Source organism: Triturus cristatus, chromosome 7 (genome assembly GCF_964204655.1).
Source record: "Triturus cristatus chromosome 7, aTriCri1.1, whole genome shotgun sequence".
In the NCBI taxonomy this organism is placed as follows: Eukaryota; Metazoa; Chordata; class Amphibia; order Caudata; family Salamandridae; genus Triturus; species Triturus cristatus.
The window spans coordinates 1,751,099,273-1,751,387,630 of NC_140590.1; the positions used below are offsets into that span (position 1 = coordinate 1,751,099,273).

General features: G+C 44.6%; 1 protein-coding gene across 1 annotated transcript; it reads left to right on the forward strand.

Moving 5' to 3' along the window:
• The first annotated feature begins 25,690 nt into the window (after positions 1–25,690).
• Positions 25,691–194,355, forward strand: LOC146812994 (C-type lectin domain family 2 member B-like). Its single transcript, XM_085620012.1, has 5 exons — positions 25,691–25,921; positions 65,904–65,990; positions 99,196–99,389; positions 181,426–181,529; positions 187,191–194,355. The coding sequence occupies exons 1-5, from the start codon at positions 25,831–25,833 to the stop codon at positions 187,363–187,365; spliced, it is 651 nt and encodes a 216-aa protein (XP_085476138.1). The 5' UTR covers positions 25,691–25,830; the 3' UTR covers positions 187,366–194,355.
• Positions 194,356–288,358: the final 94,003 nt, after the last annotated feature.

The following is a 288,358-nucleotide window of genomic DNA, read 5'->3' on the forward strand; positions in this document are numbered from 1 at the left end:
GGTTGTGGGTCTACTGCAGGGGGTAAAGTGGCTAAGTAACTGTCCCTTGCAGTATGTGTTGTCGGACAACCAAGTTGTTATTGTAGGTACTTAATTCTCCCCATGCACATGCTATCCTTCTTTTGGCCAGTAGGAGGGTACAAGATGTAAATTTGCCACAGATGATGTCTGTCCAGTATACTGCAGAAGGGCCATATTAGAAGATGGTGATATGTCACTTTCAGTCATAGTAGAAATGAGTTTGAACACTGTAATCCATAACTCTGCGATATTAAGACATATCCATATCAGATGTAGGAAGTCGGCGTCCAGCACTAGACAGCGCACTCAGCTGATATTGTTAGGTAATTGAACACAGCAGATTTAAGGGGTGTTCTGTAGGTTTGTTGGAGGAATCAGTGGCAGACTTTTGGGGATAGCAATCTAGTTTGACTGCAGCAGTACAGCCATTCCTTGTCGGGTAGAGTGCAGGGTGACCAAATTCTGAGACGCTAAATCCAGGACAGGACAGACATAAAAGCAGGACTAAAGCTTTTAGTCTTACTTCTATATCTGGCCTGTCCCGTTTTTAGGTCTCGCCTACGCAGCGTACATGTGCTGCATAGGCAAAGGACCTTTAGCAATCGCTTCGGCTTTTCAGCCAAAAATGTGCACGCGTTCCAATGCCTTCAATGGCAAAGCATGCACGTTTTGCGATTCCCTTGTGGGAGCGAGCAGCTGGCGCCATATGTTATCAATTATCGCGCCTTGCTGCTCGCTCCCGCAAGGGAATCGTGCAGGCCCCCTCCTCTCTCCCCTTCCCCTACAGCCGCGCGAGGCGTGCGCGCGCTTGTTACCATAGAAGATGGATACAAGTAATTTAGGTATTAATAACGCTCACCGTCGAAGTGTCCTGAAATGCCCAGGTGTGCTCACGTCAGAGGAGTTTGGGGTCACCGCCCAGGAGAAAGGCCCCAGGCAGACCAGTGATGGGTTTGACACACGCGGCTCATTGCAGCAGTATTAATGTCACTCTCAGCGGCTCGTGAAATCGCTAACTCTGCAGATCTGTCCCTGGAATAGCTCCGGGGTGCCAGCCGGGCGAGCATGGCGGCTCCTGCCGGACAGCTGGTGCTGCTCGCTTTAAAGAAGTCCCCACACTTCTGGGATCGAAAAATTAACTCAAATGGCCTTTGGGCATGTTTCGTGTCAATTTCCAACTTTTTTTAAGTCTGTGACACATTTCAAGCACATTTTTCAAATACGGAAATCTGACGCTGAAGCAATCTATTTCACACTTACCCCCACCAATATTGTGGGTGCCCCCTTCCATTCACAACGTAATACTCTTTGTTTAGAGCTTATATTCAGACTTTTTCGGGGTATCAAACTATCTGCACAGTCATTTACACACGCAAGCAGGCTAGTTTGTGGGCGTGGCCTACCTTTAGCTGGGGTCTGCGACCTAGAACCCCCTAAAATGCACACAAATGAGATTTGCTCCTCAGAAAATTCCTTCACCCCGGGCGAATTTTTGTGTGAGAAAATCCATTTTCAAATGTGAAATCACATTGTGTGGCTCAGTTCTATGGAGATGGACTTGGACTCTTACTTAAAATGTGCAAATGCTGTTGTGAATTGTGCAACCAGAGAGGCCAATGTATTAAACTTACTCTGGCATTATTGTGACGTGCAAACCGTAGGGGTCATTTGTATAACGGCCGTTATGGTTTTCCGTGCAATTTAAAAAGCAGTATGTGCACACTCCAGAAATTGTACAGCAGAAATGAACAAGTGGAAAACGTTCTTCAATTACGCTTTTGCTAGAACACACCACAAATTTCACTCAGTTTTGCAACTTTAACACAAATAGGTAGATTTACGCCACCGCAGTCATGCAAATGATGCAAAGCATCACATTGGCTTGATATGGTATTTTCTAAAAACGCAAAACTTTTATTGGGGTGGAAAGTTGCCCTTTTTGTAGCACAAATACTGTCAAGGAGGGATTGCATGGGGGTTACTTAGTCATTCCTGCGCTGCCACCAACGGACTTGGAGGCCAAGCCCGATCAGAAAATATTTTCAGATCTAGCATGGCATCAGAAATGATGCCAACTTCAGGCAAAGGAAAAATCGGCGAATTTTTTTTATTTCTACTAATAGTTTAAATATTGCATGTGTAATATTTCAAATATTGCATGTGTGCTGCACTGTACGATATAGACAGGATTTTAACTGAAAGGGTATCCTCACAGTACACAACCTATGCTGGACAATACACGGACACCTTGGCACTATGGTGCTAAGATGTTTGTGTGGCCCTAGGCAGCCTTAAAGAGCTCTGGTACAGGGGAAGAGAAGCGGGAGTGCATATGAGTAAACTGGACTCTGCGCTGCTCTCGTCACCGTCCAGTGGCTCAGTGGATTAATGCGTCCACAGCAGGGACCTGTGTTCTGCCTCGTGCTCTCGGGTTCAAAGCCCAGCAGCCCTTTAATCTTTCTGAGGTCGATAAACTTGGTACGCTGGGTAACAATAAACATCTGTTATTCAGTGCCAAGATACCCTTGGGTGAACGTGCGCTTTTCAAATGCACGTTACGCTATTTCTTTATAAATTTGCTCCACAATGTGATTATAGCTAGGCTCAAAGGTCTTCATTTCATCGACCTCGTAAGGATGAACGGTCAAGTCAGTCGTGATAGGGTTTAGGTTTATGCAAACAGTTCTACAGCTGGTGTGTTAACCTATTCATCTATCGTTTTCCTTCAAAATGCATGGTTTCAGTGGATATAAACAAGAATAGACGATTCGGGATTCTATAAGGGGGCGGACCATCCAAATGGAGGCAGTGCATTTTAAACAAGCATTGGCAATGCCAATCGGCTCGCCATTAGGATCTTATATGCATCCCGTGCCTGAATGTGCCCTTGTGCAACGTAACCGGTGCTTATGTAAAGCACTCCAATACCTTCAGGTAGTGTTCGCGCAATAGAAATCTGTTGCACCTTGTGGTGAACAGCTGTAACATAGCTCCATCGTGTTTTAAGAAGGCGGCATTATAGGTGAGGTCAGTGCTTTAAATAACAGAGGGCCATATTATCAAGGAATGGCGATAATATTATCGCCACTTTAGCGGCAGGAAACTTTTGCTAAAGCGGCAATAATGGGCTGGATAATAAGCCCTTGTGAATTCCCATAGAAGCCCAGGTTCACACCACAACCTGGGCTTCTATGGGAATTCAGAAGGGCTTATTATCAAGCCCATTATCGCCGTTCCTTGATAATATGGCCCAGAATACCTGCACTACTAATTTTCCAATTTAGACTAGAGTACCTGTTACTTCTGAGAAGTGGCGGGACTCTCCCATTAGATGGATTGCAGCAGTTCTCAGAAGTGCAGGTACTCTGTACAGGACAGTGCCTGCCCATTTAATGCATTGGGTGAGGCAAAAGTCTGTTGCACCAATGGGACTGCAGGAGCAGCCACCACGTTATTACTTTTGCAAGTGGTGGCCTTGTTAGGAGAAAGAACACCCGTTGTCATCCAGGAGAACAAGATAAACACTGTCAACGGAAGAAGAAAACTTTTGTCCACTCAATGAAAAGTGGGCAAAGCCAAAGCACCTCTCTGTAGTTATCCAAAAACTATTTTTGAGTTGGTCATAGGTATGGTCACAGGTATGGTGACAGCTGTGATTTCAAGCTGTACCTTAAAACCATATGTTGCAGACCACTCGCAGACTCGGTGCCCTTAAAAGGCCAACGGTGCAGTGTACATACACTGTGCTTTGAATCACTGCCGGGACGTTAAATGCAACTGCTTTGAACTGACCCACACACTAAGGAATCTTCTAGTCTCTGCATCCTACAATAATAACACTTTCTACATTTAAAAAAGGTTTCCTTCCTCGGCCTCCTGTTAACTCTCTCGGGCATCAACTAAAACTGCACTGGCAAATAACTGCACCCAAAGAGTGGACACAAGTCGGAATCCCGTGGACTACATCATACGAATTGACTGTCCGGCCCAAGGCACCTGGCACGCCATGGAGGGCTCGCATCTGGACCCGAAGTGACTAATCACTGAAACCGGTAACATTTACCATCACTCCAGAAGAATGCTTTTTTTAAACTCTGCCGCTAAAATGAGTTTCCCCCACACAACTGTTTTGAAAAGATAGTATAGACAAACTAATTGCGGTATTTACAGACAACCAGAAAAAAACGATTCAGATACTGGCACTGCAATAACTTCTTGGTGAAGTTACCTTCTTGGCGGTCACATGCACACATCTGCTCATAAATGCCATGCCATTCGATAATGTTAAATCTGCTGTGAAGGAAGCGCGTGGATGGCAACCCGCTCCCTCCCAGTGAATGCATCCAGTCAGCACTGTGTAACGTTTCCACCAGGCAAACAGACGAGCTGTATCATGTGTACGACGAAACTACAGACAGACATGAGTATTAGTTAAAGACTGGCCGGGGAAGACAGCACAGAATTACCGGCCGCGTTTTAAAGTCAGTTTTAATTACTGCCGGGCATGTAACCTGGCAAGAACGGTTCCGTTGAAAAGCCCTACTCCTACCCCACCTGTGGAGACTTAGCATTGGAAGGTCTGCAAAAGTACACATGAACACATACATTCACGTTATTATAGCACACGTGACGTTATACACCCACAAGTACAGCCCTGTAAATAAAAAAGGAGTAAACTTGGATGTATTTTCCTCTGAGCTCAGGGGCCTAGCTAACCTTCTCCGATGGCTCCGTGTGTTGAGTGGCAGACGTGCCTCTGGGAGGAACCTTTCTCGTCTGTAGCCGGTGTGACAAACACGCACCTATACCTCTTCGCCATGTGTTCCCCACTGCCCCTGAGGCCATTTTTGGGGCCACGAGTAGCATCCGCCATTTACAGCCACCAGTACCCACAACGAAATAGCGAACCAGGGTGAGATTTAAACATAGTCACGTGATTCTCCGTTTACCATTAGGAAACACCCCACGGGCGTGACGAAGACAGTAACAAAGTTGGCACGTAACTAGTGCTAGCCGGGATTGTGTTCACATTAGGATCGTGGTGAGACTCAGCACCTTGGGGGGGAACAAGCACTGGCAAAGCCAATTAGGGGCGTTGTCAAAGTTTTTTATTTTACATTTTGCACAGTGGAAGTACCTGTAGTGGGCACTTCCACGGGGGGGAGGAGGCTGAGACACAAGGACCCGCGGAGCTGGCAGTGCATGCGGCAGCTGAGGAGCCGTCTCTTATCTCCTCAGCCAGCATTGTCCAGGGCTGCTGCTCAGGGGATCGCCGCTTTTATGGTGCTTCTGGAGTGATAACGCAGCAAGCGGGCAGTTCCCAGCAGCCCTGCCTCCCGCCACAATCGCCATTGTCCGGGCTGCTTCCTGCTTCGAAAGTGGAGGCGGGCGCGGCACGGCACGGCAAATGTAAGCAAAGCACATCCTGCTTAACTGGAAACCAGGAAGAGAGCACGTCATCGCGTGTGCGATGTTGTGATAAGGCTGCACACCAAAAAAAAGTGCGCCGATAAAGGGGCCAGTAGCCTTGGAAGGCTGCCAATGACGACATAATCGTCATGAGGCGGTACTAACAAGCCGTAAACCAATTGCAAGGCTGTATTTACTGACCTAAGCCAATAAAAATGATGGGCGGAGAGTGGGCGGAGCTTAAACAAAGCTTCCCCACTGAAGTGTATACTGCATGTCTCGGAGAGACAGCGCATGCGCGCTGCCTAGGCGAGATCTAAAATAAAAAATTTACGTTAATGTATATGGTGTCCCTGGTTAGTTGAATGAAGCAGCTTGGGAAACATAAGGTACGTAACAAATTTAGAAGTCCCTAAATATGTCCATAAGTGGATACAGGCAAGTAAATACATGCATACATGTACGAAGAAATACACGCATAAGTAATGAAATGAATAGCGCTTTAAGAGCGTCCCTACTCATGGACTCAAGGAGCTGTTGCCCACAGGAATCATAAATGCCAATTCTTCAGGCAGTGTGCCCTGTGGGTGCCCCTTTAAACCCAGGGCCTTAGACAAGGGGTAAGGCCCACCCCAGGCATGTGTGGAAGGAGACAAGGGCAACGCCCTGCTCAGAGGCCAGTGCACTTGGCGGCACCACCCATGCCAGGCTCACTGCGGGCATTTAAAATTCATACATGTCAATAGACCCGATTCAGGCGGGTGATTCCCAACCTTTAAAGCCAAAACGGGCTTTATTTCAGCTGCCTGCCGCCTCTGCTTCAACAGAAGTCAATTGGGGAAATATACATTCTACCGATTATTTTTTTAAAAAATCTCCCTCTTTACTCTTCTAAAATGTTGACATGCATGAAAATGCCACCGATGGGTCTCTCACCCCACCTGCTACTACTCTCTGTGCTGCTGGTAGTAGGGGCCCGACTCACCTATCCCTGCGCATCTCAATCCAGACTTGCAGCTTAACCTGCGATTATAAGGTCCCAAAGGCGAGATCTATTGGCTATGCCAAAGCTTGTTTTACATAGCCTTGTAAATATGTGCACGTTCATAACATACATACATTAAAAAACGCAGAAGTGGAAGCTCCTCAAGTAAGGGACAGAACAGGCCCTAATAGATGGAACAGCAGGTCTGAAGAATCGGATCGTGGGGAATTCGAATGATCAGATCAAAGTACCCTCACACACCTGATAGAGTACATATGCACACGCTGGCCGATTAATGCCTTCAATGATTTGGGGTGTGCGTTGTCTTGCTCGATGGCCAAATGAGCCATGTATGGTATAAGTGTGCCCCTGCTTACATCTCATCAGATGGCGCTTGTCAGCATGTGGTAACAGTTAACTCAGTTCCTTTCTGATTGTGCTATACTTCAGTAGCGGCGCTTTTATACTTCGTGGCGCACTCCCTCCTGTATGGCATCCTGTCTTTGGCCCACTTGAAACCAGCGAGAGACCTACAAGTCCAGCAAATCATGTGGATCTCTGAATAGAAGTTGTGTGCTTCCACAAACAAGTGCTTGCCTTCCACACAACTGTGATCATTTGGTTTATTCATCCGGCGGCCTGAGCTTGAACTTTCAGCGGCACGCACATCATTGTAATGCTATTAAAGTGTCTTAGATAACTAGATAATTTGCACTGTATTTTTCTTTGGCAGCAGCATAGATGGAAACAGGGCAGCCATTAACCGACATTGATTTTTAGGTCTGGCTTGACAGTGAAACTGTCACTTAACTTTTTAACTTTCTCCAGAATTATTGTACAGTTCTTTGCTTCCACACAAATGCATATCCATTCCCACGCTATCTCCTCCTAATGCGTCACATAACCATACAACATTCATTTTAAAGCCAGACCTATTGGCATTGCCAGTGCTTCTTTTCTTCATTTAGTCTCTGTGCTTCCAGTGGTTACACCGGAACGGAGAGCGTTTCAAGCTCGACCATAGGAATGAAGAATGGAGAGGCCCGGGCAAGCAGATTCATAAAGGGGCGAAGTGAGACTTGCAGGGGCCCTGGAATGTGCCCAACCCGCACAGCAGCTGACGCGCTACAGACCACCAGACTGACCCTAATCCATCACCTGCGGCCGGAAGTGACTCAGGGGCGTTCCCCTCTCCCTCCCTCGATGAGCCTACAGTTGGTAATGTGGGATGGCGAACCAGGCATCCGTATTGCCCTTAATAGGAAAGACCTTTACTGACAAGAAAAGCGCGCGGGCTCCGGTTTTACTTTCTAACTGAGTGGCGCGGCCCCGTGGGCGCTCCGGAGAACGCCCCCCGCCCTCCTCCTGCACACCCCCGAGCTCGCATCCTTTCGATGGCTGAAGTTAGAGGCAGTGGAACAATAATACGGTACTTACTTCAGAAGAACGGGGGCAGTGGTTGAAAGAGAGGGGGCCTCTCATAACCACGCCATGCATCCGCCGTGAGCCCACGCCGGGTACATGAAGCTATCTTTGGCTGCAAGTGAAGGTTCGCATTTCACATATTAAAGAGGGGAACCACAGTCACCAGCCTCCCGGAGCCTACCCTCGCCCCCTGAGGGCAGCGCCCACTCGCTCCTCGCCTTGGCACGGGTTGGCACAGGCGTGATGACATCACCTCGCCCCCAGCCTTGCCGAGGCTGTAAGGGACAGGCACACTTCATGGCTGAAAGGGTTTTCCCTGCGGAGAAAGAAGTGCCTTCCCACAGGAGGCGCAGTTCCTCTTGCGCAGAAGTTTCGAGTGTGTAGCGTCAGTGGGGAGAGGATGTGGTCCGTCGGCTACGCTGCCGACTTTGGTGCTGGAAACCAGAGCTCGAGCCTCGAGGTCGTCTCCGCATCCTTGACTCTGGGCAAATCACTTTATCTCCCCGTGCCTGAATGTTGTAATGTAAATACGGTGCTCCTGTACAGCGCTCCAATACCTTCGGGTCGAGTTCGCGCTATATATATATGGAACAAAAAAAAGAAAACGCGGGGGAAAGTTCCATCACATTCCCAGAAGTACACCAGGAAATCCGCACCTGTATTTATTGGGAATGTTTGTTAATCCCAAAAAAGTAGATGTGTGTCTATGCGGAGTTCCAAGTCGACGCCAGGAGTTTTATGTTTTCTTTGTGAACAGAGCCCAGTGCGGTTACAACTCAGCTCCAAACTGCGCAGAACGCAACTCGCTTGATGGACCCCGCCCCCCCCCCCCCCAGGCACTGAGCCGTCCCACGCGTCCGGAAGTGACTCGGAGGGGATTCCCCCTCCACCCCCTGATGAGCATGCAGATGGGAATGAGAACAGATGAACTTTTTGTCTTTAATAGGAAAACCCGTTACTTAAGGGAAGGTCGTCTGGTCTCCACCACTGTTTTACTTTCAAGCTGAGAAGCGCGGGATCTCCACGGAAACCCCACACCCACCCAAACCACGCGTTGGAGTTTCACTTTCACGCTGACTGTCGCAGGATATCTTCATGCACCCACAGACCCCCTCCCTCCCTGCAGCTGAAGTTACAAGCACTGGGGCAACAGGGAGGCATATTTACAAGCCCCTTGCGCCAACTTTACGCCGTCACTTCTGTGACGCAGCGGCATAGTAAACAATGCGCCAGGATGCAACATATTTACAACGTGACACATCTAGGGAGATGCGTCACTTTGTAAAGCCCTGCGTTACATTATACCTGCGTCAGGTATAATGTATGCAGGGTGGGTACTCCGTTGCAAGGAAGCCGCGTAAAAGTGGCTCGGTGAAATCTACAAGATTTCACTGAGTGACTTTTACAACGCCACTGTGTCAAAACCTTGTGCCAGCTTGAAGCAGGCGTAAGGAGTGACGCAGCATGGTCGGAATAGGCATTCCTGACCATTGCTGGAGTTGCGTCATGCTTACGTGGATGAAACAAACCCGGCACAAGCTTCTGTAACTCAGTCACATGCAAGGCACGGGCTACTGAAAGACAAGCTTTCCTCACAAACATACAATAACCTGACAGCAGCACTGTGGCTCCCCACACAAAGAATAGATACAACATCAGCATGGCAGCAGCAGTGCAAAGTTCCCACACTTACAATAGATACAAGAATCAGCATGGCAGCAGCAGAGCAAGCTTCCCACACTTACAATAGATACAAGAATCAGCATGGTAGCAGCAGAGCAAGCTTCCCACACTTTAAATAGATACTAGATTGGCATGGCGGCAAAAGCAGTTCAAGCTTCCCACATATGGAATAGAAACACCATCAGCATGGCAACAGCAGTGCAAGCTTCCCACACATGGAATAGACACATCAGCACGACAGCTGCAGTGCAAGCTTCCCACACATGGAATAGACACAGCATCAGCATGGCAGATGCAGTGCAAACTTTCCACACACAGTGCAAACTGGGCACAACCATCAGTGTCAATGACTTCAGCCAATATATATTACATAAATATTTGTCCCAAGGGACTCATTCCAAAGCTTGGGCACCTGTTAGCAATTTTGAGGGATCCATCATCTAAAGCAAGTTGAATTAATTAATCGTGCATGTTAAAAAAACGAGATCAATGGACTGCTTACAGTTTCTGTCAAATACATATATTACCAATTCGTAGTCAAAGGTATGTGAAAAATTAATAATAGTGCAGCCGACGCAGTGCTTAAACGGTGAATGTATATTTACAATATATATGATATAAGACACTGTAGAACTCCTAATTTTTTTTTTACCTCATCTATACTCATACATAGCAGGGTGCTGTAAAAATTCCACAGTCCCTATACACATCACTTGTTTATAAACCAAGAGGGAGGAGTTTGTCAATGTTTTGACCCCATATGAATGTAAGGGTCTCTTCAGGACAAAATCGTCCGACTAGTGTACAAACATGTGAGTCCTGATGCACGTCAAATGTAATCTGCTGAATTTCCTGTACAATGATCTAACAGTATGTTTCCAAAGGATTCTGTGTAGCTTATGTCATAGCTGCAGCATCTGTATTTCTCTGCGGTTCTGGAAAAATACCAGTCTGCTATCGGTGAATAGTCCACCACCATGGGTTCTCAGCAAGGCTCGTAGACGCGGATCATTGTAAAGGAATGTGATTACACTTAATGTGTACTTTTTGACTCCAAGCTGGAGCCTCCATAAGATGAGCACAATGAAGTGGGAGATAGCCATTCTCTATCGAATGAATTTCAAATTTCACGCAGAGTCTATCTCGACCCTCCCGGCAGAGGCATTACAATTTCGTATAAAACCTGATAATGCGCAGACCTTCCAGGGCATACTAATCTACCGCCCCCCAGGTCCAAGGAGCGCTTTTTCACAAGCCCTACTGACCCTTTTGGAGTCGTATACGGACTCCCACTCACTTACAATCTTGGGCGATTTTAACTATCACCTCAAATTAAACAATAACCCAGATACTATCAGACTCTTAGCCAACCTTATGGCCTTCGACCTAAAACAACTGATAACTGAACCTACCCACACAGCAGGTCATACGTTGGATGGGATTTTTTACCAACGATCCAGACATTATCCTCTCTCAGTTATTAGCTTTGCCATGGTCTGACCATAAGGCTATTTATTTTACCCTTAATAGACCTCAATCCCAGCCTAAAGCACAAGTAAGCTCAGTCAAGCGTTCAATAAGACGATGGGGTAAAATCAAGGACGGAATATTCAAATCAGCACTTGACCAAGGCCCTATCAAGTCAGAGTATGACAACAATAAAGCTGTACGGCAGTTTAATGATTGTATTCTGGCAGCAGCCGACAGGGTTGCCCCAATAAAAATAGTTACAATAAAGGAGCAAAGATATCAGTCCCATGGTATACTCTCGAACTCAAGGATCTAAAGGCCAAATGTAGAAAGGCGGAACGGTATTGAAGGACAGACTATGATAGCCTAAAGAAAATCGCTTACAGTCTCTCTGTGAAAACATATAAAGAAGCGATTGTAAATGCTAAAAAGCACTTCTTTACAGTCAAAATCAAGGACGCAGGAAACTCCACTAGGGAATTGTTTAAAACGGTCAACCTGCTGGCAAGACCCCAGCAGGTTAGCACCTTCAAACCAGACCAACACTTTTGTAACTCCCTCGCAGAACACTTTCAAGAGAAAGTAAATAAAATATACAACAACTTCTCGCACACCATGCAGCTTCCGGATCCGACTGGGTCTGTTATATGCTCCAGCCGGACGCTGATCAGCTTTCAGCCGATGAGCAAAGAAGAGGTTAATTCTATTTTCCTCTCCTTAAAGTCAGGGGCACCCACAGATCCATGTCCACCAACCATCATGCATCAAGCTGCAGACCCAATCATTGAACATCTTACCCCACTCTTGAACCACATTTTGAGCTCTGGACAATATCCCGCCATCTGGAAAAAGGCAGTCATTACCCCTTTGTTAAAAAAAACCTAGCTTGGATCCCTGCAATCCTAACAATTATCGTCCCATCGCAGGATTCCCCTTCGCAGCCAAGGTCCTAGAAAAACTTCTGAACAGCTCCCTTACCGCTCACATAGATATACACGGCTTGCTCGACTCTTCCCAACACGGCTTTCGACCACGCCATTCAGCTGAATCAGCCCTTGTAAAAACTGCTGAACAGATCCGTAGGATAGTGGATGGCGGTGGGAGGGTGGTCCTGGTACTCCTGGATCTGTCGGCCGTGTTCGACACCGTCAATCACACCATCCTGGTGCAGTGGCTGAGGGACCCGGGAGTGGGAGGAACCGCCTTGGCCCTATTAGCCTCCTGTCTAGAAAACAGAGAGCACAGGCTGTTCTGGGAGGGTATGAGATCTGACAGTTTCCACCTCCCCTTCGGAGTGCCACAGGGGTCGGCCTTATCTCCTACTCTCTTCAACCTCTATGTTACACCTCTGGCTGACCTCGTTAGGAAACATGGTTTCACGTTGGTATCGTATGCAGATGATTCTCAACTTATCATATCTACCATCAACCAGCCTGAATCTGTTGCATGCAGATTCCATGCATGCCTCTCGGAAATCATGTCCTGGATGGGCCAGAACTATTTAAAAATAAACACTGACAGAACAGAGGTGATGGAGTTTGGACCCGGCCTACCCTTGTGGAACCAATCATGGTGGCCGGCAGTGGCGGGAGAACGCCCGTCCCCTGTAGAGAAGGTCAGAAACCTGGGGGTCCTCTTTGACAGCAAGCTCAATTTTGCTGCTCAAGTTAATAGCTTGATGTCTTCGTCTTTCTTTCTACTGAAGACGTTTTTTCCCTACATACCCCAGGAACTTCAGAAAACGGTAATGGTTGCCCTTTTTCTCTCCAAGCTAGACTACTCAAATGGCCTTTTCTTAGGGATAAACAAGTTTCAACTGCTGAAACTACAGTCCTTGCAAAATGCGGCTGCCAGGCTGACTTTGGGTTTACACAAAGGGCAATCCACTTCAGATGGGATACGTTCCTTACATTGGCTGCCTAGAAAACAGCGTATAGTTTTCAAAGCACTCACATATGTCCATAAGGCAATCTATGGTGGAGCAGCTGAAGGTCTTGAAAGCTTCTTCATACCATATGCCCCTCTGCGAGACCTAAGATCAGCCACTCAAGGCTTGGTCAGAGTACCAAGGATCAAAAGAGAAGGCTGGGGTGGCCGCACAATTACATATTGTGCAGCCAGACTTTGGAACAAGCTGCCCCAGTTCATGAGGCTCCAATCCAACCTTCAGATCTTTAGAAAACATCTAAAAACCAAGCTCTTTGCAATCACATAGTCTGACAAACTGCGCCTCTCCCCTGCCATAGCACCTTTTTAGCACCAAGACGCCTCGGCATTTGAGCGCTTTAGAAACATATAAACATAAACATAAGCAGCAACTAGGGACAAAGGACAGGCCCACAGACTTCCTATCCTTCAGAATCTGCAACCCTCACCCCTGCCATCCATGCTATGACAGCAGCCAGGAAGACAATTTTGCTTCTTCTTGTTAACCAAAGACCTTCTTGAAACATCTTGAACCTGAAGCCGAACGTGCAATGTGGAGACCCTGCTGCATATATTGAGTGTATGGAGATGGGACTGTTCGTCTTCTTTTCAGGGAGGGCGAGTATTGTTGTTATGAAACAGAGAAACCGCTTCAAGCCATGTAGAGTTTTAATCTGTAATAAATGAAAGCTGCTGCCCTGGGTTGTGCTTCTGAATCCTGCATATTGTTTCATTCGGAAAGGACCTTATTTTATTATTTGCTTTCACATATTGAATTGCTCGAGTGCTATAAGGGGTGTTCCATGTACAGGGCATTAAGTTTGAATGAATGATGATTGTACAGACGAATACCCAGTTTCAAACTTTATCACTGCTAAGGATACATAAAATCCTCTCATTAATCGACCTCCACGTTTATCAATATGCTGAGAAAAGGACGCAGTGTGATGTATATCACAGAAATTAGGCTGAAAAAGCATCCTATCACCCGCCAAAGTCTGAAATGTCTGCATTTCTTAAAATGGATTTTACAGTAGTCGCAGACGTGTTTCGTTTTATGAATAAATCGTCTATTCTGCAATGTGTTTTATGAGAATTTGTTCTAGTCATCAGAGACTCTCAGTGCATCATTTTTTAATGTGTATCCTGTCATTTCCAGGTTATCATTTTTGCAGCCCTGCCAAGCACCACGCATCAGGAGTTAGACTAACGCATTTTAGTGTGGCGGTCCGCATCACTGCACTACCATGGATTGCTCATGCATTCACAGCTCCTCTGATGAATGTTCGAAGAGGTGCTGCAGAATGAGTAACAACAAAAGTGTTTAGGACGCTTAGTGCCTCTGCCTGCAATGCCCCAGGAAATTCACATCACCATGCTTGGTGCTCACCCCTGTTACTATGGTGACCAAGCTTCACTTATTGTTTCTCCACCAGCCTGAGGGTGAAAAAAAATAGTTTAACTGCATATGAAGTACCAAAGGAAGCGCAATCATCAAAAGAAGACGCTGCCGTATCCACGTGGCCTGGGCCCGACACGCACTTGGCATCTTTTGTTGCCTGGAAATAGGGGTATGCGGCGCATGCCGCGCTTAATGGATCAGGTGGACACTCGATCCTGAACCACCAATGCCGCCACCCTGCTCAAGGCCCTTATAAGACGTCAGTGCACTTTAGATAAATGAATGGATTTGGGGGATATAGTTGCTGACGGGGAATGTAGCAACAGCGCTAAAGCAGAAACAAAAAACCTAGAAAACTATTCCATTTGTCATGCGTTAAAAAGGGTAGCAATTTCTCGCATGTTTTGGTTTAATCCAAGCCTGCTTCTTATATTTGAACCCTGGTGTAAATTAGGCCTCATCAGCTCCCTGTGTACCTCTATGCATCTTTAAGGAAACTTAGCAGTTATGTATACAGTACATAGTCCAGATGACTTAGGCAAGCGGCGGGCACACTGCAGAGATGTGTGTGCAATTAAAGGTTAGTGTGACCCAACATGTCCCTATGGGGGGTCATATTTATTAAAAAGGTAACACAGCAAGTCACCTGGTAATACAATGCAGCACACATTTTTTTTATTTTTTTTTATTTTACCGAGTTTTATATAGCGCAAACTTGACCCGAATCGGGTATCAGAGCGCTCTACATAGCACCAGTTGCGTTACACGAGGAGACATTCATTTTTTTGTTAGGCACAGAAAGAGGAAATAAAAGGCGAGATAAAGATATTTCTCCTCGGTACGCCTCCCCTGGTAAGGCATAGCATGCTGGCCCATTCCCAGCTCTACCAGTAATGGTAACTCTGGGAATGCGCCAAAATCCATGGAAGTTACATGAGAACACCCACACAACGCCCATGGAGCAGGACAGAGTAACACAACACAGCGATTTGCGTTATGTTGCGTATCTCCTGATTTATCAAGCCACTCAGTGCCACGCAAAGTGGCCTTGCATGGCCTAATAAATTGCATTTGGGGGTTGCCTAACGCATTTACCACATTCTGTGGTACAAAAGCGATGCAACCCCCAAGACAAACAGGACCCATGGTGTGAGGGTGGGTTGTCCTAGTTGCACGGCGGGCTAGCGAGGTGGTGGTTTCGTTGAAGTTAGCCGAATCCCTTACAGGGTGGAGGATTGTCTGGAGGGAACCCCAAAGACATCACATGAATAGGGACAAATGGGGCATTACAGCGCTGTATCACACATAGAGTCTCATTAATGTGGATTTGGTGTAGGGCAGCAGAGCAAGTCACCTTGCTGCGCTTCCCTGCGTCAAAGTGAAAGGCCAGGAATGCCCTGTATTGATCTAATATGGAGCATTCATGTCCTTTCCCCCCATGGTGGCACCATCTCAGCAGCCTAGCGCCAATGCAGGCCCCCTCGCACCATGGTACAAGGGTGCCTGTCTTGTCATCGCGATTGCTCTTGTGTAGGATTGTTTTGATTCCTGCACAAAAACAATCCTGGGGGCTTTTCCCTCTTTCTCTGCAGCACACATGGAAAGAAGAAAAACTGAGGAGAAATAAAGTTATTTCTCCTCGTTGCGCCTCCCTAAGGTTTTGGCACATCACCAAGTTGGGGATCCCTGAATCTGGGGAAGTGTCAAAATCCATGGATGTTGATGGGAACACCCACCGCAACGCAGAGGGATCGCCGCCCTAACGCAGAGTAAGGCAATGCATCAATCTGCGCTGCCTTGCCTTATCCCATATCCATGAGGCCATTCGAAGCCAAATATGATTTTGTGATGTGCGCCACCAGAGCGTCACAAAGTGTAATGCTATTGCGGCGCAAGGGCTTGTAAATATGCCCCACAGTGTCTAAAAGGATATATTGCATTGGCTGTACTAAGAAGAGCTCACAAAGCACCCTACCGCTTTAGGATTTGACTCAGTACCCTGCACTACTCTCACTCCACATCAGCCATTTTGAGAGACAGTGCTCCTGGCAGTCTCGGGCCATGATGCTGTGAGATGGCACGAGTCGAGAAGTGATGCATTGGACTGCGCTTTCTGCCCAGTCCGGCCATGTTCACTAGGGTGTTCCAGTAAAGCTTTTCAAGGGATGTGCTCTCTTTATGTTTAGTGAATACCCCGAAAGTTACTACATTGTACCTCTGCACCAGATTCACATTGTGCATCTGCCGCAAATCTAATTCTCCTCCAGATACCGCACTATGCTCCATTTCTAAACTGACTCATGTCAGGCGGTAGCACTTTTACTGCCAGCGCTGCATTAATGTGGATGGGGTGCAGGGTCGCATAATATGTGTGCCCATTGTGCCCCCACCTCCAGTCACATTGCCGCCCGCTCTGGAGGGTCTACCTGCTTCTGCTCCAGCCCCTGGACACTCCTGGTTAGTGGTGTTGCTACTAGTTCTTCCCTCTCTCTCTGCCGGATGCGGCGGGCGCCCCGAGCCGAGGGCACCCTCACTGTCTCAAGGCAGGTGTCAGCTGCTTGGCACCCATGGCCCAGTAGAGAGGCACCAGATGTCTGGGCACAGTGTCGGGTGAATGCTTTAAATAAAGCATTTGATTTCTCAAACAGTCATGAAAATTATTGTAAGAATATGGTTTGCTTCTCAGAAAATATTATTCATAAACTGTTTTTATGTTCTATTAAATTGTATCTTTGGTAATTCACTTCCTATTAGGCACCAGACAGACGCCTTGCATTATCTATTTACTTCCCAAATCACAATCACATTGTTATGTTATGTTAATTAAATTTATATCGCGCGCAGATACTCGAAAGTGTCCTGGCGTGTCACCAAGGGGGGCCGTAGCCAGGTATTATGTGAAAAGCTGCGTTTTTAGGTTCTTCTTGAAAATCAGCGGGTCCTGAGTAATTCCATATGAGCAGAAAAACATAGGACTCCTGCCGGGAGTATCAATGTCTAACTACAGTCAACGTGTGAAAGAAAGCAGGTACAGGCAGCTATGCTCAGCTCTGAACTCCAATAGCAACCATTAGCTTGGTTCATATTTGAGAGACACGTTTGGAAATGTGGTGGCACCCAGGGCAGGAGGTTTGTCCTTTTATTAGCAGGTAGAAGAAAGCCATGTTTCTGAAATGTCCACCCAGGCACATACTGCACACAGCTGTTTATTAACAGTCAGGATTCATGATTTAAAAAATATATATATTTGGCTTCCCTGCTACCATATACATTGTTATACAGCGGGTTTGCCCTTTTAGTTTCACTAGTATTTCAATTGCAGAATCTATTTTTTTTCTGCTCGTGCACCCTTTTTGAGTTTACACTTGTATCCTGTTTTAAAACAGTATGTGATCTGTAGGGTGTATGCTCTTCAAACAAGGTGATAATGAAAAATAAAGTGTAAAATATACCTGATATTTGTTGAGGCTGGCCATGCCTTTCATTCCACTGGGCATTTCCCCGCAGTCCTGTTCATGTCCATGCAGCTGGGGTTAGAGGCGTGCATTTTAGTTCAGATATCTGCATCGCTTTACAAGGAAATGATTAATTATGCATTAAAGCGCCACTGTGACCATGCGGCGCTCAAGGCTGCCTGGCTTCATTTCGCCAATGTAGCCAGTGCGGGTTTTGACTTGTAGTGCTGAGCTGCTGACGGGTGAACCTCGCAGCGCTAGGCTTCTGTAGAGCCCCTCTTTCAAATTCTGTCACACTTGCCTGGCTGGAAGGAGAGCAGTTTAGTGATCTTTCATTTCCGGCGTTTTGCAGCATTCAAATATCTTTTTAGAGCATATCATTGCTCAAAAGGGATTAATATCTGATATTTCTCTATTTCCATTCACTTCATAGCTTCATTGAACTCACGAAGAAGTGTCACTCCAAGTGTCCCACATTTGATTCTTTAATGTCACTCATAAGTGCACAGAAATCATGGAAATGTCTCCCCTGCATACTAAAAACTTGGCAGCTATGTTTTTGTTGATCAAGAGAAGAAAGAGGCTTTCTTCTTTTAAAACAATGTCATCAAGTATCCCGGCAACTGGTCTGTATCCCATACCCTGTGGTGTTCAGCGGATCAATTAATAAAGCAAAGGAAGGTGTTGCTCTAATAAAACTCCAAAAACACATTCATTTGTCAGAAAATATTGTCAGCTAAAGCCATACCGACTGGCGTTGCCAATGCTTGCTTATTGGCGTGGCTGGTCCAGCTCTGCTAGTAGACCTTTAGTTAGTAGATTGGGGAGAGGATGTGGTCCGTCGGCTGCGCTGCCGACTTTGGTGCTAGAAACGAGAGTTCGAGCCTCGAGGTCGCGTCCACATCCTGTGATTCTGGGCGAATCACTCCCCGTGCCTGCATGTGTAATGTAAATACGGTGCTCATGAAAAGCGCTCCAATGCCCGGCTCGCACAATAAATCACCAACCACCACTTACTTGTTAGCAAAAAAGGCCACTTTATTAAGACAGGTGCCAAATCATAATTTTTGCAATGCAATAACTTTCCAAAGTTTGTCTTCAAATCACCCCAAACCTAACCCCCAATGTAAAAACCCTACCCCTAAACAGAATCCCGACCCCTGTGTGCATTTTCCCCTACTTCTCATTTCCTGATCACGTGACTGCTCCCCCCCCTCCCCCGTTGGAGGATAGGCTAACCCGCTCAAGGCTGCCCCCCCCCCCCAGCAAAACCCCGCCTACCCAGGACACTATACAGCCGTAAAAACAAAACCCAAGAAAAACCTGTCTTATCGTGGCAAAAGGAAAAAGAACGTCGGTGTAATGCCAACACCAGGAAAAATTGGGGAAGAAAAACAATGCTATGAAACCAGAGGGTGGGTGGGTGGGACAAAAAGAGTAAACCAGCCCCTCCTCCCCGCTCCCGAGGGCCCAGTGATTTTCCCGGCCCTGCCTCCCTCTACTTATTACCTTCGGCGCGCCTCGCGCCCCTAATCAACCCTCTACCCTGCACCTGGGTGGCCGCTCCATTGTGCGAAGCCACCCAGGGGGAGACCTGGCTCGCGCCCTGCACCCCCTGGGTCCCCCCTCGCACAATAAATCACCAACCACCACTTACTTGTTAGCAAAAAAGGCCACTTTATTAAGACAGGTGCCAAATCATAATTTTTGCAATGCAATAACTTTCCAAAGTTTGTCTTCAAATCACCCCAAACCTAACCCCCAATGTAAAAACCCTACCCCTAAACAGAATCCCGACCCCTGTGTGCATTTTCCCCTACTTCTCATTTCCTGATCACGTGACTGCTCCCCCCCCTCCCCCGTTGGAGGATAGGCTAACCCGCTCAAGGCTGCCCACCCCCCCAGCAAAACCCCGCCACCCAGGAAAACCCACAGAGTTTTCCTGCCCCACCCCTCAACTTGGTGGTAGTGCACAAACCCTTTTCAAGCGCACCATATTTGTTCCTTCCAAATTTTCGCAATCAAATCCCGCAACTCCAGCAGGTAATATGCTTGCCCCATTGTAGATAAATGTACCCCATCCTCACGAAACATATACCCTTCCGTGCATTTAATGTTGGGATGAGCTAGGACCTGCACCCCATGACCCTCACAAAAATGTCTCATAGTGCGGTTAACCTTTCGTCTCGCTTTTTCCATTGCTGCATGATGCCGTGCTCCTCTCCAGTGCAACCTTGTAATGAACTCTGTCCAGATCAACTGAGTGCTCTCCCAGGTAGCCCGGAGGACCTCCAAATCATGTTTCATCAACTTTATTAATGACAGCCCTGACAAATCAACGAGGTCATTTTCACCCAAATGAATAATGAGCAAATGTGGCGGTCCCCTTCCAGAGCACATCGTGGCCAGCACCGGAAACAAACCCTCCCAACGCATTCCCCCTTTTCCTTTCCATACCACCTCGTGGTTGGCACTGCACAGTCCAAGGGAACGCCCACACATCTGTTGTTCGGCATAGACTGCAGCCCATTTAACGAAGGAGTGTCCTATTAACCATGTCGATTTTTTCAAACTTACGGGCCCCGGTGCCAGACCTAGACAGAAAAACAATGATTAACCAAAGAAAAAACGAGGAGCTATGCAGAGACTTTCCGCACATATTTCTCACAACATTTGGACTTCCATCTCCCAATACGGCGTATGTCTGCCCAGGACCACCCCAACCTGGCCGTCTCTGTAGCCGCCCCGATCCGGAAAGAGTGTGTCCCAAAACATAAAGGGTTTTCCCCCAAAAGAAGAAGTACCTTCCTCATGACCGCCAGCAACTGAGCCACTAAAATAGGCTGCCCCGAGGCGTGGCAAAACACAAGACCCAGGGCAAAACCACTAGAAGCCTTGAAACTTTCCCATTCCCCTACCGGGCAGCACAAACCATCCTCACTTCTGTTTAAGAAAACCCATTTACCCCTGCCCAGCTGATCCGTCTTTGACATTCTCAACCACAGGCTCAACCTGTGCCCCTCAATAAATACCTCATCACTGCGGATACCTGGCCTATGACGCAGCCCAAGCAGTTCCGAGGCTCTGAAAGCCCCAAAAAACAACCATAAGAAACATAATCTAAACAGCCTGCACTCAGACTCATCATAACATACCAAAGGTATCTGCCGCAGCATTCTTTGCAGCAAATCATAAGTTATCGCCCTGCGTAACTGTTTCGTCCCCGCCTGCACCCTGCTTAAACCTTTGAGGACCCTTTTCACCAAAACCCCCTGAACCAAATCCCTCCCCCACCACAATTGCCCGTAAAAAGAAAGCCCCGCCAACTTGCCAGAAATAGTAGTATGCGAGAGGCCTTTGTCAATCAAGTGTAACACAAAACCTAGCACCAAATGAGCATCGGTCCAACTCCCCCTATTCTCAGCACACAGTTTACCATAGCTCAAGAACTCTCTCCACGCCTGCTGATAGCTCCGTCGTGTAGAAGCCGCTATGGAGTTTTCCACAAAAACGGCAAGTCTCAATCCCCCCACTCCCAGACACACTGCGGGATTGGCGCCTTGGTGTGTTCCGCCCCAGGAGCCAGCCTGCGAAATCTCGCCCACTGTAAACGAGACAGAGAGTCTGCTATACTGTTATGCACACCCGGGATATGACGCGCCTTAAACACAACATTGAGCTGTAAACATTTGAGCATAAAAGCGCGCAGCAAGCGTAAAACTCTCAAATCCCTGGCTTTCTGCTGGTTAATCAACTGAACCACCGTTAAATTGTCCACGTGGAAAAGCACTGAACGATTCTGAAACTCAGCGCCCCAGACATATAGAGCAACCAAAAGTGGAAAAAACTCAAGAAAAGCAATACTGCGCCCTTGCGACATCCAATGACGTGGCCAACTCTCAGCGCACCAGCGGCCCTCCCAAAATACACCAAATCCATGCGCACCAGAGGCATCCGAGTAGATCTGCACTTGCCAAATCATGTCTTTGTCCGCAAAAAACAAAGACACCCCATTAAACTCTGCTAGAAATGTCAACCATATAGCCAAATCAGCCCTCGTAGCCGCTGAAATACGCACTCTGTGGTGAGGAAGAAAAGCCCCAGACATAGCCATGCCCAACCTCCTGCAAAATGTTCTCCCAGCCCGGACCACCCTGCATGCAAAGTTAAGATAACCCAACAGCTTCTGCACCTTCCTGAGCTCCAACTTGCGCTCGTCAATCACAGAGGACAAAAATGCAGTGATTTCTTGAACTTTCTCCGCTGGTAACCTTGCTACCATTGCAATGGTGTCTATTTCAATACCCAGAAAAACCATCGTCGTGTTGGGACCCTCTGTCTTATCCGGGGCCAATGGCACACCCAGCTCCTGCGCCAACGTCTGAAAAGCCCGCAGAGCTTCCTGGCACTGACCTGTACCCTGAACTCCAATGAAAAGAAAATCATCTAAATAATGACAAATGAGGGCATGTCCAGTAACCTGAGTGAATCACCACTGCAGAAATGAGCTGAAAAGTTCAAAGAGGGCACAAGAGATAGAGCAGCCCATAGGAAGCATTCGATCTACATAAAAAGCTCCCTGCATCTGCATTCCCAAAAGTTCAAAGTCAGAAGGATGAATGGGTAACAGCCTAAAAGCAGATTGGATATCACTCTTGGCCAATTGCGCCTCCCTCCCTGCCGATCTAACCAAACGCAAGGCATCATCCACAGAAGCGTATGACACACAGGCATCGTCGGGCGAGATGAAATCATTAATGGAGGAGCCCTCAGGCCATGACAGGTGGTGTATCATACGAAATTCCCCTGCTTTCTTTTTAGGGACCACCCCCAGTGGAGATACAATCAAATTGGGCATGGGACAGCTGGAAAAAGGACCAACAACTCTTCCGGCTTCTACTTCACCCTGCAACTTCAGCTGAACCACCTGTGGCAACTCCTTAGCTGACTTCAAATTATCAGACCACCTACCCAGTCTAGGCCCCTGGTAACCTATCTTGAAGCCTTCTTTGAAACCCCAAAAAAGCCTACAGGCGGCCTCAACATCAGGATACTCCTGCAACCATTGGCCCAGAACCTCCAAATTAACCGGAGTAGGACCCCTTTCCTGCAAACTGGAAAGCATTGCCCCTTCCCCTCTGTCCCCTACCCATGTCACCGAACCGCTGGCCGGCGAAGCATTGCGTGAGGGGATGCCTTCCACCACACTGGGAACACTCATGCTTATATCGGCAAAACTGCCTATTGCAGAAACCCCTGTTGAAATTCCAACAGGCTCCAAAAATAGGGGTCTGACCTCTGCCTCCAAACCCCGCCCCAGGCTGGGCGGGACGAGCGGGAAAGGGCCGATAGGATATAGGTAAACCACTAGCCGTGTGCGTAGTAGCAGGCGGCTGAGAAGACGCCATCCATTGAAGCCACAGTTCGGAATCCACATCACCCCAAGGTCTGTCCTGAGACACACTCAGACGGGCTCTAAACTCCTCGTCATATGACAGCCACGCAAAACCCCCAAAGTAACTCTGAGCCTTCCGAATAATATCCATGTATTTGAAAATCGCTACCGCCCTATCTGGGTATTTTTCACAATATACACTGGCATATATCAGGAAAGCAGACGACCAGTTCTCAATATTCTTAGGCACCCTGGGACGCCTCGCCAGCTCCCACTCCTCCTCCTTGGAGCCCTCCTTTGCCTGAATGTCACGGTGCAACAATTTAAAAACATCCACAAACTCATGGCGCCAAATCCTGCTTTTTGTCTTGTCAGATAGATGTGAGCCCAACGGCATGGCAATCCCCATATAAGGCAATTTTTTGTGTATATTTTTATCTTCCTCCACTACCTCCGGGGCCCCTTTACCTTGATCCAGAAGAGGCTGAGACCCAGGGATGGGGGCAACCCCCCCCCCCCCTCCCCACACCCACAGAGGAACCTTGCTGCTCAGACACTGTCTTGTCCCCCAAAGTATCTCCCCCAGTACCAATAGACCTGGTCGCTTTCGGTGGTTGACCCCCTTGTTGCCAAACTGACCACCACCCCGTAGTACCTGAAGGCAAAGGAGCTGGACAAAGAGTGTTGACGGGCCCTGCTGCTTGCTTGCGACTGGTAGCTTCCAGAGCCTGGTCCGTTGCATTGCCCGCACTAGACGTCTGCAAAAAACTAAGCACATTTGGTTGCCCCACAAAACCCCTCTTCCCCCTCACAGGTTTCCCCCGGTGTTCCCCACCAGCCCCATCCCCGTCCCTCACTTCCCCTTCCTCCAATTCATCACTGTCCAAATCCAAGTGTCCCAAGACACCAAAATCACCAACAGGTGCCCCATTGTCCCCCATCCCCTCCAAGAAACCCCCTCTCCCAAACCCCAAAAGCTGCTGCTCAGTCCCCCTAGTGGAGGGGTGCCCCGCTGGGAAAGGCAATCCGCTCCAGATTGCCCCCCCTCAGTAGGCCCCCCAGACAGAGCCACAGCGTGCTCCATCCGCCGTGTGCGCTTGCCGGCCGCAAACCGTGTGGCTAAAACCGGCATATCTTCCTGGAAGCCGCTCAAACCAATACGTTCCTTTCCAAGCGACGCAAACCCCTGACCCTCCAAACTGCCACCCCTCCCAACGCCCGAGGCTGCTGCCCCGTGCACCCAGATCCACTGTCCACCTCGTGGCGCCTGTAACCCTCTATCGGGAAACCCCTCTAAGCTGGAAAACTGTGCTGCGCGCCCTAACGTGGAGCTCGTGCCCTGAAAAGCTGCCTGGCCAGTAGATTCACCAGTGAGAACAAGGGGGGGAGCGCCAATTAGCTCAGGGGAACTGGCAGTCGATGACGCAAAAACCGGCCCCTCCGTCGCACTCTGCCGCCCCAAAGCGCCTTCACTCACATGAACTGGACCCGTCACCCCTGTGCCCAGGGCCCCCGACACCCTCCTGGGTGTCACAACCACTGAACTCTTCCTTAAGGGGCATTCTTTAGGCACCTCCGGGGGAAAAACACCAGGCAATGCCGTCGCAGGGCTCAACAGAAACGTCTGCCCGTTCAACTGCACCAGCTGTGGGCTGTTATGCCAAGACAAATCAACGGACCCTGTAACTGGGGTGGTGGCTTGCCTCTGAACCGGCCCGGGGACCTGTAAAACCTCCATACTCTTCCCCCGCCCCTCACTCCTGGCACGCCCAGCCTGACAACCGGCCCTGCAACCCGCTCTCCTCCCACGCAGCCCGGCCTTCGAAAGGGACCGCCCCCTCCTTCCCCCCACTGTAGTCCGCCTAGGGCCCACAACCAGCCGTGCAGGAGCACATACCTGCGCCTCTTCGGCCGCTTCCTCCGACGGGCCTGCCTGCTCCTCATGGTCCCCGAACTGGGCCGGTTCCGGCGCCACCACCGGACACATTGCGACCTCCTCCACCGCGTCGGGCCCCGGGGACAAACAGGCCGCCACCGCTCGAGCGACGCCCCTCCTGGCCTTACGGGGTGCGAGGTCCAGGCCCACCCATGCCTGGCCAGCAACGCCGGGCTTCAACAGGTCACTCCTGCCAGCTTCGTGCAGCACCCGTAACGCCTCCCGCACCGCCTCCTGTGACGCCATGACGCCTGCGCACAAACTACGGGAAGCGCGATGTACCAAAAAGAGTAAACCAGCCCCTCCTCCCCGCTCCCGAGGGCCCAGTGATTTTCCCGGCCCTGCCTCCCTCTACTTATTACCTTCGGCGCGCCTCGCGCCCCTAATCAACCCTCTACCCTGCACCTGGGTGGCCGCTCCATTGTGCGAAGCCACCCAGGGGGAGACCTGGCTCGCGCCCTGCACCCCCTGGGTCCCCCCTTCGGGTCGAGTTCGCTCTATAGAAATATACAAAAAAATAAAAAAGAGCTGACTTCCGAGAAGCGAGACTGAAAGTACAGCAAGCGCCCGCCCTCTTACTCTGCCAGTCTGGCAGCGTTGCTCAATCGGTGCAGTTGCGGGGACAGCAGCGGCGGCGCGAAGCGTTAAAAAACACAAAACAAAAAAAAAACCAGGAGCTGCATGGAAATCTGACCGTCACGACTGCCCTGTATAACCAGCCAGATGACTGCAGTGCCGATGTTATCGGGGGCGACGCTGGAAGCAAAACTCCATGCAGATGAATACTTCAACAATTACAGAAAACCTACGCTGGGTAAGGAGAACAGAGATAAAGCGAGCTGCCGTTGTGGCACTCCCAAGCTGCGTTGACTCTCTGATTTTGTTAATAGTGTATTGTAATTTGTATATATGTAAACGTACTTACATATTTTAACCCTATATAGTTATAGGTTTTATATATATATGCGTCTAAGAATATCGTCTATGAAATGTTTTCTCACAGCCGGATTTACACGAGTGTTATTTATTAATGCCGCCTTCATTCTGCAATTTATTGGCCGGTTGCGCCCCCTTTTGGTTCGAAGATAGAATGGGTAAATTGGTGTTACCAAAAGTCATAAATTTGTGTCCTCAGACAGTTTTTTTTCGGAGTGCTTAAACCGAATACAAACTTGAGTACCTCTTTCTCCCATGCATCTATTTCAAGGCGCTTTCAGAGTTAACTATTGCAAGGGGAGTGGGAAGATTTCGTGGGCTCGTGTTAATTTCAGTGATGGTAAGCTCTCTCTGCGAAATAAAATGTATGCGCAATATTCGCGTCACGATTTGGAATATGTGCAAAGTAAGGCCTGGGAGTGTTATACCAGACTAAGGGGCATATCAGCAACACCCGGCGATAATTATCGCTCAGCGCTCTTAGCGTGAGGATAATTATCGCCGGGTAACGTGGATTTTTATCGCTGAAATAGCGTGCTATTAGCAACGCTTATCTCCTCAGCGATAAAAATCCTCACGCTAACTGCCTAACATGAGATTATCGCTGGAAACCCAGCGATAATCTCACGCAATGTGGTGTTCTAAGTCAGTCCTGAAGCAGGCGTAAGGAAAGTAGCGATAATAGGGGTTATCGCTACTTTTCCTGACGCTATGCTTCATAGCGTGGGGCTTGATGATAGGAGAAATGTCGCTCAGCGACATCTCTCCTGTCATGTCAGGTCAGGTACGCCCACTTTGCATCTCATTAGAGATGCAAAGCTGGGCATTAGGAATCCTGACGCTAAAGCAAGGTTTCACGCGTTAGCGTGGCCTTGCTAATTAGGCAATAAAATTATTGCCGCTTTTCGGCCGAAAACGGACACAAAAGCGGCGATAGTTTTTTATCGCCTGCTTGTAAATATGCCCCTAATTTTTGTAACTCCATGTTACTCTTTGACGTGGGATTACCAATAATAATGCGATTGCGCCCGCTTGCGTAATTAAGAGTAATTTGGGGAAAAATGCTACCACAAGTGCACCTTTATCAAGGGCAAGTGGCTGCGCGTGATGCTGTTTATGTTCTGTAGTATTTTGCACCATTTCTTATCATACAATGAATCCTCAAAAATATGCATTTCCCACCCAAAAAAACACTAAATGCAGAATTATTTGTCTTGCATAATTCAGCGTAATGTGGAATCTTGAGGTATTTCCACATAATTATACTACACTGAATTACATGAATTACGCCCCCATAGTGCAAAGTTGATACCATGAGCACTTTTAAGTATGTCAACCGCAAAACCTATTTCTTTTAGCTAATATGGTTGCCCGTCTGTTGAAGCAAGATGTACACACGAAACTGGAAAGAGAAGGGCACTTCAGGCTAGAATGGGTGTGGACTACCATGATAAGATAATGACCGGCTAGCGTCTGTTTTTTAAAACTTCACATCAAAGTCTTGTACACAAATCTTGACTTACCGGAAAGGGTGCAGTGTGTTCTGCTGTACCCTTTGGCTTGATGGTGTTTTTTTGGAGTAAGTCATACTTTTGGGATGGCGTTAGGATCTGGATTCTTAACAAGTAATTTGGTGTATTTTATTACCTTTTTTTATTTATATTTTCAGTTTCATCTGCAATGTATCTTAACCTATTGCAAACGTAAACATAATTTGTATAATTTACTTTCTTTGAAGTTTCTTTCAGTATAGGGGTATCCAGTCTGAATATGTTGTCCTCACATACCTGATTGGTGGTGCAAAAAATGTCAGTCTCAATCTTTCAAGGGATTTTTTTCATTGGGACACCTACTCCTCTCCCCTGGGAGTAGATTTACTCACACACCAAACGTATATGTGGATAACTCTTTTTACAAGTAAATCCATGCTGTGTTAATCCCAAATGTGTCTTCATATTCATAAAAAGTTAACTTGCCCAAGATAAGCTAAACTTACACTCGCAAATGGCATTGTGAAGCGGGGCATTATTGTCTATGGTGTCACTCGTGGGGGCATATCACTAATGGCAATTTTCAACTTCTATATGTGCTGCATTCTACAGCACACATAGAAGTAGCAAATCACCATTATTTATTGATTGTTTATGTGCAGGAAGGGACACCTTCCTGCACAAAACAATCATTTTCCTTTCGGCCATAGTCCAGTTTATGTTATGATGTCTTGGAAGACACACCATTTTCTGGAAACTTGTGCATCAAGGTTATGTTATCTGGAATTGGTGTTGCCCGCACCTGTTGCTTGATTTCTCTTGTGGTAGTAAGATTATGTTACCTGGAATCAGTGGTCGAAGTGGGGGAAAAAAAGTAGGGGAACTGTGGGTGGAGAATCAGATGGCAGGAATAACCCGTGGACTGGGTCAATGGGCGGAGTCAGAGGTGTGGCCAGAAACACCAAAACATCCCAGTTTTTAATATTTGCTTGGTATTTCACTGACCAGTTGCAACTTATTACATTATTTAATTCAACCAATGGATACACATGTTTATTAAAGTTTGAATATGAGTTATTCACGTTAAAATGTATTCACAAAGTGGGATACGTTTCCCATCACAGAATGTCCCAAATATCCTTAAAAGTGGAAGTACAAGCCATTTGTCTCCGAGCCATGCAGTTTCTGTCATCAGCACGTCGCCTCCCTTTTTCCACATAAGCAGTTCAAACATGAATGACAAAATATCCTAGTTTGCAAATGTTTTTCACCTAATTATGGTTCTGCCATATTTGCCACATAATACATCATCTGCTGCATAATCTGATGATTTTAAGTAATAGATTGTTTGTAGCTCAAATGGATCAAAGTTACAAAAAAATGTGACTTGTGTTGCTGCGAAGTGGAGGGCCCTTTGCAAAGGTTGACTGGTCACCTTTCTCACTGCTGCATTTGACTGTTACACTGGTACTAATGAGGCAACATATTTGCAGAGATTTTTAGTATGTATAAAAATGTCAAAATAATAAAGTATCAGAAAATATACCGCATTACACTGCAGCCTTTTTGTGTGCTGCATAATTCAGTCAACACTGTGGCATAATTTTGTTCTCTCTTGCTGCATAATTCTACTGGCCCCAGAGCAGGCAGCACATGTTAAAAGTGCTTGTGCATGGAGCACAGAGGCTGTGAAGTTTGCAAACTTAGTTTAGTGTGCGTGCAAATCCTGCATTGCCAATCCCTGGTGAGTTGCACTAGTACTGCTGAAACAAGGCCAATTGAGGTACCAATAGGTGAGGCGGACTGACTTCAACGGTCCTGTGTCCTCAGTGACAGAGTCACTGTCACTCTGGGGTGTGTTGCTTTGTAAGCCTGCCCACAAGACTGGAGGTGATCTTCAGCATGGATTGTGATGGACAGGCCTTCAAGGTTAACCCACACTCGCTACTGGTAGGGTCCACCTGCTGGTGCTAAGACATCATGGCTTCTACAGTCTAGCTGGGCCTTCTAAGGTCAAGCATGAGAATGTGCTCCCTCAGGAGAGTGGTTTGATGGAGTGGCCATGAAGGGTGAACTTGGTTCCCCAGTTGCAAATTCAGCAGCTCTGGCCATAGTGCCACATCCTCTCCCCCACTAAACACCATACCACCCCACTGAGAGAAACTCGCACTGCCTTCAGCTATAACCCAATCGTGCTGTGCTATCAACACCTGGATGCGACTCAATTCAAATTATGCACTAGACGAGTAATATGCTGTCTGAAAAAAAGTAATAACATCTTGGAAAAAGCAATTACTCATAGGGAATGCAAGATTAAGTAAAGCATGTGAAATGTAAGTAGGAACAATGTGGTCTTAACAGGGCTCAACGAGGAGAAATGCTTTATGCTTTACTAAATATATCATGCCCTATGGTGCCATAGAGGTAAAAAAAATAAAAAAAAATCATAATCTCTTCCAACATCCACAAAAATGTCAGCTTTGCATGACAACCTCTGTGCGTCCAACATGCACAAAAAGACCAACTCTGCTAAGAAACAATGCAATATTAAAGAAGATTAGTGCCAACTCTCGCTTGTGACACACAACAGTGCAAGTCATCCAGGCCACCATGACTACCCCATAAAGAAACACTAGTGCACAAGCAGACTAACTTTGTTCAAAAGCTCTACATTATTAGGCCAGGTTAGTGCAGACACTCATGTCTGGCTCAAATCCACCCAGCAATCATGATAGTCCCAAACACAAACACAGTAGGTCTCAACCATAGCATATATACACTGGTCCAGAGGGCTATTCAACACCCATCAACTTCTGTTTCTAAAAGCACTAGAACATGACTGAAATATGTCCTCTTGCAAGGAAACCCTGAAATGCTGTTAAAGTCCTTCTTTACAAGCCTGAACATCAAATAATAAAATCTTCAACGATAAACTTTAAGCAAGGAATAATGCATTCCAATTAGATCTCACCATGAGATAGACTTCAAATATCCAAGGGGGCTGCAGACACAATCTCGTCATTAAACTCAGAAATGTCACTATCTACTTCCACAATCATGATGATTCAGGGAAATTATCACTATCTGCTGGCCTTCCATGACATTTTTCAGAAACTAAAAAAGTGAATACTAACCACAGTGAAAATTCCCTCAGCCCATAAACAGCTGCCACCCACAGGGGACGCCCACCCGGTACTATTGCTTCCCATCAATCCACTTGCCCCCAAACCACCTAAACTCAGGGGAAAGGCCTGCCACCTCCTAGCAGTGCAGCTGACCATAATGCAACTGATAAACCCGTCCCTTTTATAAAAATGCACCTCATTAACACTCCCACTCCCTTGATGCAGACAACATGTTATGTTTAGATCTGATAGGGTAAGAGAAGAAGAAAGATTTCCCTAACCAATGCCACTAACCTGAACTGCGCTATCATTGCCGAAACAACCTATTTGCTGTTTTAATACTTAGCATCTTGTGTCTCCATCAACCACCATGTTCTCTCCCATTGTCTCAGTAGTCTACCTCACACAGCCACAATCCCAAATTCCTGTAGGAACTCCTGGACGTGGCAATCCATTTTCAAAATGAGATCCATAAATGTTATCCTGCCCACCAGAACCTACAAACCGTCCCTACTACATTCACCCCCTTTGAACCACCAGAGACCTATGAGATGCTAGGCCTGTCTGGCAAAATAAAAGCATCGAATTCACCTATGGAGCCATGGCCATCTGAGACCCTCCTCCCTTTCATTGACTTTGATACAACAATCATTTCAAATGCTTTATTCCACACATGAGTTGTGCCCCCCCACCCCTCCTTCCAAGGCATACTATCATACCCCTCTTGTAAAGAAAAAGGTCCTTTGAAATTACAGGTACAGGTTCAAGCTTCCTTTTCTCACTAAGGTCCTGGAAAAGAGGAGGAGATACAGTTCGGACAGTATGTGGAACTAAACTAGCTCCTCTAGGACTGTCAACGCTTTGTATCCTCATGGAACATGGAAGCAGCCCTCCCCGATATACGAGAGGAGCGCCTCCTCTTACCGTACGAATGTGAGAAAAATACATTGTGGCATGGTATGTCAGTATTTCTTCTCTGTTAGGTCTATTGTTATGTAAATTGGTATTATTAAGGCTATTGGTTCCCTCTAGTTGGGAACTCTGTTGTGCCTGTTTGATCACTACCAGTCTCCATGCTCCTGGGTCCTTGGTACCCGCAGTGTATCTTCAGCCTACAAATAAAGAACAACAAAATTCTTTGAGAAGCGTCTTCAATACATTACAGACATTTGCAGCAAAATGCCTTCTTTCTTTTTTGGATCCATTTCACAGGGGAACAAATAAAGGAAAGAGAGGGTAAGAGCCGTTTTTTGAAGTCACGTTATCAGCAACTGAGAAGACAGAAAGAGAGGCAATAAGGGGAAGACGTGAGAGTGATGAGGGCAGCTGCCAGCGAAGGGCCGAACCTTATCTAAGGCTTTCGCTATTTCTGCCGTCCTGGGACGCGTGACTAAAAACAGAAAAGTAGGGGAACGCATTGCATAAAATTAACAAAGTAGGGGCACGCCGTGCCCTTCTGATCCCGCCCACTTCGACTACTGCCTGGAATTGGTTTTACCCACATCTCTTGCTTGGGTTCCCTTGTGGTAGTCCCTGGCTGACTTTGCTCTCAGCTAGTATTTTCCACTCTATTGGGCAACACAAGTTACAGGGACCCCTTCAAGATATGAGGGGAGGCCTTATAAAATTCCCCCCTGATATAAATGCGAAACAGATGTGAGATCAAAGTTTTCAGGGTTATAGGTCACACTAGGCAAAGCGTTTTGCACACCATTGTTTGACACCCTTTTGTCAATAGGTTAATGAGCGGCACTGCTAGAAGGGACTCGCATTGTTCACTGTGTGTGTGAACTGGGCAAAGCATTTTCCCTAACCTCTGGCCGCCTCGCCCCACAGAAAAAGAATATTAATGTTAATGGAATTTTGGTTATGGTTGCATTGCAGTACCTGGGGCCCTGCAGAGGGATTACAAAGCTGGTGCTCCTGCGGATGCCCTTGAAGGTGGCATAGCTAGTTAATCTGCAAATAATGAGACTGAACCATGGACAGGTCAACTATGCCTTTCATCCGTCTGCGGCTGCTAAATAGAGTACCTTGAAATTGGGTAATAGTAACACCTGTTATCTCCAGTGCTTAGCAAAAGCTTAACTGTGACAGCAAGCTCAATATGTCAGTCAAACGATCAGGATTTATAAAGCGTGGCAACTCACCCGTGAGGCTATCCAGGTGCTGAGGGCATCGCTGCTGGGTGCAGTGGAACAGCCAGGTCTCGAGTCCATTCCTGAACTCCAGGAGAGAGGATGAGGTCTGTAGGGGAAAGGGGAGGTTGTTCCAGGTTTATGCAATGAGGTAGTAGAAAGAGCATCGTCCACTGAAGCTTCGGCGATTGCGGCGGAGTGTGTGCGAGGGAGAGGGAGGGGGAGCAAAAGTGTCTGGAAGGGTGGTGCAAGTTCAGGCTGTGGGTGATGTACCCTAGTCCCTGGTTGTGAAGGGCTTTGTAGGTTTGGATCAACATCTTGAATTGACACCTCTTTTGAATGGGAAGTCAGTGGCGCTTGTTGAGGTGAGGGGTGATGTGGATATGCTTGGGAAGGTCGAGGATGAGTGGTCGCTGAATTCTTTATGGTTTGTAGTCTCTTCAGGAGGTGAGTGGGGATTCCTACGTAAAGTGCGTTACGGTAGTCCAGCCGACTCGTGATTAGGGCTTGAGTGACAGAACATCTGGTGTTGACAGGGAGCCATTTGAAGATCTTATGGAGCATGCGAAGAGTGAGGAAGCAGGCAGAGGATACTGCGTTGATCTGGTTTTTCATGGTGAGCTTGCAGTCCAGGATGAGGCCAAAGTTAACGTGCATGGTTTTTCTGTCTGTGGTGGGAGATGGTCCTAGTCTGGAAGGCCACCACGAGTCATTCCATGGAAAGGAGTTGTTTTGTCTGTGCTGATTTTGAGGCAGTTTTGTTTCATCAAGTCGATGAAACTTGTGAAATTTGGCCTTCATGGTGGAGGGGTCTTCAGAAAGTGAGAGGATGAGCTGGGTGTTCTCTGCATAGGATATGATGTTCATTCTGTGGGCCCTGACTATGTTGGCTAGGGAAGTCATGTAGATGTTGAATAGTGTAGGCCTGACGGACGAGCCTTGAGGGACGCCGCAGATGATGTCTTTGGGTTCCGATGTGAAACGTGGTAGGCAGATTCTGTGGGTTCTTCTGGTGTGGAAGGAGGCAGTGCAATTGAGGGCGTTTCCTTGGATTCTGATGTGATTGAGCGTCTTGATAAGATTGTGGTGGGACATGGTGTTGAATGCTGCAGAGAGGTTGAAGAGGATCAGGGCCACCATTTTTCCCCGGTCAAGGAGTGTTCTGATGTCATAAGTGGCAGCGATTAGGGCACTTTCGGTGCTGTGGTTGGTTTGGAATCCAGATTGGGAGGTGTCCAGCAGAGTGTTGATCTTTATGTGTTCCGAGAGATGGCAGTTGATGGCATTTTTGAGGACCTTGACGGTAAAGGGAGCAGTTAAATGGGATAGTAGTTCTTCAGTTTGCAGGGGTCAGTAGAAGGTTTCTTGAGAAGGGCGTGTTTCCAGACTTCAGGGAAGGTTGCTGTGGTTATCAATGTGTTGAAAATGGTGGTGAGCTTGCTGCTGATCGTCTTGCACCTGAGGTTAAAGATTTGGTGGGGACAGGGGTCCGTGGGAGCTCCTGAGTGGACATATGTAAATAAGTTGATTCGCTCTTGCCTGTCACAAAGAGGTCCCTATACCACACTGTAGTTAAAAAATTCAGTTATAGGTATCTCTTCCTGAGAGTTGCTTGGGTTCTTTCGCCGTTGTGTACAGTTACTAGTGAATAGGGCGTGTCTTGCTGTGAGGATAGCTATCAACGAGTGCTTCCTTCTTCCTGGATCAATCACTTGAGAATTGCCACATGTCCCAGTTCATCAGTAAGGGGTACTTTTAGTGTTCAGTGGGGCTGGAGCTCTGCTATAAATTGACAGAGGACTCCCTTTGCTGAGCTCATGGTTTCCCTGTCCTCTTCTGTAGTGGAAGAACGCTTGGATGTCCTCTGGTGGAACCTCAACTAGATCTACCTGTGGAAACACTTGGCTCGGTGGCCTGTCTGCCACAGGGATGCCGACTCGCAGTATCTTGTAAAAAATGTGTCTGATATTTATGGGCTTACCTTCAGTGAGGGGCGGGCAGGCGGCGTGTTGGAACAAATTCCCATTATTTTTGAGGTTTTTTTTGTAAACAGACTTTATTGGCATTTATCATGTACATGATACAAACATGTGTAGGAATAGTGAAACGCGGTGTCAGTCTAAGTAGTGGCGAGGATGGACAACACTCAGACAGCCATGTGATACAATCAATAGTTTTGTTATATTTGCTATCAAAAAAGCCATGTGCATGGTAACAGGTCATAATACCAACCCCTATCACAGAAGCAAATAAAGTGAGTGAGTCCCACAAAGTCAAGGGCATGTTGCAGGGAGAATGGGGGAAGGAACAGAAAAGCTCAAACCAACAGAAAGCCCAGCACCATCAACCAAGGGGCATTATGCTACTGGTATATAGTTAATGATACGAACACAGGGGTCCTAAATCTGGGGGGAGCATAGTGCAGGGAAGAGGGGCAGGGGTAGTCTACGAGGGGTCTCCTCGCATGCGCTGGGAGGCAAGCTACGGTAGATATGGTCTTAGGGGTGTCGTTCAGGAGAGAGAAGGGTTCTGCCCTCACTCGCTGAGTCCACATCTGGGATAGGAAGTAGGTAACAGAGTCTTCCTGACGGTGGGGTGTCTCACAGTATCTGATCCCAATCTAAGGCATGGTCTGGGTTGCAGCATGCCCTTGGTACCTCAAGGTTCATCACAACACTCTCACATTCCGCTCATTTAGGCAGTTTCCGTCGCCATCCCACTAGAGAGGGACTTGCAGGGGATTTCCGAGACATTGAGATATCTCTGCTAGGTCTGCAAACCTGGAGATTAATGTTCTTGTACGGGGTCTAGGAAACAATCCCAATAAGCAAACAGCTGGGGACTTGTCGAGGTTGCGGCTCATAGGAGTATTGACATGGGCTGTCATAGTTTCCCAATATGGGGTGAGAATCGGACAATCCCACACAGCATGGTTAAAGTCCTGTTGTCTAGTCGCCACTTTGGACAGGCTGCCTGGGAATATTCTGTTGAGTTATTTAGGGGTCAGATATACCCTGTGTAGGTAATAATACTAAGTTCATTTAAAGCCAGCGTTACAGGAAATATGTGGGGCATAGTAGAGTACATTGACTCAGTCTCTATCTGACAGGTCTCGGCCCAGGTCCATAGCCCAGCGAGCCCGCACGGGAGAAAGATTGTGCTTTGTGTGGGAAAGTAGAGAACTATAAAGGAGCGTGACTGACCGTCTTGGCCCAATCATGATGGAGATAGTTCTCAGACCATTGTGTTTGGATGGTTCCTGTCCCTCCACACCCTGAGTTCGCCTGTTAGTCATCGCAACTGTTCTATATAATAGAAACTAATGTGGGAGAACATCCAACTCAGATATTAGGTCCTCGAAGTCGTGCAAATGGCCACTTAGGAACCTGTGGCAAATGATCGCTATTCCCCTTCGCTCCCAGTCGTTTAATCCTGACCATTCACTTGTATGTGGGAGAAGCAACAGCATCAGTAGGGGGAGGTTTGTATTGTAGGGGAGCATCATCTTGGTGCGTTGTAGCACTCAGGCCCATGCAAACGGGAGGGCTGATAACACTGGGTCCTCTGTATCCGCTTACCAATGGGGCTGCTGAGTAAGGAGAATGTTTGTCAGACTGGACCGCGGGGGGGGGGGGGAGAGAATCCTAGTCCTTGGCTGCCGTTACCCCAAAGACTAACGCGCCAGAGCACTGCCCATTTGAATTGAGCAGCAAGGTAATAGAGCTCCATATCCGGCACTGCAAGCCCTTCCTCATTTGTGGGGAGGCGGAACTTACCCAGAGCAATACAGTGGCACCCAACATCCCAGATAAGCCAGGTTAACAGGGCATTCATTTCGGTGAAGAGGGATCTGGTGAGGTGGACTGACGGAGTCGTGAAATAGAAGAGGAGCCGAGGGAGGAATATCATTTTTGACAGGGCAATCTGTCCCATCACAGAGAGGGGGAGATTGACCCAGAATTGTATGGATCATCGTAGGACAGCGAGTGTCGCTCTTACGTTGCCCTCAATCAACTCAGCATTAGTGTGGCACTCCTTGATCCCGAGATAGCGACATGTGACTGATTCCAGCAGAGTTGACCCAATTTCAGGCAGGAGAGCCCTTGTAAGTGGGATGAATCATGGAAAAACATTTGATTTGTCTGAATTGACCCGCAGGCCTGAATGATGTTCAGACTCCGCTAATGTTGCGATGGCTCCTTCAATGTCTGCACACTCACCCCTAGTGTAAAGGAAGAGGTCTTCTGCATACGGGGAAACATATAAGGGCATGCCACTAACCTGCAAGCCTTAGAAGTGGTGCTGGTGCAAAGTGTGAGGGCAAGTGGCTCCATTGTCATGACAAAAAGCAAGGGTGAGAGTGGGCCTCCTTGTCGAGTACCCCTCACGATTGCATATTGCGGTGATATAGTGGAGCCAGACTTCACTTGCACCACTGGGCTTGTGTAAAGGCGACATGTCCAGCTGAGGAAACCACCCCCCAGTCACATACCCGTCATTGTGGCATATAGGTATTTCCAGCACAGGGAATTGGAGGCCTTTTCGATGTCTTTGGCTATAATAAGGGCTTTTGGATTTCACTTGGGCAACATGCATAAGCTGCACTAGTTGGCGAATATTGTTCGCAGTACTCCGAGTGGGGATTAATCTTGACTAATATTTTTGAAGAAAGTCTTGTACATGGGGGAGCAGCCGATTAACTAATATTTTACTCTATATCTCATAATCGACGTTAAGGATAGATAGGATCCTGTAGAAGTTAACAATTTTCCCGGCTTATCCTGCTTAAACAGGGGGACCAACAGAGCCTCACGAAGCATCGGTGGGAATGATCTAGCTGTGTTAAACAGCTTAGTCAATACAGGGGCAAAGATATCCATACACGCAGAGTAAAATTTTAATGGCTACCTGTCAGTAGTGCCTGGAGGTCTTCCTTCGGGCCAGGACTTTAACGGCCCCCAGTACCTCCTGGACAAGGATCTCCCCTCCCAGTGAAACCTCATCCACAGCAGCTGTTCTACGTGGCTCTGACACCACGATATAGTCATGCATATGCTGGGGGTATGTCTCGCCCTGTCTGGCATAAAACTGTGGCGTAGGTTGAGGATTTGTGAGACGCGTTGGTAAGTAAGGTCTGGCCAGCCAAGCTAGCAGTCACTCTGTCTTGTCACGTTCTTCATGTGCGCTGATGGTGTAGGCCTTATAGACTTAAGCCCGGAAATTAGTGGCAGGAGGTTTTCCATTCCGCACGTAAGTGGTCATAGATGGCAGTATTCCCGACAAGAGGCAAATCCAAGGCTGCTAAGAGATGCTCCTATTGCCTAATCTCCCTGTGTATTTGGGCATGAATCTCTAATGTGTTAGCAATACAATGTCCTCTACTAACCAGTTTAAATGCCTCCCATCCTGCTAGCGAGGAGGAAACTGAGCCCGCATTGTCAGCTAAGTAATCCCAAATAATGTTCCCCAGGTCATCCCTAAAAAAAGGGTCATCTAGAGCCAGACCATTTAAGGCCTGGTTACGATCTTGGTGGATGGGATACTCCATCACAAACGTGGCAGATATCGCGTCCGCCAAATTACAATCCCATTATATCCTTTTGACCTTGAAATTGGTGGATGAGATATTCGTCACGTTTGTGACGGAGTATCCTATCCACCAAGATCGTAATCAGGCCTTAGACTCTAAGTTGGTATTAGGAGGTCTAGTATTACACCAGGCGAAAGTCCGAAGTAGTCGCGGCCGGCTTGACTCGCGGGTGGAGGGTATTGGGGGTCACATACCTTTCCGCCAGCCGGGTCCTGTGTCTTCCTCTGCCCTCCTGCTATCCAGGAACAGGAAGCAGAAGCAGGCAGCCAGGCTTAGCTCCCCTTAGCCAATGACAACGCTGCAAGCAGCGTTGTGATTGGTCGGGACGCCGCCCAGCCAGGCGCCTCCGGGGAGGCCTTTTTCTCCATGTAGGCTGCATTGCAGCCTGCATGGAGATTGGCAGAGTGCGCATGACAGGTTTGGGCGGGCCCAGGGGGCCGGCCAAACAGTCTTTGCGTACTCAGGAGTGGGCAGGCACACCACTCTCCCCCTGCTCTCAGAGCAGCCCAGCCGACCCGCCTACCCGCAACCACATATAAAATGGTCATAACTGAAAGTTATTACCATTTTATGTTTCTGCTTCTCGCACTGCGAGAAAGCAGTGGGCGACACTCCTCCGCTCTAGTGGAGGAGCCACCCCTGGTTGTGATCACGGTGTGATCTGGGAAGGTATTCTGCCCAGATAGTTCGGGTAGGTGGACGGAGAGGTTGTGTAAGCGGGAATGGTAAGAAAAGGAACTGCCCTGTGGACTATGCGCTCTCCAGGTGTCACTTAGGTCTCAATCTGCTATCCAGGAGCAAAAGAGTCGAGCAGCTTTGTGAAATGGGGAGACACGAAGTGAGGGGTGTGACCTACCAAGTGCAACATCTGCTGTGCAATTGAAGTCACTCCTCGTGGCACGAGGCAGGGCTGCCCCTGCTTCCCTATCCTCTTCACGCTCTATATAGATCCCTTAATTAGATCAATGCTAAACAATCAGGCAATTAAACCGATAGTGGTCAGGGGATACAATACCAAAGTGCTAGCCTATGCTGATGACATTGCAGTTGTCACCCCTGACCCACTAGGAGCAATAAGAAGGATTGAAACACTGGCTTCGGAATTTGGAAGACAGTCAGGCTATGGTTTAAACACTGATAAAACCAAAATTATCTGTGCCAGTATCATGTCAAGATCCACGGAGGACGGAGGCAGCCACTTATTTAGAGATAACTATTGCAGCGGAAGTTGGAAAATTTGGGATATTAATTCAGACCCTCTTTTTTAAAAAATGGGGGGAGTTTTGAAGAGAATGGATAATTTACATCTATCCATTATCGGAAGAGCTAATGTCATAAAGATGACTATGTTCCCTAAAATATTCTATCTCCTCCGCTACATACCATTGGAACCGTCAAATTTACTATTTAAAAAGATAGGAAGATATCTTCTCACAATTTATATGGGGCTATGTGAAGGTTGAGATCGCTGAAATTAATGACTCTACCATAAGACCGAGGGGGGCTGGCGGTCCCTAATCTTTCATACTACTATTGGGCTGTAACGTTGCAGCAAATGACTATTTTATTTAGACCTATAACTAGGGACCAGACTATGACAGTAGACCTGTACAGTGAGATTCCGCCTTCCATCTATGAATAAGCCATTGGAGATTTAGCACCAGGGTTAGTATTGAGACAGCTGGAGGGGAGCTACTACAAGAAAACACGGTTCAAACCCCTAAGAGCAGCCTGGAATGTTTGGCAGAAGGCTGGTAAAATCTTAAAAATCACCAAAATCCAGAGATATTTGTCATTATGGAGCTCTTCAATTTTCCCGGCCCCACTCTATGACAACATAGGCAGAACATTGGAACAGGCAGGAATTAACAATATAGGAGATATTATCGATCTGAATAGGGTTGTGCCATTTGGAGAGCTTCAGGAATGATATGGGGTAGACCCTAAGACATTATTTAAATATATACAAATAAGGTAGTCAATCAAACCGGTTGTATCGCAGCCTACTAGCCTGGCTCGAAACCCGCTTTTAGAATGCCTAATTAACAGACAGCCCCGAGTTAAGGATTTGTACTCAATGCTGATGGAGGCCAATCCTGATGACATAGTGAGATCAGAAAGCGAGTGGGCGGACAAATTGGATAATCAGGATGTGGATCTGCGCAGATCTTTAAAATTGTCTAAAATTGTATTTTTTTTGGCTAACTTTAAAGCTCAACTCTTTAAAACGGTATTCAGACTCTATTTCACGCCGGCTAAACTGTGGGCATGGGGGAAAAGGGAAAACAACAAGCGCCCAAGATGTGCACAGGGACCTGCAGACATGGTCCACATGTTTTCTGATTGCTGTAAACTAGATGTATTGTAGCATGGGATTAAAAAGTTTTTATGTCAAAATATGGGGCGGGCGGTTCCATTAACTTCAACCTTGTTGCGACTTGGCTATGACGAGACCTTACAGCTAGAATTGACCCAAGTTTATCTTTGCTTCATGGTAACAGTATTTTTTCGTATTATGATTGCTTCCAAATGGAAGGATGAAGACCCTCCGACATATCAGGCGTGGTATGCCCGACTTTTTCATGTATTTAATTTGGAGATGGCATTGTATAAATGTAAGGGTAGGAGGGCGAAGAAAAGGGGTCTTCTAGTTTGGGGGCTCCTGATGGAACAGTAGCTGAAATAGGATTGGCAAATATAGTTACTCGGGTGGACTGGGGCTCCACCCATGCATTTCACTATTTTTTCTTTCTTACTCGTCTTTTTTTTTTGTTTGTTTTCTTTCTCATTTATCCCTCTGGTCTTCCTTTTAACTCTTTTGAACTATGTATAGTATTTGGTTACTACGTCCTTTGGACTGATTGCGCTACTTTTGGATTCGTATTCATCTAGAATTGATTGTAACTACTGCATTCTGGTATAAAAAAATATATAAAAATGAAGTCACTCCTCCTGGAAGTGGGAGTTGCAGAATTGCATGACCGTAACAATATATGCAATGGAGGACTGAAACACGGGCAACCTGTGTTTGGAGCATATATGTTGATGAAAGCAATATAGTTCCCATCTAGTTTACTGCCTAGCACCACAAAGTGATCCTCTAGAGCAGCGGTACTCAAAGTACGGCCCGCGGGCCAGTTGCGGCCCGCCAGCCCTTTCCATGCGGCCCTCGTGTAAAACAACAGACAGTTGGCAATCAACTGCAATTCCGCCTGTTGTTATTCCTCGGGGGCCGCATTCACTGGGTAAAGAAGCCTCCGCAAAACCAGTGCCTCGCAAGCAGAGGCGCAACTAGAGCTAAATTTCGGCGGCGGGGGAGGGGGGGGGCTTGAATCTTTAAGCTTTAGGCAGAGTGGAGCTGATTTCGGGGGGAGGGGGGGGCTGAATCTTTAAGCAATAGGCAGAGTGGCGCTGCAGGGCTTCTTAGAAGGGGTGAAACAGCGAGGCCTCATTAACATGCAAATGGTCTTTTAAAGACCTGTGAAGTGCTCGGGTTCGGCTGTGTGTGCGCAGCGAGGCTGTCTCATCCCGGCTGCCACACGCGACGGGGGTGGGGGGGGGGGGCTGAAGCCCTTTGAGTCCAATGGGTGTTGCGCGCCTGATGGCCTGTGTTACCCAAGCAACCTCTCGCAGATCCTCTGCCCTTAAAACTCGATGGGAGATAAGACGAGTGAACAGCAACGCAAGGACCTGCTTTTTCAGCAGTCTCTCCTCTGCGGGCCGCACACCACCGTAGGCATCTCTTATGCCTCTCACCAGGGCCCACGAGCCTCGATTTGCTCCTACCCCTCTGTGGCGAACAGGCTAGCATCGCTGGTGCTGCCCTACCTGCGGCCTCACAATGCGGCCTCCCCAAACCCACCCAAGCCCGGGAAGCTGTCTCATCCCGAGCTGCCACACAGAGAGAGGGAGGGAGACAGCGAGAGGGAGGGAGACAGCGAGAGAGAGAGACCGAGAGGGAGGGAGACAGCGAGAGGGAGGGAGACAGCGAGAGGGAGGGAGACAGCGAGAGGGAGGGAGACAGCGAGAGGGAGGGAGACAGCGAGAGGGAGGGAGACAGCGAGAGGGAGGGAGACACAGAGAGAGAGAGACCGAGAGGGAGGGAGACAGAGGGAGGGAGAGAGGGAGGGAGAGAGAGGGGGAGGGAGACAGAGGGACACAGAGGGAGACAGGGTGACAGAAAGAGGGAGACAGAGAGGGAGACAGGGAGAGAGAGAGGGAGACAGGGAGAGAGAGAGGGAGACAGGGAGAGAGAGAGGGAAACAGGGAGAGAGAGAGGGAGACAAAGGGAGGGAGATGGAGGGAGACAGAGGGAGATGGAGGGAGACGAGGGAGACAAAGGGAGGGAGACAGAGGGAGGGGGAGACAGAGAGAGGGGGAGACAGAGAGGGAGACAGAGAGTGAGGGAGTGAGACAGGGAGGGAGGGAGACAGAGAGGGAGGGAGACAAAGGGACACAGACAGAGGGAGACAGAGAGAGAGAGGGAGACCGGGAGAGAGAGAGTGAGACCGGGAGAGAGAGAGTCCCTGTTTGGCAGTATGTCGTATGACCAAATGGGCTGCTCTATATGAGACAGCACGTTGCGTACGATATACTGCCAAACAAGGACTCGGGGAACTTTAATTCGCATACTACTGACTGTGTGAGCCTCTGAGGAAGAGAGTCATCGAAACGCGTCGGGCTCAGTCAGGTGTGAATAATTACAGGCAAGCGCGACGAACCATACCTAATAAAAGCTTGTGGGGAAAAGCAGCTTGTGTTCAAGTGCGGTTCTTCTGATGGACAAATCCCCAATGAACTGTATACATATGTGTGTGTGTGTGTATGCTGGGTCTGGTGGCTCAGTGGACGAATGCGTCCGCTGCAGGGGTCTGTGTTCAACCTCATGGTCAGTTTTTTTTAGTTGCTCTAGCCCCGCCCCCTCCACCACTGACCCCGCCCCCACAGGTGCGGCCCTCGGCCACAAACCACACTGTAAATTTGGCCCCCGAGAGAAAGTTTGTGAGTACCCCTGCTCTAGAGCTATCACCTGCACTTGAGGAAGAAAATGGGTTCTGGGGAGCACCCATATTAGCAGCCCACCAGCTGAGTAGGGAGTGGCATAGATCTTTCCCCTACGCCACCTTTGTAATGTGAGACTTTCTAGCTGCGTGAGGTGGGTCTCCTGACGAGGAGCAGCCCTATAATGAAGCATGACACCCAGCCGGGTGTGTGAGGGCCCTAAATTCCAACAGGAGGAACCCCCTTTCCCCTGCACTTCATGACCACTCAAAACCGGTTCCCTGACTTGTTCCCCCCCCCTCCCGCAGTCAGGAACGGGATATTTTCTGCATTTATATAAGTTTGGGCACATATGCTGGACCTGTTCGAATAAGCCCAGAGTCCCTCCTTTGTGATTGGGTCTCCTGCAGGTCCATTAGTTATTGTTAATAGGGAGTGTTGAGCCAGAGCTCAGCCAAGGGTCTTGCTTGGCTACAGTAGCTGGTGTAAGCGTAGCCGGTGTAAGCGTTTGCCATGTCAATTTTGCAGCAAATATCATATGGTCAAATAAGATAACACCAACAAAGAAAGTACATTTCTTTAACATGCTGATGCAATTCTCCTTAGAGCCTCAGATTATATCACTGTATTGAGAAGTAATTGTTAAAAGTGATAGTATTAACACACAAGCATAAAAACATTCATGCCTTCCCCTGCTCTGGCGAAAACACCATTAGTAAACTAAAAAGAAAGTCAGTTGCCATGTGCACCCTATATGCGGCCTAGATTCTTGTTATACATGGAACCACATCGTAGTCTGTTAAATCAAACACGAAATGTTTGTGGTGTCACATTATGCGATTCAGCCTATAGACAGATATCTATTTCTCTCTCTTGTTCTACATCAAGGGTTAATGCTTCCTCTTTTTTTTTAAGTTCAGAAAAATTTTATTGAAAAAATATGCTCAAATGTTACAAAATAAGAGAAAAATAAGAAAAGTTAACAAGTCAAAGTACATAGTAGGGTAAGTAATGGCAAAAAACATAAGTTGTAATATGAAACACCAAAAGTTGAATATACTTATAGGCAGAAACTGGCAAGTAATATGAAACGAGGCAATACAAAAGGGATATGAAATATAAAATACAAGCATAAGAAAAAGGAAGTCATGGAGGTTTAAGGACTTCTTGCTGTAACGGGGATAAAGACAGAGAAGTACGAGCACTCAAATAAAAAAAACTAACTGGACTCCACAAGTCTCTTCGCTTAGCAGCTAAAGTTAGGGGATAAACAAAAGTCGTATCTAATCTGTGATTATAGCAAACAGCATACCACCAAGCCTTATAAGATAATTTGGAATAGTCCTTCCAATTTTTAGTTATTTGCTGGAATGCTACTGCTAATAACAAGTCTATTATTCTGGTGCTACAGGTGCAATGAGCCCAGATGGGAGAGAGACTTCCTAAAAAGATGTGAGAAAAAGCAAAGGAGTGAGTGGATGAAAAAATCTTATTAACTTGAGACCAAACCTGTTTCCAGAAGCAAAAAGTGAAGTGACAGCTAAAAAGCATGTGGAAAAGGTTTGCATGTGGTGAGGAGCAGGACCAACACTTGTCGGAAGCTTCCGGGAAATGTTTGCTGAGAGTGAGTGGTGAAAATAATAAACGATTATAAATAAAAAATAGTGTTTGAGTAGTATTCGCAGCTCTGGAAGATTTACGTATCTTCAACCACAACTTATCCCACAACTCAATAGGCCAAGAAATCGCAAAATCTTTTTCCCAATCCTCCTCTAATGTGGTTTTAATGCGAGGGAAGGACAAAGTGTGAAGAAAAGCATATATCTTGGAAGCTCTAGAGTGCTTAAAAAGTAAAGAGTTCAGCGAGGTAGTATCAGAGGGAATATGAGTTGATGGAGGATGCAGACCAAGATGAGCATCGTAGGCCTGTTGTAATGCGTGTGTCAATAACAAATATTTAGTTCGACAAGCGAGAGGTAGATTGAAAGAAGTGGCAGCTGAATCAAAGGGAATGATCTGAGTATGATGGAACAATTGGCGCACCCAAATAAGGCCGAGTGTTCTCCAGGATTTCCAAAAAATTGGCTTATTTTTAATTAAGATAGACGTATTATGCCAGATAGGTTGGTCAAAAAAGGATGGAACAGGTACATCAGGAAGAATTTTGGAGGTACATTTAAGAATAGGAGTTGAAACAGATTGAGGTCTGCGAGAAAACATAAGATATTCTTTGAAGGAAAAGGGAGAAATGAAAGACTTCTCTAAGGTCAACCAGAGAGGGGAGGATAATGAGGAATCGTCAATCCAATGAGAGACTTGATGCAAGAGAAAGGATTTATGATACAAAGAAAAGTTTGGGAAGTTCACTCCACCTTCTTTTTTAGGACGCATTAGCTTAAACAAAGACATACGAGATTTTTTGTGCCCCCATAGAAAGGAAGATAAAATAGAGTTTATTTTCTTGAAATATTTCAAGGGGACAGGAAGTTGTATATTGGAAATTGTAAACAAAACAATGGGAGAGAGCATCATCTTGATCGTGTCCAGTCTTCCCCACCATGACAAATAGAGAGGATGCCATTTGGTAGTGAGAGTGGTTAATTTTTGTATACAATCTTCCATACACTTAGTGATTGTACCAGAAAGAGAGGAATGGAAATTGAGGCCCAAATATTTAATATAGTTAGGACTCCAAGAAAAACCTGAAGCAGAAAAATCATCTTTGAAAGTCACTTTAGTAAGTGGTAGGATTTCACACTTGTCCTTATTCAATTTCTAGCCCGATACTTGAGCAAAAGAATGAACTTCATCTAAAAATGCAGGAAGAGAGGTATCTGGTTGGGAGATAAATAATAGGACATCATCAGCATAAGCTGCCATTTTAATGTCAACATTATGAAAATTAAAACCATGGATATTGTCATTTTGACGAAGGCGCAAAAGGAAAGGTTCTAAAGCTAGATTAAACACAAAAGGTGAAAGCGGGCAACCCTGTCTGACTCCTCTTCCTAAGGAAAAGTAAGGAGATAAGCCCCCATTTGCAGAAATTGCTGCTCTAGGACGAGAATAAAGAAAGGAAATTAGGGAAGAAATTTTTGGACCAAAACCAAACCACTTCAGAGTTTTAAATAAATAAGACCATTCAACCCGATCAAAAGCTTTTTCCGCATCCAAAGCTATGGCTGCGAGGGAATGGGGATAATGAGAGGACTTGGAAAGAATATCAAAAAATAATCTAGTGTTATCGGACAACAGTCTGCCCTTGACAAAACCAGACTGCTCTTTCCCTAGAAGCTCGGGAAGAAAAGACTCTAAACGCAGCGCTAATGCTTTGGAAAAAAATGTATAATCGATATTTACTAAGGAAATAGGGCGATAATTTTTACAATACTGTGGATCCTTACCCGGTTTCGGGACAATACAAATAAGGGCATCAGAGAAGGATACAGAAGCGGAACCAGTTTGAAGGAAAGTAGAAAGAAGTAAATGTAATTTGGGAATGAGCAAATTTGAAAAACAAGAAAAGAACTCAACAGTGAAACCGTCCGGGCCCGGAGCTTTCCCGTGTTTGAGAGTATGAAGAGCTTGGAGGAGATCTCTGTGAGTAAGATCAGCCTCCAAGAGTGAAAGGTCCGGAAGAGTATCAAAGGGAGAAGATATGGTCGACAAAAATTGAGAAATGGATTGGTCAGACGAAGATGTTTCGGAAGAGTACAATGCTTCATAAAAATGTAAAAATTATTGTAGGATGTCCTCACTTTTATGTTTTAATAACCCATCATGGCCGTAAATGGATTCAATATTGATTTTATTTTGTCTCACCTTTAAATAATTGGCCAACAACTTTCCAGCCTTATTCTGCCCACCATAAAACTTGGCGCTAGATTTTAAGAGAAAATTAGAGGCATTAAACGTAGAGTCTTTATTAAATTGAAATTTGGCAGAAATTAGATCATTTAAGCAATCTTTTGATTTAGAAGTGTAATATACATGTTCTAATCGTTTATTCTTAGAAAGTAGGACATTGGTATCTTGTTGGGCTTTCTTCCTCTTACGAGAGACATAATTTATGATGAAATCTCTAGCCGATGCTTTGAAAGCATCCCAAACTACGGGAAATGGAACTTCATCCGTATGATTAAGTAGGAAATATTCGTGGAAAAAGGATGTAAAAGAAGAAACCAATTGTGCATCAAGAAGGAGAGCGTTGTTAAAACGCCATTTTTTAATAGAGGTAGGCCTTTGTACCACATCCAGAACAATGGAAACTGGGGCATGATCTGAAATCAAGATGGAGCCGATGTCAGAAGAAATAAGTGACTGGGTAAGGTGATGTGAAATAAAAAAATAGTCTAGTCGAGATTGAGTTTGATGAGGGGGTGAAAAGAAAGAGTATTCTCGCAAAGTGGGATTACACAGTCTCCAAGCATCAGTGAGTTTGTATTGTGCAATAAGGTGAGTAAAGGATTTTTGTGACTTATGTGGTATGTATGCGCTAGCTGAATGCCTATCCAAAAAAAGGGTCAAAAACTTCATTGCAATCACCTACTAAAATAAAGTTATCAACATAATGTTGAGTGATTAGCGGAGCTAAAGAAGTCCAAAAAGAGGCATCCCCACTTGTTGGAGCGTACACATTTAAATTAGACATAGGGATATTGTCTAAGATAAAATTAACTAATACCCATCTACCTGAAATATCAGCAAAATGCGCTACTGACTTAACTGGGAGAGATTTCCTAAATAAAATCAAAACGCCGTTACGTTTACCGTCACCTGGAGAAAAATAAACTTCACCCACCTAACCCCTTTTCAGTTTAGCAGATTCAACTGCCGATAAATGTGATTCCTGTATACAGGCTATATCTGCGTTGAGTTTGGTCAAATGGGATAATACTCTCTGTCTTTTGATTGGCAAATGCAAACCTCTAACATTCCAAGAGAATATATTCAAAGGCATAAAACAACATTAAATATGCATATCACAAAGCCAGTTGGGGAAATAATCTTGAAACAAAAAGGCAAGTAAAGCATAGAAGCATATTAATACGATACATCTGAAAAAAAAGAAGAAAGTTTCATAAAAAACAACAAAGAAAAAGCCAATTACATGATGAAAAGAAGAAGGGAGAGTAGAAAAGAAGAAATATAGTAAAAATATAAGCAAAGAAGATAGTAAAAGAAAGAACTGGATCAAGAAAAGTGGACAGGAAATATGCTGAGAAGAAACAAAGATACGAAAGAAGGAATTAGCTGAGGAGCATAGAGAAGAAAGAAAAAGGAAGGTAAGAACATAATACCAGAGGAAGAGGAATGGAAGACTTACATATTGTCGAACATACAAAAGAGGAGGAGGTTGGAGGCCACATAGAACAATGACGGGCCAAAAGCTCCAAAGGGAGGGCAGGGAGGGAAGACAACTGCAACGAAACCCAAGGAGAAGAAGGTGGGTGGCGACGTGAAGGAAGAATCTGTGAAAAGGGGAAGAAAAAAGAAGGATGTATGTTAAATAACAAGAATATAGAAGATTGATAAAAAAAACAAGCAACTACAAAAACAGTCTAGGCAAAACAATCATGAAAACCAGTAAGGAACATAGCAAAGAAGCAGTTACATGAGATAAATGAGATAAAACCACTTATGAAGAACTGGAAGAAGCAGCAAAATCCATACTGTTGGCATTATGAGAGTACAGAATGCTCTTTAATTTCATCGGGTCGTCGCAGGTAGTAGTCTTATTGTTGAAAGTCACCTTAAAAAGGCAGGGATGAAAAAGCCGATATCTCGCTCCCATAGAACGCAGCTGTGGTCTCAGTGAAAGAAATTCCTTGCGCCGGTCAGCAGTGGACTTAGCATAATCCTGTGAAAAGAAAAGTTGATTACCCGACCAGGTAAGTCGAGGAATAGCTTTGGTTGCGGAGAGAACTTTAAGTAAATCTGTATATTCTAGAAAGTAGAGGATAACACCTCTCGGCCTTCGAACATGGGAAGTGGAAATCCCAGCAGAAGGAGGACCTAAACGATGAGCTCTTTGTATGTTGAAATTGGTGGTATCTGGCAGCTGAAGAATTTTTGACAAGAAAGTTTTGAAAAAAGCAAGAGCATCGGACCCCTCTGAATTTTCCGCCAGGCCGTAGATGCGAAGATTGTTCCTCCTATTTCTGTTTTCTAAGTTCTCAAGTTGTTTGTGAAGTGTAGAGATTTGGGCATACAGTGGGTCAACTTTGGCAACAGAAGATGTAAGAGTATCAACAGTCTGTTCTAGAATGGTTACACGACCATCAATGTTTGACCACTTGTCGGACAACAACTGAAGAGTAGTTTTGGTTTCTGCAAGTGTAGATTTAGCTTCTGTACTGCTCGATTTTCCCGGCCTTCTTGTGTTGTAGAGCGATCAATATGACTTCAGTCTCTTTCCATCCAAGTCTAAGGACTAGAGTAGTGAATAGGGCCTCTTTATTAGACACTTTGACACAATTCTGTGCTCCTACCCATAGATCAGGGCTTGCACACATAGCCTAGGGGATAGATTCGTTAGTATTAGGGATAATCTGTCCTGTAGTGAGGGTATTTCATGGAGCTGTGCTGAATTCAGGCCTGGTAGGCCTCAAACGGGAGAGACTCCATCTTTCTTTCTGCTCCGGCAGCTTGGGACCTTTCTAGATGAAAGGTTATGTTTTAGTTATGAGGTGTTATTCGCTCGGAGAGAACCGGTTCAGGCCGGCCCTTATCGAAGGAATGTATTTCTCCCCTGCCGAAGACACTACATCAGGCCGGCCGGCTGGGAACGTGTCCTTGGCACGGGGAGGTACAGGAATTTGGTGGGCGGCAGGTTTCGAGCTGGAAATTTCCATGAGGGAATGCACTTCTATATTAGTGAAAGTCTGAGTCAGATATGGGCACTTGCTTCTAGACCATAGGCGGCATCTGGCCGTTAGCAGAAAAGCTACTACTTATTCCAGGGAAGACAGATGATGAACTTGAATCTAAAGAGGAGAGAGTAGCCGATGAGGAAGAGGTTCCAGTGACTCGGAGAGGGAGAAGGGAGTAGACCCGCGACTGCGGAGGGGTGACTTCCAGGCGAAGCCGAGGCATAGACGAGAAGGGAACCTAGATGACCATTGAGCACAGGCTACATACGACTAAGGTGATGTCGACCCCTTTTTCTTTGAAGTGTATAACTTAACCTTTTACTTTCCTTGCAGGTTGTATATATAATGTATTTTGCGAATGTGCATGTGGCCTTTAAATAAAGTATTTAGCTTGTTGTGAGTTAGCATGTGTTGTGTATTTTTATATAGGAGGATAGCCTATTCTTTTAATCAGAGTTAACTCGACATGAACAGAGGTTAATCCTGGTCAGGTAAGTGGTAACTGGATGAGGGGGAAACGAGCCCCTCGAACTAGAGAACAGGTTGTGCTCAACTAATAGTCTTTGTGTGATCTGATATATAGTAATCCCGATTCCCCTGTCGTGTACTACGGTAATAATAGGATGAGCTTGTGCTAAGGCTGCCGTCTGGTAGGAGATTCTGGGTCTGCCTGAGGCCGCGAGACTGTGTGTTGCTACCGTCTGGGTAGGAGATTCTGGGTCTGCCTGAGGCCGCGAGACTATGTGTGTTGCTGCCGTCTGGTAGGAGATTCTGGGTCTGCCTGAGGCCGCGAGACTGTGTGTTGCTACCGTCTGGGTAGGAGATTCTGGGTCTGCCTGAGGCCGCGAGACTATGTGTGTTGCTACCGTCTGGGTAGGAGATTCTGGGTCTGCCTGAGGCCGCGAGACTATGTGTGTTGCTGCCGTCTGGTAGGAGATTCTGGGCCTGCTTGAGGCCGCGAGACTATGTGTGTTGCTGCCGTCTGGTAGGAGATTCTGGGTCTGCCTGAGGCCGCGAGACTATGTGTGTTGCTGCCGTCTGGGTAGGAGATTCTGGGTCTGCCTGAGGCCGCGAGACTATGTGTGTTGCTGCCGTCTGGTAGGAGATTCTGGGCCTGCTTGAGGCCGCGAGACTATGTGTGTTGCTGCCGTCTGGTAGGAGATTCTGGGTCTGCCTGAGGCCGCGAGACTATGTGTGTTGCTGCCGTCTGGGTAGGAGATTCTGGGTCTGCCTGAGGCCGCGAGACTATGTGTGTTGCTGCCGTCTGGTAGGAGATTCTGGGTCTGCCTGAGGCCGCGAGACTATGTGTGTTGCTGCCGTCTGGTAGGAGATTCTGGGTCTGCCTAAGGCCGCGAGACTGTGGTTGCTGAGATTGCGAGGCTGTGAGGTCTTGATATATATATATATAATAGGAATTCCCTGTCCTTAGGTGGTACATATATATGTGGTTATTTAGGTGTAAAAAGGCCCTAGGGAGGGGGTAACGTTCTGGTTTGGGTCAGAAGGGCTTTGTAGAGCGGGTTTCACCCGATCCGAAAACCCAAGCAGAACATTTGGCGTCACGAACTGTTTACGAAACCTGTGTGCGTTGTGATTGTCTTGTGTTTGCTTTCAGCGTGTGCGTGGTTTTCTTTTTTTTTTATATATTTGCGTGTATAGTTTTTTTTTCTCTTTCTTTCTCTCTTCCTTCGTTTCTCTGCGTTTCTTTTTCTTTCTTTTTCGTGATGTTTTCTAAGAAATCTAAATCTGCTCTTAAATTGTCCGTTGATATTCCCGGATGGGATTCAACGCCTTATGGTGCCTTGGCCCGAGAGTGGGCTGACTCTACTGGTCTGAGTGAAAATTGGAACTCTTCTTTAGAGTCGGCGGAACCGGCTGACGTGATTACTTGTTTGCAGACGGCACCTGTATTGAAGGGTGAGGAGGTTCCCGCTTTGGGGCGCAGAGGTTGGGTTATTCTGTCTGCGTATCGGATTCTGCATGAGAGATTGTTGAAATTGCAGATCTCTCTTAAGGATGTGGAGGCACACTTTGTTGAGATTCAGAATTCTAATACTTTATTGCGGTGTTAAAATAAGTTGCTTTCTGACAAACTTGACACTTACCAAACGGTTGCCGAAAGGGCGGCTGTGCGGATTGCTCGTTATAAGTACAAGAACAGGCGTGGTCGAGTTTCGACGCGTAAGGTGCGTCTGGTCGTGGCGAAAGCTGGACTGGATTGGAATCCTGATGAATGGGATGGTAATATCTGGGACTCGAGTACATCTTGTTCCTCGGGTGAGGAATGTGCTACGCACGAGTTTTCTCGTTCCCGTCATGAATGTAAGTCTACTTCTCGCACCTCTGATGGTGCACCCCGTGATTGCGCTCGTTCTTCGGGCGGGATCGATGCTTCTTACACTGATTGTCCCTCTACTAGTACTGCTCGGGCTCCTTGTGATGCTCGTCCCGTGGTTTCTGCGCATCCGGTTTTTCGTCGGAAGTTGCAGCAGTCTCCCAATGCTCCGCAGGGTGTTTCTTTGGACTGTTTGGAAGATTTTACCCAACAAGAAATTAGTGATATTTTGCAGCGCTTTCGGCAGCGGACTGGTGAGGCCTTGCTCACATGGATGGTGCGCCTTTATGAACTAGGCGCTGCTGGTATTATGCTGGATACTGGCGACTGTTTGAAATTTTGTTCTTTGAGTTTGGATTCTACTGTGCAAGATCATTTTCGTAACTATAATGGTGGTGGTCAAATTTCTTTGCTCCAATTGGCGACTGGGGGTTGTAACTTGAAGTATCCTACTGAATCTGACTGGCCTGTCAATGACAAGCCGTGGTATACCTTGCGTGATGCTGCGCAACGTCTTAAGGAGGAAGTGATGAAAACGGCTATTTTTCTGGGCACTGCTGACAGGTTGCTTGATGGGATGTTGACTTCTTCTGTGCGGAATCGTATCATTCGCTCTTCTCCTGTTGCCTACAAGCAGGTCATGATGACTTTGTTGATTAACCAGACTGGTAATGTGCTATCTACGGTGTTGGAATCGGTACGCCAACTCGGTGAGTTGGGTGAGTGGTTTAAACCTGAACGTCAGTCCCGGCCTGACACTCGTACTCCTGGTGAATATAAATTTACTAGACGTGATATCTTTACTGGTCTTTTGGCTGATGGTGTGCGTCGGGAGGACATTGATGGTGAGACTACTGCTCGTTTGTGGGAGATGTTTCGCAAACGGGGCTTGGATCGGAAGGAGGGTGCCCGGCGTGTTCGAACGACTGAGTGTGATCGTGGTTGTTCTGATGGTAGCGGTGATGATGATCGCCGTGGGCGCTCTGATCGTCGTGATGATCGGCGTCCTGTACGTGATCTGTCCCCCCGTCGAGAGCGGGACAGGGAGAGAGAGGGGGAAAAGGAAAGGGGGAGAAATGATCATGCTTACAGCAGACGTAGAGATGATAGGGATCAATCCCCTGAGTTGAGAAGGAGAGAGGATCGACACAGTTTGGCCGATCGAAACCCGCAGTACAATGCAGAGGACAGGAATCCATTTCGTAATAGAGATGGATATGAACAGGAGGTATCGATACCTAAGAAACGTGAGAGTCTTTATCCTGATTTGTCCTGGTACACAGAATGCAGTAAGAATGACTAGGAAATAGGTCAAGCTCCGGTACACAGATGGGCTCACAGAGATAATAGACCCTATGTAGATATTGATATTTATTGGAGACATCGTAATATCCAAAGGGCCCGAGCATTAGTTGATACAGGAGCGGAGGCCACTCTTATTCATGGAAAATCAAAGAAATTTACAGGGCAGCCTTTTACTATTACCGGATTAGGAGGAAAAGAAACCCCTGCAGTTCAAACTTTGCTTGAAATGAGAATAGGTAGAATCCCTAGAAAGGAATATTCTGTATTAGTGGTGCCACTCTTAGAATTCATAATTGGAATTGATATTTTGAAGGGAATGACGTTGCATCTTGATGATGGGTGTTACCCATTTGGAACGACGCATTATATCTCGTCCAGACCTATACGGGTTGGTCGTTTAAGGATGCCCCCCATACAAGTTCCCCAGGCGACCAAAGTGGTTTGTCAGAAGCAGTATCGTATTCCGGGTGGTCATGAAGAGATTAGTACCACCATTCAGGAGTTGGTTGATGCAGGCGTTATAACTCCAGTTACTTCTGCTTGGAATAATCCTGTTTGGCCGGTGCGTAAAAGTGATAATTCTTGGCGCATGACTGTTGATTATCGAGAATTGAACAAACACACGCCCTCTTTGACTGCTGCAGTACCGGATGTTATCACCCTGATTGAAAGAATCCAAACACATCCAGGTACATGGTATGCGTCCATCGATATTGCTAATGCTTTCTTTTCTATTCCAATTGCCCCTGAGTGTCAGGAACAGTTCAGTTTTACGTGGAACGGGCGTCAGATGACGTTCAGAAGTCTTCCTCAGGGCTATGTGCATAGTCCTACGATTTGTCACCGGCTGGTGGCAGAACATTTGGCTGAAGTACCAGTTCATCCCAAAATTCAGATATGTCATTATATTGATGATGTTTTGATCCAAGGCGAAACACAAGAGGATGTTCAGACACAATTAGATAGAGTCATTGAGTGTCTGCGTGGGAAAGGTTGGGAGATCAATCCGGATAAATTACAAGGTCCGTCTCAAGCTGTAAAATTTTTAGGTATTAATTGGCACGAGGGACACCGCGAGGTGATCCCTCAAGTTAAACAGAAGATTCTTGATTTTTCGGTTCCGAGGAATAGGAAGGAAGCCCAGAGCTTCATTGGCTTATTTGGTTTTTGGCGCCAGCATATTCCTCATTTGAGTCAAATATTGGCCCCTTTGTACCGAGTTACACGTAAAAAGAATGCATTTGAATGGGGTAAGCAACAGCAAGATGCATTTAGTCTGGCGAAAGAGGCAATTCAACATGCTATGGATCTATGGCCTGTACGTGATGGTGATGTGGATTTGAATGTGTCTGTGCAAGGCCCTTATGCAAATTGGAGTCTATGGCAGAAACAAGGCAGGAGTAAGGTACCGTTAGGGTTTTGGACCAAAAAGCTACCTGATGCTGGTGAGCGTTATACACCCTTTGAGAAACAGCTACTTGCTTGTTATTGGGCTTTGGTGGATACCGAGCAATTGACTTTGGGACATGACATATTTTTGCGTCCTGAAATTCCTATTATGCAGTGGGTTTTGAGTTCACCAAAAACTCATCGAATTGGGCATGCTCAGGAGGCGAGTGTGATTAAATGGAAATGGTATATACAAGACAGGGCACGTGTGGGTCCGAAAGGAGTTGCGTTTTTACATGAGCAAGTGGCGCAAGCACCATCGACTGAGACTGAGAGTGAGTGTTTCGTACCTTTAGAACAGGAGTCTCCTGTCAAGTGGGGTAGACCTTTTGATGATTTGTCCGTTGAGGACAGGAACCATGTGTGGTTCACAGATGGGTCAGCGAAGTTTATTGGAACGGCACGGCACTGGAAGGCGGTGTCTTATAATCCGGTCACACAGAAACTGTTGAGCACAACTGGTGAAGGGAAGAGTAGCCAATTTGCCGAGCTTTATGCTGTTTACCAAGTTTTGAAACAAGAATTACCTGGCACATGTCACATTTTCACCGATTCCTGGTCCACTGCCAATGGACTGGCTGTTTGGTTGCCGACCTGGCATTCCCATAATTGGAGGTTACACTCCAAAGAATTGTGGGGAAAGGAGTTATGGCAAGAGATTTGGGAGATGCTCCCACAGAGTACTGTTACCATCTTCCATGTGGATGCTCACACCCCAATAGACTCCCTTGACAAATGTTTTCATAACATTGCAGATGAAAAATCTAAAATTGCTGAGGCAGTGGTGGACAGACAAGATCCTGATATTGCGGGATTGGCGAAATGGGCACACCAGAAGGCAGGACACTTTGGAGAGAAGGCCACTAGCAGGTGGGCTGCTGATAGAGGAATTTATATTCCCCTGGATCTAATTAAAAAATGTTATTTTACATTGTCCCATCTGTCAACATATCAGACAGCGTAAAGTACCCCAAATTGTTAGAGGCCATTTACATCGCGGGAAACTGCCCGCTCAAATTTGGCAGATTGATTACATCGGACCCCTTCCCATGAGTAGAAATTGTCAATATGTTTGCACAATTGTCGATACATATAGTGGCTTGCTGGTAGCTCTTCCATGTAAGCAAGCCACCCAATTGAATACTATAAAAACATTAGAATTGATTATGATGTATTATGGTGTGCCATTCCAAATTCAATCTGATAATGCATCCCATTTTCGTGGAAGATTGGTACAGGAATTCTGTGTGGAAAATAATATTGAATGGATATTTCATATACCCTACTACCCGCAGGCCTCGGGCCTGGTGGAGAGATTGAATGGTCTGTTAAAGGATCAGTTACGAAAGTTAACAGATGACAAGTATAAAAATTGGCGAGACTTTTTACCCCAAGCACTATTGATCCTGAATAATCGTCCTTTTTTAAATGCTGAATCTCCACTTATGCGTTTGTTTCCCCCAAATGTTGAGACTATGCCTAATGTAATCAATGAAACTGTGATGTATTGGGAAATTACTCCCGGAGCTCTGGCTCCATGCAGAGCGACCCCAGGGTCGGCAGGTTTAGACTTGCATGCCATGGATGACACCGTTCTAGAAAGTAAGAATCGGGTCATCATTGCTACCGGTGTTGGTATTCATATACCACCCGGGAATTTTGGATTGATCGCCCCTAGATCGGGGCTGGCTGTAAAAGGCATCCAGGTACTTGGAGGGGTTATTGACAGCGACTATCAGGGAGAGATTAAGGTACTTCTGCTAAATAGCAGTGAGAATGACTTGCTGATACACCGCACCGACCGAGTGGCCCAATTACTCATTATGCCTGTTTTCAGTGGTGAAATAATGAAAGGCACTGCCCTAACTTTGCTAACTGTACGAGGCCAGAAAGGCTTTGGCTCTACGGATAACCCTGGGGCCAAGGTTTGGGTGCAATCGCCTAAGAATCCCCCTGAACAAGCAGAGGTTATTGCCACCGGTCAGGACAATACCATTTTGGTTATGAGGCCAGGGAAAGATAGCTGGGAAGCTGTCCCAGCTGATAAATGTTATTTACGAGAATGATTAATGCCTGTATTTGGTTCTTTTTTAGATCATTCTTTGGATTGTTGCTGCAGGATGTGTCGGTATTGGACACCCTTCGGATTACTTCGGAGAGAGAGAAGGGATCCCATCAACCCGGGATGAACTGGGAACCCGAGTGTTGCGTTCCTTCAATGCGTGGGATTCGTCATCGAACTTTTGGACATTACTGGCAAAGAGAGTGACTGATGCCCCTCACTTCTGTTTGACACCGATGAGATCTGTGCACGATATTCTTGCGACTTGCCTAGTTGCTGTCCCCGCCTCACTGGAGACTTTAATCAATATCTTTAACATTTCGAAGGCTCGTCCGAATATTATCCTAGGTGATTTTGCTACCCATGTATATTGTCCTTTGTGTATTGAACTGCCGGATGGCCAACTCCCCATTCAGTCCCAAATAATTACGTATAATATCACACAAGGTGATCTATGCTTCTTTCTTACATGTAATCCTAATGCGATTTCTGAATGCCTACGCCTCAAGTTAAGAGGTGCCACTTCATTTACACCTCACGAGCGGACTTTGTGTTTTCAGAGGACACCGACCACATGTGTCTCAGTCCAGAACAATATGACTTGCAATAGTTTGGTAGTTACTCCCAGTCACTATCGTGCAATGTTGCTACCTGCCGGATGGCTTTTCTCATGTGGTAATACTTCCTGGCCATTTGTCCCTGCAAACATTTCCGGAGGCCCGTGTGCCATTACGAGGCTCAGTTTGTTGATGTTTTCTTCACATCCAAATGCCAACTCTCGTGTGCTTCGAGATACAGTGATGTTACAGGAGGATTGTGACTCATCTTTGCATTTATATTCCAAGTCTGAATATCTTAGCCTAGCTGTTTCAATTATTGGTGTTCCTGCTTTGGCGGTCTACAATGCCAAATCCATTGGGAAAATGGCTTGCTGGATGGTGAAATCTATTAATCATACTTCCACAGTCTTGTCTGACTTGCTATTAGACGCCCAGGGTGAACGTAGGGCCATTTTGCAAAATAGAGCAGCCATTGATTATCTTTTGCTTAAACATGGACATGGTTGCTCGGACTTTGAAGGCCTCTGCTGTTTTAACTTATCTGATCATACACAATCCATTCGTGCACACATAGATAAATTGCATGACTTAACCAATGAAGTTAGAAAACACATTGATCAGGGCTGGTTTGACTGGCTCTTTAATTGGTTACCGGACATGCATATGCTACGCCACACATTAGGTGGCATTTTGATTGCTATTGCTGTTTTGATTTCTATCTGTTGTTTTATTCAGTGTATCCCTTCACTGCTTCAATTCTGCACATCTGGTACTAGACATAGATCGGTTAGTTTTGTTTCATATTATTCTTCCACCGATGTTAGTTCCGTTTAATAGATGTATAATAGACTGAAGTCAAGGGTGAAATGTACTGCTCGATTTTCCCGGCCTTCTTGTGTTGTAGAGCGATCAATATGACTTCAGTCTCTTTCCATCCAAGTCTAAGGACTAGAGTAGTGAATAGGGCCTCTTTATTAGACACTTTGACACAATTCTGTGCTCCTACCCATAGATCAGGGCTTGCACACATAGCCTAGGGGATAGATTCGTTAGTATTAGGGATAATCTGTCCTGTAGTGAGGGTATTTCATGGAGCTGTGCTGAATTCAGGCCTGGTAGGCCTCAAACGGGAGAGACTCCATCTTTCTTTCTGCTCCGGCAGCTTGGGACCTTTCTAGACGAAAGGTTATGTTTTAGTTATGAGGTGTTATTCGCTCGGAGAGAACCGGTTCAGGCCGGCCCTTATCGAAGGAATGTATTTCTCCCCTGCCGAAGACACTACATCAGGCCGGCCGGCTGGGAACGTGTCCTTGGCACGGGGAGGTACAGGAATTTGGTGGGCGGCAGGTTTCGAGCTGGAAATTTCCATGAGGGAATGCACTTCTATATTAGTGAAAGTCTGAGTCAGATATGGGCACTTGCTTCTAGACCATAGGCGGCATCTGGCCGTTAGCAGAAAAGCTACTACTTATTCCAGGGAAGACAGATGACGAACTTGAATCTAAAGAGGAGAGAGTAGCCGATGAGGAAGAGGTTCCAGTGACTCGGAGAGGGAGAAGGGAGTAGACCCGCGACTGCGGAGGGGTGACTTCCAGGCGAAGCCGAGGCATAGACGAGAAGGGAACCTAGATGACCATTGAGCACAGGCTACATACGACTAAGGTGATGTCGACCCCTTTTTCTTTGAAGTGTATAACTTAACCTTTTACTTTCCTTGCAGGTTGTATATATAATGTATTTTGCGAATGTGCATGTGGCCTTTAAATAAAGTATTTAGCTTGTTGTGAGTTAGCATGTGTTGTGTATTTTTATATAGGAGGATAGCCTATTCTTTTAATCAGAGTTAACTCGACATGAACAGAGGTTAATCCTGGTCAGGTAAGTGGTAACTGGATGAGGGGGAAACGAGCCCCTCGAACTAGAGAACAGGTTGTGCTCAACTAATAGTCTTTGTGTGATCTGATATATAGTAATCCCGATTCCCCTGTCGTGTACTACGGTAATAATAGGATGAGCTCGTGCTAAGGCTGCCGTCTGGTAGGAGATTCTGGGTCTGCCTGAGGCCGCGAGACTGTGTGTTGCTACCGTCTGGGTAGGAGATTCTGGGTCTGCCTGAGGCCGCGAGACTATGTGTGTTGCTGCCGTCTGGTAGGAGATTCTGGGTCTGCCTGAGGCCGCGAGACTGTGTGTTGCTACCGTCTGGGTAGGAGATTCTGGGTCTGCCTGAGGCCGCGAGACTATGTGTGTTGCTACCGTCTGGGTAGGAGATTCTGGGTCTGCCTGAGGCCGCGAGACTATGTGTGTTGCTGCCGTCTGGTAGGAGATTCTGGGCCTGCTTGAGGCCGCGAGACTATGTGTGTTGCTGCCGTCTGGTAGGAGATTCTGGGTCTGCCTGAGGCCGCGAGACTATGTGTGTTGCTGCCGTCTGGGTAGGAGATTCTGGGTCTGCCTGAGGCCGCGAGACTGTGTGTTGCTACCGTCTGGGTAGGAGATTCTGGGTCTGCCTGAGGCCGCGAGACTATGTGTGTTGCTGCCGTCTGGTAGGAGATTCTGGGTCTGCCTGAGGCCGCGAGACTATGTGTGTTGCTGCCGTCTGGTAGGAGATTCTGGGTCTGCCTAAGGCCGCGAGACTGTGGTTGCTGAGATTGCGAGGCTGTGAGGTCTTGATATATATATATATATATATATAATAGGAATTCCCTGTCCTTAGGTGGTACATATATATGTGGTTATTTAGGTGTAAAAAGGCCCTAGGGAGGGGGTAACGTTCTGGTTTGGGTCAGAAGGGCTTTGTAGAGCGGGTTTCACCCGATCCGAAAACCCAAGCAGAACAGCTTCTTCAATAAAAGGGCACAAGGCCCTAATCTCTTACAAAAGGATATCCATTGTCACTGCTGACGTTTGTTTGGGAGGAGAGGGTGGGTCTTTTTTAAGACGTTTAGTTGAACCTTTAGTGGCACCACTCGTTTGCGAAACTGAAGCAGAAGAAGGAACTCTAACAGATGTGTCAACAGAGTCATCCATCTCTAAACACTGATACCTAGACCCCGTATGAAGAAGAAATTTGTGAGAAGTTGGGGAAGGCTTACGCAGGTCCTTGCATAATCTACCCATAAAGAAAATGAGATATGCAACTATAAAATATCAAAGGCATGTAAACAAACAGCAAAAGATTCCTAATATGGATGCAGCGTTGTATACAAATGAAATAAGACCACACACAGAAAATATTGATGAGGGATTGAGGCAACGGCACCATCAAAAATATAACTGGTGAAATGAAGTGTGCACAAATAAATGCAAGAGAGTAAAGAGCTATAAACAAAAAAAAAACGGTACTACTAAATGTACTACCTAGAAAAGTCAATTGAAAAGCCATCAGTTTATAGCAAAAAGGCAGAACATCACAGCAGAGAAACATGCAATATAATTTAACACTGGGACACAAAGCGACATGGAATGCAATAAGAAAACCTTTTAATGTCTCAGAGTCGCTAGGAGTAAGCCTCCGTCTGTAGCTTCAAAAGATGGCGGTTGCAGTTTCAGAAGTCATCACCACAAGTAAATATGAAGTAACTATATCGTGGTACAGATGAATAAAAATATTATGTGACCCACAATTGTTGATGTAAAGGAGAAAGTCGCGTCAATTAATGTCCAATTAAACTGCAGCAACACTATGGAGGATTGATAACACTTATGAGGAGAAGTAAACCAGAGAGCTCGAAAAACGCGCTACTAAAAGGTTAGACGTTTTGCAGAGGACATTTGAGTACAGCGTGTTGGCTAGCAAGCTGAGAAATGAGGAAACCGTATTTGAATCAGCTTTTATCCAAGTTGGTCATGGAGCGCTAAAAACGAAACACCGTCAGCGCAAATACAAAATGGCGGCCGCATTACGAAACTTCGACGTTTCACAGCTCTTCCAGAGAAGAGATTACCCACATGATCAATTAGGCGTCCAAAGTTTCTTCAGCAGTCCAGCGCCAGATCCGAACTAGGAACCCATGCTTTATGAGGGTTGAAACGCTGTTGGGAGTCTCGCTGAACGTCTCGTTCTCCGCGCGGGAGAGCTAAGGAGGAGCCGCCATTGCTCACGGGCGCTAACCACGCCCCCAATGCTTCCTCTTTAATTAGGTTAGAGCTGGGTGGCAGACAGAAGCAGCATGAAAGCTTGGCTCGTTTTAGACTTGAGGTTCCAAGAGGACCTCGAGCTGAGCCAGATCCCGGGAATATATGACGTTACAACGGAAAAAATGACAGCGTGGTATTTACATCACAACTACCATTACATCGCATGATTTTACAACGCATGCCGTTACAACGCATTTTTAGAAACTACCATTACAACGCATTCCATTACAATGCATACCATTACTGTGCATAATAAATTTAGGGTAACAGTAGGGTAAGTGTTGGAGTGTGTAGGGGTAAAAATTACTCTTCCCACTCCAGTGAGTGCAACAGTACGGCATGCGTTGTAATGGTATGCGTTGTAATGGCATGCGTTAAAGTGACATGCTTTGTTATGATTGTGTTGTAATGGATGTTTCCTGAGCCCGGCATCTGACTTGAGGCTTAAGTGGCTTCCCTACCTTTAGTATGTGTGTGTGAGTGTGCACATGAATGTGTGTCTTCATATGTGTGTGCACCAGCATTTTTGTCTGTGTATGTCACAATGGCTGGAGTAACACAAGCAGGTTTCAGAAAAGAGAGCTTTGGCAAAACTAATCATTTTTCAGGCATTAGTTGCTAGATGACTTGCTACCCAGGTGGGCTGTTTGGTGGGTCGGTACCTGCGTGTAAGTCCGTTCGGTCTAGAATAGGAGGGGGGCTGCACGTCAGGAGCCTGTCGGAAAGCGCCCTGTAGGTCCCAGCTAGTAAGAGGAAGTAACGCGTGTGTGTGACATTAGTACTGCGCTCCAGGTTGGTGGAGCGGTCTTTCAGTCAAGTGAGGTATAGTGGGGACTGCTAGTTGTCTGGGAGTAGTGTATCGGCAAAGTGGTGTGTGTGTTTGTTTGTGTAAGGAGAACGCATCACACAGTTGGGCCTGTTGAAGGAAAGAAGTGAATGTGAGAGTGCCGGCGGAGCAGTGTGCCTTATACGCAGAAATACATTGTTATGGAGTGATGGAAGTCAGGACTCGGTTGCACTAGAAGAAGCGCGTCTTACTTCACTGATTAGCGGGAGCGCTGCAAAGCACAGCATCAATGTGTGTGTGTGTCAACCAGGAGAGTACATGAGTGTGTGTAAGTCTGTGTTTGAGAAAAACAGAGCTGGCGCTGCTGGAGGCCAGCAATAGTGCCGGAGTTCATTGGGAGAGTCATGTGAGAGACTCAGGAATCGAATAATATTAAAGGCTGCAGGTTGTTGGTAAAGATTGAAGCCCATGGGTAGAGAGAGCTGTGTGTGACGTGACTGGTGACTGGATGGCAGGGAGTGCTTGTAACTCAGGAGTGAAGCGAGTTTAGGGAGTGTTTAGGGAGAAGGGTCATAGTCATAGTGCTGACACTCCTAGGGTTCTTGATGTCAGGAATGACAGTACTTGTAGGGCTGAGTCCTGCAACTATACTTGAACCTGTGACAATCCCTAACCAGTTGCGCTGTAACCTGCTTCATGTGTATATGTTTGTGGTATGTGTATATTGTGCACCTAGCTGACAGACAGCGCGGTGCTGCGTACAGTCAATGGGATGGATTCAACGAGTCACTGGCAGTGTCGTTGGATCCTGAGGGAAGTGGACTGTGCCGTGATGCAGTGCTGTAAGAAAAAGTGCGTCTTCAGCTCTTTCCGTAATAGGATCCCAAGTGGGCCGGTCCCGATGGACACCATTCCTATGGATGTCATTATGGATCCTTTGTGCAGACACGGAGAATTGATGTTGCTTTGCTTTTTTTTTGTTGCACTTCTTTGTTTCCAGTCTTGGCTTTGTGGATGCCAATAGTCACAATCTTGGGAATATACTGGTTGGAAAAGTCTCACTATCTTTAATAGCGAGAGGTGGGACCAAGCTGTCCTGGTTTTCTTGGAAATATACTATATTTATGCTAAGGTCCCTAGGGTTAGGCGTGAAAAAGTAGGCGGTAGATCCTTTTCCCCCTTGGGTCAGTAGTGAGTGAACGGTGTTTTAAAAAACAGCTGAAGACTTGGCTATCTACTTTTTGATCGTTCCCTCTTTTATTTTGTGCTCTTGCTTGTTCGTTACCGCAGGGACACTCCTGGGAGTAGCCGTTCACTTTACTAGTCCCACAATTCATTCATTCATTCATATACTCCTTGAGGATGAAGTTGGTGTCCAGGGTGAATCTGAGTCACTTGGTGTTGGCTGAAATCTGTTGCTGAATTATGTTCCAGTTTATGTCGCGGAGCCAGGATTGGACCAGTTGTGAGCTCCATTTTATGTATCTCTTGCTGCCACTCTCTCACAGTTTTATAGTGCAAATTGTACCAGATGCTTAATATCTAAATGGCGGGAGCTCTCTTGTCATGTTGTAGGTATGAGTATTTTATTCTGCATTGTGGAGCCCGTCATGTGTCAGCTGATCTGTGGATGGCACGGTGCAAGGAGGCCATGGGAAGTCAGGAATGAAACACAACTCAGTGCCTCTTTTATATCTACCTCAAATTGATAAAACTCTGTGATGGCCTTTTGCATTTATGTGTATGACCTTAATGCTGGAATCTTTCGCCAACAAGCCACATAAAATGAGCAAGCAAAATCAATACACTTTGGAGCATCTGTGCTGGGCCAGATTCTTTGTGTCACCCCCAATTGAAGAGATAACACAGTGGCAGAGGTCTGGGTTCACCCTACTTCAGTCCCAAGCAGTAGTGTGGATTTCTTTACAGTGTTAAGCTTTGAGTATGCTGACCAATTAGTATTATTGTGTGTAGCATGCATGGGGTAGACACAATAGGAGGAACCCTATTATATTTGACCCTGCCTTCATATCTAGCTAGGATCATTTTGTCATTGTGTCCTTGTACGCTAATATCACATCTTACTGCATACAGAAAAAGGTATTCTGTAGATGTCTTGCTTGAAATATAGAGTCAACATTTATGTTCAGGAAAGGCTGCTTTTGAGTGTCTCAGCTTGCCAGCACGAGCAAAAGGCAGAGGAAAGTCTTCTCTCTGAATTGGCTATTTGCAAATAATTTTAATGAACCTGCTCTAGAACTCAATCTTGATATGTGTAGTGGCCACAACATGATATCGTATGTGACTCCACTGTCTTCAGCTGGAGTGAAGTTCTACCCAAGGCGACTTACCACTCTGGGTTCCTGAAGTGCCAGAAGCATCTTCTACATGAAGTGATAAGTCAGGCGTTCAGGAAAGCACACTACTTACTGCCCCTTGGAGGCATTTTGCACTGTACTACACTTAGTGCCTGTCATAAGGCCAGTCATTCACCGTTGGGGATTTTACGACTCTTTATAAGGACTGCAGTAGATTGGCCATGCCAAGACCCAGAATAATAGGGAAAGGACATTGCCACAAAACATTATTAAGGGGGCTCGTACTTTGTTAGTAAAGCTGGAAGCACAGCTGTTCAATCAGTGATTTAGATTTTTTAAGTATAACTCCAAGCGGTTGTACTACGAATAAGCTATCGTGTTAAAGTTCCTCCTGACAATTTTAAGTCCATATGGAATAAACCGGTAGAGACCGAGCCATCAGTTGTATTATGTGTTTGCTAATAATATTACAAAGGAGTGTTAAAGGATTGTCAGTTCAGAAAGTTTGGTTTATTGTCATTCTTGAAGTAAGCTTGGCAAAGGGTGCAGAGTCCATCTTGGAAAATGCGTGGCAATCACTGAAAATGAATAACATACGAGGGAGACAACTTAGCGGTTACGCAAACCACTAAACGCTGTGTTAAGTGGAACTGTGCTCTACATTGTAGCTGACATAATTTTTCTATTTTTTCAGGTGGCCAAAAGATCAAGATGCTCTTCATTGGAGGGGTCATAGTTGTTCTAGCGGTTCTGGCAGTGGCATTAATGATTGCTCTTTCAGGTGAGTTTTCAGAATTTATGTTTAATCCAGGCATTACTAGTGTGATTTTGAGGGAATTTATTATAGAAAATACATTCTGGTGTTGTGAAGTGAGGAAGAATCTGGGTAAGGTGAAACACTGAAGTTTATGCAGCAGGATCACTACAGCATCACCCAACACTGACATCCAATACCTGCCAAGCCAACTGTCACCATGGAACCCACACAGAAGGAACGGACTGTACCAATGGTGAATAGGGAGAGGGGAAGGTGATGGAAAGAAGGGGCAACTAATATTGTATAACCATACATGTAACAGTTGGCTTCTCCACAAAGTTCATAATTCTGCCCTGATAACCCAGGTGTTTTCATCTTCAGTGTGCCTTGCAAGTGGTGTGGCTGTGGGAATCTTTTTATCTAGGTGGAGGTCCATAGCTTTATGAGTTGTTTATTGTGATGGAGAGTGGTACGCCGGCATGCCATGGATCCATCTGACTGCCCACCAGGTGTTAAAACCGTATTACCTGTTGCGTTTAAACATATGTTGGTTTTGTCAAATCTGTTGTAAGGAATGGCTCCTGAACATACTGTTCTGTAGTGTTTTGGGTGGACCATTCCATTTGCCAAAAGAACAATTGTCTCTAGCACTAGGAGGAGGCCTCTCAAGCTGTTACTGCCCCAAGAGTCCATTACACTGCCTTTGTACACAGGTGGCGTGTCAACAAATATTCACAGTACTATACAGGATTGTGGGTTACACTTGTCACAGTGCTTCTATAAACGAATAACCAATTCTATCCGCGACCCAATGGGTGGTTGCCTATGATCACCTTAAACTTTGCTGCTCGTAACTCTTTCAGAATATCTATGACCTTACCACTGGTCTACGACTTGTTGGGTAGTAGGCTATCCTACATTTTTTGCCTGGTGGGTACTTTATGGGTGTGATTGGACTAGATGTTAGAAGCCTGCATTGACAGGCAGTAAAGGGTTTATCTCAACCCACTGGCAGAACCTCCACCAGTCCGAGAATCCCACGCGTGGCAGTTATGAAAAAGGAGCCCCCTTATTTTCATGTGTCTAAAACAGTGGTCTCCAACCTTTTGTGTAATAAGAGCTACTTATGTTCAATAAAAATCCTTTTAAGTTACTATTATTATTAGTGTTGTAATACTGACCACATTAGACAAGATTACATTAGTGGCCACCGCATGTAAGGTCTCCTCAGTGCATCAGACAGGGCTGCCAGCAGGAATGTAAAAAAGATTTTGTTAATTTGGAATGTAATGGAATATAAATCGCCCACAGCTGCAATGCCCCAGAAAGTAAGATTATTAGTAATAATTCTCCTCACATGATTCATCACTCAAAAAAAAAGCTTAAAATATTTTTTACAAATTCAGCCATTTTTCCTCAAAGCTTCATTTCATGAGTTCTGAAAATACACAAATTATTGGCTTGAATACAATTAATATATTAACATACAATGAAACCAATTAAAAGCTTCTAATTTAGTATGCTGGGATGCACACAGGAGAGTTACTTACAGGTAGCTGGAGAGCTACCAGTAGCTCACAAGCTACTTGTTGGAGATGACTGGTCTAAAACATTGTGTATTCCATTAAAGTAAACATCACTGAATGAGGGGGGTACTACACCACTATCAACACCACAAACTACTATCGAATTCTTCAACGTTTGTTAGTTCTGCTATTGGACATCAAAAATGCATGTGTAAGGATGTCCAACCTCTTGCTATGGATTTATCCTGTCTGTTTCAAAAGACAATATGGTGACATTCGGCATTTCCTATTTCAGGCTTAGCTGAAGGACAACTAGACTGCTCAAAAGTGTGGACCTACTTTAAGAATCTTGTGTTAACAAAGACTGGGAATTTAGTTTCATGTAGGAAACAGGATTTGGGTAGAGACTGTACAAAAAGAACCTCTTGCCTGGGTGATACTATATTCTATGTGGTGAACATAGCACAGCACTTTCCAGAGCAGATCTCAAATATGAGAGCTGTCAGAGATTATCCATAGGATAATGTTTCAATTTTGATTACTTTTAGAGATAAAGGAACAGATTAACAAAGATGTGATTCAGTGCAACGCAGCAAGTCAACTTGTTGTGCTGCGTCAGATGGAGAGTGCAGGAATGTATCCACTAAAATATGGTGTTTTCGGCTCTCTCCCTGTGCTGGCACACACAGTACAATGGTCCTCAAATAATTAAATAGGAATGAGAATAAATATAGTCCTGAATCGGTACTATATACAGGATGTCCAACCGGACAACCAATTAAATTCTTCAATGAAACAAGACAGAAATACAACAACAAATTATTTGTGGGACACAGTCCTGCATCCGTTAAGAACAAATGACATTTACAAAACATACATAGAGATTTCAGGCAAGACAAGAGAGCTTATTTACATTATCCAATGTTTAAGCTTTTTCAAAACAGCAATTGCACTTTTTTACGCAATGGATTGATGTGCATGCTGTTTAAACTAAGGTCGACAACGTTTTGATCCTGTTAAGAAGATGCAAGGATCATCATCAGGACAGTGATGTGTACAAGCCTGATTATGAAAAGAAATTGCCTGGGAGAAGGGGAGAGAGGAGAAAGTTAGAGCTATAATATGGCAGCAACGTTAAGGTACAATAGTGGTGCCACAATACACATGCTGGTGTAGGTGCATGCGTATGTTTGCGGTGAGGGTGGGTCGAAGCGAAGCTAAGGGAAAATGAACAGCAAGTGAAGCGGGTGAATTATGTGTTCAGACACGGAGGGAGGTAAACCATGAGTGAGGAACGGGGCAAGGCAGGCATACGATGGTGCCTATGGAATGTGTATAAAACCGGAAGAGTAACGAACAAATAGGAGCGCGTGATGTGAGGAACGGAGAAAATCAGGCATTAATTGGTGCCTACGGATTAATAATTGAGTGCTAGCAATGAGCCTCAGTAGTGACTTGGGTCCCACTTACCGTAGTAAGGAGACCGAATGCACGGCGTGTGCAATACCTAGGAGGAGAGCCCGCGCTTAGCGTCAGGGATGAGGTCCGGCGTTAATCTCGGAATTACGGGTAGAGATGTGAAAATACTGAGGGAATAAAAGAACCACGTTAGGCAAGAATGCCGTGAGTAAGGTTGAAAAAACCGGGCAGTGAGGGAAGTGAGGTACCTGGAATGAAAGGAACCGGGAATGAGGGACAATTGTTGACAATCCAACCAAGTCAGTGGCTCCGGTACGTTAATCCGTGACAATGCACTAAAAGAGAAGGAAGCTGCGGGTTAAAAAACGAACCATCTATGGGGGGAGCAGTGACGGATGGTGAGACGAGCGCTTACCGTAACACAACCTGGTCCTCTGATAAGGTTAACCGAGTGACGAGGTAACAGGGAGAGCGTGCAGGTATACATGCTGTGTAAGCGTGTGGGGCACTAGACCGTGTGAACGAGCCGCCATGTTGGAAGAGTCACAATGGAGATAGAAAAAGGACTATAGAGTGAAAATGCAAACAGTGACTACGAGAGAACACGCATTAATCTGTGAGAGAGACAGATTCTTTCTCAAAATTGCACAATTGTTAAGGGACTTAAAGGACAGTTTAACACAGTACTTTGAACAATTAATTATGAATATTTGGAAACTGGCAACAGAAGGCGAGCAATGTGAAGAAATACTTATAAGCAATGATTAGTACAGAGTAAAGTAAAACGATCTTTTTCAGAGACATTAGGAGAACGTTGCTATTGGGCATATGGTGGTGAAAAAAACAGGGGTATTAACCATGAGCTGGAAAGTGGAGGGTCATGGCCATGTACCAAAATGTGATTATGTAAAACAGGAATTGGCAACACAGAGACGAAGTGCAAAAACCTGTAAAGAAATTATTTTTTTTTAAAAATTGGTGAAAGCAATTCTAGTCACTTCAAATGAGGTTGGTCCAGTCCTCATTGTGATTCAGGCCTTGCCTGATGCTGTTGGTACGAATAATCATTCTCCGTTCTTCTTTGTTCAGAATTTTCGCAATGTCACCTCCCCTTGGGGGTTGCTTGATGGTTTTGATAACTGTCCACTTGATGTCGTCCTCTGTGTGACCCATTTCTGAAAAATGTTCAACAAGGGGGGCGTTGAGGGTTTTGCAACGTACTCTGCTTCTGTGCTGGCCAATGCGTAATTTCACTTTTTGTGTGGTTTGACCGATGTAAACTTTGTTACATGGATAGGAAATTAGATAAATAACATTGCTGGTGTTACAATTGGAAAAGGAAGTCAAGGTAATAGAGACATTGTTAAATACAAAATTATTTCCTTCCATAGTTGTACTACATACATTGCAATTGCCACATTTTACATGACCAGTGAGGGGCGCAAGGCCCCAGTGAGCATCCAGGGTTGTCATGGGGCGAGGAGAGGGTAGGGCAGCCCTTACTAAATGGTCCTTAAGGTTACGGTTCTTCCGAAAGGCAAACAAAGGTCGCTCTATTGAGAGGATGCCAGCATTTAACACTGGCCAGTGTTGCAAGATAGATTTGCGAATTTGATTTGAAGCAGGGGAGAAGGTAGTAACGCAAACTATAGGATTCGTGTTAGTTTTGGTTCTAGGGGATAAAAGAACTTCCCTAGGGCAATACCATGCTTGTTTTTGTGCGTTTCGTACTAGTCTCTTAGGGTAACCACGGGCTCTCAGTTTTTTAGTGAGAGTGGATGCTTCGAAGAAATAATCTTCTTTGGAGAAGCAGTTGCGTCTGATAAGCAGAAATTGGGAGTATGGTAGCGAGTCTCTTAAAGCTCGAGGGTGGTGACTCTCATAGCAGAGTAATGTATTTCTTTCAGTACTTTTTCTGTAAAGTTTTGTGAGTAATTCTCCATTGGAGTGATATATAGTAAGGTCAAGAAATGGGATGTGTGATCTGTCATGTGTATTAGTGAAATTAAGACCAGAGCAGTTATTGTTCAACCAATGGGCAAATTGGGAAAGTGTGGTCTCATTATGATGCCACTTAGGAAAATATCGTCTATGTAGCGCCGCCATAAGGTGATACCTGAAAGGAATGGGTTAGTGTCAGAGAGAATGGAAGTCATTTCTAAGTGGTCCATATAAAGAATGGCCAGGTTGGGTGCAAAAACTGCACCAATCGAAGTGCCTTTGACTTGTTGGTAAAATTCATTCTCAAAAATGAAGAATTTACGGGTCAGACATAGTTCTAACAACTGAATGATGAAGAGTGTAGGGACAGAATGGGGGCGAGGTCTGGAGTCCAGGACCCCTTGGATAACAAGGAGTGCCGATCCTTGTGGAATGTTAGTGTAGAGTGATTCTACATCCATGGTGCATAAGATATCATGTGCAGAGTCGAAGGGATGATGTTCGATGAGGTTGATCATAGACATGCTGTCTCTGATATAGCAATGAGTCAATGGTACGAAGTCCTTAATGAAATGGTCAATGTATTGACCCAAAGGCTCAAGAATGGAACCACACCCGGAGACTATGGGACGCCCGGGTGGGTTAGTCTGGTTCTTGTGGACTTTAGGGAGGGTGTAGATGACTGGAGTGCGAGGAGATTTTACATTGAGGAAAAGGAATTCTTTCTGACTAAGGAAGCCCTCCAATTTGGCGTCTGTAGTGATTTGTAAAATGTGTCTGTAACTCTTTAGTGGGGTTCGTGTGTAGTGTACAATAATGGTCAGTATTGGACAATTGGCGTAGGATTTCTGCTGTGTATGTAGCCTTTTCTTGTAGCACAATGCCACCGCCTTTACTCGCTGATTTGATGACTAGCGAGTCGTTCATCTTCAGGGAGGAGATGGCTTTCTTCTCTTGAAGGGTGATGTTATAGGGGATGAAACGTTTTTTAGATTCCAAAACAGATAAATCCTTTAGAACCAGTTTCTCAAAGGTAGTGATTTTGCTGGGAATCATATTGGTGGTGGGGGAAAAAGTGGATGGAGGTCTGAAGGGAGTATTAGCAGTGGATGGTGAGGATGGATTCAAAAGAAAAAAAGTATGTAGACGCAATCGTCTGAAAAATCTGAGCAATTCAGTATGAAGTTCGAGGAAGTTTGGGTGAGTGGTGGGGACGAAGGACAGTCCTTTGCTGAGCATTGAGACCTCCGGATCTGTGAGTACATGTTGTGAGAGATTAAAGATGGGTATGCATTGCAGATTGACTTCATTTACCATTGGTAAAATTTCTGGCCAGTTTGGAGCTCGCCCGGTGGGTTGTACCATCTTTGGGCCTGTTTGACACGACCACGTTTTGGTGGTTCGTTGTGGCCTCGGCCTAAAAAAGTACTGTTAGAACCTGAAAAATTGGGGCCTGAGGGACAGTTTGATGTACTGGTACCTTCGCCTGCGTCTGAATTATCTGAGGAATCAGCAGAGGGGGGATGAGTGCAAACGGACGAATAGTAGCCCCTTAAGTCTTGTAAGCACTGTGTTGAAGTTCCAAATCAAGGCTGGAGGTGCTTAGTGGGTATGACACTCTTTAGTCCCTCCATTAATGCCTTTACCACTGATATCCTGAACAAAAATGTATGCTGACTGTTTTGCATGTAAGCAGCAACCACAGTTAGGTGGAGGCAAATGGATGTTTAGGCTAACCCCACCTTTTGTAACTGGAGAAGGTAGGTAACAACCTTTTGTACTATAAACTTAAAAGTGTCTGATATTTTTGTTAAGCAGTAATGGACAAACCTCTAGCTGCATAACAGGCATAGGTTGTAGGCCGCCTTGTCTCTAAGGATGGACAAACATTCTTGGGAAGGTGAAGATACCCAAACTCTAGGACCTCAGGTGCCAAATCACAAGACTGATTTGTGCTGGATCTTGATGCCTGACTTGGCCAGGTCTCTGTATGAGCAGGTCTGTTTGAGAGGAAGCCTCTTGTGGGGTCTGACCAACAGTTCCAAACGAGTGGAGAAGCAGGGCTGTCTAGCCCAGGTTGGGGTGCCTAGAATGAGGGTGAGAGGTGTTTGTCTGAGCTTCCTGATCATGAATGGAAACATTGGGAGAGGTGGAAAAGTGTAAGCAAATATCCCTGAGTTGTTAATCCACAATGCATTGCCTATTGGCAGTGTGTGAAGGTATCTGGTAGAAAAACTTGGGCATTTTGCCTTTTCTACAGTGGCAAAAAGGTCTAAATGCAGAGTGCCCACTGTTGGAAGTATGAGTGAAGGACCTTGGGGGTGGAGTTCCTATTTGTGGACTTGTTGATCCTGCTGAGTAGGTCTGCACAATTGTTGGCTACCCCTTGTAGCTGTTTCACCAGTGGATGAACCATGTGGTGGATAGCCCAATGCCAAATGCTGTGTACTAGGTGAGAGAGCTGAGGTGAAAGTGTCTCCATTAGGTGCATAAGCGAGCTACCAGCTCTTACCATCCAAGTACCCTTTATACAGGTTGACAAGAGTAGGTTTTCTTTCAGCACCAACCCTAAGTTCCTGTTCCTTCGTAAGGTATTATCACCTTTCTATCACTATCAAACCGTACAACTCCCAGTATTCGTCTCACAGCCAAATTTCGTAGCAGAAAGAGCATTACTCACTTTGGATGTCAAAACGTCTCTTATGCACTACATAGACAGGACCAAACCATTCTGCAAATCGGACGAACTGTTTGTCTCTTTTGTTGAGCCTCACAAAGGACAGGCCTTCTCTAAAGCTCACGTAGCAAGGAAGATTATCAAATGTATCCAAACCTGTTACCTCAAGGACAAAAGGGTACTTCATATGCCCCAGAGGGCACATTCTATTCGTTAGATGTGGGCTACTATTGCTTTCCTCAGCAACATCCCCTTAGTTGATATTTGTAAGCTGCCACCTGGTCAACCGCACACACGTTTACTAAACATTATTGTGTGGACATATTGGCCCAGCAACAAGCCTTAGTCGTCCAAGCAGTATTAAGAACATTATTCCACAAACCTGCTTTATCTACGTTCCAGCCACCATAACTTGGAGGGTACTGCTATACCGTCTACACAGAGCATTTGTATCCACAGCCATACATTCTATGAACCGAACATGCTCCTTTCCCTGTAAGCATCTTCGCATAGCATGTAGTACTGTAGATTCACATGCACCCTCCCTCCTCCCCGTGTGCGCATGCAATGATGCAGATCTTTTTACTATAATTGTCTTCATTATGCATTGCCCTAACACCTCATATTGGTTTGTTCACACTCCAAACACTCCAAACAGCCTTACACCTGCTGTGCAGAAAAGGGTCTAATATGGAGTTTGTGCTAATGCACAGTGTACATCGAGAGGAGAAGTTACACTGCATCTCGTGACTTGAGAACCTTCTTCGAAGAAAAACAACGTGCAAAATTCTGAGCCCAACAGTAGATAGCATGAGTATGCTGAGCATCTGGATCCACAGCACTGCACACTAATAACAGATGTGTTAGAGGTAAGCAGTATTTTCCATATATAAAACATATATATTCACTGAAATAAAAGCAACGGTCACTGAAGGAATATTCCCCAGTTATAGTTAGATCTGGCTTGACTGCAACTTTCACTTGACCTTCTGTGATCAACAAGAAAGAACTTTCAGAGCCCTACTGAGAGAGGGTCTTAGTCTCTAACCCCATGTTGGTCCCCCTGAATATAGGATTTGATTGACCGAAATGTATGTGCTTCTGCTAAAAAGATTGCACTTTTAAGCTTGTGGGAAAGTTTATACTTGATGCAGCAGGACAGAGTTGGTTATGGTGGCAAAGCAGTGGTCATAGCTATATTCCTGATCTGTTTATTATGAACTGGTAAAGGGACTAGGCCTCACATATTTATAATGAAAAGCATATATCAAAGTTTATCGTCATTTAAGGGTGGATTGTTAATACTCTATATTAAAGCCTACATATTGGTATTTTGTTGCGTGGAATCTCACAGCTTACCATAGTAGGTAAGGGTTTTGACGTTGGCCGCGCACTCTAAGAAAGCCTATGGAGGTTCGCTCTGATGAGGTGTTGCATATTGTTTTGGAAGCCGCATGTTTCTACATATTTGTAATTTTATAACTATGCAGTCTCGTTGCCAGTTTACGTGCGCTGTAGTAAGTTGGTGTTGGGTAACGTGTAAATAAAGTCCGTGTTAAAGGGTAAAGGCTTCCTCTGTTCATTGGGACAGCATATCAGATTTCATAGGTTTGATCTGTTTATTATGCAACGTTATGACAAAGACAGAGGCCTGACCTACTTATTGTGAAAAGCATGTGTTAAAGACAATAGGCTCCTAAGGATGGATTGCTATTACACTATGCTAAGGCCTGTAGATGGGTACCATGGAATTTCACAGATTCCTGTAAGAGGCACGTTTTTGGTGATGGTGATCTTCTGCAACAAACTGTGGGGATAGGAGATACACACTACAATAATCCTTATCAGGCTCTCTTAGGAGAAGTAGCATTTTGCTTTGGCAACTGTAATTTTCTATACATTTGTACTTTTATGCCTGATGGTTGCCTTGTGGAACGCATACGCTCAGTACAATGGGCTTGAGTTGGTTGTGGTTACAAGCCAGTGATAAAGACTGTATGCCAGATAGTTTATTTTGAAAAGTTACAATAAAGACAGTAATCCCGATATATTGATTGTGAAAAGTATATTTTCCAGTCCATAGACATTTAAGGACGGATTATTATTATTCTGAATTAAAGCCTATAGATGTTTTTGTTAGAAGGAACCCCATTGATTACCTTAATAGGCCATGGATTTGGTGTTGGATACCCCCTCTGACAAACTATGAGAAATGAAGGTTTGCGCTGTAAGAATCCTTGTTACGCCCTGTTAAAAGAGATACTATTTTACTTTGCCAACTGTAATTTTGCACACATATGCAATTTTATGACTGTATGTCGGATGGTTGTCTTGTGGGATACTCAGTACAGTAGGCCTGAGTTGGCTTTGGTGACAAGCCAATGATAACAGATTAATGCTTGATTAATGTGCAGGGATCTGTTATGTCCGATGGCATAGGTCTTGTCTGTTTATTATGATAAGTTATTACAGTGGATTTAGGCGTGGCTTATTTATTGTGAAAGCATGTGATAAAGTCAGGAGGTCTCAAAGAGTGGATTGTTATCACATTATCTCACATGCTGTAGAAAGGTAAATAATGTTATTTAAATTGTTGGCAATGGTACAACCATGATGCTTAACAATGACTTAATTGTCTTAGCACATACATCATCAATGCAGGTAAAATTTAAGGACATAGCAGGAAAGCATTGATGGGATCACAGGAAGTGTCTCTCACCTCCCTCCACTGCAGCTGTTATCTCACAGATTACCGCCATAGGCAAGTGTTTTGATGTTGGTCTCCACTCACAAAAAAACCCTGTGAGTAGAATTTCTCTGTGATGATTCTTCTTAGGGCCTTTTGAGTCGGGCTATATATATTGTTTTGCCAACTATAATTTAGTACATATTTGTAATTTATAAATGTATGTCAGATTGTTGGCAGCTTCTGAGCACTTCTGTAGGCCTGGGCTGTACACAGAGTCAAGCCATTGATAAAGGGTAGAGGCCTCATCACTTCACAGGGAAAGGTTATGTTAGATTTATTAGTGTTTCATATCTTTATAATGAAAAGTTCCTGACAAAATCAAGATCTTGCTTATTGTTATTATTAGCTTTTAAGGGTGGATTTTTATTACATTGTGCTGAAGCCTGGAGACAGTTATTTAGTTACAGGAATCACATATTAGCATAGTAAATTAAGGTTTTGGTGATCCACCTGAACAAATCTTACTCTGCTCTATTTGTAGGGATTTTGTATTGTTTTGACAACTGTACTTTGTACATATTGGTAATGTTATTACAGTAAATCAAATGGTTGTCGTGTGGGAAGTCTTATGAACCAACACAAATGGTCTGAGCTGCTTATTGTGACAAGCCAATGAAAAAGGTTATAGTCTTGATTTTTAAAATAAAAACTTTCAACAAAGTCAGTTGCCCTGACATATTGATTGTGAACATCATATGTTAAAGTCAATAGGCATTTAAGGGTTGATTGCTATTACTCTGTATTAAAGCAGACAGATAGGGATTTTTTATTATGAAATCTCAGAGCTTAAAATAGTGGTGCGGATTACCCCCTCGGACAAACTGTGGGTGTGAGAGGCTGGCTTAGTATATAATGTTCACTTATGTAAGTGGACACCTTGCACTAATCCAGACAACCATTATGGTGATTTTAGTGGTCTTAGACAACCTTAGAAAGCTCTCTAAGTGGTAGCTGTGGAGAACGGCCTTCAGGCTTAGTCTAGAAGAAGTGTAAAGCAGCTTGTTTTACCAGAACGTAATCTTATGGGTATCGATTAGGTGAAAAAGAACCACACAATGTATTTTAAAAAATATTTATTTATTATAAGACACTCTTTAACACATACAGATATCTCCTAGCTGGAGATATACACAATGCACACAATACTTTGCAATAGAAACACAGTAGCACAGAAAACACAGTGGACCCCGGGCGGGGACCAAACCTTATACTAAAATAGTGGTATGCAAACCACGAATCGAGTCAAGACAGTTCACAGAGGTCATAGAAGTGATGGGGACCCAAGGAACCACCCAAGGTGAGTAACTAGGAACCCCACGGAGATCGTGTGCAGTGTGGGAACATGGCCGCATTCTCCGTACAAATCAACGTGTAAGTCGTAGTTTCAATTTTAAAGAAGAAGGACCCTTCCCAGTGGACCCAGAAGAAACCCTGTGAAAGACAGAAGGTTGGAGAGCCCCCCCCGTGGATACCCTAGTACACACGTTATCAACACCAGGGAAGCCGGTTGCATGGATGTGAAGTGGGGTTGGAAACCGCCGTCAAACCTAATGGATGACTTCAGAAAGATGCTGCTGCTGAAGAAGGTGAAAGTGTCCGGTGGAATCCAAAGATGGATTCGAGGTAAAGAGTACCTGCAAGCAGAGGATACAGAGTCTATGTCACTCAGGAGTGGCCAGAGGGCACGGAAGTTGAGTGCCCACCGATATCAGGTGTTGCAGGAGAGATGACGGTGACCTTGGAGCTGCAGCTGTGAGGACCAGGCGACGCTGTGAAAGACCAGGAGCTGTTCATGAGCTGTCCCACGTCGGATGTCGAGAGTTGAGGGGTCAGTGTCCGTCGGGAGCACCAGCAAGCCTTGGCAACTGCAAGCAACGTGGAAAGTGAAGAAGGTTTAGTGTCGGGACTAGCAAGGTCCAGGTGACTCACCACAAGCAGGGTAGTCAGGACAGGCCCGAGCAATCAGGAGAGCACGAGGAATTCAAAGGTGACCCTCAACAGGACCCACAGGCCGGAGGCACTAGAGGCGCAGGAGGACCTCGAGCAGCTCACTAAAAGATGCAGGCCACGGTGCAAGCGATGCGGTGTGGTCCAAGATTCTGGTCACTGGAGATGCTTGATGTTGGGGCTACTTGGAGCTCAAAGATGGAAGGAAGACAACAAGCCTTGACAACAGCATGTTGACGCGTTGCAAAGGGGTTCGGTTCCTGCGGCCCTGATGAGGGATACTGGCCTCAAACCTGGTGAGAGGATAGGGCAGGCCTTGAGGGATGAGAAGAACCACCACCTGTGTTGCTGAGCCTTTCAGAGCCCGTGGGATCCCAGGATCAGCAGACCAGCTGCGGTTCCTGCAGATGCAGGGAAGTGACTCCTTCACTTCAAGGGAGATTCCTTCAGATGTCTTGGATGCCCACAGGCCTTGGAAGGTTCTTGTATGGAGCACAGGCACAGACTATGCAACAGATGAGCAGAGAGATGAAGTCAGGGTCAAAGCAAAGTCCAGGGTGCCCAGATGGTTGAAGTAGAAGTGGTGTCTGATATGAAACGTGTCCCACGACGAATCTAGGGACCCCCTCTTAGGTAAGCCCTTAAGTACCCTAAGGAAAGGGTTGGGATGATTCAGGGTTCCCTCCCAGGGGAGGGTTGGACAGTGGGTAGGATGTTACCATGTCCTTTGTCCAGATTTGCACCAGAACGGAAGCCAACAAATCCCTGAGTTGGTTTGAACTGGACTATGCAAGGAGGGCCCAATATGTGCCCCTCATGCAGACTAAGTGGCACTGGCAAGTGCTCCTACCCGGCCACAGTACACTAAATCCTGTCTGGAAGGTGTTCGCACCTCCCTGTGACAGGAAACCTATTGTTCTGCCTTCCCCTGCTCGAGCTTGGCTCAGCAGCAGGAGGGCTGAACCATGTCTCTGGTCAGCAACAGCCATGTTGTGCTGCCCGGGTCTAGAAGAATGGTTCCGGGAACACTGAGGGTCTAATGGAGGGCCTTTACAGTGCGTAAAATCATACCTTCCACACCGTTTATGGTGTGGGGGTATGATTCCAACATATTTGATACCAAACATGATAGGGTTCATTACAGCCAGTTTCGAGATGGTCATCGCGTAATGAAGTGGTTGCCCTCTATATGTTACATGGCTGTCTCACAACCCTAGGGAATGAACTCCGAAGGCTGTATGGGTGTCCTGCTCATGCAGGGGCACCCTCACACTTAGAACCGGGCACCCTGCCATCAGGATTTAAAAGACCTAGAGCAGGGGTGACTTATAGGTTTTAAGTGCAGTGACCCTAGATATAGGGAAATCTATATCTTTCGTAAGTGATGCTAGCACCAGCTTACACAGGCTGCAATGGTAGGCCTGTAGTTACAGTTTGAATGGTCTCCCATGGGTGACATAATACATGCTTCAGCCCATGGAGGACCTCTGGGGGGTACCTATGCCCTGGGTACCTTAGTACCATATACGAGGGACTTATAAGGGTACCCCAGTATCCATTCTAGGATGTACCTAAGTACTTACCATACCACATTTAGAGGAGAAAGCAGAGAGATTGGGGTCTTGATTAGCAGAATCCCAGTCAGACTAGTCAGAAACAGCATAGCACCAGGCAAAAAGTGAGGGTAACCATAAAACCAGATCCTACTTTCCTACAGTGGGTATAGAAGATTTACTCTCAGAATCATTCATTGTTAAGCCCTCTTAAGAGAGATGGTATTTTGCTTTGCCAACTGTAATATTATATACTATGCTTTTTTATGACTGTATGCCTGATGGTTGCCTAGATGGGAAGCTTATGCTCGGCACTGGAGATCTTGATGTTATGCAGATAAACCATTGAAAATACCTATTGGACTGAGTGGTTCACTAGGAAAATATATTTCTGTCCCCATGGGTCTAATCAGTTTCTTATGCAAATTTACAGTAAATACATTAGGATTCACATATTGATGGTGAAAAGCATATGTTAAAAATCAAGAGACATTTAAGGATGGATTGATGAATGGAAGCATGAGTGCAAAGATGAATGACTAAGTTTGTGTTTGATGTCTTATTGAGTGCGTACACCCATCCGTGGCACAAGGAGCACTTTCATTCATAAGCCAAAGCTATTGGCATTGTCAGTGCTTGTTTCTTTTTGTTTTCTATGACACAAGGACCGAGTGCACGAATCCTAAAATGGCAGCCACAACATTTCTCTTCAAGGGGAGGACAGCTAATCAGAACATTAGTTTAGAGCTTGCAGTACCTTGGTACTCCCTCAGTACTAGTGCACAGCCAAAGAAATTACTAGTTTGTCGCTCTTTGTACTCCTTCAATGCTACCACAGTAGTATGTATTGCTAGATATCTATCAATTTTGAACCTTTGTTTCCAAACAACTACTGAACAGATTTACCACAAAAAGCACACTTTGTAGATCAAGGTCTATTAGATACATATTCTGTACATGCTCCTGCCATCTAATGTTGGTGTGGATTTTTTAAATTGTTGTATCGAGTCACAAGACCTGTTGAGACTCCTCTCTTGGTCTACAATTCACTAGAGCATTGGCTTCACCTCCGATTGTTTTCTTCTGCCATTTGTTTTGTATGTTCAAGCTCCGAGGCCAACGCGTTTTTCTCCAACTTTTCTGGACCAGCTCTTCCATTCTCGACCCAGTAACTTGAAAAACAATGAACAACCCACTTGCAGGACCTTCATAAATCACCCAAGCATTCTTCAATGCACAGCAACCTAAAGCACCTCTACACCCCGCAGCGAGCAGCCGTAGCCTCCACAACTGACCACCACTGACAGCTTCATTTGAATTCCATGTGTTATTTCAGTGAATGACTGTGTGTTTGGGCAGGGTGTTATTGAATGGATATTCTTCCAGTTCTGTTGTAGTTGCAATGACAAGTTTCTGTGGACAGACCAGCACGGTGTCTGCAGCCTCTGCTTGTCCTCTAATCACGACAATGCCTGTGGTGAATTCAGCCTCTCAATACTTTGGAAGCAGACAGTGCTTAATTTGAGTCAGTGGTTGCCGGCGGGGCCACAGCTGTTATTTTTGAGTACTGGCACTTATTTTCATGCAAGGGAGTGAAACATAAGCAAAGTGGAATGTTGGAGGCTGAGAAAGGTGAAAAAAGGAGAAAGCAGGAACATGAAAGAGCGAGATAAAGGGGCAGGGAGTGCCTGGTAGTGGATTAAAGAGGACTGTGATGGTTTTAAGAGTATGCAGCCTCAGTATCGGGCCCGCTGACATTTAATTGCATCAACACGGGCTTCTGAGCAGAGCCTCAGGCACCTCCACTCTTTCTTTTACAAATTAAGCACTGAGAAACACCCTTCAAAAGAGTGCAACATCTGGGTGCCGATTCCGACCCGTTAAAAAATTCCCTGTACGAATCGTATCCGGATTTTTTTACGTACGAATCGTACAAGTCCCGTACAAACTGGCAAGTACGATTCGTATGTTAAAAAACCCATACGAATCGCATTGGGAAAATTCCCCGACACGTCCTCGGGTCGGAAAAAGTGTCCGACACGTCCCCGGACAGTTTTACGTACGAATCGGTAAACTGAAGTCCGAGCACGCAAGTACGATCCATCCCGTCCGTCCGAATGCACAACCATATAGAAAAAACACCGTGCGGAGCGAACTCCCATGGCAACCATGGAGACGTCCATACATGTGCCCGCATACGCGCCGAACACCCCCCAGCCCACCCCCCCCAAGTACGCGCCGTACCCCCAGCCCCCCATGTACGCGCCGTACCCCCACCCCACCCCCATAGGTACGGAGCGTACCCCCACCCCCGTAGGTAAGGTGTGGACCCCCACCCCCGTAGGTACGGTGCGTACCCCCACCCCTGTAGGTACGGTGCGGACCCCCAGCCCTACGGGGGTGGGGGTACGCACCGTACCTACGGGGGGGCCTGGGGGTACGCTCCGGACATACGGGGGGCTGGGGGTACGGTGCGGACATGTAGGGATGGGGGTACGGTGCGGACGTGTAGGGATGGGGGTACGGTGCGTACCAGGCCCCCTTTTCGGCGTGCATCGTGGCGTACTTAGCTTTTCTGGCACTTTTTGGGTCCCATAAAAATGTTGCCGTGCGAAGTGCTGTGGGTACGAATCGTACTTGCTGATCCGTAAAACGCCGGTCGGTGTTTTTTTACGATTCGTACGGAAATGGTGTTTCCGTACGAATCTTACTTGCGGGTTTGTAAGGTGTTTTTCCCGGGTACGAGTCAGACGGAGAAAACGCTCCGTCCGACGGTTCGTACCCGGGTTTTACAGGATCGGAATCGGCACCCAAGAGTCTCCAGAAATCCCAACGTCTTCAGACAAAATAATCTCCTCGACATTGAGGGTGAAGAAACAGGCCACTCTCGGATTCTGCCTGCAAAGGCTGGGCAAGTAAAGGGGCAGTTTCCTCATCTGTCTCTGAGGAGGAACAGGTAAAGCTCTAGCCTCTAGCCCTGAAATCCTCAGGACCGAAAACAAATTTCACATCTAGGGCTCCATTTCTAACTGCAGCATTCATTGGTCAGTTATCAACTCTTTGATCAAACAGGCACACCCAGGATGAGGTAGAGCACCACTTCCGAGGAAGTCGGGCTCAAAGCCCGAAGTCTCCCCTAAGAAGCATTGACCATCAGGTCTAGCCACTGGGTTCAACTTAACCTGGAAGACCTACATTGTGATGTAGTGAGTTACCCAACACCATAATGTGGAAATGCATGTCATACAAGATAGATGATTTATTTGTGGAGATTCTACCAAAAAACTGGAGATCCATCCAGGATCTCCCCATGTTAAAGGGCATGCTGAACACCGCTGACAACTTTAAAAAAACAGTAAAAGTTAAAGTCATCACCCCTTGTATGGAGAAAAAAGTTTGAACCCTCCTGTCTGACCCACTTTCTATCTGGGACCAAGTCCCACACAATTTGCTGATGGAGCACATGGCATGTAAATGTGCCTCCACAGCAGTCACAGGTGACATGCCTGATAAGGAAAGCAGGTGCATAGATACCGCTGGTAAAAAGGATGCTGACATCGCAAAGGGTGGCCTACGTGCCTCTACTCCAAGATTCACTTTTCAGAAGCAACAGCCCATAGGTGGTGTGAAAACCCCAATGTCTCTCCAGGGGCAGGCATGTTAGGACCCCTAGATCAGTGAGTGCTCTTGATAGTAAGGCATAGCTACTGACTTCCTCACCACTCCCGCAAAACATTCCACCTCGCCATCATGTCCTCAGTTGATGTGACTGTTTGCGGCTACTAAAGGAAGAAGTGCCATTGAGCAGGTTCCCCCACATCAGAGAGGACAAGCAGTGTACTCTATCTACTTTCTAATCCCTAAGAAGAACATGTGTCTTAGGTTAGTCCCACACATTAGGTCTCTGAACCACTGCATCCCGTTGTACTTACACAAGAGCACTCTGTTGGATATCATCCTGCTGCTCCAACAAAGAGACTTCATGACGACGTTAGATCTAAAAGACGTTGACTTCCACATATCCTTTCAGCGCACCACTCATAATTTTTGTACTAAGTGGACAACACTACTAGTTCAAGATTCCACTCTTCAGGATGAATAAATGAATGATTGACAGAGTTTATAAAGCGCGCAGCTACTCCCGAAGCAGTGTCCCTGCGCTACAGATTCACAGACTACTGAGCAGAGATAATAGAAGATCATAGGTTGCCGAAAAGCCAAGTCTTTAACATCTTCTTGAAACTCAAAAGGTCCTGGTCAAGTCAAAGAGGCAGCAGCAGCTTGTGCCAAGCCTGTGCACTTAACCGGCAAAAAGACTTGCCACCTCCGTGTGCTAACCGCACCTTGGGGACACATACATAGGCCCCCAAAGTTGATCTTAAAGCCCTTTTAGTAACATAACAGTCTGCTCGTCCTCTAAGGTAGATGGGACCCCTGCCATGGAGGGCATGGAAAAATATTACTAGAGCCTTAAACAGTATCCTCTCTCTCATAGGGAGCCAGTGGAGGGATTTAAGATGCGGTGCCATGTGGACTGTTGGTTTTAAACAAAAGATTGCCCTGGCTGCGGCATTCTGTACCACCTGCAAGCGTCTAAGAAGGTCTTCTTGTAGACCTAAATAGAGGACATTGCCGTAGTCCAGTCTCAATGTAATCAGCACCTGGACCACGGTCTTCTTTCATTCTACCGGCAAGAGAGGAAGGAACTTCCTCACCATTCGGAGTAGGCCCATGCAGGTCCCCACCAGAGTCTGAACTTGGGGTCTTAGAGAAAGAGCATCATCCATTCTGATTCCTAAGGTTCTAACTGTAAATTGAGCAGTGCTGGGCGGTGAAAATTCAGCCGGCCACCAGCGCCCCCAGTCCTGGACGACACACAGCTGATCCTCTCCCTCACCAAAGACCCCCACACCGCCAAAACCAACCTCCACCAAGGAATGAAGGCCGCCGTCGAATGGATGAGGAGCAACCGACTGAAGCTGAACTCGGACAAGACAGAGGTCCTGATCCTCGGATCCGCCCCCTCGGCCTGGAATGACTCCTGGTCGCCGACCGCACTGGGAACAGCCCCAACACCCACCGACCACGCACGCAACCTAGGGGTCATCCTCGACTCCATCCTCTCCATAACTAAGCAGGTCAACGGCGTCTCTTCCTCATGCTTCAACACCCTCCGCATGCTTCGCAGGATCTACAAGTGGATCCCCACCGAAACGAGAAGAACGGTCACCCAGGCCCTCGTCAGCAGCAGACTGGACTACTTAAACACCGTCTACGCAGGAGACCTGCACTGGCTCCCCGTCAACAAGAGGATAACCTTCAAGCTCCTCACCCACGCCCACAAGGCACTCGACAACACTGGACCAGCTTACCTCAACAGACGACTCAGCTTCTACACCCCCACCCCCCAGCTCCTTTCCGCCGACCTCGCCCACGCCACAGTCCCCCGCATCCGAAGAGCAACCTCCGGCAGCAGATCGTTCTCCCACCTCGCCGCCAAGACCTGGAACACCCTCCCCACCCACCTACGGCAGACCCAAGACCTGCTGACCTTCAGAAGACTCCTCAAGACCTGGCTTTTCGAGCAGTAGCAGCATCCCCCACCCAAAAGCACCTTGAGACCCTCACGGGTAAGTAGTGCGCTTTACAAATGTTATGATTGGTTGGTTGATTGATTGATTGGACTGTAGGTTGTCCGAAGAGTACAATTTCAGATTTGTCGGAGTTGCACTTTAGCTGGTTTTCCTCTAGCCAGTAAAACACATACATAAGGCAGGATCTGATAGTATCCCCATCAAACTCCCTTCCTTTTTCACAAGAGAAAACCAGCTGTGTGTCATATGAAATAATCTTTACCCCCTGTGCTTCTACCAGAGTTGCCAATGGAGACAGATAAAGATTAAATAATGTTGGACTAAGACACGAGCCCTGTGGAACCCCAACTTGAAGGCTGGGCACAGCAGATGAAAAAGTGGGTGTCCAGATCACTTGCTCTCATTCACCCAGGTAGGAGGTTAGCCAGGCTAAGGTTGTTCCACCAAAACACATGCCTTCCAACCTATCCAGGAGTCTCCTGTGTGGCACCGTGTCGAACGCTGCCGACGGGTCCAACAAAATCAAAATTGCACGGCCTCCTTGACCCAGAACTTCCTTTATAGCTTCTGTCAGCTCCAGCAGTGCTGTTTCTGTACTGTACTCCGCCCTGAAACCTGACTGACTGGGGTGCTGCAGATGATTGTGTTCCGCAAACTCCATCATTGCTTTATTAACGTGTTTCTCAAGCACTTTGGACAGGGCTGGAAGGAGGGATATAGGCCTGTAGTTTGCGTGTATAAGGGGATCCACACTCGGCTTTTTAAGAACAAGCATAATCTTCGCTTTTTTCGGAAGAGATGGCACTACTCCCCCTGCCAAAGAGGAGTTAAGAACCTTATTAATAAACGGATTTATGGTTGAAGCCAGAGTTGGAAGTAGCTACGCCGGGCAGGCATCCACAGGTGAGCCCGACTTCAGGCTCTGCAGATAAGACAAGGATTCATCTACTGAAATAGCCAGAAAATGCAGCAGCTGTGGGCTTTGTTTGGGAGGCCCATATGCATGCCCCCCCAAAGGGGGCCATGGCCATCCCCTCCACCACCCTCTTTTCCTTAACTGGCACAGAGAAGGAATTTTGAATTGTTTCTATTTTTGCATGGAACGAGTTGTCCAGCAAACATGTCCAGTCCTCCGAGACAGGAACTGCTCTATTGGTTACCTTTGGCACCATAAATGACTTTATTATCCCGAAGATCTCCTTACTCCTATTTGTTGATGAAGTAATTTTTTCTTGCCAGTAATTCCTCTTTCCTTCAGGATCACTGTGGCTCCAAAGGTGCGGCTGCGGTCTTGCATCTGCCCATAACTTCCTTTAACATTCTGTTCCGTACTAAGATGACTGGATGAGCATGAAGATCAGCAAATACAATGCCTGGCACAAACTCAATCAGTAGTGACACTTCTGCACAGGCCAGGGTTTACCATCAGTTCAAATCCCATCTCCAACCCCAACAAATCCAACTCTTCTTGGACTCCATTTTGAATGCTGTCACCATGCAGGTATAAAGCTGCTGCCTCTCTCACACTCATGATGTCCTCTCATTGTAAGGACTGTATTCAAACTGCTAAGGATGATTGTTTCATGCATTGTGATTGTACCGCCCACCACAGTGCTTATGCCCCTGCTACAGGAGTGCTTTGAGTGGCAATGGTCACAAGCGAAGGGTCAGTGGGAGAATCTAGTGTTGGTAAAGGTCAGAACCCAGGCCACTCCCCTATAGTGGAAACAGCAACAACTTGTCATTCGTTAAGCCTTTCCTCAACCCTCTTCCACACATGACCAATGCGACTGACACTTTACTCACAGGTGACAAGATCATCTTCACAGCATGACCATTCAGGACACCTATACTGAACAATACGAGGGTTGTTACATCAGCAACCTGTATCTCTTGGCCATCTGTCAATTATCACAGTTTTCCAAAACTCATATGGGACAAAACACTTCTCATAAAGACAGACAACATGATGCCCAAAAGATCTGGCATTGTGCGATTCACAGCAACATACATCTATAATTGGAGCATTTGTCAGGGGTGGGTAATGATTTTCTGGAGCTGCTAAGCAGGACACATCAACAAGCCCATGATGGCCACTGAACCCACAGGTACTTCACAGGGACTTCTGCCAGTGGGACACACTGACCATCGACCTATTCACCACTACTGCAGTTGCAAAATGCTCAAGCTTTGCCTCTAAATTCTCACACCTACAGTCTAATTGCAATGCACTATGGATTTATTGGTTGGGATATTTGCTTACACTTTTGCCCCTCTCACACTCATTCCCTACATGGTCAGGAAAATTAGGCTGTTATCCATGTATTTCATCATAGTAGTACCAACCTAGTCCAGACAACCTTGTTACTCTATGATCCTGGAGATGTTGTTCAGCCCGCACGAGAATCTGCCCCTAAAACTGAAACTCTCACTAAACATGCCTACACCCTCCTCCCCAGAAGCAAGCAATGTGCACAGAATTTTTTAATTCTTGCTTATCATCTTCCATTTTGCCGTTGCACAGCAACCGTCTACAACACTACACTCCACTTACACTTCTCACCTACTGGACAAGAAATTCCAGTACCACTTGAACACAGTGTACCTTTATTGTTAAAGCTCTTTCACAGCCTATAGCTTGACGTATGTGAGACATGTAGTGGAGCAGACTTCAGAGGTATAACATCTTCAAACTAGCATTAACCAACCATTGCCATTCACCATCCAGCTTAGGAAAGAAGAACTACAAATGGTCATTACCACTGGCTTGTTGTTACTGAGTTTATGGAGCTCCTCCCGGAAAGGATGCTGGCTCCATTGTTCATATGGCCTTATCGTTTAGTCCTTTGCCCTCTAATTCTGCTGGAGAACTGAGGTGACAGGTGGAATACACGATATGCAATAACTTGTACCGAGTGGGTAGGGAAAGTAGAAACGTCTCAAGTACTTCTATAGACCACAACTTACAACACAACACTTTATTGACCTTTTACATGAAATACAGAGCAAAATCTGCTTGCTTAGTCTCACTGGATCATGAGCACTATGTTGTGCCCGAAGGTGAAATATTGAATATCTAAGATGATTCCGTCAAGCTCTGGAGCAGAATAATGAGTGTTGCGCCTCTTTCACTTCACAACCACCTTGCCCAGGGTGTAAAAAGCCAAAATGATTTGTGGATACACCCTTCAATCAACCTGGCTGAAACAACAGAATGCCTGAAGAGAAGTCAATGGTCGTTTCTTCCCATGACAGGTTTGGGGTTGAACTGGCTGTGTATTCCCCCCAGAGTGGCTGAAATCAGAAAGAACCTTCCCATGTTTCCCACCGATAAATCTCAGGACAGTTTACGAAACCATAAAAGATAACAAAAACAGTTGTTGTGTACTAGTAATACTAATTTGTTTCATCCTAGAGGTAATTAACTGCTGTGTCTAAAGTCAAAGAATAGAACTTCGATTTGCTTTCATGCGTTGTGGTCCCCACATACCAGGATTTTTAAAACTTCGGAATCTTTTTATAAACATTTTATTTGTGGGTTGCGCAGGTTCATTCTGCACTGTAAAATAATAGGTTTATGACACAGTACTGTATACAGTGGCAGCTCCTCCGCTGAGGCGGAGGAGCGTAGCACCTCTGCTTTTATGCAGTCAAAATAAAGGAAAAATAAAATGATTTGTTGTTATTATTATTTTATTTTGTCTTGCTGTGGCAGCTTAGCGGGTTGGTGGGGCTGGTCTGCTCACAGAGGAGCAGGGGGAGGAGTGGTGGCACTCTGTAACTGCGCATGAATGTTTGGCTGACCGCCTCGGCCCTTCCAAATAGTCATGTGCACTTATCATGTTCTCCACCTAGGCTGCATTACAGCCTGGGTGGAGAAAATGCCCAACCCCCAGTACTTGTCTGAGCACCAAACCACAGCACTTGCACCAATAACAACACTGCATTGCAGCGTTGTGATTGGCTCAGGGGAGCCTGGGTGTTTCCTGTTCCGGAGGAGCGGAGAGACGAGGATGAGAGACGCGGTGAGGAGGTAAGTGCTATTTTCTTTTTCTTTACCCCTATCTCCCTTCCACTTGACCCCCCAATCTGTGCCAGCCGCCACTGACTGCCTGTGTCATTACAATTTTGCCCCAAAGTCCTCCTAAAAACCCTTCTCGTAAAACATGTCCATTTTGAGGGAACCAAGAACATGGCTATTGACACTCGTTCTAAAGAATATAGTACACATTCAAGGTACTGACCTTCTCCTGCATAGCAATAATATTTGTTTCATCATAGAGCTAATTATCTGCTGCATCCAGACTAAAAGAATTGAACTTTGATTTCCTTTTATGTGTTGTGTTCCCCTCATAGTGGGTACTGGTTAACTTTGGAGTCTTTGCATAAACATGTTATCTGCTGGGGCTGTGGTTCCTTCTGCGCCTTAAATTAGTAGGTTTGTGACACAGCACTGAATGTGTCATTAACAGTTCGCCCCAAAGTTCTCCTCAAAGCCTTTCAGAAAAAAAGAGCTTTGAGATGCCTGGGAAATAGAGGGGAGGGAGGAAGAGAAGGAAGAAGCATAAGACAGGAGCGTATTGAGCATTGACCAACAAAGAAATGAAAGGATAGTGGGTGGTGGGTTAGAAAGCAGGCAGGGTGAGTGTTGACCATAAATGGAAGAGAAAAATGAAGGCTTGGGGGATAGGCCCATGGTGAAAAATGCAAGGTGAACAAACAGAATATCAATGAAGAAATATCGAGGATCATGAATATCGAGTCAATAATATCGAGGATGCCAAATATGGAGGTAAGTTTTATCATTGTAAAAAATATCGATTTTTTTTGTGTATGTCGGAAATATCGATTTTGAAAATATTGATGTTATAAATATAGTTGTAAATAATATCGACTATTTGTTTTTTCTGTTTTTGCATGTTTAAAATAATTTTTTATTTTAGTAGTAGTTGATTTCTATGTATAAACATAATTTTCAATGTTAAAATGTATGTTTTTAATGTTTTTTCTCATATTTATAGGAGCGGGATGTTGGGTGTATAGGGGATAAGGGTGGGAAGTAATTTAAAATATATTTGTTTAAAGTAATATATATTGTTTAATTTACAATTAGTTTCATTAGGAACGGGATGTTGAGTTTATCGGGGATAAGAGGGGGGAGTAATGTAAAATATATTTGTTTAAAGTGATACATTTTTAAAAATGTGTATTTATATTTTTAGGAGCGGGATGTTAGGTTTTTAGGGTATAAGAGTGAGGAGTAATTTTTTATATATTTGTTTAAACTAATATGTAAATTATATTTTGAGAATGTTAAAAAAAAATGATAAATACTAAATATTACTTTAAAAAAGTACTTTTTTCAAATATTAAAGTGTTATTTTAATTTGAGGTGTAGATAATTTTATTTAAAAAAATTAATACATTTAGAAAACATTAAAACAACTTGTCTATATATATTTTGTAATAATATTTTTATATTTATTTATATGTATATAATATTATTTCTTGTATTAATTAAAAAGTTGAAAAAAGATAATTATTTTATGTTAATATCTTTATTATTTTTTAAATTTTTTAACATTTAAAAAAAGGGAAATTCAGAATAAAATGTAAATTTCAATTATTTGTTTTAAAATAAAAATAATGATATTACATATTTAAAAAAATTTATGGAAATAATGTAATTTATAATATAAAGATTTCTAGCAATTCTTTTTATATTGTATATGTTTATAAAAATATATTGTAATATTATAGTGTGTTAAATTTCAAAAGTAAAAAAATATTTGTATTTTTTAGAAATTTAAATTAAAACCTTTTATGGGTATTTTCGCAGAACATAGTTAACATGGAGTAGTTTATAGTACTTTTAATGTTTTTAGTTAGTTTGTAGTGTGAATCGTAAATTTAAATGGTTTATTATCCAGCACTTTCCCTGATTTTAGTTAGTTTGGAGTTGTGATAGTAAATGTAATTGATTTATTATCCAGTACTTTCCCTGAGCTTAGTTAGTTTGGAGTTGGAAAAGTAAATTTAATTAGTGTATTATCTAGCACTTTCCCTGATTTTAGTTGGTTTGGAGTTGGAATAGTAATTTTTCTTGGTTTATTATCCAGCACTTTCCCTGAGTTGAGTTAGTTTGGAGTTGGAATAGTAATTTTTCTTGGTTTATTATCTAGCACTTTCCCTGATTTTAGTTAGTTTGGAATAGTATTTTATTATACAGCATTTTCTCTGAGTTTATACATAAATTATATATAAAAAAGGAGACATATGTGTTTATATTGTTAATATTTTTATTCACAATAAAGTGTATTTATTTTAGAAGTTCACAATTAAATTGTTTTCATTCAGTTTTATGTTACACTTTTTGTAATTATTAAAAAAAGTATAACACATTTATTGTAAATCCGAATACATTATAAAGCATAAAACCTTTTAACATATATTTTGAATGTATATTTATAACATTACAAATATATTGTTAAATACATTTATAATTTATAAAAAAAAGCGATTTTTTAAAACATTTTTATCCAAATACAAATATGCCATATTAAAATAAGTATATTTTTGTTATTTTCATTATAGACTTTTTAAGTTTTAGTTCATTAGTTTTAACGTATGTTTTTAATACATTTTAGATAATTGTATTTTTGTAATAAAATTATATAATTTGTATTTTACAATATTATAGTTTGTACTATTTTTGGGTTATTATTTAGTATATTAAGTATTATTATGTTTTATAAATAATATTTAATATATTAAATAGTTTACAAATATTTTTCACAATATATTTTTGTATCACATTTTTCTTACTAAACATTGTCATATTGTTTGTACATTCACAAAAGTTTTTTGGTAATTTTAAATACATCAGACAAATATACATTCTTAATGTTTATTAAATATTATATTTTATGTTTTGTGATCATATACGGGCTGATTACAATGGTGGACGAACTTTAGTGCTTCTGCCATCGTTTAGGGGAGTGGGACCCCCGCCTACAAGGCGGTGGACCCACAGGGGCAATTACAATGCGACAGCCACTGCAACGGTCACAATACCTATATTTTACATTGCGGTGGGTGCTGCTGGCTGCGGCACCCGCCGTAATGTAAAACCGGGACATGTAGCATATCCCTGCACTACGTCGCAGGCACCATGCGGTGTCTGCCATATGGTGCAGGGCTATGTAGGTAGTGCCCAAATCTGGGGTGTATGTGGGTGAGGAGGCCCTCTACGGGCCCCCAAAGTCCTTTTCCACCTGCCTTTTCATGGCGGGTTACCCGCCATGAATAAGGCAGGCTCAAAGAGACATCACAATCCCTACAGGGGTGCCTGGCAGGCACCGCCACTGTTTTAGGGATATGATTCCCCTCTGATGGCCTGAGGGGTTCCTTGAGCCCGTAGGAACCGTAGCGGTCGGTCTTCCCAACTGCCAAAGACACGCCCGCCATTGTAACATGGCGGGAGTAAAACCTGCTTACGGTGGTGGTGAAACCATGACGGTTTCACCACCATCGTAATTAGCCCTGTAATATTTAATATATATTTGACATTTTCTATATTTTTATATTATATTTTGATAATTTAAAAATAGTTTTTGTGTTTTTTTGTTTTTTGTTTAGAATTTTCCATTTATATCTATGGGGACGTAGTCTTTTTTAATTTTTATTACGCTGTCATATTTTCTATTTGCTCACTTCTCTGTCTACCTATTTCGTTTTAGGTCATTTTTGGAAGACAGAACCTCGTGGTTGAGAGCTGCTTTTAGTCGCTTAAGGTAAGTTTAGGTCAGGGGAAGTGAGTCGTAGTGTAGTTAGACTTTTTAAAGTGTTAAATGTCAGTTTTTGTGTAGTATGGTGTTTTTTGGTAGTTTAGCATTTGATGTGTTTGACCTAGATTTTAAGAGTATCAGAGTGTTATGTAGTGCTAGTTATGTGATATTTAATTATGTTATGTTGTATTAAATGTTGTAATTAATGTGTGTGGGTTTATATGTGTTTATGTGGCAGTTTTTTTCTAATTTTTGCGGGTTTCCGGTTTAGATACACTATGGTGGTGAAGACGCGTTTAAAAAAAAAAAAAAAGGAAAATGTTTTTGAGGGTTTCGTTATTGAGCTGGAGCCTTTATCCTACAGTTGTATTTTTCCATTTTTTGGGGGGGGCTTTCCTTTATTCATGGATTCCTTTTTTGTTTGAAATACTATGGATTTCTTTGTTTTTAGGACCATCTACAACTACAGAACTGTGAGGTATTTTGAATTATTATGGGTGGGAAATGTTTTTTGTTAATTTATTTTTAGCTTATTTCTTTTTATTTTAATAATGATATGTCATATATTTTTATATACGTCTTTATTTATTAAATGACAATTATAATTATTAACTTAAACAATAGAAATATATTGTTTTAATGTTCAAGTTTTGTATTGTAGGTGTTCCTTCATTGTTTTGGTTTGTTTACTTAGTTTAGGACCTCTTTTCGTTAGGGATTGTTCTAGCCTTAATTCTTAGTAGCTTTGGGGGTCATTACAGTGGTGGGGATCGGGACCGCCCGCCATGCATGTGGCGGTCCAGCATTACAAAATTAGGATGCGACCACCACCATCGCGGTTGCATCTTGCCATTTAACATTGCCGCGGGTGCTGCTGATTGCAGCACCCTCCTCGATGCCAAAAAAGCAGGTTGTGCATTTCACTGCACTACATGGCAGGCACCACACGGTGCCTGCCACTTAGTGCTGTGAAATGTAGGGGAGTACCATGGGTAGCCCCCAATGCATTCAAACCTCCCCCCAACACAAGGGGGCCCGCAACGGGCCCCCGAAACAAATCCCCGCCAGCCTTTCCATGGCTCTTTCGCCGCCATGGAAAGGCTGGCTATAGCCAGCATCCTAATTTGGCGGACGGTGCCTGCTAGCACTGCCGCCATTTTAGGCTATCTACACTGTCCACCAGGCAATCGTAATGATTGCATGTGGAAGTTCCGTGGCAGACGGTCTTTGTGTCTGCCACGATCGCAGTTTGGATCCTCCCACCATCGTAATGTGGCGGGGGTAAAATCGCGCTCTGATGACAGAAGGCACGCCACCGCCATCATAATGACCCCTGTTGTTCTTTTTTAATGGCTTCTCTTATTTGTGAAAAGTTGGTTGTACCTTTGCTATTGTGGCTTGGAAGGCATTATGCCATCCTTCCACTGCGTTCTTTTAGCTTTTTGTGCTAGGGTACTTTCATGGACATACCCTCAGGGGATGTGGAATTTGGATTGTCTTCGGAGCCCTGATCTATATAGTCTTCCAACCCAGATGTCTTCGAAGTAGTCAACCAAGGGTGTTAGTTTTGATTTGTTGGCCTGGTAAGTATATAATAGTTGTTTGCTACTTCTGTTGTTGGTACATAGGCCAGGGCTATTTGTTTTTTTTATCTAGTAAGCAAAGTTGCTGTTTGTTGCATGTTCTATGCTTAGGGTAGATTTTTGGAGATTTCTCCATATATTTTGGTTAAAATAATAATAGCAACCTGCTATTGCTGTATATTGATATATTTTTAAAATTGCTTGGATCATTGCTTGTTTGAAATCCATTATTATTTTTTATGGTAAGTAGTTTTCTGTTTGTTGTTTAATTATTGTAAGGAGTTCTATATAGGTAGGAGGGCATATACTAGAAGTTATGTTAGTTTCTTCATATTCGCCATGGATGGTATAAAGTTGATAAAATGGTTTGGGACAGACTTTAAATGTCCCATCCATCATCCATGTTTCACATTGTTTCAACTTTTGAATCTTGGTGTTGGTGGCCAAGATAATAATTGTTTTTTCATAACTATTTTTGTCATAAAGAATGATTTTTTCATCTTTGTGTGTTACTGTGTATTCTTGTAGAATTTTTACTTCTGAGAAAATTTTGGGGGGTGGTCGTCTTTGAGCAGTAGATCTTTTAGTTCTGGCTATGAGGTGTTTTGGTGTTGGGATGGATGGTAATTGTCTTATTACATGTTCAGGAACAGGGGTTAGCAAATTTTTTAATATTTGTGTGCTAGTCTGTTGTGAGCTGGTGCTTGCTTCTTTGATGTTTTCTAAAACTTCTCTAACCTCAATTTCTGTGGTGTTTGGAGGGTGGTTGTGTTCTCTAACATTAATAACAGTTGTTTCTATTGTCGTTGCTCTCCTATAACAAGAATTGGAGTAGTATTTACTTAATATCCAATGGGTCCTACTTTCTGTTATTTTTTCTTGTGCATAAGTATAGCCCATGTAGCGTAGAAGTAGTTTTCCTTTTTGTGAAGAAATTAACTTTGCCCATTCTGTCATTTTCTGTGATTTTCTTTGTTTATCTGTGAATCTATCTATCTATCTATCTATCTATCTATCTATCTATCTATCTATCTATCTATCTATCTATCTATCTATCTATCTATCTATCTATCTATCTATCTATCTATCTATCTATCTATCTATCTATCTATCTATCTATCTATCTATCTATCTATCTATCTATCTATCTATCTATCTATCTATCTATCTATCTATCTATCTATCTTATATATATATGTGTGTGTGTGTGTTAGTTATTACTTAGTGAAATGTAAACATTTAGATATACTAACATATATCTTGTTTTTCTTTTCTTGTTGCATGATTTGTAGGTTATTCACTGGTTTATTTTTTTCTGTAGGTTTAAAACATTTTTTTTTGTTTTATTGAAGTGTTACATTTAGTTTGTTAGTTTTGTTTAATTAGTCCCTATTTTTATTTATTTATTTTTAAGTTTAAAAAACGTACTATTTTTATGTGATGTAATTTATTTCTTTGATTTTTTTGTTGTTGTATTGTAGCCCATAGAAGGAAGCGGCCGTGGCAGTGGGTATGAAACAGCCCTTCTGCTGGCTTTCCCATTCATCACTGTTTGCGATTGCGGCGGTTGGAAACAGCAGATCCGCTGTCACCGCAATGGTATCCTAATTGTACGTGCTGTCAATCCGCTGGCCTTGCGGCGGTTTGGGGTTTTTCCGCCACAAATCCTGACCACCATCCTAATCGGCCCCTAAGTATTTATTAGTTATATTTTGCTTTTTCAATATTTTTTTACGTCTAATCAGTTTTTTAATATATTTTGTTAATGTTGATTTTGTTGTTCTTTTGGGAGGAAATCTTTGTTTTGAATCTTCTAGTTAGAGTTTTGGTCAAGTTTAGTGAATTATATTTCAGGTTAGTATGTTTATATGCTTAATTTTTTTAAGCTAATTTAATGTATTTATTTGAAAAGTATTGTTCTTACTTTTAATGAGAGCTTTTCTGTTTAGTTGTATATGTAGATCTTTTTCGTATTGTTGTCTGTCTCGTAAAGTTTCGTCCTCTGCTTTGTCTGTCCATTTCAATGTAAATTTTGTGTTTATTAATTGATTTTTTTTATAGTGTTTGTTTAATTAGTTAGAGTTTTCTATTGGTTTTTGTTGTTGTAGTTTACATTTATTAATTAAGATATCTTTGTTTGAATCTTTTGACAGTTACAATTTAATTTGTTTAATTTTAATTGTGTTTATTTAATGTGTCTTTTTTGTTTAGTAATATCATTGAAATGTGTGTTAATAAATGCTATATATTTAAATATGTTATATATATATATGTTTGTTTATTTTTGATAGTACTGATTTTTTTATGTTGTGTGTGTATTTATTTGATTTTAATTTTTTAAGTTTATTAGGTTGTGATTTAGTTTTAGAACTTGAATAGGTGAGTTTTTAACTATTTGTAGAAGTGTAAAAAGTAAATATTTTGTACAGATGTCCTTGGATAGAGATTTGAAAAGGCAGGGAGCCATTACTGAGAAAGATTAGGTTGCAACTAGGTGAATTTTGGTTCTTAAATTGAAGCTTATAACCATTATACTCCTGAGATCTTTTTTACTACATGAAGATGATCAAAAGGCTGGAATTTTACAGTGGATGGCTTTGAATGTGAATGTTTGAATTTCGGGAGGGGTCATCTCAATAAGTATCCAAACAAAAACTATATGGAAAATTCCAATACAATACTATTACACAATGGCTCGTATCAAAATAATACCAGTAACATAATTAACAGAAACTCGTTCTATACATACAAAAACAACTATGCAAAATCTAAAACAGTTTGTGCAGTCAAGAGACTGTCTTCTGTCTCCACAGTCAAAAGACAACTACAAGGATACATTTGTTATAGATTCAGTTGATATCACAATCCTGATTATTGTTCCATCAATGATTCTTCTCAAATTCACAATAGTTAGGATTGCCAGATAGGATTTTATGCTGTACGTAAATTACTGTTAATGTTTCGATGTGATCCATTGTTTAAAAAAAACCGAATTGTAATTTTTGATATATTTTTTGTTTGGTTACCTATTGAAGTGAGTTGCCCCCCCGTCCCCCCCCCCCCCCTTCCCAATTGCAAAACCGATTTTTGGTGTTGCAGTGGAACATTTGGACTAGGTAGGGTTGTCTGGTGGGATTAAACACCCTGGTGGGTTGAGTCCTAGCAGGGCCTATGCTATATTTCTTTATATCTCTTTAAGTTTTCCTTAAAAACTCCCTTTCTTTTAAATTTCCTGAATAAAATGCAAGACGTCTTACATGACATCCTTTTCATCCGTTTATTGGCGGTCATGCATTCAGGGATATCCGGTTTGCCTGTTATCTGTGTGTGCTTCCATTGAACGTTGGGTGTGCTGAATATTCCCGTCCAGAGACGACGTATGGATGAGGGGCCGTCACTACCAACCACATATGCAAGATACGTAGCCAAGGACTATGTGGATTCTCATTCGAAGGCTATTACCTCCAGTTTACCCTTGTCAATCCTCTTACACAGTTACTTAGTATATTGTATTAAGATTGATGGTCTGTGGCACATAACTGCTTTCTGTGCTTTTCATATTTTTTTAATGCAAAATTAATATGCTGGCCGAATGTAATTAAAAAAGGTAATTGAACACGCTCTTGAAAGTTTACTCCAAATCTGGAGATGTGTGCTCCTAAAGCTAATATACCGGCACCCAAATAGCAAAATTCTGTTTCTGCACAGGAAAAAGAAAGATGAACAAAGCTACTGCCAAGTTGTATAACTTGGCTTGTTTACGTGCAATTCTGGCATTTGGGGACAAGTGTAATGAGCAGGATGAGGCTTAGACCTCTGCAGTGATATTGCCACAAAATGAGCACATCATTTCATTTTACATTAAAGTTAATTTAGCTTGCCTTATTTAAATGGAATGTCCAAGCAAGCATGGTTGCCGTCCTAATGGACTAAAGGTACGTGTGTTTACAACACACATGAGTATCAATTTAGAGGCAGATTGAAGTAACTAGTTTAATAGGGATAGAAGTTGTGTGTGTTTCTGGGCGGGTGGTTGGGGGACTCAATATGCTAGTGCAGGACAAGAACGTCTAATAACATAGCATAGTGGAGATCATATGTGGTAACCCAAAGGTATCATTGGGTTTGTAGATATCTGTTCCTACCACCACTTTCTGTACGAAATCAGCAAATGTTAATGGATCCAGGGCAATCTGTCCAAGGTCCCCAAAATGGTGAGGCAAATTCAGAATGCCTGACGGTCTCCATGCGCCCTAAGGAATCATTGTGAAAATTGAGGCTACGTGCACAACATGCCATGAAATGGTTGAAACATACACACCTCATGTGTAACTTATTTGTAGCGAACACAGTGCTGGAAGAGCCATCCTTTGAAGAAGAGGTCTCCTTTGCCTTCTGCTCCTGCTGTTGTCCTCTACTCTTAGATTCTCACACTTTTCTTTTGTAATTGCAGTTATACAAAGCAAACCCTGCAATCATGGAAAAGAGATTACGGAACAATTTCTGCTTCCATGTGAAGATGGGTGGATCTTTTACTTGGGCATCTGCTACTTCTTTTCTGAAACTGAAGGTAACTGGACCGACAGCCAACGCTTCTGCACCTCCCATAATGCCTCCCTTGCCGTCATTGCAACAGAAAAAGAAATGGTAAGTTTACTCAATAATATGGGGCATTTCAAATGTAGACATGGTATAGATGTAGGTTGTTATTTGACATCTTTCATTAACATGCAAGCTTTTAGTATATTACTCTAATGTGAAATAGTTATGCAACCAAAAGTTTCAAAGCCTGCAACAAGAGTCATCACCACCCACACTGTGTCTTCTGCAGCCTTTGAATGTCACCCCTGGACAGTGAGTCTCACCCTTCGCTGTAATGTATCTCGTATTAATATTAGTCCACTGTTTTCACTTTTGCTTCTTTTTAATACTTCTATACTGAATGAAATTTATTTTGGCTCATCAAAACATCGCTGTCCTCTGGCTTCTCCTCACACTGTAGGAATGTTTCAGCTCAATGTGTATCTCAGCTGCTTTTCTCCACTCCCAGCAGTGGCCATGGGGGCTCCAGCTTCAGATTTAGGTTTGCTTGGAAAAGAGCTTTTTCTTTCCATGCTGGTGCATTTCTTATACAAGGCCCTTTTTAAATCTAGGGTCTCCAAGATGTTTCTTATAAATTTAGGTAAGCATTTTGTCATTTTCTTTCAATATATATATGAAATGAAGGGAAACTAGGGAAATAGCAAGGATTCTGTGTCATGCCCAGTGGAGCAAATTATCCAAAAAATGTTTATATTCATACATAGTTTTTGTTCTGCCTCGTTGTTTTCCTGAACAATGTCCGAGATCACTGTCCTCGTCAGGGCACACTCTGTTAGTTATTTGACTTGCTCTCATTTACTTTTCCAATCATTAACTCATCTTGAGGTCATCTTAAGGTTCACACAGGAAAAAATAAATTCTCCAACCAAATCTTCCTGCTGGTGCAGAACTTTGGCTTGATTTACTGTTGCATTACAGGCACAGCCAGGCTATTTTAAAAAAAGATAAGGCCTCTAACTCAGTGCTCTGCCTCTTCCCTTTTTTGAACACAGCTAGAACTCTAATGCTAATGATGATGGGCCTCCTACCACCTGGGAATTGTTCTCAGATAATGTATTACTCCATGTACATGAGCAGTTCTCAACACCTGAAAGAGAGAGAGTTTCATTTAACGAGTGTGCTCATGGTGCTGCTGGCCTTGTCAAAAGAAAGGATTGTAAAAGACACTGTTGTAAATGGTCAATAATATTGGATTATTTCAGTATTACTTTTTTAATGCTGTTGTACAGGTTCCACACTAAGGGGGTCATTATGATGGCGTGCGGATCGCCACCGCCTGACTGGCGGTGGCGATCCGCACGTCATAACTCCCTCCCTGACCGCCATTTACCCCCTGCCATATTACCATGGCGGGGGTACCGTGGCGGACGGAAAGACCGTCCGCCCTCTTCCGCCGGCAGTCAATCGTCACGATTGCCTGCTGGGCAGAAAAAGCCCACAGGCACCGCCATCCATATTATGATGACTGCGGTGGGCATCCCTTTCCATGGCGGAGACTCTGCCATGGAAAGGCATGTGGAGAATGACTTTGGGGGCCTGTTGGAGGCCCCCAGGTGTGGCGGGGGAGTGGGGGGTTGGCTGCACTGGGGGACAGTCCCAGCACTGCTAAGGTGGCGGGCGGACTGAAGTTCGCCCGCCATCCTAATGGGGGCCCTAGTTTCTTTTGTTTTTTAACCTTCTGTACAGCTGAGGATGTAGATGCGGACTATTAAAAGCACCAATTTAGAATCACAGGACGTCTTTCATTCTAAGTGACCTACATATTTGTTGTACAAGATCTATCAGTCGCTCTTACTGAATGGAGAATGAGCTTCTATTGTGTGTTAGGAATCTGAGGGTAAACACTGTCTGTAGGTAGAAACATTACGGGCGATAGAGGGCTGTCACAGTGGGTGACTTTATATCCCTGCCTTTTCATTGAGTACATAAAGCTAGAGATGTGAGAGACTGTATAATGATGGCCCCTTACTCCTCTCCCCTCATAACATTTCCTACACTGTCCACAACATGCGGAAAATAGCTAACACTCAGTTGAGGATGGCCACTCGTATTTCACAATTGTCAGGAAATACATACACTTTCTGAAAGGTTCACCTTTCTAGTTAACTAGGAACTGGTGATGGCCTTCTTGCTTGATGAAAAATCTCATAACATCTTGAGATAGTTCAGAGTTTAAGTTACTCTACAGATGCTGCTGACGAGGAGGTCAATTACACCAGATGCACGGCTTAGGTTGCCTGGGTTGTTTATTTCCACCAATTTTAGTGGCTATTTTTTTTAAGGGCTTTCAGAAGTTACCTGTTTCTTTTTTAAGTGCCAGGTATAATGTTTCACAAGCTTGGACCTTATTGGCCAACACACAGGCAGAGGATGCCATCACTTCTTCAAAGAGATGTGTTTTCGGAAGATTGTGGATTTTCAGGTACCCTTAACAAAGCTAGTCTACTTAGGCCTGCTCCTGATGAATGAGGTCTTACTAGGCACTAACAGTTCCACTCTGGACAAGGATGGTCTGTGGGGGCACTAACATAAGTCTTCCTTCATCCTCAGAAGCAGAAAACAAGCTATAAGTCCTCACGTTTATCATAGCTCAGGGTCTGTCAGCTCATTTTGTCACACAATGCAACCCTCTTCCATTACATAAAGAGGTGGAAACCCAATGCAATTTTCGAAAGGATGTGGAATTGGTGGTGACAAAACCACTTTAATGCCTAATTTTGTAACTGGTTTATGCATTTGCCTGTCACTGCTAACCATAGGCCTCTTTCATCTACCTCTGAGACACGCATCTATATCCTAGTTGTCAGAAGAGTCTTACATTTCTGCATAGAAAAGAATACAACTAGGTCATGACCACAAATCAATATTGTGTACCATTGTAGACAAGAATAACAAAACTCAGAAAATTAGTCCGGCTCCAGTTGGGTAATATGTTGCACCTGCCACTGCTGTGATGCTTCAAGAACTACATCAAAAGTTCAAAAACGTAATCTATTCCATTGTTCGAAGTGTCTCTTTAGTGTAAATCTGTGAGAATGCCACATGAGCTTCTGCTCATGTCTTTACAAACACAGCTATGGGAGCTTAAACTTTGGAGGTGTCAATAGCATATAACCTAAAGGTTTACATTTGGATGGAGAAGTGAAGAAAATAGGCTGGTATCAAACAAGCCACAGTGGTCTATCAAGCCCTTTTTGTCTCACCCTGGCATGGCCACATTTCCATCTAGCTAAAGACCTGAGTTCGCAGGCTAGACCGACTAACTTTGGAAGAATCAGGAACGTGAAAAAAGACTTGAAGGGTGAACACCTGATCATAATTGGCCTGTTAGTCTGGGGCAAGTGAACTCAGTGCCTTTAAAGGGGTGAATAGATCCTACTTATGTCAACAACTGTTACTGCTGTTCAGAGTGTTATCTTGATTATTTGTAATGAATGCGCGCCAGTAAGCAGTGTCCCAACCTTTAAAGCTAGTCTGGTTTTGCTGGCATCACTGTGTGGATAAGTTGGCTTGGCCTTTTGTAATAGATGTAAACCTAAACACTTGTCAGCATTAGACACACACACATTCAACAGCACAAATGAGACAGAACATCCTAAACACACACTTCACAGCACACAAATGTTAGTCTGCTCTTGTGCTGCTATAAACAACAGATGCCCTCAAGATACACATGTCACACGCATCCAAATGAGTTAATTAGACAGAACATTTCATGTAAACTGGCACAGCTCACAGATGGCATCCCTCGAGCTACACCAAGTGCTTACTATCTATAATCGTCTGAGAAAGGACAGTAGCATCCTGTGAGATGTGTTAAAATTTGGTAAAAGCCCTATGGCACACCTCTTAATGACACCACAATCACACACAATTGCTCAATGAACATTCAACCAACCCAGTAGGTACTGCTACAAAGGGCCTGATTTAGATCTCAGCGGATGGGTTACTCCCGTCCTCCAAAATATAAATCCCATAGGATATAATGGGATTCATATTTTGGCGGACAGAATATTTGTCACCATTGTGACATAGTAAACCGTCCGCTGAGATCCAAATCAGATCCAAAATCTTTTAAATGTCAAACTCTGCTCTCTGCAAATACTAAGCACTTCATATGACAAGGAATGGTGCCAATTTTGACAGCATTTGGCCTGACCCTTTTTATTCAGGATGTCCCCAGACTACCATAACCATGACATCATAATTTGATCTCGGCAGCCCTAAATCATCCTTCGAGGACATCCTCTGGGCAAAGTCAAATACTGCCTTGAAAATTCAATATGCCCCCAACTTGGGCCATATAATCCAGTTCAATCACATTCTGAATATCCTTTCCACAACGGGCATCAGATAATCAGTACGTCGGGATATGAAATATAAAATAGCAATTATTAAGACCTGGAAAGATAAGAGAATGGCCATATATATGTGTATGAACAAGTCAGTCAGTCTCCTATTCCAGACATGGAGGATGGTAAAGGACCTTCAAAGGAGCCACCCTAATGATCAGCACTTTCCCCATTCTACATTCGGAAGTGGCTGGGGGCTGCCTCTCTGGTCAGCTTCGATAACTAGCTCCCTAGATAAAAGCAAGACCTGGCTTTACACTATGGGATGAAAGCATTGCTCGCTAAACATATATGTGGGGAAGCCAAACGACAGCGATGTCAACGCATCAAAAAGTTCAATGTAAAAGAACGCATTCTAATTATAAAAACCTTCAATGACAAAATGTTTTCTGTGTTCTGTCTGCTGACATTAAATTATTCAAGTAATAATATTTAGCGTGTGCTCCCTTTATTATTATTTATATATTTGGCTTTCTATAGCTAAAACTCAAACATATGGCAGTCTTACTCTGGTGTGCATTGTTGTGTAAGGCATTTCTACTTAGTAACATTGCTCTTAGAAAAGCTCACTTCAATATCATGCATCTATAAGAATGAAAGATAGAGTGGGCTCATGTAGTCAAGTTCGCTTATGTATAAATTTGTGTTATGGACAGTACCTAAACAGTCTTGCTTGTTCGGGATGCTCTGAGTTGCAACTGGGGGCTTTAAACTTTAGAAATAGGAGTTTGTCATAACAAAGGCACTCCCTCCGCATTAAAAGTAAAGAAAATAGCATTGAATGGTGATTAATATGTCTATTTAAAACAGCACAATTACATTGTTTTGGCAAATATTTAAAGGGAGTGGTCATTCATCTGGCATATCATATACTATTTTAACCACTGAGCGTCACCACACAACCAGACAATGTGGCACAGTCATGTGACCTGTTGGCTCCATCAAGCTGCTTTACCGATCAGTACACCACAGGCAGGGATTGCTCTCAAAAGCACAGCATGCACCACATAAGAAAACCTCCCACTCATCCCATTAACTAACACAGTAATATCAGAACAAATCCCCCAGGTCGTACACATCAACACACACTGCATTGATCCAAGACAGCTGGCATTTTATAACAACAAAACCTTCATCGACTCTTCATCTACTCACACCCACGTCCACACATCCTAGACCTCAGCCTCTCAAAGCATTACATTCAAATGTTAGATTATGTGCATAAGGCAGGATGAGGACTTGTCGTCAAACACAGATCTAGCTTCCCAGCACAATGCCCAAGCCAGATGAACTTCCTCCATGCCACTTCAATTCTTTACATTCCGGACAGCCTCCTTCAATTTGGTCTAGAAACCTGTATGCCCCCCCCAACAAGAACTTCACCAAAGAAATCTCAGAATGCATCACCTTTGCCTCCTGCCTTCTCTCTGATTCTACATTCAAGTAATAAGACTTTAGTCTTCCCATACCAGAAGCACAAAGGCAGCGAAAGAAACTCTCTGAACACTTCTCAAACACTTGGACTTCCAGCAGTATATCATGAAACCTAGCCACACCAAAAGCTACACATTGATCTCATCATAAAGCTTCACCCTCAGTTCACTGCCTGGACTGAGTCTCCTGGATTGGACATACCAATGCACCCCCCCCCCCCCTTTTCTCCATGCTAAGCAATGTACTGCAAGCAGGTGAAAAGAGAAAAACAAAAATACAGATAATTTAAGGACTTTACCATAAACATCCTCCAAGATGAACTGATTAACCTTTCCAACTCACACCAGCCCACTTCAAATGTGAAAATACTTCTTAAGATATGCAGCACTGTACTAAAACACCATGTGGAGCTAAATGAGCAATGATTTTGCATACTCAAACTATCAGCATTATGGTACATGCAAGAACTCTCAAAGAACCATAATAGGGCTAGAAAAGAAAGAGCCTCAACACCGTCAGCCAACTCAATTCAACTTGGGATACCTCACCACCACGTCCAAAGTCAGCTTCTACAACATTTCTATCAAAGAAGCAACTAACCAAAGCAAACAGGAAAAACACTTTTCAAGGCTGTAAAGCACCAAATCAGGTGCACTATATCAATCACTTCATTTATAAGAAGAAGAAAAACAGAACTCATATTAGCAACACCAAACAGATGTTCACCTCACATCACACCCCTATGAACTACCTTATTCCCCTCTTGTACGTTAAACTCGCTAACATCCTCAATTCCAACAAGACCATCTCAATTAAATGAAATCCCTTCAAGGAGATGCACTCCCATCCCTACTTAGAATCATCAACATCTCCTCATCTAAGGAACCTACACAGAAACCCTTAAAATTGGACAGATCCTACCCTTGTTGGAAAAAAAATACACGAACTAGACAAGCTACAGCAACTACCACATTCTCACTCATCTACCTTTTGAAACAAAAATCATGGAGGAAGAGGTAACTACCCTACTACAAGATCATATTCTCCAAAATACAAGATTACCAATCAGGCTTCAGAGCACACTGCAGCATGGAAGGAGCTACAGTTCAAGAAATTGATGATGTCCCCAAAAAGGAACATTATCTCTGCTGTTACCTTTGACACTATTGACCACCACACCCTGAAAAACATGAGTTTCTCTGTCACAGTCCTGCAATAGTTTATCTCTTACGTTGCCAACTGCTGTTAATTTTTCCGAATGTGAAGTCCCAGAATCCAAGACGCTTCCTGTCTCCCTCAGCGTTCCCGCTTGGATTCATACTCTTCTCCATAGTCCTCAGTTTCTCCATGATACTCCTTATATCCATATTTACTTCTAGCAGGTTTGTAATCCATCAACCAATCGCTCATCTCTACATCATAATCTCCTTAAAATCAAGTGACCTAAAACATGCCTTGATATAATCCAGAATTTGGTCTCAAGAATGTACCTAAAACTCGGCCTGACAAAGACTAATTCTGCCTGCTCACGAAGAGTATTAAACATCCATCATTTCAAGCTTGACTATCTGGCATGCACCATTAGGCACTGAGCTGACAGTCAATAAAAATTACTTGAATGCATCCTCATCACAGACCTTCTGCAAGGCGTGCATCACAGAACATCATGACAGCATTGCATCACCTCTCACTCCTGAAAAAGTGAAACCCTATCTGCCAGAAAGATACCATCAGGTAAGCTGCTTCTCTGATTTTTTAACAATGTTATTTTAGGTTTTAAGCCCAAAGCATGAGGATTATATTTCCCAATTTAGCATTTTCCACATCTACAGAGGCACATTATTTACCACATCTAAGTAAAAAAATATCTTACAGAGTCGAGAGGTGGTGGGGCCAAGTGTAGTGGGGCAGGGTAGAAAGAGAGCCAGGTGCCAAATAACGATCTTAGCCCAACAAAACCCTCCTGAAGAAAATATACCATTCCACCTATTATCTCCCAAGATCAAGTGCTTTAGTGGAAACAAAATGTCTGTTCTGCCTTTGATGTGTGAATACAGTTTGGAGCAAAACATCTTCATTTCAGGCAAGAGCACCTCAGACGTATCAGAGCTCCACAATCACTACTTCCTTTACAACATGTGTCTGGGCTCCCAAACATTGCTTTCAATCACTTAGGAGAGTGATACCAGCTTGTCGTTAGCTTATAGGCATTTTCCTTGTGTTGCGCACATATTGATGAGTTTGCAGCCCTTCTCCAGATCTCCAGGTGTCTTGAGAAATCTCTATTTTGAGATCCTTCTCCCAATTTGTGTCATATGCATGTGCTTATGGTAGGGACTCGGCTTTTGGAAATAGCGATATAGCCAAGTCGTACGCTTATGTCGTATGTTGTTGGTAAATAGATATTCTAAATATGTATTGTCTCTGCTTGATTTATCTTTTGTTTCTCTGCTATTATTCTGATTTAATATCTGGGTGATCTTGTAGTCATCATCCCGAAGTAGAGCAAATTTGTCTTTAATTTCTTCCTGTGTTGGGAAGGTCACATTATCAAAGAATTCCCGTAGTGATGGTGGATGGTTGTGATTCGTTTCATGAAATTCTGGAACAGAAAGGCCTGGTGGAAAATACTGGTTATAAACTATGGGTGACAATGGGGAAGGACAGGTAGAGGAATCATTTTTCTCATCAACTGCTGCCAATAGCTAAACAGGGTTGGTGCAGTTTTAAGCATACCATTAAAAGCAAGTTGTGCCTTAGGTGGAAACCACACCCTCCATTTAAGAGTGATGTCTGTGAATTCCTGTTTTACTTGTATCCAAGTTTTTTTAGCAGGATCATAGTTCCAGCCTAAAGCAAGGTATATCGGAACAGTTTTTATCGATAAATTGATATTTGAGAAGCTGACTTGGTCAATCGTCCTTAATAATAGGAAGTTCTGGAGCAACTGGGGGTCACAACTCCATTATTACAAGCTTTAAAAGGTCTTCATCAGGATATACCACATCCGAAAATTATGTGGGAATTCCATTGTTGGTTGGAAAGGGGGTAAGACAAGGGTGTATATTAGCCCCAATACCTTATTTATAAAGGAAGCAGTAGGATATCTTCTGGAAATACCCCTTGATGTTCCTAAAATCACAGGCAGCAAGGTTCCTATCCTCCTATTTGCCGATGATGTGATATTAATTTGATTTGTGTTAGTCTGTGAAATATCTGTCCCTACCTATACCATAGCTCAAAGTAGTTTACCATTTAGTATTATATATCTGGTTCTTAATTTGTTTATTTATTACTCTCCTCTATTTTATTGTTGAATGAGCCATTTCATATCATATATTGTTGTATGGTGAATGCCACTTTTCTGAAGTTAAGAATGAAATGTTTTTATACAGGTCTCGTCATGAAGGACTATTTGTGTTTGAAATGCTTGTAAGGCGTTTTATGCTGTTACAATAACAATTGAATTGAATTGAGCAGCCAAACATTTGTCCAGCTGTATTCCTGGTATGTTTGTGTTTTGTATTGTTCTTTGCCTCCTGTGTGAGTGCGGCCTGCAATTTGAGCCACAGGGATCAACCAAGGATGTCTGGAATAATATGCAAGGCAATGTTTCTATGCACCAACATGTGACATCACCCATTGCTAGTGTATTGTTCAATTGGGAAGTGGTATAATTCTCTTGTAAACACATTGAGGGTGGTTGATGTTGTATGGCTCAATGGGGATGTATGAGCGGACATGCATCATCACCGCAACCGTGGTACCATGCTGTAATTATCATGTAATATACAGGCACGTGTTATCTGCTATGATGTTTGCCATGCACGTACGCTGATTATTGTTGGTAGTGGTGTTAGGGCTCCAATGAACTGGTGTCTGAGAGAGAACATTGTTGTTGCCACCATATCAAAGATCCATGTCCTACATCGATTACCGTCCAATGTAATGAAGGCAGTATTACTGAGGAACAATTGATTTGTGAGTGTGTCCAAGGTGAACAGTACATCAATGTGTGTTGAAATGTTTTGGGTCATGTGTCATGTTAACGTTTCTGGGTTATGACATCTATCTGTTCCTAACATCTCGCAGGTCTTTTCGGAAACTGTGTTTTATGACACCCTCTACATCTGTGGTATGTTCCCATTGTAAAGAATGGTGCTTTCATTGTTTTGACTACCTGGTGATTCAAGATCTGCATGAACAAATGACTTCATTGTGAATTTATCACACAGTTTATTATGTGAAGCTGTATAAAACCATAGTTATAGTTTATGGAATAATCAGTAGCTCCTACAGTAATGGTGCTATGTCTAGATCATTGTGGATATTTAGTTAAATAACTTCCTCAGTGACAAACAATGAATGAAGGATGTGTGCTGATTCTAAAAGTATACCTACAAACATCTAATGTGCTTGAGTACTGGCAGTGTTTTATCTACTTATCTTAGAATACATGGAGGGATTATATTTGTGCTGTAATTGCACTACTGCTCATTTTTGGGGTTATCACACTGTGCTAAATGAGCACTGTATTGTTCAACTGGAACCATGGCAATTTGAAGAGGAGCTGAATTTTCCGCATCATAAGGATATTAATTCAAAATACAGTGCACACATGGAGAAACTGTTCAGTGGAGAGGAATGATATTATGGGGTGGGATTTAATGGAATGGTTTGGCCAGATGTGAGTCCAGTGCAAACTCCGCCATGGGACTCAAGCTATAGCTCACTGATGAGACTTTAGTATGCCGGAACCGGTATGGAGTTGCCTATATGTATCTCTGTATGGATGTAGGTGGTTTTTCTGCTGCACAGCCCTTTCCACTTCTGGGTGTATCCGCGTCAGTTTCCGCGGGTTACAGAAGCTACTGACGAAAGGCGAGGGAACGTCTGAGGTCGGTTCGAGTCCCCCAAAAGTTGGTCGCAGCAGAGCCCGGAGCACCTTGGAGGCTGCTGACACTGCGGGGGCTCGAGAAGCGGACAAAAAGAAAGGTGACCTGAACTCGGCCCAAAAAAACGGTGCTCATGTGGAGGGTTGCGTTAAGAAGATAGTACCATCATTGTTTTTGGGTGTAAAATCAAGGAAGCAATTCCCGTCAGTACAAACAAACCTGGATAATGGACAAAGCAGCGGCACTGGTAAGAAGGGGGAGATTCTTCTGTCAGATACCCTTGTTAATCAGGAGGGCTTAGCCGGTGATACTTCCCGGGACATGTTAAAAGGTGGGCTGGTGTTCGTTTGGAGAAGTGTGCTCTGTGTCGCCTGTGCCTACCTGGGCTGAGTCGCTGGACTTGGGCTTCGGTTGCTGTTTGTCTTCCCTGCCGCCGTTCTGAGCCCACCGGCCGCAGTTGGGGGAGACTACAGCTCCCAGGGTGCCTAGCGGCACCACGTCACTTCCCTGCTGCATCACGCCCGGAGGCGCAGAAAAGGGAGAGGCTCCCTCGGTGGAGCGGGGGCTGGTGTTCATTTGGAGAAGTGTGCTCTGTGTCGCCTGTGCCTACCTGGGCTGAGCCGCTGGACTTGGGCTTCGGTTGCTGTTTGTCTTCCCTGCCGCCGTTCTGAGCCCACCGGCTGCAGTTGGGGGAGACTACAGCTCCCAGGGTGCCTAGCGGCACCACGTCACTTCCCTGCTGCATCGCGCCCGGAGGCGCAGAAAAGGGAGAGGCTCCCTCGGTGGAGCGGGACGCGCGCGGGTGTCGCCAGGAGAAGCCCGGGACAAGGGCGGGCCGTCTTAGGCCGTCAGGGGCCTGAGGAGGCCGGGCCGAACCACCCCTCTGAGATCGACGGTGAGCTAAGGTACTGTGGGCAGGGAGTTGACAATGGTAAAGAGGAAAGTTATAGGAGCCACGCTCAATGGGGGGACTGGGGCAACACTGGACTCATACTTAGTACGAGCTGCAAGTGTGTTAACCGCGGAGATAGAACAAACAGAAAGGCGATTGTCTATGGAGGTAGTGAATGTTACATCGGCTGTAATCCACAACTCCTGTGAAATCCCCGACGCTCAAATGCAAACACCTTCACGTTTATTATCGCCGGGGATACCTAGAGATTTGGTGGCTAGGTCTGTAATAACGACCTCTTCTATCTTTGCCTCCGAAGAGCAGACGGAGCATAGGTCCTTGATAGTTCCCCCAGATGAAACATCTATTGTCGTTCCCTCCCCAACAGCACCTACCTTGGGCAGGCGCACAAGAAGGGGGGGACTGATACCAGCCACGAAAAAGCAACAACCGGGAAAGGCCTCTAAAGTTGGGACGGCCCTTTCTTCATACCCCGAGGTTCTATCTAAAAAACTCTGTGCAAGCATTAAAGAGAAAATCGACTTTATTATGGCCCCTTGGACTAGCAGACTGGACTCTATTGCTGATTCGGTCACAGTATTAGAACAAAAGATTAACCACATTTTTCCATCTGTTCAACCCTTTATAGATCCTTTGCCTACTTCTAGTGCCCCTGGACAGCCGGTGTTGCTAGGGGCTATACTGACCACGGAGCCGTCTCTTACCAGTAATGCCACATTGTTTCCACCTGTAGTGGGTCGTCCCTGTGACGTCCCAGAAACTGACTGTCCTGTCCGAGACCATAATCCCCCAAATGCTCTTGCTGCTAATTTACACCACCCAAATATTGCTCCACAACTTGATACTGGGATCTTTCGCGAACCAATTCCAGGAAAAAGGTTCACACTGGTAAAGGAAGCTTCGCCCCTGGTTCTTGTCCTTGCTAATGTTCCTCTCTTGAGACCAGACCAAATAGAGTCATCAACCACTCTGATGGACAAAGCCTTACATTGGTTAACCAACAATATGAACATTAATGAACGGGGTCGTTTTCAGCTAGCTAAAGAGATCATTATGGCTAGAAGTGTTTCATGGGTGGGCGCTGGTGTGAAGAAGTTTAAAGGGGATTGTATTGTTGTTAACTTTTCTAGTGTGAATGTCCTCCCTTATGTACTTGCTAACTTGTTGCCCCCCCAGAAGAGGGCCCCTGGTATAATCCCTTTAACGATGTTTTTTTTCCAATCTAGTTCCTTAAGGACAAATGTAAGCTTTAGGTTTCCTTGTATGCAGAATAGTCTACCACACAGGAGGGCATTACCAAGTTATGCAGGCGAACTTAGTTTAGAAAATAGATTCTCAGCTCTTACTGACTTGGAGGAGTGTCATTGACTCAGGGAGGTTGGCAGGGTGCTAGTGTTGGATCCCCCTGTAAGTACTCCACAGTTCAAAGATCTGTTAAAAAACCCACCTAGTAGTAATTCTTTATCTACCCATTTATATGATAAAAGGAACTTAGTCTCACTAATACACTCAGGCCATAATCTAGGTCGTGAGATTACCAGACCCCCATGCTAGTAAGTGAAAAACCTTCATCCACTATCACTAGTGGAGAAGGTAAATTGTCTCTATTATCTTGGAACATTGCAGGTATTGGGCAAAAATTTGTGTCTGAGGATTGGGGTAACTTTATAGATAAATATGACATCTGTTTGTTACAAGAGACCTGGGCAGTGGATCCAGTTTATCGGGTGGGGTATCTTAATTTTTATATCCCCACCATTAAAAAAAGCCAAGGGCGACCCGCTGGTGGCTTGGTGGTATGGGTCCGTCAAAATCTTGGCTGTGGCATTATCCCCATACAATCCCTGAATAGTGACATTTTAGCTATTAAACTCACCTGGCCTCATGGGCCAACATTGGCCTTATTTAATGTTTATGCTAGAGGCCGTCGGGGTGGCCAGAGGTCAGAGGTAGTAGCTTCCTTGGATACTCAGTTGGATGCCCTCCCGGACTCTACTTCATCAATTGTGGGGGGAGATTTTAACACCACTTTCGAACCACTAGGGGTCGAGGAGCAGGAGATAGCAGTGGAGCAGGATTTGACATGGGGCATCCCACAGCTTGAGATCCCAGTCGTCAAAAGATGGACTGATGCTGCCATCCAATTAAGAGCATTGTGTCTAGAAAGAGGTCTAAGAGCTGCTAATGGGCGTACTAGATCGGACCCTTCGGGAGCCAACACCTTTGATAACGGACGCAATAGCAGCCGGATCGACTATCTATTGGTAGACGTAAGGCTTTGGCGGTGCCTAGAGGACATGGAGATTGTATGGCGTATGGAAAGTGATCACAACCCTCTCTGTTCGGATTTCTTAATATTACCCACGGAGAGGGTTGTGAACTTGCTAGAGGGTCTCATATCATCTAACTTGGTACTATCTAATAACAAGCGCCAAGTAAAATGGAACAAGATTTGTGAACACCCTATTAAGTTGGCCGCTCTTAAAACAGAGGTTGCGGAACAAACTGCCTCCATAGGGTTTAGAGCCACTAGGCCAGATTTCCCACTATTTATGTACGAATCACACTTATCCCTATTTGCTAAGCTAAAAACATATTTCTTACAAAATGTTAGGTCTAGCAAGCAGACCCATAAACCTAACAAGGCTGGTTGGTTTAATGCCAATTGTAAAAAGGCTCGTAAGAAATTGAGTGAAGCGCTTAAATCTAAAGATCATTCCGGGGTAAGGGAGGCCAGAGATTCCTACAGGCGGGAGCAAAGGGTGGCGAAAAGAGAATGGGACAATGACAAGTGGCAGGATTTAAAAAGAGCCTGTGTAGCCAAAGATTCCAAACAATTTTAGAACATTGTTAACAGGGATCGGGGAGGGTGCCCAGATACTCCCCAAAACAATGTAGCACAGACACAATGGCTTACTTTTTTTAAACCCCAATATGCTAGTGGCCCTTTTGAAGAAGTTCCATCCTTGATTCCTTTTAAATTTTACCGAGGCACGGTGTTTTCCCCCAAGGATGTAGACACAGCACTCGATTGTGTGTTGGGAGGGAAGGCCCCTGGAATGGATGGCATCCCAGTTGATGTTTTCTTAAGTGATAGATTAACTTGGTGTCAGTGCATTGCCTTTTTGGCCAATGCAGTGGCCAATGGGTCCCCAGTGCCACCATCTTGGAAGGGAGCGGAGATCATCCCCGTATTCAAGAAGGGAGACAAATCCCTCCCAAGTAATTATAGGCCCATTAGCCTTATTGATTCTATACAGAAGGTAGTGGGCCGTTTGGTGCTAAATAAAGTTCAAATGTGGGCGGAACAAGCAAAAATGTTATCTCCATTCCAAGCTGGGTTCCGTTCCTGCATTAGCACCATAGACCAGGTTTTCCGGTTTATCACAATTTACTGGAAAACCGTGGTCTTGGGGGAAGGTTCATTGTATGCTATCTTCGTTGACCTTAAGTCGGCGTTTGATTTAGTCCCACGTGGAAAATTATGGGGAGTGCTAGGGGAAATGGGGATTGAGCAGGAACTGCTAACTTTACTCATCCGCTTCCATGAGGACAATTTTGCCAGGATTAGATGGGGGTTACATCAAAGTGGTGAGCTCAGCTCTATACGGAGCTGAGCTATGGGGATTTAGCGACTTAAGACGTCTAGCCCTGGCAGAGAATAAGTTTCTTCGCTGCCTGGTTGGGGTTCCGCAAAGCACACCGATGACCCCACTTCGTTTAGATCTAGGCCGGAAGAAAATTGAGGATATTGCAAAGCTACGTCCACTCTTATATTGGAGGCGATTATGGTCCACTTCGGAGCTCTCACATTTTGTACAGGGTCTAAAAGATGTGATCGCTCTGGACCGTTTTCACAAAATAGGTTGGCTCAAAGAGATTAGAACCATACTTGTCAAATTGGACTTGTTGTGTCTCTGGGATTCCCCAGAGTCCTCTGCCTTCCTTACCAAGTTGGAATTAAAGCAAAAATATTGGGAAACGATATCCTTGTCATCATTTAATGGGATTACAGCCACTAGTTTGTCAGGCCGGTTTTTGGATTGCAAAACCAGGCCTGTCTGTGAGTTGTTTTGGGACCTAATCGAGAAGCCACTAGATCGGAAATTATATTTCCAATTCAGGATAGGTTCCCTCCCCACTAAATCTTTTACATGTAAATGGGATTTATCCACGAGTAGCAAGTGCCACCATTGCAGGGTTGAGGACGAAACCATTCCCCACATATTTTTTGTATGTCCGCTATACGTGGCTCCGCGCCGTAAATGGTTGAGACCAGTTTGCTCTTCCCTGGGTACACGGAGCTGTACGTCTGCTTTAGGAATATTAGGTTCCGACTGTGGTCCTAACAAAGCTATTGCTGTCGCCAAGTTTCTGGGATGGTCATGGGCCATTCGCACTTGTACCTTAAAATCCTCTGCTGCTGGTTAATTTTAAAATATTGATATCTTATTTAGGATGTCATGTGAGTTTTATAATTTTTTATCATGGTTTTATTTTTGTCTTGGAGCTTTAATGGAATTTAATAGTATTTTTAATATTGTCATAGTGTAAATGTTTTATTGATATTGTCTTGAGATGTATGTTGTATATGTTCTTCGTGATTTTATGACAATTGTCGAAATAAAGCTTCAAATTGTATTGTTTACCATTTAGTATTATATATCTGGTTCTTAATTTGTTTATTTATTACTCTCCTCTGTTTTATTGTTGAATGAGCCATTTCATATCATATATTGTTGTATGGTGAATGCCACTTTTCTGAAGTTAAGAATGAAATGTTTTTATACAGGTCTCGTCATGAAGGACTATTTGTATTTGAAATGCTTGTAAGGGGTTTTATGCTGTTACAATAACAATTGAATTGAATTGAGCAGCCAAACATTTGTCCAGCTGTATTCCTGGTATGTTTGTGTTTTGTATTGTTCTTTGCCTCCTGTGTGAGTGCGGCCTGCAATTTTAGCCACTGGGATCAACCAAGGATGTCTGGAATAATATGCAAGTCAATGTTTCTATGCACCAACATGTGACATCACCCATTGCTAGTGGATTGTTCAATTGGGAAGTCGTATAATTCTCTTGTAAACACATTGAGGGTGGTTGATGTTGTATGGCTCAATGGGGATGTATGAGCGGACATGCATCATCACTGCAACCGTGGTACCATGCTGTAATTATCATGTAATCTACAGGCACGTGTTATCTGCTATGATGTTTGCCATGCACGTACGCAGATTATTGTTGGTAGTGGTTTTAGGGCTCCAATGAACTGGTGTCTGAGAGAGAACATTGTTGTTGCCACCATATCAAAGATCCATGTCCTACATCGATTACCGTCCAATGTAATGAAGGCAGTATTACTGAGGAACAATTGATTTGTGAGTGTGTCCAAGGTGAACAGTACATCAATGTGTGTTGAAATGTTTTGGGTCATGTGTCATGTTAACGTTTCTGGGTTATGACATCTATCTGTTCCTAACATCTCGCAGGTCTTTTCGGAAACTGTGTTTTATGACACCCTCTACATCTGTGGTATGTTCCCATTGTAAAGAATGGTGCTTTCATTGTTTTGACTACCTGGTGATTCAAGATCTGCATGAACAAATGACTTCATTGTGAATTTATCACACAGTTTATTATGTGAAGCTGTATAAAACCATAGTTATAGTTTATGGAATAATCAGTAGCTCCTACAGTAATGGTGCTATGTCTAGATCATTGTGGATATTTAGTTAAATAACTTCCTCAGTGACAAACAATGAGTGAATGATGTGTGCTGATTCTAAAAGTATACCTACAAACATCTAATGTGCTGGAGTACTGGCAGTGTTTTATCTACTTATCTTAGAATACATGGAGGGATTATATTTGTGCTGTAATTGCACTACTGCTCATTTTTGGGGTTATCACACTGTGCTAAATGAGCACTGTATTGTTCAACTGGAACCATGGCGATTTGAAGAGGAGCTGAATTTTCCGCATCATAAGGATATTAATTCAAAATACAGTGCACACATGGAGAAACTGTTCAGTGGAGAGGAATGATATTATGGGGTGGGATTTAATGGAATGGTTTGCCCAGATGTGAGTCCAGTGCAAACTCCGCCATGGGACTCAAGCTATAGCTCACTGATGAGACTTTAGTATGCCGGAACCGGTATGGAGTTGCTTATATGTATCTCTGTATGGATGTAGGTGGTTTTCTGCTGCACAGCCCTTTCCAAAATGAAGCGGAGCAATGTACAGGATAAAGGATGATTATAAAGTCGGCTAGTGACAGGAGAGTTAGCTGGTTTGTGGATGGTTTTTAAAGGGGTGCATCTTCAACTCTTTCTTAAATTGGATCACTGTTAGGCAGTGCTGATCAATTTAGGGATGCTGTTTCAGATCCATGCTTCCTTGTTGTTTGGCCTGCATTCTGATGGCATCCCAGCTTGCACTGAGAGCCAACCTGTAAGCAAGTGTGCTGCTTATGATGGATTTGTAAAAGATACAGCTGGTTTTGAAGCCACTGCATTTCCATAGGAACGGGGGTGATATGATCATATCGATCTTATGTTCCTATCTGGAGTGGACCATGCCTGGCCGCTTATAGATCTAAATTGTGACAGGCATCAAGTGCCAGTGCCCAGTTAGAAGGTAAAAGTAACAAAATCATGCTAAAAGTATTATCATTGGCCTCCAGTAAAGTTGTTTCTGATTGCTGAATTTCTAAAGGTGGGTTTCACATTGAACACTTTGTCTTGGATCATGATTGTTTAATGTGACTTAATAGTACCCTTCTACTGCTTGTCGTGATGCCTCTCCGAATCACTGCAAAAGATTTAGTTTGTTATGCTAAAGTTTGCCAGATAATAATTTATCTGCAGTATGAACTTCACAATCCTTTCAGAGAGAGCTAAGGAGATTTTGCTAACAGATGGTTAATAGCCGTTTGTAATCAAACACTAAAACTAGGTCTGACATTACACATATTGAGTAAATACCACTGTGCTAATTTCACATCCGGAATTACCTGTATGGTGGTTATTAGCAATTCCATGATGCAAAATTATCCCAGCATTTTAGGTAATCCCACATGGAATCCATTATAATGGCGAATGACATCAGTAATTGTTGCTACCACACCAGTTTCTGCATGTCACACCCATATCCCCGGGCTGTTTCTTGGAAACATTTCTCCAGATTTGACCTGATTCACAAACTGCACTATGTAGTACACTTTGTATTGCTACAAAACATAGTGCAAAGTGCTGTTCACAAACTCAGTGCAGAGTTTACGTCTCACCAATGATTTACACATTTGTATGCCGAGTTTTTTCCCCACCTGTGGAGTCTCCATATACATAGGCATACGCTTAAGAAGTAAATGTATGTGGGGCGCAGGGAAGTGGCTTTTAAAAGGGGTAGACTTAATCCAAATGGGGATAGGATTAGAGATGACGAAGATGGGTTTACAAAGGATCACGGAGGGGTCCAAGGAGAGAAGTCACCCACCCACACAAGAGTAAGTCAACTGCTATACTCCGGGGGTGTGGACACGTAACTTACTCATTGGTAGTAAATTTACATTCAGAGTTTGTGAATACAGAAAAGTAGTAAACTTACTCCAAAGTGCAAATTACTCAAAAGGTTAAGTTACTTTTGTGAAACGGGCTACATGTTTTTCCCATTTTTTCTTTCTTGTTAGGGAAATCCATATGGTCGTGTCTGGACATCGACCCATTTCCTTACCTTTTTGTTTTTTTTAAATCAGAAGATAGCCAAGAAACACAAACATCAAAGCCTTATTTATAAGGTCTCTTCAGTGATTTCTGATAACTTTATACTGATCGGAAGTTTCAGTAGTATTTGATTTGTTGCGTTGCATTGTCAGAGAGCGAGCAGCACAGTACATCCAGTTCACAACCTAATATGCCAGGATAAGATATGGATTACACTGAAAAGATACTGCATGTAATCTCAATATGGCATCAGTGGCAGCAATTACTCCTGACCTGTAAAAGATGAAAAACACATGACAGAGCAAGACGAACCAAACTTTAAAGATGTAAGGTACACTGAAGAATAGTGAGAACTGGGTGGGCTGTCACAGTATTGAAGTAAAGAATATCACCCTACGTGTATATTGACACCACAATATCAACTACTAATAAATCGTCAATGTAGACATACTATGGGAAGTATAAAATTACTATTTTGAGCTCCACATGTACTAACCTTGATGGTATGTTGGTAGTCAATATTCTGGAGGTAATATGAATGCAGGTTAATATTTAAATGAAATTGTTGAATATCTGTTTCTGCAAATTCCTACATATTTTACAAGGATTGGAAAGGTGCAGCAGTTTAGAACTCACCTGTTCAGTGAACCAACATGGAGATTATAGAAAGGCAAATATTTGTGAATTGTAGGCTGAGCCAGAGGGACTGCAGTAGATCGGCGGTGAACGCATCACTGGGCACACAATCTCTGATCCCGGCAGAGCCCCGCTGAGGCACAGGAGAATCTCCATCTATCGCTCCAGTGCCGGCCGGGCTTTGCGGCTCCTCCCCCTGACCGGGACTGGGACCACAAGGACCAGCAGCCCCGCAGCAACGCCCCTGCCAGCCACATCGCAGCGCACCAGGAGGCGCTATAAAGCAACGACTGGTCCCTCCTCCCGCGAGGACGCGCGCGGGTCGCGCAGGGAGAAGCCCGGGACAAGGGCGGGACCGTCTGAGGCCGTCGTGGGCCGGCAGAGGCCGGGCTGGGCCACGTCCCTGTCATTTGCTATTCCCCCTTTTGTGATGTGTTAAGACCAAAGTCATTCTACGCACTGTTCATACAGACCACACAGGCAGTAACTCCGTGAGTACTTATTGGCCTTTGTTCTGCCTGTACTAGTAGGTCTGGTTATTGTATATTAAAAGCTTGCTACAGATTTTTAACTTGTGTACAAATTATGGAGACGCGCACTTGCTCTGCGGGGACCTTGGACGCCTACCTTTTGCGGGCTGACTCAATTTTAACCAACAAAATCCATCTCATAGAGCGAAGACTCTCCATTGATCCTTCTCACCCGTTCCCGCCCAGTCACTTGCTTCACAGCACAGTTTCTACTCCACCTAAAATATCTCATGTTCGCTCCCCATTTGCACTTTCTTCGCCCTCCGCTCAAACTGTATCTGCCAACAGTGACACCCACCCCCACCCTGTTATTTCCTCTTTAAAGGGCCCACAAACTCGAGGGAAACTGAAACATCCTCAAAATACGATCTCAGGGATCACCCAGAAAAAACCCAGGGCAACTAAACAACGCAGTAACTCCATCAAACCAAAAACGCTAACTCAGGATACTCAAACTGACCAAGGGGAATGTTCTCCCACCGCCCAGTCCACTTGCAAAGTAACACTATCTGGTTTTAATTCACAATCTACCGTCAACCTTTTAGTAGAAGAACTGAGAAATATCTTTGATCATAAACTCGATGTTATGGCCTCCAGTCTCCTTGCTAAATTGAACGATACATTCAGGTCCCTCGAGATCAAGTTGACCCAATCCTTGGAGACTAAAGAAACACCCACCTTACAACCTTCACTATTTGACAATCCTTCTACTCCTCTTACTGACACTATTCGTCTAAATGAACCATCTTGCCAATTTGGACAAAATAAACTGCATAACGGTATTTCGCAGCAATCCCATAGTTCATCAGCAAGTAGGACCATGATAGACAAGAATCCATCCACGATACATTTCCCACAAAAACAAACTTCCTCATCCAGTCACCCCAATAACCCCACCATTAGGTCTCATCCAATTTCAGACCGTCCAAACCTGCCACCCGCCACTTGCCCATACATAGTAGTTTTAACTGGCGTCCCTCCCTTAGACCAAGGAGTGTCAGAATCTTGGCCCTGCTTGCGAAATAAAGTGGTGGACTGGCTTGTAAAACATAGACACTTCAATGTGCAGAACACAAACCAAATACTTATGGCACGTAGAGCAGATTGGATTGGTCCTTCGTGAAAAACTATTCAGGGTGACTGCATTATTGTTAACTTTAGATCTCCCAGACTAGCTCGTTCCATTTTAGCACAAAAAGAGGATCTTTTTCCTAATTTAACCACTATTTCTTCTCTTCCTCTTGGTTTCTTTTATCGTCCTCCTACCCACCTATTAAAATCAACGAACGGCTCAATTTTAACGCAAAATAGATTTAATTCTTTGTCACAAATTGAGGAAGTTGATTGACTATCCCGGAATGCAAAGTCTCTCCACATCTCAAATACTGTACAAGCAATTAGCAAGAAACTGATCCAATCAAACTCTCACTCAGATGCAGTGCTCTTTTCATTGAGTAACCCATCATCTCCACTCCCTTCCTATCCCCTAACACTTCCCATTCACCCTCAACCAATTTCACCTGCTTTTTTAGTTTCTACAGACACTCAACCTAACCCACAAATTATATTTCATACCTATTCCAACCCAACCCCAACCCTTGAGGCTCCTTCTGTCACCCAAATAATTTTATCACCCACTTCATTAAAAACTTCAATAAAACTCCCATCCTGTTACTCACTCAGGTCCATCTTTTGGAACATCGCAGGGCTCCACTCTAAAATTCATCATGAGGGTTGGCTAGCATTTGTAAGGCGGTTTGATATTCTCTGCATGCAGGAAACTTGGGCTCTTTTTCCTATTCACTTAAACGGTTATAAAACTTTCTTTTCTTCTGCGCTTCCCTCACCCTCAGGCCGGGCTAAGGGAGGCTTAGTGATTTATATTTCTAATCTTATTTCAGGTCAATTTATCAACGTTTTAAAATCCAAACAAAACTATCAGATTGTATCCATATTAATAAACAAACTCACCCATGTTCTGATTGTTCATTTTTACAATAACTTGCAAGACTCAGAATTGATTGGTTTGTTGAAAGAAATTCGATCTTTTCTTATGGAGTACTCTAATCAGCCCCAAGTTAAAAATCTCATTTTAATCTGGGGGGGAGATTTCAACTTGCCACTATGCGACAAAAACAACATCACTCGTGGTTTTATGGACTCCAGCGAACTCTCCTCCACTCATTTTTCTCATTCCATTAAAGGTCCACTGATGAATGAAATTATGTCCTCTTTACAAATACTTTTTCCAATGAATTATTAACCCCAACCAGCAAGTTAAGCCCAACATATCATGGTAGAGGTGCCTTGACTTGTATTGATTTCATACTTTTGTCCTTTAGTGCAGTCAACTTGATTACTAACTTCTCCACCCATGACTGCATTTATAGTGACCATTTCCCTATTTCCATTACATTGGTTTTACCTGGCTCTCCTATCCATGCAATTAATTCACTTCATCAAAATAATCTCACAATGAACCGACCAAATGGCTATGCCCTAAAATGGTCTCGTATCAATCCCGAAAAAATCCTGAAAGAGCTTATAACAGAGAACAGGGCAGCCTTTACAAATTGTTTGGCGGAGTCCTCACCCCCCCTTGAGGTACTAGCAAATTTTAAAACCATTATAACAGAGATTAATAAGGCCTTAACCATTTCCCTCAAATCTAAAAATAATTCTATATTTAGCTGGTTTAATTCCACCTGTTCTAAGGCTCATAAGGCACTTAAACTGGCACTAAAGAAAGTTCCGAGAGTTAAAACTGAGGTTTCTCAATTTAGAAAATTCTACCACGAGTGCTTAAAGAATCGCAAGATTGAATTAAAAGAAGAACTTTGGTCCGCCCTACAAAATAGCTCCAAAATGAAGGATTCCTCAGCATTCTGGGAGGTAATTAACTCATCCTTCCTTTCAGGCGAAAAAGATCGCGGCACCCTAGAGGTGGCCATAACTGAGCAAGAATGGATCAAACATTTTTCCCACATGTTTAGTTTAACACATCCTTCTCAATCATCTCCAAATCCTTCTGTCCAGAACACCTCAGCCCCTATCTACGCGCCTAACTCCCCTCCTCTTGATTTCACCCTGGCTGACATTACTCTAGCTCTCAAAGCCAGTAGGGGAGGAAAGGCTCCAGGGCTGGATGGGGTTCCCGTAGATCTATTCAAGTCCAACACTGATTTGTGGGCCCCCCTCCTATCCAGAGTCCTGAACGCCACTAGCGAGACTGGACCAATGGATTCATGGTCTGAGTCCATTTTGGTCCCAATATTTAAAAAAGGGGACCGCAATAGCCCGATTTGCTACCGACCCATCTCGTTGCTTGACTCCCTGGGCAAAGTGGTGGGTCGTGTCTTACTTGACCGGCTACAATGTTGGACTGAACATAACAGTATCATCTCTGACCTCCAATACGGCTTCAGGGAGGGTTTGGGTACAATTGACCAGGTCTTGAATCTAGTTCTGCTAAGAAGAAAATATGTGAACGCAAAGGGAGGTTATTTTCACATGGCTTATGTCGACCTCTCTGCAGCGTTCGATTGCATTTCACTCGCAAAATTTTGGTCCATTATGTTGAACATAGGGGTGGATAAGACCATAGTTAACTACATCCGAGAACTTTACTCTGGCGCCACTGTCAGAGTGAGGTTCAGTACAGGGGGCCAACTTTCTTCATCTTTTAAGGTAGAGCGGGGAGTAAGACAGGGCTGCGTCCTGGCCCCCTTCCTCTTTACCATCTATACTAACGGCTTGGAGGCAGCCATGCTGGAAGGGAGCCAGGACCTACCTCTGATCAATAACCGCCCAATTCCCGCATTATTATATGCCGATGACGCGGTAATCCTCGCTCGCACTCCAATAGAACTTCAACGCTCCCTGACCCGTTACTACAACTTCATGTCCAACCTAGACCTAAAAATTAATCCACATAAAACATTCATCATGTCCTCTGGCAAAACATCATCAAAGGGACCAGGTATCTTTATTAACACCACCAAGATTGAACACACAATAACCTATCCCTATTTAGGAGTGGTGATAGATGATAGGGAGACCTCGAAAAGGGCAATCGAGTCTAGAAATCATCAGTTCCTAAAAACCACAATGGCTCTAGCATCCTTTACCTAGAGACTCGGAAAGAGATCCCCGAAGGAAATCTTGGAAATTTACCGCCCAAAATGTATTACCACTGCTACTTACGGTGCGGGTATATGGGGTCATGCCCGAGTAGATTCCATCCAAAAAGCAGAAAACACCTTTCTGAGATATTTACTATCAGTCCCTCAAACTACATCCACCTACTCCTGCCACCAAGAACTTGGCATGCCATTCATCACCGATCTCATCCGATTGCAACCAATCTTGCTGTGGCACCACATCTGGACCTCAGAAAAGACCTTTCTAACCAAAGAAATCATCACCGACTGTCAAAAACTGGACTATTCCCAAAAAATTCCATGGTTACATTACGTTTACAATTTCCTTAATGACTTGGGTCACCCTAACTTCTATTCTGCTCCATACGATATGCTAAGGATTTCTCGCAAATCACTCAAGGCGGAATGTCTAAAACATCTTGACGATCTCCGGCTAACAACAGAAGTCATCAAACCTTCTGTTCAGCATTCTTTACTAATCCAAATTTCTTTTAAAATCGAGCCTTACCTGTCCTCGTCTTTCCCAATTTATGATGTTTTTCTGCTCACTAGATTTAGATTTAACAACTTTCACCGATTAATCACCTTTCCAAATCCAAATGACTGGTCAAGGGTTCTTTCTGTGTGTCCCTGTGACGACATTTCTTTACAGTCTCTTCTACATGTTACTTTCTTTTGTAAATATTTCTCTGAACCTAGGAAACGGTGGCTGAAACCTGTTTTGCAACAATTGCCTATACGCGAATGCCGTCCAGCTTTATTGGCATTACAAATGCTGGAGTCTCCCGCAATATGTTTTAACATTGCTATGTTCTTAAAATTCTGTATTAGGCACAGAACAAATCTTTAAATATTAACATTCAGATGTTTTTAATCGTTAGCTCCATGCCTACATTTTTCACCAAATACAAAAAACTGCGTTCTATAATCATAACTTACTTTGTATATGAACTTTGTTCAAAACTAAGACACCTTTCATCTCTGACATGTTTTTCTTTCCCTGTGTTTAATTGTTTTTTCTTTAAAAGAGACTGGTTAATCAGACTCTTGAATGCAATATCACACCAGGAATTTTATTAATTTGTTGTATCTGTTGTATTTGTATTTTGCTTTTATGGATGTGCCTTGCTTCCGAATAAAGCTTTTATTGATTGATTGATGACAGAGCAAGACGAACCAAACTTTAAAGATGTAAGGTACACTGAAAAATAGTGAGAACTGGGTGGGTTGTCACAGTATTGAAGTAAAGAATATCACCCTACGTGTATATTGACACCACAATATCAACTACTAATAAATCGTCAATGTAGACATACTATGGGAAGTATAAAATTACTATTTTGAGCTCCACATGTACTAACCTTGATGGTATGTTGGTAGTCAATATTCTGGAGGTAATATGAATGCAGGTTAATATTTAAATGAAATTGTTGAATATCTGTTTCTGCAAATTCCTACATATTTTACAAGGATTGGAAAAGTGCAGCAGTTTAGAACTCACCTGTTCAGTGAACCAACATGGAGATTATAGAAAGGCAAATATTTGTGAATTGTAGGCTGAGCCAGAGGGACTGCAGTAGATCAGTGGGAAGAGCAACAGCTCACATTATGAAATACCAAGTCCAGCAGTGCCAAGGTGAAATGACGTCAGAACAGCAGCATGCAGTGGTGCAAGGATGATGACTTGCACAGATGAGCATAAAGGATAGACATCTGATCTATGTTCGCCTGCAGTCCATTCAGCAGTGTGCAGTCACAGAACTCTATAAAAGTGCACAAGTTACTAGTTTGCATGTTGTTAGGACTTATGAGGGGACACTTGTAGAAGTGACATTCATAAGCAGATCTAAAAAAATGTAATAGCCTGCAGAGAAGGCTTTGCAGTTCAGGACTAGTCCAATGTGGACCTCTGAGTCGTTTCCAAGAAGAATTCTGGTCTTCAGAGTGACTCTATGATCCAAAAGAGCCATTGTGATGGTTCATGTTCCAGTAGAGCACCACAAGAGAATGCAAATCACACAAGGTTGGCCAACTTCTGTGACTCAACATAATGTTGTTGTGTCGCATATTGCACTTTCTCTTATAATTTGAAAATGTGTACGACTGTTAGCTTGCCTATTTTTTTTAGAATTAACCTTCAGATCTGTGGATGTACTTTACTCCACTTCATCTTTCTCCAAGTGCCTCTACTATTTTAGCTGTTACTCTACAATCACCTATAATGTGGAGGTTAAAATAGCTGCAGTACTCAAGTGATGCTCACCAGAACAAGAATGTCATTTTAGTGCAACTGAAAAGATATCAAAGTTATTAATATTAATGTTCAAATTGTTGGAAAATTGGTCACTATCCATTTGTATGACTTATTCAAGAATATACAATAGGCACATCAATTTCATATGGGGTTGACTGCTCAGCTTTCAAACACAACGTTTGTTTCTAATATACTTGAAGTAGGCTTTAGGTCCATCTCTTTCAACCACTGAATTTTGTTGACCAGTATATTTCATCCATTGGCTTGAGACTTTGTCCTTCTCAACTTGGCTCAGCCCACTTTGGTATTGATGTTTTGCTCAATTTGCTGTTGTCTGCTTGGGCATTTGGGATATCCTTTCACATATATTGGAGAGCTTCCAGAACAATGCTTGAATGCATGGTATTCAGCATGAGGGTGGCACTATTTGGTCAACACAGAAGAAATCTTGAAAAGAAATCTTCACAAGTGCATTTACATTCTTTTCAGTTTTGCCCAGTCCGCACATTCGTACTTTTGTGCAATGCATGCATTGTTGCATTTAGCGATGTTCCATTTAATTGAAGTGTTGTGCACATACGATGGTTCAGCTTGTTAACTCTAGAATGCTTTTTATTAGCTACCCAGCCATCTTTCCTACATATCAGTCATCTATGCTTTGTCAGTACTGTCTGCTTCAACTGAACTGCTTCTGAATGTGGCATCAACAGATAACTACTTCATCCAGGCAGGACCGGGTGATTACTCCATATTCATACCAAGAGCCACCTACATCTTTTGAAGTACCCTGCACTCTGCGCAATATATATTAATATCCTTCATGTTACTTGATCCTAACCTACACTGTTAAGGGTCAGAAATGTTCTAGTCCAGTGTTTTAATCCGTGATTTAACACATGGTGGTCCACCCTGTCTACTCGGGGGTTCTGTGACTGCTTAGAAATGTAATAATATAAACACATTCACAATATGTATATGAATCAAGAAACAAATGCAGAATTGAATACTTTAAAACATTCTGTAAATGTGAAGGGATTAGAAATTGCAGGCTAAAAATTATATTAGTATCCTCAGATTGATGTGTGCGGCAGGGCAAGTGCATTAAAGTGCAGCATGGATGATGGGTGACCTCAGTTGAATTTAGAAAAGCTCAAACCTTCCTATAAAAGTTAATAAAAAAATGCATTTGTGTATTTGTTTAATGAATGCGTCGTTATCTTTTTTTGTTCATTGTTTTGTGGTTTGGTCACCAAAACTGCTTAGGCTGAGGGCCCCATATTCCAATAATGAGGCAGTGAGAGTCCCTGGATTCCAATAATTACTTGGAGTGTGCCCGGATTCCAGTGATTCATTGGAGGTCCCTGGATTCCAGTAATGATTAAGTGGGGGTTCATAGAAGTCAAAAGGTAGGTTAAGAACCACTTTACTACAGTTAGTCCCCAGCACCCACCTGCTACAGTAGTAAACACAAATGTCCTAGTACTTAATTAAGTTCAATCTCATTACCAAACTAATCTGTTTTGGAATGAGTGATATTTTACATGCGACTCCTACAAAATTGACAATATGCTTCCTCTAGAACGAGTATTGTCTATCATTGTTGCCTTTCTGTTTTCACAGTTCCATAAATTGAGTCTGGAGTCTTCCTTTTCTAATGCCGTCCATTTAGTACTTTTTGATTTTTTTATAATCTGTGTGTGCCTGAGTTGTCTCTTTTGGTCCATATCCCTGACCATTGGATTTGGCACACCACCAAATTTAAGCTACAGGAATATCTTTCTTTAGTTTCATTATACATTGTAAATTTCTAATTCTATGGCCTTTGTCTTCCCTGTATTTTCATAACTCTTTTCTTGGGTTAAGCTCCTATAACTTGGATACAAGTTACTGGATCTCAAAGAGAACTCTTGCATCTCAATTGTGGATTTCAGCACTTTTTGGTGATTTGTTTTGTGAGGATGCATACACTGTATTGTATTGGCAGAGTGTGCACCACAGCCTGGCCATGAAGGCGGGTTAATCAGTCGTCTTTACAATAGTATTCAGTGGGTACTCAATAACAGAAAGTTCGACTTGGCCTGTTCATATGATTGCAATATTGAAAATTAAGCAGTGCTTTTTTGAGGCGAACTTAATTGTGCTGTTTAAGGGGGCTCACCTGCTACTGAAACCCCTGAGGTCCCAGTTTGTTATAGACATTAAATTGACAATTTCTCACCAGCATAATGGCAATGTTTGTCCTTATATATGTGTTACCAATTCCAGTTCTGCCCTAAATACAGTCTATTCAGAGAAGAAGATTATTATCACTATCAATGGAATTGTAAAAATGAGTTTGTGGAAGTTCGCTAATGTATGGGAAGATTACCAATTACCATAATATCTTTATTTAACATGGTCAATACCTGAGTTTGATAGTAACAATGCTTTTGGTCATGCACTAAACAGTGATGACACGCTTAACGTGGCTGATCATGTGACAAGTCTTCTGTATGCTATACCGGGGCCTCAGACTGAGTGCAGATTGCACCCACAATTGGGGTTGCCTCCAGTATGCTGGTAGAAGGCTGCTGGATGCACAGGGCTGTCACCTGAGTTCAGGTAGCATAGATGCTTACATCAATTAAAATAGGGACAGGACTTTGGGAGGCAGGGGCACTAGCAGAGTTGAGGGTGTGCATCTCTTTATTTTTAAGAATGATGCTGAATATTCTCATTCACCATTTATTCCAAATATTTGAGCCACAATTTAACAGTTAATCACTGCTGATGTTGACTGATCTCTCTGGTAATGAATCCAGCAAACACAGTTAAAGCTCTTCGCATACATTGTCTGGTATTCTGCTTGATCGTAGCTGGAATGTCTACAGAATGAGACAAGTACCTAGAGGCAGCAGCATATGAAGTGTTGTTTTAACCTGTCAACATACATAAAATATTTTTTTAGGATGGAACATTTACATTTTGTTAATAGGGATGTAAATGTGTGCATGCCTCTGGGTTTGACAAAAGAAGGACCAGAGCAGCTTTAGGAGAATAGACCAGAGAATAGAGCAGATGGATGGCCAGTCAGAGACAGCCGCAGATATAATGGAAGGCAGTGGTCTGAGAGAAAGTCGGAAGTCTGTTGCTGCCTTCTTTAGTGTTTTTTATTGGACAATTGTCATGGTGTGTTGGGAATGACCGTTGTTACCTAATCATTGTGTAATGCCATGTTATCCAAAGGTTGCAACTGTTGCTAATCACTTACATCAGGTCTTTGCTGTTAATACTACAGTTGCGCTTACAAAGCAGAAAGTGCAGTTTGGCCAAGTTGAAAGTCCTTTTTGCAATAAATAATTGGTCATGTAACTGTTATTTGGTGCAAAAGTATTCTGGGCACTGTTATATATGAAAAGACATGTCTAGCAAACTTATTACAAAAAACATGAATGCAATGTTGACGGTCCAGTTGGACAGTCAAGACAAAAAAGTGATAGGCTTTGCAAGGCCATGTGTGTGAGAAGATACAAGAAGAGCTGGAGAACAGTTGTGGAATGGGATGTGGTTCCCTAAATAAATCAACATTGCAGCATCTGCAACCAAGTGCTATTCCTGCAATGAAAGAAGATACCCTTGGATGGATCTGAAGTATAGACCCAGGAGAAAGTAAGTGTTTATAACTTCTGTTATAAACACATTGTTAAAGTCTCAAGATGTTAATGTCATTGCGTGTGTGTGGTATTCCTGACCCCAAAATGTCTTGTATGTCAATACGTAAAAACTCATAGTTGTCTGTAGTGGCATCCCTTTTTACCCAGGGGAACCCACTGCATACAATATTTTTGAAAAGTTTTCTTGTTTTATTCCTAGCTCCCAAGTTTTATTTTTTGTAACTATGGGCCAGACATTTTGCAAAAGCAACCTGATTTGTTGTGCCTACTTATGTCAAATATGTATACTCACCCAATACCGAATCACTGTTCTTGCAGAATGTTCAGTCTAATTCATATTCATTAGGCCATTGCTCTTTGCAACCTCCTCGGATTGGCTACTATCCTAGGGATGGTGGCCTGCAAAGGAAAGCACACCAACAGTCTGCGATTGCTTTCCTGAAGCTGCCACTCTGATTCCCAAAGGTTGAGGAGTCCAAAAGAACCAGTTCCCCTTTGAGAATCAGTTACCAACCCAACTTTGGTGTTGGTGATAATTCAAGCAGAATTGTGGTTGCCAATGATTGATACATAGGGCACCAGATCGAAATTGTGATTCGGGATCCATTTCCAAACTCATTTAGAGATACAGAAAAAAACATTTTTTAATTGGTAAATGAGTTTTGTGCATTAAAAAAGGGTTTTAGCGTTCGCAACCCTCTGATATATCAAATTGGAGGATTTGCATACCCTAAATGCTTTCATACATCTGGCCATATGTCCCTTTATGGATTTAGATGTCTTATATTTATGAAATTAGGTTAATGTGCATATTTGTAATATACTTAAATGTTTTGAGAAATCCCTTTAACCGTTTACCAATATTTCAGCCTCTTCAGATTTGAGAGGAAGAAAAATGGAGTGAAGCAGCTGTAAAATATCATCTAAATTACATGGTGGTGTAAGTGAAGAAATAACAATTCCAGATAATCAAATTGAAAAAGAATGGAACAGAAAATAAGCAGGGCAAGACACATGTCATTTAAAAGCTAATCAAACAAGTTCACTCAGATTGTAATGCAGTCTTGCAAGTAAGCACAGAAGATGAACAGCACTCTTATAGACCATTTCTAACATTGATAGTGACCGATATGATTTTTTATTGTGAGATGACTGTTAGTACCAACAATGAAAGGCAAAATTAACGCCAGTGACACGTCCACAATCCTCTGTATTATACACAAATTCTCAAACAACACAAGTTAAACTATTGATTATCCCTGCAAATTAATACAGATTCAACTTCAGGTAAAATACAATCACATTACAACTTCCTGCGAGGCCAGTTAGGCATTGCATGTAAAAAGAGTATTGTTGTCATAAATATTTTGTGAGCTCTGTACTCTTCCCAAGCAAAATTAAAATGACAACTTAGAGTTAATGAAGACCCTCGCTATGACAAACAAAGTTGGAATGGCTCTCAAAATGATAGTAAAGTGGCAAAAGCATATAATGACTTGTGCACCACCATTTGCCAAACGAATGGCACATAAGTTTCTGAACAAGGAGGAAAAAAAGAAAAATTCTAAAGAACACAAGAATTTGATGGCACATGAGTGATGGCACATGAGTTCCAGATGGAAGAAGGCAAAGTACAGATATACAAAATGAAAGCAAACATCCATACCAAGAAACAAACTGAAGAAGACTAAAGGAGCAGAAGAAACACTGATTGAGCGTCAACCTCTAGTCATACATCTAATCTGTCACCAATCTACACTGACCACACCACTGTTTATGAAAGATGAAAAAGAGTACCCCAAAACATGATAAATATTAATGTTTTTATTGGAAAGTTTTGTGCTATATTAAAAACCAATACATAGTTTTCTGATGCAAAATTCCACACTTTCTACTTTGAAAAGGTATGAAAACATTTGTTTCAGCAAACATAAAAAAACTACATATGTAACAGGATAATTGAAAAGCCATGTGTAAATCTCAATTGATATTTTTGGATCATTACAATTGTTCAGTATTTTCACAATTGACATTTGTAAAATTATGCCAAGAAAATGTGTTTGACTTCCAATTTAAGTTGTATTAAAATAGGTTGTAATAAGTAATACTCCTATGTGGCACCCTTTATTGACTGCTATGATGCTTTTTTTTAAATATTTATTTATTTATTTTATGAAAGATGTTCACACAGTACAGGAAAAATAAATAATTGTGATCAATTAAAATGAAGTTACTAGTACGTCTTTATAAACGCAAATCATGCAAAAAAATTATTAATCATTATAAATCTCACATTTGGCATATAGGAAAGAAAAGAGGAGAAGAAACTTTTGTTGTCAATGTATTTATGTAAGAAATCAATGGTTCCCAAATAGCCCTTAAATGATATCGGTGACTGCTACTTTGCATAATAGTTGGCTCCAACCAACACAAATCAATACATTGATACCACCATTCCCTCATTGTGGTTGTATTTTTAGCAGGACATGATTGAGTAGTCTGTAGTCTAGCCAATATGATTCCCACATATCACAGTGGTACCGAGTCAGACAAGCAGAGCAGTATCAGCTTTGGGGTAGTAGAAATTGTAATGTGTAAAAGTCTGCCCAACTCTTGAAAGACCCATGTCAGCAGACAAGAATTCATTTACACTTTGTGAAAATGTGTGCAAGCTTCATTAGCCTGACGTAAACAGTTACAATCAGCGCTACATCCTCATACATGAAGTCTTTTTGGAGTACATGATATGTCTTGTATGTATTTATTATGGTGAATGTGAGGTTAGAAATGTTTAAGATTCTCTGGCTTTGACCAATAGCTTGTTCAATTATAAGACTGCAGCAATTGATAGACCGACCCGATTATACCTTTATGTTCTGTAGAGGCCAGGTATTCCATGTTAGTAATCAGTTTCACATGTACATCGATTGGACATTTACCTGTGAAATAGTTACGAAGCTGTAGAAATTAAAAATCCCAGTATGAGGAATTGAGTTGGAGAAAGCCAGTGTAGTAAAAAATGGAAACAGGACCTTCCATTAATTGTCCCAAAGTTTGCAGTTTTATGTGTGCCCAGGCTTGTACCAATCCATTGTGGGAGAAACTAAAAAAAGATGGGTTATGCAACAAACCAATATTTCAGGTCCTAACAAAACTCAGGTTTAATTGTCTATGTGGCCCTGCACTGTCAATATAACCCTATGAGGTCAATAACCTGTATGACGTAAAATGTAATCGCACTCTATAGAGATAGGGTACAGGCTGTTTCTGTCAACTATATGCAACTTATATTAAGAAAGAACTTTAAACAAAACCTTAAGAACCTGTTTTTGGCTAATAATGTAAGAGATGCCTTGTATATATGCAATGGTGAAGAATACAAATTGCTTTATAGTTTTATGTAAAAGAATTTCAGGTTATGTTTTATAATTTCTTTCTTAATATATGTTATATATAATTGAGAGACACATCCTGCTCTCTTAGCTGTATGGAGTCCCATAAAGCAATATGCAGATTGTATTTGGGAATCTGTAAATTGTCTGCATTAGCTGACCACTGTGAGTATACCAACTGAGTTTTAAACCTTTTTTCTTAAAATATGCTGCCTCAAAGAATCCCTAGTCTCTAAGTGACCAAGTAATAGCATATAGACCAACTATCTGTGATAACATTGTCGAGATGCATGCCCCATAAAAAAAGCCCATCTACTATTCCCTATGGAGCATTGGAACTGGGAGTTTGCCCTTCATGGTTTCTTGAATTGCCAATTAAACTGAGACCATGATGTTTCAACCTTATGGAAAAAAGAGTCGGGATTGCTGATGGTAAAGCTTGCAAAGAAAACAACATTTCTGGTAAAATAAACGTTTTGATAACATTGCAGCATCCTTGTATTCCAAGTAGAAACTGATCCGTTTTGATAAACTGGGAGTCATGGTGTTCAAGAGTGCTAAATAGTTAAGTTGGAACATTTCCAGTAGAAATATGGACCTGTAGATATGTTGTTAACGTATTGACTATCCTTATTCGGTGGCTTTCTATTATACACAATTTGAGCTTGTTGTTCTACTGCTGCTAGTGCAGCAGCAGGATTGGATGTTAACTTCGAACAACATAAGCATTTGATGCCTTTTTTGAGAGACACAATTGAGATGAACCGGAGGTATAAAAACGGAATGATTAAGATGCTTAATATAAGGTTCCAAATAGAACACAAATCGCTGGAGTGAAAGGGACAGCCCCGGCAAGTCCTTCTCCTGAATGATATTTTTTTTGTATAGTGTACCAATATACAAATCACCTTGGCTGTGAAATACATAAATAATGTTTGTGTCCATTCAATAATCATGGGTCAAAACCCATTATTCTTAAGCAAGTTCAATAAAATGGCCAGGACACCCTGTCAAGTGCCTTTTCAGCATCGATCAGGACCTTCTGGGATGCAGCGTTGAAAATGGAGACTGCTAAATGTGTGTAGTGCCCTGCTGTGGTACAAACTGTGCTGCAACGGTTCTACCCAATTCAAAATCCACTGAGAAATTCTTTGTAGAATCCTTTGTGAAAGTTTCAAATCGTATCTGTTTAATGTCTCACAAAATGGCAGGTGATTCCACAACGTCAAAGAGCGGCTGTTGATATGGTGATTGTGTTTTGATTTTTAAATTACAGGCAGTTTTCCAATGTTTTTTCTGGGATGAGCCATCAGTTTTCCACATCTCCGAATACCGTGCCCATGGGGTCAGATACTTGTTATAGTACCTCTGTATTCCACAGCACCAAAATCATGGATCATAATCAAATTGGGAATTCAAAGAAGATGTAAAACAATTATTCTACAAAGAACTACATCCAATCACTTTTTTCTAACAATTCAAATGTGACAAACAGGATTTACAAATCACCAAACTACGACTTTGTATACGTAGAGGTGAGCGTAGACAATTTTGGGTGTCATACATAAATGTATTAAGTACTTGTACTGCAGTGAGCAATGAGGTTTATATACCCTCGTTTTCAAAAATCAGATTGTAATTAAACACCAATAGATGGTGTGAGTGCACTCTCGAAGTGCGAAACCCTCCTAGGAAGAGCAACACTGGTTTTACTGCCTGATCTAAAACTACTGCATGGTCCCATCACAAGAAGTAAAGTCATCATTGGAAATGTGCATGTGCAAAATCTGTTTGAAATGTCTTCATGGAAGGATCTTAAGGAATAATGGGGCAGATGTAGCAAGCTAAATGCGATCGCAAATGCTGAAATTTGCAGAATTTCAGTGTTTGCGACCGCAAAATAGCCGTGTGTAATGAAGGGAAGGAAAAATTCAATTGCAAAATAAGGATTCGCAAAAAACAATACAAGTCATTCTGCGAATCCTTATTTTGTGAATCTAACCTACCAAGTCCCAAATAGCGACTCGCAAATTGCAAAATCGCAAATAAGAAATCGCAAAGAAATGTATTAAAAATTGCAAATAGCAGTTTCACAGAAAATCGCTATTTGCGACTCGCAAATTACCACCAACTCAAAGCAGGTGGTAACCAGGTGCACTTTCATATAAACAGCCCCAGAATGCATCATTTTTTACACAATGGCAGCCCTGTATGTCATAGCAAGGAGGATGCGGATGCAAGCAGCAGCACAGAGGATGAGGAGGCGACAGAAACACATATACAGAGTGCGCATTACCCTGTTCCAACTGACAGAAGAAGAAATACATGAGAGGTACAGGCTTGACTTCACTACCATCCTAGACCTGATACGTGACCTGCATCCAATCCTGGAGCATCAGACACACAGAGCCCACGCAATTCCACCACATGTGCAGGTCCTGTGTTCCCTGCACCTACTTGTATCAGGTAGTTACCAGGGGGTGATAGCTGTAGCTGGAGGACTCTCACAAAGTTGCCTGTCACACTTCCTCAACACCTTCCTGGATGCCATGCTTCAAAGAATGCACCATTACATCTGGTTTCCCACCACGCAACAGGAACTGCATAAGACTAAAATGGAATTCTACCAGATGGCTCAATTTCCACATGTCATTGGCAATTTGTCCCCCCTCCTCTACTGAGTATGTATATTGGAACAGAAAATCCTATCATTCCATCAACGTCAAGGTCATTTGTGATGCGTCACACATCATGACTGATATAGTAGCAAAATTTCCAGGACGTACTCATGACTCCTACATCTTCAGTCATAGTGGAATCTATACACGTCTGACTGGGGGAGAATTTGGAGAAGGATCCCTGCTTGGTAATTGCATGTGACACACTCTGATGTATACCTTGGATGTATCTGTAGTGGCCTGTGATTGATGTTTCATCCTTTCCCATTTAGGTGACAGCGCATATGCAGTGCATTCATTCATACTCACCCCATTTATCAACCTACCTACCCCAAGTGAGAGGAGATTCAATGCTGCCCATAAGTCTACGCGGAATGTGGTGGAGTGGACATTTGGACTGCTGAAGAGCAGGTTCCGTTGTCTCCACAAAAGTGGAGGTGCTTGGCAGTACCGCCCTGAGATATGCTGCCAAATCATTGCTACCTCTGCCATGCTACACAACCTGGCCACAAAGGGAACCCCAGTGGAAATCATAGATTCGGACTCAGAGGATGAGGAATGCCCATGGCCATTTCTCAGAGCAGCAGGTGGTGTAGGAGCCGCAGATGGGAGACAGACGTGATGAGATCACACTCAACTATTTCTAAGTGAGTAATGACACAAAGCTGATACTGATTTTTAAATAACGGTGTTCTATTGTCCTTACATCAGGCAATATGTATGCACACCGCCTCACAATCCTGGCCTCTGTGTGCCTTGAGTTGCACATCATGGCATGTCAACACTGCATGCACATTGACAACCCCTTTCACTGTCTCACATAGGTTACCTGACCCATCGGCAAATGTCTGCCACAGCTTGGACTTATTTCCTGCCCCCATGCCCAGCACTGCTACGGTCAGTGTTCACACCTCCCTCCCTTGACGACTGTTCTGCTGCTGGCCCTTGCCTTGTTCTCTGCCGTCTGGGCTCAGCGACAGGCGGAGTAATGCTGCTGCGGCTGGTGACCTCCTCACTGTCTTCACCATCCCCAGCCCCTGTGGCAGCTATGTTGGCTGTCTGGAGCAGTTCAACAGCACTGGTGACCTGCACCAACCCCCTAACAACATCCTGGCTGCAGTGGGCCATTTCCACCTGCATGGCAACTGTGCGTCTGCTCAAGACAGCTGTAGCATTGCATAGGCGGTTGACCTCCTTTGTGTACCCATCCATGCACTGTTTTTCACGGCGCCTTGCGCCATGTTACCCCTGCATGTTGGTGCATAACTGCTGTACTGCCACAGTCATGTCCTTCATGCACTCTCCATTGGCCCTCTGACCCTCAGCAACAGTGGTGTTCAGTTTATTAATGCCCTCCTTGATGTCCCTCGTGTTCTTATTCAGGGACAACAGCTGCCGTTGCATTAACTTTGTTTTAATTTGCAGCCACTGCACTTTGACCATGGTGCCCTCAAGACCCGCAAAGACACTCGATTCCTCACCCTGCTCAGAAAGACGTTGTGGCCTTGCTCTGCATCGGAGACCGCTGGTGTGACTACGCTGCATGGGTGACTGTAGTTTTGGAGTCTGTGCTGGCTCTTCGGGCATGCTCTGTGGATCTTCCGGTGTCTCCTCCACTCCCCCCTTTTTCTCCTGTAGTGTTTCCACAGTGTACCACCTAGGTCTTGGTCTTGGTTTAGGTGTGGCATCTGTGGCTGTCCGCGACGCTTCCTCCCCTGCATGTTGTTGCCCAGGTGCCTCATGTGTCTCCCTGTCTTCTGCCTGTGGCAGAGGTTCGCCTGTGGATACAAGATGTCCATTTACTGTCTTTCCTTGAAGCATTTGTATTACATTAAATTTACATGATTTGCTGTTCAGACTAACAGTTCTCCGGTTGGTTATTGACTGGTGTGAGTCCCCTGCGATTGTGTTCACCTATGTCACTGCTTTGCTATATGATGTTTGGGACTACATCTCCCATGATGCATTGCTGGTTATCAAAATGTGGACTGAAGTTAAATTCTAACTGGCTCATGTGTTATTGGGTATAGGGGATTGGGGAGGGTGAGGGTTCAGGACAAACTGTGCATGCATCTTACCTTGTCTGGTGTTGTCTCGGGCTGAGCTGTCCACTTCTCCTATGCCACTTATGCTCTCAGGCTGGAGGGTGGACTCCGCCAAGTCCTCCAGGGGTGTTGTTGCAGGCTCTTTGGATGGCGCTCCACCTGTCTTTTTGGCTTGCTTCAGCCTGTCTGCAACCCTCTCCTTTGCCCTGGAGCGCAAGTCATACCAGCGCTTCTTCAGGTCGTCGATGGAGCCCTGTGTGACCCCAGTAGCATTGATCTTGGCTTGTATCTCTAGCCAGATCTTCCTCTTGTGCGATTCAGGTACACACAGCGATTTCTTTCCAAATAGAAGCTCATGTGTCTTCACTACTTCCTCAATGAGGACCTCCAACTCCTTTTCACTAAATTTGTGCTTTTCCTTTCTGCAGGCTCCTTTCCCTTCTCCTGTGTGTCCATCCTGTCTGGTGTCTGCCTGAGCACTCCTGTGCAGCTCCTGGATGTGCGCTCCTGCTCTCTGCCTCTCCCACAGCCTCAGGCACTCAGAAACCGCATTGATGGGGTCACTCCCTGTATGTGATGTCATCAGAATGCACCTGGATTGCGGATTCTCTAATTTGCGATTTTTTTAAATAGCGATTTCGCAAATACAGAATCGGTATTTGCGATTCGGTATTCAGGATTGCGACTTTTAAGGAATCGCTAATTATTTGCGATTTTTTCTTACATTGCGGTTTACGATTTCTAAATAGCGATTCGGTAAATACCGCTATTTAGGAATCGCTATTGTGGTCTTTCATACATCTGGCCCCAAGTTTCCTCTGTCTGTATATAATGTTGTTCCATATGTGAAACTCAAGCAATTCTCTGATTAACTTGAAAGATTTGGCTAAGTGAATTGCTATATATGGAGACACTTGTCCCTTGATATAAAATGCATTGTATTAAATAATGTTTTTCTAAAACCTCCGTCTTCTACATTACCAAGGAATGACATGATCAGGTTGAGGTTGCAGCGTTAAATGATACCTCCTTTGAGGAACCATGAATTGAAAGGTCAAACATGTTGACTGTTGACAGTTCCCAAAAGTGAGAAGCTATTAAATTATTAAATCTCATCTGTAGTCTGGCGTTAGCCAAGACCTTGTGATTTAAAAAAATATATATGTTTCAAAAAATATATGTACAATATACTAACTTAAAAAGGCTTTCAGCTAGCATTGCTCATCCATTGGTCTGTTGCTTCCTCCCACTACAGCATACAGAATGGGGCAGGTGTCAGCCCACTTCAACCACTGGATAGCTTCACTTTGACTGCCTGCATTTTGCTCGTTCACAAGCTGCACTTCAGCACACAAGCTAGTTCCCTTCTGTGCCAAAGTTTTTTCCTATCAATTTATTACTTTGATGTTGCTTTTGCGTTGAGTCTGATGTGACAGCTGACTTATACCAGATGTGAGCTTGGCTACATTCCAGATGGAATTCTTTACTGTTTGACTGCTGGTATTTCACAGCATAACAGATTGCGTCAATTTGAAATTTACCTTTATGATTATCAAATGTTTCACTATTATACATGTGAATTCATAATTGGACAATTCTTCAGAACACATTTATTCTGGACTCAATTTCACCATTGGTTCTCTAATAAACTTAACCCAGGAAGAAAACCATCCTTCATTGTGTTTACTGTGCAGCAATGTAACACTTTTTTATTGTTGTCTTTTCTTTATTCTTTATTTCTATCCGACTTCTGTCTTTCATACCTTCTTTCCTGCTTACTTTTATTTGTTCACTCCACTTTTCTTGTCTTCTTTCTTTCTTTCATTCCTTCTTTCCTTTCATTATATTTCTTTCTCATTTTCTTTCATTCCTTCTTTTTGGATTTCCATTTTTTCTTTCATGCTTTCACCCCTTTACTTCTTTCTTTCTTTTTTCCTTCTTTCATTCCTTCTTCTTGCTTTTCTTTTTTCTTTCATTCATGTCTTTCTAGGTTCTTCTCTTTTTATTTATGCTTTCTTTTATCCATTAAATTTGTTCATTCGTCATGCTTTATTTCTTTCATTCATTCTTTCTTGCTTGTTTTTATCCTCTCTTGCCTTCTCGCCTTCTTTCCTTCATTCAATTTTTCTTGCTTTCTTTCTCACCTTTCTCTCCTTCTTTCTTGTATTCATTCTTTTTTTTCTTTCTTACTTTAATTCCTTCTTTACTGCTGTCATTCCTTCTTTTTTGCTTTCCTTCTCTCTTCTTCCCTTACTTAATTCTTGCTTTCTTTCACTCAAATTCTTTATTTTTCTCTCCTTTTCCTTCTGTCTATCTCTTTCACTTTTTAATTCTCTTTGTTTCGCTATTTCTTTCTTGACTTCCTTCTTTCTTTCTGGTATTCTTCTGGTGTTCTTTCTTTCCTTCATCCTTGCCTTCCTTATTTCTTATCTTAATTCCTGCCTTCTTTCTTCCCTTCTTTCTTTCCTGCCTTCTTTATTTTTTTCTTTATACCTTACTTTTTTTCTTAAAGGCAAGAGGCTGACACCCTATGGCATAACAATTTGCTTTTTTAGCTCTGTGTTAGCCAGGGCCATTTGATTTTACTAAAACTATGCATAAGACATAGTATCTTATAGAAGTTTTCTGCCACAGTTCACCCTTTTGTCTGTGGTCACATTTTTAACCAACCCACTCGAGCATGCATCAGAGGGCAATATGTCACCCCACTTCAGCCATTGTCTGACTGTACTGTGAGTTACTGCAAGATGCCCTTTCACAAGGAGCACATCCACACACAAATGTGTTCCCTTCATTGCAAGGTAGTACTATGGTAATTTGTGCTTTTTTGAGAGCAAAACATACTTTTCCCTGATCTCAATTTTTTTACATTGACAAACTCCTAGCCGTTGCCCAAGAGCTATCCATGATCCTGTATACCTTCAGACATAGTGGAATGGAGGTTACTGGTGCGTCGTATATAGGAATGATGCAGATTTTCTGAACTTGGTTTAGCAATGACTTATTGGCAAATTCCTTAACCCATGATTTGTATATTTAAGGGGGTTGCCTTGTTCCTATTATGGAACATACAGTTGTGTGATTTTGAGAGGGGAACAAGGTGAACATAAGTGCAATATTGGAGATCTCACAGTGCCGTAAAGCCTGCCCTTACATTTCTCAGCTCTGGTGGGTTTCTTGGAAATATTATTAACTCTTTCTTATATATATCAATGCCTAAAACACTTGATTTGAAATGGCACTAAAGCGAGGTTCAGACACCGCTGCAAGCCTGGCCCTGCCACTCTTAAAAAGTGCTAGAATTGCATCGTCTTTAACTTAAATTTGTGATTCACCCGATCTCCTAGGATTGTTTGAGCATTTGTGGTGAATAACAGTGTTGCAAATTTCATTTGAATCCTAACGTACTTTAGCAGCTAATGAAGCTTAGCGGTGATGCCTGTTTAAATACATCTACGTTGATCGAGAGCAATACATTTCCCAGTTAAATCTACAAGTGAGATGATAAACACCGCGAGAAAATGCTGTAATCTGCCGCAAACATCCATTATAAATTGAGCATGAGTTGTATGATTGCAGTGTACTGGCTGTTATGCTGGATTATTTTATAGCAGGACAGTGATTATGAACATATAGTTTTGTACACATATTCATAATCCTGTTTATTTTTTTATTTTTTTTTAAATAATCCCACATCTAGTCAGGAACACACAGCTGTTCACTGGTTAGGCTGTTTGTTTACATGGTAGTGTACTGTCCATGGAGCTTTCCTTTGTTTACACACACAAGACATTGCCTGGCTGCAACATAGGGTCTGTACTGCTAGTTTTGTTTGCCAAAACGATATGCACTTACACCCTAAAACAGCCACTAAAAGCTTCAAAGAATAAAGACAGCTAGTGGGTGTGAAAAAACTGCTGCAAGGTACCATGAAAGATAGAAAACAGCCTCTTGTTTACTTCTTGTCAGAAAGGTGGATTCGATCTCTGATCAAAGTATATAATGGGGCATATGTATTTACAAATGGTGGAGTGCAGCGCCGCAAGCCACCTTGCCTCGCTGCATGATAGGGAAAGGGCAGGAATGAGCTGTACTTAGCATTGTCTGGCGCATCCATGTCTTTTCCCTGCGTTGGCGCACAATGTGCTTCCTAACGCCAACATAGGCACGGTTGCACAATGGTGCAAGGGTGCCTGCATTGTAAGCAGGATTGTTTTCGTGCAGGAAGGGACAAGATGCATTTTCCTCTTTGTGCGGGTGCTGCATAATGCAGCACATGTAGATTGCACCTCTAGTGGGGAGCCTTACAGTTCTGAAGCATTCCCTGGTCTACCGCTTTTGATAAATCTGGGAATTCATCAGAATACTTGGGTGGCTTCGTGGGAACAACCCATGGTCCACCCATTTAACGTCCTCACTATGCAGTGTACCGCAAGGCAGCAACTTGCATTGCCTTTTTACACTAGATTTGTTCTTTTTCTATTTTAAAGTTTTATTGTAATCATCAAAACAATCGTTATGAGACACTGCATATCGCCTCCAACCCAGGTCTGACCGGCTGCATAATGCCATATAAAACAGAAACATTGCATACATAAATACACATCAAGCCACCTACAACCACATCGGGCCGGCTGCGTTCATGTTGCGATATCCGGTATCACTGGTGATCTACATGGGGAGATCTGTACAACTGTTTTGCATGGCAGTTCATCGTTTTGGTAGATAAAGCTAATCATGTGTACTTCTCTCCTCCCAAGGGGCATTTTGTAGCATTCAGAAAGAGGTCTAGGCTGTGCGGCAACCCTGTTAGCTGTTTCCTATCCATCACCCGCCCATGGAATTATTATTGAGTTTTATGTCAGTGATAGCAGAACAGCCAGATGTGTGTTGGCGTCTAGGACCAGGGTGGCGTCAATGTTTATAAACTAAAAACATCGAATTGACAAGGTTTATGCAGGTCGAAAAGTTCTCTAAGTGAAAGGTGTTGAAAGGGTGTATCATCGCACAGTGCATGGGGGTGGGGGTGGTAGCCGGGTACACGGGGTGCATGATGGGTTCCAGGATGGCTAAGAGACATTATGTATTACACTAGACTTACCAAGCTATGCAGGGCCATGCAGGGTGGCCTAGCATGGCTTGATAAATCTCATTGTAGGTTTTGAACCACCCTACGTCGCCTTGTCTGGTACTGGGCAATGCAAAACCTAAATTGAATATGCCCCACAATGTTTGTGGTTATGATTAGTGCAACCTTTGCACCAAAATAAAGCCTAGCAAATAGTTATTTGCTGAACGTCAAACGAAAGACAAGTCTCCAAGCTGCACAAAAACTATGTGCAAAGTGATGGCAGATGTTCCACAATAAGCCAGATAAAAAAAAAATGTTTTTCATTTGGTGCTTCCTGGTTACATAGTGTTCCATCTCTAGGCTGTGTAAGTAACAACGAATTTTGCAAGTCTTGGAAAAGTGAAAGAGTCACTGAGGATCTTGCCGACAGTAAATGGCAAACTGCAAAATCATTACAGAACAGCACAGCATCAATATTACAAAGTCCTCACTACACTGTAGAACACATACCCAACAAAAACACGTCCTGCAGAAATGGAACTGTGTTTTTAATTACACATCCCAGAGACCAAGCTTTCACAAACAACCATTGCCGAAGCCAATAGGTTTGACTTCAGTTTGCTAGCATCTGCATTACAGGCAAGGTAATCTATGCATGCCAGTGTTTATTTTTATTTGATAGCAATGCCTGTTATAAATAGGGCATACAACTACTGATACAACAGTGGACTACCTCAACTATAGATGCATTCATGTGTCTAATTCTAAATTATGATGTGTAGGTCTAAGAAAACTGTACGGTATGACATTTGTTTGACTAATGACATACGTTGCAAAAATCTATTTTGTAATGAGACATCTAAATGCCACCTATTTTTCATGAATCGAGAATTTCAACATAGGCATTCTGAAGGACCACATATATGTGTGTGTATATATACAAGAGGTTTTAAAACAAATTAATCATGTTCTATATTGGTAACTCAAAACATACAGTCACTATACACAAGTATTAAACATGAGGATGGAATTACCTCAGTGGAGCATTTTCTAAGAGCCGGAACCTTAACTTATTTGAACAAAGCATAATGCTCTTAGATATGATGAGATTCTGTTTAGAAGAACACATCTTCCTGTCCAACAATGTAATGTACAAGCAAACCCAAGGGTGGCCATGGGCACATGTTTTGCTCCCAGCTACATCAATTTGGTGATGGGCTGGTGGAAGGAACAGATGTCCATGGACCCCAAGATGGAAAAATACTTGGGGAAGGTTATGATTTGACTTTGTTACATTTACAATGTGTTTATGATCTGGGATGGAAAGAGTGAGAAAGTAAATTACTTCTGAAAATGTTTGAATGAAAACAATGTGCGTTTGAAATTTGTAAAGGTGTCAAACAAAAAAGAACTTGATTTTGGGGGAAATTCATGTTGAAGCAGTAGATTCAAAGCTAGTAATATCCCTTTTCAGAAAAGAGACACGGAATACTGTTCTACATGCTCTCAGCAGCCATTCAGGCCATATGAAATGGAACAGTCCTTTTCGCGAGCTGGTAAGGGTAAAAAAACTGTAGTACGGAGGAGAAATTTACTGAAGCCTGCAACACTGGTAAAGAGGTTCAAATCAAGGGACTATCCAGAGAAAATAATGCAAAAAAATGATAGAAAGGATTTGCCCTTTGACAGGGAGAACCTACTCTATGAACTAGGAACTAAGAGAGTGTGCCCACAGAAACAAGGAAAGATAGAAGGAATGCCAGTAGAGTCAGGGGCATCACAACACCCAATATTAAATCTACAAGGGTGCCACATATACTATCAAATAACTGAGCTATACTGAAAAGTGAACAGAACATAGAGAGTTACATAGGGGACAGGCCAAGCACCACATATTGCAGGAGTAAGAACATAAGGGATATGTTAGTTCAATGCCACTTTCAAATTAGTCTTTCTTCCCATGTACCCAGTGCAAAACATGTAGATACAGCTGTAACAGACCACATACTCAATCCCACATCAAGGAAAACACTATGAAATTAGGAAACATATAACATGTATACCAGACCATGTAGTATATTGCATTCAGTGTCCCTGCCCAAAGAGGTATATTAGCAGTACAATTTTTCAAGTAAAAAAATGAATCTTACAAGACACGAGCAATCACAAATAATGATCCTAGATATCCAGTGGCTTGACACTTCCAAGAAAAACACAAGGGCGATTTGACACTTTTGACATACTTTGGTCTTGACAAAGTAAGGAAACACCAGAGAGAGGGGGATCAATGTCTCAGACTATAACTTCATTTTGGAAACGGTTGAACCAGGAGGACTGAAAGATGGTGAAGAGTTAGCTATGCACTTCGAGGTGTAAAGAATGCATACTCTAAGTGACTGTCTCCATTACGATGAGCCCCCTAGGTTTTGATGTTGCAAAGTTTCTAATATTGTTTCCAATCTTTTACTAAATGTGTACCGCCGCACATGTTATATATTTTTCTTCTATTGGAGATTGCCTGTTTATACTCAATCATACAAGCCACACTTGAAGAAATATTTTTCTATTATGATGTTCTTGATTTGATTGCAAGGATGAGTATCTTTTCCCACTAGGGCTGTAATCAGTGAAATCTATGATAAAATCTGTGAATTTTCTGTAGCAGGCGTTAGATATGACACTCTATAAAAGTTCTTTATAAAAAAATTTTTTTACTTTGCATTGCCTCTTTCTGCTTGAAATATGGAATGCAATTGAAATATGTGTGTTGAATTATCTGTTAAAATATCTCTTCATATATGTACATATCATATTTTACGTTTTGGCAATAGCCTAACACTAAGTCATAAATGAGAAAATACCTTGATAAGAAAGATATAAAGTATGTTTTCTATTTTTGTTTTATACTTTGGGAGTCACTTGTGAACTTTTTTCTTTAAAAACTGTTTGTGGAGAAACCATGGCTATTCATGAGCAAGGATCAAGGTTAGGAGCTGAACCTCATTGCGTCCGTTTATGCCTTAATTAAATAAACAAATATCACAACATACCTGCTGTGGCTGACAGCGCTTGTTCTTGGAGAAGGAGAAGGATTATTCAACATTGTGTCTAAAACTGGTAGAATGTGGGAGGATTTTACAAACTGTAATCATTGTATTGAATAGCGGGTTGTTGAATTACATATAGCCATACAGCCCTTAACTGACCCCGCAGATGTATGTATTTAAATGTGTATATATAGATATATTAATTGTCGTTAAAATCAATGGCATAATAATGCTAAATTAATTGAAGGTTTTAGATAATTGTTTGAGGCACTCGTTTCTTTATTTCACGTGGTTTGAAAACATAATAATTTGGGGAGAGGAGTTGGCCTAACGGCTAGGGCGCTCAACCTCGGACCTGGGGAACTGGGTTCGAGTCTCGGTAGTGAAGCTAAACATCCTGTGATTTTGGGCAAATCACTTAATCTCCCTGTGCCTAACAAAAAATGAATATGTGTCCTCATGTAACGTAACTGGTGCTATGTAAAGTGCTCTGGTACCTGATTGGATTTGGGTCAAGTTCGCGCTATATAAAACTCTGCAAAAATAAAATAATAATAATAATCAAAATATTAAGGCAGGAGTGAAGCGGGTTTATTTGCACGTATCACTTTAAACACAAAAGTTGCACTGTCACTTTAATTATGAAACGTCAGGAACATGTATAAATGAATATGTTAATGGTGACAGCAGAAGATTTGGCAAAGACCGCGGCTGCGATTGAAACGCATTAGCTGACCTGTTGTGAGCCACAATAAAGCCGCCTATAAAGTGATCCTGAGCGTTCTGGAGCTTGTGTGTATTTGGAAGCATACGTGTTGAGGATATATATATATATATACACACATACATGCATACATCCTACTGGCTGTTACCAGTAGGTAGTCATAGTTAGGACCTAGTTATCAAAGGAAACATTTTTTTGTCTTGCCTATAACTTTGGCGTAGTTTGACCAATCTTCATGAAATTTTCCCCAAAAAGTGTCAAAATAGGTTCTGTGTGTCATGAACATTGTGGGGTGATCCGTGCAGTTCAGACCAAAAATTAGCGACATAAAATAAGGGTGCATTTCTGAAATAAAAGGCAAAAATTATAGTGATATGAAAATTTCACGGCGATTTTGCGGTGGTCGCGGATATTTCACCATGATTTTGCAGTAAATCGCGACTGCACACTTCAACTGGAATGCTGGGATTGGCTGGATGCAACCTGAGCAGAAAGTTGTGGCCGCAATTTTATCGATTGGAAATTGTTCGTGGGGCTGAAAATTTCAGTGAAAGATAACATAAGGCATCAGGGTGGAGGTACTCTGACCCCATGTTTGGGAAATGGGTGTGTTAGTGACACAAGTTATGTATCCCAATTTTTTATTTTTTAATCATGCTTGATATTTGCGATGATGCTGCGATCGCCAGTGCAGCCCCTCATGTACTGTCTCAGGGACATCGCGAATATCATAAAGTTATTGTGGATATTGGTGGAAATATAATAGATTTGGACACACTCGCCTGTCACTGTAACAGACTCATGTATGCACTCACAAACTCACTCAGACACTTATACACCCAGTCACATACCCACTCAGATACTCATGCACCCACTTACTGACTCACACAGAGAGAGACGCATCCATGTACAGACCCACTCTGAGACTCACGCACCTACTTAGATACCCATTCATAGACTCATGCGCATAGTCTCATACCCACTTATACACTCTTACACCCACTCACAGACCCACCTGGGCAATCATGCACCCACTCACAGACTCACTTAGATACTCATGCACCCACTTACAGACTCACTCAGTCATGCACCCATGTGCAGACCAACTCAGACTCACACACCCACTTACAGAGCCACTCGCGTATGTACTCACAGACCTACTGAGACAACAATGCACCCACTGACTAACCCAGTGAGACACTCATACACCCACCCACAGATCCACTCAGACACTCATACAACCACTCACACTCCTATACAGTCACTCACACACTCAGTCACAGACCCTATTAGAGACTTAGGCACTCTGTCACTCACTTATACACTCAGACTCACACACCCACTCACAGACTCACTCAGATATACACACACCCACTCACTCACCCACTTGTGCATGCACCCATTAACTAACCCACCCACTCAGACTTATGCTCTCACTCACAGACCCATTGAGACACTCATACACCCACTGACAGACCCACTCAGACACACAGACCTATAGTGACTTACACACCCACTCAGAGACTTATGCACCAAGTCACTCATACACATCAGAGACTCACACACCCACTCACAGAAGCACTCAGACACTACTCATGCACTCATCATTTAATCACCCAGGGACTACCCATACACTCATCCAATCACTCAGGGAATACTCATGCACTCATCCAATCACCCAGGCACTACCCATGCATTCATACAATTACTCTGGCACAAGCCATACACTCATCCAATCACCCAGGCATTACCCAGGCAATCATGCTAACAACCAGGCACTACCCACACAGTCATACAATTTCCTAGGCTCTACCCATGCACTCATGCAATCACACAGGCACTACTGATGCATTCATGCAATCACCCAGGCACTACCCACACACATATGTAATGATCCAGGCACTACCCATACACTTATCCAATCAATCAGGCACTACCCATGCAGTTATATAATAACCCAGACAGTACACATGCACTCATCCAATCACCCTGACACTACTCGTGCACTCATCCAATCACTCAGGTACTACACATGCAGTCATGCTCTTACCCAGACACTACCCATGCTCTCATCTAATTACTCAGGCAGTTTCTGGGCACTAATGCAATCATCCAGGTATAACTCATGCATTCCTACAACTACGCAGCCACTACCCATGCACCCACACATTCACCCAGGCACTACCCATGCACTCATCCAAACACCCAGGCACTACCCATGGACTCATCCAATCACTCAGGTACTACCCATGCACTCATCCAATCAACCAGACACTACCTATGCACACATCTAATTACCCAGGCAGTTCCTATGCTGTCATGCAATAATCCATGTACAACCCATGCAGTCATACAGTTACCCAGGCACTACCGATGCACTCATAGAATCACCCAGATTCCACTGTTGCACTCATTCTAACATTCACACACTACTTATACACTCATTCAATCATCCATGCACCACTCATCTACTCATACTAACATCCATAAACCGCTCATGCACTCATTCATTCAACGTATCTTTTTTTAACCAAAAAAAGGCGGTTCTGACAAGAATCATTTATTTTCTTTTTTCTGAACGGATTTTTTTTTCTTTTTTAACTTTTTTGTATTTTTTCAAAAATGAAATGGCAATGAGAATAACATAATTGTAAGCACTGACTAAAATTTGTGCTTGAAGTGCTGCAATAAAAAGTTTTTTTTTTTTAAATTACAAATATGGGTTTTCACATTCTGCAAAATAACATCCAGAGACTGCTGCCGGGTGTTATTATGGCGTTACAGACCATGCAGAAGGTAGCAAAACATTTTAGTTCTGATGTCATTTTAGTGTATCTTCTCCCCACTTCAGCTGGAACATTGTCGCCAGGAGCAGGGGCCAGAGGTCTGGAGGCTGATGATCCCTCTCCTTCTCTGTGTGTGCAATTGTAAGTTGCTTCTTGTGGTATGTTTTCAAGTGGTACAACATACTTGTTGTACCACATGAATATTTTTTTTTTGCTGTGCCTCAAGATAATGTCTTCTCAAATATGCTGCACCCCACATCACCAATTCAGCTGTGGTCTTCGATTCACCAGATGGAATAGTGAAAAAATCCCAAGCTATGCTTTGTTTCTTCATTGGTGGTTCTTCATCAGAAGACCTCCTGCAGTTTAACAACTTCAACCAGTTGTAGGTCTTCCTGTGGTTTTTCTGATGCCATTTTATTATTGTAAAAAATAGCAAAAAAGCAATAAACAAGCACAATGTTTAATATCAGTTTGGGACAGCTCCTATATTAATCTCACCAGTACCTGGAAAGTTTAAGAAGGTAGAAATGGGTGTGTACTTCCTTTCATTAAGGAAACTGTGGAAACCAATGAAATTTCTTTATTTGGTAGTCACATGCTATTTGCAAGCACTGGTATAATCGGGACTTTCGGCGTCATCACAACTTCTGGCGTTGGAGCAAAAACTGAAAGTTATTTTTGGAAACTGCTCTTTTTGACAAATAAATAGAGAAAATAAAGTTAAACCAATATGTTGCTAATCAGTTAGAGTCAAACTTTACGTAAATATGTCTATACTTGTGTGTTACACTTTGTCACAAACCCGTGGTATTCGGCACTACCAACGTCATCATGAATTCCGGTGTCGCCATGCACAAGGAAAATGCATTTCAAATATAGGTTCTTCGACAAATGAATACATAGGGGAACGTTTAATTATTATCTTACTAAACAGCTAGACTCAAACATAATGTAAAACATGTCATTATATGTGTGTAACAGTTAGTCAGAAACTCAAAGTATTCGCGACTAATGACGTGATCACGGCTTCCGATGTCACCGTGAACAAGGAAAATGAATTTTTGATGTAGTTTTTTCGACAAATGAATACAAAGGGGAAAGTTACCCTAATATCTTACTAAACAGCTACAAGCAAACTGTATTTGAAATATGTCTATATATGTGTTTTACATCTTGTCAAAAACGTGGTATTCGCTGTGTGTCCTCAGCATTCCCAACATCGTAGCGAAAAAAAGAAATGCTTGAAATAGCTTATTATTGAACTTTTTAAATAAATAATGACAAATACAACAAAACAGCCTGCATATTTAATGTTCAATATCTAATTAAGGAAAAGAAATACAAGGACGGTATAGTTATGAAATAAATTTAAAAAAACCTTAGGAATTCACACAAAAAAAACAAAGGTTACAGGGAAGTTATAGTTAGGAATTAACATAAAAAAAAACCTTAGATGTTCACTAAAAACCCCAAAGTTCCAGAGATGTTATAGTTAGTCTGACATTACACTCATACAAAACCAGAAAAACTCAGCAGTTATAGTTAACTGAGCTAACTATAATTCACGCCCCGCAAAGCATTGCTTATGACTTCACATATTACCTCACACATGACATGGTCAGTGACATCACTCACGACATCTCAAATGACATCATGGATGACATCACTGATGACATCTTAAATGACTTCACTGATGACATCATCCAGCAAAACACTGACACACCCACTTACACCCCCATAATAAAGGTATCAATTCAACAAAATGTTTGAGCTGAAATTAAAGAAGATTATTCCTCTAATTTGATAGTTGTGTATATTTACGATGCTCACCATAATGTACACTAGACAAAGTTTGAGTTTGTAAATGTTTTAAGATCTGAATGGCAGAAGCTGGGTTTTCAGAAATTAAGCGGCTGACCATCTGCAGTCCTCACATTTGTTCAAGAATGTCCCCATGGTGTTCATGGACATATATAAAAGAAAGAGACCTCAATGTGAGCTTGAGCTAATCCATTTCAGATTTGGGTGGGTTGGTGGAATTAAAATATAAGGTTCCCAAATATCTAAATTGTTTGCATGTTTCAGCTGACTGTTGACTCATTTGTTTATTTTTACTTGCATAAACTAACCGGTCAGTCTCACTGATTGATAGCAACTGGCTCCTCAAATTGCTGAATAATTAATTTCAGCCTCGTCCAGCACATCTTTATTTGTTGCCTTTTTAGTAATTTCCCCTGCATATCTGCTCTTCTTCATGCGTACAGTCCTCATTAGTTATGATCTGTGCCATTTTCTCTTCCTGTACTGAGTTTTACAAAGGTGAGGCAATGATACTTTTGTCATCATTGTGACTGTAATGGTACTGTAGAATATTTCTAACCATATCCCAGACTTCTTAAGAATATTAACAGTCCCTTTTTACCGTAGCATAATGCTGTTCTTTAAATATGTTGATCTCTGCTTTACTAATGGTTATAAGGAATATTCCAAATATTGGCTCAATACTTGGAGTACTGTCTACAATGAGCCTACCTGGTAATATTGCTGAAATCTTGTGAACCTTTGGCGCTATATATAGTACTGTCAACGTTGCTTGGCCAGCAGTGCAAATCTTTCTTTTTCCTATGCGTCTGCCCTATGAGTCACTGTTGTGGTAGATACATTTTGTATCTTTTTTTGCATTTCATGTTTAGTGCTGTGTACAACTATTCATAAACTGCATTATCAAAATTTATATTAGTTATTTGGCTTTTAACATTGTAAGTATGGAATTAAAAGTCTCAGCATGCAAAGTTCTGCAATCTAACTTTTATAACTTGCTGCAGGTGTCACACAAGACAGCATGTGGCAGCTGTCCACTGGACCTGTTAAGCTGTGTATCCAACTGAAAATTGTTGCAGCTGTTTCTGATTATTCCTTTCATGAAAATACATTGTGGAAGTTGCCATTCAGGGCTGTTTTGGGTGTAATTTTTAAAAGGTCAAAAGTTGTTAATTTATCTTTTTTTTTTTTCACCTAACTTCACAAGTCAAACAAATTGCAGCAACAGTCAGCTGTGAAAAGCTGTTAAACATTGGTGAAGGATTTAAAAAGTTGTAGAAAAGGAGTTATTCTTGGGTTAGGAATATCACAATCGGCATCGCTTCATTTGATTACCACAATTGAGCATGATTTTTCTCCTGCTGTCTTAAGGAAAACATGTTTTAAACTTGTAAAATAAGAGGCACAGTTTAGGCTAACAAATGGATTAAGTTGTCAAAACAATATAAAGAAATGTACAAGGAATCGTGATTTTGACTCCTGGTTACCATAACGCACAAATGATCCATTGGTATTTCACTGGTATGGTGTGCACCTACACCACCCCAGAATGCAGCTGTAGAGCATCATTTGTACTTTTTATGTCAATATATATACTTGCATACACTTTTTCACAGAAATCTCGATGGCTTGGTTAAAGTGCGTGGCAAGGACCTTGCTCCGCTGCATTACGTGAAAGCGAAAGAGCAGAATTGCTCCATCTTTATAAAGATCAGGAGCATTTCTGCTCTTTCCTTTGAAAGGCGCACTGTCTGCTGCCCAGCGCCAACGGCAGCGCAGGCGCCCTTGAACCGTAGTGCAACGGTGCCTGCTTTATAGGGTACAGAATGCATCATGCATAGAAAGAAAAGAGGAGAACAAAATGTTTCTCCTCTTTACGCCATGCTCTGGGGGGAGTACTAATTTGTTATGTTATGTTAAAATGAATTTGTAAAGCTCACGTACACCGGGGAGGTTTCATGGCGCTAATTTGGTTGAGACTCAAGTCCTAGAGATTAGTTCAGAAAGCCTGTCGGAATAGCCACGTTTTTAGAAGACGTCTGAAGCCAAGGAGATTGATGCAGAAACGAATTTCGGAGGGAAGGGAGTTCCAGAACATAGGGGCCAAGGTAGAAAACCTAGCACCCCCGGTGCGCTTTAGTCTAAAATGAGGGATAAATAATAGCTGTTTGTGGGCTGAACGAAGATTACGTGTGGGAGCATATTTGTTAATCATGTTATTGACAAATTTCGGGCTCCTTCCGTTAAGTGACTTAAAAATAAGTCATCCAATCTTAAAAGCACACCGCTGAACAACCGGAAGCCAGTGTAATTGCTTTAAGAGAGGAGTGATATGGTGATGCCTAGGCTGGTGAACAATCAGACACGCAGCCTGGTTTTGTACCCTCTTGAAACGTCTGGATAAGTAGAGGGGGATGCCAAAGTATAATGAATGGGCATAATCGACATGGGACATGACCATGGCGATGATCACCTGAATCCGGGCGTTGTGGGTAAGAAATCTACAGATCTTTTTTTATTTTCTGGAGTTGAAAGAAGCAGGTGGAGATCACCGACCCAATCTGAGGCTTCAAATTTGACGCAATCACAGGATTACAATTGCCCATTCTCCACTCATGGAATGTCTCAGAGCTCAGAATAGAACGTAACACAGCGCAAGCCGCTGCGTTGCATTACATTTCATTATAAAGCCATGCAACCATGCAAGGTGGCGCACATTGCCCCTTGCGTGGCTTTGTCTTACTGATGGCTTTGCGTTGTCCGTGCATCTTCTGGTGTTGATGTTTATTTGCAGGTACAAGCAACAGGAATACCTTGGAGATAGGCTCTTACCATAACTATGTGATTCTGTCTAAAATCAGAAGACTTAAAAACATGATAAAATGCAGAATTAGTGATGGGTTGCTGTGAATAACAGTGATATTTTTCATCAAGGAGTTACGTGTGAAATCAGAAAGCCAACATGAGTGATAGTTTTATTCTCTGGGCTTCTGATGTGCATCTTATATTCTTTGAACAGGTGCATCATCTTTTGGAACGTCCTCTGCTCTGCAGATAGGTGCAATCCCTCCTGCATAGACAGATGCAATCTCTGCTCTATGAACAAGTTAATCTCCTGTATTATGGACAGGGGCATGTTCTGCTCTACAGACAGGCGTATCACGTGCTCTTTAGGCAGATGCATCTTTTCCTCTATCGACAGGTGCATCTCCTGCTCTTGTGGCTGGTAGGTCCTCTACTTATAGACAGGTGCAATCTCTGCTCTATGAATAAGTTCATCTCCTGTATTATGGACAGGGGCATGTTCTGCTCGACAGACAGGCGTATCACGTGCTCTTTAGACAGATGCATCTTTTGCTCTATCGACCGGTGTATCTCCTGCTCTTCTGGCAGGTAGGTCCTCTACTTATAGATAGGTGCAATCCCTTCTGTATGGACAGGCAGGGCCAAAGCCATGGGGCATTTAAGGGCCGGCCCAGCCTATGCTAATATTTGCCACCCCATGCCCCTGTAGCTGGCACTGTATTTATTGAAACAAACTGTATTCACCTTTGAATGCTACAATCCTCTTGATTAGGGGCTGTTTTGCTGCTCTCCCTAAATACCCTTGCTGGAGTTCAGAAAGTGGATGAGCAATACAAATGCCTTTAAATTTAGTTTTTATCTTGTCTCATTTGCTGTGCATTCAAAAACAGAGGTCCCAAATGTCGGGCTATGTCTTCTGACAAATTGCTGCTTGTTCTTTTTACATTGAGATGCTGTTTACTTTTCTTTCCCTGGCTGCAAAGTGAGATAATTTTGTAATGTGAACAATGTGGCAATCTTTCTGGGGTGCAATAAGCAACAAGCTGTAAATGCCTGTAAATTAAATGAACACATATTTCAACGTATACCAGCAGTTATGAAAGCACAAATGAAGCACATTTTGTTTTCTAATTCTGAAGTGTGATGGAAGCAAAGATTTTAATAGGATCAAAACAAATCTTGGTGATGCACAAATGATCAATATTGTAGTGTATTGTGTTGTAGCTTTTGTATTGAGTTAAGTAAACCTATGTGGGTCACTGAGGCGCATACCTACATGACAGGAAGCTAAAACATTTCGTGTGTGTGGTTGGAAGGGTATTTTCTTTGATTTGTCATACCAACTGGGAAGCATTTCCTTGCCCTGTGTGATTACAACCAAAACGTTGTTTTCGTGTTACGTGAGGCAGCGTGGTGGATAATGTGCACAGTATATGGTTTTTCAGTACACTGGCAGCTATGAACAGCTCTGCAGTTCCCTTTATTGTATTTCTTATAATTATTGTCCGCCTGCCTGGTTACTGCACTGGATTGTCCAATCAGAAAATGCATGTTTAGTTGTGGGCTGCTCTGGCATGGTTGGAGGAGAGAGAGAAGTGGAGTGATCTCCTGGGGTGGGCAATGTTACTATCATGTCATATTTCAGTGTCGATGTGAGATTTAAAGAAGTGGCCATAGTGTATAATTATTTTGAACCTGTAGTGGTGGACTAGATTAAAGTCCTCCAATTGACCTGCAGTGTGTGACAGATCTCTTCAGATATTCCATGCCTGTTTATTTGGTGATGGCTGTTTTATTGGCAGCACAGTACCGGTGATGGGCAACCCTTGTTAGCAGATATGTCCTAGGTGAATGTAAGAGGTGCAAGTTAGTTGACCGCCCACCGCTGAAAGTTATGGTATTAGTATTAGTGTGGGCTCGAAATGTAATATGTTAATTTGCCTAATTCTATAGTACCCCTGCGTAATCATAGGTCAGCCCTCCTTAAGTTACCTGCTTATCAAAAATAGTTGCTGGTTGGGTTGTTACCAATCTGTGGATTGTAAGCTCAGGAATGCACTTGATGGTGCAACTTCTTTTTGGGTTCTCTTGCCAGCTTGTGGGTTGATGCAGTTATTTTGGAAATAGCCACATTTTCAACTATCTTCTGATGTGTGTGTGGTCCTGGAAGCTTTGAATGCTGGCTGGTAGTGAGTTCCAGACCTTTGCAGCTTGTACTAAAACAGCATTGCCTCCTACAGATTTCTTAAGGTAAGGTGGCATAAGTGATAGAAGTTTGAAGTGCAGTCTCCTTTTTTGTTTGTATTGCTTGGATTTAACTTGTAGGTATAGCAGTCTTTATGCTTAGGAGGATCTGTGGACAATGAAAAGTGCCTTGAACATTGCCCTTATTGCTATAGGTAGCCATGGGGGTTATTGCAAAACTTGAGTCGTTTTCTCTTAGGTGAAGGTAGAGAAGAAGTCTTGCAACAGCATTTTGGAGGAGTTGCTGCGTATGATGTATGTGGGTGCGCCAAGTTATAAACTGTTGGTGCAGTCAAGCTTGGAGATTATGATTGTAAGAATGGCTTTCAGTTTCTGCTGGTATCCAAGGTATAAGAAGATGCAACATAGTATTTTCATTGTGTAGAAGGCACTGTCTCATGTTGTTAAGATGAGTTATCAAGTATAGGACTGAATCCATGGTTATCCTTAGGTTTCGGACTTTTCTTGATATTGTTCAATGAGCCTCATGTTCTTTAGGGCATATGGCAGTAGGCTGGTATTTTTGCCATTGTCAGCAGCGCATAATCGCTGTCTTTGCGGTATTGAGCATTAAATGGTTATTCATCATCCAATACCCTAATTAGCAGTATTGTGAATCTTAAATGACCCACTATAGCCTTCCATGTCGCAAACTGCTATAATGCACTACATAACTTTTAAAAATGTTTTATTATCTAGATGACCCTACCAGGGTCAGCTCATAGTGCATTCATCACCTTCAATCAATCAGTAGATTTGTAGAGCGCTATTGTCACCCATGAGGGTATACAGGCACTGCCAGAGTCCTGTTCAATAGAGGAATAGCCAGGTGTTCTGGGACTTTCAGAACTTTGAAAGAGATGGGGAGGTCCGTAGATGAAAGGGTAACTTGTTCAATGTCTTCACTTCTAGGTAGGAGAAGCGACCTCTGCATCTGCTACATCTGATATGGGATGTGAGGGTTAGAGAAGTTCAGGCTGTGGTTCAAGTAGGCAGTTGTTTAGGGCCCTGTATGCATGAGTCAGGAGCTTGAACTGGTATCTTTTCTGTAAAGGGAGCCTTTGGAGTTACCTGAGGAAAGGGGTGATGTGGGTTAATCTAGGGAGATCCAGGATGAGTCTTACTGCGGTGTTCTGAGTGGTCTGTAGTCGTCAGAGGAGTTGAGCTGCGTTCCCTGCGTGGAAACCATTGAAATAGTGACTCCTGTGCACAGTGGATCAGGTAGATTTGTTGTTCTGAAAGTCCAGAATTACCATGTGTGACCAGATGTGCTGTTATGTAGGAGACAAGCAGCAGGCCTGGGTATTTCCACATGAGGGACAGTGGCAGCCAGCCCTGGCCCATGGTTATTACAGTCAATGTATTTCCACGCTCACTACTAATCCCCAGACATGGGTTCCAGATGTTTCACTGGGTTGTGGATCCAAACGGTTGATTACAGATGGAAAATGTGAAATGACTCTTTGTAGAACTACTAACCCAGCACCCCTGGATTATATTCATATGGAAAAATAGTTGCTGCATTGTTTGTCGATTGATACCTTCTCGGAACAGGTACCCACCCTACAGGGTGAATCCATTAATTGTAATTAGACTGAAATAAAATACTTTTCAACTTTACCAAAGTGTGGACATTGCATTATTTTTAAAGTGGGTGCTCTGTTTTATAATCTCAGTCTACATACAAATTACATGATAACATAAAAAGCACACATAGGCATGTTTTGCATTTGCAGGCAAGTGTTCAAATCAAATTCAGATCCTACTCATGAGAAACACAGCATAGATTTCCTCGAGAAATTCAGTTGAAAGGGCTGGGGGGCCTAGGGACAGACCACAGGCCCACAGATGAGAGGAGGTTGATTCTGATCCCACAAGAGGAGGGTGACAGGAGGATCCCAGCCTCAGGCCAGCAAGAAGCCCAGCTCAATATAGTGCAGTGAATTGTGCTCTTTAGTTTTCCCGTTCATTGGTTGCTAATTTTAAGCTCAGAATACATACTCAAAGTCATCCAGAAGGTTGAGAAAACAAAGGCAGCCTTCATTCAGCTCTGGCTGCTGAGGAATTGAACACTTGGTGATGTTCTACAGGATTAGTAGACAAGTGGGGTGCAAGAAAACTTTACTGGCCACCTATGGATCAATAAAAGTGCATTCCACTCTCAGGATTTCTTAAAGTATTCTTTTTCAAGGTGGTGAAAACATGTGCTTAGGAGTTCGAATAATTTTTAAATGAAATACCCCAACGTCATGAACATTTGTTTTGTCATTCGTCTCGAATCATTGTGAACTTCCCTGGAGGTTATTATTGATTCCCTCCACAGTACTACTCACAATGAGTTGCCCACACAATGTTTCTCAGAAATGCACTCTATAATTACACATATGTGTGGAGTCTCCTGAGAACTTTACATTCCATGACATTTCTATAAGCAGCTCTATGAAGAACTAGAGGATGGATCCTGCACTTGACCAGGACACTCATTCCATGCACTTATTTGTATTCCCTCCATGACCATGTTATCAACAAATGCTGTGCAGAGGCCACAGTAAAAATGGATACCTGAGTAGACCAACCTTTCATCGTTCCATTGACAGAAGAGGGAAGGGAGGGAGCGGGTCAGAAGACAAGACAGGCAGTAGGCTATTCTACTGGAATGGTTTAGAGAAGCTGGTGTATGACTGAGCTTACTGCTGGAAGTGGTGGTCCTGAAGAGACACTGTGAAGGAGGCAAGTGACAGGCCACTGATGATGTTCCAATGAGGTGAAAACAGGAGAGCAAGTTATCTGAATGTGGATAAGGCAAAGGTGGCTTTCGGGTGAAAAGATGTTGGTTGAATTAGCAGAGAGGTGATGTCCACCATAAGGGAAGTGGTTTGCTACCATGAACAGTATTATGCATAGGTGGCTCGTTTTTCACTATAACTATCTTAGATTAGGAATGGATGAGTTTAGAGCATATCCTGGGCGCTTCAGCAGAATCATCGTAGATAGAGAGCAGGCGTAGTCTTAGGTTTAGAAGAAAAAGTAAGAGGTTGTTCCACTAATGTGCACATGTTGATGAGGTGGACGTGGGGTAATATAGCCAGTGAGGTAATGACTGAGTTGCATGTTGTTGACAACACACACCTCTAACATGTAATGGGAAAAATATCTGGGGGAAATGAGATAATGGCGTGAAACAGGTGTATTATTAATGGTGAAACAGTCAATCTCGGTTTAGGATGCCTAAAGCACGAGGCCAACGGTTGGCGGATGGCAGTGAAGTAGAGTGGCATTTGTTCATTGTGAAATAGGTGAAATGAGATGAAAGAAAATGAATAGGGAAATTGTGTGTTGGTGTGGGGATGATGCTGGTTCTGAGGGCTGAGCCTCGTGTTATTCCACTGAGGAGGCGTGGCTGAATAGGTAACTGGAAATCCAGGAGCGTGCTTTGCCTTTGATGCCTCTCCAGGACATGATGTGGAAGGAATCAAAAGCATTAGAAAAGCCAAGATGGACTAGAAAGGAGAGATGTGGTGATGCGATGTGGGAACAAAGTTGGATGAGAATGCATAGAGTTAGGGTATGTTATACAGTTGTGCAGGTACATTGGAAGATGCTGTGCAGAGAACATCATCGGTTTTGGGATGACTATTGTAGTATTGATGCAATGGTGCCATATGCCAGAAGGCATGGAATAGTTCAAAAGCATTTGCAATGCAATAGGTCTTGCCTTTGGGACCTTATAAGGGTTTAGTAATGCAGCACATTGTGCTGCCCCGGAGCTGTCAGGGTGCCGAGTCGCTGATGAGCAAGCCGTGTCCTGTGATTTTTGGCAAATCCCCTAAACTACAAGCAGTGATCTCGTAGGGCTGGTGGGTGATGGGTGAAGCTTTAGGGGAAGACGGCACAGGGTGAGCAGGCTACCACTAGCAGGGAACAAGACGCAATGGTGAAAATAAGAGTGGTGTTTTGTGATTTTGGCCAAATCACTTAAAATAAAAGCAGCGATCGCAGAGGGGTGGTGGGTGTGGCGTGAAGGGGTAGGCAGTGACGGACGGGGTGAGCAGGAAACAAGACACAATGGTGAAAATGAAAGCGGTGAGGGGGTGGGGAGAGACCGCGCGCAATGTGAATTCAGCAGCATTTGAACTTGTAAATGACTCTATCTGGAAACATTAAGAAAACCAGCAATGATACATCATGAAACATGCTGTGAAGGGCATGTGGTCAGAGCTGCTGACTCAGGAGTTCGAGTCTCGGTGTCGGCTCAACATCCTGTCATTTTAGGCAAATAACTTAGAATACAAGCAGCCATCTCGGAGAGGTGGTGGGGGCGGGTTGAAGAGAAAGACGGCACTGGGCGAGCAGACTGCCATGAGCAGGAAACAAGACGCAATGGTGAAAATGAAAATACGCACGTCGTTAAAAGGCACGCGTCCTCCAAAGTAAAACAATAATTAAACCTACATTGCAAATGCTGACCGAAACACGAAGCACAACGTCCGTGAAGAGGGCACTGTGCTGATACACAAGCTGAGGCAAACAAAAAAAAAATAGTGCGCACAACAGAAACTAAATAAAACAAGCATTGGCATAGCCAATAGGTCTCGCATTTGGGACCTTATAAGTGTTTAGCCATGCAACAGTTGGTGTTGTTGCGCCAAGAATATTCTGCTGCATAACTAAATACTTATAAGGTCCCAAAAGCGAGACCTATTGGCTATGCCAATGTTTGTCTTTTTTATATCCATGTTCAAAAAGTGAAATACTTTGATTTGCGCTTGTGGAGCAAGGTGTGTTTCGCCTGCAGATTTTTAAAAAACTTAAATATAACTTTAGAGCATTATGTTTTATGTAGAAATAAAGAAATTATCTTTATTCTTCTGATGTTCATGTCTCAAGAAAATTTCCTTCACCATAACCTTGTCTTCCACACAGTGTGTTTTTAATCTGTCTCTAAGTATCCTCAAAGGAGTTATCCATAAGACGCCAGGCATTCAGTCCGCAAAACTTTGTAATTTTTAAGGTCCACTTTGAAGTATGGCTCTAGGAAAAGGGTGGAATTATCTTTGAAAATGTTGCTAACAGGTGGTTGTTAAAGACATTGTTCCATTTAAAAGTTTTTTTTTTCCAGTTTTTTAATATCTACCCCTATACATAGATGTGAGTTGCGGCGTGTAGTGTTAGATGATATTTACCTCCATCAGTCAGTGTGAATTCAATAAAATACATCCTATTTGATGAATATGTGACAGTTCTTAAATCCACTCCTCAAATCCATGCCAGCGTTCGTCTCACTACATGTCAAGAATGTTGGACTGCCAGTGAGATCTCATCATAAGCAATTGGAAAAAAGAAAGAAAGACATTGAAAGAGTAATGGAGGGCAACGATGGGGGAAAGAGAACAGAAGAAATGGGAAGAGGAAAGAAACAAGAGGAAAAAAGAAATGGAGAGGGGGAGGGGAGAGGAGAGGAGGAAATAAGCTGTGCCTTGTGTTTGAGCACACAGTCACGGATTTGGATGGTTGGCCGGGTGAACGAAGGACAGAAAGGTGCAAGAACTAGGGAGGAATATAGTGAAATAAAGAGGAAGAAAATGGTGAAAATGAAGGAAAGAACATAGAGGAAAAAGAGAAAATAATGGTGAAATGGGTATAAGGAGAATGGAACACGGTATGGAATGCAGATATGGGTAGGTGGAAAAACGAGGATTTAAACTAATGCAATAGAGGAGATTCCACAAGACAGCAAAAGAGTAGAGCCAATCGAATGGAAAGGATTAAAGCTGGTGAGATCGCTGGGCTAATGAACCTGCTTCAGTTGTGTGCGTGTGGTTGTGGCCTCTGCAGGCTAGAGTTTAATTGCCATCTTCACCCCACCACTCATCCTTCTAATGCCGAGGTTCCTGGCTGTTAGGCACCAATCATTCGTTCCCCTTCTGATTCGCCCATTCACTCCTGGGGAGTGACAGGGCCCGGGAAGAGTAATAAATCATCTAGCAAATGAAGAGGGGAATCAAAAGGAATGGAGAGAACCAGAGAAAGCAAATAAAGAGTGGAGACCTGTGGGAACGCCGGTTCTTGACCTCATCTAATTATCTACAAGAACCTACTCAGGTCGCCAGGATCTTTTTACTTGCAGAATAGCGTAGAGGGAAGAAGCACAATTATCAGGTCGTATCTACCACAGTTGGACATTCTCAGAAATGAAGACTCATAATCTGGGAGGTTGACCTTTTATTATCAGCAAAAACATCTGAATATATAGGCACCTCAATACCAAACACAAAAGATATATGGGAATTAATACAAAAGCTAATCTGCGAAGCATTCGCATGCGACTAAAGATAAACAGAATTACAGCTTCCAAGAGCATCAGATACCCTATGGCAATCGTAATATCAAAATTTAAAGTCATCAATCCAATCAATTCTATCCCTACTCTACTCTAAGGTGACATACCTACTTAGCATTCCCTTCCAGGTAAGGATCTCATAAAAGGTGTCAGCAGTGAAACTTCCTGAAAAGTCTTCACCATTGAGAGCTCGATCTAAATCGCTCCTATCCGTCCCTCTCCTACGTCTCGTCTCTCTACCCACGGGGCTCTGTCCCTAATACAAAACCCCAAAATACTGTATACGCCCTTCAACACACCCCTTCAGGCAGGTTCTTCTTCAGTATAATTCCATTTGAATCGACTCTTCTTTCTTTCACGAATTCGACCTTGGGTCCCAGGCCTTCTCTGTACCAGGAGTTGCAATTTTACATTCCGATCCACTCCCTTCAGGTCTACTCCTTCTTTCTCCTTTCCATCGAACAAAGACTCTTTCTACTAACGAGCTACATGACCTTGTACCTGCCACCAAATGCTGAATAGGAAAAAACCCCTAACATCATGAGATTTCACAATTCACTGTATTACAAGCTTTGCTAAAATCCTGCCACCTCAATAAAACATGGCTAATATAAACGAAGGCCTTCTCTTTACATACACCGTTCTAGGCCTTAAACTAAACATACTATTATTATCACAACCTACATAATCATCTACTACTAAATTAGTTACCTTCTTTATCCTTATAACATGACTTAATGTCTCTTTAGCGTTACAACAAACAATTGATGGACGGAATGCTGACAATGCAGACATTCTCCCCCAGTCAAGAGATCTGAGTTAAATCCATCGTTCTTTTGCCCACTACACCACCCCAGTTTAGACATGGCCATATGCAAATCAGTCTTGACCCTGTGCCTCATGGGAACAGTCCAGCCCGAACTGCCAAGCCATGTCTTCCCTGGACCGGAATCAAGCATCCTAGGACCGGTTTCTGGCTATCAGCCATCATCAGCCAGGATAGCTTGACTCCAGTGGCGTAGTGAGCACGGGTCCCACGTCTGGGAATACCCATCCCACTTAGGGCGAAAAGCGTTACAACAAACAATTGATGGACGGAATGCTGACAATGCAGACATTCTCCCCCAGTCAAGAGATCTGAGTTAAATCCATCGTTCTTTTGCCCACTACACCACCCCAGTTTAGACATGGCCATATGCAAATCAGTCTTGACCCTGTGCCTCATGGGAACAGTCCAGCCCGAACTGCCAAGCCATGTCTTCCCTGGACCGGAATCAAGCATCCTAGGACCGGTTTCTGGCTATCAGCCGTCATCAGCCAGGATAGCTTGACTCCAGTGGCGTAGTGAGCACGGGTCCCACGTCTGGGAATACCCATCCCCCTTAGGGCGAAAAGCGTTACAACAAACAATTGATGGACGGAATGCTGACAATGCAGACATTCTCCCCCAGTCAAGAGATCTGAGTTAAATCCATCGTTCTTTTGCCCACTACACCACCCCAGTTTAGACATGGCCATATGCAAATCAGTCTTGACCCTGTGCCTCATGGGAACAGTCCAGCCCGAACTGCCAAGCCATGTCTTCCCTGGACCGGAATCAAGCATCCTAGGACCGGTTTCTGGCTATCAGCCGTCATCAGCCAGGATAGCTTGACTCCAGTGGCGTAGCGAGCACGGGTCCCACGTCTGGGAATACCCATCCCACTTAGGGCGAAAAGCGTTACAACAAACAATTGATGGACGGAATGCTGACAATGCAGACATTCTCCCCCAGTCAAGAGATCTGAGTTAAATCCATCGTTCTTTTGCCCACTACACCACCCCAGTTTAGACATGGCCATATGCAAATCAGTCTTGACCCTGTGCCTCATGGGAACAGTCCAGCCCGAACTGCCAAGCCATGTCTTCCCTGGACCGGAATCAAGCATCCTAGGACCGGTTTCTGGCTATCAGCCGTCATCAGCCAGGATAGCTTGACTCCAGTGGCGTAGTGAGCACGGGTCCCACGTCTGGGAATACCCATCCCACTTAGGGCGAAAAGCGTTACAACAAACAATTGATGGACGGAATGCTGACAATGCAGACATTCTCCCCCAGTCAAGAGATCTGAGTTAAATCCATCGTTCTTTTGCCCACTACACCACCCCAGTTTAGACATGGCCATATGCAAATCAGTCTTGACCCTGTGCCTCATGGGAACAGTCCAGCCCGAACTGCCAAGCCATGTCTTCCCTGGACCGGAATCAAGCATCCTAGGACCGGTTTCTGGCTATCAGCCGTCATCAGCCAGGATAGCTTGACTCCAGTGGCGTAGTGAGCACGGGTCCCACGTCTGGGAATACCCATCCCACTTAGGGCGAAAAGCGTTACAACAAACAATTGATGGACGGAATGCTGACAATGCAGACATTCTCCCCCAGTCAAGAGATCTGAGTTAAATCCATCGTTCTTTTGCCCACTACACCACCCCAGTTTAGACATGGCCATATGCAAATCAGTCTTGACCCTGTGCCTCATGGGAACAGTCCAGCCCGAACTGCCAAGCCATGTCTTCCCTGGACCGGAATCAAGCATCCTAGGACCGGTTTCTGGCTATCAGCCGTCATCAGCCAGGATAGCTTGACTCCAGTGGCGTAGTGAGCACGGGTCCCACGTCTGGGAATACCCATCCCACTTAGGGCGAAAAGCGTTACAACAAACAATTGATGGACGGAATGCTGACAATGCAGACATTCTCCCCCAGTCAAGAGATCTGAGTTAAATCCATCGTTCTTTTGCCCACTACACCACCCCAGTTTAGACATGGCCATATGCAAATCAGTCTTGACCCTGTGCCTCATGGGAACAGTCCAGCCCGAACTGCCAAGCCATGTCTTCCCTGGACCGGAATCAAGCATCCTAGGACCGGTTTCTGGCTATCAGCCATCATCAGCCAGGATAGCTTGACTCCAGTGGCGTAGTGAGCACGGGTCCCACGTCTGGGAATACCCATCCCACTTAGGGCGAAAAGCGTTACAACAAACAATTGATGGACGGAATGCTGACATTGCAGACATTCTCCCCCAGTCAAGAGATCTGAGTTAAATCCATCGTTCTTTTGCCCACTACATCACCCCAGTTTAGACATGGCCATATGCAAATCAGTCTTGACCCTGTGCCTCATGGGAACAGTCCAGCCCGAACTGCCAAGCCATGTCTTCCCTGGACCGGAATCAAGCATCCTAGGACCGGTTTCTAACATCCCTTCGTACTCTAGGGTGTTGTCCAGCCTCTAGCAACTTCAAATCCTCGGCATGGTATATCTTTGGGAAAATAACAGCCAAATAACACACTCCGTACCACTGCTCAGGCAACCTCACGTATGCATTCTTTCCACACACATAGTACACCGTTGGGATAACCTGTACCTTACCCTGCAAAAAGTCTCTAGCTGAATCTTCTACAGTAAACATATGGGCACAGGTACTATGTCCCACCCAAATTTTGTCCTTATACGACTGTGGACGAGCAATACATAGAGTTCCTCTCTGTACCTCGTCCAACGCTATGGGTCCATAACTTCCCCTTGACTTATGTAACCTCTCTTCTTCTGTCCAATCAGTTGATTCCTTTCCCCCATCTTTATCTTGGGTTAATTTTCTATATCTGTCCTCAACCTGTTCAATAAATTTCTTTTCAATATCCGACACCGAGCATGTCAGATTGTTTCTATGTGCATATGCGGTATCCAAACTTTGAGTCGGGATAAAATAAGTCTGCAATCTATCATGCGACTTATAATAATCATATTTATTCAAATTCTTGAATGCTGGTACGTCAGGAAGTACTGTGTCATAATTTGAGAAATAGTACTCGAACTGTTTCCTTTCGTAAAACAGGCTAAGCAATAAACTGCAAGAGATTCCATAAGTCAATGGAAGGTGATGATATCTGATGCCCTCCTCCACGGAAGCAGGCAACTGCATGCACACATAGCAATCTTTCGCATCCATCGCACCAACGTACTCATACAACAGTTTTGCATATGCATTGAGCTTGAAGTCACCTTTCGACAAATCCATGTGTAGCCTACGACTTTCTTCTATCATCATCTCCCTCTTATCTAACGAGATGTCTCTCTCGGTACTGGTAGTATCAGGTGTAGGTGTTCCCAACATCTTCCCCTCCTCTCGATAGGCCACTACATACGAAGATATGACCACTGCAAAAATAACAGCTATGACTACTCCTAAAAGTGTACCTATCACTATCTTTGCCCTCCGGTGTGTACTTCTAATCTCTGCCATCCTTCCCTTACGTTCAGAACCTAATACAATGTCAATAGACGTGAGTGTGAGTCTTCTTCTCATTCAGATAAATCTTTTTAAGGCCACAATTTTTTCTTCTCGCAAATGTTTTCTTCTTTAATGTTCAGTCTCTAATTCCTTCGGATCAACAAAGGCTCCCTTTCTTCAGCTTCTTTTATGAAAGTTCAACTTTAATCCTCAATAACTGCAGGTCCCAACAGCTCCAGGACCCCTTCCAAGATTTTAAATTTAAGAGCTCCCAGTTCTTGGGGAGAAGGTATAATTGCAAAATGCGGGAAAGCCAATGTATCCAAAATCAGACTACGAATGCTACTCAGGAGTGGTGGGTCTGGAATGTAGAGAGTCAAAATACCCTCGATCTCCAATCCTGGGACTTTCAGCACCACATCCACTCTCGGATTCGGAGGACCGCTGACAAGCGTGATCGATCTCAGCCTCCCTGTACTCATCTGTTCTGGCATTCGTCGCCACGTATGTCCACTCAGGTGAAGCGTACCTGTGACACGGTACTCTGGCCCTCCTCGATCTTCTCGGAGCCTCCGGATCTTGTTCCTCCTCACCCTGCTCCGACTCCTGCTCCTCTAACACTGGGGCAAGATTTCTTCTCGGTGTCTCTCTTGAATTTTCCCGTCTCAGACTCACGGGCCAAACTCTTTCTGCTTCTGCGACACCTCTGCTCTCCCTTCGGATACCCTGTGCACTGTCTCTTTCTCCGGGAAGATTTGGCTCCACTCCGTCAAATGCACCTTCCTCCGCTTCTGGCTCTGATTCGGAGTTTCTCTCTCCTTCGCTTTCAGCTTGTTCCAGTGCACAACCAGCTGCTTCAGCCACCCTTACAGCTTGACTTGCCCTCTCAGATGGCCCTGCCACCTCAGCTGGATTTTCATTTACAAGAGGGGCTGTATCTTCCAAGGGTGCTGGAACTCTACGGGTATGGGAGGCATGCACCCAGTTCGGTAGTCCCCCACACTTCACTGCCGTGTTGGTGACTAAAATGATCTGGTAGGGTCCCCTCCAGCGAACATCCAAGCAACTCTTCCTCACGTGCTTCCTGACTAGTACCCAGTCACCTGGGCACAAGTCGTGGCACAGGTCACTTGCAGCTGGAACCGCTACCGCCTGCACCTGCCAAGACACAGAATGAACCACGTCAGCCAGGCCTTTACAATAGTCCAGAATAACATCATCAGTGATATTAATCAACGCCGAAGCTGGTATTGCTGGCACACGCATTGCTCTCCCCATCAATATTTCGTGGGGAGACAGTCCAGTCCTCCTATCTGGCACACTTCGGAGACTCATCAATACCAGGGGTAAAGCATCTGGCCACTTCAGGGGAGTAGAGGAACACACTTTTGCCATGCGAGCCTTCAATGTCCCATTTACTTGCTCAACTATCCCGGAAGCCTCTGGTCTATAGCTGCAATGTAACCTTTGATCTATGTTCAGGGCAGCACAAAGCAATTTCATTAATTCACTATGGAAATGCGTTCCTCTGTCCGATTCCAAAGAGGTCGGAATCCCGAACCTCGGGATGAGCTCCCTCAACAGTAATTTAGCTACAGTTAAGAGTATCACACCTTCGTGTGGGGTAAGCCTCCACCCATCTTGAAAAGACACACACTACAACTAATATGTATCTCAACCCATTACACCTTGGCATCTCTATGAAATCCAACTGCATCCTGTTGAAAGGGCCCCCTGACCTCCCTATGTGACTCATCGTCACAGCTGTCCTTTTCCCCACATTCATTTGTTGACAGGTGACACATATCTGGCATACCGCTTCGGCTGCTGCCCGAAACTTCGTATTGTACCACGTCTGGCGGAACACTCGCACCATTGCGTCCCATGCCAAGATGCACAGCACCATGTATCAATCGTGCCATTGGGTTTAACAAACATTCTGGCAACACCGCTCTTCCATCTGTTGAAACCCAAACATCCACCTCTCCCTTTTCACATCCAGCACGTACCCAACCATCTCGTTCTTCCTCAGACACTTCGTCCTGCAACTGTTTTAACTCCTCCCAAGTATCGGCCATTGCCAACATCAGACTGAGATCAGTAGTCTCCTCTTTTCCCCTCATGTGTCGCTCTGTAAAACTATACCCTTGTTCTGCACAAAATCGGGCTACCTCATCCGCATAACTATTTCCAAGGGATACAAAATCATTTCCTCTCGTATGAGCTGCACATTTCACCACTGCAATTTCATCGGGGCCTTGCAAAGCCTCCAGCAGTTGTCTCACATAGTCTCCATTTCTAATGGGAGACCCAGATGATGTCATGAACCCCCTCTGCGACCATAACTGTCCGAAGTCGTGAACGACACCAAACCCGTACTGACTGTCCGTATAAATCGTTATACGAATCTGGTTAGCGGCCACACAGGCACGAGTCAAAGCAATTAGCTCAGCCACCTGTGCGGAGTATACTCCTTCTAAACAAGCAGCTTCAACCACCCCAGTGATGGTACAGACAGCAAAGGCTGCCCTCAACTGACCCACATTGTCTCTTAAACATGAACCATCTACAAAGAATATCTCATCAGGCTCAGAAAGTGGTTCATCTACAATATCGGGTCTGGGTTTGGTGCACAATTCAGTCACATCGAGGCAATCATGATCCTCACAATCTTCATCATCAATGTTCGGTATGGGCAACAGTGTAGCAGGATTTAAAACAGAACACCTCTTCAACGTTACATTTTCAGCAGCTAGTATGACTTGTTCATAACGTGTCAATCTGTTATTCGTGAGGTGTTGTGTCTTAGTCCTGGTCATCAACAATTCAACAGAATGTGGCACATGTACAGTAAGCGAATGACCCATTACAATGCTCTCACATCTCTCAATACTGACACCTGTTGCAGCAACGGATCTGAGACATCCGGGCAACGCAGAGGCTACTGGATCTAGTGTAGCCGAAAAATAGGCAACTGGTCTACGGACATTCCCATGGACCTGGGTTAACACTGCCAATGCACAACCTTCTTTCTCACAGCAAAACAATGCGAATGCCTTCTTATAATCTGGCATTCCCAATGCTGGTGCACAGCACAAGGCTTCTCTTAATTTCAGGAATGCTCTTAAGCAATCTTCATCCCATGGTACCGGATCACTCACATCTTTGTGCGTCAGCCTCTGTAAGGGCTTTGCCTCAAAGGAGAAGTTTGGGATCCATTGGCGACAGTAGCCAACCATTCCCAAAAACATTCGTACCGCCCTCTGAGTCGTAGGGACGTGCATTCTCAAAATCGCTTCTATGCGATCTGGTGATATTTTCCTTTTACCCTTCTCAATCCGATGTCCCAAATACTGTACCTCACTCAAACAGTACTGTAATATATTTGGGGACACCTTATGGCCATTTTCTCCCAGGAAATTCAACAGTGCTACTGTATCAATCCTGCAGGCGTCCTCAGTTTTTGACGCCACTAGCAAATCATCTATGTACTGGACGAGAACAGACTCCTGGGGAAGCGCTAAACCCTCAAGATTCTTTTTTAAAATCTGATTGAAAATAGATGGGCTCTCAGTGTACCCCTGTGGGATACGACACCATGTTAACACACGACTTTCCAGCCTGAATGCAAAAAGAAATTGGCTCTCCTCGTGTAGAGGAATCGAGAAAAATGCTTGACATAGGTCAATCACGGTGAACCATTCCGCATCACATGGGATTTGGAACAGGATCACGGATGGATTCGGTACCACAGGACAACATGGGATAACAATCTCGTTAATTCTTCGCAAATCTTGCACGATCCTGAATTTCCCACTGGGCTTCTGCAATCCCATTATGGGTGAGTTGCACGGACTACCTCTGATTTCTCTCAGGATTCCTTGCCTCATCATAGACTCAATTACAGGTCTGATGCCCTCTATCGTATCCGGTGACAACTTGTACTGTGGAGTTCTCGGGTATTCTACGTTCGTTTTGACTCTTATCTTCACTGGATCTATTCCTTTAACTAGTCTGATCTCTTCCCCACTAAGATCCCATACATCAACTGCCACCGACTCCCTCAGATCCCATGGGAGTTCCTCCACTGTAAGTGCGGGATACATTTCCACGCACCAAAGCTGATTAGCAACCTTAAAGGTCGCATCATCATCTCTTGTCTGTACTTCTACTCCATTCGGTGTGCAATAAATGGTACAATTGAGTTTGCACAATAAGTCTCTTCCCAGCAAGCAAACTGGGCTAGAATCGCACACTACAAACTGATGCCTATCACTGAAGTTCCCAATCCTAATCGGGATTGGTTCCGTCAGTGGGCTAGTCAATTGCCTGTTCGCTACTCCAACAACTTGGATTGTTTGGCCAGAAAGGGGTAGATACGGAATAACTGCAGACCTTACAGTCGACCGGGTAGCCCCCGTGTCAACCAAAAAGGTCGTAGGGTGGCCGTCAACTTCTGCTTCCACAAATGGCCCCCTTTGATCTACCTCTAAAACTGCCCTGAGCGCACAGTCATCATCTCCTCCCCAGTAAGATCTTGTTGCTGGATCGGAATCATCTTCCCCATTCACTTCGAATAGGGGCATCTGTACATACGTCCGAGCTCCCTGCTGCGTATTCTGTATCCTAGGCGGTCGGGGAACTTGTACCTGCGGAACGTTCGTCCCCCCTTTTGTCATTCTAGGTTGCGTCACTACAGGGAGTGTATCTGCCTCTGGAACATGGGTCAACTCTTCTTCCTGCTGTATCTGATTTAATGGATTATACGGACACTCGCGTCTCCAGTGTCCAATCTGATGACAAAGGTGACAAGCTGTGGTCTTTTTCAGTATTGTCACATCCATCCCAGTCTTAGGATCTACTCCTCTCGGCCTCAACTGTCCCTGAGCATTCTGTGCTCCTCCTTGGAAATTTCCCTGTCTTCTTCCCAACGTTCCTCCAATAGACTGTCCCTGCACTGCGGTCTGCATCTGTACCAATAGCAAGTTATCTTTCAATTTCTTGTGCTTAGACTCAATTTCATCACTACAATACCTAGCATATCGGAGAATCTCATCCACTGGCTTGTTCTGCCAACAAATCAAATGTTGCTGTATCATTAGACTAACCTCTGGCCTCAATCCCAACACAAACTTGGACACAAACTGCCCCATGTCTTTGGTGTCCAACGCCTCCAAACCACTGTACTGTTTAAAAGCTTGCAAAAGTCTCTCATAAAATTCATGCACTGTCTCCTTAGGTTCTTGTACTGTTCTATCTATCTTTACCCAATCGGTATCTTGTGGTGAGACCTTTGATTTCAACCAAGTGATTACCTGTTCAAACTTTTTCATCACCAAAGGCGACTGGCCATGCGTAATCAAATCTCTGTCAGGCTCTGAGACAGGCCATTCAATCGCAACCTTACACGCCGTCCACAGATCCCCCGGGATCACAATGTCAAACAAGGTATTCAAATCAATCCACAATACCTTCGAAATTTTTACAAAGCGGTCTACTTGCTTGTACCACTCTACAGGCTTTTCCCTTAGCCGGGGAAAATCATTTGTGAACGCAGCCAAATCACCTCGACTCCAGGGTACATGTACATATCCTCCGTTCTGCACCTCCCGTAAAGGGAAGCTCCCTATTGCCATCGCACCTCCTCCCGGTGATGGCGTCTCTCCCACTACTCCTCTAAAACCTTTCCTTTTGGACCATCTTTCCTCCCATCTATCGAGCATTACCCATGCCGGCATCGCTATTATCAAATCTTTAACATGAGTTCTTAATCCCATGATTCTCTTGTCTTCCTATTCCTGATCGCTATACTGTAGCCGGTGATCGCCTTGCAGCGTTTTGGTTTTTGACAGATCTATCCCATATCTTTTTGCTAGTTCTGCCAATTTCTCATGAGCCGTGCGTGCCTTGCGAGTCACATCCTTCGCTACAAAGAGTAACTCATCTGATTCGTAAGTCAGTATTCTTTCTAAAGGTAGATTTCCACTTATTATCTCTTCCACTTCTGCCTTCAACCTTACGATATCTAACATTCTCCCTCTCAATGCTTCCCTCAGCACTTCTCGGCATGCTGTACCGTCCCTGTCGCTGTAGTCGCATTCTCTTTCTTGTGACCCACTCTCTCCTGATCTGCCCATAGGAATCGAGCGTTTTACTGCCGACCCTCGGTCCCTTTCTGCGTCTAGGACACCTTGACTTTGGGTTCTCACCGGTGGTGTCCACATTCTCAGATCTGATCTAGACTCTATTAAAGATTTCGGTCTAGGTCTCGATTCTCCCTGTCCTTCTGAGGAGTCTGCGGTAGCTGGCATCGGTGTACTCCATTCTATAGGACTCGGAACCCATTCCACTCTCCTCACCGAGCCACTTTCCTCTGTCTCAGCCATCGCTCTACTCTTCGTCTGTTCTGAACTCCCTGCCGATTCTGGCTTGAGCTCATACATCGACTCAATAGGTCCGATGATAACAGGTATTTTCAGCGCATCTGGTAACCTCACTCCTCTCTCTACCTCCGTGCTGCCTACTGACTTATATCGAATATTCTCGGTTCCCATAGAAATTTTCCCTTCTACTCTTACTTCTGATCTAGGTACTATTCCCCTACATTCTTCCTTCGCCTCACTGCCTTCTGAGGCATCTGGATTGTATGGAGGTGGTCTCTCGGATAACAACCTTTCTACCAGGCTATCATCCGTGTCACTGTCTTCGTCTCCATCTACTGTCTTTTCTTTTGGTTTTCCTGTCGTCTCTATTAAGGGATATAATTTATGTCCCTCTAATGCCTGTTTTCTCCACCTTTTTTCCGCGGCATCCCATCTAGCATCCTGGAACGCCTGAACCGACGACCTTTTCACCCTCTCTTGACCCCTGCCTCTCTCTTTATCATGCGCTGCTCTAATCCACGCATGTAGTGCTTCAAATTGTGTGGGCCTTGGCAGAGGCCGTAAAGCGGCCATCACAGTCTTTAGCTGATACAACACTGCCAGTCTGAATGAACCATACCGTGGGAATGCTAACTCCCCTTCACCCTGAGTCACTTTATGCCAGTTCTCAATCCACACTATAGTATGTAACCCTACTTTTCTTGCCATGTAATGTGCTGGCGAGTCTTCCGGAGGGGCCTCCGCACCCTCTCGCGTAACTACAGGTTCATCCCCTCGACACAATTCTCTGAAAACTTTAAAACATTTCATTTTGATCAAAACTAAACGCACACAACCTCCGTTTACTTCCTGACTTTTGTTCGCCAATGGCAGCGCGAACTACACCAACCAGCCTATCGCAGCGCGACACCTTCTGACGTCACGATTTCTCCACTCGCAGCAGTTCCCCTCCTTCTCGCCGCTCGTCTCACTCTTACATTTGTCCCATTCACACGCTGAAGTAACCGCTTTGATCCCAAACAGTTTAAACAACCGTTTGATCCCAAACAAGTTACTCCTCTGGCTGTCCGTCCACAGCCTCTGACTGTCCGTCCACAGTCTCTCGAAATTGTTGACCTCGGTTGGTTACTGTCTGTCCCTTTCGGGCAAACAGATCGCCTCTGATAGGTTTCAAATACTCAATGCCACATACTACAACCCACGACCAGCGTCAGGTTGCCACACACTCATGCATTCATTCCCCCTATCTCGGTCCAATTTGATCGATGGTACCTCACGATCGGTGGTCAACAAAATCTACCAGGGGTGTCTTCTACACCCTCTTGCTCAGGCTTCTCATCGCCTAAGACTTTCCCGGGCTGCGCGCGCTCACAGCCTGATCACGCAATCACACAACATTCACACCAACTCCGCAAAACATCTCATCCAATACAACACCGCAATCTACAACATCGTCTCCTGTTCATACTCACTCTTCGAGCTTCTGCTTGCTGCTGCACTGTTATTCGCCATCCACGTCCGTCTGCCAGGTCGTCTGCCGTTCACCCTCCGATGATTCAACCTCACTTATCATGGATGGGCCTCAAGGATCACTTATCCTATTCTTAGTCTTCCCTCGCTATCAGGAAGAAACCCTCCTCGTTTGCTACCAACTGGGAACGCCGGTTCTTGACCTCATCTAATTATCTACAAGAACCTACTCAGGTCGCCAGGATCTTTTTACTTGCAGAATAGCATAGAGGGAAGAAGCACAATTATCAGGTCGTATCTACCACAGTTGGACATTCTCAGAAATGAAGACTCATAATCTGGGAGGTTGACCTTTTATTATCAGCAAAAACATCTGAATATATAGGCACCTCAATACCAAACACAAAAGATATATGGGAATTAATACAAAAGCTAATCTGCGAAGCATTCGCATGCGACTAAAGATAAACAGAATTACAGCTTCCAAGAGCATCAGATACCCTATGGCAATCGTAATATCAAAATTTAAAGTCATCAATCCAATCAATTCTATCCCTACTCTACTCTAAGGTGACATACCTACTTAGCATTCCCTTCCAGGTAAGGATCTCATAAAAGGTGTCAGCAGTGAAACTTCCTGAGTAGTCTTCACCATTGAGAGCTCGATCTAAATCGCTCCTATCCGTCCCTCTCCTACGTCTCGTCTCTCTACCCACGGGGCTCTGTCCCTAATACAAAACCCCAAAATACTGTATACGCCCTTCAACACACCCCTTCAGGCAGGTTCTTCTTCAGTATAATTCCATTTGAATCGACTCTTCTTTCTTTCACGAATTCGACCTTGGGTCCCAGGCCTTCTCTGTACCAGGAGTTGCAATTTTACATTCCGATCCACTCCCTTCAGGTCTACTCCTTCTTTCTCCTTTCCATCGAACAAAGACTCTTTCTACTAACGAGCTACATGACCTTGTACCTGCCACCAAATGCTGAATAGGAAAAAACCCCTAACATCATGAGATTTCACAATTCACTGTATTACAAGCTTTGCTAAAATCCTGCCACCTCAATAAAACATGGCTAATATAAACGAAGGCCTTCTCTTTACATACACCGTTCTAGGCCTTAAACTAAACATACTATTATTATCACAACCTACATAATCATCTACTACTAAATTAGTTACCTTCTTTATCCTTATAACATGACTTAATGTCTCTTTATGCACGACATATTTATCCTAAACATCACATGTTTCACTACAATTCAGAATAACTGATGGCCTTTCTCTGTTCTCGAGGCCTGTTACTTTTCTACTTTTCTATTTCACATTAATACATTTCTATTATTCTCAAATAACACGTTCCTTTATATGCGGGTGCTGTCTAACAAGGAATATGGTGCACCCCTACAATTTTCGCATTAGTATCGCTCTATCACCTGTGAGGAAAAAATGATTGAACCAAACGGCGAAAGGAAAAATTATAGAAAGAAAGCAGAGTATCTCCGTGGATTAAAGCACCTGTTGGAGAAAACTGTCTTCAACTGCACACGCAGGCTCAAAACCCAATAGAACAGACACAACCATTCATCTTTCCTAGCTTAAGGAAAAGAACGCCAGTCGTTGTGTAAAATGAACGTTATTTATAGCGCTGTGAAGGTGTGAGGCTTTGTCAGCTAGCGCCACATACAACAAAGAGAACGTTTACAGATGTTCATAATTGGAAGCACCTTTCTGCCCATTTCAGAGCCTGCCTCCACCCCTTTTGGTGCTATGCTGCCCTCAGCAGATACCTCCTGAGGATAGCTCAGTAGATTATGCACCTTATTCCGAGGTGTGTGTCTACATTTTACATGTAATAGGTTTGAACGCCAGCAGAGGAGACTTTGCTTTTCATCCTCCTGAGGCCGATATGAGTACCATTTCAAAGCAAGTAATAATTGGACACAGAAAGGTGCTCTTTGTAAAGCGCTTTGGGTTAAACACTCTACAATTTGTTATTATACGCCTTTGTTAAGGAAAAATGGGCGAAGGATGGGGGGCGCTCGGTGGGCTTTAATGAGTGGTACTCTGGAACCATCAAAGAATTACGTTTTGTAACACAACACGCTCGCGTTTTTCGGCTTCTCTTTTCTACGAAAATGGGGCGCCGGTAACAACCCTCAAAAGAAACAAAAGCACCAAAAAATAGGGGAAATGAGAAGACATCCTGAGACTAGGAGGGCGAACAAGCAACAGATCCCACTCCCTGGCGTGTCTCTTGTGGATGCTGCCCGCCGTAGCATCATTGACAAGACGAAGCACTGGATTTTGCACATGCCGGAGTGTGTCCTACGGAGCAGAGGTAAGGGGGCTCCGCGAAGCCGGACGCACCTCTCGCTGTTGCCTCTTAGTCCTCATGACCCATGATATATATCCCTTTGAGTGTGCAATACATACCTGTATCTGTGTGAGGGTTTAACAATGAGCTCTCCTCGCATGGATGGGTTCTTAGCGCTGCGATTTACCTGTATGCCCAGAGCACTACAAAGACACATTTCAGTGTGGTGCTTGGCAGTGAGGACATGTATGTGTAAATCAAGGCGAAGGGATGATAGGGAGAGAGAGAGGCGCCACCGAGTCCTACATTGCCTGTCTGGCCGCGATGGACGGTGCACAGGGATAGCATGTGTATACATGGATGGACAGACCGAGTTGTGCACTTCTTTTTTTTATAGCCTAAACGCAGCACATTTAGAGCTTGTCCGTGCATCTTTGAGGCTTTCTGAGCCATGCGGCCGTAACATCAAAGCGGCCGCGAAAGTGATCGCGATCAAAGCGCGGCGAGTGAAAAGCCCGTGCCCATGCATTCAAGCTCTAGGCCGACCATGGCAGCATTTTTTGAAGCCCTTACCAAAAGCCCTTACTAAAAGTCTCGCTGGGTCAGGCGAGACCTAAAAAGTGTAACAGGGGCAGTTTCCTGGGAGGGTTTGAAACACAAAAAGTGGGACTAATTAAGCATTCTGACCAACCAAAAGCATGCTTTTATGAAGGGCACAAACAGGAACGAATGGAGAAGATGCTTCAAGAGACAGTCTAGATTACAGCATGCCTCGCAGAGCAGCACATGCGCTGTCCAGGCCCAACCTAAATAGCTAGTAGATAGCATATTAAAGCTGGAGAAGGTTGCTGATTGAGAGTAGTAAAGATATGAGGTGCCACAGAAGGGATGATTAAATAATGTGGAGATTCTCAGCGGGAGAGTGTACAATGGTGGATATACAGGCAAGGGTCAGTGTTTGTGGTGGAAAATGAATCAGTCAAGTTGTTGGGTATGGATGCAAATTTATGATTGAATCAGAATATATTTATTGCATAGTTAATAAAAACCATTGCATGCAGCCAAAAACAATAACGTTTTGTACAGAAATTTCAGACAAAACTGTTTAAAACATACTAGTAATTACTTGTGGATGAAATTTTGAATATCAAACATTCTACCCCAGTCAAAAGATCTGGGTTAAATCCATCGTTCTTTTGCCCACTCCACCACCCCAGTTTGGACCCAGGCATATGCAAATCAATCTATACCCTTTGCCCATGGGAACAGTCCAGACCGAACTGCCAGGCCAGGTCCTCCCTGGACCGGAAACAAGCATCCTGGGACCGGTTTCAGGGTATGTCATCCTTCTTCAGCCAGGCTAGCTTGAATCCAGTTGCAGAGTGAGCAAGGGACGCACGTCTGGGCATAGCCATCCCACTTAGGGCGAAGCAAAAAAACGATGGATTTAGGCCCAGATCTCTGTACTGGGGTGATTGTATGACATTGTTCTGCATTCTCTCCATCAATTGTTCTTTTTGCAGTTGCATAATTGTGTCATAATTCGATGCTGAAAAAGCATTTTTTCTCAACAATGTGATATTACGCTGACTTTTTCTGCCACATGTAGCTTCTGTAGAACCTTCTGTGTGAAAAACAGCTAAATGAAACATTAACTGTTGCAAAAGTCCTAAAGCTAAAAACTTTGACATTTGTGCAAAGTTCCTAATGTTTGATAGAATTACAAAAGGTTACAAAATAATTGTACATCCCAAGGGTCACATTTATCAAACTTTCAAACAGTGCAGCAAGCAAGCTTGCTGCACAGCGCGGCATTAGAGAGCAGGAATGCACTGTATTTAACAATTTACAGCGCATTCCGGTCCTTTCTTTGCGCCGGTGCCGTTTTGGCAGCCTAGCACAAACACAGGCACCCTTGATGCCGTTGTGAACGGTGCCTGCGTTGTGGACAGGATTGGTTTTGTACATGAAGGGGCTCCTTACTGCACAAAAACAATGCACAGAGACATTTTCCTCTTCCTAAGCGCTCTGCAGAATACGACACGCTTACGAAACAACAAGAAGTAAAGATATTTCTCCTTGTTGCGCCTTCCCTGGGGAGGCGTAGCATTTTGACGCTTTCCCAGGGTCAGCAGTGTTGGTAAGTCTTTGAATGCACCAAAATCCATGGATGGATGCGTGAGTACACCCACGCGCCAACCATGGAAGGCATTCCCAGGGCAGAGCACTGCAAGGCAGCCATTTGCGCTGCCTTGCACTACTCCAGATTTACCCAGCCGTGCAGGGCCATGCAAGGGAGCCTTGCGCAGCTGATAAATGTCATTTAGGTATTGAATCACCCTTGCATCGCCTTGCTTGGTGCAAGGGTGACGCAAACCCCTTGATAAATATGCCCCCAATGGTCTTCAGAAAGTCTCATGTTTCAAACTTTCATATGTGAAAACTGTCTGAGCTGTTCTGTGTCACTTACACAGTAGAAGCCTGTACACTGCATGAGGCTCGTGGACCACATTTCTACTGACCTTGTTTTAAATTGATTCTGACATGTTTAGCCAAATTAACTATCTTTAATACATATTTAATAAAAACATTCATGGCATGCTTGTTGCTTAGTAAATCTCTAAGCTTCCTTCAAATGTCGTGCAGACGCAAAACATCAATTTGAATACACAGCTTTTCTGATAGGGTGGGTTTGATTGCCTTTATGAAAGTAATTAAAGTTGACATGGTTCACATCTCTATAAGAAAATTGTTCCATATTTCTGTTGTCTAAACAGAAATGGTCAGCTTTTCTTGGACGCCTTTCAGTACCTGTAGTTGAAAATTCAGAGTTTTTTCGTGGGGTGTAGTTAATTTCTTCAGGAGGCAGCTGGGACTTTCCCTAACATACATATGTAGGAAAATCTATTTTGAACTTCAATCTGGCTCAAGCTGAAAGTTAGTCAAAGAATCTTCTAAAAGGGGTGTTTGTTTACCAGACAATAACATACCCTAGAGTATAATTTATGGAGAACACATAATCAACAGAGTTGTCTGCTGGTCCAGCAGACAACTCTAAATTTTGCAGCCGGAAGTCCTTCCAGATGGTGCAGGTGTAGGAGCCTATTAATAAATAAATAAAACAAGAAGAAGTATGCTGTAAAATTCGAAGTAGGACTTTTAAGGAACACATTTTCATGAGGACTGCCTCCATAGATGGCTGACCTAAAGTACACTCATCCACATATTTTTATACCTTTGATGCATCTTGTATGAATAACACAAATCAGCCATCACCCGGCATTGCGCCTTTCCAAACATTTATCTGATCATTAATCCACAGCAGACATATGGCTATATTTGGATATTGACTTCTGAAATGTTCTGAAACTTAAGCAAAGTGGCGTGACATTCATAGTGTCATGATTTCCTTTATTTCTCAATTCCTTGCGGTCACTGCGAGCTCAGCAAAAGCTCCTTATTAAATTTCACAAAAAGGGTACCCGCAATAAGATGTCTTCCACAGAGATATTGGCCTTCCCCATCCTACAAAGTAAATCCCATCTGTCAAACTCTAAATCAGACCCCTACAAACCTTATGGAGAAAAGAGCGCTTGTATTTTTTGAAAGTCATTTTACTTTTTCAGAAGTCAATTTGTGTAACATTCTGGAAGTAAATATATATCTTTTGCATACTGATTTACCAAAAGGCAAAGCCTCCAATGGAAGGTGTAATTCTGCCCAATGAAGGTGAAGGCGATGGACTACTGGCGGCGATAAAGAATGCAAACAATAGAAGTGACATTATAAACACAACAATATCTTTTTATTTTTTTACATCTTTTTTTTGCGGGGAGATATTTCTTCAAGCCATTGTATACAAGTAAATACTAACCCGAGCCATTGACTAAGGAGATGCCATGATTGTCACAAGTGCTGGGCTTGTTCTTCAATCTTCGCACTGTTCCCTCTTTGTGCATAAGGTTCCAATTCGTATCTGTTTAGTGCCACTGCTAAAGTTTATACTTCTAGGAACTTCTTGAAAGGACTGTTTTTAGATGAGAAAGTGAAATAACAGTCTAAATTCAACATTGAGTAAAATCTAGGAGCTACCTATTTGTGACGTAGATTTTTTATTTTGCATTGGCAGGATTTTGTAATGCGATTCAAAGGCGTAGATGATCACTGGATCGGCTTGTCGCGACAACCAAAAGGCGAGTGGAAATGGCCTAATGGAACCGCATTCAACAACTGGTAAGGTTTTTTTATCTGTCTTGTGTTAGGTTCACTGAAAAAATACCAATGATAAAAATATAGAAGTAAAAAATGTTGATGCAAAAATATCGACTCCCTATACTTGAACAGGTAAGTAAAAAAATATTGGAACAAAAAATATTGTTTAAAAAAATATAGTGGTACAAAATATCGAATTATATACATATATAATAAATAAACGTCATTAAAAAAGGTCAAACACACATATATAATATTTCATACATAATTACTTTAAAACAATTCATAAACTATTAATTTAAATGTATTTTATCGTTTTAAAACTATATAAAAATGTATATATATATATATATATATATATATATATATATATATATATATATATATATATATATATATCATCCAAAGTTGCCCTGCAAATGAGCCCGCACTCCACACAGGTAAGTTGGAACACCAACATTTATTCAGAGTAAAGCAGGCATTTTAGTCCGAGGCTTTTTTCCAGTTCACTGCTTGTCTCTTGCCTGACGCGTTTCAGAGAACATTTCTCCTTTTTGATATATATATATATATTCACGCTCAGGCTTGCACCCTCCTCATAGGAAGCACTCGAACATATATATTCACTGAAAAAACCATAGGCTTCAGGGACGTTATAGTTAGAAATAAGCATTTAAAAAAACCTTTGAATTTCACTGAAAAAAACACAGGTATCAGGGACGTTATAGTTAGTTGGACATTTCACTCGTACAAAACCAGAGAAAATCGACCGTTATAGTTGAGCTAACTATAACTCGTGCTCCTGCAATGCACTGTTGATGACGTCACATAATACATCATTCATGACATGGTCAGTGACATCACTGATGACATCTCAAATGACATCACTGATGACATGATCCAGTGACTGTGTGTTTCTGTAAAGTTTAAATATGTTTTATATATATATATATATCGCAAGGCGGGCGGAAAAGGACCGCCTTGCGGAACCGTGGCTGACGGACTATCTGTCCGCCGCAGACACATTGGGATTCCCACCGCCATCCTAATTTGGCAGTGGTAATTTCCAATGTGATGGCGGAAGGACCGCCACCGCCGGCCCGGCAGTGGCGGTCCTTCCTCCATCATAATGAGCGCCTAAATAAACATATGTTTTGACTGACTGAGAACTGAAAGTATAAAAAGAGAGGAACAATTGTCAAAAATAAGAGTAAAGAAACACACTCCAGCAGTGGGACAAATGCTAGAATATGGAGGAAAGCCTAGGCAGTCAAGAGCATGGAACTGAGGTAGACACAAAATCCATGCAATCATGAGCAATGCATGACTTTCATTCAGACCAGGTACAGGACTAGAACTAATGACTGCACTGTAGCTGTATGAAAAAGTCACTTCAGTGTACCAAGTGGAATTAGGTTACTTTATGTACATGTCAACCTTAAAATGCAATTCATTATATAACGTTTTGAAAATTAAATAGGCTAAAACGTCTAGCTTGTATTGCATACATCCGCTCTAGAAATGGTTTGTCATAAAAGGGCCTAGACTTGTACATGAGAGTGGTCACAGTTTGATTTCAGTAGATGTATTCATTCAACTATTATTCGTCCGGAATACATACATACTAGAAAATAATGGCTAACATGCAGAAATTTAACATGGTAGAATGAATTAACTTTCGCTCTTAATAATTATATGCCATGGAGAGTCTTTGATAAATAATACTGTCTAGAAGCTTGGCTGTTGAATACTCCCATCTACTGGGGATGCTGAAAATTAGAAGAAGAATTAGAAGAGAAGAAATTATGTCACTGACCATGTCATGAATGATGTAATATGTAACGTCATCAGCAGTGCATTGCAGGAGCAGGGGCATGAGTTATAGTTCGCTCAATTCAGTTGAATATGCAAATTATTTTGCATACTTTACTGTTATTATACATTAGTCATGCCTGTACAATTCGATTGATGTAAGTATTCTTTCCAACACTACTCTGCTTGCATGGACAGAGATTGTGAGCCAGATGTACAACACACAAAATAGTGCTTTGCAAATTGCGAGTCTTTTGCGACTCGCAAATTGCGAAGCGCTATTATGCATGTACAACAGTGTTATTACACTGTTTTGCGATTCCCAATGGGGTTGCAAATAGAGAGGCTCATGAATGTTAATGAGCCTCCCGCAATTTGCGACCCCATTGGGCATGGAAGGCCTTCCCAGTTATGGTGGCCTGCTGGGCTCAGCAGACCACCATGTCTGGGACTGCTTTTAAATAAAGCAGTGTTTTTTCAATGCAGCCGTTTTCCTTAAAGGAAAACTGGATGCATTTAAAAATGAAACGTTTTTGTTTCATTTTTTAAGGGCAGGCAGTGGTCCCTGGGATCACTGCCTGCCCTTAAAAAATATTTTCCACTGTGTTTGCAAAAGGGAAGGGGTCCCCTGGGGACCCCTTCCCTTTTGCGACCTCATTACCACCCTCTTGAAGAGGGTGGTAATTTGCAAGTGTTTTGCGACCGCAATTGAGGTCACAAAACATTCGTCCATTGAATTGCGGATGCAATTAGGAAGGGAAGGCCCCTTCCTAATTGCAACTTGCAATTCCTAACTAGCGAGTCGCAAATAAATTGCGACTTGCAATTTAGGAATTCTACATGCCAGCAGTGATTTTGGATGCACATACGGGTTCGCAAACCCGTTTGCACATGCAAAATCACATCGTACATCTGGCCCTTAATCTTTTCTTAAATTTCCCAGTTCTGATTGGAATCGGTGTACTTAATATGGGAACCTTTTTATTTTTTGTCTGCATGGAAAACAGCCATTCCCCTGCACCATCACCAAATGTAGAGGTGATCCGTTCTGCTTCCCACCCTGGGAAGCAAGTTAAACCAGGCATGTGTTCGGACTGACGTTTGAGAATGAGGACAAACTTTGATGTTTGTGGGCCTTCCCAAACTTTCAAATCAAGCAAATGCCCCCAGTCTCACACCTTTGACGAGTTTACAGCTTCAGAGCACTCTGCACTCCTGGTGGATGTAGGAAATCCTCCTGGCGGGTTAAGATATAGAAAGACCAGAGATACGTACAACACAATTTTAACAACATCAGTGACTTAAATACAACTACCACAAAAGTTTAATGAGGTTGCGTTTTTGAAAAAGTTGTCATCAGTTTATTTATGGCCAGTTTACCACAGGTGTTCTTTAAGCAAGAAACACCAATGGAAACAGCTATTTTGTATGTAGTGCCTGGTGCACAAACTTACTGTGTATCAGTTCTGGATATTAAAGGGACATTTGGTGAATGATGTCATAATAGTCTCACAACCAAAGCAGTCATCCTCATCGATTTATAGAAATGCTGGGCTGGTAAAGAACAGTTTTCTCTACACTGAATGTGCCCTTTTAATAATCGTTTGATTTCCTGAAAGGAGAAGAATTCTGGTTTCTATTGTGCAAGTGAATTGACCTTGGCTACCCCATTTACGAAAGATACAATGCGGAACATATCTGCTTTAGTCTGTCACCTTATGTACATTTATCTTGTCTGTTTCTATGAACATGTCCTTCAGCTAAGTTCAAGAAGTTAAATAAATAGTAGGGCTATGGAAAGGATTGTGAGGATGGTGCGAACGGACAAATAGATCATGGGTCTATGAAGGAAACACACAGGGTGGTTTGTTTAGGTGAAAAGGTAACTAAGACTAAGAACCCAACACTGGTGTTGGTTCACAAAAACATATTACAGAGTCTGGACCAATTAGGGAGATTATTAATTGGGTTAGACCATCTTCCAGTGAACTCCATGCTTTCTCATGCTGCATTGCTGCAATCTCCCGCACGTTTAAGTCACATCTTCATTATGAAGAGGAATGTTACAATTAATTTAAGTAGGCACTGTGTCTGTGAGCATCTCAAGATACAAGGCAACAAAATAAACAAGCTTTGACAAAGTCAATAGGTTTGGCCTTTAATGACACCCCTCCTCCAGCCTCCTCCCCCCCCCTCCTTCCATGCCCCCTCCCCCGGAGCGGTATTGACTATGCCAAACTTATAGATTTCTATTATTAACAAAATATGTTAAAAGATTCAAGATGGCTACCATTCTTTGAAAGGGCCCCTGAAGTCAATCTTCGCCAACCTTGAATGGCGGAGGAACCACCCTTCAAAGGCTGGCTTGAAGCAGCATCATAATATGGCGGACGGTGCCGGCTAGGCACCACCACCATTTTGTTGATGCGGGGTGGGTCCGCTAGGCAATTGTAACAATTGCCTGGTTCGGACCCGTGGCGGACGGACTTTCCTTTGAGCCTGTGCCCAACATATGGTACTGCCCCGCTGTACCACAAGCCTTGCAGACTGAGAGACTGATTGAGATCTTGGCGGACAGGTTAGGGGGATGGATATCTCATCTGCCGAAATATAAAGTCAATCATCGTTGTGATGCAGTAACCCACCCGCCAATATCTAATTTAGATCCATTGTTATGAAATGGCTGTGTCCATGCTACTGCCTGCAGGGTTTTGTTCCTGTGACAAGACTCAGAGATAGGATCAGCACTCCACAGATAGTCCACAGACCTCCCCTTACTCTGTGTTTTTCCAGTAGTCGGTGCCATGCATCATTTCTTAACTAAATTTCCACACTATGGGCCATATGTAGGTAGCCCAATACCGGTCGGTAACGGCCGATTTTCGGTAAATATACCGTTACCGACCGGTATTTAGGCTTTTGTTATGTAGGGGGATCATTTCTGTATTCGGTAAGTTACCGAATCGGTAAAATTACCGATTCGGTAATTTTACAGATTCGGTAAATACCGAATACAGAAATGAGATGTAGGGGGAGTAAGTGGTGGGTGTGGGGATTCGTTATTTACCACCAACTGAAAGTTAGTGGTAAATGACGAAGGTCTCAGGTAATGCATTATTTGGCCCGTATATGTGTGCAATGTGGCAGACACACATGCCCTTAGGGCATGTATGTGTGCCACATGTGCACACATGCAGGAATCAGGGGTGCAACAGGGTGTCAATGTGACACCCTGCCACCCTTGATTGAGCTCCCCCATTACCGATTCGGTATTTACCGATTCGGTAATGGTAACTGGCTTCCCATTGATTCCTATGGGCCTCCTGGCCCATAGGAATCAATGAGATACAGGTTACCATTACCGAATCGGTAAATACCGATTCTAAAATACCGACACTTACCGAATCGGTATTTTTTTTACCTACATTACATTTACCGATTTCATAAATACCGAATCGGTAAAATTCGGTATTTATGAAGTGGTAAATGTAATTTACCTACATAAGGCCCTATACCCCATAATCGAAAAATATTGTGTTCATTACTACTTTAGTACTTCTCACCACACTCTTGCACCCCTGCCGGTCCACCTGCATGGTCCAATCCTTAGAATGTTCCCAGCTGGTGAGCAGACCAGTGACAGTTTCTGTTGACAGTTGGTGATGTGAGACAAAGAATAATTCTTAGCCGCTACCTCATTTGTAATCCATTTTTATGATTTGTAAGAGTATCACACCAAAATACTGTGGACAAGAATGATTTCAGAACTGCATACGTTTCTTTGTATTTGAAGGGTCATGGGTGTACCATGTGGGCATGAATTACCCCCAAGAATTAACACCCATTCCCCTTCACAACGTACCTCAACAGGTTTGACATCACAGGAGACTCCAACTGCGCCTACCTGAACCACGATGGAGCCAGAAATGCAAGATGCTACGCGGACAGGAAGTGGATCTGCACCATTGGTGATGTCTTGGGGCATCATAGGAAATCTCTCTCTCCTGGAGGAGCCAACCATGACCCACGAAAAGAGGAAAATTGACAAACGCTGGAACCCTATATCTGTAGTTGCCCCGCTCACTTGCAATCCGCTCAGCCAAGATATGTGTTCATGCCGCTGGCAATCACCTGCTTTCTTCCCAGTCAATCTGTTAAATCTGCTGGTCTGCCTTTCTTACAGACTGCGGGGCTACACTGCACTGATGAGGGTCAAGAAGCCGGAAATGTAGGGTTGGAGATGAAAGTGTTCAGGGGCAATGAAGATTTTTGTGTAAATCAATGCTCTATGCAGCATTGCCAGGTAGATGGGTCAGCAGGGATGTTGTGTTGGTGGAGGGAAGGCAGGGAGGAGGATGGAGAGGGAGAGGTCCTACAGCATTTGGAAGCGTGTGCTGCCACTTCCTGCAGGAGATTCTACATTCTACAAATGAACTGGAATTATGATAATGGTATTTTCCCTTTTAATGCAAAACCAATTGGACTTTTCATAAACGCCTGCATATCGTGGTGTCACAAAACCCTACGATACTCATATTATGAGGCTTTAGCATTCAGTAAGAGTGCTTCACTATTTACCCATTCTTTAGAGCGCAAATTGCACATCCAGTCAATGCTAATACAGAGTGGTGAAATATTTTCCAGCTTCCCTCTTTCGTATTGCTCTGTCTGTGTATGCTGAAAACACACCAGGGGATTGAGTCAGGAAAAGCAGGAAAGGCTAGAAACAATGAGTTGATCAATAACTGGTATCCTCGTGAAACTCTGCAAACATACCAGGAAATTTGCACACCAGTGTTTTGTTGTTGTGTCATTACAGGAAAAAAGTGTGAATAGTAGGGACAGCAACCTTAGAAAGGATTACTAAATAATTTTTACTAAATTAATTTGTTTTCAAACCACTGGTGGAGAATGAATCTAGGTGATCTTTACTCCCTGTTCACAATATATTCATTATCCACCAGTCCAAAAGGTGTGCAAGACAGAGCAATACGAAAGAGGGGAGCTGGAAAATATTTTATCCCTCTGTATTAGCATTGACTGGATGTGCAATTTGCGCTCTAACGAATGGGCAAATAGTGAACCACTCTTAATGAGTGCTAAAGCCTCATAATATGAGTATCGTAGGCTTTGGTGACACCACAATATGTAGGTGTTTATGAAAATTCCAATTGATTTTGCAGAAAAAGGGAAAATAAAATCCATTACAAATATCCATTACATAATATACATGAATTACATCCTTTAAAATCGGGGACCTACTAATACAAAAAAGCTTTCCTCACATTGCTTGCTTTCAAAATAAGAATACAGTCAAATGCTAGTGTTCAACAATTTTCCCTTCACAATTAGATATCTTCTCAGAAGATGTTCTTGTGGTTTTTCTACAGACCTGGGGCTCTCGGAGGCTCATCAACATGGTGCTTTTCTTTATGCTCATAACACACCTTTCTCTATAAAACCGCGTAGGGCTGAACATATAAACTGATCACACTTTTAGTGCTGCTGTTATACAGCCCAGGGGCTGTAAAACCACAGTTCACTCATGTGAAGGGCTCAACATAGGTTAACTGTCTCCCTGAAAACAAAGTTGCTTTGTAAACCTGACACAGTCTGGTTCTCAAACAAAACTCTGGAGCACAGCAGATGGCTCTTAAGTGTCCATCTGGGCTCATGTTACCAGCGGGTCAAGAACAAGCGGTAGAAACCAGGTTGCGGGCAGAGACCAACATTTCATCGCATGTCCGCCACAGCCTAAGCACGGAAAGTCTGAGGACTCCTCACAACAGAAATAATGGAAATTCCCTGCCTCTTTCTGATTTCTGAAGAAGACTAAGAAAACCAGCCTAAGTGAACTGATGGAAAGACATTTTTGGATTCATTCAGTAGATCAGAGGGATCAAGAGGGATTCTACAAGGTCCCGCCTCAGGTTTGTTTCAGAGGAGGCTCTTCGAGTTCGAGCACTTATGCGTCATTTGTTAGATACTGCTCAAGTGATAACCCTCGCAGTAGAAGAGTTTCTTTAGTTTCAACACTTAAATGGAGCTGTCTCAGGAATCCATGATCAGGATTATCTGAGGCACAGAGGGCCTGAGTTCGTTCAGCTGATCAGGAAAGCTTTGACTCTGATCTTTTTTCCCAAAAAATTGAATTGTGGCTATCGTTTTCTCTTCATTAGGGTTGAACACAATAAAGGGTTGAACACAATAAGTATACACCTTTATAGAGGTGTGTGCATGTGTGACTTGAAGATCCGTGTAACTTTAGGTGATGAATTCCAGCAGGGCTGACTCAGCATTACATTCTTTAGAGGTAAATGAGTACCATTTAGTTTGGGTAACACAACACCTATCGTGCAGTTGCCAGCAGACAATGGAGTGGGTGGCATCTGACTTTGCTCATGCTCATTTTAATTAATAGTGGGCCTCACTAAACCATCTAAAGAAAGTCTAAAAACTTTAAAGTGGAGAAACCCTCGCCCAATCTCCAAGAATGAATTGGTTTTAAAAGCAGGCTCCAAATTGCCAAAAAAAGGTGAACATTCACCAAAAAAACAACACAGAATGGTGGCTGAAGGACTGCCATGTTAATGAAAAATGTGTGATTAGTCAAAATTAGCTAATATTTATTCCTCAGTGTTTTCACAGGTGGATGGTGATGAACCTAGATCTCCTTATTGAGTTGGCCACTATATAATGTACAATTTCCCAGATTCTGGTCCCTGTTTCTCTATAAAACTCTCTGCAGCACGCATCACTGATGCCAACAACCACCCCACTTACCCAAGATTGCATTACTGTCCGAATGGGAAACAAATAAATGACCACATCTAGGGTTGTCATGCAGGTCAGACAATTGGTTCTTATTTCCAGTTTTAAGATGTCGTGGGCTCGAGCAGCATGGTAATGCGAAGCAGAGTAAAGTCAGTCTGCCCCGGTGCCATCGTTTTGCTCTTTCCCATGATGCTTTGATATACCACTGGTAAGGAACCAATGCGTTTTGACTACCGTTCAAAGCTTGGAAAGCTTCCTCTGAAGGGACGATTCATGTCTTCTTCCAGGCAGAGAGTCTGATTTCCAGTCCTTTCTCTTCTTGGTCTGATTATGGACATTACTGCGCAATCTTGGGTGCATCCCCATACCCCCCATCAACCAATACTGCATTCCTCTGAGTGGGGAGCGCTTAGAAACTGCAACAGGCTGCTATACATATTGTTTTGGGGGAACACTGTTTTCTCTACCAGGGTCATAATTAAACTTACAAATCCAAAAACATGCAGTCACATTGAATATTTACCAATGTGTTTTGCATGTGGACACCGACAGGATGAAAACCCACCTCATTGGCACTGTCATGTTCTATTTGTGATGTCACAGACCCTCCACGTGGGCTCAATACCCCATTCTGCTTCATAATGTTGAGGTGATGTTTACCTGCCACTGTGTGGAACATGGCAGGGATGTTCAACACCCACTTGTCACCTTAGACAGCAGGCCTGTTAAAAGCGAGCTCTTCTTTTCTTTTTGACTGACACAAAGCAAATGTATCGACGCTCTTTGTTCTACCATCAGTTGTTATTGTGCCATCGTATGCCATCTTTGCATATAACCAGTACACGCTGGGTACGCTCTCTGATGGTATGAAGTGTGCAGCAGTGTAAATTGCTCTCAGTATGACAAAGCCCAGATGGGCCTCCTTGGACGCATACTGTACTGCCAAAGAACATCCCACCCCAGTCTGTAGTGTTGTCCACCCACCGCTGATGGCACACAGTGCCGGACACATATTACTAAAAGTGAAGTTATTGTCTCAAAGAGCAACATAAATAATGTTAGATTTGTATCCTCATATAAAAATGGAAACAATTTAGTTGACAGCAGAAGCCCTTTGAGAAAAACGTATACTTTCAAACCAACCCATTCAACTGAGGCGCGGGGATCTTGGGTGTGTACCTGGTGGCGTGACTGGGCCAGGAGAGGTCTGATTTTGGCCCCGCGGCTCAGGGACTAGCATGACCATGCATCATCAATGTTCCCAGTAAAGGTGGCAACTGAATTCCAGGTCAATAGAGCACTTCTCAGATGGTGGACATCAGAGGAAGGCTCTTGGACCTCAGGACAGTAATGTAATTTTAACTCTCACTAGTGCTGTGGGATGGCAATCTCCCCAACCGACTGGAGGAACAATCAGGAGAGCTCTATGGTCAGACTAGTCTGGGCAGCCAATCTATTACATCTAAATTCCACCCATTTACATAGACAGTGGTGACACTTAAAATCTGTTATGGATCAGACCCTCTAAGACCTCCATTGGACACATTTCTAGGATTTCAGTTACACTTGTGATTTTAAGTATTGTACAATAATTTAAGGACATACTAATTTTGATATAATTGTTAGCCAGTTTGATTTTTTGGCAGGAAGTATCTCCTTCCTGCACAAAAACAATCACTTGCAGCATTTTCCTCTTTCTGTGTGTGGTGAAGAATGCAGCAAACCTAGAAAGAGGAACAAGCAAGGAGAAATAAATATATGTCTCCGCGTTATGCCACACCTTGGGGGGCACAGCAGTTTTTACGCATTTCCAGGTCTACCACTTATGGTACATCTGGGAATGCATCAAAATCCATGGGTTTTGCATCGGAACACCCACGCACCACCAATGGAATGCCTCCCTGAGGCAGAGTAATGCAATGCAGCGATTTTTGTAGCTTTACTGTGGATTATCAAATCACACAGACCACAGAAGGTGGCCATATGTGGCATGATAAATCGCAATTCAAGGGATGCTTTGCTTTTGCCCCCCATTGCGTGGTGTAAAAACAATGCAACCCTTAATAAATATGGCCCTGAAACTCTCCATGCCTGATGTAAGTGGCTCCTCCACTCCTGGTTTATCATTTACTTTCTAGTACTGGTAACCTTCCATTTGTAATGGTAATAAATAGCAATTGTGTGGACTAAGATGCAATGGAAAGAGGGCTAGGAGAACCCCTTCTAATTGGCATCAAGCAACCTGGGATTTCTAAGAAAATGTAAAACATTCTAATTTCTTTAGAATTTAAGTATATGGGGCTTTGGTTTCCTTAAAATACTCTAATTTTCAGGTGACTAATCCATTTCTAACGTCCCCCTACTCTCAAATGCTTGTTTTCAAATCTGTTTATTAATTGCTGTTATTTTTTCTGTTTGTCCATCTTTCATATGCATCAATGATTCACAATATTTTCACTGTGTGTATTCAGAAGCATGCTGAATATAAAAAGTCTATTATCTTTTACATGTTAAATCCAAGTCTGTACATGGCATGCAAACATTTTACGGACAGTTCAACAAAGTGCTACCGTAATCTCCATGTGAACAAGGATGTCAAGTAAACCTGGGAACAAGTATTCACATGCAACTAATTTAAAGAAAAATTGTTTTAGTGACACAGAGTTTTCTGTGTGGACTTAATGTATACCAACGTGTAAATCAATATTTTTATGACAGAATGTTCTTGTCTTGACTTAATCAATGTGAACGTTGATTCAACGCAAACAACCAGTATCTTTTGGTATAATCTGATTCAGCCAAACTAAATTGTATTTTTTTAAGAAAAAGACAATTATGCATTCTTAACATTCATAATGATGTGAGTGATAGAAGATGTTTTGAAAAAGAAAAGTACACCTAAAGTGAGAAAAACCAAAACCAAACAAAAGGAAAATATGGTGGTAAAGTTTGTGAACATCTGAGGTATATTGGCAATTTCATCCAAAAGACAGGCAATTATATTTAATACAATTAAAGACACAGGGATTTCTCAATGTGCCACCCTTATAAATAAATATATAGACTGTCTTTTTTGTGTGTCAACGAAGTTTCAACCCAGTATCCAATACTAGGATCTCAAGAGGACTGTGGTAACCTGGGGATGGCTGAAAATTGAGATGGTCCTATTCACTTCTATAAGTTAAGGTCAATTCATGTTATCTGCAGACCGCATCTCCGATCAGGAGAGCAGTGTACTCTGCCATTCAGGAATCAATCTCTGTCCATATCACGGGCTTCAATTTACTGAGCTTATCTTTGCCTAAATAGAAACCTGTCAATTATTTCACCCCATTACTGTGAGGGAGTAACAAGGGGCATCATGCTTTCGTGAATTGGCCTTAACTGCCACCATCTCTACTCACCTTGAGTTCGCCAGTGAACACATTCTGGGCTTGCAATTATTCCTGGTCAACACACCCACAGTGGGCCTTAAAGGAGTGGATAGGACCTTCTTAATTTCCAGCCATCCTCAGGTTGCCGCAGTCTTCATGAGACACTAGGATTGGATATAGGGTTGAAAGGCCGTCAACACACAAAAAAGACAGACTGCACATGCATGGGTGGAACATTGAGAAATCCTTCTGTGTCTGTCATTGTACTAAATATTTTTTTAATTTTAATTTATTTATAGAGCGCAGACTTGACCCGTTAGGGTATCAGAGCACTTTACAGGGTTAACAGGTTCTATACAAATAAGGCTTAGGTGGGGGGGTGGAACATTTGGTATAAAAACAAGTACAAACATTTTACAAGAATGAAGGTCCAAGAGTTTAAGGAAGGAGTGCCTGGAGGTGCCGGGTTGATAGCATCTGGTCAGTCCAAGGTGTAGTAGCAATAGAATAAAAACAATGTCCCAATATCGCCAAAGCCTCCAAATGTGATGGATTGTGGCTCTTGGTCCAACAGACACATGATATGGAACAGGCACTTGCTAAGTCAAGAGGCATACGCTCAGTTGTTAAATGTAATACAATATGGGGACTTGGCTTTAGATAGCCTCTTGGAAACTCTAGGATATTTAATGTGGTGTAAATAAGAGGATGAGAATGTATCTCAGTACTTATCTCTTCCTATGTGCTCCTAGTTTAAATATCTTATCTGTGATATAATTTTTTGATATTGGCGGTATGCGGCATTGATACTGTTCTGATGTATTTGATTGTTCTATGTATTGCCTAATCATTGACAAATAAAATTTTTTTAAAAAAAAGAATAAAAACAATGTCCCTGAGGCAAGTGCAATGCAAGAATTAGGAGACAAATTTGCCCATTAGGAAAGTTTTGGCTTCCTTTTTAAAAGCAGTCATTCAAACATATTCTTTTTTTTTTTTTTTTTTTTTTTTTGAAAAACCTTTATTACAATTTCAGAGAAATACAAGTATGGGCCTACAACCAACAGGCCGGCCGCTAAAATGCAGTGTAACCCTAGGTACAGCTGAACATTCACGTCGATGAAGCAACAAAAAGGGGTCACTGGAGAGTTAATCATCGCAGTCGGCCGCAGTCGCAGTCCATAAACAAACAAGAAAGGTTTCATATTTTTAAGGAACGAAAAACAGCAAACACACAAGGCAGAGGAAATTAATAGCAGTAGCATGTGCCCCTCGTATCGAGGGAGTAAACCAACCCGGGTAGACAGAGGGGGAGGGGGGGCAAGGCCGAAGAAACCAAATTCGCATGTCGCAGGAGCATACAGGAATGCGCGGGCTAGGGAGACAGAGCGGCACCTATCTCACGCGTCTGAGGCGGGGCACATATACCTCCGCGATAGGAGTTCCAGGGACCCCACACCTTAATCCACTTTCCAGGCTTGCCTCTCGCCACATACACCGTTTTCTCTCTGAACATACACCAGTCCATGTGTTCTGTCCACTCGGTGACCGTGGGTGACCTCTGGGAGCCCCACAATTGTGCAATGTCACGCTTCGCTACCATATAGCCCAGAGTCACCCACTGCGTCTGCGTCGCATTGTAATCAGTCGGCTCCCAGACATTCAACAGACATCGTCGTGCCTCCGGCAACAAGGCAACATGCGTGACTTCTTCTAACACCGCATGCACTCTGCACCAAAGCCGAGTCACCTCCGGACACTCCCACAGGATATGGAGGAAACTCCCCAGTAGTCCACAGCCTCGCTTACACAAACCATCCACCGAATATCCCATACGCATCAAACCAGGCCCCGTGACGTACACTCTATGGAGTATTTTAAGCTGGACGAACCGCAATCGGGCCGGGATAGCCACCTCTTTCGGGGAGGCCACCGCTGACACCCAATCCTCGTCGTCCAGTTCTAAACCGACGGCAATCCATGTCTCCCGCAATGAAGCCAGCAAACCCATTCGATCATTAATAAGCTTCTTGTAAATCAGCGAAATGGTGCTATCCGGCACATAGCCGTCCAAGATCCTGTCCTCCAACGGGGAATGCTCCGGAATAGCCGCCACGTCCGAAAACACGGAGCACAAGGCATGATGAACCTGAGCATACCGATAGTATTCCCTATCATTCAACTGATATTCAGTTTTCAGCATGTCGAACGTCTAAAATTTCCCTTTCGTCCAGAGATCCCCTACCGTGCTGATACCAATCGTATCCCACTTCTCAAAGCCTTTCGTAGTATACAGATAGCCCCAACGCTGGGATGCATACAATGGCGTAGCCCGAGTCAAGCGATCCCTCCACCCCATCGCCGCTTTTGCTGCATGCCACACCTGTACCGCGACCCGCGTCGGGCCCGTCAACCGCGCATCGAGGGACCCCGAGTATAGTGCTCGATTATAGTCTCCGCCCGGCAATAGCAATTTGTCCATCTCAAAAGCCGGGTTCAAAGCAGGGCCATACATCCCGTGATTGACGGCAGCCAACTGGGAGGCCCAGTAGTATCGCTTAATGTCAGGGAGGGCGACCCCCCCATCATACCACGGTAGGGTTAGTTTGGCAAGAGCAATCCGCGGCCGCCCATCCCAAAACAATCGACGCTGGAGACACTCCACCTCCCGAAAATAACGGGCCGGTACTACGTCCGTGGTGTTCTGTAGGGCGTACAAAAAGCGTGGCAGCGACATCATTTTGAACAGAGCTGCCCGGCCAAGTGGCGAGAGCGGCAGCCGCCGCCAACCCGCCACATCCGCCCTTAGGAGCTGGAGGGGGGGGGAGAAGATTCCGTTCATAGCGGGCCACCGGGTCCAGTGTTATAAAAATTCCCAAATAGGTGAATCCCGACGTCGCAATCTGGATAGGGCACCCCCGCGGGAGGGGGGGGGCCTCCCCGGAAAGAACGTATACACAGGACTTAGCCCAGTTAATGACCAATCCGGAGTTGCGACCAAAGGAGCTCAAAACATCCACCAACACAATGAGCGATTTGCGCGGTGATGCAAGATACAAAAGGATATCGTCCGCGTATAGGGAGACCCGGTCCTCGTATTCCGGCGTCCATCTAAGGCCACGCATCGAGGGTTCCCACCGCAACCACTCCGCAAGGGGCTCCAAACAAAGCGCAAAGAGGAGAGGCGACAGCGGACAACCCTGTCGGGTGCCCCTGCCCAAGACAAAGGGAGCCTCAAACATATTCTTGGCACCTGACATGCAGGTAACTACTGTGGCTGTTCAACTCTGTGTGTTACTTTACCAAGAATTGACATTTTTATATAAAGGTTATGTCTGGATCACTGCAATAATGTCAAACTCACTAAGCAGTCTCCTAGGATTCCAACCTGTGACCTGCAAATCAAATATGGTGCACTTTTTGACTTGTGAACTACAAAATGGCAATGGTCATGATGCATGGGGACTTTACTCCCTGCAAATTGGTGGCCATTGTTTATTTTCCCTGCCTGAGTTTGCCACGCCTCACTTGCTGGACCAGAGCAGAGAAGGTATGCATTGGGAAGAGCATCTAAACAGGGCTGTCACCCGATGCGTGAGTGATGGCGTATCTGTGGCAGACGGGCACCACCATTGATTCCACTGGTGCTCAGCAGTTTCCCATCTCATAATGAAGTGAGAATCACAAACTTTGTGGGATGAGAGAACCTTCAAGTTTTACTTGGATTTATCATTATTGCTTTTTCTGAGATGATTGAATGTGGTCAAAAACAAATTCTCACAAAATTTCACAATTAGACTTCACGCTCTAACTATATTGTGTGGAAACTGCCTTTTGATGAGCTATGCGCCAGATGCGGACTACAACTATCTGTGTTCCATTAAGTACAAACTCCAGTTTCTTCATCAGAACCCATACACTGTCCACTCTCAAATCATTACCTGCCCCTTCCTGTTTCCCATCTTCTGCTCTGTTTCTCCTCTGTTTCCTTAATGTGCCTGATTTACTTTATGGAAACAAGGCTGTCAGGTTAATGGTTTGTGAACAGAATTGCAGCTGCAAACCACTGATACATACTATACTGTACTGGTTCCCAATTTGGAAGGAACCCCAAAACTCATCCTTCTAAATTGCGAATTGGCATGGCTTCCTAAAACCATTTTCTATTCGTAAAAAAAAACAGATTCACCAAATGGGTTTTGTGCACAAGAAAAAGTAAATTAGCAATCTCAGACCTTGCAATTTGTAGCTCTTGTGACCGTTAATGCACTTGCCAATCTGGCCCTTCAATTTTAACTAACTTATTGCACCATCTATATGTATGACTCTAGTCTACAGCATGTCATGATAATGCTGAAGCTCATAAACTTTATACATATTCTTGTTTTCTCCATTAACTTGTCCTGCTAAATTTAACGTTCGTGTGTGCTAGCTCTCTACTATTGCATGGCTCAATAACGCTTCAGTTTGTGGTTTCTCCTTCATTAATGAATCTCTCTTTTCAGGGCTGATCTAGAGCCGTAAGAGATGCTCTTGTGAGAGTGATGTTATGTAAAGCTGTATTGAGCAATAATTTGTGTTAAATTAAAAGTTACATTAAACCAGATGCATTTAAAAATATGGAGTCAGCAATGCACAGAAATGTAAAACGTTTATCGCAATCACTGATCAATAGGCTGTTCAAACTCACTAGTTTGGAACTTTTTCATTCTTTAATAACACTTGGCAATATGCTTTAAATTATGGATCCAGTAGGGTGGATCTATGCTAGAGATTCCGGATATCCACATAAGCTATATTTACCTAGAATGAATCTGAATGAAAATAATTTACTTGCTTGTTATCCTGAAACTCAGGCATAGATATAGTCTTTCTGAGACTAAGCATGATACCAAACTATAACTTGAGTTCATGCAGCAGATCGATTGCCCTTGACTTACATTTGACAAGCACAGCTGAGTGATAGGCTTAGAAAGTTAAAGGCCTTCTGGAACATGTCACTGAACTCTAAAAGGCCTTGTGATCTATTGTATGAAGTGTTCGATCAGTGAACTGCTTATATTGATATCAATACCATAGTTCGTTGGTCAGTCAGTACATTCACTATTGAAGTATATATGTTTTGTCTTTTTTAAGGTGTATTGCTGTCTGTGTCTTTGTACCACTCTTATCACTATGGTTGTCATTTATTGATGGTGTATTACCTGCTGGTGTTCGGTCATTGTTTTCAGATACTCAGTAAAGTTTTTTATCATAAAGCAAACAAAACAAAGGTATGATTTTACCAATATCCTACTTGCCACCATGGCCGGTCCAGTTTCACCATGGCTGGTCCCAAGACCACCTGTGAAAGGAGGAGGGTTCTGCATAGAGCTGGCTATGCCACCATTTAAAAAAATCCTAGCTACAGAAACGTCAGCCAAAAGACATCCCAGCCCGGGGAGAGAGAAATCTCCTTCACGGCGAGCTATGACGCTTTGTGGTGAAAGACAGAGACCTGTGGAAGCCACAAAGCGGATCCATCTGTTTTCGACCAAGACCATCACCATCGGGACATGGAACGTGAGGACCATAAACAAGAAGACAGACAAGACTGCCCAAGTGGCAGTGAGTTGAAAAAATACAACCTTGCCCTTCTTGGCATCAGCGAGACCACATGGACATAGTTCAGACATAAAAGACTGGCTCCAAGAGGAATGCTGCTGTGCTCTGGAAACAAGGAAAAGAACACCCCACCTACTCAGGGAGTAGCACTAATGTTAATGCCAGCAGCCAACAGAGCTCTGACTAGATGGGAAGCCCAGAGTCCCAGAATCATCACAGCAACCTTCTGCAAAAAGAAAAACAATCAAAATAAAGGATATCCAGTGCTATGAACCTACAAAAGACAGAAAAGAAGAGGAAAAAGAACAGTTTTACAACAGACTTTATTCCACCCTGGAGAAATGCCTTGAGAGAGACATCACCATACTGATGATGGACCGCAAGTACGAATAAATCATGGACAACCATGCCTTTGGCAACATGAATGAGAATGGTGAAAGGCTTGCAGATCTTGTGCCCTGAACAGTCTGGTGATAGGCCGTAGTGTTTTCCCACACACAAGAATACACAAGGCAACATGGGTGTCACCAGACCGTTCAACAGAGATTCAGATCCACCCCGTCTGCATTTCCAAGATGTTCAGGAGGTTTCTACAGGATGTGAGAGTGATGAGAGGAGTGGAAGTGGGATAAGACCATCACGTGTCATGTTCAGGCTAAAGCTAAAGCTGAAGAAAGCGTGGATGAAACCGGCAAGCCAATACCATCAATAGAACAGCACCCTCCTCAAAGATCCACAGAAACAGAGTGAATACTCAGTCACAGGTTACAAGCCCTACAGGAACTAGAGCATGACAGAGACCCAGCAGAAAGTCAGTGGGAGGAGATCAAACAAATAGTGACATCAACCTGCCAGGAGGTACTGGGTCCCACGAAATGCCAGCATAAAGAATGGATCGCCACTGAGACTTTCCGCAAAAGAAAGGAAAAGAAAGCTGCAGCCAAACAGGAGCAGAAAAGGCAAATGTTCAAGGAAAAAACACAAAACCCTACTAGGGAGCAAAGAGAAGCTGAAGAGTAGACAAGCGACGATTCATCAATCGACTTACCATAGAAGCCCAGGAAGCAGCAAGCCAAGGAAACTTGAAAGAACTCTACAACATAACAAGGAAAATCTCTGGCAGATACAGCAAGCCCTAAAGACGTGTTAAAGATAAAGCTGGAAAGACAATCGTGGCCCAACAATGAAGATGGGTCAAGCACTTTGAAGATCTGCTGAACCAGCCCGTGCCACAGTCTTCACTAGATTTACAGCCAGCTGACAAGGGTATGCCCACTGACCGCAACAGATTAACCAAGGAAGCAATACAGCATGCCGTTCCAACATCTGAGAAATGGGAATGCAGCAAGACCTGACAACATTCCTGCAGAGACACTGAAGGCAAACATTGAAACATCAGTAACATGCTCTACCCCATGTTTGGAAGGCACTAGGAAGAGGTAATGGTGTCATCAGACTGGAAGAAGGGATATCTCATCTAGATCTCCAAGAGAGGTGCCCTGAGTAACTGCACAAACTACAGAGGGATAACTCTTCTATCAACCCCAAGCAAAGTACTCAACAGAGTCATCCTGAACAAAATAAAGGAACAAGTTGACATACCAGATGTGAGATTAGCAAGCTGTCTTTCGCAAAGATAGATCCTGCATAGACCAGATTGCAACTCTGTGCATCATCATTGAGCAGTGGATGGAATGGAACTCCCCCCTCTACATCAATTTCATCGACTATGAGAAGGCATTCGATAGCTTGGATAGAGAAACCCTTTGGAAACTCAATCCTCACTAGGATGTGCCAGATAAACTTGTAAGAATCATCAGGTACTCTTACCAGAGAATGACCTGTAAAATAATCCATGGAGGACAACTCACAGAAGGCTTCAAAGTGAGGGGACGGATTACGCCAGGGTTGTTTGTACTCACCTTTTCTCTCCCTGCTGCCTATAGACTATATCATGAAGACAGCGACAGCAAGGAGAAGAAATAGGATCCAGTGGACACCCTGGATGCAGCTTGACAACTTGGACTTTGCAGATGACCTGGCCCTACTCTCCCATACCCATCTGCAGATGCAAGAGTAGACCGAAAATGTGGCAGACACATTAGCATAACCTGGCCGCAACATCCTCAGGGGAAAAAATCAAGATCCTGAAGACCAGCACAACTGCAGTCACTCTTGCAGGTGATGCACTGGAAGAGGGTGAGGCCTTCACTTACCTGAGCAGTGTCATAAACAAGCAGGGCGACACAGACACCAGCGTCAAGACAAGAATCAGCAAAGCAAGGGCTGCCTTCATTCTCCTAAAGAAGATCTGGAGCTCCAAGGCCCTAGTGCTGTAAACAAAGATCAGTCTTTTTAACACAAACTTAAAATCAAACCTTTTGTATGGAGCAGAAACTTGAAGGACAACAGTGACCACCGCCAACAAAGTCCAGACCTTCATCAACACATATCAGAGGAAAATCCTCCTAATCTGCTGTCCAAACACTATCAGCAACAACGACCTATGGCAGCAGATTTTCGAACTCCCTGCTCATAAAGAAAGCATGAAAAGACGCTGGGGCTTGATTAGGTCCCACCCTCTGCAAGTCTGCACCAAACACCACCAGGCAATCCCTGTTCTGGATCCCTTAAAAGAAATAGAAAAGAGGAAGGCCAAGAAACACCTGCCGCCTAGGTCTCAAAGCTCACTGTAAGGAGATGGGTCACACCTGGAGTCAGATTGAAAGAAAAGTGCAGGACAGAGATGGCTGGAGAGTCCTGGTTGATGGCCTATACCCCAGGAGGGTAGTAGATATAAGTAAATACTTACCTCTTTACTCAGAAGGTGACACTCTTATCCATACAACACTAGCAGTGACCCAAAAGTATTGCACTTTTTGGTTGCCAGTGGTCACTCTAAACAAGCTGATGTCTTAAAGTCAGTGGACATTCCAAAAGAAACCCAATAAAGTAACACGTCATTGGCATGCTCTTGTTGGCCTCTCCTGTTATTTCAAAAATTGATTGTGAGTGTAATTTGATGTACTACTCTTGATATCAGCAGGCAAGCTTCCCAAGAGCAGAGCTGTGCCAGGGTGATGGAGCAGTGTGTGGACGCATCCAGGTCACCACTCAGGCTGACATTGTCTTCTGGACCTTTATATTTAGATGGTACCTACAGTAGATCCATTCATGAGAGTCTGGTTTGAATTGATAATGATCTTGTGTGCCTTGTATGAGACCATCACCCAAGCTCCTGTGGGTCTTGCCTTGCTGATTGCGGTCACAGCTGCCTACGGCATAATGCTCTTGAAGATGATATCCACATCATGGGTACCTGTTCTTGCATCTTCCTCCCTCTTGGTTCCTGGCTACTGCTGCCGGTGGTTTCTCACTACATCTTGGGTGTGGATGGATCGCAGTAGAATTCCAAATGACTGCCTCAGCCCGTGTTCAGGTAAGGGTTAGGGTTGGCGGATAATCCTCTGCTTTGTGCCTCAAAATGAGTTCTCCGGATCTAGTGCATTTCAGTTTTGAAGATGCGGTGAGGATGGACACTTGGATACATCGCCCACCACTCCAGTGGCCATTCAAACACATTACATTAACATTGTGTTTTCCTCCCTCATTTAAGTCCTCATCATGGCAGACTTCCAATTCCAAACCCAGACCTAGTAATGTGGCCATGTGGAGATCATGGCAATTCAAGGTAATGGCTTTGTGCATTTAATGTGAAGATCTGTCAATCTAATGGATGGATCACCTGGACGATCATTCAGTGTACCATAAATGCCACTTCTAAGCTTTCTAATACCGTGTCCGATTAGCATTTGTTTGCTGCAGCCATGACGTGGGTACAGTTTAGAAACACATGACAAACTTTGATTTCATTGTTTGAGTATTGACTGCTTTAATTCCTACTACTGATTGTCGAGTTAGGGCCGGGTAGGCCAGGCCTCTTATGACAAGAAGCTCATGAGCAACAAAATCAGGTTAGTTCAGAAACAGTGGCCTATGGGGTCTCCATCATTCTGCATTATTTGTTCTTTAGGCACACTCTTACCCTGCTTTGTCTTTATCCTGCTCACACTAGCACCCTCCCCATGGTAGTCAAGTGCATGCACCTACAAGAATTGTGGGCCTGATTCACAAACGTAATCTGTGACAAAATCCTAAAAAGTTGGGATTCCTAACTTTACTACTCCTAAATGCCCTTTGTGAATACCGAAAGTCGTAAAGTTAAGATTTTGTCTCAGTTAAACATAAGTTGTGTTCCTAAGTTTACACTTTATGACTTTCGGTATTCACAAAGGGCATTTAGGAGTAGTAAAGTTAGGATTCCTATATTTTCTACTGTTAAATGCCCTTTGTGAATACCGAAAGTCGTAAAGTTAGCATTTTGTCTCAGATTACTTTTGTGAATCGGGCCCAAAGAGTGCAATACTCCTCATCATGTCTGTAGAAATAGCTTGAAGCATTAAATGTTTCCATATTGGCTTGAATGAAAGAATATTGTTTCCAGATAGTAAGAAGTACTTACAATAAGTAGCACACATTTATTGCTTCATTACAAGGTTTTCGGAAACCCACTTGATAATCCTGCCACCCAGGGAGAGAGTAATAGTGTGGACATTGATAACTCAGATGGTGGTCCCATCGAATAATACATGTAGAGCCCTGAGGGTCACTGTAGAAATAAGAAATTACTTTGTAAACATTAATTTTCATCCTTCACTTTCTCCTGCTTTTGCACCCGTTATTTCACCTGGAGACTCCACTAGCCTTTAGCAGGTAGAGTCTTCTAGTGACTGACACAGGACCCATAGTGTTCAGGCTGGACTCATAAGTCTGATGTGAGGGGTAACTCATGTGACTCGTTATCAAGCGCTCAGTAGAACTGGGTAGTTGGCTCAGTTGCTTTTGGATGATGCTGAATTACTTTTTTTCCACAAGCCGTACTATTTTACTATCTTTAAATATTATGTTTTTTTCTTTGTGGTTCCAAGTTATAATTAAGTGCTTCTTTAGTTAAAAGCACTGCCCCTGAACCTACATGTTCTGTATTGTGCTGTTTCTTTCATATTTTAAGCAGTTTCCCCTCTCAGGCATGATGTTTAGGAGCTTTTCAGATCCCTCACTGATGGTGCACCCCAGGCTCCTGCTGACTGGATGCTCCCACTGCTGTGCTTCCTAAGTCTATGAGGACGTCTGTCTACACAGTGCACGTCAACACCTGGGGCCTCATGTAGGAAGCCAAATACCGGTCGGTAACGGACGATTTTCGGTAATTATACCGTTACCGACCGGTATTTTGGCTTTTGGTATGTAGGGGGATCATTTTTGTATTCGGTAATTTACCGAATCGGTAAAATTACCGAATCGGTAATTTTACCGATTCGGTAAATTCCGAATACAAAAATGAGATGTAGGGGGAGTGTGTGGGTGTTTTTAGGAGTCGGTATTTACCACCAACTAATAGTTGGTGGTAAATAATGAATGGATGTGTTTAAGCATTTTAAAGCGCTTACACGTGTGCAATGTGGCAGACATACATGCCCTTTGGGCATGTATGTGTGCCACATGTGCACACATGGCCGAATCAGGGGTGCAACAGGGTGTCAATGTGACACCCTGCCACCCTTGCATGTGTTCCCCCCATTACCGAATCGGTATTTACCGATTCGGTAATGAGGCATACCTTCCCATCAATGGGAAGGTATGCCTCATTACCGAATCGGTAAATACCGATTGGGTAATTACCGAATTTTACCGATTCGGTAATATTTCCCAAATGATTACCTACATACAAGTTACCACTTCTTAAATACCGATTCGGTAACGTTCGGTATTTAAGAAGTGGTAACTTGTATGCTACCTACATGAGGCCCCTGGTGAGTTATTCCTTCTCTGTTATCAGTTTTAGAGAGATAACCTACATATTTGTGTGTTGTAAGGGTGATGGCTCTGTGGTTCACCTGGGGATTTAGTGCAATCCATTAGGGGTTTAGGCAGTTTTTTTCCTGTTCCACTCTATTGTCAACATCAATCTGAGGCATCATGACAGTGGCGTGAATGATGAAGCACCAACCAAGGCATTGATCCATAGTTTTATTCATGCTCCGGAACAGAGACGACTTCCCAAGCTGATAAAAACAGCCACTGCTGCTATTCCCTGGGGACATCCATTGGTGGACATGCGTGTCATAATAAAGAAGCCCTCATTGCAATTTTGCTATGTTACATGATCAATTACTGCTCATATTTCAGATTGAAAATCCATGTTTTCAAATCCTTAATGAAGGGCATTTTGCAGTTCTCTAAGTAAATTTGTTAGGGCCGTGAGTTCCAGTATTTGGCAGCTGTAGTGGAAACTACATATCCACCTAGTCTGAGTCCAGCACCCACACAATTTGTTTGCCATACCACTTTTGCTAGGGACCTAAACTTTTTCGGTCTTAAAAAGGTATATGGAGCAAGTGGGGGCTTACTGATTCTGCATTTGTAGCACAAGGCCAAAAACAATGGTTCTATTAGTCAGTCAAAAAGTAAGTTTATTGGAACAGTAGTCCATTAAACTATTGCAACATTTGAAAACCACATTTAAACTCTAATTCATTGTATACACCATAATATTCAACAATACTATTGTAATACAAGATGCATAAAATCGAATAAAATAATACCCCTTATTTTTCATTTCTAGTATATGCATAGTAAGTAAAAAAAAGTAGTGCTTTCTGACACATTTTGATATTGTATTTGGTTAAAATAGGTTTTAAAATCTTCCCCATTCCCCTTTATAAAATTGTCTTACTGATAAAATATGTACACGTGAACATTTCATATTCATACCAGAATTACAATGTCCTCATATTTTCCGAATAGTATTAGCAAGCTTCATAACAGACAATAAGTAATTCATTCCCTGACTAAAATTTTTCATTCTCTATTGCATTACTTAATCTGACAATATAGAAGTGTAATGAAACACACCCTCATTATACCACAAATCAATCATATGCAGAGGTGAGACCTTAGATTGTAAATATTTTAAATCACAATCACTGGAGAATGCCTCAATTTTAATTTTTAAATCAAGAAAAGAGATTTTCTGAAATGTAAATTATTTAAGGCTGCCTTGAATTCAACAGCACAGTAGAATACATTTTCCCATCGACATCTTAGCTATCGACCATAGTCTGAAGCAGTGGTCTAATGTTGAATGCTCTTTCTTAAAACCATCTTACTCCACCGGGATTAATTAATTAGGGATACTTTAGAACCCACGTGTGTAAAGTTTATAAGTCGATAATTCATTGGGTCATATGAGCTGCCCTTATTACAAATGGGTTTTATTATTGTACCTTTCCAGGTTTTGGGCCTACCTCCTGTAGTTACAATCACTTTAAATGTTTGGTCGAAAAACATTGCCCAACAATCGCTGGTTAACTTAATAATTATAGATGGCAAGTTGTCTGGTCCTGCCACTCTTGTAAGTCTTAGGGCCATAATTAACTCTATAGGTGATTCTTTGTGCCCATCACTACTTCAGGCAACATACAATCTCACTTATTATGTTCACTGCCCATGTCAGATTGAACAAACCTCCAAAACTTCATTGGGTCTTTAGATTGAATTACCTTTAATATAATTTCCCAATTTGTCTTACAAAAGTATCTTTTTTCTGATTGATTATTGATCTGTATTCTCGATTAACCCTTATTATTTCATTTCCAACTACAGGCTGGTTTCTCCCTGTCATCAGTCTCCTCAATGTACTCTTTAAAGCTTCACAATGAACATCAAGCCATCTTAAGCATTTTCCTTTCTTTTTTTACTTTAGCTTTACCTATTCCTTTTGCATTTCTATAATCTACCTTCAAACATTTTACCACCCTTCACAGTGTTTCACTGTAAGAGTTAGTTATAGTTGTGGAACTTTCCAATAAACTCCTTGGGGCTTATTTACAAGCCCTTTGCGCCACGTTTGCATCACTTTTCCCATGTAAAAAATGACGCAAAAGTGGCGCAAGGGCCTTGTAAATAAGCCCCCTTGGGTCTATCTTTACTTGTAACTGTGCAAGAAGGTATATTTGGTCTGCAACTAATGAGCCAATGAGAGGGGCACTCCTTATCCTGGCTCTTACTGCTAATTAATTTGTCCTGTCTGACCTAGAAGGTGATGTTGGTGAAGAGTGGCCAAGTGCAAATACATATCCATTTTTAAGGATAATATGTCTAAGAGTAGTTTGTAAATATTTTGGAGCAGAGGTTTAATCAAACAGCCAATTAATATCCGAATCAGGAGTGGGAGGTGTGGTGAGGCAAATCTATTCAAACTTCAGAAAAACATTGAAACTGTTGATAAATGTGCCAGGGCACTGCTGCAGGGTCAGAGTTTGCATGATGGGAGGGTCAGATCACTGAGGGCATTATGTGGGGATGTGAGCTCTCCACAGCTGTGGAGAGCTAACTATAGTTCTGATGAGAGAATTAAATACAAAATTATGATCAAAGATTTAAAAAGAAAAAGAAATTCAGCCAAGGACATATTTATTACAGAGATAATCAATTTAGCACAAAACTAATTAAAATAGTTTTTTAATACAGTCAAAAAGATGCCTAAGATCAGTATTAAAATGTATTTGATCCCAGACAAGTCACAAGTGACAAAATAGCAGAGTTCTACCTCTCCAAAGTTAACAACATTTTCAGGGAGTTTACCGATCTGGCTGGAAGTACCGAGACCTCAGTGAGTGAGGAAATACCAGACGATATAATTTCCTCCGTTACAAAAGAAAGGCCAGCATTGCTTACCACCTTTACCCCTTTTACAGAGGACAAGGTGATTAAATTAATTCAAGGCACTAAGTCGCGTGCCCCAACGGACCCCTGCCGCCACATGTTCTTTATCTGATATCCAACACTATATCAGCGCACCTTAGAACATTCTTAAATAAAATATTGTCTTCAGGATGTTACCCTGTAGCATGGAAGAAAGCATCTATATTACCACTGCTAAATTGAACCCCTTGGAAGTAATAAATGATGTCTATTTCCCAGCTCCCACTTTCAGCAAAGATCCTAGGAAAAAAGTCTAAATATAGATATCATGGCCTTTCTGGAATCCACAAGCGTTCTTGACCCAGTTCAACATGGGTTCAGATCTTACCATTCAGCGGAATCGGCTCGTATAGATGCAACTGAGGAAATCAGGGCCATTGTTGATAATGGGGGAAAAGCGTCCTTGGTTTGGCTTGATCTCTCAGCCATGTTCAACGTAGTGATCATTCACTATTGATCAATCATCTTGAACAGATAGGCATCAGGAATCAAGCACTAAATTTACTCAGCTCATTTTTATCCAATTGTGAGCAAGTGGTGACTCAGGGAAATTTCACCTCTGATCCTTTTTCACTTCCCTGTTGGATCCCTCAGGGATTTTTGCCTAGCCCCACCCTTTTTAATGTATACATCACCGCCCTCATTGAGCTCATTAGATCTTTTGGCTTCTCAGTTATCTCACACGCAGATGACACTTAGCTAGTGGTGTCAATCTCCTCGAACCCCCAGATAGCTGCCACACGGTTTAATATCTGCATGAGAAACTTTGTGGAATGGATGCAGAAACTCAAGAAAACAGAGGCATTGCTTTTTTTGTAATAACACCTCCTTTTCGAGTACAAAATGGTGGCCTTCCAACTTAGACTCTCTACCATTGCCAGTCCAAAAAGTGAGGAAATTAGGGGTCATTTTTGACACCAAGTCGGCATTTACTGACCATGTAAACCAGGTAACTTCGACTTGTTTTTTTACCCTGAAGGTTTTGAAGAAAATCCTTCCTTTGCTTCCTCTTGATCTAAAGAAAACTGTAATCTCTGTCTTGGTAATTTTAACGATTGATTATTGCAACGCTTTCTATGTGGACTCTCAACAAGGCATACTCAGTAAGTTACAAATGCTCCAAAACGCTGCAGCCCAAGTGCTGTTGAATCTCCCTAAATTTAGTTCAGTCTCCCAGAGCATTTTCGATTTGCACTGGCTACCCATCAGGCAGCACATTAAATTTAAGACCCTGTGCTGGGCACATAGGGCTCTTTACAAGATTGGCCCTAGCTCCTTCCACAAGACTTTTAAGTGGTATACACCAACCCTAATCTTCGTTCCTCGACTGCCAACAAGGTAGTGGTTCCAGGGATCAAGAAGGTATATTGGGAAGAATAGGTTTCTCCCATACGACCTGTAAATGGTGGCATGCTTTGCCTGACCACCTCAGAGCACAGACAAATCTGCTTAGTTTTGGAAAGCAATTTAAGTCCTGGCTATTTCCCTGGCTAATATGTAGGGTTTGTCTCTTTTTCATCCTTTTTTCAGCTATTGTTTCTGACACAGCACATCAACAGTAAATGCTGAAATGGTAAATATGGGATGGGCCGTGAAGGATCCTCTAAAGAAATGGACTATCAAATGTTTGGCTACATGTATTGCTAGGTTTGGTTTATTTATGAATATGTAAGAACACTGATTCCAAGAAGAACTAATGTGAGATGATTCATCAGTCGGGTGTGCAGTGCTAGGTTTGGTTTATTAATGAATATGTCAAAGCACTGCTGCCATGAAGAACTAATGTGAGATGATTCATCAGCTGGGTGTGCAGTGCTAGCTTTGGTTTATTAATGAATATGTCAAAGCACTGCTGCCATGAAGAACTAATGTGAGATGATTCATCAGCCAGATGTGCAGTGCTAGGTTTGGTTTATTAATGAATATGTCAAAGCACTGCTGCCATGTAGAACTAATGTGAGATGATTCATCAGCCAGATGTGCAGTGCTAGATTTATTTTATTGATAAAAATGTCAAAGCACTGCTGCCATGAAGAACTAATGTGAGATGATTCATCAGCTGGGTGTGCAGTGCTAGGTTTGGTTTATTAATGAATATGTCAAAGCACTGCTGCCATGAAGAACTAATGTGAGATGATTCATCAGCTGGGTGTGCAGTGCTAGGTTCGGTTTATTAATGAATATGTCAAAGCACTGCTGCCATGAAGAACTTATGTGAGATGATTCATCAGCTGGGTGTGCTGGGCTAGGTTTGGTTTATTAATGAATATGTCAAAGCACTGCTGCCATGAAGAACTAATGTGAGATGATTCATCAGCCGGGTGTGCTGGGCTAGGCTGGCCTTATTTATGAATATGTCAAAGCACTGCTGCCATCAAGAACGAATGTGAGCTGACTCATCAGCTGGGTGTGCTGGGCTAGGTTTGGTTTATTAATGAATATGTCAGAGCACCTCTTCCAAGAAGAACTAATGTGAGATAATTCATCAGCTGGGTGTGCTGGGCTAGGTTTGGTTTATTAATGAATATGTCAGAGCACCTCTTCCAAGAAGAACTAATGTGAGCTGACTCATCAGCCGGGTGTGCTGGGCTAGGTTTGGTTTATTAATGAATATGTCAGAGCACCTCTTCCAAGAAGAACTAATGTGAGATGATTCATCAGCTGGGTGTGCAGTGTTAGGCTGGCCTTATTTAAGAATATGTCAGAGCACTGCTGCCATGAAGAACTTATGTGAGGTGAGCAGGAAATTTACAGGTTTTAGAATACCCTTTGATCAGTTGTAATAATCAGACAGTATCAGTGTTGGCCATGTCTAGTGATGAGGGATCAGGGCACTGAAATCCCAGATTGGAATAAAGTCATCATGCAGATACATGGGGTTTAATGAACAGGAGTGCAGACTTTTTGGGTGGGTTAATTAAATATGAACCTGAGATTGAAAAGCCCAAATTGTTTTTGGGGAAGGTTTTGCAGAACTATGTGGAGGAAAACATTAGAGTAAGTTGAAAGAAAAATGCATGAAGATGAATTAAACAGAAGGACACTATGATAAGGTTTGAGTAGACTCTCGAGCTATCTGTGAGGTTTAGGCTCAGTTTAGTCAAAGCTGTACAGGAGAATGTGGAGGTGTGCTGCACAGAACAGTGCAGGAGCGCGACAGTGGGCAAGACCACGAAGCACATAAGATGGCCACTCGTCCACCTATCATCGGAATTTAGAGGTGTGCTGCACAGAACAGAGGAGAGTAGCGCATAATCACTCAGGAATACTACTGTATGCTTTGTCTGTGATGTTAAGGCATCCAGCTGAGGGTTAGCAGTCAAGACGTTCAGTGCAAAAGTTAAAATGGCCGCCACCTGATGTCAAAGTAAATGGCAAGCTTTTATGTTCCTGTAGGATACAGTCAAAGGTCTGCAGTTTAGAAGTTCAGATATGTTAATATTTGATGTTTCCAGTGATACAGATCAGGGTATCAGAAATATGCCCACTACCACGGATAGAGTAATCTTCACAGTTACGCGCACATACATTCTTCATACACTAGGGCCCATTTCACTAACATACGCTCCAATACTCTACCAGCAGCAAACCTGTGGGAAGAAAACCTCTAAGCACCCTGCATCTATATCTAGGCGATAGGACCAGTTTTAGTGGCTGTCTAACATAATATAAACAATCTATAAACAATAATCAATAAGTCTTCAATAAACAACAAGGAAAGAAACAACCAACACCATGTTTAAAAGTTATATTGCTTTATCTAAATTAGTCAGAATAAAATCAGAATAAATCATTTCTCATAGTTACCTATTCTAACTAGTGTCAGAACGGGTCAGGACCAGTCTCTCAAAAAGTCTTTTCAGGATAAGGTCCTCAGCATCAGTCCTCAGCAACGCAAGTTCACGCAGCAAGGCGACGAAAGAAAGAGTGGGGAGAGCCCTCCCTAAGCTAACATTTTATAATGCAAAATACAATGAAAACTCACATAAAATTCAACATGTAAAATTGTATCCCCGAGCAGAACGAAAAGGAAGGGATGTAACTTCGCAACATCCTGAAATCTCCGCTCAAGAAAAGTCTTAATACGCAAACCTCGGAAAAGGAACCAAGTTTTGTAACTGTTAAAGTTCACTTCCCTCGGCAAACCATCTTTTGCACAGAGTTCTTTCTGAGGCTCTATTGTTCACCAAGGACGAAACATTTCTTTTGGAGATCCTCCAAGCTTGCTGATGTCCTCCCGGAAATTTCCATATAAGGACTACAGTCAGTTTTTCTGTTAACTGAACTCCAGCAGGGGTCTCCCTTGTCACATCATAGATTTCCGCCTGCACCACAGCTCAGCCAGGCTTCAAATTATTCTCAGTTATTTTCATAAAGGCCTCCATAGGCCACAATAGACCATCTTTAATTAAAGAGACAAAATAAAGATTACTACATCATAATGATTAGACAGTGTTAACCCCACTAATACCCTTATGTGTATGCATTTATCTAGCTTTGCGACATATAGAGCATTAATTCAGACAGCGTTTTGTGCTCAAAAATAAATAGCACACAGCAACGTTTAAACATGAAAAACTTGTACGTTATTGTAAATACAGAAACAGCACACACATGCTAACCCTTGTGTAACCTTCTCTTATGTTAAGACAAACAGATTGGTTAATAAGACTCACTTGCACAAGACAAATAATTAGTTGTTAATTATTAATTAATTAATAAAACGCATAGACATGCCAGAGCTTCAAAAGCCCCAGAATTTTCTAACAGAAAACTCTGCTCCAGCACCAGTATCAGAAATGAGGATCAGAAAGTGGGGCAAATTAAAGACATGTAATTGTGTTAAACATATGCTCGGTAATGATGGTTTAATGTCTGGTAGTGCCTAAATGCCCTGCACTTGAGCAACATAGCTCCAAATTATGGTAGATAATCTATAGTTACAAAAACGAATGTTAATATTAGAGTGCAAGCCATCTATACATTTGTCAGAAATACACAAAATTTAAATAGAACCCATATTTAAATTATAGTCTTCATTAAATTACTAGGAACTAATAAGTACAAACTCATTGCACCATTGAAAATCTGGGATCGGTTGGTAAATGGCTTGTAAAAATTACAGTTTACAGTACGTTGTTCCAAATCAGAGGGTGGTAAGGTTAAGAGTGGCCAAATTTTACTTAGATCAGTAGCTCGTAGCGGAATCCCAGCACCAGCAATCCCGAGTGGCTCTAGGACCAGAATTGTTTGGTCTGCAAACAGTGGTCCTGATAATTCTGGGCCTGGAAACACTAGACCCTGTTGAAAGCTGGCAGGGCCTTAGGCAATATCATAGCCTGCCCCAGCCCAACCCCGCCGCAGCAGCAAGTGGCAAGCAGGCAATGCCGTCCACAGACACTCTGAAGCGTGTCCTGGCACCCCGTCCCCACATGACCCCACAAACCCCGCAACCCTCTCCAGCTCAGACAGAACAAGTGGGAAATTGAGCAGTGTTCTTACGAGAATCTGGGGAAACCACATGGAAAAGTACACAGTATTCCCCCATTCTGGAGAGTAAACCCATTATCACTGTGTTTTATATGCGGTGATACCAATCGGGCATGCTGGCCCCCCCTTATTCCCGCACCAAAAACCGGTTCACTCAAGCGGCCTAAGATTCAGAATTAGAGGGAGTTATAAATGTGATGTTGGCGAATGGCAATTCATTTCATATGATATAATGCTATATTTCATAATTCCGAGGACTTTGTTAATGGAATAATCATTCACTTAAAAAAAAAACATGCCTGCCCAAAAATTTGGGACAAGAAAAACAGAGCATCCTGGGAGTAATGTTTTGTGCCATGGTGTGTATAAACAAACTCAAAAGCCTGTTTCTGGTGAAGAATTTACTTTGCAGAAAAATATTTTCTCATAATTTGCTATTTTTAAGTAAAATAAAACCTTTAAATTCAAATGTCTTCAGAGACGCCAGACAAAGGCAAACCATGTCACTTGATGCGAAAGCCTTCTCAACACACAATGGCCTCACAATATTTATATCAATAAGTGACATCACCTAAAAGCACGATTTTATTTAAATAAAAAATATCCAAACCACTAAATAATGCTACACTCATAGTCATTTCTTTCATAGTATTAAGAGCACTGTCATATGTATTCTTATCTGTAATCTTATTTATAATTGCAACTGTCACATCAAGAGTGAGGTAATGGGGTACTAAATTCAATTTGGGAATTTCAGTGTATTTTCTGTTTTATTCTCTAACCATAAGGGTGTTTTTTAACTATGGTTTTATGTGAAGTCGGCTAGCCAATCAGAGGACTCGTAATAGAAGACCGAAGAAAAAGATCCCTTATCTAATTGTATTTGATTACTTTTTTTAAATTGTAGTGTGGGAGTGGGCATTATACCTGTGTTCGCAGATCATTCAAGTGTTGATGGTCCCAATATCTCTAACTTGATTCACAGGTTGTCGCAATCTGAGGCCTACAAAATCACTTTTCTAACACTAATTTCTTGAAAACTACTGGAAGGATTAACATCATCCAAGCAAATGCACTTTCTTGGGTGAAGTTTTACCATATTGCTCAGTTTTGTGTATTTTCTTTCATCTGTTTTTCTCTGTAGCGCAGTAAAAAGCATCCTTTGACAGTATAACTGGAAATGTCACTTTTTTTTAATCTCCCTCCTTGTTTTCTGCTCAGCTCTTGATGTACAAAACCGCCATGTTGAATTTAAATAAGAAGGACTTTTTTCCAAAGTTTCATGATTTTTAAGTTAATATGAAATTGTGAAACCAAATTTCTCAGTGGAATATCAGTAAAGGCTAACTTATCAGTTTGACGAATCTTCAGGAAATTTTCAAAACTAGTACGACAATCTCTTCAGCTGCTGTCTGGAACGTTTCTGGGTGATTAACCAAGCGGGGGGACAAGAAAAAGGCAGGGACCCAAAATACCTTTTCCCCATGCAATTTCCAATAGGCTTTTTGAACATGACTACAGCCTAAAGCATTGAATGGAAATACACAAAATTTGGCAGACAGCTAGCTCTGGGTGCAGAAAGAGGCCTTTTTGCAATTTGGTATAAATCTGTTCAGTAGTTTAGGAGCTATTAAAGAAAAAAGTAGTTTAGAAGTTATTAAAGAAAAAGATTTATATATATATCTAGGGACGCAAATCCTCCACGGATCCAACAGATCTCCTGGTGATATCTGATTGGCTGCCAACTTTTCAACCAGGAAGTGTTGGCAGCCTTCTTGGGACTTGGACTCAGCGGAATCACAAGAAAAAAATAAAAAAGGAAACCAGAAGGGTGCAGGGTAGGAATACCCTGACTACCTAGGCCTGGTGGTGGGGTCCCACAGGGACCCCGCCGGGGTCCGAAAACATTTTAATTTGCAGCAAAATCTGTGGTAGATCTGTGGCAAAAATGTAAAAAAAAAACAAGCATGGTCTCCTGTGCTAGTTTTCCAATTGGCCCTCCGGGAGGGCAAGTTTCCCGGGGATTTTTTTTTTAATACATTTAGGGAGAGGAGGCGTGCACGGCCCCCCACCCCAGACTGCTTTCGGCCCCAGGCACCACCACCCCCAAGGGCCTGGCTGCCTCTCAATATATTTGGGGGGGTGTGCGACCCCACCCTTGGCCGAATTCAACACTGGGGACTACCACCCCCGATGGTCTGGCCTCAGTAATAATGGGGAAGGGGTGCCATGAGGCCCCCCTCTCCAGGCCACATTCAGCTCTGGGGACCTTAGGGCCGTGCATCTAATGGTGGGAGGGGCCCCCTCCTGGAGCCATTAATGGCCCTGGGAACCTCATCCGCCAGGGCCGGCTCAAGCTATGTCCCGGGGTGCCCTCCCCAGGACATAGCCATGTTTGCCCTCGCTTGGTGGGGGCAATTTTATAGCTCCCGCCAAGTGGGAGCAAATATTAGTAGGAAATATGCTACCACCCGCAGGGAGTGGACTTTTCATGTGTTTCACAGCAGGCAAGGAAGCAAATTAAAAAAATGCGCTCACCCACAGGGAGCAGCATTTTCAGCTGCTCCCTCTGGGTTAAAGCAATGCCTTGCTCCCACTGGAGGCGTGGAGCCAGCTGGGGCCGCGAGAGCATTAGGACTCCCCCCGCTGCTCCCACCATTGGTGAAGTGGGTGCCCTAGCTGGGCTCCTGGGCACCCACTCTTTATTGGCATGGCCCCTGGGGATGAGGTCCTCGGGCCTGAAATTGGCATGGTGAGGGGGCTGCATGCCCCGCCTCCCCTTCACACAATGGCCAGGTCCCGGTAGATGGGGTCCCCATAGGCCGAAATTGGTCCAGGGAGGAGGACTGCGTGTTCCCTACCCCATTTATAATAACGCCGGTCCCAGGTAGATAGGGTCCCCAAGGCTGAAATACGGCCCAGGAAGGGGGACCATGTGCCACCCTCCCCCTTCTAAATATTGCCTGGGCCTGGGAGATGCTGTCCTCGGGGCTAAGAATCAGCCTGGAGAGGGGGCTGCATGCCCTCTCACCATTTACAATAAGGGCGTGCCCCGGGAAATGGGGCCCCTGTGCCTAAATACGGTCTGGGAAGGGTGGCCACGTACCCCCTCCCCTAAAAGGTTTGGTGGGCCCTGGGCGATGAGAACGATGGGTTCGGAATCAGCCTGGGGAGTGGGGCTGCGTGCTCCCCCCAGCTTGGCTGCCTTTGAGTGGTTGGCCACAGGGCCTGGCCTTCTGCCGTGCACGATTTAGGGTTGGCTACGTGTGGTGGGTAGGTTGAAGGGCCTGGCCTTCGGCCATGTGTGGCATGCTGTTGGCTACATGTGATGGGTTGGCTGTAGGCCTGACCACAGGCCAGGACATACGCCAAACACCTGCTGCTCTAAAAAAAAACGTAGAAATTCACTGAATAAAACTAAGGATACAGGATCATTATAGATAGGAAATAGAATTGAAAAAGCCTTAGAAAGTCTCTGAAAAAAAACAAAGGTTACATGGATGTTATATTTAGGTTCAGAATTTACACACACAAACCATAGAAATCCAGCAGTTATAGTTAGAATTATCCAAAGAAACTATAACCTGTGGCCTAAGGTAACTATAACTAGCGCCCCGCCATTCACAGTTTTCGCGTCATTAATTTTAACGCAAATGCTGCATTGAAATTATTTCATAGAAGATATCATCAGTGATGTAATATGTTGGGTAATTAGCAGTGCATGGTGGGGGCGTGTGTTATAGTTACCTTAGGGCACGAGTTATAGTTTCTTGAGATAACTGTAACTGCTGAATATCAATGGGTTTGTGTGTGTAAATTCTGAACCTAACTATAATGTCCCTGTAACCTTTGTTTTTTTGTGAGTTTCCAAGGTTTTTTAAATTCTATTTCCTAACTATAATGTCCCTGTAACCTTTGGTATTTTCAGTCAGCTGTTCCATAGGAAAAACGTTTTTTGTTTTTCTAATACGTTTGGTACCGTTTGATGAATCGCCACAAAACTTTCCAAACTTTTTGACAAGTTTGTGCATGGAAGGTTTCTGGGTGATCCATCAGGTGGAGGCTGAGAACAAAGGGGGGTCCCAAAATGCGAAATCCCAATGCCTTTACCATAGACTTCTTTAAGACGGGTTACAGCCAAAACTGCTGAATGGAATGGCACCAAATTTGGCAGGAAGCTAAAATCTCAGTCCACAGATTGTGCATTTTGTGATTTGGTGTAAAGTCGTTCATTAGTTTTTGAGAAATGAAGGTTAAAAAATAATTGAATATCTGCGAGAATCTTGAGAGAAGCTTGCGGGAGTGCCAATTTAAAAATAGAGGATTCTGATTGGCCCGGGAGCTATATTTTCCTTGGGAGCGAGCACTCTGATTGGCTGCCAGCAACATAAGAAAAATATTGCTGCCAGCCATTACAGGACATGTGGACTTAGTCCCTTGTCCTGAACATGTATATTAAAAAAAATATAAGGGTGCATGGTAGGCATGGTGACATGCTAAACCCCATGGAGGGGACCCCCGGGCCCAAAAAGAAAAATTGCTGCAATCCCCTTGGACTCCGGTGGGAATGTAAAAAAAAAAAAAAAAGAAATCGCAGCCTGGGCTTCTTTGTTTTAATAATGGGGCGAAAAAGCAAAAGACACACAATTGATGGACGGAATGCAGAACAAGTCAAAACATTCACCCCCAGTCATGAGACCTGGGTTAAATCCATCATTCTTTTGCCCACGATGCCACTCCAGCATTGACCTGGCCATATGCAAATCAGTCTTGACCCTGTGCCTCATGGGAACAGTCCAGCCCGAACTGCCAAGCCAGGACCTCCCTGGACCAAAACAAGCATCCTAGGACCGGTTTCGGGGTTTAACCCCTCTGCAGCCAGGATAGCTTGACTCCAGTGGCACAGTGATAATGTAGGGCACACAGCCCATGCTCCCCGAACCATCACTGCCCCGGGGAGCCAACCCCGGGGCCGAAAACATTGTATATGGAGATGGGGGGCCATGGCCACCCCCTGCCCGCTTTGAAAATATTTAGCCCCTCAGAATGGGGAGGGGAATGGCCGGCTCCCCAAGCCCCTAAAGGCCCCAGAGAGCCCACTCCCGGGGCCAAAATGACTGTAAAAGGAAATGGAGGCCCACCCTCCCTGAGCCATTAATGGCCCCCGAAATCGCATCCTCTGGGGCTGGCTCACATGCTATGTCCCAGGGAACCCACCCACGGGGCATAGCGATTTCCTGTGTCCCAGGGAGCCCCCCTCCGTTGGCATTACATATGGTAATAAGATTTTCATTTATGTTAAAAAAAACTCGAAATTCACTGACAACCTAAAGGTTAAAGTAACCTTATAGTTAGGTGTGATAAAAAGATTTATTTTTGTTTAAAAAAAAAAAAAATCACTGACAAAAACAAAGATTAAAGTCATATTATAATTAGGTGAATATGTCACAACATTAACATTTTGAACACAAAAAAACCCACTGAAATTCACCAGTTACAGAAAGCAGAGCTAACTATAATGTGCACCCCTGCCATGCACTGCTTATGACCTCATATATTACATCACTCATGACATTTTGTATTACATCATTTTTGACATCACTGATTGCATTTCAAATGCCATCATTGATGACATCACTGATGACAACATCCAAGTTTCTTATATACACATTGGCCAACAAACAGGTATAGCATTAGAGCTATGAAAGTAAGCGCAAAGTAGCTCAGAATAATATGAAGCGTCAATACTGCTTACATACATACACTCCCGATAGAAAAATAAACTTGTGTTATGTGCAGCATTGACGCTAAACCATTCACTTCAGGGGTAGGCAAGTTCATGTTGACTATGAACCACAGTGACTATGAACATGCACACGATGTTCGGTCTAGATACAACTGTTCAGGGAAACCCAAGTTCTTCCAAATACTGAATCCCTGTTACATAACTAATGCCCTACTATGGGCAGTGTTTACCTGTATCAAACCCGACAGTCACCGAGTAGACAAGTGGGTACTGTAAACAGTGTTCACTCTATAACAGGCTGTTTGCAGACAGTGAAACTGTCATGAGAAATACACCACAGAGTATTACAAACAGTGTACACTCAAAAAAGACACTAGTCGCTTAAAATAACCAAGGTCTGAAGGTGTTAAAGATCATACTACCTGCAGCCTTCATACTGTAGGGAAAACGTTAAGATAGCCCATCTTCTGAAGCAAAACAAGCACAGGTACATAGGTTAGTACCGGGTTCAGACACTCTTCTATGTAACAAGGAAATCGTCCTGCTGAGACGATTCTAATAACTCAAAGCTGCTTACAATACTTACTATCTTTGCACTGCTGGAAACTTTTCTGCAGTACCAAAAAACAATTGTGGACATAATGAAGAGAAGTCGTCAACTGTCACCTGCGCACAGGGTTACTCTTCAGTGCAAAGATTTTTAACGTCTTCAATACCTCTACACAGCTATGATGTATTAGGAGCACATGTGAATTGTAAGCAAACCTATTCGCTGGACACAGGTTCCAAAAAAATAGGTAGAAAAGTACTATAGTAGTTAACCGCCACTATGTAAACTATAAAACACACTAACACACTCATTAGATGATGTCATCAGGGATGTCATCAGTGATGTCATCAATTATGTCATTGGATGATGTCATCAGTGACATCATAAATTATGTCATAGAACATGTCATGAGTGATGTAATATGTGATGTCAAGCAGTGCATGGCGGGGTGCAAGTTATACTTAGCTCTGCTAACTATAATGGGTGAATTTCTGGGGGGTTTTCAGTGTAAAATGTTTATGTTGTCACTGACATGTTCACCTAGCTACAACATTACTTTAATCTTTGTATTTTCAGTGAATATGTATGTCCTGCTCGCTAATTGTGTCTCTGGGCCTATCGCTTTGTGTATCTTTGAATCCTTACCACTGCCTATCTCTATTCCTGTCTCTGTAATATTTGCCTTTCTCTCTGTTTGTGTTTGGACCAGCTATCCAGCCAAGTCCTGGGCTTATCCCTCCGCCTGTTTGTCTCTGTCAGACTGATGTGTTTTTATCTATGTCCTAGGGCCCATTTCTACATCTGCGTCAATGCTTGTTTCCCAAATGCTAGGATTACCTCAATGAGCAATGGAGAATGAAGGTAAAATGTAGAACCACCTGTGCTGTATGATCAACAAAAATAATGTAATTACAGGATATATGTGAGAACTATAAAGGGGATCAAGGAGTTCACTGACTTACTCTGCGCAAGGAAGGCATTCCGTGGACTGCGATAGGTATTCCATGCATTCCCAGATTTACCAAACCTGGAAATCCTGGGAATGCGCCAAAAAGATACGCCTTCCCAGGTGAGGCGTCACAAGGAAAAATATCTTTATTTCTCCTCGTTTTTTCCTCTTTCTATATGTGCTGTACTCTGCAGCACACATAGAAAGAGGAAAACACCTCTCTGGATTTTTTTTTTGTGCGGGAAGGGGCACCTTCCTGCACAAAAACAATCCTGAAGGGTGCCTGCATTTGTGCTAGGCAACCGAGACAGTGGCAGTGAAGGGGGAAAGGGCAGGAATGCACTGTATCGCTTAAATACATCACATTTGTGTCCTTTTCCAGTGACGCAGGAAGGCAAAACTATGCCAACTACACAACATTAAGCGGCCGATTACGATGCGGACTGGAAAGGCTTCGACCGATGGTAGGAGCCTTCCTGGCTGCATCGTAATTGGCCACTCAGTTTACTTTCCGACCGGCGCTTTACGATGCTTACGGTCAGAAAGTAACCCAGCTGGTCAGTCCAGCTGGCTTCCAATGGGTCATGCAGCCCGTCGGCCAGTCGGAGCCAGCTCATAATCCCAAAGTGCAGGCCTTTCCGCCCTTGGGATTACGATATACAGTTTCTGACATGGTTTCCATGCCGGCCTGTCCGACATGGAAAACATGTCGTAAAGCGTGTTTGGGGGGCCCCCAGGAGGGCTCCCTTGTGCATGTGGCCTCCGGTTGGGGGTCAAGGCGGCACCTATGGTGCCTCCCTGTTGATCCCTGCGCCTTGTTGCGCAGGAGTGCAGGGATGAACAACACCTTCCATTTCTCATTGAGAAATGGGAGTATGCGACCGAACACTGTTGTAATTAGCCGGTCGGGACCGCTGACCGGAGGTCGGTCAGTCTCAGGACTGAGACGGTGTCGCCAACATCGGAATCAGGCCTTGAGTGTCTGAGCAACATGAACAATGACCCCAATTAATAGAACATAAACCCTGACACAAACACTAGCTGTGAGTGCAAAAACAAATTCAAGGAACATATCCCCAATATCATATCAAAGGCCCAAAGGAAAGCTCAACATCCTGTGAGAATACCTGAAAAAATGAGAAGCAAATCAATTTATCTTAAAACAGGGGGTAGCCTAACCTGCCAAAAAAATGTTACATGAGGGTGGAAGAAATCAGAAAACGAAGCGATAACAAGTTGACAGAAAATCCCAAATCAAATTTGAATGAAAAAGAGCAGCTGGGCCTTTTGGATCAACCCACAAAATCTCTGTTAATGTCAATAGCTTTAGTCCTTCAAATATTTCCATGCTGCCATGTCAACTATAATGTAATACCTTTTTTTGTGATCGAGCCAATATTTCTATTTTGGGAATAAAAGAGATGTCAGTGCTTATATCTCAACAAACCAGCATGTCATGTTTTTGAGACATAGGGAATCGAGTTTAAAAACTTCACTGAGAGGTACTCTTCTACAATACCTACAACAATGGTAATTGTTGAGGAACTTCAGATGATACAAAGAGCAAAGAGACTCAAGAAATCATTGACTACTCCCATCACAAAAGCAAAAATCACATTAGAGTGGCAATGAAGACTGGATCTTTTGTGCTAATCTGAAAATGTTACACAATATGTCATATAAGCACTAATATATCGTATCTGTCCATCATCGTCTTCCAATCTTTGACAGAAACCACTGAGTACTTCTGAGATTAAAACAATTATTACCGTTCTCTGTGTGGAATAACGACCTTTTGGAGCCCTTAACCTCTCATTTAGTACTGCATTACACGTGTAATATAACGTTGCCACACATATTTTTATGTCATCCCATCTTTGGGAACATTCAGTATTATGGCAGGTTGGGACATGAAAGTCTGTGATGTCGGGTACCATATTTTGAGAGCACTTTTGACAGAGTCTTGCAAAGTGAAATAGAATGGTTACACTATAAACAGGAGCATCCTTATAGTAGGTACAAGCTAAGGTGCAGTAGATGTCTCACTAATTGAAAAGAATTCAAATTGCCATAAATTGCATCATGTATTCAATAGACCCACCAGTGACATAATTGATTAAACAGGATGCACTTTTTGCTGCCTTTGGGTGTACAAACATAAACGCTTGAGTGTGGTTTTGTCTTAACATTGATGTGAATGGGGGCGTGGCTCGACACGTCAAGATGGCGGTCGCACTCTAAGAGTGCTCTGGACCCCTCCATCATGCGCCACAATCCACTGCCATCGGTCCTGCTGCAGCTCTTACTTTATCACCGTAGCATCGGCCCGGTCAGCGCTTCACCTAGAGACGTCCATTACCGTCTCATCTGCACGGGAGGCGTAGTTCCAGCTCCGGATGCCGGTAGGGCAACACCTAAGATGGCGGTGATTGCTCCCTGAGGCTTCCCTTTTCAGCGAAGGAGGCGCGGTCTCACTCGGCCGGGGACGGAGATCTCAGCGCCGCACTCCTGTTTCCTTGCAGAGTCCCTGCATACATGAAGATCGGATGCCTGGCGGTCCCGCATAGGGCCTGCCCCGCCTGCAGCGGCACTACGGCCCTCGGGGCACTGCCGGGTCTTTGGGGTTAGGTCAAATACCAGATTAAAGGTGGGTGCCTGCTTGCCAGCGCATTGGGGGTGTGTGGGGGGGATTTCCAGCACCGTTCCCTACCCCCCGCCCCCCTGCTCTACAGTATGTCCCCCCGATACTGTGGCCGGGCCTGCAGCCCCACCATCTTCCTGTGAATGGAGGGGACCCTCTGTCGCCTACCACTGAGACTCTGGCCTGGGTCTGCGGGATTTGGCTGCCTGGATACGCGCTACCGGCTTTGCGCCCCTGAGGGCTGATACGCCGGATCTGGGAGCCACCAGCTGAGAGGTGGAATCGGCCGCACTATTAGAGCGGCGTGGGATCCTGGGCGAGGACCCTCTCCGCAGCTCCCATTCCCATGCCCTACAGCGTCCTGCAAACCACTGTTGAACTCTGCCACTGAGACTGGGCGGTCTGTTTTGACTCTCCAACATTAGCGGCACCCCTGTGACCCACGACAAGGAACGTACCGCCAGCCGCACTCACCAAGCGGCGTGGAGTCTGCGGCGCCGGCCCTCCTGCTGATTCTTCATCCCGGCGCCTCCCCCGGGGTGCCTGGTCGGACCCTGCAGGCCCTAGACCGAGATGATTCCCCGCGCCCTGCCTGCCATTGAATTGCGGTGCCTGGGTGTGGGGGCTGGCCTGCTGCAGTGGGGGGCCCCCTCCTCCCCTGGTGCTTGAGTGGGGCGTGAGGGGTGTTGCAACTGCCGGTTCAGGCAGTGGTGGCCCTATTTGTGTGGGGTGTCCCTCCTGGAAGACCTGATGTTGGACAGTGGCAAACAGCTGTGGCCCACCCGGTAGATCTTGGCCGCTACATCGAGTGGCGGTGTCCTTGTGGCCTTGGCTTGCCCCAGTCCCCCCGAGACTCTGACTGATCCCTCATTTGGCCATCAGGCGGTTTACTTCGATCCCTCCGCTCTGACGGGCCCGGAGGTACTGGACTGCCACCAACCTTACCCATTGTAGACCAGTGCACCTGAAGCTTTCTGTTGCCCGGGGGGGTCCCCTGCGGAGGACATCGGTGGTGGTCACGGAGCGGGGTGGCCTAGACGTGCCTTGCCCCCTTCTCCCCTCCTTCGCCATCATCCCCCAACTGGCTTGCCTGACCGCCCGGAGCCCACGCTTCATTCTGTCCTTGTTCAAGGTTAGCCATGGGTAGAGACAAGGTGCCCAAGACTCCCACCACCCAAACCAAGATGGATCGGTTTACCACCACGGACGCTGGGGCCACTGGTGGCCCCACAGAGAAAGAAACTCCTGCCGCGACGGACCTCTCTACCATCCTCCAGGCGATTTATACCGTGGAGGATGACGTCCGTCAGCTTAAGCTCCAGGTGACCCAACACCAGTCCCACACGCAGGAGCTGCATCGGCAGGCCGAGGATGCTGAAAATCGGGCCTGTCGCAACAATCTTCGCCTGATTGGTTTTTCTGAGGGCGTGGAACAGGGTCAGGCGGCGGACTTCGTGGAGCGCTGGATACGCTCCTGGATGCCCGAGGGCTCTCTCTCCCCCTGGTTCACGGTCGAGAGGGCACATCGTTCGCTTGCTCCTCGCCCGCAGCCGGGCGCCCCTCCCAGATCAATCATCCTGCGGATCCGAGACGCTATCCTGGCCGAGTCTCAAACATGAGAACCTGAGAATAATGGTTTTTCCTGACTACACTCGAGAGGGTTCAAATCCAACGTCGTTCCTTCGGTGAGGTCATGCAAAAGCTACGCTCGCTTAACATCCAGTATAGGCTCCTCTTCCCGGCTCGTTTGCGAGTGGTTTTCCAAGACAAATCTCTCTTATTTGACACGCCTGAGAAGGCATGGACATGGGCAACAGAGGAACGTCCGTTGAGACTGAATGTCCAGAACCCGGCACCATCCAGCGGCAATGGGGGTGCCCGGCGGGGCATGCCGATCCTCCGACCACGACGCAGGCGCTCCGGTAGGCACAGGGGCCAAGGACGCACACGCTTGGACTCTCCGGTAGGCCCTTCGCGGGGGATCCTGCCCGAGCCACCTGGAGAGACCTCTCCTGCCAGACGGCGATCCAGCTCCTTAGGCCGCTCTGACCCCAGAACGGCTTCACCTCGCCCATCCTTGCTGGACCTCCCGGACACTGATCTTTCTCTAGCAGCCCGACGCTCCTCCCAGGGCCGGCTTGAGCTTTTCGCTGAGTTGTTAACTTTTCTTTCGTCTCTCCAGATGTTGGCTTGCGTCACCCAATGCTAGCACCTTGCCTAATAATTAACTTGTCACCGATGGCTATAGATATGAACATCCTACTACGATGAGGGGTCCTCCACGACTTTCCCTGTTTCCAAGTGTTTTAGTTTGGTTCTTTTGCTTCCCTGTTTATTGTTCGGGCAACAGATGCTTCCATTCCTGAAGTGTAGGGTGGGGGTAGGGGGGTTGGGGCTGCGGCCCCTGTTGGTTCTGTTTTTTATCTTCTTTGTTTTCTGCACCAACCTTGTTCCTTTACATCTGGGTGAACACATGTCACACACTGCTATGACACCATATCCAGTGGCTCTAGACATAGTCTCACTTCCACTACCTCTGCCATGCTGGCCGGCGGCCCAGCCCCTTACACGGCCTCTTCCTGTCCGGCGATTCTAGTGGGGCATCGTTGCGCCATATAATGTCCTGGAATGTTAATGGCCTGCTAGACAAAATCAAGCGCGCAGCTGTCCTGCGATATGCCCAGCGCAGGCCGCAGACGTACTCTTGCTTCAGGAGACCCATCTGCTAGGCAACCACTGTCCCTTCCTTGCGCAACATGGCTATGGTGCTGTCTGGCACTCTGGATTTAGTAGGGGGATTTAGTAGGGGGTCAAGAGGGGTAGCTATCATGGTGCATCGCACTCTTCCTCTGGTGGCGTGTAAAGTGACACACGACCCTCAGGGCTGTTTTATTCTTCTGGAAGGGACCCTCGGAGATTGCCCTCTTAATCTACTAGCTGTTTATTCCCCTCCCACTCTGTTGGCTTCCACACTCCACAGACTTACCTCTAAAATCGCTGCCCTGCCCCTGGGATTGACTGTTGTTGGGGGTGATTTCAACGCAGTTATGGAACCCGGCCTTGACACCACGTCTCCCCCCTCCGCCTCCAGGCCCCCGAGGAGGTGTCTGATGCCATATCACGCATGGCAGCCGGTAAGATACCGGGCCCGGACGGGCTCCCCCAAGAATTTTATTAGTCTTACCAAGACACCTTGGTCTCACCTCTCATCGCGATGTACAATGAATCGGTGGAGTGTGGCTCTTTCCGTCCGTCGCTACCATTGTAGTGATCCCAAAGTCTCAGCCCCCCTCGAGCTGCTGCTCGGAAAATCGTCCCATCTCACTTATCAATACTGAGCTTAAGATCTTCGCCTCTGTCCTGGCCAACCGCTTATGACCGCACCTAGCTAATCTGGTTCATCCAGACCAATGCGGCTTCATGCCTCTTCGAGGGACTAGACGTTATCTTAGACGCCTTCATCTTGCGAACCGGCACTTGCTGTCCCCCTACTTGTCTCTCCTTCTTGTAGATTTCGACCCGACATACCGCCTGGAATTGCACAACCTGGGCTTCTCCTCTATCCAGGAGATGCTGTATGGCGCCGTTGTTCCCCAGGCTCTCCCTGAGGTCACACGCGGAGTGCTCCTGGCCTGGCGGGCCTCACTGTGTCATACCCGCTGGTCGGGCAAGCTGACCCAATATACCCCCTTGTGGTACGGCACCAGGCTCCGAAAGGTTGCTTCCTTGTCAGGGTTCGGGCCCTGGGACCTCATCGGGATCTCCCTGCTGGGCGATGTCTGGAGCGGTACCCATCTACGCTCCTTTCAGCATTTGCAGGCCAGGCACTCCCTCCACTCCTCTCAATTTTTCCGATATTTGCAGCTGCGTCATACCCTCCGCTCCTATATTACAGATGGCGCTTCCTTGCCTGAGTATAGTCCACCTGAAGCTCAGGTCATGACCGGTGATTTGGGAAGAAGAGGGATCTCCCACATTTATCGTTCACTCACCAACAATACCCCCAAATCCCCCTCTAAACTTCAGGACAAATGGGAGGGTTGGCTTGGGGCTCTGGAAGACGTTGACTGGAGAGATGCCCTGATGGCCCCTAAAACAACTGCGGTCTCTGTGAGGCTTCGGCTGGTCCAAATATACTTCCTATACGCTGCCTATCTTACACCACTGCGTCTCCACCGCGCGGGGCTTCAGCCTGATGCCCTCTGTCCCCGCTGCCCCCACTCCCATGCAGACTTCTATCACATGGTATGGCTTTGCCCTGCGATACAGGGGTACTGTGAGTCCTTAACAGGAGAACTCACGGATGTCTTGGGCTGGGAGGTTCCTCTTGATCCTACACGTGTTCTCCTGGGCATCACCGAGGTGCTGGATGGCAACAGGGCTGAGAAACTCTTCCTTAATACAGCACTGGTGGTAGCTAACAGGGACATTGCTGCTCACTGGTTGATTACCACAGCGCCCACGCTGGCGCAGGGGGGTGGACTGGTGTGCCGCGCAGGAACCACCTCTTTATATGGCCAGGGGATGTCCTAAGAAATTTCGCTGAATGAGGGGGAAATAGGTTGGAGTGATAGAAGACTATTGTGGATTGATTTGCTCTCCAGATTGAAAGTGGATATGCTGATACTGGACTTATGTGTGTCTATCCTTTTATGCCAATGTGTAGTGTTTTTGCCTTGGTCTTGCTTTTTAGGATGTAGTCCTGAATGGTGCTGTTTTCCTTGTTGCATTCAAAACTCAATAAAATTGATTATCAAAAAAACATTGATGTGAATAAACATGAGTACCTCTATATTATAAAAATAATAAAAGTTTTGATGATTTGTGACTTAAGAACTTGAAGATACAAGGATCTCATAGCAACAGCGTGTGTTTGGTTGTTACTGAAAAGAGTTCAAGATTTCAAACAGCGGGATGGATTTGCCACACTCTAATCTCCGATCATCTGCTTAAAAAATGTTTCCCTATGTTTATGTCATGCTTTTCTCCTTTGTCATCCAGTAAAAGAGGTGGCCAGACGTACAATTATAATAACAGGAACATGTGGCCTTTTGGTTTACCAAGGTAACTTGGAGGACTACTAGTGGATGATATTTCAAGAAGGTTAAACTTTACTCAAACTCAGACATAATGCACTGATTATGGATCAAAAATTCATTTTGGAAATGGAACTGGTTCAGAAAGGTATTGGCACATGGAACCACTTACATAAATTAAAGTATTTGCTCACCCATTCAAAATAAGGGTGTGCAAACACATTCATCTACGAGTGATAATTTCCATTAGTGATTCACAAATGTAAATTTAAATATCTGCATATCTAGCTTTCTGAGGCCACTTTTGCAGACTCTCTGCTGTTCACCTCATAATTCAACAGATAACGTTATGGTAGCTGCAAAATTTAATGCTTTTCAAGATTGGATTACGCAGACTTTTCACACGGTTCTCCCCACAAAGAAAATATGCCCTCACGTGCAACCCTTAGTACAGTGAATCCACGAAATTAGCTAGATTAGCGTGTAAGAAAAGCGAAAAGCAACAGTGGATGATTTACACAACAGGGTCCAAATTTACAAAGGGCTTGCGTTGTCCTTGCATTACGCAAGGTGACGCAAGATAACACAAGCCCTTTAGTGCAATTTATTAAGCCACGTAATGCTACCATGCATGGCTCTGCATGACTAAGTAAATCTAGATTACCACAAAATATTGCAAATTGCTGGCTTGCATTACTCTGCACTGGAAGGCGTTCCATGGGTGGAGCTTGGGCGTTCCCATGCATCTACCCATGGATTTTGATGCAACGTCAGATAAGGTCAATAACCCTGGGATTGTGTCAAAATGGTACACCTTCCAAACAGAGGCATAATAAGGAGAACTATCTATATTTCTCCTTATTTCCTCTTTCTCCTCATTCTCCATCACACTTACAAAGAACACAATGCCTCAAAGGGTTGTTTATGTGCACTCAGTGTGCCAGCACAGGAAGAGACCAGACATTTATCATATCTTAGTAGTTTGGCACATTTCTACTCTTTGCCTGTCACGCAACACAGGACAGCAAGTTGTCTTAATACATTGTGTGACTTTTTGATAAATCTAACCCCAGGACTAAAATAGCAACGTAATAAAACTGTAAAAGCTTATAAAAAACTAATCGCTACTACAAAGTCTGAGTACAATGCCAAGCTCATTCTGGAGGCCTCTAATGCCTCAAAGAACATTTTTCCATCACATAGGCTTTAATTAACCCCAGATGCGCATTACACACAGTACAGCATATGCAGAAGCTCCATGATAACATTTCTCTATACTTCAATTTTTTTTAATGTTTTGGCCAGTCTAGCATCCTTGTGCCCATTATCACCATCTTCAGGCTGTCAATCTAATGTTCCTTCTTTGAAAGGTGAGGGACAAGTGAGTCGTACATATCTATACCCTTCTCTCAATAATTTTTAGCAACTAACTTTGATTTCCTTCCATCCTATTGCTAATTCCATCTCTTCTGGCTTGCCTTTTGATCCATTTCCCTCTAAAATCTGGAAACCGGCATCGGAGTCCTTGGCGGCCCCTTTGCTAAATATATGTAACAACTCTTTAAAGCAAGGGATAGCTGCCTCTAATTGGAAAAGAGAAATGGTGTTGCCTTTGCTTAAACCTGCGGATCCTTCAGTCCTGAGTAATTTCAGGCCTATTGCACTCTTGTCCTTCCCGGTACAAATTATGGAGCACTATGTAAAAAGCTCATCTCCAATTATCTTGGAGGCCATGGCCTATTAGATCCCGCACAATCAGGGTTCCAATCCACTCATGGAACTGAGAAAGCCTTGGCCGTGCTACAAACCAAACGCAGAATGACAACGGACGAAGGGCAATTTGTAGTGTTGATACTACTTGACTTCTCCCCGGCCTTTGATACCGTGGAACTCAGCATCCTAGTTTTAAGGCTGCGAGAATCCTGAACCCAAGGAGTTACCCTGGACTGATCCACATCGCACCTGAAAATCGTACACAAACAGCCCATATCCCACAATCCCAGTCATCAGCTAGACAGTTGAAGCAATGAGTCCCACAGGTTTCTCCTGTACACTTGTTTTAAAAGAAACTCCAGTAGAGTTACTCTGCAGTTCTGAATTGGCACAAACAAATGGCTTAACTCACAAAAAAATGTATTAATTAACAAGCTCATAGGCCTCTGTGTAGGATAGGCACCGATGTGCGCATTTTTGTTGATTCACAGAGTCTAAGAAAAGTGTGTATGGATGTCTATGCAAACCAATATTTCCATGCCTACTCCTGGTCGATCATACATGCTTCAGTGAACTCTCTGCAAAGGACCATCCAACCGCTGATGTAAGTATGGTGCAAAAGTACATTTGTGCATGCCCACAAAATTACAAGTTTGTGTGCGTTCACTGTGTTTTTAATGGTCAATACATTGGTGATGGTCTGCCATATTGGAGAACGGATCCCATTTTCGAGCTGAACTTTCAACGGGTAATGTTCCCTGATACTGATTCTGTGAATCAGAAATAGGATATTTACAGCAGCAACAGTAGTAAATATACTTGCGCTCAGACCTAGCGCAAGTCCAGCACCACACATGGCCAACCACTGAAATTGCAACACCCTCTAATAGGAAATAATGGAAGTAGGAACTTAAAATAGAACCACATAGATAAAAATGTTAGAGTGAATTAGTTTATTTCACATTTTTAGGTCGAGGACGTCCGGTCTGCCGAAAGGCAGAACCGGAAGTCGGAGATTTAATGACTTGGAGAAGAGGGGCTTGAACCAGCCCCTCTTCTCCCCTGTTCTCCATTGGCTGGCCTCTTAAATGCTGGCCAGCCACTGGAAAAGAGGTCAGTCACTCTGATTAGGCCCCGTCCTTTTCGGATCGGGGGGCGTGTTTTTTGCGAGAAGTCTCAAGGAGGAGACAACAGCAAAACACGCCCCCGAATCCGAAAAGGACGCTGCGTTTAGAAAGGCGGTGGTGTGCTTTTAACATTATTAACCTTTGACGATGGACAAATAGCTCATCCGGCGGAATTAATAAACATGCAAATTTCCGTCTGCTTTTGTTAACGGACTGGCAGGCTCTCGACAATAAATAAATCTCGCATCTTGTTACTGGAACTCCTTGCAAGCGATGTATTTTTTTACTAGAGACTTTTTTAAACGTTCAATACACACTTTTCATTCCATTTTGCAGATTAGCGAGACCCGTTGTAGAATGGTGTGCTTCACAAGGACGGTCTGCCCTCTTTAATCTTTTGTGGCACTGCTCTGGGCAGGGGGAGAATGCGGATGTGTGCCGGTGGAGGCTGATGGAACGCTTTGCTGTGAAGGGCATAGGGATTTCTTCCTGGTCGAGGGGAGGCTCAGTGCCACTTGCCCCAGTGCCACTTGCCCCAGTGAAACCCTGTTGTGGTTGTGAGTTTGCCTTTACAGGGAATGCTGGACAACATTTATGGCCTGCTTTGGTGGTTTGCATGCCCTTGCCTACAGCCCATAGCAACAATGGCACAACAGGGAAGATGCACGTGTTCGGACGGAGGGAAGGTTGAAATGTGGTTCATGGACGGTAGTTCATGCAGAAAGATTATTTTAAAAAAAAAATTAACTGTGTCACCGCAGTTGGCTGATAATAGAACATTTAGGGGGGAAAAGGGGAAAAACAGCTGAATGCAGTTTTAAGTAAGGCAACGGAAATGGCTTATTTATTTTAATGCTCTGAAGCGCTTTACAAGAGCAGAAAAGCCCAAAAAGTTCAGAGCACGTAAAGTTTCACAAAAACAGGGGCAGGCGTTGCTTGGTAACCCTTAGAGCAGCCCATCTTGGGAAGGTGGTGGGTCGGATTAACCAGCTCAGTGTTAACACTTGAAATATAACGTAATCCAGCTGATTTTGGGAAGTAAAATATATAAATAAGACCTTTCAAGGCCATCAGTCTATGTAATAGGCAGGCTAGCCAGCACCTTCCATGACTGCTGATGGCAAATCTATCCAGAGGGAAAAGAATTCCTTACATTCTTGCATAATAATGCTTTGTGTCACAGTTCATGATGACGGCTCGCGGCTCCCGATTCCAGATCCAGTGGCTAGTGACCCTGGATCACGCTTGGACTGCCGCATGCAGTGGGGACACAGACGCCCGGTGTGCTGCTGCCGCGCCTTCTGCTGGCTCGATAACAGCAGTTACTGTGGAGAGAGCTGCTCTAAACAGCGGGAGCTCGAGCCACCACGGTTAGAGATGGGTGAGCGAACAGCCCGCGCAAAGCTCTGAAAGTGTTTGCAATATAGATCACGTAAAATAGGATAGGATTTATAAAATACTCTGAGTGTATTTCTTCAACATGTTGAAACGTTGCTAGTAGTACGTCACGTTATGGCACCGCACTGAGAGGTACTTGTAGAAAGTGATCGTTTAAAAAAAAAAGAAGTGGGATGGGCCCTTGCAGTCAGAGGTTCAGGACAGGAGGAGAGAACGGATCAAGGCCAGAGGGGCAGACTATGGAGTTGGGAAACCGGGTTAAGAGTCTCGGCGTCGGCACAACATCCTGTTTTGGGCAAATCGCTTAATCTCCCTGTAAGAAAAAGCATTTACAATGCAATGGTCTTGGCATTGGTAAAGTTAGAGCTATTGGCATTGCTCATGACATTATTTTTGTTTATGTTTTTGTTTCTAAAACATTTAAAGAAACGGCATTGTCATGAGCAAGGCCAATAGCTCTAACTTTAACAATGCCGAGACCGTTGCATTGTAAATGCTTGTTGACATTTTGGTGCCGATTCCGATCTGGTAAAAAAAAATTACCGTACGACTCGTATCCGTATTTTTTTACGTACGAGTCGTACAAGTCCCGTACAAACGGCGAAGTACGATTCGTACTGTAAAAATACATACGAATCGTATCGGGAAAAGTCTACGAGACGTCCCTGGACAGTTTTACGTACGAGTCGTAAAACTGAAGTCCGAGCGCACAAGTACGATCCGGGCCAGCGTCCCGAATACACAAGCGTATGGAAAACGTCCCGTACGGAGCGAACTTTGTACGACCCCTACCCCGGGTACACTTGTGCCCGGGGTACGAGTCGTACGGCCCCCCCACCCCACCCGCGCATGTCCGCACTGTACCCCCCACCCCCGTAAGTACGGCGCGTACCCCCAGCTCCCACCTATGTACGCGCCGTACCCCCAGCCCCGTATGTACGCGCCGTACCCCCAGCCCCGCCTATGTACGCGCCGTACCCCCACCCCAGCACCTGCATATGTATGCGCCATACCCCCCACCCCAGCACCCGCATATGTACGCGCCGTACCCCAGCACCCGCGTATGTACGTGCCGTACCCCCCACCCCAGCACCCGCGTATGTACGCGCCGGACCCCCCACCCCAGCACCCACGTATGTACGCGCCGTACCCCCCACCCACGTGTGTACGCCCCGTACCCCCCACCCCAGCCCCGTACTTGTACGCACCGTACCCCAGCATCGCCTATGTACGAATCGTACAACACCATTGCATATGTGAGCACTGTACAACCGCACCTCACATACGCGAAAACGACTCATACTGAACCAGGACACTGTAAAACAGCACAAGGAGGGTCAATTCGACTCGCACAACACCACAAAACACGTCTACAGGACAAAAAAGATCTAAAAGACTGACCTGGCACATCCAAACAGAGGCCCAAACTCACAACCACCTCTTATAACACACCCACCAAAAGTTCAAACACAGCCACACCCACAAATGGACCAATAAAAAGGGCCCACAATCACAAACCATGAGCCTTTGCAACAGACCCACTGCTGACAGACATCACACACAAACAACTGCACCCATACACCTTAACTTACACACCTTCACACAACCTCCTTCACACAGACCCCCTCTACACATACACACACACCTACACATTCACACCCACACACCCACAACCATTCACACCCACACCCACACCCCACACCATGCCCACAGACAAGAATCCAAAGTTCACAAGGGAGGAGCTGGACATCCTTGTCAACGAAATCATCAGAGTCGAGCCACAGCTCTTTGGAACATTGGTCAGACAGACCAGCATATCCCAAAAAACTAGCCTGTGGCAGAGGATCGTCGATCGGGTGAATGCTGTTGCGCCCACCAGAAGGACCAGGAATGAATGCCAATCCAGGTGGTACGATCTGCGGAGGGCAGTCAAGCGGAAAATGAACGAGGACTATGCCCAGAGTAACATCACAGGAGGTGGGCTGCCCCTCAGACCGGTACATTACCATCCCTGGGAGGAGAAGATGATGGCCCTGCTTCCGCCGGTGGGAGTACATGGAGTCGAAGGAGTTTGAGAGCCTGGTGAGTACACAAACAACTTACGTAACATGGGGAGAATGGCATCCACACCCCAACTACAACAAATGCACTCACCTACCCCCAAGTCCTCACCTGACACAACAACACTCTAAACAACGCTCATGCCACTAACATGAGTATGCCCCATTCACAAAGCAAGGCCATGCCATGTCCCAGCCTACACAAACCCAAGACAGGATGTCCGGGATGCTGGGAGCGTGGGGATCACTAAACATATTGGACAACTCAGAAACAGACACCATTGCCCTCAGCCCATATGGCCCAGGTACATACCCATCCACCATGCGCAATGCACAGGGACTGGCAAAGCACTGACAAGGTAGCTGACACCAGGGCCTGCTGTAGGCAGCACAAGGCCCTCCTGTGACAACTGCTAACTCGAACACAAACACAACAAGCTTAGAAATCTATGACAGGAACTCACACTCACTGACATGGCAGTAGGTGGGAAATATACATCACCTGGGAGACCTACTGCCAAATCACACTACACCCACCAGCAGGCACCGTCAATAAATCAACAATCGATCAGGGTACGTGTAAGGTCCGCTACTTGCCTGTGAGGGACACAATGCGCTGAGGGGAGGGGGGCGGGGGGGTACCACCACTGCACGAAGAGCCAGGTCTTGAGGAGTCTCCTGAACGCAAGTAGGTCTTGGTTCAGTCATAGGTGGGCTGGGAGGGTCTTCAAGGTCTTGGCGACGAAGTAGGAGAAGTGTCCGCCACAGCCGGGCATACGTTGGATGCGGGGGACAGCTGCGAGGGCGAGGCTGCCGGAGCGGAGCTGGCGGGTGGGGGTGTAGAAGCTGAGTCTGATGTGCAGGTAGGCGTGTCCGGCGGTGTGGAGTGCCTTGTGTGCGTGGGTGAGGAGTTTACAGGTGATCCTCTTGTCGATGTTGAGCCAGTGCAGGTCTCTCAGAAAGGGGGGATGTGGCTGTGGCGGGGGGCGTTGACGATCAGTTGCGCTGAGGCGTTTCCGAAGCATTGTAGCCGCCGTTGGTGTGTGGATGGGAGTCCTGCGTAGAGTGCAGTGGCGTAGTACAGTCAGCTGCTGACAGGGCCTGTGTCACTGGACTACTTGTTTAGGCCGGGATCCACCAGTTGATCCGGCGGAGCCTGCGTAGGGTGTTGTAGCAGGAGGAGGAGACGCCGTTGACCTGCTTGGACATGGAGAGGGAGGATGCGAGGATCAACCCTAGGTTGCGTGCGTGTTTGGTGGGTGTCGGTGATGTCCCCAGAGCGAACGCCCACCAGGAGTCGTCCCAGGCTGAGGGTGTTTCCGTGGATGACCCCAACCAACCTGGACCCTATGGTGCCCAAGCCCCTGCAGCACCTGCGTCAGGTACATCTGTGCCAACCACCACCCCCATTCTTCCCACATCCCGGGAGACACCCAGGAGCCCTGCCCGCACAGAACAACTGAGCCAGTCTGACCTGGAGGGACAAGGTTCTCCGGCCACACAGGAGGAGGCAGACAACCCTGCTAATGCCATCCCTCAGGGGTCCCGTAGAGCCGATGTGCCCACAACGGCACGCCAGGCTCGTGTGGGCAGGGGTGGTGGGAGTGGAGGCAGGCGAAGGCGCAAATCTGACCAACCAGCTGAGGGAACCGGTATGTCACACATACGCCACATCTTGGACACATGCCGGCGTGACACCAGGGGCATCAGCCAGGTAGTGGCGACCCTCAACGAGATTAAGAATCAGCAGGCCGAGCAACACGCCAGTCAACAACAACACCAAGGACGGATGGAGGCAAGACTGGCTGAGCTCCTGGCGGTGCAAAGGGACATGAGCCATTCACTCCATCGGATCGTCGACAACATGGGCAAACCTCCCTGTGACACCAGGCGCAGACCAGCACCAGCCACAGGGAGGGAGGAGGAGGAGGAGGATTCGTCCGACGGAGCATCCCAAACACCGTCAAGGCCTACATCTGAGGGTCCCCGGAGGAAGGTGGGTCATCCACGGAAAAGACCGTGAGAGCCAGCGGACCATCCACATCTCCCAGGTCACCTAACCTGGCACCTGGCCTTCATGCGCAACAGCAGCACATCATTCACTGACATTCTCTGCCACATGGACATGCTGGTCACAATCTGACCAATGATGACCAACACTGTGGTCTGGACTCTGATGACTTCAAATGCCAAGGATCCCATCTCCCCCTGTGAACTTTGGATTCCATGCACACTGTATAGCACCTATTTGTCCACACTAAAATGGCCCCACAACACTAATAAATCCAAATTTCTTCAATGAGATGTTGCATTCATTTAGCATGAGTACAGAACCTACGTGTGTGGAAATGTCAAACTAGGCCTGAGTGTTGAACTAACTCCAGCCATCCATACCCTGGAATCTGAGTCTGGTACAGGACACACATGGGTCACAATGTATCATACAATACAGACATGGAGCACAATACTCACCCGTGATGGCCTCAAGCTGCTGAGGGGGGGCATGCAATACTGTGCGTACAGACCAATTGGGAAGAATATCATGAAGGCGTAGAGGCATGGCTCATGTGGATGTTGCCGGGGAGGGAGTAGCAGGTATGTCTTGCCAGGTGGGAGAACTATGTCCTGCATGCTGGAGTACGGTGGATGTGAAGAATGGTGGCCAGAGCAAGGTTGGATGCATGGAGTTGGCACAACGGGGTCTTGGATGACAGACGTGCAAGGTTGGTTTGGGGTCTGGGGTTGTGGCCTGCCTCCTGAGTGTGGGTGAGGAGTCTGAAGGTCATCCTGCAGCAGACAGTGATCCATTGCAGCTATCTCTGGAGGATGGCGATGTGGCTGGGGCGCGGGATGTTGAAGCTGAGGTGTGCACATGGAGCCTGGATGTGGACAAGTTTCCCGGGAGTGTGGATGTACTTGCTCCGTAGAGGGCGGGGCAGTAGTTGACCCGGCTGGTGTCGTGGGCCTGGGGGATGGTCTGTCTTTCCTTGGAGTGAATCATGTGCATCATGCAGAGAGTGTTGCACCCTGAGGGACAGATGCTGGTGATTAGCATGGCAAATGTGAGTGACGAATACATGATGCACACCATCCTGTGTGCGTGGGCACTGGGTGCATGTGCAGGGCTCTTGCGGTGGGACACAACCAGTTGACCCAGCTGGAAAGGGACAATGCTCAGATGATTACCTCAGTCCTGTACAAGTCCAGACTCAGCTGGCTGATGTTCAGACATCCATCAATGGATCTCATGCCTTCTTGAATGTTGGAACTGGCAATGGCTGCGTCTTTGGTGAGGGTGAGGAGTACCTGGCTGTCAATGGCATACGAGCTGATGATGATGTGCTGTGCGCATGTGATGCCGGAGAGGGTGACCTGGACACATTGACGATTGACCCGCTGAGAGATGATACCTGGGCCATGTGCCAGATGATGCCACTATACTACATGCTGAAGGCTTGAGTCTCACTCCCATGGCCTTGCTGGTGTACGGAGCCGGTGGGGAGTAGGAGTGACATGACCTGGTTGGTGTGACAGGGCCTGGAGCGCTGTGTAGGCAGTTGGAGTTGCACACTCATCATGCAAAGGTGTCGTTTGTGCGCCTAGGGTATGCATGAGAGCAGGCGGTAGCTTATCGGATCGACAATGCTTGGAGGGTGGCTGCAACATCAGACTGTAGTGTGATGTGGGTCATGCAAGGACATGAGGGTCGTGCAATGTGCACGTTGCATGCGCTGACGGTCCAGCCTTTGGCACCGCGTGACCGCAACAGTGGCACAGACAAGCTGATGACAGCCAAATGAATGGGTGGAGGGAGGAAGGGAGGAGCATCTTTGAGTTGTGTGTGTTGCCGAATCCGGACACTTTGTTGGGCCTTGCTGCAGGGGTAGCAGCAGCAGGCGGCATGTCCTGGAACCCATGCCACAAGTTGCACACAAAGGCAAGGATGTCAACAGGCCCATGTAAAGGAAGGAGCGTCGGGTCCCCATGGCACACCCAGAGACAATGGATGCCCAATCACCAAAGATGACTGACACAGGATCACGAAACTGAAGGACGAGCTGCGCACAGGATACACACCCTCAGCGGGTGTTCACGTCCCGTTGTGGTGACCAACATGGCCAAATACATACACAACCATGGACATCATGCACAATAGAGATCACAATCCCTGGAGAACTGCATGCATGTTGCCAAACTACACATACACTCATATGCACAATCTTTGACCACAATGCCAGAGATGTCGCATGCAAAGTGGCAAGAGATCAGCATTAACAGAGATGAGGCACCTTTGAGGGTGAGGAACACCTTTATCACTCAGGTTCACACCTAGGGAAATGCATCAATATGAACGGACTCACAGGTGATTAGGCAGAACATGTGGGACCTACACTAGACACCCCCTTCACAACACAGATGCTGTAAATCCATTGAACTGGCACACAAGTGAAGGGTGTGAGCCAAACACCCCCTGCTGCACACGGAGGGTCTGCAATTCCCCATTGATCCTCTCATGGGGATGTCCCACACTATATCCACCCGTAGCATCCCGTATGTTTCAGAGGGAAGTTGTACACACATTGATGCGTTCATCAGAATCCACAGTCCCATTACAGATTACTGTTACAAAGGGTGACTATCAATTCATGGGAGTCATGCAACATGTCATGTGCCCCATGGTAAGTCGACATGTATGTATAGTAACACAACATGCACATGAGCAGTGCCCACACATTCCAAACACCTACCAACACCAAAATGCCTTGCAGCAATCCTTAACCAAAAAGACTTTTCACCATGTCCCTGAATGGAACGCTGATTCAGCACACGTTGCAATACTTATGAGGAATAGCGGGCGGCCAAGGATGACACGAGCAGACAGCATGCGCAACTACCTGTGGATGACAGACACACAAGAAGTCAGGGAAATGATTGGCATCCGCATGCATGGTCATTTACTCTACAGAAATATGTGTGTGAACATGTTTAATTGTAAATTGAGTGTCTAAGCTATTATGTGTGGAAGGACCTCATCCCTCGAGTCACACATCTGAACACACCTCTAAGTCACTTCGCATACAGTCGGCTGGACACACACATTGCAACACATGCCACACAAGGCTACAAGCGTGCACACTCAGACCCATGGACTCACCATCATGAGAAGAAGTTGCATATGAGCTGACTCCGGATGTCGTCCTCCTCATTCTCACTTGCCTCGTGACCAAGCCCTTCATCCTCCACGGGTGGATGTTCCTGTTCATCTGGATCCAGGATGAGTGGCACAGCCTTCTCCACTGCCATGTTGTGCAGCATGCAGCACACGAGGAAGATTTTGCAGACCTTCACCGGTGCATATGAGAGGGACCCGCCTGTCTTGTGAAGGCAACGAAATCGGCTCTTCAGGAGGCCAAACGTCCTCTCGATCACTCGCCTGGTCTGGCCATGTGCGTTGTTGTAACGGTGATCTGCAGCTGTTCTGGGGTTGCGGAGAGGCGTCATCAGCCATGGCATGTTGGGATAGCCAGAGTCCCCTACATGGATACATCATGTAACAAAGTGGGTCAGGAGATGCCGTAAGACACAAAGACAGCCCTAAAACAAGGACAAACAGAGTATATCCACCAACCAGACATGCTCGTTTGTTGTGCAGCTGCAGCATCATTTCGGGCACCCTGCTGCGCCTCATGATGTAGGCATCGTGTGCTGACCCTAGAAAACGTGCACAGACATGGGAAATCCGCATGTTAGCAAGACACACCACAAGGCAATTTATGGAGTGGTAATGTTTACGGTTGCGATAGGCGACCTCCTGTGCCTGTGGTGGTACAAAAGCCACATGTGTCCCATCAATGGACCCAATGACATGGGGCATCCCTCCCAGGGCATAGAAATCACCCTTGACACCTGTCAACTCCTCAGGAGTCGGAAAATGGATGAATTCATCCAGGTGCTCCAACATGGCTTCTAAAACATCATGCAGGACACGGCTGAACATGGTCTGTGACATGCCACCCACATCAGCTATGGTGAATTGAAACGTACCCGTGGCAAAAAAATGTAGGGCTGCCATCACCTTCATCTTGGGTGTCAGCGCAGTAGGATACCTGTGTCGCGGTAGGAGGTGTGGTTCCAGCTTTGCGGTCAAGTGCTCAATCAACTGTTGCGAGAAGCGGTAACGTCTGATGCAGTCACGTTCCCTCATGGCACCCAAGTCTGGCATTGGTCGTGGGAGAGGCTGTGCCCTGCAGAAAATTTGAAGGAATAACAAAGAGTGAGTACATAACAACATCAATGTCAATGAACTGAACACATGCTCAACTACTACTACACATCTGCTAAATACAGAGTCTGGTCTGTGCAATACATCCAGGACACGTATGCCAGCCAGGTGATACTCCTACGAAAAGCCAGCTACACCCGTTGATTGTCAAGTTCAACATGACATGCCCCGAAACTAGCTGTGGGCCAGTGTAAGTGAACAGCCAGAGACATCACAGGAGTGACATACATCCACATATCTGAATTTGAAGGATGTCATCTCATACAGCAGCTGGCGGCAAGCTAGACGCACAGGTCACATGTCACTGAAAATGAACACATCACACACATTGTGAAGAAGGGTTACACGTGAAAAACTAACACACTGAAATGGATACGGAGCAGATATGTCCTCATGTCAAAAAACCATCTTCGAAGCATCCAGACACACATAACGTGTGAATCCACATGTGGCATGGTGTGCGTTTATGTGTGCCATGCCCATCTACACACAGACACATGTTGGATGCAGCAACAGCAGATGCAGTTGACGGAACACCAACAGCAAGCTCATGGGAACACATGACACACACAGGACATAGTCACATCGGGGCACGCTGTTACTTGGATGTCGGTGTTATAGTCCCTGTCCCTGGCATCAGGGTACAGTTGCGGATGTTGGTGACTCTGCCATACCAGTGATGCAGTGCTTGACACGTTTGTACTACATGCACACATGTGCAGAGTGGGAATGGGAAGTGTTCCACATAGTGCCCCATCACACATGACATGTGTACACAGGTCCTCACACATCTATTGTGCTAAAACATGAGGAGACATGTGCCATATCACTGCCTGACGCACCTAGGCCCTGCACATGAAGGACTGCAATGACAATCACTTGATGTAAATCCGTGCACGAGTCTGACACCCATTCCGTTCGTGTGCGCCTCCTATCACCAGTGTAAGCCGTGAAACACCCCGTACACACGCTGTGAGGGCGTGTGAACGGTCCGTGTCATTATATTGTTGTTGCCGCGGGAGTACGGGTGTGTGTACGGACCGTACACACGCACGTCTACTACCAGTGTGTACACATACGTATACTACGAGCGTATACGTACATGTACGATCAGTGTGTAGACGTACGTCTACTACCAGTGTGTACACATACGTGTACTATGAGCGTACACGTACGTGTACGCTCGTAGTACACGTATGTGTACACACTGGTAGTAGACATACGTCTACACACTGGTCGCACACGTACGTGTACGCTCGTAGTACACGTACGTGTACGCACTGGTCATACACGTACGTGTCAAACGCACTGTGCAACTGGTGCCGTAGGGGTACGTGTGAAACGCACCGTACCTGTGTGAGGATTACTAAATTACATAGGGACACATGAGGGACAAGTATTAGGGCCTAAATGCATGCTGGTTGTCATTGATACCGAGTTTCCTGTTCAAATTTTTCCATCAGGTGGCCTGGAAAAGTCAGTTGGCAACTAAATACTATGTTGCAAAGTGGTTGTTGAATCCACATGATGCACACATTTTGAACCATGCAATAGCTGGAGGAAACGTAGGATGCAAATGAGTCTGACCAATCACTCTGTACTCCTGTAAATGAAACAGCCCAGCAAGGCAGATATAAGTCAGCCAGAACCCATGAGAGGGCACTTGCCTGCACAACCTTTCAGTCGACACCACTGCTGCTGCTTGTGATTCCTCTGGCACCATGTCCAGGTCTGTGGAGAGGGCCGAGCCTTTCACACAAGAGGAGAATGAGGCATTGCTGGATGTCATCCTCCCACATTACCCCAGTCTGTATGGGAGACCAGGGGAACAGGTGAGTGCTGACTCCACTAGCTTTGACTGTGCACCTTTTTTGTGACTGTCACTTCTGGCATTTTGTCCAGGTGTGACAGGCTAATGTCCCTATGACAAAGGTGCGATTTGTTGGCAGCATACTATGCCCTCTTCAACATATCAAAGATGTTCAAATGTGTGTCTCTGTGACATGGAGCAGGTGTAGTGATGTTGTCTCACTTTGTCATCCTCACAGGTAACTGCCTACGAGAAGGGGAAGATATGGAAGCGGGCCGTCAGGGCCGTGAAATCGGTGGAGGGTCGCAGTCGGCGCCTAGCCAAGGTGAGGAAACGCTGGCAGGATATCCGGTGCTGGACCCGGAGGATCGCCCGGTGGCAGCTGAAGGACTCACCTCCACGCAAGCACGGCGGGCGCCGACGCCTGACCCACCAGATGAAGCGTGTCCTGGCGGTGGTCTTCCCTGACATGGATAGGCGGTTACAGGAGTTGCGGCAGCAGGAAGGGGGTAGGTACATGTGTGTTTGTTGTGTGTCACCAGCTTATTGAAGTGCTCAGTCGCCTGGATACACTGCGAGGGTTAATATGTGCAGTGCATATCCTGTTCCCCAAAGTCTACCGGTGCTCTTCTTCCTCCCTTCCCCTCCTTGACATGTGTTCCCTGGCCTGTGTGAAATCACTATTGCACATGGTCATCTAGGCTGCCAGTTAATCCAAGTGCACAATGCTTTCTGCATCATGTGGGGGGGGGGGGGCTGTGACATGTGTTGTTACCTTGCCTGTGCCCTGTCCTGTTCAGTCATTTGGGGGTCCATATTAGTTGGCACTGATGCAGTCTCAACATAGGATTGTGATTTTTCAAATGAACAGACTTGCTGCATGCATTACCGATGTTGTGGCCTCAGACATGATGTCCATGAGTGGTAGATATGCATAGTGGCGGGACGGTAGCTCATGTTACAGTCAGATCATTCCAGGACCATGTAGCAGTGTGCCCACTACAGTCCCCTAAGACACCCTTGCCTTGGAATCATGTGTGTCAATCCAACACTGTGCCCATTCTCTGTGTGTTCAGCATGGGTTGGCCTCTGTGGCATTGTTCCCTGGCCTCATTTGTATATATCTAAAGTGTGCTACATGTGCCCATTGTACTGGTTGACCACATTTGGCTTGTGCATCCTGGGCAGTGCCTGTGTGTCTATGTACAACTATCTGTTGATGGTTGTTTGTCACAAATAAGTGTTGGCAGCCTCACGAGGTGATGTGGAGTACATGTAGGTAATCATGAACTCAGATTAAGAGGTGTCACTTATTGATCTGTCTCAATCACATTGTGTCAGGTATGGTGGGTTTGTGCGGACAAGGCCTACATGTCCAAACCTTATGTCTCCTTGCCAGGTCTGACCTGTGTGTGATCATTGTCTGGACTGACAGTCAACATGCAGTGACCCAGTAATGTTGTGCAGGGTTTAATGTTTGTGCTTTGCAGCATGTGTCAGAGGTTGAAATACATGGTTCATGCTCATCCATTTTTGCCACCAGTCGAGATGCTACGTAGTTTGGCCTGTGTGTGCTGACATCTGTGTGGACATTCTTGGTTCCCATGAGGGTGTCTCCTCAGTGCAGGTGCTCCTTATCCCGACACAATTGCAGGCCCATTAGCTAATGCATTGTCCTGTGATTGGACATGTGTGCCACTCCACATGACAGGCAGTGGGTCCGATGTGTTGCCAACTGTGTCATTATGGTACGGATGGCTATGTGACAGGTGGCATGATTCAAGTTGTTAGTCAAGAAGTATTGTACCTTGGCACTCACTACACCTGTCAACATGTCTAAATATTTTAAGAAGCTTGACTTTGATGTTTTGTTGTGAAGGACAATAATGTGCCTGCATGACAGATGTCTCCCAAGGAAGTGCAACAAAAAGTCTCTTTACAATTTCTGGGGACACGCTGGCACATTTATAAGAAAGGCACTGTTCGATTACCACTTGTTTTCTGATTATACATATCCATGTTCCCACAGTGTGGTTGCATTTGGGTAAGTCCTTGGTTGTTGCTGACACCAACTTACGAGTGTCAAGTCATCCAGACCACCGTGGTGCCATGTATATGTACTTACTGATACCCCATTTCTTTTTTACAGTGGCTAATTAGAATTCGTCAGCCAGCTCATACGATTACAGTGTAAATGTAGTTCAGTGTGCACCTCCTTGTGTGAATTCTGTTATACAGGCACATGTGTGTTCTGTTCACAAAGTGGTACATTCACACATTCTAAACATGTACATTGTGTGAAGTGTTGTGAGTCTCAAGGGGTCGCAATGTTTTTGGTTTGGGTGTCCAAAGTACTCACAGGTCTCTGAGTGTGGGGACACCTTCAGCATTGACGTCTGTTATTTGGCCTTGGGTGCACCAATACTGTTTCGTTCACAGTGAACAAGAGGTGGCATGCCTTCATAGTCTTGCTGTGCTCAACTGTTCCCAGACTCTAGCTTCTCAGTATAATTTCTATGAAGTTATTTGCTGTTGTGTCATATTCTCCATTATTTCCAAGTGGCATGGTGGGTCAACCAACTGGGGAGTGCAGGGTTACATATGTGCGGAGTATTCTAGATGTTACTCATGATGCATTTCCTGATATGCACTGTGACTTATTTTTGTTTGGACTCATGTGTCAGATGTATACAGGTGACTGATTATTTTCTGTAACTTCACCTTGCCCACAGCATCATCGGAGGACACCGAGGGGGACACCTGCACGGTCCAGGAGGAGGGATCCAGCACCGCTGCCACCACTGGTGGTGAGTCTGCGGGAGCAAGTGGCACGGAGGGCGAGGGGAGTCAGGCGGAGGACCTGTCTAGTGGCAACACTGACTACGACGCTGACGGGTCTGAGGCTGAACTCCTCGAGGGGGTGGAGGCTGCTACAACACCTGGCAGCAGCACTACATCTGTCACCGCCCCCTCCATTCCCATCACTGCCCTCCCAGTTGCTCTGGTCCCTTCTGTCCGTGCAAGGCAACACTGTGTCTCCTTCGTGCCAGGCACCGCACCCCCTGCCCCTGTCCCCCCTGCTGCCCTCACTGCAGAGTCTGTCGACATTCAGCGGCAGTTGCAGGTAGGCCAGACATCGATGCTGAATGTCCTCCATGGCCACACCAGACTGCTGACACAGATGGTGTCGTACATGGAGGGCATGTCATCAGCGATGTCTGACCAACGGATGTTGCTGAGGTCCATGGACTCTTCACTGACGGCAGCAGTGAGTCTCCTGCAGCACTTCGCCCCCCCTACCCCTGCACCATCCACACTTCCCACTCCCATCCCTGTCCAAAGCATACCCAGACATTCCCAAGCACGCACCCCACCAGACACAGACAGCACACCAACACGTAAGGGCAAGCGCACACCTCCTCGCACGCACACTCAGGGGGATGAACGCACACCCACTGGGTCTGGGACACACAGGCATGCACGCAGCCACTGTCCGAGTCCGCATGCCGCACTACCCAGTCCCTCCAATGGCACTCCGCTCGGCTCCCCTACCACACATTCTGAGACGGAGGCCTACTTGGCTGTGATGGGCCTCAGCCCCTCTGGCTCACCAGCCCGCAAACGGACACAGCACTCCACGGGTGGGGGAGTTGAGTCCCCTCCACTGTCCACCCCCTCCCCAGTGGCGCTGCACCCCATCCCTCCGACCCCCCCGCTCCTTGGAGCCTGTGTTTTCTTTGGGTGCAGGGGATACGCTGGACGAGCTGGCAGCAGTGTGTAGCGCCGAGCTGACCTCCACCTTTGGCGCTGCCCCACCCCCTGTGGTGGAGGCGTCTGTCCCTGAACCCACCACACCTACCCTTACGCCTCCTGTCCCTGCGGTGCCTGGTCCTTCCCCACATGATGCCCCCCCAGTCGACGCACCTGTTGGTGCTAATGTGCAGGCAAGCTAGGGGAGACATGTGCCCCAGTGTCCCCCCCAAGGACTTCTGATCTGGACTGGCCATGTGCCTTTGTAAATAGTGTCCTTTCATGATTTTGTTTTAAATGCTGAATAAAGCATTTTCTTTTCACTTTGAACACTATTGCATTTCAGGTATTGATGTGGGTGCTGATGCTCCAGGAGTTGGGGTTGTGGTAATGTGTTATGTTTCAGGGTAATGTTGTAGTCTGCTGCTCATGGGGTGGACCATGGTATCTGCCATCACAAGGTCTCAGCGAAGATTCTTTGGTCGTGTGTGCTATTTCTGTTTGGAGACATTATCCCAAGGAGTGTCCCTTCCTATGTGGCACCTGACATCTTCCCTGCAGGGAGTTGCACAATTGTTGTGCTGACCTGTGTCTACATTTCCATTTTGGTGACGGATCCCTTCAACTATGGCTATGCCTGCTCAGCAATGTCTCCAGCTGCATTGTCTGTGCCATCCTTGCTAGTCACTGTACTTGTGTATCGAGTATGTTGTAATGCCTTAATGGCTAGATGTTCAATTTTCCGCACTATGCATGTGTGTATTCCCAGCCTAGCACGCAATTGTTACTTGTTCTGCAGGGTATTTAGGCACCTGCCTGACAATTGTGGGCATTGTATCTGTGTGAACTCCACCCTATTCCTTCCATGAGAGGCAACATCTTTGTGGCTGTCCCAGCAACGGTACATTCCTATCATTCCTGGGATGTGCCTAACAGTGTGTGTTCCCTTTGGCTCTCTTAGTTTAGTAGGCATTGACATGACTATACAGTCTTGTGGCATGATCTCTGTGTGTGTATTGTGCTGCATCCGCCAGGTGTGGGTATGCATGTGTCATTTGTCCTCACACCCATATGTGGTGTGTCATGCAGTGGGGGAAAGACGTCCATCCTCATGGGAGTGGGACACTGCTGTCAGTGATGTGTTGTTATGGCACTATCAACATAGTAGAACATTAGGGATGCGTACATACACCCATGGAGTTGTGGTCATCTGATCATGCTGAACACACTGTCCGCTGTCCACTGCTGGGAGTGATGGGCATCCACCCCTCACATGTCTCTGTCCACTGCTGGGAGTCCTCTGCACCCACCCCATACATATCTCTGTCCACTGCTGGGAGTGATAGGCACCCACCCCTCACATGTCTCTGTCCACTGCTGGGAGTCCTCTGCACCCACCCCTCACATGTCTCTGTCCACTGCTGGGAGTGATGGGCACCCACCCCTCACATGTCTCTGTCCACTGCTGGGAGTCCTCTGCACCCACCACTCAAATATCTCTGTCCACTGCTGGGAGTGATGGGCACCCACCCCTCACATGTCTCTGTCCACTGCTGGGAGTCATGGGCAGACACCCACCCACCCACCCGCACCCTTGGTGCTGTACACTGCTGTCAGTACATGTACATGCCCCAATATACTGGTTATATGCTGCACCAGGCCCTAGGCCGACATTCGTGGTGTGTGTACGCCTTGGATCACATATGTACTGGTGCCCTAGGGGTACGGGTGATGCGGTCCGTACCCCCGCATTCATAGGTTGGGTACGGCCTGTACCACGTGTACCCCTACATCACCATTACTATGGTGGTACGGGCCGTACCCACGCCCTCAGAGCGTGTGTATGGCCCATACCACGTGTATCCCTACATCACCACTACTATGGTGGTACGGGCCGTACCCACGCCCTCAGAGCGTGGGTACGGCCCGTACCACCATAGTAGTGGTGATGTAGGTGTACGCGCCATACCCACGCCCTCAGAGCGTGTGTATGGCCCGGACCACGCGTACTCCTACATCACCACTACTATGGTGGTACGGGCCGTACCCATGCCCTCAGAGCGTGTGTACGGCCCGTACCACGCGTACCCCTACATCACCACTACAATGGTGGTACGGGCCGTACCCACGCCCTCAGAGCGTGGGTACGGCCCGTACCACCATTGGAGTGGTGATGTAGATGTACATGTGGTACGGACCATACCCACGCCCTCAGAGCGTGGGTACGGCCCGTCCCACCATTGTAGTGGTGATGTAGGGGTAAGCGTGGTACGGACCGTATCCACGCCCTCAGAGCGTGGGTATGGCCCGTACCACCATAGTAGTGGTGATGTATGGGTACGCGTGGTACGGGCCGTACACACGCTCTGAGGGTGTGGGTACAGTGCGTACACCTACATCACCACTACTATGGTGGTACGGGCCGTACCCACGCTCTGAGAGCGTGGGTACAGCGCGTACCACCATTGTAGTGGTGACGGGTACGCGGCGATTGGTGGACACGCCCCCCGAAGTGACCAGACCCTGGAGGTAATGTATGGACAGTATATGGTATTTTAAATACTTAGGTAGAGGTTATGTTTCCTGCCCCTTGCCCCCCCCTTGGCCTCTGGGTGTTGTGCTGACCTTCTGCGGCGTGCGCGGCGGTTTCGGTGCACCAGGTCGTAGGCTAGGAGGGCCGGGATGACACGTAGGATGGGGTCCATGGCTGTCCGTCGTGTACCGCTGCTCCTTCTTTGCGTCGTCCTCAATTTCCCGGGAGTTTTTGGCTGCCGTAAAAAATTATCAGTGCGGAGTGATGTAGGCACGAATCGTACTTGCTGGTCCGTAGAACGCTGCCTGACTCCGTCCGGATGTCACGTACGCGATGTCCCGGATCGGAATTGTGGGTATTTTTTCGCCGCACGTACTTTTGGACCATTCAGACGGAAATGGTATTTCTGTACGAATCGTACTTGCGTCTCTGTAAGGAGGATTTCCCGGGTACGAGTCGTATGGAGAATACGCTCCGTACGACCATTCGTACCCGGGTTTTACAGGATCGGAATCGGCCCCTTTATTTACATTTAATTTGATGTAAATAAATATATATAAATAAAAAATAAATACGTTAGAATGGCAAAATAGTTTGATAATAATTAAAAAAAATATATATACATTTTTTTCAATAAATACATTTTAATTATTTCTATTTATAAGATTTGTGTAATTTTAACATATAATAAGGAAATTTTACTTTTGGTGGGATTTTATTAATAAGTCTTGTAAAAATATTTCTGATTTATATTAATAAAATACTTAATTCAAAATTAGTTTAATATTGCTGAAGCATTTTATATTTTATCCTACATTTAAAATAAATAAAATAAAAAAATAATTACAATTACTTTACATTTGTATTCAACATAGAAATATAGATATATATATATATTTTTAAATATACATTTTTATATTTTTTCTATACTTTACTATTATAGGGAGATGTTGATATGGAATTCAGCTACCCTCCCCATTTCACTTGCTGTGACCTGCTTCTCCAGTCCCTCAACATCGTTCATCCTACCCTTTTACCAGGTCTCTCCTGCCTCTTTCTTTCCCCTGTCTCTCCCTCATGATCACTCCTTGCTGCCCCTTGCTTCTCCACTCACTCCCATTTATCCACAAATGTTGCCACCCTACATCTACGCTTGGTGTCTTCCCTGACAATGTGAGTTTTTCACACATCTCTGTCCTCCCTTTGGCTTTCTGCTCATTTGCTCTCCTTATCTTAGCTCCAGACCTCCAGTCGTAGCGTTCCTCTCTCCAGTACTCCAAGATGTCTGCTGCAACCATGTGTGCACTCCTGTCAAGCCACCTCTCTGTTGCTGATTAGTTGTTTTTACAGAGAATCGCACTTGTGTTTTGTGTTAGAATGGAGCTGACAGAGTGTTGTTGTGCGGCGGGTTACCAGAACACTGAGAGTTGGCTTCTGTACCAGTGATCAGCCTCCAGCAAGAGTGCCTTATTCTTGGATTAAAGTTGCCTCAACTTTCCTCAGTGTCCTTTTCTTCTTAACTAAAGCACTACACCTGTTATGAAGATCTTGGTTTTCAAGCCTTAGAGGGAAAATGGTATCAAAGACCAGATTGGAGGGAAGGAGAGAAACAAGTATCTGCTTTGCTCAACTCTTGTCTCGTTGCCAGCTCAAGATGGGAGTCATAAAAATACTAGAGGACTTGGGAGTGGCAGGCGTATGCATACCGATAGAACAACGATGTCCATCCTAAGAACCCCCTGACCCAACAAAAACAAGATTTGATTCATTGAGCATTGAGGCTTTGTTTGATGAATGCAAGTTTATGGAGCATGTTGCATATTCAGACATTGATTTACTACACAGAAGAAGCGCATACCAAATCCACTAACTTGAGCACTCTCAGAACAGTTGTTTAACAAAATATCGCAGTACAAAAGTATCACCCAAAATAACTGAAGACACAAATATCAACTTTACATACTTACTATGTTAAGTACAAACATATTGAGGACCAAAATCTCGTCAATTTTAAAAAATGTGTTTACTTTAAACATAATATTACATTTAAAACATATATACATAGAATATAGAAAATCTTCTAAGTACATGTAAAAAAACTAAAACCACAAAATGAAATTAAAGAAACAGCAATACTAAAATTACACAAAACAGCAATAATAATTAGAAAATAAATGTATAAATCTATATATCAACAGTTCCAATAAAAACATTGAAGTAAAAGAATTAAAATAAGAAGATATTATAACTTAATTGACTTAAAAATATATGTATGCTAAAAATATATAATTAAAACTAAAATAACTTTAACAATCAAGTCTGTAGAAATGCCAGATTTGTTATTCCCACTCCAACCTGAGAAAGTTTGGGAAAGTACTTAAGGGGTCAGATTTACTATTCCTTATCCAACATAAATCAATCAGTGGAATTGTAAGTGCGCTACTCACCCATGAGGGTCTCAAGGCGCGGGGGGATTAAGCAAGAGGAGGGAAAGTGTTGGTCGTTGAAGGGTTCTGGTTTACTATTATCTCTTTAATTTGAGGTAAGAGTAAGGATTGTGTTGGACTATAGAGGCATCTAATTTATTATTCCTACTCCACCCTGAGCAATAGTAGGAAAAGTGTTGGACTTTGGAGGGGTCAAAATGACAAATAAAATAATTACACATAAAAAAAATAATATACTACAATAAATATATATAAAACATATAATCATTTTACATCATATTATTATAATAATTAATTTAAAATTAAGATTACAGCATTAACAATTATTTAAATGTATTTAACAATTAAAAACATTAAAAAGTATATATCTACCCAAAACACTTCCCATTCTACTTCCCCAAAAACCCACAGTCCTAAAAAAAAATACTTACAAAAATTATTGTACACAATCCATTAATTATATCCTTATAATATGACATACAATTTCTTTTTCAATTATTTAAATATAAAATACTAAAACATAACACATCTAATGACTACGATTCCTATTTAAAATGATTAATGTAGATTTTCCAAATAATTTATGACAGAAAGTCTTAATTTTATTAAAGACACGGAGGCGAGTATTGTGCTTTCCAATCTTGCTTTGTAGGTATAGCAGCCAAGATAAAGAATACAAACTACAGTTCCCAACAGGCCAAGCGCGAGACTGGCCAATGGGAAAACAACAGAGTCAACCAATGAACGGGCAGTCTACGATGTAATGAAGGGTCCGACTGCGAACAGCCCTATTTTCTTCGGCGAGCAAGTTAAGAAGAGTTCATAAAGAGTGGAACAATAGCAAAAACGATGCATAAAGTCAAAGTCCAAGTAAACAAATCTTGTCCAAAGTCCAACAACGAGGTCCCGGCGACGTCAGCAGCAACAGGGACAGTCGAACCAGATGGAACACCAAGTAGATGAGTATCATTTCGACGAGGACATCGAGGTAAATCATGAGGAAGCTGGTGGCAAGGCTGGAGTCCCTAAAGGGAGGGAAACAAACACAAGTTAGAAGTGTTGCGGTGGGATAATACTCGCCTCCGTGTCTTTAATAAAATTAAGACTTTCAGTCATAACTTATTAGGAAAATCTACATTTTATGGCAAGACCGGAGGCTCATATTATGCTAGTTCGAATCATATTAATAACAGAAGAAACAGCAGAAATGACAGGTTTGCAATAAAAAATACGAGAAACCTAGACCAATCCGCTGATCTCAGAATGTCCTCCAACCGGCTTTGACGTCGGAAACACGTTTAATGGAAACCAGGCATAAGAGCATGGTAAGCTTAGCAGAAAGCATCTTCAAGGAAAGATCGGCATTGTCCGGCCAATCAATAAAGGGCTTAAGAACCAGGTTCACATCCCACAGTCTAGAGTATTTAGATAAAGGAGGTTTGGAAAACTTAACACCCTTGAGAAGTCGACAAATAAGGGGGTGTTCACCAATTGGCTTACCATCATTAGGCGAATGATTGAGAGAAATTACCGATCGGTAGAGGTTGACAGTCCTATAAGACTTCCCTGAGCTGGCCTCAGAAGCTAAGAAGTTGACAATGTAAGTTAAAGACGCTGAAAAGGGATCAACACATTTTCCCATACACCAGCTTGCCCATAAAGACCAAGCTGACTTGTAAGCTTTAGTCGTTCCTGGGGCCCAGGCCCTGCTGATGAAGAGAGAAGCCTCTTGCGAAATGCCGTCGACAGATGGGATAGACCTGTGATCATCCAAGCGGACAGAGTCAGAGAGTTGTCTAGAATCAGAGGATGAGGGGTTCAAGAGAAGGTTGTTGAAAGAGGGAAGGAGTACCGGGAAATCCAGCACAATTTCCAGAAGAGATGGGAACCAGACCTGGGATTGCCAGAAAGGGGCTACTAGAATCATGGACGCTCGTTGCCGATCTGCTTGAGCTAGCACCCTGCTGATCATGAGAAAAGGAGGAAAGGCATAATGGAGGTGAGAAGACCAGTCCTGGAGAAAAGCGTCTGTCACAAGGGCCGAAGGATCCGGCCGCCAACTGAAGAACTCTGGAAGTTGAGAATTGAGACGAGAGGCGAAGAGGTCGATATGTAAAGGAACCCACTTTTGACAAAGAGAGTGAAAGACGGATGAAAGAAGCTTCCAATCGCTAGAATCGCGAAGGTAGCGAGAATCCCAATCTGCTATGGAATTGAGGTTGCCCGGAAGGTATTTCGCCTTGACAGAGATCTTGTTGAGGAGACAGAACTCCCAAAGACATTTTGCTAACTCTGCCAGGGGTTTGGACTTGGTGCAACCGAGATGGTTGATGTAGCGCACCGCAGAAACATTGTCCATGCGGAGAAGGATAGAGCAACGCACCCTGTTTTTGGCGAGGCTTCTGATCGCAAAGGAGCCGGCAGGCATCTCTAAACAATTTATGTGCAATCTCGACTCCTCTGGAGACCATGTACCTCCAGTCGATATTGTGCCACACCGGGCGCCCCAACCTGCCAAGCTTGCATCGGACTCTAACACAAGATCTGGGACTGAGGCGAAAATTGTTCTGCCGCTCCAGGCGTCTAAATGGTCTATCCACCATTGTAGTTCTGAACGGGATTCTTGATCTAAAGAACTGAGGTTGGAGTAAGCCAGTCCTCGAGGCAGATGTCGAATTTTTAAGCGCTGAAGAGCCCGATAGTTGAGAGGGCCGGGAAAGATAGCCTGGATAGAGGCAGATAGCAGGCCTACGACCCTTGCAAGAGATTTGAGAGAAAAGGAGTTGTGTCTGAGAACTTGGGAAATCACCGACTTGATGGTGGCAACCTTTGTTTGGGGAAGATGAAGGGAAGCGGTGGAGGAGTCCACCAGAAAACCTAGGAAGTTGATTTTTTGGGAAGGAACCAGCATAGACTTCTCGTGGTATAGAAGAAAAGCCAAGTCGGAAAGAAGAGACTGAGTAATCCTTAAGTGAGATAGAAGAGTTATTTTGTCCGGATGCATCAAGAGGATGTCGTCGAGATAAATGATCAAACGGATCCCTAGGAATCCCAAGTAAGTCACTACGGATTTCATGATCTTGGTGAAACACCATGGGGCTGAAGACAGTCCGAAGGGGAGAGAGCAAAAATGGTAAGAGACTCCCAACCATTGAAATTGAAGACATTTTCTGTGAGAATGGTGGATAGGAACCATGAGATAGGCGTCCTGAAGATCTATTCTGACCATCCAGTCATTCAATCGAAGAGAATCGCGGAGATGAATGATGGTCTCCATTTTGAAGTGGCGATAGACCACAAACTGATTGAACCATTTGAGGTTTATGACCGAACGCATCTTTTTGTTTTTCTTTTGAACTAGAAAGATGGAGCTTAGGAAACCTGAAGGGTCCAGAGGCGCCACCTGAATGGCGTGTTTTTGGAGTAACCTCTGAAGAGATGAAAGCAGTCATTTCGATTGAGAAGGCGAGAGGAGGGGGAAAAACTGTCTGGAAAGGAGCGTAGAACTCTATAAGATAGCCTTGGACGGAGTTGAGGACCCAAGGGTCTGTAGTCAGAGACCGCCATTTTGCAAGAAAGAACATTAGACGACCCCCCACAGGAGGAACTGAAAGGCTTACCTTGTTGGAAGTTGTTTCTGAAGTTTTTCTGGCCACGGCCACTGAAACCTCTGCCCCTTTGAGGGTAGAACTGAGGCTTGAACTCCTGGTAGGTGTTGTTGGAATTGAAGGAACCCCTGGAGTCTTGATTGTGGGAGGAACGGCCGGCAAACCGACTCCTGCCTCTGCCTGCCCTTCCAAAAACACGTGGAGAGAAAACCTTTTTGATATACTGCTGGGCCTTGTCAATGGATGCAAATGTCGAAACAAATTTACTTAGATCCTTGACGAGAGAATCTCCAAACAGGAGACCATTGGCTTTGACACCGGGATCCAAAGAGGCCAAATTAGCTAATTTGGCGTCCAACTTGATCAAGAGTCCTTAACGATGTTAATGGGTGATGGCCGAAGACAGAGTTGGCTCCCGGCCCCCTCTGCTTGCCCCCTAGCGCCTCTCATTTTTGCCCTACAGGAGACTGCTGCCGGGCATCACTAGCGGTGCGACCATGGCGCGCGCGCGGGGATTGCTACTGCCGCAGCCTGAAGCAGCGCGCACAGTACCCGGATACGGGCTCAAACGGGAAGATATGATATGATCACTCCACCCTACTCAGAAGCTCCCTCCTAGACACAGAGGAACGCCTTATCCATACGGGAAAAAGACCGCGGACGCAGGCGCTGCGGGCTCTCGGCCTTTCTGACAGCCTCCCCCCCCCCTCCGACCTGCTGCTTAATGCGCCTCTCATGTGGCCCAGCTGTGCCCCACTTGGCAGCTGCTTTGATCTCCTCCCCCCCTCCCCCCCTTACCCTGGACCCCACCCAAGTTTATGACCCTAATCCTGATCCCTCCCATCGCACCACACACACAGGGAGCAGTTTGGTTGTTGGTTATGCTCCCTGACCGCATCCCTATCCAACCACAGAAAACAATTGCTGGAAGTGTTATCCGGCGCCCCCGAGGAGCTGCCCTACCTAGCGTGCCCTGAATAATACTGATGAGGCAGCAATGGCGCGCACTACGCGCAGGAGGCGGTCACGCCTGGAAAACACGGAACGATCCCACTCGAAGCGCACAGCGTTGCATACCAGACATACTCAGGCACTCGGCGGCTTGGGGAGCACGCCGCTAGGGGGACGATAGCGCGCCACGCACCGCGCATATAGAGCTGAACTGCGAAGCTGCACACTGGGCTCGTCGGATATCAACGCTGACATATATGTCTTTGTGAGCTATACTGTAACCTCCTTGTCGCGCTCCAGCCTACACCATGAACAGGACCCCAGTGCTTCGCTGCCTGGAGACCTTGGCATTTGGGGGTAAACTCGGTGCCTTATGCGACTCCCCCTGCGGGCCTGGGTGACAACCGAAGGCGCAGCAATGTGGGCTGGAACACAGCGCCATCTTCTATTGCAGGTAATGCGCTTTAGATGCACCACGACAAAACACAGAAAAGCACCATAGACCCACTTTTACCCAATGTACGCACCTGATTCCTATACAAATGTTCACCTGTATATCGCCGCCGGACCTCCGGGTTGCCGGCTGAATGGCTGTGTCTCACCATCTGGACATGTGTGTTTTGTTTCGCTGATCCGACACTTTGGTTAGTGAACGTACATTGTAAAATGACGCAACTGCGGTTAATAAAGGTTTTCAAATAAATAAATAAATGGGTGATGGCCGAATTGGCATTGCCCAAAAGACAAAAGGACCTCTGTAACCAAAGAGAAACTTCCTGTGGGTCAAGGTCAGTGCCGTCCAAACAGGCAGACTCAGCTAGATCAAAAATACAGGCCAGAGGACCAAGCACATCCAACAGTTTGTCTTGGCAAGTAGACCAAACCTTGTCCACACCCTTGCGTGGATCTTTTCCAAACTTGGAAAAGAAGGTCAGTAGAGGCTGGTCAATGGTAGGAGTAGAGGAAACGTTAGAAGGGAGAGAAGGTTTGGGGCACTCAGATTTTAATTTTGAACGAACAGATTTATCTAGAGGCAGACGCATCCTGGCAGAAATATATTCGCCAATATGGGAAAGAAGAAACCATTCCTGGCCAGTACGATTGGGAGGAGGGGGCGGGGGGGCTGTGAACTTCAGATTTTCCGATAATCACGTCGGCATATCTTGATAATGATTATATAGGAAGCAGCAAATGGAGGACTAAAGGGCCAGTGGAAAGGGAATGGAGTGTGGATTGTGAGGTGGGTACTTAAAACACAGGGACATATTTACAAGCTAAGGACGCAGCGCGGCGCTGAAGGTAATTTTGCAAGGGTGCCTGCGTTGCATGGATGATTGTTCTTGCAAAAAACAATCATTGGTGGTGTTTTCCTCCTTCTATGTGTGCTGCAGAATCCAGCACACATAGAAAGTGAAAAAAATGAGGAGAAATAAAGGTATTTCTCCTCGTTGTGCCACTTTTACATCTCCCCTGGGGAGTCATTAGAATCTAACGCATTCGCAGGTTTATGAAACCTCGTAAATATGGGAATGCATCAGAATTTATGGATGTTGCATGGTAACACCCACATCAACACCCATGGGAAGCCTCTTTCACGCAGAGTAATGCATGAAAGAGGGCCATATTTACAAGTCCATGAAAAGCCACGCAGGGTGGCTTTACGTGGCTTTGTAAATATGGGCCAGCACACTACACCACCGGAGCGCCATATAAAGTGAGACTCTGGTGGCACAAGGGGCTTGTAAATATGCCCCACTGCATTTTGTAAAATGACCATGTTTTAAGACCTTCAATACGGAGACAAGAATGTGTGTTTATGTGTTTTTGTCTGAGCAAGTGTTTAAAAATCCTAGGTGAAATCGAACATACATCTTACTATACCTGACTGAATCCTCCTGTACTCAACTATTTAAGCCCTGCCAAGTACCACGCATTTCAGCGGGTTGATTGGCATCACCACACTGAAATGGAAAGTCACGCATTCATAGCGCCTCTCGAAGCTGTCAAGCCAAGCGATGATATTAGCATTGAGCAAAGCAGCGCCGGTCTGCGCTGCTCGGGCAGCCCCAGAGTCAGGTGACTGACATGTTCTGACCTAGCTGGAGCCTGGCTCAGCTGCTTTTGATGCCTCCATTCACCCAGCCGTATATTCATATGTGATGATGACATACAGTGTCCCATGATTTGCCCAATCAGAATGCAAATATTACGGTTGTTAGGGGAATGTAACACCTCAAGCACCCCCACTGAATGTACACCCCTGCTTGTGAGGTCAGTGCATGGAGTTGAGACACAGGCTGGGGAAGGCGAAGCCAGACCCAGTGGGGGCCGTGGGTAATGCCTCTCGGAGGCGGGAGCACCGGGAAGAATGCCCGCGAAAGGGGGCGCGCTGGGATTGGGTGCCCCCCTTCGAAACTTGCAAGCCGCCCAATTACAGAGAAGGGGGCTGAGCGGGACAAGGGGGTTAAAAGGGGGCACAGGTTCCCCCTTTTAACCTCACACAGTCATCGCTTCGGGACCCACCCACCCAAAGGAAAGGAAGTGAAGGCGTTGTAGATTTTCCATACTGCTGAGTCACTGCCACAGAGATACCGGAAGTGTAAAATGTCCTTGTGTGTATACCCTGCTCCAATTTCCGTGTTTTAAAAATATGTTTTGCTGATTTTTCCCTGTCAGATTTGTTAACTCTGTGGGAGACCCCATATATCCGGCTGTTTTCCGCGCGAGTGTGTCAGTATCACTGAAAGCGGATGTCGTCACTTGCGTCACTGGCACCTGCATAATGTCGATAATTGCCTTATTTGCTTAGTCATATTGTAATACTTCTTAAAATAGCGAGACCTTCTTTCTGGGCCAATGCTTATTTTTATGCAGCTCGTGTTCCTTAAAGAAACAGGCGCTATTGATAAAAACAAGCATTGGCAAAAACAATAGGTTTCGCCTTTGCGAGATCTATTCGTTTTGCTAATGTTTTTTAGACATGTTGCAAAGCAGCACGAGCTACAGTGCAACATGGCTTAAAGTTAAAAAAAAAAAGCGATATGACGTGGTCAGCGTTGACCACGTCCACGCGTTTTAAAAAAAACTTTAAGCCATGTTGCACAACAGCTTCTGCTGCTGCGGAACGTGTCTAAAAAATAGATGACAAAAGCAATAGACTTCGCAAAGGCGAAACCTGTTAGCTGTGCCGATGCTTGTCATAGTCCATGATGAATAGCGCTTGAGGTAGCATGTCTGTGGCACCAGCAGGTGATGCAAAGAGGTGCACCCAGGACTGCATGGGAACTAGAAACGTCTGTTGAAAACTTCATTTGAGCCCCAATGACCACGAGCTTACTTAGGGGCATATCAGCAAGGGCCGGCGATAATTATCGCTAAGCTCACTTAGCGCTAGCATAATTATCGCCGGCTATCGTGGAATTTTATCGCTGAGATAGCGTGCTGTCAGCAACGCTTATCTCAAAAGCGACAACATTTCTCGCGCTAACAGCCAAAAGTGAGATTATCGCTGGAAATCCAGCATAGCCAATAGGTCTCGCTTTTGGGACCTTATAAGTGTTTAGCCATGCAACAGTTGATGTTGTTGCACCAAGGATATTGTGCTGCAGCACTAAATACTTATAAGGTCCCAAAAGCGAGACCTATTGGCTATGCCAATGCTTGTTATGTATTTCCTTTTAATAATTGTAGAATCATGACCGACTTACTATCTTCTGTCATCGTTTTTCGCCTCTGCTGCATGTCGTTCTTTGCATGGCTTATGGCCGAAACCATAAATACTGCTAAATAACCATTGGGGGCGCATCGCAGCAGCTAGAGGCCTGCATAGAGACCGGGCTCTGTGCCCAGAGTTCTTGGGGCTGATTGATGGTCAGTGTTAAAGTATAGCTACGAGTGGAATGAGCACAGTGAAAGAATACTGGTGTTCCCTCACACTGACAAGTGGACGCTATCCCCCGCAGGTGAAATTAATGAATGTTAAGTGCCTTGAGTGCAGGGCCTGGTTGGTCTGAAGGCGCATAACGAGTCCAAGGGCAGTTAACATCTGCGAATGCCCTGGTTACTTACCGGTAATCTTCATTACTCCGAGTCCTTGTCTTCCTCGCCACAGCAATCACCAATGAGCCCTCGGCTCCCACAGAAACTCCAAGCATAAATTTTACACTCTAGTCTCCCTCTCCTTCCAATATGGCCCCCGACCACACAGCCAATCCCATAAAGGGACACAGAAAGCACCTGAACGACCTGAGAAACCAATCCATAGACATGAAGCCAAGAAGAGGGCCGGGAGGGAAAGGGAAACTATACTGTGGCGAGGAAGACAAGGAGTCGGAGTAATGAAGATTACCGGTAAGTAACCGGGGCATTACCTCCTCGTCAGTCTTCCTCGCCACAGTAATCACCAATGAGCTGATACCAAAGCATATCAGCTTCATGTAAGAACAGAGTCCACCAGTAAAGTCAGCAGCAAAGCAAAACTTTATTACAAAAACAGGAAAGAGACACAGAGAACCTCCAACCTATGGAACCCAGCACAGAAGAGGCAAAGACAACCAAAGCACCCCCACCAATCTGAAGACGGTAGTGCGACATGAAGGTATGAGGGGAAGACCAAGTGGCAGCACGGCAAATATCCTCCATGGACACCCCCTTGAAAGCGGCCCAGGAGACAGCAACCGAACGAGTGGAACGCCCCTGAACAGGAAGAGAAGGAACCAAGGAAGAAGAACCCTAAGCCAACAGAATAACGCCCTTAATCCAACGACTGAGAGTGGAGAGGGAAGGACGCAAACCCCTACGGGACGAACCAAAATTCACAAACAATTTGTCCACCTTGCAATAAGAAGAAGTCCGATCTAGGTAAATCAAGAAGGCGCGCCGAACATCCAGAAGATGCAGCAACAACTCATCCTCAGAAGAGGGATCAGGACAAAGAACCGGAAGAATCACCTCAGCAGAACGGTGAAAAAACGAATTCACTTTCGGAACAAAAGTGGGGTAAGGACGCAATACAACACGATCCTCCAGAACACATAAAAAAGGAGCAGACCTTAGGAAGGCACCCAACTCCCCAATCCTCCTTGCAGAAGCAACAGCCACCAGAAAGATGACCTTAAGAGTTAAGAACTTCAGGTCAACCGACTCCAAAGGTTCAAAAGGAACCGACTGCAGCGCACGCAGAACCAGGGGAAGATCCCAAGGAGGAGAAGACAGAACAGGACGGGGACGCTGAAAGGCCAGAGACTTCCAACAGCCTGGACACCAACGGCGACACAGAAACCAAAGGAAGAGCATGAAACGCCCGAATGGCAGCCCACTGTGCACGAAGGGTAGAGATGGCTAACCCCAAATCAAAACCCTCATGCAAAAAATCAAGAACGCGGGCAGGATCCAAATCAGACAGAGAAAGACCGCGCCTAACGCACCATGCAGAAAAGTTGTCCCAGTGTTTGGCATAGGAACGCAAAGTAGACGGATGCCGGGATCGCTGAATAACATCAGCAACAACCACCGAACACCCACCCCGAATCAGGGAGTCCCTCTCAAGAGCCAGGCCCGTAGACCCAAGGACCGGAACGCCGGAAGAGGAAGCGGAGGCCCCATCAGAGGAAAGGGATCGAAGGGCAACAGCCACTCTGAGCCCACCGCCAACTCCAACAAGAGGGGAAACCATGGGCGGCGACACCAACCTGGCACAATCAGAAGAACAAGGGCCCCCTCCCTCTTGATCTTCTGCAACACAACGGGGATCAGTGGAACAGGAGGGAACGCATACAGCAGGCCCTTCGGCCACCGGAAGGACAGAGCATCTATCCTCCAAGCCTCCAGACACGGCATAATCGTGCAAAAGCAACGGATCTTCGCATTGAATCGGGAAGCAAACAGGTCCACAATCGGAGACCCAAACCTCCAACGCAAAACCCTGAACATCCGGTGCATCAGGGACAAGGAACCGATGGATGGAAAGACCCTGCTCAGGCAGTCCGCAACCACGTTCTCCTGACCCGGAAGGTAAACAGCCGACAGCGACATCAGGTGCAACTCCCCCCAAGAACAAATCTTGTAACTGAGGGAACTGAGTGAAGGAACCCGGCAGCCCCCCTGATGATTGAGATATGCCATGACCACCTGATTGTCCGTCCGGACCTGAACATGACGACCCAAGAGAAGGTCCGAAAAGGCCAACAGACCCAACTGGACAGCCTTCAGCTCTCTGTAATTCGATGAACAAGACCTCACAATCGGATCCCAAAGACCCTGAGCCGAAGAGTCCCCCAGAGTAGCACCCCAACCCAAAAGGCTGGCATCTGTAGTGAGGACCCGAGAAGGAACCACTAGAAAAGGACAACCCTGGGAGAGATGAACCACATCCAACCACCACTCCAGGGCCACCTGAACCCCCACCGACACAAGAATCAGGAGATCGAGATCCTGAGAACAGGGGTCCCAATGCAGCAAAATGTGGGATACCACGGGATACATGTGGAGGCGAGCCCAAATAACCACAGATAGGGAAGTGGACATGAGACCCTGAACCCTCAACCAAAGTCTCGCAGGCTGGGAAGGACGTGACCGCAGGGATCGAACAGCACACAGAACGGATTCCATCCGAGCAAGTGGCAGGAACACTGATCCCAACAGAGTCTTGAAACGAGCCCCTATGAAAGTCAGATCCTGCGTAGGAACCAGGGAAGACTTCCCCACATTCACCAGGAAGCCGTGCTGTTCCAGGACCTGGCAAACCCTCTGGACATGGACCACCGCCTCAGAAAGAGAAGAAGCAGAAATCAATAGATCGTCCAGGTAGGGAAACACCTGAATGCCCTCCCCATGCAAAAGAGCAATGACAGGTGCCAGACCTTTGTAAACACCCTGGGAGCAGAGCAGAGACCAAAAGGCAATACCTGAAACTGGAAGTGCCGACCCAGGACACAGAACCGCAGAAAACGCTGACTGGCGGGATGTACAGGCACCTGGAGATAGGCGTCCTGCAGATCGATCGACGCCAGAAAGTCTCCCAGAGAAATCAGAGGGAGGATCAACTTCAGAGACACCATCTTGAAAGTCAGAGGAGGAACAAACCCATTCAACCACTTCAGGTCCAGGACAGGCCGCAAATCCCCTGTGCGCTTGGACACAAGGAACAGGATGGAGTACACCCCCAACCCCCGCTGAGCTTCAGGAACCGGGATCACAGCACTTTTTGCCAGAAGAGAGTCTATACTGGCCAAAAGCGCCACTATCTTGAAAGCCAACCTGGGGCAAGGAGTGGATCTGAAATAGTCTGGAGGATCCCGGCTGAACCCAAGGCGAAAACCCTCGGAAACCACCCAAAGGACCCACTGATCTGACACAGTCATTCTCCAGGACGCCAGGAAGAATCGTAGCCGACCCCCAACCGGACCCTTCCCTAGGGAAACAGAGTCATGACTTGGAGGGAGCAGAAGCTGAGGATTGAACATTGGAGAACCGGGACATATCAGTGGAAGGGGCACCCCGGCCACGCCCCCTACCACGAAAGGGCTGGTGTACATGGCCCCTGCGAGAAGGTCCAAAGGCACGGGTATTACCAAAAGAACGGAAACGCCCAGCCCGATCCGGAGCCAGTAGTTTCCTATTCTCCGCAGTTTTCTTCACCATATCCTCCAAAGGAGGGCCAAAAAGCTTGACACCAGTAAAAGGAATCTTCATAAGTAAAGACTTCTGGGCAGCATCAGCCTTCCAGGAGCGCAGCCACAACTGGCGCCTAGCCGCCACAGAAGAACCAGCCGCAGAAGCAGCCGCACCCAACGCATCAAAAGAGACGTCCAAAAGGAGACAAACCTGTTGTTCCATCATGGCCAACGTAGAGGAGACATCCTCGCCCTGGTCCAACAGTTCAGCCAAGGACTGAAAATCCTTCAGTAAGGACTGAATGGTATAAGAAGAATAAGTGGCAGCCCGGATGGAAAAATTTGCAGCAGAAAAAGTGCGCTTCACCGCCCCATCCACTTTCTGATCCACAGGATCCGCCGGGGAGGAATCCTCAGAGACCACAGACCCCTGAGAGGACATCGCCGCCATCAACGAATCAACCTTCACCGAGGAAAAATCCTGTAAAGGTTAACCTTTTGCCAAGTATCGAGGGAAAGCCCCTTTATCAACATCCTTCCACTCAGTCTCCAACACCTTCACCACAGAAGAATGCAGCGGAAGATTATCAGGATTCGGACGCTGATACTGCGCAAAAAAATCATCCTCCATCGGAGCAATCGAATCAGGAAATAGCAAGTTGGCGCAAATGTGCCCCAGTACGTCTTTAAGATCAGTACCCTGCACAAAGCGATCTCGAACCTCCACATCCTCCTCAGCGTCAGAACCAACTTGGGAGGCAGGATCCGACCTGAGCTTTTTAGAAGGAGGCGCAGTCAACTTGCTACGCAAGGCAGCAGACACAGCGGAATCAATCATCTGTTGTAGTACAGATAACGAAGGTAAAGCATCCTGAGACCCAGAAGCGACAGTCCCCAGGCCAGGAGCAACAGAATCAGCAGCAACCTCCATCACACACCAAACGCAATGCAGCAAAGGAAGAACCATCCAGCAGCAACAAACAACAAGAAACAGCCCCTTAAATGGCCATCAGGTGCACAGCAACCAAAAAAACCCACCAGTACACGCCCCCAGCATGCAAATAAAAAGAGAGCCGGAAGCCCGCGCCCCTTAACGCACCAAAATCGCCACCGAAGACCGTTCTGGATGCTGACACAGCTCCCAGACAATCGCCGAGGAATTGCCACAATAAACAGGGCTAAAAGTAAGTAAACAGTGATGGAAGCGCGTAGAACAGAGCGCCGACCGCAGAAGTCCGCTGAAGCAGGACGCGCGGTCAGCAGAAATCCAAAACCCGCCTCGTAAGTCCGCTAAAGCAGGACAAACAGGCGCAGCCATAGAGACGAGGCGGGACACCATTCGACTCGACCGCCGCCACGCCGCCTTCGCATAAAGCCGAAACCGGAGAGGCACGTTGGAAAGGGGGACATAAAAAGTATAACAACAAACAAATACATGCCCCCCCCAAACCAAACGATCACGGGGCCCACGAGGCAGCTAAAGCAGGACCGCCGCCCCACACTCACCTGACTAGCAGGAATCACAGCGCTCGGAGCAGTGCAGAAACAAAAAAACAGGTCGTTCAGGTGCTTTCTGTGTCCCTTTATGGGATTGGCTGTGTGGTCGGGGCCATATTGGAGGGAGAGGGGACTAGAGTGTAAAATTTATGCTTGGAGTTTCTGTGGGAGCCGAGGGCTCATTGGTGATTACTGTGGCGAGGAAGACGGACGAGGAGGTAATGGGCAGCAGCACGCCAACGATGAAGCCATTCGCCTCAGTTCCCTAGATCTCACACAACCCGGTAAATACACCTGATCACTGTCTTTGCCGCCCGGCTGTGCCACAGCCTGAATGTAGAGTCAAACAGTGGTCAGTGCAGGCACGCAACACCCATTGGACTCAAAGGGCTCCAGCCCCCCCCGTCGTGTGTGGCAGCCCGGGAGGAGACAGCTTCCCAGCGCACACACAGCCGCACCCGAGCACTTCACAGGTCTTTAAAAGACCATTTGCATGTTAATGAGGCCTCGCTGTTGTTTCACCCCTTCTAAAAGCCCCTGCAGTTCCACTTTGCCTATGGCTTAAAAGATTCAGCCCCCCCCGAAATTTTTTCTTAGCCCCCCCCCCCCCCGAAATTTGGCTCTAGTTGCGCCTCTGGGTCAGTGTGTGCGCATTAGCAGCGTCTTGATTGTCGGAGTCAATGTCTCTAGTGTATTTATCGTGACGGTTGATTACTGTCATTTGATTTAAGGATCCTCAGACTCACGAGGTCAGCAGCAAATAACGGGCAGTATGGCCTTTGGCAGCTGACTATAATTGTATGTTATTGTTCTGTTAAAAAAAAAGCTGCTTTTCCAGTGATACCGGAAGAATGTAATCAGGCAGCCAGACTGGCGCAGCATTTTTGTATTTAGCTTTTATTCAATTTAAACTTGGATTACGTTTTATTTTGTGCTGCATGGTGTTTAAAATGCAACTTTTGGCCTCACTAAACATGTACAATTGAACCAGGTGATGGCGTGCACATAAACTTTGGTTGGGCAAAGAAAGGTGTAAACTATCCGTCACGCAGAACAAATCACAGAATCCACGCTTTCAGTGACGTGTAAAGGTGCGAGAAGGCCTTCATGTCTGTTGGCATTATATGGTTTGCTGGCACTTCGCCATGGCCTGTGTTCCTCCCAGCTGGCCAGAGGCCGGAGCCCCGCAGCCGGCAGGGTTTGTGTGGCTGCAGGAATACACCCCGCGCCCTGCCCAGGAGGAGTGGATGAAGCCAGGGGCACCGTGCAGCACCCAGCATAGCTCAGTTTAGCTCTGCGATTGATGCCAGCCGTCGGCGGCTCGGCCTGGCGGCACCCCCTTGCTGGGCTGCCAGCATCGCCTTAGCAACCGAAGCCGTGCGACTTGTGGTGCTGTTATTCCCAGCAAACGCCTGCGTCCCCCCGGGACCGCAGAGGATCAATACTCCGTCGGCAGTCTGCGTGCATCTGTCTGAGCCCCCTCTCAAGGAGCCGGGGTCGTGGAGGGCAGTGGGGAGGATGTTTTCGCATTCCTCATTAGCCGCGTGAGTCACTAGCCAGGGGCTGGGGCTTGTGAACAGGAAGCAACAGGCCTTGTTGTTGTGGCTTTGAACTTTGCAGAGGGCTGCTTGATGGTTTCTAGCGCGAACCGCCTTTCTAAGCCTGGCTCTTGGGTTCTTGCAGGTTTCCAGCATGAAGATTCCGGAGCACAAGGGCGGCGGAGAGGCCCGGTCACAGAGGGGCCAAGAAGCAGAAGTGCCCGCGGGAGAGAGCTTCGCCCACAAGGTGCCGCGGCTCGACTTGACCTCTCTCTCTGGAGACACCAACTGGGAAGGTAAGATTTTAGAAGCTTTATCGAAATGAGGCATTCACTCCGGAGGTTTATGGCCTGGCTTCCCTCCTGCAGATGAACCTCGCATGCCCCTTACTTGTTCGAATCCTGGCTCAGCCTTAAACAGTTGCGTGGGCGGTACAGTGAGTGCAGTTTAGGTAATAAACACATTATCGAAACACGGAGGCAGTGTTACATGAATTATGGGTTAAATAATATTTTATTATTCACCAAGTGATAGGGTCAGAATGGCTGCTTCATATAGTAGATTCTGTTACGTTAAAACGATATAAAACTTGCAGACACAATAAAAAGACCAACCAGTTCCTGCACAAATCCTGGCTCTTGTGCACTAGAAACCAACACAATGTGCCCATGGTTAATAAGCTGGCCTCCGATTGCAGGATTGCATTTGTATATACCTCGAGGCAACAGGAAACAAGCATTAGCCACGCGGCTGTGAAAGTGACATGGCCGCGCGGCCCGCGAAAGTGAAAGTGATCGCGATCAAGCGCAGCGGAGGAAAGACAGATGGCGACTGCGCGTGTGCACACAAGCTTTAGGCCACCAAAAGCCTGTGGCAGCACTTTGAAAATCCATACACTAAATGTCTCGCAGCGCATGCGCTGGCTCAGCGAGACCTAAACAAGCATTTACAATCCAATGGTCTCGGCTTTGTTAAAGTTAGAGCTATTGGCATTGCTCATGACATTATTTTTGTTTATGTTTTTGTTTTTAAAACATTTAAAGAAACGGCATTGTTATTTACAATGTCAATAGCTTAATCACTCAAATGCGAGACCTATTGCATTTGCACCCACACACAGAGCCACACACACAAAGCCACCCACACACAGAGCCACCCACACAGAGCCACTCACATATAGCAACCCACACACAAATAGAGCCACCCACAGAGCCACCTACACACACACACAGTTACCCACACACACAGAGCCACACACACACAGCCACACACACACAGCCACACACACAGACCTAAAAAGGTCTGAGAGGCACAATTCATTGGCACAGCAGTAAAACTCTTTAAGACACGGGTGGGAAACAGGGAATGGCAGGAAATGTGGCAAAAAACTGCAGACCTGTCATTTCACTTTTAGTCGTGACCCATTATTAGAAGGTGTGTCTGCAGGAAGGAAACAACTTGCCAGCTCTGTAATACAGATAAACCCTAAACAGAAGCAGAGAGAACAGCACCATCGGGGAGGGTGCAAAAATAAAACACACACAACAACGAGAATGTCAAGACACACCATCAACCAGTACAAGAAACACCAACATGTAAAGCAAGACAAATACAACTGTAAAAGCAGTAATATCAAAAACACGCTGGAAACAAGGCAAACAACAGACACGAAAAAGGCAACATAAAGAGTACATGCCAACTGCATATAAAATGAGATATAATAAAAGCAAAAGACGTTCAAGAAAAATAACAAGACGTGCAAAATAGAGAAAACACATAAAACATGACATGTAAAAGAAGGCACACGCTAACATGTAAAACAAGACATGGCCTGTAAAATGAGGCTCTTCCTACAATGAGTGCCCCCGGAAGCGTGGGCAGTGATGAAAGGGCCATCTCCTCACACTACAAGCGCTCTATCGAAATGCCTAACTGTGAGGGTCTCGAGTGGGAGTAAACTAAGTACAATGGGGTACGTCCAGGTACGTAATCGTATCTTTCACACTTAAGTAACGCAATGACCAGCAGGAAGCAGTGTGACTTCACCACGGTAGATTAAAGAGCACCAAAACCTTCTAGGTACAAACTCATGTCTCTGGCTCGCACTGGTGAACAGGCTCCTCCTGCGAAGGTCAGGGGTGACCCATCGGGTCAGACACAGAGGAAGAGGCAAGCCGGACAAATGGATGCACTATGCAGCGAACAGAAGAAAGAAACTAAAGAAGTGAGTGAGGCCTCTCCTTTCACTGACCTGTAAGTGTGTCAAAGAGGCAGGGTTTCTGAAGCAAGCATTACTCACTTCTGCCACCCGCTGGTGATTCAGGGGATGCGCATTTATCTTCCTGAGAAGCTGCATGATTACGGATCTTCAGAGACAGCTGGCACAGCCTAAAAGACAAGTGCACCGGCCATGTACTGCAGGAAGGACGCTGCAGGAGGGGAGGTGTGGCGTATGGTGGGGGGGCACAGTAAGCGGGGCTGCAGTACCTTTGGCAGAAAGAAGAGGTTTCACCTCGATAACCACCAACTATTTCTGCAATTGTATCGTCTAAAAAACCCTACCTAATAGCCACAAAATCCATAATCTCAAGATCCGTACCAAGAAAACTACAACTACCAATTTTTGGGGCGTGTGAACTGCTACATGTTACCGATACATGTGAGAATTGAGGCGAGAGGGAGGTTCCCTCTCAAATAAAAAGAGCAATAGGGACAAAGATACAGTGTGGCAGCTGTTTCGTGATATTTATTCCAGCAAACAGACCACAAGAAAAGACCGACACCCCTAGAATGGGGTTGGGGGACGCCGGTTTCTCCGTGGTGGCTGTCAGCGCACGTCTGCTGGATAGGGCAGCGAGAGCAATGAACACCGCCGCCTTTCTCCGAGGTCAAGCAGAAATGCCTCGGAGAAACGCAGCGGCATTTTCAGATTCGGGGGCGTGTTTTTCTTTCTCTGCTCTTGCCTTTGGCTGGAATGTTTACATTCCAAAGGAGAGAAAGAAAGTAAAAAACACGCCCCCGAATCCGAAAAAGACGGGGCTTAAACGGACAGACGCCCCTCTCCTCCAATGGCTGGCCTCCGTTTAGGAAGCCAGCCAATGGAGAAGAGGGGCGGGTTCAAGCCCCGTACTAAAAAACGTTAAATCCCGCAAGCGAGACTGCGCAAGCGCAGCCTTCGCTAGCCGAGACCTAAAAATATTACATGAAGCAGGTAGTGGCCAGTGGAAGGACACACCGCATACGGGAAGCTGTGCTGTGTGGTGTCAGTGGTCAGGAACCCTAAGTATGCTGCTATTAGGATCCAAAACTGTGTGCTACAGATTGGCAGATGTATGAACGAAAATTATCTGAAGCTGAACTTGAGTAAAACCGAAGTTATGTTGTTTGGAGAGAACACTTCTGTTTGGCCCCCTAGTTGATGGCCACAAGAACTCGCCATTTTTCCCACTCCTATTACGAAAGTTAAAAACGTAGGGATCTTATTCGATAGTAAACTATCATTCGAATGTCAGATCAATGCCATCACCTCTTCCTTTTTAGGTCTCGGCTAGCGAAGGCTGCGTTTGCGCAGTCTCGCTCGCGAGATTTAATGATTTCAGTACGAGGCTTGAACCCGCCCGTCTTCTCCATTGGCTGGCTTCCTAAACGGAGGCCAGCCATTGGAGGAGAGGGGCGTCTGTTCATTTAAGCCCCGTCTTTTTCGGATTCGGGGGCGTGTTTTTTACTTTCTTTCTCTCCTCTGGAATGTAAACATTCCAGCCAATGGCAAGAGGAGAGAAAGAAAAACATGCCCCCGAATCAGAAAACGCTGCTGCGTTCCTCCGAGGCATTTTTGCTTGACCTCGGAGAAAGGCGGTGGTGTTAATGGCGTCCTCTCCCCCTGCTCTCAGCTCCCGTGTTCGGCTGCTGCTCTGGTCTCCTCCCCCCTGTCCTCTCAGGCTGGCGCTATGTCAAGGACTACCATCCCCCCTTTCACCCAGCCCACCCCGTGTTCTTACCGGGCTGCGCACCTGACCGTGCCACAGGGTCAGAAGGAAGCCCCCGCCGCTCCTCTCCTCCCTCGCGCTCCTTCTTGGGTAACAGCAAAACCCACTTCAGCCACTAGCTCTAGGAAGACTCGGGGTGGCTAAACATACACAAACCCGGGCTGCTGAGCAGGCGCACGTTCTTTCCGGGAGTCGCTGAGGGGAAACGGATGCTGTCGCTCTCAGGGGGTGGCCATATTAGAAAACATACATTTTGTACATTTGGGGTCGTAAACCGGTCAGAAACCCGAGCCTTTTTAATGTTTGGGATTCGTATTCGCAATTTCAGCACTTTTTTTTAAATTTCAATCACAATGACCTGAATAACCGTTCATATAAGGTAGATTATATTACAAGCAATGTGCAATCTACTTTATTCTTACTAAATTTCTTCTTGTCAATTATAAATAGAATGGCGCTGTAAAGGTTTCCGTTAACTTATAGACTTTTCAGTTAACTGTACTGTCTTTGCAGGTCCGATTGCAAATCTAACTGTTACATCCTTTCGACATGGCCGCTTTATTGATGTGGAAAGGTCTGTTTCCCCAGTGTAACTTTCTATTTCGTTTTCTACTTGAAGTGTTGCATTGCTCTTTCCTGGAAACGAGAGCGAGTTGTTCTGTCTTCTGTGTAGAACAATCAGGACAAGTGTTTTAATGACGGTTACAGAGAACGTTTCAATAGCTTTAATGTTTTCAGGTAAAAACCCGAATACTCTGGTTTAGTGTGTGGAGTGGAACAGATAGGGTATGGAAAACACGTAATAAAAAACTGTCAACTAAGTATATTTTGGTGAACAGTGGTTTTATGTCAAGTACTTTACCTATTTTGTTTTGCGAACGTCGAAACCTAGCCTACAAGAGAATCTAAACCAGCAACCTCGAGGTTCGAACCCTGGTTTCCTGCACCAGAGGCGGCAGCGCAGCCGACGGACCACATCCTGTGATTCAGGACAAATCATTTAATCTGCCCGTACCTAAAAATAGGATCGTGAACTTGTGTGTTGCGAGATCGCGCTATAAAACTACCCAAAAAATACATACCCAACTGCGATCGAAAGACTACCTATGGTAGGGTGACCAGCATTTTAAAGCCAAAAACAGGGACATTTTTAAAAAATAGCAGAAGGACTACAATTTTACCTCACCTGAGTACACAGAATGACAGTGCTCCTCAGCAGAGAATTACAGAAGTGACAGTAAGAACATAAATAGAATGCAATGTTTAAAGTCAGCAGCATGTCTGTGTGTGTGTGTGTGTGGCTCTGTGTAAGTGTGGGTGGCTCTGTGTGTGTGTGGGAGACTCTATGTGTGTGTGTGTGTGTGTGCGTGTATGTGTGTATTGCTCTGTGTGTGTGGCTTTTTTTGTAGGTGGCTCTATGCGTGGGTGGCTCTGTCTGTGTGTGGGTTGCTCAATGTGAATAGCTCTGTGTAGGTGGCTCTGTGTGTGTGGGTGGCTTTGTGTGTGTGGCTCTGTGTGTGGGTGCAAATGCAATAGGTCTCGCATTTGAGAGTGATTAAGCTATTGACATTGTAAATAACAATGCCGCTTCTTTAAATGTTTTAAAAACAAAAACATGAACATAAATAATGTCATTAGCAATGCCAATAGCTCTAACTTTAACAATGCCGAGACCATTGCATTGTAAATGGTTGTTCACCTTGAAGTTACGTAGGAAAGTTTTCCCGTTCATTCCAAAGGAGCTGCAGAAAACTGTGGTTTCTGCTCTCGTACCGTCCGAATTGGACTACTGCATGCTTGAATTATTAATATGCAGAACAATCTGCACATTTTACAGAACGCGGCAGCTCGCCTGTTATTGGGGATCCCCAAGCATCGATCTACTTCTCAAGCCATGATTAAACTTCATTGGCTTCCATGAGGAAGCGCACTGACTTTAGACCACTCTGCATTGCATTTAAGGCTCTGCATGATTCTGGTCCTGACTAACTTAAATTAAGTTTTCGTTGGTACATGCCTCCTAGAAATCTACGCTCGTCCACAGCTCATAACCTAACTGTCCCAAAAGCTAGAAGATCAACCTGGGGTAGCAGATGTTTTGTGACCTGCACCTCCAAACTTTGGAACACTGAACCTCCTGACCTCAAGAATATGCCAGGACTTCTTCCTTTTAGAAAAGCTCTGAAAACATGGCTCTTCAATCAATAGGCTTCTCCTACTCCGTTTATTAGCGCAGCTTCTTCAGGTTGCTGCCTTCAGTAGGCTAGCGCCTTGACGCCTCTGGGCAGTAGCGCGCTTTATAAATTGAATTTTCATTTAATTTCTGGGTCCATGCTCCACGTCATGGACAGAGGTCCGAAGAAGACTGTAGGGGGAGGTGAGCAGCCTGCAGGAAGCAGGAGGTGTGACCAGTAAGAAGCAGGGAACCGAGACTGAAGTGGAAGCCATCCAGTGGTACGTATCAGTGAGTAATGGGCGGGCACTAAGCCCCTTTTTAAGCTTTTTTTAGGGGTACAATTGGGATGGAGGAGGCAGTGTGGCCCACAGCTTACACTAACCAAGTCCTCCTGACACAATTGCCGAAGAGGGACTAGAGACAGTGCTCTCAAAAGATCCACTCCCAAGGCACCAGTACCTGGATCCAACTGGATCTGGTTTAGAGGGGCTAGAGACTGTGCTGCTGCATGGTCTACTCCTCCCCAGGCACCAGTACCAGGATCCAACTGGATCTGGTTTAGAGGGGCTAGAGACTGTGCTGCTGCATGGTCTACTCCTCCCCAGGCACCAGTACCTGGATCCAACTGGATCTGGTTTAGAGGGGCTAGAGACTGTGCTGCTGCATGGTCTACTCCTCCCCAGGCACCAGTACCTGGATCCAACTGGATCTGGTTTAGAGGGGCTAGAGACTGTGCTGCTGCATGGTCTACTCCTCCCCAGGCACCAGTGCCAGGATCCAACTGGATCTGGTTTAGAGGGGCTAGAGACTGTGCTGCTGCATGGTCTACTCCTCCCCAGGCACCAGTACCAGGATCCAACTGGATCTGGTTTAGAGGGGCTAGAGACTGTGCTGCTGCATGGTCTACTCCTCCCCAGGCACCAGTACCTGGATCCAACTGGATCTGGTTTAGAGGGGCTAGAGACTGTGCTGCTGCATGGTCTACTCCTCCCCAGGCACCAGTACCTGGATCCAACTGGATCTGGTTTAGAGGGGCTAGAGACTGTGCTGCTGCATGGTCTACTCCTCCCCAGGCACCAGTGCCAGGATCCAACTGGATCTGGTTTAGAGGGGCTAGAGACTGTGCTGCTGCATGGTCTACTCCTCCCCAGGCACCAGTACCTGGATCCAACTGGATCTGGTTTAGAGGGGCTAGAGACTGTGCTGCTGCATGGTCTACTCCTCCCCAGGCACCAGTACCTGGATCCAACTGGATCTGGTTTAGAGAGGCTAGAGACTGTGCTGCTGCATGGTCTACTCCTCCCCAGGCACCAGTGCCAGGATCCAACTGGATCTGGTTTAGAGGGGCTAGAGACTGTGCTGCTGCATGGTCTACTCCTCCCCAGGCACCAGTACCTGGATCCAACTGGATCTGGTTTAGAGGGGCTAGAGACTGTGCTGCTGCATGGTCTACTCTTCCCCAGGCACCAGTACCTGGATCCAACTGGATCTGGTTTAGAGGGGCTAGAGACTGTGCTGCTGCATGGTCTACTCCTCCCCAGGCACCAGTGCCAGGATCCAACTGGATCTGGTTTAGAGGGGCTAGAGACTGTGCTGCTGCATGGTCTACTCCTCCCCAGGCACCAGTGCCAGGATTCAACTGGATCTGGTTTAGAGGGGCTAGAGACTGTGCTGCTGCATGGTCTACTCCTCCCCAGGCACCAGTACCAGGATCCAAGCTCCTCCGGTTCAGAGGGATGGGATTAAGGTGTCAACAGGGACTTCTTGTGTTCCATTTCACAGGGAGAAAAGTGTCTACAGTTAGACAATTAAGAAGAGAAACTCACGTAGACATGGATGTGTTTATCATCAGCCGCAGGCTGCAGGTCTTAGGGCCAGAACCAGTGTCCGCTGAGACAAACATCCAAGCACTTCGAAGATCCATCTTCAGATGAGATGCTCCATGGAAGGATGATGAAATCAATGTCTCAATCTTATGTTTGTGAATAGTTTTTTTTCTTTTCATACCTTACCCCAAGTATTTGTCTAAAATTACTTACAAATGCATATACATTACTCCCAAATGTATAAGCTAAGTTTGTGCATCTTCAGTTTGGAGTGGTCAATTTCACTGCAATATTGCACAATTAGAGCATCATTACAATTGCCTCAAACTTGGGTGGTAAGGGTGTACCTAGTAAATAGCAATAACCCCGTCTGCAATATGAACTGGGCCCTTAAAGATCAGCATATTCTGAGTAATCTGCTTGCTGTGAAGAGTAGTATGCAAAAATAACAATTGATGGACAGAATGCAGAACAATGTCATACATTCACCCCAGTACAGAGATCTGGGCCTAAATCCATCGTTTTTTTGCTCACCATGCCATTCCAGTTTGAACCCAGCCAGTGAAGAGTAGTATAGGCAATCTGAGTTAGCACACTTGATTGGAGCATGTTTTACCTCTTTTCAAGCACTTCCCCCATTCACACCCTGTACAAAGTGAAATTTAAACATATAATATGTGCGCGAATAACCTTGAAATTCAGAATTCTGCTTCAAGCACAAGTTTGTGCCCAAAATGGGGTTGGTGAGGCAGTTATAATAAGGCCTTTATTAGTAATTTACTGTATTATGGTAGTTTTTTTTTTAGAAATACCTCTGGGCTATGCTTTTGAGGACAGGGGTCATTTTAACTCTTTAAGTGCATGTAAGTGGCCATGCACTTCTGTTCAGCGCATTGCTTTAAGGTTGCCGGGAAGTTACGTCCTTGGCATAAAATGGAACAAACATCTTAGACTTGGCTCTCACTGATAGTAAGCATCCAGAGCCGACTAGGAACCAAAACCGGCCCTGGAAAAGGGCTCGGCGGGACCCCGGGGTGGGGGGGGGGGGGGGGGGGGGTTGGGGGTGCGGCTGAGCTGTTTGCCAGGGCCGGTTTCGGACGATTTTGTTACAGCCGATATTGCAGCTATGCTGCAAAAACGGCACTGTAACAAAACCGACCCCCCAGCGGCCCAAAACTGGCCCCCACCCTGGCGGCCCGCCGGGGAAATACCCGGTGCCCACCACGGCCAGTCCAGCCCTGCCAAGAATAACCCCTAAAAGACTTAGACCATGCCGTCTCTACTTTTGGATAGATGAGGCAGTAACCCAGGGGCATATCAACAAGGGCCCGCGATAATTATCGCTCAGCGCTCTTAGCGTGAGGATAATTATCACCGGCCTACTCTGAATGTTATCGCGGAGATAGCGTGCTATTAGCAACGCTTATCTCCAAAGTGATCAAATTCGGAGTGCAAGCTGCCAAATGTGCGATTATCGCTGGAAATCCATCGATAATCACACAACTTTTGGCGATAGCTTGCTGATAGGGTCTCACATACTTAGCCATGATAGCCACCTTCCATAGGATATCATGGCTAAGTCAGTTTCAAAGCAGGTGTAAGGAAAGTAGCAATAACAGAGGTTATCGCTACTTTTCTTGTCGCTATGCTGCTTTGCGTGAGGCTAGATAATAGGAGAAATGTCGCTTAGCGAAATTTCTCCCGTTATCCTGGGGAGGAACGCCCACTTTGCATCTCATTAGAGATGCAAAGATGGGCGTTAAGGGTAATGGCGATAATGCAAGGATTCACGCGATAGCGTGACCTTGCTGATCAGGCGATAAAATTATTGCCGCTTTTCGTCCGCAAACAGACGCAAAAGCGGCGATAATTTTTTATCGCCTGCTTGCTGATATGCCCCTAAGTTAGCCCATGGAAAAAAGTACTCAAGCCACTGGGCAATCCCATCTGAACCATGGTTTTTTTGATAAACGTAAGACCCAAAAGCAACGCTGCCGTAGGCAGGAATGTAAGTGGAGACACAGTTATGAATCCAAGGAAAGAGAAATGTATAAAAACGTAATTAGAGAATATAAGACTATGATCCTAGAAGAAACATCTCGCCATTTCTCAAACAAATTTGAGACTGGCAAAAACTCGATGAAAGAGTTCTTTAAGGTAGTTAAACAACTTGCAAATGTCCTTGAAAATAAGAATACAAATTTAAATCAATGCTTTTGTATTATATGCAGCTGTGTATTTTCAGGCCAAAGTTGGGGTGTTTACAATGCATTCACAGCTAAATCTTTGTCGACTTCCAGTTTTACTGTCAAAACACTTTTACCTCCCAATTCTGCAATGCTTGCATCTTTCTCACCACTTACAGTAAAACAGGTGCTTAATTTAATTAAGAAAACCAATAAGGGGTTCTGGCTCGTATGGCAGCAAGGCCAAACCAATTATGATAGAAGAACCGAAAGAAAAGCCAATGCTGCGTGTAAATTTGCCTAAACTTTACCAGTGGCCTGAATGAAACAGAGACACTAACAACCAATTGTTCCGTTGGATTTAATCCTGTAAATATTTTTAGTTCACATTTGGAAACATTTTCAATTAGCAATACAGATTCATTACAAAAACATGAAAACACTTAACTCAACAATATAAACATTTGAAAAATTGGACACCACTATACTCATTAATACACTCACCCATGAGAACAGCATTCATACTACTCATACATCCTCACTCACCAACGTACAACATGAGACAATGATACTCAATAAATAAATCTTTACACAAAGGCCATCAAAACACGACTGTGCATAGTAATGAAGCTTAATGCTATATTTTCCGCAAGATTGTCCAGAAATAATTTCAGTTCACTAAGTAGATATCTTTAATTTAATGTTCAGCTCAGGTTACTTTCCTAAGGCCAGGAAAAAAGCCTCTATCTTGCCGTTTGTAAAAAAGGCCAGTCTCTCTTCTGTTGATCCAAGCAACTGTCGGCCCATATCTTGTCTGCCTTTTCCAGCCAAAATAGTTGAGAAAGCCATGAATTTGGAATTGACTTCCTTCATAAACGCAAATAGCCTGCTTGATTCTACTCAGTTCAGCTTTAGAAGCGAATATAGCACAGAATCTGCCCAAATCGTGTTGGCTAAAGATATAGGATCCATTCTTGAAAAATGAGGAAATGCGGCATTGGTTTTATTAGACCTCTCGAAGTAATTTGACACGGTCAATCATGATCTTGTGATGGACCATCTCCACTCTTTAGGGATTAGGGGAACAGCTTTAGTTCTTCTAAAATATTTTCTGTCTGAACGGGAATAACTTGTATCTCTCGACAAATTTGTATCTGATCCATGTGTACTCCCCTGTGGAGTGCCACAGGGATCCTCATTAATCCCCACTCTTTTGAAATTAAATATCGCCCCACTGGCTAGGCTTATAAAATAGTTTGGGTTCTCAATGATATCATACGCTGATGATACCCAGATTGTGGTTGCAGTATCCACCAATCCCTATTAGACTGCAGCAATGTTTCATGATTGTATGTGGCACATAGGCAACTGGATGCACAATACATTTAATTCTGGAAAAAAAGAGGTGCTTCTGTTCTGCAAGGACACCTCCTCCTGGTCTCCCTGTTGGTGTCCTCAGGAATTGGGTGCATTGCCAACACCTGTCGAGAAAGCGAGAAACCTACAAATTGTTTTTGACAATCAGCTGACATTTGAAAGCCAAATCAATTTAGTAACATCTTCTGCTTTTTGCATTTTTAAAATGCTCAGGAACATATTTCCTTACATCCCAAAGAACAAGCAAAAGACAATGATTTCAGCCCTTGTCTTATAAAAATTGTTCTACTGCAACGCGCTATATACTAACTCGCAGTTAAAGCTTATTAACAAATTGCAGATACTGCAAAATGCGGCAGCAGGCTTTTATATGGGATTCCCAAACATAAGTCAGCATCTTTGGCTCTGTACATTGCCTTTAAAGCACTTCATAATTCAGGCTCTGTTCTTTTTCTAAATCTAGCTTCTCTTGGTACATCCCCTCCAGACCGCAGCGTTCATCTGCTGCGAAGAATGTAGCTGTTCCCAAATTCAGAAAATCCTCCTGAGGAGGTAGAAGTTTTGTCACCTGTGCGGCCAAGTATTGGAACACTCTTTCCTTTATTTCAGAAACATCCTTAAAACCTGGTTGTTTAACCAATAATTTGGCCTTGCTGAACAGTCCCTCCTTCATTAAGCCGATCATCTGATTTGACTAAGAATTAGTCAGCACCAAGACGCGTCTGGGCATTCGAACATTTTATAAAGCGAATTTTCATTTCATTTCATGCACAGTTACTGTATTTCTGCCACATCATCAATGGAGATGATAGCTCTGAGCCAGATAGTCTATACTAATTGCTTCCTGTTGTTTGTGGCTGAAAACGAGTTAGATTTAGGACTTTTGTTGAATGGTGGGAAATGGGAGAGGCCAGGCAAACACAGGGTCTTGCAAAATATTCAGTGTCTTATGGCCCAGTACAGTGAACAGAAGACAACTCAGGGCCTGATGTACTAATTGATAGCGTGGGTGCACGCCATGTCCGTCACAATGCGTCAAGGGCTCACTGCGACTCGTGAGTGTCTTTGCATGTCCAAATGAACCCTTTGTGACTCATTATGGCTTTTTGGGAAAAGGTGTGAAGTGGCCACCTTCTTCCTAATGATTTGCAATGAATTTAACGATGGTTTATGACCACAACTACAGTCGCAAGCCATTGATTGGATACCAATAACCGAAAGTGGGTGATGTCAATTTCCAAAAGTGGATGCTACACCTGAAGGCCCTGCTTCACTTTGTTAATGTGGGCATTAAGGGGCATTAAGGGAGGACGTTTTTGAACAGAGGGCCACTTCATGCCCCCCCCCCCCGCCAATGTACTTTGCATTTGCCATTATTTAGGTCTGGCCTTTGAGAAAGCATTGGCTATGTTGCCAGGCTGTTGCCCCCCCCTCCCCCCCCACTAAAAACAAAATATACACTATACATACATAGAGGGGCTGCTGGACATTTTGCTTCTGCCCACCACAGCCTACAACTTGGGTCAATAGGTGAGTCCACTTCGGCCATTGGCGCCTTCACTTCAGTGACAGCACAAAGTCTGCGCACATATTTCACGTGCGCCTAAAAATAGTTAATTTGTCTCCAGTTGCGAAACTTGTTCAAAGTGAGACTTTTTATTTATTATCCATATTAATGTTAAGTAATGGATATGTATTTTACATGTACTCCTTTATAAAGTTTATGTCATAAAGTGTTTAAGTGACATTGTAAATTTTTAGCTGCATGCAGCTTGAGTGCTTGGTTTGGTCGCCTTTATTCTTGTCTCCTTCACAAATAATAATAGTAAAACGCATGGCCAGCTGCACAGAAATACCACTAGGAAAACAGCCGCATCGGTGAATGTTTACATTTTTATTACAAGCATCAGGCAGTCACGTGTTAGGTGAGGGCATATTTTATATTTTCCTTTTTTGTTTTTGAGGCATATTCTTGCAATAACATTTAAAAGAAGGAAATTACCATCACACTAGCTTGGGCAGGCTAGGCCTATTGACTTTGATCATGTTTGCTTATGCTTGCATCTCCTCTTGCTGTAAGGGATAGGACTGCAATCAAATGACAAAGTTGGAATTTAGTGGTTTTGAATGCAGGGATGGAGGTCTGCTGTCCCTCGCAGGCATCCATCCCTCTTTTCACAGCCACCTCTGTAGACCCCGGCCTCACTAGTATTAACGGAGTAGGTTCTGTGGATCCTATGAAAGTTACCTTCGCTCCTGCGGTGGATCAGGGCACCTGCTGCAGCGCAAAATAAGCCTCGGGTCGCAGACTAGTCTCTGTTTAAGAACAGCTACTGGTTTGCGACCCAGAGCCTTGTATTCCTGGTTCCTGGTATTGGTACAGTACCGCAGTGAGCGGCGTGTGTCGTCCTCAATGTACTATTGGTTTATGCTAAGTTAATTGTGAAAGGGCTTAACTATGCTGGAGAGTTTCCATAGTAAAAAGAGTGGAGTTTCCAGCTACAGCATGCATATAAAGAAAGGAACATTTGATGCATTTTCCCAGTTATGTCTTTCTTTGACTTTAAGATGTATCTTATAGGAAAGTATCTTACACTCATTAAAGGACGTTAGCGCCTATTCAGGAAATGCATTCTAGAAATGGAAGGTTTAGAAATAATTAAACCTTTCCATGAATGTCAGGTATAAGAGGCCAGGATCGACTAAATGTGGGCAGTCTCTGATGGAGAAGATACTATTGACATAGAAGAAGCAAAAGCTGGAAGATGCAGCAAAGCATATGTAGGAGGGATGGTCTGGGAACAGCCATAGGGGCTCATAGCTGAAATATGATATGGGGATCAAAAATTAGAGTTAGGGGCAAACATGTATTTACAAAAGCATTATTTCCCCAGATATAAATATTGCTAATGTCTCCTATATCTATGGTCACACGTATATCTCTATCAGTCTGTGCTCGCCGACCTGATTAATTCTGTCTCCCTGCCCTTACAACTTACTACTAGTGCTTACCTGGTTGTTACTTTCTGTATTCAAAGTTGTTGCTTTCCTTTTTTAACTTTTTATGTTTCCTTTCCTTTAATAGATCACACCTCCAACTGATCCTACCCAAGATTTTTGTTAGATAAGTATCAACAATTTTTTTCGTTTGATCTATGATGAAAAGATCATGAAATGATTATGTATCTACGATAACAGACTTGTATATGAATGCACTTCTTAGAACACTGGGGTATCGTGGGCCCCTTTGAAGGCAGTAGGGCTTTGCAGGGCTAATAGGATTCCCGATAGCTATCCTACAGCCTTTGCTCCTACAGTCCAGTGTTGCCTGTCTGATCCAAATCCTCCACTATCAATATTATCCGAGCTGAGATCTTAATCTGTTATTACATATGTCATAGTCATAGGAATATATTAAGCGCGCATATCACCCGAGGGTCGCAAAGCGCTAGCCAAAACCATAGAAGGGATGGAAAGACAAAGGCAGAAGGATCTGGAGGGTCTTTATAGGCTCTCAGTCTAGTCTGCAGCAACTCCTGCAGTGGGCATTTACATATTAGTACATTTCAAGCTGGAGCACGGCCTGGTTTCATTTTATATTACGTGGGTACTGTTCAATGGTCGAGGTTTTGTCCCCTAGTTATTAATGGAAATAGGGGCCACAAATTGGTGTGAGGACATTTTATTCCACTTATTGTCATTTGCGAACAGTAAGTAGCTTTTCCTGTTTGTTCCTTCAGTTCTAAAGAAGAAGATCCAGAAAGTCAAGACGGATCACACGGCAGGTAAAGATAATGTTAGAACAACTAAAGTAATATTATTAACTTTGTAACTGCATTGTAACTCTATTTAGCAAACGCTTTTGAACTGGATGTGTCTGAGAGCAGTTCAGTGAGGCCCCTGCTAGGTAAGTAGATGTATGGGGGGTCTTGATGTTCTAGGAGGAGACAGTAGCTCCAAGAAGTTGTCTAACCAACCTCACTGCTTGGCCAGAGTCAGAGTGGGCCCTAATATGGAAGAAATGAAAACACCTAGAAAACATTATGGCTACTGGGCGCCAGACCCTGGCAGATTGACACCTGACGCAGCACACTAGCTTTCCACTGAAACTTCAGGGAGAAGGGCTGTGCTCCATGAAGTAGGTTTGACACCCACTGGTGGGATATTTCCTTTCATTTTACAGTTTGTTTATCCATCATCCTCACCAGGGAAGGGAAAGCCGGACCCCTGTGTCACAGGTTCTAGGACCCCTGTGTCACAGGTTCTAGGCCATCTTGGAAGACGCACACAGAGGGAGTGAAGCTGCTAATCTTACTCCAGGCTGGAGTATCTCACTGCCTGCTGTCACGTGCCTGAAAGGTGGAGGAAGAGAAACAAGTACTGTTTTAACCAGCTGTGGGCTGCTTTACCCTTTGAACCTCTATAGTCCAGAGGTCACATGTCACCCTCGCACCACCCACCCTGCGTCAATATTGCTTGTTGATCTTATATAGCTGCTGGCTTCATACTGCTCACATGACCCCAGGAATTTAGAGAGACCCTGAAATGTATGAATCCAATTTCCCTTTCCATGGTAGGATGAGGGCAGAGGGAGTGTGCAAGGGTGCCTGCGTTGGTGCACGACTGCAAAATGTGCACTGGCTGTAAGGACAGGAATGCATTGTATCTTGTAACTATGGTGCAGACCCGTCCTCTCGAACTGGCGTGAGGCAGTGCAGCAAAATGATTTGCGACGCTCCTTATGCCAATTCCTTGTAAAGATGCCCCTGAGTTTCCTAGATGCCCTTCTAACACTCATATCTGTTGCTCAATTATCAGTCAGTGTTTTTCAATGGGCCGCCTTGCCCTGGAAAACGACACCAATGTCTTTTTTCTATGTTGTCACTGTTGATTCTGTAAAAGAGACAGAATGCCGATGCATGGCTCTGAGGGTAAGTTAAAGCCCACTGGTTTAACTTAACTGGAATGTTTATGTTGTTCTGTAGTCTGTAGATCAAAGAGACTTGTTTATGATACTTGTGGCACAGGGCAGCGCAGCAAGTCCCCTTGTATCACAGGGAAAGGGCAGAAATGCGCCATATTAAACCAATACGGTGGATTCCTGTTCTTTTCACTCGCACTGGTGATGTTTTGGTAGCCGAGCACCAACGCAGGCACCCTTGCACCATGGTGCAAGGGTGCCTGTGTAGTAGGCTGGATAGTTTTTGTGCTGGATGGTTTACCTTACTGCACATAAACAACCCCGAGAGGCCTTTTCCTGTTTGTGTGCTGCAGAAGGCAGCACACATAGAAAGAGGAACCAACAAGGAGAAATAAAGTTACGCCTCTCCTGGGAGCGAAGCCTTTTGGCACATTCCCAGGTGTACAAGATTTGGTAAATTTTGAAATGTGTCAAAAGCCATGGGAGTTGTGTGGGAACATCCACACAACACCCATGGAATGCCTGTTTTGCATGGAATAATGCAACACAGTGACTTGCGCTTCATTGCATTACTCCAGATTTTTGAAGCCATTCAAAGCCACGCACAGTGGCTTTGTGTGGCTTCAAAAATCTGACTTACGGTTTGCGTCGCTTTTGCGTCTCGTTGCATGATGCAAGAGCGACACAAACCAGGTCATAGATATGGCCCTTGGTTCATGGCATGATTGGAAATATCTATTATGTCTTTACTTCTTTTCTTCCCTTCAGCAACTGGTTCATGGCCCACCAGCCTTATCCCTCCGAAAAAGAACCATGTAAGTGTAAGAACAAAAGAAAAATAAAACAACGACAAAACGATAAATCTGTGTCTTCTTTTATTATTTCTTCTTTTATCTAGATTTAGCATTTTCTCTCTATATGTGGTTTCTTATCTTGGTTGTGGGATAATAGGCCTTCACCAGTGGGTAGGTGGGTTCCAGTGTCCTCTCCATTGAAAGTGTCTTCCTTCGGGATCGATAATTCCATTTCCATGGGTCCTCTGCAGCTCCTGTTTATTTTTTTATTTATTTGGAGCATTTATTGAGCGCACGGCTACCTCCAATGGAGGTGTCCCAGCGCTAAGGCGGCAGAGAGAGCGTATTGGCAAAGGAGACGGGCTAGGTGCGGTTGAATAGCCAGGTTTTCAACTCTTTCTTAAAGGCTGATTCTGGTGTAGTACTGCGGATGTGCAAGGGCATAGCATCCCAGAGCTTCACGGTACTGACCACGAAGGCTCTACCACCTGGCCTGGCCTTACGAAAGCAGGGAATAGAGAGGGGATTCAAGTGGTTGGATCTGAGAGCTCGGTCGTGTTGGTAGCTCTGCAGTCTGCATCTCAGGTATTGCGGGCCAGGACCCATGTTGGCTCTGTATGCCAAGGTGAGAGCCTTAAATTCAATTCTTCTACTGATGGGCAGCCAGAGAAGATTTTGCAAGTCGGGAGGAATGATGAAAATGAACCTTGCAGATCAATCTAGCGGCTGCATTCTGAACCATTTGTAATCTGCGGTTCAAATAAGCTGGAATACCTAAGTACAGGCTGTTAGAGTAATCCAGGCTGGAGGTGCCCAAGGCATGGACCACAGTCCACCTGCAGTCCAGCGGGAGAAAGTGGAGGATTTCCTCAGGGAGCGCAGCTTCCAGAAACACGTGGAGGAGACCTGACTGATCTGGGCCTTGCAGGAGAAAGCATTGTCGAATTTGAGCCCAAATTCCTTGCTGCCTCCACAAGAACAGGAGGGGGATTAAGTTCAGATGGACACAAGAGCATGGAGGGAGGTGGAACCCGTTGATTAAAGAAGAGCACCTCGGTCATCTCAGTGTTCAGCCTTAGGCTGTTTTGAGTCATCCAATCCGTGATGTTACTCAAACACTGCCCAAAGCTAACAAAAGCAGCCTCCAAGTGTTCCTTAAAAGAGAAGATCATTTGGGTGTCGTCAGCATAGGAAATCACTTTCACTCCAAAAGTCTCCACCAAGCGTGTGAGAGGGGTGAAGTATACATTGAAGAGCAGAGGGCTCAGAGCCGAGCCCTGGGGGACCCCGCAAACAAGAGGCTTCTGAGTGGAGGCAAAAGGGCTCAAATAAACCTGTTGTGTGCGGTTCTCGAGGAAAGAGTGGAGCCAGGACTAGACCGTATCCCGTACTCCAAAATGCTTGAGTCTTTCCAGGAGAATCGGATGGGCCGTAGTATCAAAGGCCGCGGATATATCGAGCAGCACCAGCATAGCTGCGTTACCCTGATCAATGGTTATGCGTATGCTCTCCACAACTTCCAAGAGTGCCGTCTCCGTACTGTATCCTGCTCTAAAGCCGGATTGTGAGTCATGGAAACAAGAGTGAGATTCCAGAAATACAGAGAGTTGACTCTGAACTACTTGCTCAAGAATTGTTTCTGGTGCCGATAGCAGAGAGATGGGTCTACAGTTTTTAAGTTTTGCAGGATCGGCATCCGGCTTCTTGAGGATAGGCAGTAAGAATGCTTGTTTCCATGTCTCCGGATATATCCCTGATTTCAGGGAGGAGTTCCAGATTAGGTTCAGGGGGGCATTAAAACAAGGGGCCAGCAGTCTGAAGAACCGGAGAGCCTGATTTACAGCTCTGCAGTTTCATTAGGGACACATCCAGAGGGAGAAGGTGAAACTCCGACCAAATAGTAGTGCAATCTGGAGTGGGATTAAACTCGAGCACAGACGTGTTAGGCGGGAAGGTGGAGTAAATAGATTGAATTGTATCCTGAAAGAATTCTGAGAGGTCATTACAAAGGGTAGGTGGAGTCACCAAGCTATCAAGTTTGGAGAAGCATTGAGCAATTTTGAATAAAGCTTTGGCTGAATTATCGGCCGATTTGATCTTGTGTGAAAAGTAGTCATGCATAGCCTTACGTTTCAGTCTGTGTAGCTTTTTTAGGGCTTTTCTATAGGAGCTCTTGGCCGGGGGATCGTAAGCGTGTCTCCTAGAGCGTTCCAGTTTCTTACACCGGCTGTTAGTGTCATTTGTTCCTTCATTGTCCGTCCCCATCCTCTGGATTGAGACCATTGCGCACCACTCTTCACCTCTGAGTCCTCGGTGTCACTCCCTGCTTTGAAGTCCATCACCTTCTCTCCACATTCTTCATTCCTGCTCAAGTGTACAGTCTGTCTTTCCTTCTCTTGTTAGACCTTTCCTTCTCTGTCTCTCTCTCGCTCCAGTCTCTCTACCTGTTCTATTTCTCCCTGAGCCTCTGATGGTTTCTATTTTCCAGCACTTTTCAGACGCTAGACCTGTGAAGACGAGTCACGGCCGGATCTAGGGATAGGTAAATCTACGCTGTTCCTGTGATCCTCAAGTGTCTGCACCCTGGATGCCCTCTTGGAAGACTGAGGACCCTCTCTCCCTCAAATGTCAGCTCATCAGACTTGGATACTGTTCTTAATGTCATTATGAAAAATTAGACCTTGTAATCTGTGATGAAAAGGGTGAAAAGAAATATATGACTGCTCCCTGCACATTTGGCTAAATATACTGTGCTGTATAAATCACACTATCTGAATATATAATATACGAGCACTTGATGCATTCTCAACCTATATCAAAGCATTGCAGTATAAAAAATATGTAATGAAATAGTAAACAAAACAGGCATTTATGAATGTTAATATAAGTAATTGAATTCTATGAGGGGTTTAAATGTAGGAGAAACCTCAAAACCTATGACATATTTGCATTCCGGAACGGCATGGTGGAATTGTCAACGCTGAGACTTCTTCACCCAAGGTGGCTCCTGCCATGCCAGCATGAGGTGCTTCAGGCACAAAGCTTGGATATAGGATGAAGGTGTCCTAAAGGAACAGAACATCCCCTGCCAAAGTGGTGGAGGAGTTTCCTCTGCAAATTTTCTTAATGAGCTTTGAGTTTCCTTCCTGCTTGTTAGGAATTTTTCCAGGGCTTTTTGTGCGGACTACCATCATTTTCATGGTGGCCACATGGCCAAAAAATCATGGTGGACTGCAAAGCTAAAATTCAGTGCCCACTGTGATGGCATTTCTGTGGAGTCGTAAGTATCTTCGATCTTCCAAGCAGCAAAGATGATTGCAAGTTCTCCAGGAGTAATATGACCTTCTCCTGTTCTCCTGCTAACACTAGCGGACGCTGTGGGCTGCAGACAAACAACCATTGTGTTTCCTGGTAGATGTACTATTACCACACATGTTTCCATTAAGACCATCACCTGCACTTTTCTTTCTTTAGTGATAAACGTCTGTGGAAGAGCTGGAAGCAGTAAAGTGGTACAGTGCGAATAGTCAGAGGGTGTTGCATAGTATGTGTGGTATCCTCTTGTTGGAGAAGTGCAAGATGATGTTGATCCGTGTAAAACTTGGGGACCTGCATGGGATGTTGAAGATATGGATGGGATGATAATGTGGGCATCCTTGTCCTGGGAAGATTCCATTTCAGACACAAATGGGAGTTTTACGGCAAATAGTATTTCTGAGTTTTGCGGACTTTACCACAAATACGCAATTTTCCACAGACACATTTTGCAAAGAGTTGTTTAAAAATGCCTTCCCGAGCTTACTAGATGGGACTGGGACAGGGAGATTGAACGAGCTCATAGGTTTCCATTTAGTATTCGTCTTCGAGCAGGTCAGGTTGATGATAGACCTAGAGCTTTTTCAATCTCATTCAATAGTTATCTGGCTCGAGAGGAGGTTTTTCAGTTGGCACGCCCTGACAAGAAAGGAGCTGGGAAAGATTTTGAATTCTTTGTAAGACCGGATTTCTGTCGATATGCAGTTGAGAATCGTTGGCAGCTCCGGCAGCTTATTACACAATTTCAAGTTAAAGGGGCTCAAGCATATTTGATGAACCCGGCAAAGTTAAAAGTGATTTTTCAGGAGCGCACTCGTTTTTTCACTAATGAAGGGTCTGCCAAGGAGTTTTTGAACTCTATTTAGGGATTTTTTTTTTTTCTCTGTAATTGATTAGACGTATAAGGGTGAGGTTATTTTATCTTTTTCCCTGGGCTACTGATCTCAATAGGAGGCTATACTCCTATTTCTTCTACCCTCTATACTTTATATAGGAAATATGTATTTGTGTTCCCGTCTGATCTCGGGGGAGGGAGTTTTTCCCTCTCCCTTGACTGGAAGGGTTTGCGTGCAAAGGCAGGGGGAGCACGGAAGCTTGGCATCTACAGGACCATGTGTTCTAAAGCCTCGTTAAAGGGA

What these genes read in the sequence shown, in the direction of transcription:
- LOC146812994 (XM_085620012.1), top strand. Translation starts at nt 25,831, where the DNA reads ATGACTGCAGTGCCGATGTTATCGGGGGCGACGCTGGAAGCAAAACTC. An exon ending in TTGCAACAGAAAAAGAAATG is followed by an intron (nt 99,390 to 181,425) that starts GTAAGTTTACTC and finishes TTGCATTGGCAG; the next exon opens with GATTTTGTAATGCGATTCAA. An exon ending in GGAACCGCATTCAACAACTG is followed by an intron (nt 181,530 to 187,190) that starts GTAAGGTTTTTT and finishes GTACCTCAACAG; the next exon opens with GTTTGACATCACAGGAGACT.